The following is a 288358-nucleotide window of genomic DNA, read 5'->3' as shown; positions in this document are numbered from 1 at the left end:
CTGCAGAGGGAAGGCTCCATTCACATTTTGAAAGGGGAGGCGGAGTAGAAGATTGGTCTGATGCTAAAATTGCATTCAAAGTGGAGGAAATTATTGAGAAGGTCAGATGAACGTAGAGGGGTGAAATGAAGCTCCATGTAGGTTCTAGCTGGGAAGAGAACACATAATAGAAGAATTGTGGAGAACAGAAGGAGACACAATTGACAGCACTGTCAACTAAGGTAGAGGGAGAACAATGGTTAGGGAAAAGAGGCAATCATGTGGACTCATTAAAGAGATGTAATAGGTTTTAGGTGCTGCCATTTGCGCTGCTGAAACATTCTTGATTTATGAAATTTATGTGTAATTAACTGTGGTAACTCTTTGTGCATTAATTATATCACATTCAGTAATTGCTGCAAGGGCCATTAATTCATTCTTTTATTTTTACAATTACAAGGCTCTGAACCTATTTTGAGGAAGCTACTACTTCAACTTACACTCGTCACACACATTTCACATGATGAGTTCTTAACTATAGGAAAACAAAATCTATTAAACATTGGCTAACTAGCCGTAAGAGTTTATTGAGCATATTGGAGAGGATACGTGTGCTTGTTGAGGTTGGATTGCAACTTGAAATAGCAATTGGAAATGAAAGAACAAACCAGCAGGAATCCTAGGGAACTGATATTAGGCACAGCTTGATAAGGGGTAGTTTAATTTAGGTGATACAACGCTCTAATCTTATTTATGCAATTCGTGAATATACATATATAAATATTTTAATATGAATATAAATCTGAATGTGATTTAAATTTGTTCAAGTTGCAATTTATCTGATATGTCGCATAAAAGTCAGTATGAGTACAGTAAACCCTTGTATAAACAGACCATGGGGAGGGGGGTGGGGAGGGGAGAGGAGGAGGTAAATTATGTCTCTTATTGCCGATTGTCCTCTATTACCGAGGACGGTATTATCATGTGTAGGGAGGAACTGCAGATGCTGGTTTAAACCGAAGATAGACACAAAAATCTGGAGTAACAGCACAACAGACAGCATCTCTGGAGAGAAGGAATGGGTGAATTGTAGTTGCTGCTTAATGCATGGAAAGAGAGAAAGTGCTGGAGTAATTCAGCGGGTCAGGCAGAATCTCTGGGGAATAAAGATAGATGACGCTTCTTCAGGTTCTCAGACTGCTACTGCTATAGAAAAATTCACGGGTCAGTCAGCATCTGTGAAAGGAAACGGGCAGACGATGTTTCAGGTTAGGCTGGAATATAGTCAAAGAGCAGGGAAGCTGGACTCCCGTCGAAGCCTGACGTGAAGCTAACAGGGCGTGATGGAATACCAGACTGTCACACGGGGGGCCTGGTCCCCCAACGCAACCCATTCCCCAACGCAACATTCCACCACTCACCCATTCCCCAAACGCAACCTGTTCCCCCAACGTAATAGTCCACCACTCACTCATAGCCCCTAAATGCGCAGGCGTGGCTCATTACCCCTCACCGTCTTTGCTCAATAACCCTAACAGATGAAACCCAATGTACCAAACCCTTTCTTGACCATCTACCTGTGACACCAGGTTTTTACTTGCTGTAGCTTTATAGGCACATTAATGCAACATAACAACAAATATATTTGCAATAAACAATAATACCACAAATTATCAGTTAGCTAGGTAACCAGACCAAGCTGAAGTACATAGCACAACCTGTAAAATGTCTAAAGTAGCCCATTGGTGAGTTAGGGTTGTGCAAAGTGGGTCTTCTTCTTTCATGTCAATCATCTATGTTTCAAATGTTTGGCCAGGCTCTTGCACAGTGGACAGCCTTCTCGTTTGCCACCGCTGGATCTTTCAGGCAGCATTGTTCACCAAGAAGTGGGCATCATAGTAGGTGTGGCATGGATTGTACAGATGTTCCACATTCACATTCTGTGTCTGCCGTATCTGCATAGGCCCATTTGCTCATATTGGTCTTGCATCGGCCCATCCCTGTACAAAGGCTATTGAGGGACTTCCAGGTCTTCCAGTTACAACTGTGACCAGGTGGGAGCTGTTCCTTGGTTGGGATTGGCATCTTTACATGGTGGTGGTTTTCACTGCATTTCTTTGCCCACAAGGCTAATCTGGTTGCTTGAGGCGACGGTGACAGTGGCTGGACTGTGTGAAGGAAGCTCTTTCTCGACTTCAGCTGTTTTGGGGCTGGGTGATGGGAGTGACAGGAATAGCGGGTGTCCCCAACTGGCCTACTACGTTCAGTTCTACCGGCAACTGATCTTCAGATTCCTGGTGGAGCAATACATGCAACCTATCCACATCTGTTGGTTTAGGCAGCCAGTGATGTCTCAGCAGCTGTCATTAAGGGCGGCATCAACTTTCTTTGCATGAGATGATCTCTCCCAAACAAGACAAGCATTCTCTGCAGCAGAGTAGCACATCACCAGTGCAGTTGACTGAAGTGTGGATGCATTGGTACCCCACGTCAACTTTGCCAGCTTGCATAGGAGGTCCTCACTTTGCCCTTCACCCTTTTGATGGGTTGCTTGAAGGCGAGGGTGTGGTCCAGAGTGACCCCAAAGTAGACAGGGTAGTCACAGTGTCTCAAAGGGACACCATTCCTTGTTAAGGACAGCTTCCTCCCAGCTTTGCGATTACAAAGGTGGAACAGGCTAACTTGGGTCTTAGCAGGGTTTGCCTTCAGTTGGTTGTCCTTGTAGTAGTTTGTCAAGTTGGCTGAAGTTGATGAGAGGGCAGTTTCTACCTCATCCATGCGAGTGCTCTGGGCTGCTATTCCAATGTTGTCAGCGTAAAAGTGGTTCAAGAGCCTAATAGTCGAGTAGAAACAGTTGTTCTTGAACATGAAGTAACAGTTCTCAGCTTCATTTTTCCTCATGGTATTAGCGAGATAAGAGCATGGCCAGGGTGCTGAGAGACTTTGACGACAATAGCTCCCTTCTTGAGACAACGCTTCCAGTAGATTCCTTTGATAATGGTGCGGTCAATAGCCATTGTGGACTGGACAATGCCCATTACTTTCTGGAGGTGTTGGCTTCACTTGTAGTTCTCCACCATCCTAAACATTCATGTCCCCCCCCCCCCCCCCCCCGATCAATATGGCTGCTCAGTGTGTATGCATGTTCTGTGGGTGGAAATAATAACTTACAACAATAACAATCGTGCGTGCACCTTGTTCAAGTGCAACTATTGGAGCATTTACCTTTGCAAGAATATTGTCTCCAGTTTTTTTACTGGAGCTCCTTGATGCCGCACTTGAAATGCTGCCTTGAAGTCAAGGACAGTGATTCTCACCTTATCTCAGAAATTCAGTATATTAGTCCATGCTGGAACCAAGCCTGTGATTAAATTTGGAGTCGAGTATTCCTGGCAAAATTTACGCTGAGTAATGGTAAATAATTTATTGGTGAGAAAGTGATGGGATCATTAACAGCAAGTTCTATCGCTTTGCTAATGATTGAGAATAGGCCATGCAGCAATTAGCCAGATTGGATATGTCCTACATTTTGTGGACAAGATATACCTGGATAATTTTCCGCAGCGCTGCTCCTCAATATGCCCCTCTGCACTCTTTATTGACCATCATTCATTAATGTCAGTGTTGAAATAGTTTAGCTAGAGGATGGCTAATTACAACGTTTCTTATCTAACAAAGGGTGTAGTAGCATTGGAGGCAGTCCAAGGGAGATACATCAGGCTGGTCACAAAATGCTGGAGTAACTCTGCAGGTCAGGCAGCATCTCTGGAGAAAAGGAATAGGTGATGTTTCGGGTAGAGACAAATTCATGGTACATCAGGCTAGTTCCTGGGATGAGAGGATTCTCCTGGAAGAGAGACAAGACAGTTTGGGTCAGTGTTCCTTGAATTTTAAAAGACTAAGGGGTAAACTTCTTAAAAGTATTCAAGATCCTAATAGATGCTTGACATGATAGAGGTTGATTTGTTTTCACTAGTAGGGGAGTCATAAACGTGGAGATATTGGTGCACAGAACATTTTCCTTTCAGGGGATGGTGAATCTCTCAGGGGAATTCTCTGTCAGGAGGATAGATCGTTAAATATATTTAAGGTGGAATTAGATAAATATTTGTAAGATCTGCAAATTCAAATCACATTTAACTAGTACTCAGATCTAAACATCCACATTTCCAAGGTTGTGGATATAATCCCAAAATCAGGAATACAATTTGGGATAAAACATAAAATGCTGAAATACTCCGCAGGTATCAGGAAGCACCTGCAGAGAAAGAAGCAGCGTTTCAGGTCAGTAACCTTCCATCATTGCTGGGAGAAGTTAGTTTGGAATTTTAAAGTTCAAGAGAAAGAGCAGAAGGAACTAAAATTAAGTTCTTTAATGGGGTAGAGGCTGAGACTACATCACCTGGAATAGTATTTTAGAGGGGGTATCTTACGCAAGGTAAAGTAGAATTTCTATTTGATGTCCTGGTGGAGAGAATTCACCTGATGTTTCACCGACTTTCCATTCTCATTTAAATGTGATTTAAATTCTCTGATCTTACAAATATTTATCTAACTCCGTCTTAAATATATTTAATGATCTATGAATTTATGGGGAAGGGGGCAGTAAAACCCAAATTGCTATTTGGTGTCATTGTGGATCTTGCTTCTGCAGGCTAAATGCTATCAGTGGCTGCCCAATCAAAGTACCCAACTCTGAACTCCACTGGAAGTCCCTGAGCACGTGATCTGGTTCCTGTTTATCGCATCTTCCTCTTCATCCACTAACCACTGATACCCAGGATCAGGTTTGAACTCTTCTACAGTATTCCTCCCTCACAGTCCCACTCACACATTTGTGACATTGCATATACGTGGAATGTTAATGGATTGCTGGAAACAATGGAACATGCAGCACCTCAAGAGAGCAGGTGGGAAACAAACAGGAATAGATTCACACATTTGTTCTATCACCAGTTCCAGAACACAGGCACATTTCATTACTCACAAAATACATCATCCTTTAATCTTTGGCTCAGTATAAAATTCAGTATTTTTAAAGATTCCAAACCCGACTGTCTCACTTGGCAAAATGCTGAATTACCATCAGCCCGTCCTGGGAGCAGTATAATTACATTCTTTCATCTCAACATGAAGTTTGATTGGATGACTGATGGCTCCCTGTGTAGGCAGTAATTATTCATGGCAGGAGCAACATATTCAAAACTGGCTTTCAGCTGTTGCTCATTACAGGTCTCCCTCTGGACTCTCTCTTCACTTATTCTCCCTCTAGTGGAGTGTGCCATCTTCTCAGCTAGTCAGTTTAGTAATCCCTTAAAATCCTTAAATGCCTTTGCTTATTTCTTCCATGCACTTTGATGTTAAATCTCGATGTACTCCCACATCATTTTAATTCTGTTCTGTTCCGCTTTGGGGAACAAACAGTGCTTGAACCTTTTGTGTTGTGGCTGCCACGCACAGTACCTGGGCTCCCTATGCACCCAGATTACCAATGTACCCAACCAACTCTTTCCCAGGACTTGATGTGGCATAACTTCTTGCCTGTCTTATTTAGCTTTTAAAAATCACACATGGCATTTCTTTGCCATTGCATCCCGAATGACACATGGTGAACAATTGTCTCTTACTCTGGCAGTCTGTTTCCTTTCATACAATCCACTTTCAGTCCTCTTTGTTTAGCTGAGTTTAGAAATACAGCATTAAAACGGGCCCTTCAGCCCAACGAGTTAGCGCTGACTATCGATCACCCGTTTACACTGGTTCTATGTTATCCCACATTCTCGTCATGGCCCTACATGACTGGGACAATTTTACAGAGGCCAATCAACCTATAAAGCTGCATATCTTTGTGAAGTGGGAGGAAAGCTGAGCACGGAGGAAACCCACGGTCAAAAGTCATGTGTCCCAGATAGAACAATGAAATTCTTACTTGCAACAGCACAAGAAAAAATGTAAACGTAGTACACTGTAAACAATGTAATAAACAAGAGAGAGAAAAAAAGTTCAGTGTGTGTACATATATACACACACACACACATATATATACACACACACACACACATATATATATACACATATATATACACATATATATACACATATATATATACACACACACACACACACTCGCAAATACACACACACACATATACACACACTAGACTAAATGGAACCCGTTGGGTCTCAGCATCACACGGGAGGGCTGGTTCCCTAACACAATATTTCACCTCTCCACCAATTCCATATTGGTGGCCAGTGGGGGGAAAGGGGGGGGGGTGGCTTTTCTGGAGTGCTAGTATGGGTGTTGTGGGCTGAAGGGACTGGTTTCCAGAGGGTTAGTATAGACATTGTGGGACCAATGGATTCTTGGGCTGGCGGCTCAGTCACTCAAGCCTGGTGTGCTGGCAGTTGACTCACAGCTATTCCTTGAAATTCCATTTCAAACAGGGTGCAAGGCCACCCAATTCAAGGGCAGTTTCTTACCACTTCAAGCAGGCTGCAACGCCACCCAATTCAAGTGCAGTTTCATACCATTTCAAGCAGGGTGCAAGGCCACTAAAGACAGCGAGTCGTGACCTCTCCCTCCTCCATCTTGCAGAGACTGAGCCACACCCACACTTCTGGGTTTTATAGTCCCTCCTCCTATCCCACCAGAAGGGGATGGCCTTCATGGTTTGATTGACAGGAGAGAGAAACTCAACATTTTTTAAACACTAATAACTCTAATTTTTCATCAATGGGAAAAATCCTCGGCACCTGATGAGCAAAGTGGGACACTGAGTAAGATGGCCAAAAATCACAGCCGTACGTGGTAGCGTTTTTTTCTAAAATCAATATAAACGCAAACAGGAAGTGGTCAAGATTAGACTTTTAATTATATAGAGGGCAAGGCAACTTTAATTAGGCAAGGCAACTTTAATTAGACAAGGCAACTTTAATTAGGCAAGGCAACTTTAATTAGGCAAGGCAACTTTAGCATTTCCAAACCAAAAGCAACACAGCTTTAGCATTTGAAAACCAAAGGCAACACACCTTAAGGGCACTGACAGGTCAGTAAAACCACTCACAGTTTAGTAGACATGTGTTCAGTGTTGCCTGTGGAGGAGGGAACTGCAGATTCTGCTTTTTAGGGAGGGAGGGAGGTCGGTCGTGACTGAGGATAGGGGAAAGGAGAGGGAGGGAGAGGTGTGGGAGGGATTGGGGGAGGGGAGGAGAGTGGGGAAAGAAGAGGGAGGGTGAAGAGGAAGGGGAGGGAGTGTTGGGGGGTGAGGGGAAATGAGCCGAGCCTGCGCATTTGGGGGCTATGCGTGAGTGGTGCAATAATGCGTCGGGGGGACAAGTTGCATTGGGGGAACGGGTGAGTGGTGGAATATTGCATTGGGGAATGGGTTGCGTTGGGGGACCAGGCCCCCTGTGTGACAGGGACCCAGCGTGTCCCACAGTCTAGTTCTTTCTATTAATTCCATCGCCCTTAATCACCTTCACATACTGTGCTATCCTGTCAGAGTATATCGGTCTGAAACCTGCCTGCATGTCTGAATGCCCACTGCATTCCCTTCATGTACCATACTTGTAAACTCCAAAACCTCAATGAATTTGCCAAGTAGAATTTATTTTTGAAATCCATGCCAAGATTTTAATCTCTTAATATCTTTGACTTGTATTTACATATTTCTTCCGTTTACCAAAAGCTCCCTCCTATTTTATTTATCTTAACACCCTTTTCCAACTCCTGTTCCATTGCCTAAATGAGTATAATACTGTATTAAACACAAATTAAAATGGCAGGTTTTTCCCTGTCACAACTATTTGATCTCCTATTACCCAGAATAATCCACTCCCTCTTTAGAAAACTGAACAATATAATGATTAATCTCAAACCTCAGGACCACATTCAAATAAGCCTTCAATGGAATTTCAAGCCCCTTTGTACTTTCATCCCCCAGGGGTGTACAGAACTTCTCATCAGACCCTGCGATATACTGACCTAATTAACCCATCTAAAACGATCCTTTTATCTTTCATAATGTCTCATATCTTGATCTTCACCATTAGGGGTTCATCTAACATCCTTTTCTTCACTAAAGATTGACACAAAATAATTATTAAATGTCCCTCCCATATTTAGATTATTACCCAGAAAAATATTGTTATCCTCTTACAAATTCCACGTTGTTTTAAATCTATTATCATTACAGAGAGCTACCGTAAAATGGTGCATAGTTATTTCTAGAATGTCTCTCCGCATGGTGGATCCCAGACCTTTGTGATACAGCACGTAAATACCAATAATCTGATGATTAAATTTGAGAATACATTTCCAACCAGTATTTAGAAATGATTTTGGCTCAGCTTGTATCCGAGGGAGCACAGCCCTCGTGGAGATATGATCTTTCATATGATGAGGACCTAACTTCGATCTCAGATGGGTGACAACAATTACAGGGTTCCATCGTGGAAATGTGCCTGACCAATATTTACTCCCCACTTGACAAACATGAAAGTAGATTGTCTAGTTGTTATCACATTGTTGCAGGTGAAAACTTACTGTGCAAATGTTGGCTGCAGATTCCCACTTTATAATTGTGCCTACACTTCAAAAGTATTTCATCGACTGCAAGGCATCTCGAGATGAAAGGCTCTATATGGGTCCAAGCCTTTCTTCTTACACGTTTGATTCTCAATCAGTCCCAGTGCATGTGAAGCTCGAGAGAAAAGATGAGCCAAGATTCCAATTCCTTTGATGCCTGCCGGGAATTACACTTGCAGGAACCGCAGTGATAGAAATGACTTGCCAACTTATACATGAGGATGGATACTATACTAAGATATTGCTGAGCTCTTAATGCCCAAGGACCCAACACCTCTAAACCCTGCAAGGAAACATACAGCACTTATGGAAAAATAGACACTGCAGAGACCCACATTCACAATATACATGCATCAAACATGTACCTACTTGCATAGATATAGATGTATGCACACATGTGGTATCCAATACATACTTGCACATCCATAGCACAAGTCATCACCATATCAAATCACATGTGTGTGAACATATGAGATGTTTAGTTTAGAGATACAGCATGGAAGCAGGTCTTCGGCCCACAAGGTCCACACCAACCATGGATCAACCATTCACACTAGCTCTATGTTATCCCACTTTCTCACCCACTCCCTACACATTAGGGACAATTAACCTATAAACCTGTTGTATATGTGGTAAATATGGCAATTAGCTAAAACATCATGTCAGTCGGCAAGCAAAGTTGATTTAACCTAGTAATGACAATCTGGAGCTCAACAATGTAGTGAAATGTGGCCTCCTGTACATCAGCAAGAGCAAGCGTAGACTCAGCGACTGTTTTGCCGAACATTTGGAATCAGTTCTCCAAAGCCTACTGGATCTCCCAGTTGCTAAACATTTTAACTCCTCTTTAATTGTCCTCAAATCACTTCAGATTCCCCTTCCTCATACCAAAAGCTGCAATTTCAATCAGCATATGATGAGATCAATTCCTAGTATCATAGAACATGGAACAGTACAGCACAGGAACAGACCCTATGGCCTATAATGTCTATGATGAGCATGCAACTAATGTTTACTCTAGCAGCAGGATAAGGAGGGTGAAGGGCCTGTCCCACTTGGGTGACCTAATCCGCGAGTTCTGGCGAGTTTGCCCTTGACTCATACTCCCAGCATGGTCGACACAAGGTCGTAGGAGGTCTTCGTAACTCTCCTTCATGCTCAAGAGTGGTCTCCGCATACTCGAGGTCCCAGCTAGGTCGTGGCATTATTTTCAATGGTTTCCCTCTCCCCTGATTCTCAGTCTGAAGAAGGGTCTTGACCCAAAATGTTACCTATTCCTTGTAGTTTAGTTTAGTTTAGAGCTACAGCATGGAAACAGGCCCTTTGGCCCACCAAGTCCGCTCTGATCAGCACATTAACACTATCCTACACAATTTACACTTATACCAGGTATATAAACCAAAGCCAATTAACTTACAAACCTGTATATCCAGAGTGTGGGCGGAAACTGAAGATCCCAGAGAAAACACATGCGCTCATGAGGAGAACGTACAAATTCAGTACAGACAGTACCCGTGGTCGGGATCGATCCTGCATCTCTGCCTTGCAAACACTGTAAGGCAGCTGTGCCACCATACTGCCCCCATTTTCTCCAGAGATGCTGCCAGACCCGTTGAGTTGCTCCAGCATTTTGTGTCTTTTGCTGGTGTAGAGCAGCATCTGCAGTTCCTTTCTGTTGGCCCGTCCACTTGAATAAATGTTATTAGTCAAGTATTTTTTACATACAAGGAATTTGCCTTGGTGCTTTGCTCGCAAGTGTAACATGAAAAACAGTTAGACAATTAAAACTAAAATGTTTTAATTTAAACATGTGAAGAATAAAATAAAACACCAGAGCAAAAGGAGGCTGCATACTTTTGGCTGTTGAGTGGAGCTACTGCTCGTGGAAAAAAAAGCTGTTTTTATGTCTGGCTGTAGAGGCTTTGTAAGTCTGGAATTGCCTGTGGAGTCAGTGGTAGCCTCCCATTTAAGGTCACTGGAGATGATGGTTCCAAGGAACTTAAATGATTCCACATCCAAGTTGTTGCGTTGGCACCAGGGCGCCAGCCGTGTTATTTCCTGTCTTTAGGCAGATTACTCCCCATCCTGGATCAGTCCAATCAGTGTTGTGTCATCTGCAAACTTGAGAAGCTTGACAGTGGTGTCTGTGGAGGTGCAGTCGTTGGTGTAGAGAGAGTAAAGTAGCGGGGAGAGTACGCAGCCTTGTGGTGCATCCTATGCTGAGGGTCAGCTGGTCTGAGATGTACTTTCCCAGCCTCACATGCTGTTTCCTGTCTGTCAGGAAGTTGGTGATCCACTGACAGAGGGGTTCAGGCACAGTCAACTGGGAGAGTTTGGAGTGTAGTAGCTCTGGCACAATGGTGTTGAATGCAGAGCTAAAATCTACAAACAAAATCCTCGCATAGGTCCCCTGGTGACCTAAGTGCTGGAGGATGAAGTGCAGGCCTAGGCCTTGGCTATTGGCCCGGTAAGCAAACTGAAGGGGGTCCAGCAGGGGGTTTGTGATATTTTTCAGGAGTGTCAGCACAAGCCTTTCAATGGTTTTCATCATCACACAGGTCAGTGTGACAGGCCTGTAGTGATTAAAACCAGTAATCCTTGCCTTTTTAGGTTACTGGTCTTAATGGTCCTTATCCTTGACCATAATCCCAAAATAGAAGCCAATACAAGATGTACACCTTGACAGGTACCAACTACTATACTATACAAGCATCAGTTAATCATTCCACATGGAGGCGTGTAGTGGCTGACTTCAATGTACCTCTGCCTGCCCAGAGCCTCTCCCAGTGCACTCCCAGCACCCACAGTCTGGCTGAAGTAAAACTGGAGGATTTCAGTGGACGGGTCTGCAGCTGGCAACAATGGGCAATGGCGGACTGACTGGCAAGTGACACACAACCACAAGGGTTAGAGGTGAGATTACAAATTATGTTGCTCAGAGGGAAGACTGCACATTCGTACACCAGAGAGCCACAGCAGGAACCTCCCCTTGTATTTTGCTGCAGAACCTCGTATCTGTAGGCACATTCGAATCTTGACATGCACAGCCATGACTGAGATAGTATTAAGAACAGTTTTGTTACACAACATTGAATTAGGTTATAACATACAATGTTTGCGATCCTTCATTTCCGACAATGGGGGACAGTAATCCCACAATTTCGTCTATGCTCATTTTCTCCATCTTCTCTGAAGCCAGGCTGAAAAGCCTTTTAATGATAGCACAATTATGAAACGGTTACAGTTTATTTTGTGTGAAATGCTTGAATGAAAAGAATGCAGTTTGCATAATGAGTTTCAATCGGTTTACAATTGTCCCTCGTATGATAGGCAATAAATGAACTGTTAGCAAGCTCACTACTATTGATGGAGGATCTCGATATAATCAGTGAACTAAATGGAAGAAATCTTAATCCTATAGGGTACATACGTTTATACATTAACTCCATATCTTCCCCTGTGAGTCACATATTTCTGCTTTTCTCATTCTTACTGATGCCATCTGCTCTAAAATGATTTTCCAGAGACAAACAGCTGGGTTAGATTTCTCCTGCAACAGGCGGTGCTGTAGACTGATTAACTGTGCTGGAAATCAAAGCTATTACCCTGAATCACACTCTTCCACCTTGCTGTCGGACCCATTGATCCACGTTGTTTGTTCAGCTAAATTCTTCTGGGCTTTTAAATGAAAACAATTCTTGTATAAAAGGTGCAAACCAATTACTCTCAATGTCTCCCCATAGTCCCATATCTGACATTATATTTAAGACTATACACCCCTGGCTCCTGGATCATCAGTGTTTCAATTAACTTGGCTCAAACATCATATCTCACTACACATGAATACTAAATCACCAGGGGTTAAAACTAAACCGAAATTCAATATATGAATTTATACAAAATCACATCCAAGGTGACAAGGTAAAAATCTGAAATTTCAGTGGATTTGATCTTCTGTGTCAGATTTACCACCAGTCATTGAGGATAAAAGTCTGGAGTCTCAAGGAACTACAGATGCTGAAATCTTTAGTAAAACACATAGTTCTGGAGAACTCAACGGGTCAGGCAGCATCTGTGGAGGGAATGGACATGAAGGTTCGGGACCCCTCTTCAGATTCTCAAACAAAATCAAAAATAAAATCACAGATAGAAGATGTAGACTCTTATAAATCAGCGAGACCAAACGCAGACTGGACGATCATTTAGCGGAACACCTTCACTCAGCCCGCCTGAACCAACCTGATCTCCCAGTTGCTGGACACTTTAATTCTCCGTCCCATTGCAACACAGACATTTCTATCCTCGGTCTCCTCCATTGTCAGAGTGAGGCTAAACACAAATTGGAGGAACACCATCTCATATTTCACTTGGGAATCTTACAGCCCAGTGGTATGAATATTGATTTCTCTCACTTCAGGTAACCCTGGCATTCCCTCTCTCTCTATCCCTCCAGGTAAGGAAATCGCGATCAAAATATGGGGGGGGGGGGGGGGGGGGGGGGGGGGGGGGGGGACAGGGGACCGGGGGACACACAATTTCTTGGCGGCCGCCCGCGCATACACATATACGCGAGGCTTTGGAGGCTTCAGCCATGGGCCCTGTGAATGGTAATTACAGCTCAATCCAGCGCTAAATGCAGCTCAACTCTGCCTGTCTCGCCGGGTTAACCTGCAGCTCTGCCTGGACTGATGGGACACCAGCCTGGAGTCGTGGAGATAGCGCTGCTTCTCCTTGCTGGCTGTAAACCTGGGTCATATTTCCCATAAGTCCAGGCAGGGCTGTAGGTTAACCTGGCGGGTCATGCAGTTGAGCTGGGTTTAGCGCTGCTTCTCTGTGCTGTCTGTGTGTCTGGGAGCACAGCTCCCGTCTGACTCCCGATGGGCGGAGGGTGTGTGGGGGGGGCAGTTGGGTGGGGATGGGGATGGTCCAGTGTCGGTTCGACAGCGATTGCAGCGCCGGAGACCGAGATCAATCCTGGCTGCGGATGAGGCGCAGGTCTGTGTCCAGGGCTGCTGAGAATGTTTTGGCACGTCTCTCTCCTCCAATCGCACCCCCCTACTTCCGCCTCTGATTGACACCTCCCCCTTCCAATGATCGCGCTGAATTATCATGTCCTGCCCCCATTGTCTGCTGACTGAGGTCTCTCTCGTCCCATCGGCGCCCTCAATCAGCAGTCCCACCCCCACAGTCTTGCGGATAGTGGAGATTTCGGAGGTTTTAAAATCCGGATTACAAAAATGGGGGGGAAATCGACCCCCACCTCTCAAAACAGGGGGGTAAACATGTCCACCCTGGCCCCCCCCCCCCCCCAGGGATTTCCGCCCCTGTACCCCTCCCCCACCCAAGTCGACTAGCTTCTCATTTTCACCCTACAAACAGCTTACAATGGCCTTTCCTTTACGATCATTACTTTTTTGCATATCTTTCATTCGTCTTCTACTCGGTTCCAGGGTCGGTCTGCAGATTGATTAGCGTCTGTGACCAGTTTGAGTCAGCCACGGGAGCCAGGGTGAACCGCAGGACGAGCGAGGCCATGCTCTTTGGCAACTGGCCCGACCGGTCTTCCGTCCCCTTCACCATCAAGCCTGACGTCTTGAAGGTGCTGGGGATCTGGTTCGGGGGGACTGAGTCATGTGACAAGAATTAGCCGGAGCGGAAAGCCAAGGTGGGGAAGAAACTGGAGCTGTGGAAGCGGCACTCCCTCACTATAATGGGGAAAAACTTGGTCCTCAGATGTGAGGTGCCCTCAGGGCTTGGTGCAAGTGTGGCCCAAACCTCCCTCCTACGCCACAGGGATCACCCAGGTCGTCTTCCACTTCATCTGGGAGTCGAGGATGGACCGGATGTGCCGCGCCACAATGCATAAGTTGGCAGACAACGGGGGTAAATGTGTGCCCAACGTCGCCTTCACCCTAATGGCCACCTTCGTGTGTGGCTGCATCGGGCGGAGCGTAGAGCCAAGGCACGTGGGCACCAAATGTCTCTACCTGCTGAGGTTTTCTCCCATGTTGAGAAGGATGGGCCTGATGCAGATGCTACACAATGTGCCAGTCAGCAGGACATTGCCACACCATCTGTCATTCGTGACCTTTGGCCACGCCCATCGGGCAGTGGTCAGCACGGAACGTCCTGTAGACACTGCAGCTAAATAACTCCATGGATCCTGTGGCATGGTTCCCAGAACAGACTGCCCAGCTTGTCTGGCGAAATGCCTCATCACCAGAACTCACCAACAAGCACCAAAACCTCGCTTGGCTGGCGGTGAGGGGAGCCTTCCCAACCAGATCCTTCCTGCACTGTCGGTATTTCACTACCAGTGCACGCTGCCCTCGGGATGGCTGCTATGGAGAGGAGACTGTTGCCCACCTCTTCGCAGAGTGTGGATTTGCAAAGAGAGTCTGGAGAGATTAGCAAGGGTCCCTGTCACAGCTTTGTTGACCTCCCAGCGGAGCGAGATGTCCGCTGGGGAATGTTGCTGACTGGCCCGTTGCAGACTACAGGAGTACGTGCTGAGGGTCGCACTGAAGCTTGGTGCAGCCAATGCCAAGGGGAGGACCACAGTCTAGGATCCTTCCGCTGCTGGACATGGGGAGGGGCAGGGTGTGGTGGAGACGCCCCTCAAAATTAAGGGAAGGGTGAGTGGCAAGGGTGGGGGGTAAAATTGTGTAAACAATATTGAATGTATGTATAGCCTCCGAGAATGTCGGATGGAGTTTTGTAAGGATCATGTATTGGGTATATTTATTTCTCAAATAAAGTATATTTTGAATTTTTTTTTAAATCCTGCTCTCCAGAAATGCTTCCTGGCCCCCGAGTTACTCCAGTTTTTTGTGTCGGTTTAAACCAGCATCTGCAGTTCCTTCTTACACATAGAAGTCTGCCCTCCTTGCTTCTGAAAAGGAACACAGGAAGTAACTTCTTGAGCAATGAAAGAAAAATACTTCTAATCTTTTCTAATTTTCAATTATGTCTATCATAGCATCATATAATCCCTGCTTTGATCTTGATCTTGTGTCAGCATTAAAATCAAATGTGTTGATTAACCATGTTTGGAGAATAGATCTATGCAACCCCCCCCTGTTCTCTGACAAAACCTTGATGAAGTGAGCTGTTGCCGGGTGCAATTCAGAAAGTCCTTCATCACTGTGAGACTGATGATCATCATTATTCAATTGAACTCACTGTCATGATTTTGTTAAATTAGCCTATCATCTTTGTCTATATGGATGTCTAAGCAATTTGTTGAGTTCAATAGGAGTACTTTTGTAGATGAATTCAAGTATCTGTGAATTTCAACTTGTAGCATACACTCATCCCTCACTGAATAAAAGCAGTCCCCGCAGTAAGTTTAGGATTACCAATGTTGTAATGGGACAAAGTATGAATGGTGCTTTCAAGTTCAAAATAAGCTACTGATACCATCTTCAAACAATTAAAAAGCATAAAAGGGGTGGCATGGTGGCACAGTGGTCGAGTTGCTGCCTTACAGCACTTGCAGCGCCAGAGACCCGGGTTCGATCATGACTACGCATGCTGTCTGTACGGAGTTTGTACATTCTCCCCATGACCACGGGGGTTTTCTCTGAGATTTTTGGTTTCCTCCTATACTCCAAAGGCATACAGGTTTGTAGATTAATTAGCTTGGTGTTAATTAAAAATTGTCCCTAGTGCGTGTAGGATAGTGTTAATGTTGGGGGGGTATCGCTGGTCAGCACGGACACGGTGGGCCGAAGGGCCTATTTCCACATTGTATCTCCAAACTAAACTAAACTACTGATGCAGATGCTTGATGCTAAAATACAAACAAAACATGCTGGACAGGTAGCATTTGTAAAGAGAGACTTTGAGGTAAGGTAGGTAATCCCCTTTAGGGATAAACTCTGATGAAATTGGTAATATTTCATCAACTTGAAATATTAATTGTTTCTTTCATTGCAGATGTTTTGTGATCCGCTGAGTAATATCAGCGTTTTTGAGTTCTAATTTTCAAAAAACAATTTGCAATTTTGAACAAACAATACCTTAGTAAAAGAGATTTCTGCTATTCAGCAACTCAGGCAACCAGCTCCAGAGTCATCAACGTATACTGGGGTATGTGTATTGCTTTGCTTCCAGAAGTTGATCCCTCCGTTGTCAATAGCTGTGGTACTAATGAACCCAACTGTTGTTGGCTATGTTTAAATTGTGATTGCATGAACATACTGCCCCTGCCCTTTGGATAACAAGGTGTGAGGGATTGGAAGTTGCTATTGCTGATGCTTTCGAGAGTGGCTACAGTGCAACGAGTACACGGGTAGAAAAATAAGTTGCTGTGGTGGTGGATGAGTGATAGTCAAGTGGATTGTTTTGCCAATGTATGCTGGTTAGATTGTATATTGTTGGAGCTGGTTATTGGCGCATGCATTGTGCAAATGCTATTTCCCACATCTCATCTCGTGTCTGAATATTGAATGCAGAATCAGGGATATAATCAGAGATTCAGGAGACATTTGCCGCTTTCATTTCAGATTTACAGCATCTATCTTTTCTGCATTTAGATCGTTATTTGAGAAATCGCTAATGGAACGGAACAGTGTAATGTTCAGGCTCACTTATAACAGTGGAGAAAAGGGAAATAATTACGCTGTTGAAAATGGTTGGACTTTTGGACACCATCTACAATTGCAAGAAACTTGATAACTTATAACCATCCTAGAATAATGCATTGCAAATAAATGCATGTGATGAGATAGCACAGGTACCGAGGCACCAAATTTAATTTTGAGAGGTATTTGGTCATTATTAACCATGGCCTTGATATATTTACTCCATCTTCAAAATAATATTTGGCTCAATATTTCCCTACACAGTTCTGCACTTGGTATTCAGGAAATTATTATTGTTATCATTCCACGCTTCTTTCTCCCTATAGCTGCAGGTAATTTTGAAATTAAAAAAAGTTTTATTAAAGTTTCATCTTAAAAAAAAAATGATGATCTCAACAATAATAAAGTCAGGCATGAGACACTACAGAGGCTGGAATCTTGAGTGAAAAACAAACTGCTGGAAGGACTCAGCAAGGCTGGCAGCATCCTTGGAACGAAATGGACAAATTACGTTTCAGTCAGGATGGATGGAGATTGTAACCAAGGCTGAATATGATAAGTGGAGAAGCCAAAAGGGTGCAGATTGTGGAATCTGATAAGGAAGGAAGATGGGGAGAGAAATGTAGATTGGGGGCAGAGGAGAGAGGGAAATACAGGACCTGGAGTAGGGAAGGGTGGAATGGGAGATGAGTGAATAAAGGAGGAAAAAAAACGAGATCAGCACAGTCTGGAATAAATACAACAAATATAGAAAGTCAACGATCGCTTCTGAATAAATCAGAGCTTGATGTTGACAATGCATTGTTAGGGTAAGCTGCATTACTCCCGGCCTTGATTCCCCCCTTTTGGGTATCAAAACCCCCGACCCATTGTGTTCCTCCTCCCTAAAGTGTCACTGTTGAGTTAGCTGACTTTGTGAGTAAGGAATGTCCATGTACAATTACAATAGAACCATGAAAAATGAAATAGCTCAAGACTTGCTCCTGCTATTCATTCACTTGTCCACACACCTGGACACTGTCTCATGGAAATAATTGTTACACATTATCTATCCCAACATTTTTTAGAGTTCCTTATTGTTTCAATAGTTTTGTTGTAACCCAGTCAAGTTGTATTTGTTAACAGCACTTCACTAGGCTATTATATTTCACACTGTGATGAACAAAATCTGAACACTGCATTGCAGATTTTGAACAGTTTAGTTATTACAAATCCACTCACTTTTATTTATGAACAGACAAGAGCAGTAAAAGTCAAATAATTCAGCACACTTTGGACTTTGCTGGTGCTAGACTAAGAGATTATTGGATGTTACTCCTAATTATTGGACGTCACACATCACACTTTTATTTTACTTTCTTTTATACGTTTCACAGCAGTATTATAAATTTTCCAGTGATCTCTGAGAGTTTGAAGAGAGCAGGAAAGACAACGCACTCCGTAGCTCAGTTCCAACCACATTCACAACCCCCGGAGCTCCAGAACCCGTTCACCGTTCCAGCCTTATCCCTGGCCCACAGCATAGACCCTGGCCCAGCCACACTCCACACCATCAGCTGCTTGGACTCTGGTCCCCTGGACTGGACTAAGTAGTGAACCAGATGTTAAACCAAAAGGTTTCAGTTTAATTAAGTTAAATAATTGGAGTGGTGCAGCTGCTAAAGCCGCTGGCTCACAACACCACAGATCCGGGCTCATTCTTGACCTTGTGCGCTGTCTGTGTGGAGTTTGCCCATTATCCCGGTGACCGTGGGTGCTCCGATTTCCTCCCACATCCCAAAGACATAGGTTAATTAGAGTCATAGAGTGATAGTGTGTGGAAACAGGCCCTTCAGCCCAACTTGCCAACACCAGCCAACATGTCCCAGCTGCACTAGTCCCATCTGCCTGCGCTTGGTCTATATCCCTCCAAACCTCTCCTATCCATGTACCCGTCTAATTGTTTCTTAAACGTTGGGATAGTCCCAACCTCAACTACCTCCTCTGGCAGCTTGTTCCAAACACCCACCACCCTTTGTGTGAAAAAGTTACCCTTCAGATTCCTATTAAATCATTTCCTCGTCACCTTGAACCCATGTCCTCTGGTCCTCGATTCCCTTACTCTGAGCAAGAGATTCTGTGCATCTACCCGATCCGTCCCAGAATTGGCCTCTGTAAGTTAGTGTGTAAGGAGTGGATGAGAATATAGAACTAGTGTTTATGGGTGATAGATTGTTGGGTGGGCTTGATGGGCTGAAGGGCCTGTTTCCTTGCTGTATTTCTAAAACTTAAAAACTAAACGGATTCTGGATCATTGCAACTTTATAGTATTCTGAGAGGTCCTTTAGTCTTCCAGATCTCCAATAACATATTTGTTTCTGCTTCCTGCATTGAGCTAATGTTAAAATCAGTACTCACTGATGTAACCCAGGCTCAAAGTTCTTCCTTTTCACTTGAGCTTTTCTTCCCTTTCCAATGAATTTGTGCAATAGTTACAAGTATTTAAAACTCACCGCAAGCATTAAATCTACATCTTCTTCTGAAAAATTATTTTAAAAAAGGTTAAAAATTCTCACTTGAACCAACGTTTTGCTTCATGACGTTGATCTTGTCTGTGCCCTTTTCAAACTCAGCATATCACATGGTGTTTGGCATTTCAGTGAAGGGAAAAAAGAAAGCACCAAACTTGCTTCATTCTCACAACCAGCGCTAAACAAATCTAAGCAAACAGCTAAGGAATCAAAGTAATCTCTGGAGAAATGCAGCTAGACAATAATTTTCTCGGCTGCTCTCTGAACCGATGGCCTGTCACTCACTCCTAGGGGTTTTATCTATTTGATTTGGATAATATTCTTGGAAATGCCTTCCTCGTCTCTTCGGGACTTCCTCAGGCAGAACACAGTCCTAGTTCTCACTCTGAACTAGATGAAATGTCATCAGCTCATGCATAAGATGTCTAATATATTACAATGAACATCGTAACACTATCTTAAAACTGTTTGTATTTGGATAGCCTTCCCCACCATCGAATGCATCTCCATAAAGCGCTGCCTCAAGCAGTCGACATCTGCAAACAAGAATCCTCACCATTATCTATAATGAATCCACTCACTTTTACCTGTAAATTGTCAAGTGCGAGAAAATGTCAATAACCCAGTACTCTTGGTACATTGAGAGAGACAAAGATTTTTCAGACTATCAGATGTTACTCTGAGTTATACCACTTAACCTTTATGTTTTGTTTTCTTTTATTTGTTACGCAGCAATGTAATAAATGTATACATTTTCCAGTGATTTACATGGGTTTAAGAGGGAGCAGGAAATACACAACGTACTCTGACCTCAGTTCCAATCACAAACCCATGGAGCCCAACCACAGTCCCAGCCTCACCACTGTGCGGACACTGGTCAAACCTCTTCCCTCTTATTGCTGCTACCATCAGGCAGGAGGTACAGAAGCCTGCAGTCCTACCTTCCTACAATCTTCATCTCTTGAGCCAACCAGCGCCTCCCTATTTCCACCTTCGTAATGGACTAATGCGGACCACCTCCTGCATTACCATGGACTTGTTTTCTAATTGTGTTTTACACTAATGTTTAGTTTTGTTTGCAGTCTCTATTTTAGCTGTCTTGTGTGTAATTTACATGTCATTTATGTTTGTATGTTGCCCGAGTCGATATGCCTGTGATGCTGCCATGGGCAAGATTTTAATTTCATTGTACCTGCACCTCACCGTACTTGTGCATACGACAATAAACTCCGCATTGATTTGTACTGCAGAATAATCATGACGAAAGAAGGATATCTTGGCTAGAATATGCTTCTCAATCCATTAACCATAATGACTGCACCATAACTATCTGTTATTCCGCTTAGACCACCTGGCGCTAGACAAGACACGTATGAAAAATAGGCACGTTAACAGTATGAACAGCAATATCAATCCCCTGGCATCCCACAGCCTCAACATTCCTGTATAGTCTTTATTTCACTATTTCTGTCTTTATTGATATTTCTTGTCCATTGCTACTTTTTCTATACATCTCTGGGTCAAAAAATCAAAAACAAAACTGAACACTACAGTGAAGACCGCATCAAATCATTGCTTCCTGGGTTCACAATGAACTCAGACTTTGGATTCAACCCGAAGCCACCAACCTCAAATAGCTGAAGTTCAACAGGGAGCCTATTATAGAACTATCATCTGTTACCTGAAGGTTTACAGATAACATTGTACTTTGGGTTGGTATCACCAGGGATTGGGCAAAATGGCCGTATTCACCATTTTGCACCTGCAAATCATGAAGCTCCTATTTCAATTGAAAATGCACTTTACCCAAGTGAACCCTGATAACAAGCACCCTTGTATCACTCTGGAAATTCAACTGGACCTGTCTGGGCACGAGCTGTGCTTGCACAATCCAACAGAATTCCCACAAGAAATGGACATTGAGAGATGACATTCTATGTGCAACAGAGAATTTCCAGAGATATTTTCTTTGTAAACCAGCATCTGTAGTTCCTTGTTTCTACAATTTGATTTTATATATTCTGCTGAGGATCAACCATGTCTGTGCACTGTCTTAGTTCTCTGTCAAAGCAGAGCACAATAAAGTGAGTACCACCACCTATCTTCTGTTCTTGCCCCCAGTCATTCAATAGGTAAAGCAGAGCAGCACCACAACCCAACTGTGTGGTCAAGTGGACAACCAGTCAGACTCAACCCTTACCCCAATACACTCAACCCTTACCCCAATACTCCACTTGAACCACGGACACTGCAGAAGCATATAAACAAACCACACAATTATCTGAAGTATGAAGAAGGGTTTCGGCCCGAAACATCGCCTATTTCCTTCGCTCCATAGATGCTGCTGCACCCGCTGCAGTCTCTCCAGCATTTTTGTGTACCTTCGATCTTCCAGCATCTGCAGTTCCTTCAACACACAATTATCATGTTGTAATCCTATTGCAGCATGATACAACTTCTAAGCAATTGACGATGCATTTTCCCATTTAGAGGCAAGGCAACGGTTTTAAATGGAACACAGGAAGCAATGATTTGATGCAATCAAAGACCTTACATCGCAGAAAATGTCTGAACCACACAAGAAAGTGTTTTTAATCCCTTTTGCTTTATCCAGTATCTTTCCAATGGAAAGGTGTCAAAAAAATCATGTGTCACAACAAGCCCAAGAATGAAGACATTTAAACCAAATATTCTATCTACTGTATATCCTGCGATATGCAAGATTACAGAAATATTATGTTGCATCTTATCTACATGAAGGGCAGTAGTGGGAAGGTGGGTCTGCCATATTTCTCCTGTTCTTTGCCCTCAGATTCAAATTTTCTAACTAATCATTGCAGATTTCATATGATTTAAACTAAACTATTCCTCACCTTGCTGCGTTGGTTCGTTCCCACATCATTACTGATTAAAGAGGAAACCCCAGCAAACTCTTATCTGCCTACCTGAAATGGAGAATGCAGCTGGGGACTACGAGTACTATCTGTACGGAGTTTGTACGTTCTCCCCGTGACCTGCGTGTATTTTCTCCAAGATCTTCGGTTTCCTCCCACACTCCAAAGACGTACAGATATGTATGTAGGTTAATTGGCGTGGTAAATATAAAAATTGTCCCTAGTGGATATAGGATAGTGTGAATGTGCGGGGATCGCTGGTCAGCGCGGACCCGGTGGGCCGAAAGGGCCCGTTTCCCCGTTGATCTCCAAACCAAATTAAACTAAACTAAACTGGGACTTGTTCGTGCCTGCAAGGAGCTGTAGCAACACTGAGCTGTATCGACAGAGAGCGCGCTGCTGTGGGGATTGCTTTTAATGACCCAGTTCTCTGTGACTGCAGCAGTCAAGGGATGCCAGAGATGTCAGATGACACCAAAGGCACCGTTCTGACCTGCCATTAAGCCAACATCATATCCACAGATGTCAGCAAGTCCGGCTGCCAATTGAAGGGCATTGCCTCGAGAGGCCGAGATCAAACACTGTGCCAATTGCTGAGCTGTGTCATCTGTCACCTGAAGATTTACAGATAGCTTCGTACTTCAGGATGGTGGCAGCATGAATGGGAAGGTGACCACTTTATTCTTTTAATGCTACCAGCTCTTTGAAAGACCTACAGTGGGCCACCACGTGTCAAAGTTCCTGGGTTCCAGATGCATTACTCAGATAGGTCAAACATATCAGACCAGTAGTGACCAGGTGGGATTTTACAGAATTTTACATAATTATCGTCATTTTTTGTTTAGAGATACAGCCGGGTAACAGGCCCTTCGGTCCACTGAGTCCACGCCGACTAGCAATCCTCGCATACGTACATTATCCTACACACACTAGGGACAATTTACAATTATACCAAGCCAATTAAGCAACATGCCTGCATATCTTTGGAGTGTGGGAGGAAACCGGACCTCCTGGAGAAAACCCACTGGGTATTTGTCACTGGGTATTTGTAAAGCCGAGACTGCTGGGTTCTTGATTAGAATGGGCATCAAAGGTTACAGGGGGAGGCAGGCAAATGGGGTTGAGAACGGAAAATAGATCAGCCATGATCGAATAGCAGAGCAGACTCGATGGGCCGAATGGCCTAATTCTGCTGTTATGTCATATGACACTTATGAAATGCTGGAATCTGGAAGAACTATCTGCTGGAGGAACGCAGTGGGTCAAGTAGCGTGTACAGGAGGAAGGAATGGCCGGGTTTCAGGTCAAAACCCTGCATCATAACTGCATCCTGGTGTTGAATGAGATATGGACGACGTTAACCTCTGTTTTTCTGTTAGAGATAAAAAATTCCCAAATAACTCAGCTCAGCCACATCCTGTCTTCTGGTTTTAGATAAAGAGATAAAAATTTGATTGTGATCATGTAATGTCCTCAAATAACCAAATCTTTTTCAGCCACACAATAGATACATATTTTTGCATAGTCCTCATTGAAGCAAACCCCTGACGGCTGTGTTCCCCTTTTAATCTGAAATATACCGGTTCTACTTCATTTCCGAGATATTTATTTATTATCTTTTATATGGCTTTGTAAATATCACAGGGAGAGCGTGAAAACTCCACACAGACAGCACGAGGGGTAGTCCGAGTGGCTAGCTGGGAATGGCTCAATAAAACAGTACGACTCAGATGTGACATTCAAAAGGTTCAGTGGCTGGTGTACAGGTACGTTGAAAAGCTTTTGGTGTACTGTAGTCAGCGGAAAGACAATGCTAATTTACATTGTATAGATAGATACATATATAATAAGCAGTGCAAGCTGACAGCCAGCAAGGTCCAATCAAGGGGTGGGAATTAATAGGAGCTTTTTTCGTCCCGTTTCTTCACATGCTCCTTTTTTCAGACGCAACTACAATTTCATATTATTTATAGTTATTATTTTTCGAACAGAATGAATAAAAAGCATGTGTAAAACAGCATAATCAAAACAAGAATATTTATAAAGTGTTTTGATATAAATTTTGTATTGTCTGAAAAGGGGCAGGAAGAAGCCAAAGCTTTTAATTCCCACCCCTTGCTTTTTATACTTTAGCAGCTATATGTACTGTTCGACTATATGCACACCAAATAACATTTATACACTAAAAAGCCATATAAAAAAATAAAAATAAATGAACCGGTTAAATGATTATTATTATTAGTTCATGAAAAAAATATGAAAACCAGAATCATTGTCATGTGGGGGGGAGGGGGGGGGTACATTTACCCCAGGTTGGGAACTCCTGAGGTAGATAGTAGTTCAAGTCTGCTGTCTGGTTGTGGTAGGAGGGCAAAGGTGTTTGAGTACAAAGGAAGGTGGAAAGGAGCCTACTGGAAGCCAAGGATTGTGCAGGGCAGCTCATTTGGCTGACCTGGCCAGTCCCTTGAGATAATATCCTTAGATTGGTGTTCCTTGCTGGCTGTAGCTTGCACTAAAAATGCTTCACAACATTCCATTATCATGAGGATCAGGAGAAGACAAAAATCACATAACAGAACCCAGATGCAATATGGAATTTTAAAAATCTGCAGTATTCCTCTTAGACCCCTCAGGCATGAAAGACTAACAGAAACAGAAAAGTAATGTTGCAACAGAACCAACAGCAAAACATTAGTCGCAACAGGTACTGTGCAGGAAGACATCACAGCTCATTAATCTAGAGCAGGGGAAAACGACAAGATTAATGGTGGTGAGAAGCATGCAAAATATCTTGGAAGTTGTTTGATTTATTTTTTCATTTTGCGCCTTAAGATGTGCCCCTGTGAATTTATTTGGCAAAGAGAGATTCCCATTTGTGCTCAAGAATTGAATGAGCTGGATAAAATGTCGTGAGCAGTAAGAATTTATTTGGCATCTGTGCGTTTGGTGTTGTGCACACTTTCCCTCAGTGCCAAGCAATCATTAACGCATCAAAATGACAGAAAGCTGGGCATTCATTTTCTGACAACATTTATTCATTGGAGCATAAAACAATATGATGGCAGGAGACAGTATTTGAGGAACTAATTATAAAAGTGTAGGTCAAGGTGGTTTGACTAATTTGATTTCCCAAATATGAAACCAGCCTTCTAAGAAATAAGGCAGCTGCAAAACTCTTTTGGTATCATCTGGATGCAATATCAAAGTACTAGTTTTCATTAGTCCATTGCTGCTGCTGAGCCTTTTTCTTCAAATGCCAGTTTTACCTTCTTACCAGCCTGTTAATGTGGTTCGTTTCATCTATCAAATATGCTTTTTCACTTTTTTTTTTTTTACACTTTGTCTCTAGTTTATAATTAATCTATTATTTGCAACTTAGCACTGCAGATTGGCATAAACCTAGGATCTGAACGCGTGGGAATGCAGGAACAAGGAATTGCAGATGCCAGTTTACCATGGAAAGACTAAACACAGGAGTAACTCAGTGGGTCCGGCAGTATCCCTGGAGATCATGGATAGGTGATGTTTCAGCTCGGGACCCTTCTTCAGACTGAGAATGCAGCAGGAAGAATTTCTCTTCAATTTTCAGCAAGCCACAGCAAGCAACTTCACATCTTCCAGGTTGTATTAAGTGATCCAATGGCAATTGTATATTCACTTTTAAAACCACAGTGGTAGACTAGAGGTGTACAGTCCCCCCTGCAACTCCTGCCCAACCTCCACATTCCACCCACTCCATTCATGACCTTGCAACACAGGCTTAAAAACTTCAGCAAACTCCTGTTTGCTTTTCTATTAACGGACTGTGTTTGAATACTGTGTTTGAAGATGGGTCTCGACCTGAAATGTCACCCATTCCTCCTCTCCAGAGATGCTGCCAGTCCCGCTGAGTTAATCCAGCATTTTGTGTCTTTCTATGCTTTTGAAGATATGTACTAAACCCGCAGAAAATCTTGGGAGTATTGTGCCGTCTCAGTGTAGTTTCTTTTTCCAAAATATTCTTCCAGCTTCCATTCCACAGATCGCATTAAGGGAATAGTTTGAACTGAAGGGGAGCAGCGACAGAAGTGTTAGTGTCATGGGTCGTTAGCTACAACTTCTCCATCGAAAAGACCATTTTTAAAACACCCTGGAGATTATTTGCATTGCCTTCAATTACACATTTTTACAACTTTCAAAAGAGCACATATAAAGCTGGTCGAAATGTGGCTGAAAGATGCGATGAAAAGCAATATAAACACGTTCTTTTAAATTGGGGTTGTGGCCACTGAAGGCTACAAATTAGTCAGTATGCAGAACATATCTCTGTCCTGTAATTTAATGCAAGGTTATTTACTGTAGATTAAACATCCCTCAAGAAAGTGGTATTAAATCTCACTCAAAACACATGACTAGTTAATCTGTGTTATTTGTCTTTCCAACAAATTGTTACCGCGTCCTTCAAATTGACTTTCTATTTCTCCACATTTTGTTTCCCAGTTAGAAAATATGAATCCACATTTCCTTTTACTTGGACAACTTTAACATTCTTTCAGTGTATTTTGGTATATCAGATTAATTGTATCAGGAACAAAAAGGTAGCCAGGGTGATGTTTCAGGTGAGACCCTTCTTCTGACTTGTTGTAGGGTCTCGACCCGAAACTTCACCCAGTCCTTCTTCTCAGAGATGCAGCTTGTCCTGCTGAGTGAATACACATTTGTGTGTATTTTCAGTTTAAAACAGCATCTGCAGTTCCTTCCTACACACAATATATGTGTGGAGCCTAGCAATGTGGGACGGATCCTAAATGAACATTTATTTGCATTCTCCAAGGAGTAGGACAGGAAAGATAGGGAGTTCAGGGAGGGGTACAGGGATAATCTGGAGCAGGTCAGTTTTAAGAAGAATGAGGCATTCAATGTATTACAGGATACCATAAGGTTGATGATTCCCCCAAGGGCAGGTGACATCTAACCAAAGTTGCTCTGGGAAACAAGGGAGCTGGAATCTAACGGAGATCTTTGCATCTCCATTAGCAACAGGACAGGTGGCAGACCACTGGTGGACAGCTAAACTTGATCATTCGGGTTATACAGTCCGCCTCATAACAGCATATGCTGCAGAAAAAGAGAATCTTCATTTAACTTCAAATTCTATTGCTAATTAACTCTTGCTCTTACCAGAGTATTATTATTATTTACTCTCACGGAATCTCACATAATATCCTAAATCTATCTCTGTGTATTGAAAGAAGAAAACATGTAGACAGCACACTGGAATAGTGTGAATAGTACTCTGGATTATCTGGAATAAAAGCTTCAGTGATGCAGCGTCACGGTGAGAAACAGCCTAGAATAGGCCCCTCAGTCCACTGTGAATGCCAGTCAGCCATCAGTTTACACTAATCCTACATGAATGTTCATTCTCCCTCCATTCACATCAACCCCCCACTCCACCAGGGTTCTATCACTCATCCATATGTCATTGTACCTTCCTCAAACTGTTCTACTCTGATGCCATCACTAAGGAGGTTGAGTTCAGTTTAGAGATACAGCGAGGAAATAGGTCCTTCAGCCCAATGAGTCAACGCCGACCAGCGATCACCCCGCACATTAACGCTATCCTCCACACACTAGGGACAATTTACACATGCACCAAGCCAAGTATCCTACATACCTGTATGTCTTTGGAGTGTGGGGGGAAACCGAAGATCGCAGAGAAAACCCACACGGTCACGGGGAGAACGTTCAAACTTCGTACAGACAGCACCCGTAGTCGGGATTGATCCCGGGTCTCTGGCGCTGCAAGCATGGTAAGGCAGCAACCGTACCGTTGCGTCACCCTGCCCCCCCCCCATCAATCATAATGCTTTGGCAACCTATTTTATTTTATTTCTCATTCTACAACAGTTGCAATTATTTTATTGATTATAATGTTATGGTTATAATCAATATTTTGTTCTCGACATGCCCAGCAACCCAAGACTTGATCAGATCATCAGAGGGAAGCTTTCACTCCCACAGCTGAGTGAACGTTTACTTACGTAATGTTATTGGAGAGGTTTGATGCTGAATAATCCGAGGTAAATTAAGTACATAACTGCCCAATCAATTCTTCTTCCAATAATAACTTTTGATTTTTAGCTAATCATTATTATTAGTGGAAAATGTGGTCTTCCCATCATGCTGGATGCAAGATATCAATGTAACAGATTTGAATTAGCAATGCCATTATTGTAACATAATTAAACACGACCAACTACTGACTAATTACAACTCATGCAGACACTCGAGAATGTTACAAGAGATGCTGAAGTTTGATATATATATAAATGTGCCGTGCTCATGTCAGATGTGGTGCAATTGGCAATACTCTTGGCCCTCGTGTCAGAAACAAAACCAAGTTCTCACTCCAGTGCAGTACTGTGGGAGCATTGCATTGTTACAAATGCCATCTGAAAGATGAAACTTCAGCCAAAGTCTAGCCGGCTCTCTGAGGATATAGAAGATCCTGTGGCATAATTTCAATGAAGACCATGGGAGCGATCCGAGTGACATGGCTGATATTTGCCCCCCATCTACACCCTAACGGTCAAAAATAAAATCAGAAGATGTCAGAAATACTCAGAGGGCCAGAGAGCATCAATGGATGGAGAAGCTCAGTTAATGATACAGGACAAAGCATCATAGAGAGATACAACATGGGAACAAGCTCACTGGGTCTGCATTACCATTCGCACTCATCCTACATTAATCACATCTTTTATGGTCAATGATCTTTTTCAGAATTTGGGAAAATTAGAAATGAAACATATATGAAGTTGCTGTGAAAGAGGAGAGGATGGAGAGAATAAAGGAAATGGCTGTAATAGCTAAAGTGATTCAATGGCGTGGCAGTGGGTAGATGTTGTAGTGGTGTTGGCTGAGAGGGGCTGGTGAAGGTTTATTAGCTGTAGATCGGGGTGTGAGATTGCAACCTTCACGTGGTCCGCCCTGTTTCGACAAAGGCAATCAACCCGGCGTGTACAATCAAATAAGATCAAATAGAACAAGTTGTCTGACAACTTTGGGCTGTGCACGCCATACGCAAGACGAAGAAGAAGCTGTCGATCGTTCGCTCGTGTGTCAGATGACGTTCTGCCATCGCTTTGCCACATCTGTGTCTCTGCGGAGATTGTCCGCAGTGCATGCCTCTCCGCTGCAAGTCAGTAGGCGGGCCATTGTCTGTACCTCTCCACAGTTGCACAGCTATGGACGAATAATCTGGAAGAGTTTTATCTTTCTCCACGATTGCCGCCTTAATTGCTGAATATTCCAATCACTTTGTTTTAATTTCATATGTACAGGATAATACAGATTTTGGTTTTATGATAACAAAATCAGATTATCATGGCAGCATCACGTTGTAAATTTGCACAAAAGACTGCTCTGTTGCCAAAGTAACAGCAGTGGCAATATATATCTACAGTACATCATCAGCTGAAACTACATGGGACCATCTGAGATTGTAAATTACATTGTATGTCCTTCCTTTCAAACCTAAATTTTAGTAAAAGTCTACTGTAGTATATATTTAGGTAAATGATGAATAATTAGCTTGCTAAAATAGATGCAGCACATTTTATGCTTACTGAGCTCATCAATAATTGCCTCTGTTGTAATAAAAAGAATGGAAATTTGTCTGCAAATGTATCTTCATTCAGTAATACTAAATGCTTTATAAGAATGTTGTACTCTGCCTCTTAAATTCACTCTACTAAAATCAATAGAATGAATGTTAGAGGATGTCTATGATGTACAGATATGACTATATAATGAGTTTAACCCTAATATTCCAAGACATTTTAAGCATAATGTTTTCTTTCTCTTCCTGGCCACAACAACAAGTTAATCTAGAAGGTGCACAAAAATGCTGGAGAAACTCAGCGGGTGCAGCAACACATAGATGCTGCTGCACCCGCACGTAGCCGCTGCTGCACCCGCTGAGTTTCTCCAGCATTTGTGTGTCCCGTCAATTTTCCAGCATCTGCAGTTCCTTCTTAAACAAGTTAAGCTAGAAAATACATGCTTAAAGTCTTGTGCAAACCCAGAGTCAAGTTTATCTGTATTCTTTCACGGGATGTTGATATCATCGGCAAGACCCAGATTTGAAGCCAATCCTTCATTGTCCTGAGAAGGTACTGGTGAACTGCCCTCGTCAGCATTGTTTGTGAAGGTACTCCGATGTTATTAGATACGGAGCTCCAACATCAGTAACAGTTAAGGAGTAGTAATACTTCAAAGTCAGAAAAGGTCTCTCACTTCCAAGTCATGTGCCTTGGAGATAAAATTAAATCCCTCTTGTCATGCAGAATGCTAACAGGCCATTCAGCCCAACATATTCATGCCAACCAACTGGCACCTAACCATACAAGTCCCATACGCCAGCACTTGGCCTCTAGCCCTCCATACCTAGGCGATTTAAGTGCCAAGCGACTTTGATTCCACCATTCATGTAGGCAATATATTCCAGGCATTCACCACTCAAGAGTGAAAAAAGTCCTTCTCATGTCCTCTCCACATTTCTTGCCCATTACCCTAAATCAATGCCTTCTAGTTTTACCTACCCCAGTAAGGGGGATTGTGTCCTGTGGCTGGAGGTGTGGCCATTTATCTTTCTGAAAGAAAGTCTGAAAAAGGTTCCCGCCTGGAAACGTCACCTGTCCACATTCGCCTGAGATGTTGCTTGGGCCACTGAGCTATTCCAACACTGCCAGAAAATAAGTTCGTTTTCAGTTGCAGGGAATATGGGAGAGGGCTGGGGAGGACAAAGGGAATATCCCCAATAGGGAGATACTAAATGAGTTAATGGACTGCATCCATGCCATGTTTCTGAAAGCAGAGCTGTGGGATACGACAGCCCAGGACATACTAGCAGAAAGGAGATTAACTGTTTCTTTTTCCATAGGTGTTATTTGACCTGTTGAGCGTTTCCAGCACTTGAGGTTATATCACCTACATTTGACCCAACACCAGAAAAATGTAATTAAATGCAGATTCATTGTTTCAGTGCCATTTCTTCCCGACCTTGCTTGGTCTCTCTGCCAGATGGGACAGAAACTACGTTAACTAGATAGAATTGGAACTGGTGAAAATAAGTGAATAGGGCTGCCAAGCTGTTGTATAGAAGTGAACTTCCACCCCAGCTCTCACCGGCGACCCACGTATTGAATTAACATAGATTTGCTGCAGTTAATATTGATTTTTTGATAGAGGTTAGATTCGTTCAGGTAATATATTTTCAGGAACAGATAAAATAGAGAAAGTTCTGTCCTCGTTCATTAGAAAAAAAGATGCGAAACTGAACATGGAGTTCTAGTGTGGAAACCAGACTAAGTTGATTGAGTGAGAAATTGGGTTAAATAGTGCAATAAAGTGAATTTTCTTGTTCTGGATCTAATCAAATATTGACAAGACCTCTGGAGATGGTGAGGACAGGTGCTGAGTTGGTCATTGACATACCTTGTAGTAATTCCCATTTATGGCACCCTTGATCCTGAGGATTGACAACACTGTTTTCTAAAAGCCTAAAGCTTACAAGATAGAGTGGATCCCCTTGAGTCTATATTGCCAGCTAAAGAGCAATGGTCCATGTTCTTGTCAAACAGCAGGTGCATTAGACAATAGACAATAGTTGCAGGAGTAGGACATTTGGCCCTTCGAGCCAGCCAGTATTAAACATTAAATGTTTACAACTGAAAACTTAATGTTAAAATCAACTCACTCATAAATCTGTTGGTTTCTCACAGGGTACAAAATACATTTTCAAAAAAATCTAGCTTTATTGGTTTAAAGTTTTTTTTCTACCTTCTATTAAAAATAAATGGTCTAATGGTTTTTACTTTGCACCCTTCTGTCCAGACATACGTTGCATTCAACTTTGGAAATATTAAAAGAACGGAGTGGTTTCCGTATATTCCCCAAAGGAAAGAAGTGATTCACATTGAATTTTGTATTGTCTTCAGAAAGTTTTATTGCAAGGTCGCTACCAGGGGAGTCATTTGTCCGAGGAAAGGAATTTACACCGACCTACAGTACGAACCTTCAAGAATTTCCTTATCTATGGTATAAGATAATAGAGTAATGAATCTGTATTTAGTGCCATTATCAGGTCACATGCTTCTTGGTCACCATATTGGAATTCTTGGCCTGCTAGTGATCATGCCCATATTTCATGTTATATCATGTGAACAGCTAATGTCCTTATTTCCTTAACAACCTCAAACATCAGCGCCTCTACTTCCTGTGAAGATGACAGAGATTTGGTATGTCAGAGAGGATTCTCTTGAACTTCTACAGGTGTATTATAGAGAGCATATTGACTGGTTGCATCATGGCCTGGTTTGGCAACTTGAACGCCCAGGAGCAAAGAAAACTGCCAAAAGTTGTGAACACTGCGCAGTCCATCACCTTTTCTGACCTCCCCACCATCGAAGGGATTTACCAGAGTCATTGCCTCAAAAAGGCAGCCAGCATAATCAGAGCCGCACACCACCCTGACCACACATTTATTTCAGCCCTGCCATCGGGATGAAGGGACAGGAGCCTGAAAACTGCAACGTCCAAGTTCGGGAACTGCTCCTTCCCTACAGCCATTAGGCTATTAAACACTACAACTGAGTGCGAGTGTGAGCGTGAGCATGAGCGATGGCCGTGTCATTAGGTATTTTTATTTCTGGCCTAATAAGGGCATCAAGGGTTACATGAAGGCAGGAGAATGGGGTTGAGAGGAAAAAACAGATCAAGCACGATTGAATGGTGAAGCAGGCTCAATGGGCCATATCTGCTCCAATGTCTGATGGTCTAAAAGCTAGCTTTTAAACAGGAGCAATTTTCACATCAAGGAAATTCATGTCTTGGCCTTTCTTGCAAAGGGCAGCAACATATAATTTGATAAAGCTTCCTACATCTGCAAAGCATTGGCAAGACCACACCTGAATCACCGCATACCAGTTTGCTCTCCTTATTTATAATGTAATAAATAAGCATTGCAGACACTTCAAAGGCATTTCCATAATTTGAACACTGAGATAAAGGGAAAGAGGCAAGGTTGATCAGTCTAGCATTACAGACATTGCAGTTTGGAAGTATTGGAAGGCAATCTTATTTTGAATGGGCTTGACAACAAAGCAGCTGAGAACAAATATCCACTCATGGAGAAACAGGGAGCATAGCTATTGTATCAAATAAGACTCACCATCTAAGATAGGGTTTTATCTTTTCTCTGACAATGTTGTCAAATTTTGGAATTCGCAAATCGAGAGAAATGAAAACACGAGCCATTGAATATACTCAAGATCTGAACATCAAGGGTAATGGAGAATGTATGCAAGTGAAACTGAGGATAAGGTCAGATCAATTATATCTTTTTGAATGCCAGAGCAGGGTTCAAGAGTATATGTTCTTATGACAGAACGTGATATGTCATATTAGGATGCATTAAACAATCGTAGTAAATGTGATTAAATGCTTACTGAAAGGCTAGATTTCAATGTGCTTTACCAGAGGACAAATACAGCCAAATTGAATTAAAAACTTGGAGGTTCTTCAGCTAATGGTGTAGTGACAAATTGAAACGGAGGATCAGCTAATCTCCAGAATTGGGCGAGTTCCGAGATTTCATTGGTTTATAACACTGGGGAATATTGCAGAGATAAGAAAGCAAAGAAGACAATGAAGTTTAAACCCAAGTAGAAGATTTTTAATGTGCAGGAAGGAGCTGCAGATGCTGGCTTAAACTGAAGATGGAAACAAAAAGCTGGAGTAACTCAACGGGTCCGACAGCATCTCTGGAGAAAAGGAATAGGGACATTTCGGGTTGATGCCCTAAGAGGGAGTTAGATGTGGCCCTTGTGGCTAAAGGGATCAGGGGGTATGGAGAGAAGGCAGGTACAGGATACCGAGTTGGATGATCAGCCATGATCATATTGAATGGCGGTGCAGGCTCGAAGGGCCGAATGGCCTACTCCTGCACCTAATTTCTATGTTTCTATGTTTCTTCAGACTTGTAGTGAGGGGAAAGGGAAATGAAAGTTATAGAAGATGATGTAGAGAGATATATAGAACAAATGAATGAAAGCTATGCTTTCATAGATATTCAAAGGAAACAGGTAGCCTAGGTGAAAACGAGTATAGACAATGAGACTCAACAAGACAACTTTGAAGCCTATACGACTTGGGTGGGAGAAGGATGGGGGGGGGGGGGTAGGCGGATTGAAGGGTTACATGAAGTTAGATAAATCAATATTCATACCGTTGTGTTGTAAGCAACAGCATCTCATATTTCACATGGGCAGCTTACAACGCAGTGGTATGATAGGCAGAGGATTCGCAAAGACCAGAGATGAAAAGACCAGTGAGAAAGGAATGTAGGTGGAAGGGGGTCGGGAAGGGAGAAATATGTATGAGTTCAGGTCAGCATGGGGTAGAGAAGGGTTGAAAGAGGGGGGTTGGAAAACAAGAGGGAGAGAGGATTTATATGTCCCTACTATTGGGGACATTTAAACAAGTTTTACATAATAATAATAATAATAATAATATAACAATATATTTTATTGTCATTGCACATAAGCACAATGAGATTTGGTATGCATCTTCCAACCGATGTCATAACATAAATAACTAATACAATTTGGATTTAGATACCCCGAGAACATGGTTTGTAAAAAGAACAGTAAAACAGTTCAACAGACTAAAGTGCAGATGTGTCTGTGTGACGTGACCATCCGAGGGAGACAGTTCAGGGGGGATGGGGGGGGCACTCAGCAGGGCCGGTTCATAGCCGCTATAGCTCTGGGAATGAAGCTGTTCCCGAGTCTGGAGGTTCGGGCGTAGAACGCCTTGTAACGTCTGCCGGAGGTAAGTAGTTCGAACAGTCCATTGCAAGGGTGCTACGAGTCTTTATGGATGCTGACGGCCTACCTGAGGCACCGTGTGTGGTAGATGCCCTCCAAGGCTGGTAGCTGTGTCCCAATAATCCTCTGCGCTCTGTGGATGACACGCTGAAGAGCTCTCCTCTCCACCTCCGTGCAGCTGAGATGCCACACATATCCTTGTTATTATAACTTTACTGTCGAGGACAATGGACAGGAATGCAAGATCTCAATCCCAGGGAACAATGAAGTTAAAATTATTGCAGTGGTTTAGCCCTTTGGTCCGGGGGAACAAAATCCACCAGCCAAACGTTGAATATTACTGGATGGGGAGACCACACCTTGGAAGACCCCCCCCCCCCCCCCCCCCCAAATCCAGGTGCACGTACAACTATCCCGCAATCTCCCACCATCCCATTCATTCTGCTCCTTTCCTCTCCACTCCCAGTCCCATGTTTCTTTTTACCCCTTTTCCCCTCCTCCTGTCCCCTTTCACCCAAGTAATTCCCACCGACTTTATATTCCACTCCCTCATCTCTCTTTATCCGATATCTTTTTGCCTACTTTTCGCCTTTGTCAATTACCCCATCCATCTGCCAATCATCCCCCTCCACTCACTTGCATCTACCCATCCCCTGCCAGGCTTTGCTCCATCCCTCTTTTTTCCAGCTTTCTCCCTCGACTCCATCCACAGAAGCTTCTTTAATGCCTAAACACGCTCACACTAAACTGCTGCAAACTCGTGCAATGTTTCGACCAGTGCTTCTTCACTTTTACACGAGGTTGATCTAGAGTCAAAGAGCCCATGGATTTACTGTAATAGTCTGATCAGATGAACAGTATCTAAACGACACAGCAAGTGCATCATCCCTTGCATTTCTTTTAATCAAATAGTTATTCCATTTAAAATGTTTTCATTAATATATGACTTTTGCCTTCAGCATGAATCAGTTTTTCACACTATGTAGCTTTTGTCACACTTTCCCCTGTAATATTATGCATTAAATACAGGCAAGATAATTAGGCAGCTGTGTTGCTGAAAATCAGTGCTGTGGGATTTGGGTGATTGATTGATCTGACATGCAGTGGGAGGCAATGAAAGTCAGGCAGTATGTAATGGAATATGGATTCCTGTTTTAAATTGGACTGGGCGGCTGGAAAAAAACAGCTTTCAATATTCTAAAGTTGAAACCTTCCCCATAATATCAACAATAAAGGTTATGTCATCTGAGACTCTCCTGATATTGTACATTAAGGAAAGTAACACAGTCAAACATTTGTCAACACAGAAGTGAAGAAATTACAGATGCTGGAAATCTGAGATGAAGACAGGAAATGCTGAAGGCTTTCAGCAGTTCAGGTTACATCTGTAGAAAGACAAAGAATTAATGTTTCCAGTGGGAAATCCTTCATCAGAACCAAGGGCCGTCAACCCGAATCATTGACTCGTTTCCACAGGTGCCACTTGACCTGTGGAAATAGAGTCAATTATTCCAATGAGTCATTAACTTTTTTCCCCTCACCTTGTGTCTGGCATTTTCAATGTTTATCCATCAACACAGATTTGCCAGTAGATATTAAATTGTGCATAATTTGGATTTGGAATCAACTTACCTGAAACACGATTGTTTCATCAAAGGGATCTACAGGTGCTGCCTCAAACATGCAGCTGAAATCAAAGATCCAGGCTCTCACCTTGGCACCACAGTAGAGGTACAGCAGCTTGAAAACATGATCTCTGGGTTCAAGAACAGCTTCCTCCCAGCAACCAGCGACCATCGTGCTCTTGAACACAGCATAACACTAACCACAACGTCAGCAGCTACGATTTAGCACGGACTTTGTTTAGGTTTGCACTATGGACTTCAGTTGTGTACTATTGTGGTCAAGTTACAGAATATTACTGATTATTAGAACAACGGAGGAACAACTGGTCTTTCAGTCCACAATGTCTTTGTCAAACATGATGCTCAGCTGAACTAATCTCAACTGCCTGCACATGATCCATTCCCCTCCATTCCCTGCACATCTTTGTGCCCATCTAAAATCCTCTTAAATACCACTATCGTATCTACCTCCACTATCACCCACAGCAGTGATTTCCAAGCACCAACTATGCTGTGTAAAATATTTGTCCCGCACATGTCCTTTAAAGTTTGCCCACTCACCTTAAAGTTATCCCCTCTAGTATATGATAACGCTACAAATGCAGCATTTCAAAGTCAAATCTATATCGGCCCTCATATACCATCCTCCTCTTTGAACACTCTATATACTCCCACAAATTCAGTCTTTCACATGTTCAATTGCACACTTACTCAGATTTTCACATCGTTCACCAACACTTACATACATTCACTTCCACACACTCATTTACACAACAATGTCGTACATTATCCTTTATCATCGTTACTTTTTTGCATATCTTTTATACATTGTTCTTTATCTCTCCACATCATCGTCTATATCTCTAGTTTCCCTTATCCCCAACTAGTCTGAAGAAGGGTCTCGACCCGAAACGTCACCCATTCCTTCTCTCCAGAGATGCTGCCTGTCCCACTGAGTTTCTCCAGCTTTTTTTGCACATATGCTCATTAGTTCACAAAAATGAAAGCACACATTGTCACTTTGTGTTACACACTCACACGGCCTCTTATTTACAGGCAAAATTAAGCGCACATTTGTTTACAAATACTTGCATCTACATCTTTCACTCGGACACACTCCTGGGTATAAATGCTCAGATACTCACAAACCCAAATGAACACGTTAGCTCAAACTCTCCCAGAGACAGAATGCAACCACATGACATTTGATTATGCGACTTTGAAACTTTTTCTGGCCTCACATTTTGACCCCAGTTCCACTCTGCAAGTCGCATCTCAAAACAATATTATGCTTGAAACTTTCCCCATTTGTGGCTGAATATTCTGTTGCAGTTGACCGAGTCCTTGCCAGTGGCTTTTGAGCACAAGGATATCCCCAAGACATTTCTTAATGAACCTCTTAACTTTACCCAATGACAGACATGCATATTTAGCTTTCAGCACAACCTCTTTAAAATACAACTTCACCGTCTTCTGTTGCTGCTAATCTACCACCAGCTATTTCATGCAAAGGAAATGGCTTTTCCACAGTTGTTACTTCATCGAGAAAGGGGTCAGAGTTAATATCGCCCTATATCCATCTGTGGGATCATTATGTATCTCACAGCCGAGTGTTCAAAGAGTAGGGAGAAATGCACTGCGTACAAGAAAATAAATTCATTATCTCAAATTAAACCTGTACTCATGCATGACATTAAATGTGAAGACAAAGCGGTTTCCCATTTAATTATGGCTCATCAGATGTCTCTAGAGTCAGGCTACATTTTGGAAATATGGGAAACAAGAAACGACAGATGTTGGAAATCAGAGCAAAAGAAAAGTCAAACTGATGGAGAAACAACGTGTCAGGCAGCATTTGGGGGTTGGTGGGGGGGTGTAGTCAGGGCTTCCATCTTTTGCATAGGATTGTAAACGAGTTGCCTCATGGTTTAGTAATAGAGGTTATAAGCACATTATAAAAGGGCAACAGAATTCTCCCAAAGGCCCTTGCCAATGCATTAATGAGCATTAATGACAGGTAACCTGGCCATTAGCTCATTACCATTCAAGGGATTGTTGCCTAGAAATTGGATCACGCAGCAGAGTTCTTTTTAAGCACTGATCTAAAAATGGCTTTAACGAGCTTAAATTGCATTAGCAATCAGCTCTGGGTGAAAGCAATCCAGTCATTAAATTGGACTGGGTGTTTCTGGTCACAGTCCACACCTGGCATTTTCAGAACGTAGCCACAAACTAGACCAGATATCAGACGTAGACCTATCATCATGCAACACACATCTCTGCTCATCCTGACAGAAATTAGAGCTCAAAATTCCAAACATCATGGACCAGTCTCACAAAAACCAGGAGTGAGAACTTGCATCCCCTTGCTTTACTTGAGATTTAAAGGGCAATCAGGGACTTCATAAGGCTGCATTAGAACTGACTGCAGAATGCTCAAATACCTCCTGAGCTCAGGCGAGTTTGCTGAAACTACTAGGGAGCATTTCGTGGCGACATTGGAGGCCTCGGGATAGGTATCGCAAGTAACATAAAGAGGGGTTGCGAAGCATGGGGCAGGAGACAGCAAACTGGTAAACTTGGCTTGCGAATTTATCAAACACAAAACTCCTCACAATGTAGCTACAAACTAGACCTGAGTGACAACATAACGAGGAAGAAACATAATGCAGACATTACATCTAGTAATTAATGTACAGGCGAGATCAGCCGAATGGAGCTGTATATAATTAGCAAAACAGATATGAAGTGTGAACATTGTTACTGCAAACAGCGAGGAATTGACCTAGTCAATCAAACGTTACAACCAAGAAATGTTTCTACACAATGACAATTAACCAAGTTGGGAGTCTGCAAGAGTTGCTATAGGAATTATGCTAAAGGTGTCATGTTAACTCTGCTGGACACTTGTTTTTGAAGGGGACCCATTTTTGCAGATGTTATATGTGCCCAATAAAGGAGCAATCATGTCTCTAGGTATCTGTATGCAAATAAGAACCATGTTTTCCCAGTACAAATAAGGCCTAAGCAAGAGGACATGAAAGGGAGGTTACACAAAAAAGCTGGAGAAACTCAGCGGGTGCAGCAGCATCTATGGAGCGAAGGAAATAGGCAACGTTTCGGGCCGAAACCCTTCTTCAGACTTGGACTCAGTCTGAAGAAGGGTTTCGGCCCGAAACGTTGCCTATTTCCTTCGCTCCATAGATGCTGCTGCACCCGCTAAGTTTCTCCAGCTTTTTTGTGTAACCTTCGATTCTCCAGCATCTGCAGTTCCCTCTTAAACAAGGACATGAAAGGGACCCGAGTTCACATGGCAGGGACCTAAACTCCACTGAAAGATCAAATTTATAGATTGATTTTAGAGTTTCATTTAGATAAAATGAAGGTCTGCACAGTGGTGCAGCGGTAGAGTGTCTTACCGCGCTAGAGACACAAGTTCAATCCTGACTTATCTGAATGGAGTTTGTACCTTCTCCAGGATCTTCAATTCCCTCCCACACTCCAAAGACCTACAGGTTTGTAGGTTAGACACAAAGTGCCGGTGTAACTCAGCGGGACAGGCAGCATTTCTGGAGAGAAGGAATGGGTGATGATTCGGGTCGAGACCCTTCTTCAGATTTTAATTGGCTTGGTATAATTGTAAAATTGTCCCTAGTGTGTAGGATAGTGCTGGTGTGCGGGGATCATTGGTTGTCATGGATTCGGTGAACAGAAGGACCCGTTTCTGCATTGTATCTCAAAACTAACTTTAAAATACCTGCGGTTTACCACATTTTCGGTTTTGTTTTTATTTCAGCTGCATCTAACTGACATTTTCTTTGCCAGAACACAACGCCTTAGCTGCACATTGACGCACTCTTCCTAAGGTCAGTATCAAACCCTGCAAATCAGTAATCTCCACTGGAATAAATGGATTAACCCATCCGTAATCTTACATTTCACACATAGTGGGGAGAACAGCCTTGGTTTCATTTCCCAGAAGAAAATCACGCTAAATATTGTTGTAATAACTTTTGTCAAAGTGGCAATTTTATATTTTTATGAATACATTAGAAACAGATTGTCAACTTCCATTTCATGTTGTGCAACATTACCATACGAATGACCAACCTCAATGCAATATTCTATTGACTACATGGGCAACAATATAAACACACACATTGACAGGGATGGAGTGTGGGGGCTGTGACAGGAGAGAGCTGGTGATGTACACATATGTTTTATCCTGTATAGTCAGTGCATACAGGATAGCTGCTGCTCCTTAATCAGGCCCATGTTGTCAACAAACAGCACGAACGGTTATCACAAAATGTTGGAGTAACTCAGCGGGTGAGGCAGCATCATTCGGGCTGCAGAAGTTAAGGGTGATCACCAGTCTGAAGAAGGGTTCGACCCAAAACGTCACCTATTCCTTCTCTCCATAGATGCTGTCTCACCCGCTGAGTTTCTCCAGTATTTTTGTCTACCTTTTCTCCAGGGTGGCACAGCTGGTGGAAACGCTGCCTCAATGCTCCAGTGACTTAGATTCAACCCTGAACTCCATTGCTTTCTGCATAGAGTTTGCATGCTCTCCCCGTGTTCCCTCTATTCTCTGCTTTCATCCCACATCCAAAAGAAGGGCTTGAATGGTAGGTTAAATCACCACTGTCGATTGCATCTAGTGAGTAAGTATGCGGTAGAACCTGGGATGGGGGTTAGAATATTGAATGTAGTATAGGAAAAAAATGAGGTTATTGTAGGAGTGACATAAATAAGTGATTGAGGGTAAACATGCTGGGCTGAATGGCCCGTTTCTGTGCTGAATGAGTCTATGAATCCAGAACTCTGAGCTGTGCTTCAGAGTGAAGAGCCATGTGGTTGGTACATAATAAAACTTGCCCAGTCATTATCCCTCCCTCATTCGATTTCCATCCTATCCACAAGCCAAAATATTCAGTTCCTCCACCACGGATGCACTGCGGTTGCAACATGTACCACAAACAAAACACAATGCAGTCTCTCGTCCTCTACCGCAAAGAGGACAAGGACAGCAGATGCATGGCATCTCCTCCAAGTTGCACAGCACCTGGATTTGGAAATATATTGCCTGTTCTTCACCCTTAACTGCTGGACTTAAATCATGGAACTCCATCTCCAACCTCACGACAAAGAAACAACTGCAAAGGTACAAAAAGGCAACTCAACACAACCTTTGCAATGGCAGTTAAGGATAGACAATAAATGTTGACCTTCCCACCAGTATCCTGGTCTCAAAGGATGAATAAACATCCTTGATGCAACATTGGGCACTGGAGCATAAGCCTATGTCATGAGCTCCAATTCTAAACTGGAATATGCGGTTTTTATTACTATCAGCACCACAGGATTCATGACATTAAATAACATTGAGAGTGAAGTAAGTATGTGTAGAATGTTGGTAGGTGGAGTAAAATTAACCACAAATAGATGCCGAGAATATTGGAAATGCTCTGCAAGTCAGGTGGCGTCTGACAAGTGAAAAATAGAGCAAATCTCTCAGGTACATGGATGGCCTTTCACTGGAAACTGAGAGTTTAAGTGCATTCCATGAACCTCCTGAGTAACTGGGCTCGAAGACTAGGACATTTTTCCAAAAGCAGTTGAAGCTGGGAAAGAGTCTGAAAAATATTCCAGCTGGAAGCTTAAGGCAGCAGATGCCACTGCCTGGAAATGGTTCACCTTTATTTGCTGCATCAGGCTCTGTATTTACTGCCAACATCCTTCTTGGGACCTTCAAATGATGATCATACAGGAAACATTTATCCTTAACGACAGAATTGGTTTCACTGCGATTGCTGCTTTAAAATGATGTCTGCATGTTTGCAGGCTGCAGTTGACCATAGTAATTGCACTCCCGCAACTGTGGCTCAAAGAATCAGAGGGAGGTGGGACACTCTCTATAGCTGGCAATAACCATCCCAATAACTGTTAGTGAGGCAAGGATGGACAGTTCAATTGTCATCATGTACATAAAAAACAACAAATAACTGTAAATAAAAATGCTGGAGAAACTCAGCGGGTGCAGCAGCATCTATGGAGCGAAGGAGATAGGCAACGTTTCGGGCCAAAACCCTTCTTCAGACTGATAGGGGGCCCGAAACGTTGCCTATCTCCTTCGCTCCATAGATGCTGCTGCACCCGCTGAGTTTCTCCAGCATTTTTGTGACCTTCGATTTTCCAGCATCTGCCGTTCCTTCTTAAACAAATAACTGTAAACCATTGTTAAGATAAATAGTCTCAGGAAGTACCCCGTCCAATATCCCCCCCCCCCCCCCCCCCCCCCCCCCCCGAGTGTATCATCCACAGGATAGAATTTCCAACTGATTAAAACATGAACAAGAGTTTATAGGTGTAAATCACACATTAAGCAGGTGTACAACGCTCCAATTCCCAGGCATGGATATCCATGGGAGCAACAAGTCCATAGAAAAATCATCCCCATCTAGAAGACGTTTTTGGGATCTACCACCGTTTACAGTTGGACTCCCCGGCACAGAATCATTGGAGACCCTCGGACTATCTTTGATCGGTCTTTACTGGCTTTATCTTGCACTAAACGTTATTCACACTATTCTCTTTGTCATACATCTGCACACTGTGAATGGTCAATTGTAATCATGTATTGTCTTTCCGCTGACTGGTTAGCACGCAACAAAAGCTTTTCACTGTGCCTCGGTTACATGAGACAACAATAATAATAAACTAAACTAAAATATCAGGCTGCCTTCAGCTCGGACCACCACTGTTTCAATGTATTTGCCTCTATTTCACTTGGAGGAGTTAACAGCCGTGCCTTGCAGGCGGCATACCACTGTTTCTTCAGCCACTAGGAAGTATTCAGAAGTATTGACTTCACTTCATTGAACATTCAGGTCTGTGAGCATTAGCTGAAGATCAAGGAGGTGGATGGAGTCCAGTCTGAGCCGACAGGCAACTTTCACTCTTGTGCAGTCAGCGGTGCCTACCATGCTTAGCAACCGTGCTAGCCAGGAGGTGGCTTGGTGGAACAAAGACTAATCCCTTCAGTCAAGCGCAGCCCAACCTTCCCTGGTATGTTCAATCGAGCCAACTTCATTAAAGCCACTGGGGTACATAAGAATAAATATGTATTATTTTTGTATTCCCATCTCCTCCCCTTTCTGCTTTCCGCAGAGACCGCTCCGTCCCTTCAGGGAAAGTCATGTCAGACTGATTGTATTTTCTTTTGAAGAGGGTGTTTATGAGGTAGTGCATTTGTGTGCAACAGACACACATCTTAACGAGGCATTTGACAAAGTCTTGCTTGACAGATTGATGAGAAAAACAAAACCTCAGGGACACCAATGGAAAAACGACAAGGTAGATTGAAAATTAGCTCTGCAGAAGAAAGCAATGCGTATTGGTCAATGGGGATCTAAGCAACTGGAAGCCTGCAGGCGTTACTATTCCACACCCCTCGCATTTCAAAAAGGGTGAGAAAGTAACCCTCACCACTTACAAGATCTAAACCAGGTGAGCAATTCCACCGCACAGCTCCAGTAACCCGAGTTCAGTCCAGAACTCCGCGCTGTCTATAGAGTATTGACATGTTCTCACTGTAACGGCATGGGTTTCCTTCGGGTGCTCCAGTTCCATGCCCCTGTAAATTCCAGGTGGCTGCGTAGGTGAGCATTGAAAGTAATCTGATGGTGGATGTGGACACGATAGGTCAAAGGGCATATCTCCAAGTTTTGCATGTTTCTGACTAAGAGACTAGAAGAGCCTGCTGAACTATGGAACAGGAACATATAGTGACCATTGACACTGAGCATTTACACAATGGGACAGACAGCCTCCTTATGGCCTCCATCATGATGGTCTCCTATGTGTCATAAATTGCTGCAGTGTTACGATTCCAATTATCAAAGGTTGTGCCCTGCTTAATCTTACCATCTTTAGCTGTGTGACCAGAGTGAGAGGAAAGAGACAAGGAAGGGGTGGAGAAAGAGATATTGGGTGGAGGCAGTGGAGTTCAGTTTAGTTGAGGGATACCGTGTGGAAACAGATCCTTCAGCCCACTGAGTCCACGCCAACCAGCAATCCCCGCACACTAACACTATTCTACACAATGCACTGGAAACTATCTACAATTTTTAACCAAGCCAATTAGCCAAAAAACCTGCACGTCTTTTTAGAGCTTGGGAGGAAACCGGAGCTCCCAGAGAAAACCCACGCAGATCACGGGGAGAATGCCCAAACTCCGTGCAGACAAGCACCCATAGGCAGGATCAAACCCTGGTCTCTGGCGCTGTAAGGCAGCAACTCTACCGCTGTGCCACCGTGCTGCCCTGGAAGAGGATTCCAGGATGCAGAAGAGCACGAAGAGCTAGAGGTGCATTCAAAATTAAGACGTTTTAAAAGGAAAATGGGGATAAAAACCTCCTTCTACTAATCCACGATTTAAAAATAGTGAGTGACCAACTTTTATTTTTACAAAGTAATGGATCGGTGATTGAAGCTCGATCCAATATGCGTTTGCATTATTCTGGAAGAGTGTGTAACTTCTAATTGCACAATAAAGTGCACCTGTTCTGCAAAGGTGTTTTGATGGAAAGAAATGGGCAAACTCAATTATGCAAACAATCCTTTGATATTCACACTGCATTATCCCATTATACCAAGTAATTAATTAATAGCTGGTAATAAATTTTAATTGTTTCCGGCACTTTGGTGTACTTGGTTGATTGCTAATTGAAGTGGATCGGAGAAATCCCTGAACAATATTTGCATGACTGACTTTTTATCCAATATACAAATAAGATACACATACATTCAGATATAGTACAAACATTGCCTCTACAAACAGGGCCTGCACAATGATTAATGCATCCTGAATGAATAACTCATACTTACTGGCTTGCAGTCATGCAAACTTAAACTAATGACGGTATATTCACAGTCAAAGCCACCTACTGCCTAGGGAGTAGCAATACAAGCAACCTGCACTCTACAAATAATGATACATTCACTATAGTAAGAAATATACCAAGAAACATGCACAGAACTGGACTGTGCATTATAAAATTGCCGAGTACTACAGAGAACCAAGCTAATTGATGCCATCTCCCATGGGATTGGGAATGAAAATGAGCAGAATAATGAAAGAACGTTAGTGGCATCAGCTGGCTCTTTCAGCACAATGCAGACATTTTCCACCAAGCATGATGGTTTAATAGCACCAATTAAGAACTCGTTAATATCCCTGCGTAAGAAGGAACTGCAGATGCTGGTTTACACCGAAGATAGACATGAAATGCTGGTGACGTTTCGGATCAAGACCCTTCATCAGACTCTATTCTGTGTCTAAGGTAAACACAAAATGCTGGAGTAACTCAGCAGGACAGGCAGCATCTCTGGAGAGAAGGAATAGGTGATGTTTCGGGTCGAGACCCTTCTCCATAGATGCTGCTGCACCCGCTGAGTTTCTCCAGCTTTTCTGTGTAACCTTCGATTCTCCAGCATCTGCAGTTCCCTCTTAAACAATGTTAACACCCCTGCTGTTTTCCAATTTTGAAATAACATTTCCATCAGAGCCCATTGCTCCCAGTGCCAGCTGGAATTATGCTGTTTATATTACTATTTCCATGGCACAGAGGACACCATTCATCCCATTAAGTCTATGCCATTTCTCAGACCAAACCCAATAATCTATTTTCCACACTTCCCTTGTTCCCCACTGTCTCACACATGCCTATTAATTACTTCCTGCATCTCAGGTTAATTTACACTTATCCTGTCAACTAGTACATCTTCAAGACATGGGAAGGAACCAGAGCTCCTGGGGGAAATGTACAGTCACAGGGAGAACATGCAAACTCCACACTGGCAGTACCAGACGTCAGGATTGAACCCGTGTCACAGGAGCTGTGCAGCATCAGCTCTACCAGCTGCACCACTGTGCGGCCCGCTGTTTGAATGCTCTGTATACTGGCACTAGTTCAAGAAAACACATCAGAAATGGTGGGTTCAAGTGACACCATATGCAAGGTCCCAAAAACTCTCACCCATGGCAGAGAAAGAATGGCTCTCCCTGACCAAGAATCAGTGTTGCCCACTGAATGAGGAACATTGACTGTCCCCGAATGAAAGTCCCCCCTGACAGAGATTCAGCAACCCCTCCACTCCAACAGAAATTCAGCAGCTACTCCTCCAACTGAGAAATGTTGGCTGTGATTGAGAATCAGTGAAAGGGTATCAACCCCAAACCTCGTCTGTCAATTTGCCCGTGAAAATCGTTAGTGTCCCTGACATAGAATCAGTGGCCGTCATGTAATTAAAATCTGAGCATTCCAGGTAAGTGTCTCTAAAAGAGTTTGCTGAGCGGCCCCATCTTGTGACAAAGAGCTGTAATGACTGGTCGCATTCAAAGCTCTTCACAATTTCAACAATTCTCCCCTGAAATGCCGGTGTGTATCCCCAACAGCGCGATCTTCAGTACCAACCCAGTGCTTCATGGCCGCATAATTAAGGTTGCCATGGGCTGAACTGCAAGACACCATTGCACTGCTAGTGTATAGCTAACTCAAACAATCCTGAGTTTATATACAAAGTCACAGATTATTCATAATAGTAAACAACCTTCTCAATACATGGTGGCCTTCAATTTTACTTAATCAAAATCTACACAAAAACATTAGTTCTACAAGACAAAAGCAGCAACACGTTGTAATGTGAATCTCCTGACTGGAAAGAGTTTATTTAGCTCTCTCTATTTCATCGAAAGGAAAAGGCCAGGATACCCAATTCTCCCATTGCTTCATAATTACAATCTTTGATTCATGAGATGGTCAATCGCTTCAAATGCTAGAGTCCAATAAAAAAACAGAATTACTTTTATTGAAAAAAATCTGACAAATAAGCAAGGAAACCAGCCATACCATACGGAGACAGACTGCTCCACTGCAGAAAAACAGATTTCAAAGTATGGAAGGATTGAAGGATCGAACTCTAAACTTCTAGCAAGGTTCTGTGCAGTCTTGGAGCTCCGTGACATGACGCAAAGTAATTAGATGGCTAAACTGTTGGTGGGTGAAGGTGAACCACTCATCTACCACAGTGGTGGGTGAAAACATATTCACTCATCTACCACCCCTGTGCGTAGAGGACATCATCACACATCTGCCACCTCTTTGGACAGAGGACCTCATCACTCGACCACCACTCCTGTGGGTGGAGGAACTCTTCACTCATCTACCACCCCAGTGGTCGAGGAATTTCACACATCTAAAAGATGAGATAGCCAAATAAAGCTTCACACTTATAAAAGATGAGATAGCCACACATTTGGATAGCAGTAACAGGATCGGTCCGAGTCAGCATGGATTTACAAAGGGAAAATCATGCTTGACTAATCTTCTGGAATTTTTTGAAGATGTAACTAAGAAAATGGACAAGGGAGAGCCAGTGGATGTAATGTACCTGGACTTTCAGAAAGCATTTGATAAGGTCCCACATAAGAGATTAGTGGTCAAAATTAGGAGACATGGTATTGGGGGGGTAGAGTGCCGACATGGATAGAGAAGTGGTTGGCAGACAGGAAACAAAGAGTAGGGATTAACGGGTCCCTTTCAGAATGGCAGGCAGTGACTAGTGGGGTACCGCAAGGCTCAGTGCTGGGACCGCAGCTATTTACAATCTACATCAATAATTTGGATGAAGGGATTTAAAGTAACATTAGCAAATTTGCAGATGACACAAAGCTGGGTGGCAGTGTGAACTGTGAGGAGGATGCTATGAGAATGCAGGGAGACTTGGACAGGTTGGGGGGGTGGGCAGATACATGCCAGATGAAGTTTAATGCGGATAAATGTGAGGTTATCCACTTTGGTAGCAAAAACAGGAAGGCAGATTACTATCTAAATGGCGTCAAGTTGGGAAAAGGGGAAGTACAACGGGATCAGGGTGTCCTTGTACATCAGTCTATAAAAGTAAGCATGCAGGTACAGCAGGCAGTGAAGAAAGCGAATGGCATGTTGGCCTTTATAACAAGAGGAATCGAATATAGGAGCAAAGAGGTCCTTCTGCAGTTGTACAGTGAGACCACACCTGGAGTATTGTGTGCAGTTTTTGTCCCCTAATTTGAGGAAGGATATTCTTGCTATTGAGGGAGTGCAGTGTAGGTTTACAAGGTTAATTCCCGGGATGACGGGACTGTTATATGTTGAGAGAATGGAGCAGCTGGGCTTGTACACTCTGGAGTTTAGAAGGATGAGAGGGAATCTCATTGAAACATAAGATTGTTAAGGGCTTGGACACACTAGAGGCAAGAAACATGTTCCCGATGTTGGGCGAGTCCAGAACCAGGGGCCACAGTTTAAGAATAAGGAGTAAGGCATTAAGAACAGAGACGAGGAAACGTTTTCTCACAGAGAGTGGTGAATCTGTGGAATTCTCTGCCTCAAAGGGTGGTGGAGGCAGGTTCTCTGGATGCTTTCAAGAGAGAGCTAGATAGGGCTCTTAAAAATAGCGGAGTCAGGGGATATGGGGAGAAGGCAGGAGCGGGGTATTGATTGGGGATGATCAGCGATGATCACATTGAATGGCAGTACTGGCTCGAAGGGCCGAATGGCCTACTCCTGCACCTATTGTCTATTATCTACCAACACACTCAATGTTACTTTGTTGAAAGATACCAGGGGTTACGGCACACTGGGACCTGTGTGATGGTCTGCAGGTTACATAGTCTATTTTTGGAACTGTGACATTAGAATAGGTGAGAGGTTGAGTTTGTAAAGATTAGAATATTGGTGTCTTAGCTTATTTGCACTGTCCATTTAAAACTTAATGTGGGAACTGTTTTAAAAAGCTGCCATCTCAACACAATTATATCCACAAGAGAAAATTGTACCTTTTGAGAACAAAAATCCATTTAGCTTTGCCATTTAACTTTGTCTTTGACCCATTTTAAAGAATATAACCTTGGCAATCTCATTTGTATTATCTTGATAACTGTTAGGCTTCTTGCTAGTTTCCGTCTGGGATATTTAGAACTCAGTTATTTAAGAAGCATGAAATGGTCATTGGATTCAACTGAGGTAAAAAGGCCTGGACCAGCAACCATGAACGATGACTGATTGAGATTCTCAGAAAATGCATGTGGAATTTTAATTAGGAAGTGTCAACTCATGTCCAGAAATTGAAATCATTTTTCTACAAGATGAAAATGTGCTCTAGTATTTAAGAGAAACAGAAAACTTGAAAACACTCGAGTTGTCTCATTTGTATAAAGAGAAACAAATGAACAGATTTTTCTACCACCATTGTGGGGAGAAGAACTCTGCACTCATCTAACACGAATCCCATGATGGGAATGCAGGGCAATTGATTAATCAATGAGGTGGGTTGAAAGGAGACACAACGGAGGAGGAGGAGGTCGAGAAGCAGAGGGGTTTGAGGAAGAAAATTCAGTGCTTTGGATCTTGGGAGCAGAAAACACAGGAGCCATTGGTGCAGGGATTAAAATACAGGATTTGGAAGAGCCTAGAATTGGAGGGGTACACAAGGATTAGTTGAGGTTGAACAGATAAAATGGGATCAGAGCTGCTCAAAGAAGGCCTAGTTGGGCCGAATGGCTTAATTCTACTCCTATCACTTATGACCTCATGAAATCAAAGACGAGACTTCAAAAAAACTAGAAATTGGCCAATCAGCTGAATAAATATCAGAAATCTGGCGAAAGGTCATTAATACCAAAGTGCTAATTCTCTTTCGATCAGCTCTGCAGGGATCTAATGAAGACATTTATAATTCTTTAGAAGAAACAAAGAACTGCGGGTGCATTTTTACAAAAATAATGCTGGAGTAATTCAGTGGGTCAGGCAGCCTCTCTGGAGAACATGGATAGGTGACATTCAATTTCCACCGGCAGAATTTTGCTTTATACGGGTCTATGGTATAATTAATCTGGCCTTTTCACTTGAGTAATAGATCCAGCAGCTTATCTCAAGCATATTCCCTGTTTTTATGCAAGGCCACTGCAGCTGGGCCCAACCTTAACCCTGAAGCACCATCTCCATTTGTGCTTTGGCTGAATTGGTACAATAGTGCTGCAGGGGAACTTGGAGGTGGCAAGAAGCTGCAGGCAGGATATGTTCAAACGAAATAACCATCTCAGCCGAGTCATCCATGAATGTGAGAAGCATCCTCGGGGAGCACATGTCGTAAATCATCCAGCGGGAAATAAACCTTCACTGCCAGTTTCCGCAGTGTGAGTAAGTAATGTGAGGAATGGGACGAGTAAGTAAAGAGAAACTGTTTTACAGACAGAAGAGCCGTAACCAGAGGACACAGATATAAAGTCGTTGCCAATACAGCCATTGGCGATAGGAGTAGAGTTTTTTTCTGCAGCGATTATTGTTATGCAGACCTAAACTGTGCATTCACCATTCATTTATCTCACCAGACCTTCCATTTTGGTACACTCAGCAGAACTCTGCTAATTTTCAGGGGTACATCTATAAAGTAATTATTCAAACATATGCACAAATGAATATTCAACATTTTAAACCCGTCATTTGCTGTACTGAATCTTGAAATTTCCGGTCGCACTCTTTCAGTGACAGCCCAATCTGTTCTGTGACTAATCTCACTCCAGGATAAACAGCCAGGGAACATCTCGACCTGAGGAAGGTCTACAAGTTGCTGCCGTCAGATCCACACCCCAGTTTCAGACATTTCCATACCATGAGCTCAATAGGAGGTCATGTCCAATTAGTCCAATTCAGTCTGAAGAAAAGTCTCAACCTAAAACGTCACCCATTCCTTCTCTCCAGTGATGCTGGCTGTCCTGCTGAGTTACTACAGCATTTTGTGTCCATTTTGGTTTAAACCAGCATCTGCAGTTTCTTCCTACACAATTAGTTTCAGGCTCAGTCATGAAGCACGAGTTGTGCCACGATGTAGATGCCATTATTTCATACTGTTACAATGAGGGTAACCAGGGAGAAGGTACAAGCACTCGAGCATAAAGGAGGGGATTTATACGAAGTCAGAGGAGATCATGTGAGGGTCGGCAATGGATGATGTCTACATGGAATTTAGTAAAGCATTTAATGAAGTCCCTCATGGTAGTCTGATCCAGTAAGCCGCAAGGGATCCACGGTGACTTTGTCATTTGGATTCACAACTGGTTTATTCAAAGCAGATGGGGAGGTGATAGAAAGGTGTTATTCTGCTAGAGGCCTGTGACCACTGGAGTTCTGCAGGGAACAGGGACCTCTGTTGTCATGATTAAATATACCCGCCTATTTACATTTATAACATATGGATGGAAATGTTGAGGGGTTGGTTAGTAAATATGAATACATTAAAATTGGTGGCGTTGTATGCAGTGTGTAAGTCTGTCAAAGTATGTGGGGAATATAGATCAGCTAAAGAAATTAGCAGAGAAATAATGAATGGTGTTTAATCGTAGCAAATGTGAGTTGTTGCACATTGTGAGGTTGAAAGTTAGGGGAAAGTATACTGTTAATGGCAAGACCCTAATAACATTGATGCATATAGGGATCTTGGTGTCAAAGTCCATAGCTTTCTGAAAGTGATAACTCAAGTTGATGGAGTGGTACAGACGGCACATAGTATGCTTGCCTTCATCGGTCAGGGCATTGAGTACAAGAGTCAGAGGTCACATTGTAACTTTAATAGGACCTTGGTCAAGCCGCATTTGGAGTACTGAGTGCAGTTCTGGTCGCGCCTTTACAGAAAAAATGCGGAGGCTTTGGAGAAAGTGCAGAGGAGCTTTATCAGAACGCTACCTCAGTTAGCACGTATTAGCTGCAGGGTGAGATCGGGCAGACTTGGATTGTTTTCTCTGGAACATCAGAGGTTGAGAAGAGACCCGATAAAAGTATATATATTCATGAGAGGCATAGATAGGGTAGATAATCAGAACCTTTTCCCCAGGGTCAAAGAGGCAAAGACAAGATAGCATTGTTTTAAGGGGCGAGGGGCAACATTTAAAGGGGATATGCAGGGCAATTTGTTTACCATGTGGTGGGCACCTGGAACATGATGTAGACAGATAGGATATTGATAATTAAAATGCTGTTATTGCACATGGATGTGCAGGGAATGAAAGCATATTGAACATGTGTAATCAGAGGAGAATAGTTTAACCTTGCATCATGCGCAGTTCAGACATTGTGGGCCAAAGGGCCTGCTCCTGTGCTGTGTTCTATTAACTTGAAAAAAGTGACACTATAATTATTCCTAGAAGACAGACACAAAATGCTGGAGTAATTCAGTGGGACAGGCAGCATCTCTGGAGAGATGGAATGGGTGACGTTTCGGGTCGAGACCCTTCTCCTGAAGAGACACGTCTTCTGAAGAAGGGTCTCATCCCGAAATGTCACCCATTCCTTTTCTCCAGAGATACTGCCTGTCCCACTGAGTTACTCCAGCTTTTTATGTCTATCGTTAGTTAAAGCCAGCATCTGCAGTTCCTTCCCACACACAGTTATTCCTAGAAATTGGATCTCACAGTTTTGTGCTTCTGTTTCCCGTGCATTTTAATTTCAAAATACTCGGGGGCATAGCTTTAACGTGAGGGTGGAACGTTTAAAGGAGTTTTAAGAGGCACTCTTCTTTTACGAAGAGGGTGGTAGGTGTCTGAAATGTGCTGCCAGTGCATGTGGTGGAAGCCGATACAATATCAACATTTAAGATGCATTTGGACGGGCACGTGTACAGGCAGTGAATGGAAGGGTAGAGATCTGGTGCAGGCAGATGAGTTCATATTGAGTGGCATCATAGTTGGCTGAAAGCCTGTTCCTGTATTGTAATTATCATGCCCTCGTTACCTCCAAACATGACCAAAACAAGGCTGGCCTCCTCCCTTGTGTTCTTAGTTAACCTTACACAACTCAAAATGTTGATGTACGTGTCCCAGGTTCCTTCGTCCCATTAACCCACCACTCTATGTTTGCTGGTCAACGTTGGTTCCTTGTTAAAGAAACTTCAGTTCTGAAACTTCTGGAGAGCTCCCATTTCTTTGACACAGAGCTGGAAACTAATCTACCACAGGGATGATTTTCCCATGTGGTGCATTTTAAACAGCCGAGCTTCAACCCACCCCGTGATTCTTGTGCGAGATCCAGTTAATATTAATGATCAGTCCTCATTTCTTGAATATCTCCGAGGCATTCCCCTCATATGGTCAAGAATCTTCTCCAGGTATGACAAACTTCCCAGCCTCTAATCATCGCTGATTTCTTAACAGTGTCAAGTCTTCAGCTGTCAAGGCGCAATGTTTTGGAATTTCTCCAAGGTACCCCTTAAAATTTACTACTTTGACCAAGCCCAACCTAAATTTTGTTCAAATGTTCCTGGAAATTGTCGAGACATTCTGTTACTTTACAGGTGCTATTTAAATGGATGTTGCGGTGTATCATTGTACTTTTTTAACATAACCTTGAACACATTCCTTCACATTTCCTTATTTCAATAGAATCCTTTTATGTTGCCCCTTCATTGGTGTCTGGAACCGATTGGAATAATAGTTCAAACTGGCACATTCCTATCCAGATCTTGCAATACCAAATTAAAAACTCTTCAATCTGATTGATTAAAGGTACACAGTTGTTGGACCTGACCAGGTAGACATTCTGCCTACAACATTGTGCCACTATTTTCGACAATCAGTCAGAGAAAATATTGTAGCAATTACATAGACAATGGGGAAAGACTGGCTTTATGTGGTACAGCATTGGGCATGACCATTAATTACCAAATATTCCATGTGTTCATTCTCAGTTATTTTTATGTTTCACTTTTACTAAAATTTGCAGAGATAATATGTTCCCCACTCTTAGAATATATTGTCACTGCACACATGCTCAAATTATGCCTCCAGTTTCCACATTAGTCATGGTTTGAATCTTCAAAAAGTGTGGATATAAGGAAGGCAAAGACCACAAGATATAGGAGCAGAATTAGGCCATTCAGCCCATCGAGTCCACTCTGCCATTCAGTCATGGCTGATCTATTTTTCACACTTATCCCCATTCACTCATCCTCACAACCTTTGAAATCCTTACTTAATCAAGAATCTATTAATCCATGTTTTAAAAACACCCAATGACTTGGCCTCCACAACTGTCTGCGGCAATGAATTCCACAGGTTCACCTCCATCTTGCTAAATAAATTCCTCCTTATCTCCATTCTTTTATTGGGAAGCATCACATTTCTTTAATGTAACGAGACTCTCCCATTACTGTAAACATCCCCTCCGCATCCAGTCAATTTAGACCTTTCATTATCCATTGTTCATATGGATACTTAGACTATACATAAGGACATAGAATCAGTAACTCACAAACATGGAGCCAGACTGGTCAATATTCTCTGCAGTCTCTCATTCAGGCCCATTTACAGTATTCCAGATGTGGTCTCACCAGAGTCAGATATAACAGCAACAAATTGCCTCTACTCTTCTGTCTCAACTGACTGCTTACTGCATCTGCGCATTGACTTGCAATGATATATACATGAGGCTCCCCAGATCCTACTCAACACCTTTCATTATTTTACCAGTTTTCTTTTTAATTATTACTTTAAAGAGCTTTCCCATCAGTGGGCAATTTCCCATTTTTTCTCCTTACATCAAACCCACAAAGTTTTCAACCATTTTACCAGCCTGCCTATGTCCCCTCCTCTCACCCTGATGCAATATTGTTGTCTTTGACTTACATTCAAGCTGAAATTAGGCACCCAATCTTTCCAGTTGCAAGCAGCAGCACTTGTTGTTGTAGAATCAGATGAGGAAGTCAATGTACAATATAGAGCCCAAAGACATGCTTGTCAGAAACAGCCTCACCTGGATTTATTTCAACTGATACAAACCCACAGCCATAAAGTTTAAAACAAGATGTGTGCACATTTAGCCTTAAGGACTTTTGTTATTTAATCTCCTTGGTGCTGGTATTAAATAAACCCCACTGCTCTCATTCCAATCTCAGCAGCTGCACCCCTCTTCCTTTAGTGTAATTAGGAATGTATGAAACCCAGCAGGCGATTGGTAGAGTGATCAGCACAGGCAGCTCTATGCAAATGAGGACTGGTCGTTAATGCTGATTAAATCTCAAACCGAGAGTCTTGGTTGAAACTGGAGGCAGCTGATACACATTGCATGTGAAAATCAGCCATGTGGAGTTAATTACACTTCTCGTCCAGAGCCTCAGGAAGTGAAGCTGGCCATTCACCCTTCAAACAAACAAAAATAAAATAAAAACTGCTTGAGGAACTCAGTGTCAGGCAGCAGCTGTCGAGCTTTTTGGGTTCCAACCATTTAGTTTGGTTTAGAGATACGGCGTAGAAATAGGCCCTTTAGCCCACCACGTCTGTGTCGACCAGTGATTCCATGCACACTAACGCTATCCTGCACACATTAGGGACAACTTACAGAAGCAAATTAACCTGCACGTCATTGGAGTGTGGGTGGTAACCAGAGCACCTGGAGAAAACCCATGCAGGTCACAGGGAGAATGTACAAACTCCGTACAGACAACATAGTCTCTGGCACTGTAAAGCTGCAACTCTACTGCTGCGCCACCGTGCCGCTCTTCGTCAGACTGATCCAATTCCCTCCACAGATGCTGTCTGACCCATTGACTTCCTCCAGCAGTTTTCCTTTTGCTGAGGATTCTAGCATCTACAGTCTCTTGTGTCTCCATTCAGGCCTCAAGTTGGTTCTGCCACTCACTTATGCCCCTGTCCCATTTAGGAAACCTGAACGGAAACCTCTGGAGACTTTGCGCCCCACCCAAGGTTTCCGTGCGGTTCCCGGAGGTTTTTGTCAGTCTCCCTACCTGCTTCCACTACCTGCAACCTCCGGCAACCACCTGCAACCTCCGGGAACCACACGGAAACCTTGGGTGGGGCGCAAAGTCTCCAGAGGTTTCCGTTCAGGTTTCCTAAGTGGGACAGGGGCATTACACCATGGCTAACTTGTCTGTGCTTATCCATCTTGGTTTTGCAACCCATTACACCCTCATCCAACAAAATCCGTTTAAAAAAGAACGGTCACCCTCAGAATATCGAGTTCCACTCCCCTTGTGGTGGAGGAAGCGTGAAGAGTATTAATGAAACAAGCATACATTTGCAGGACAGCTCATTGTTATTGACTGTAAATCTTCAGTAAGGGTTTCAATAGCTGAGCCAAGAAACTGCTGGCTGGAGCGGAGGCAAGGGGAGGATGGATAAGTTATAACATCATTTACCGAGCAGGTATTTAGGGTTGTGCTAATCCTTAAATGACTAGGTCCCTTTAAGAGAGGGTGCATTATTTTTCTTTCACCCCTCCCATATATAAAGACAATATAATTTTATATATAGAAGCACATGGTGAAAAAGCTCCTCAACTGTGTCTGTTGTTTTTACTTGAGGTTTGCAGGGAGGGAATGCTGTGATACCAATGATCTATGGAACAGTTTCTCGAGCTACAACACACCACATGGAGAAGGTGCATTGATGTGTGGACTTCCAGTATTTAGACTGGATCACAATCTCCTTATTCTGTCCCTCTAAGTCATCTGCATTTATGTTTCAGTCAAGTATATTAATGAGTAAACAAGATGACTAAATATGGCCCTGTGTAATCCCTCACTTCAATTTCTTTCTATGGGACTCTCAACATTCTTCAAGCTACCCTAGCTTCACAAACAATAGTTTACCCAGAGTGTCTTGTCCTCCTTGACCTCCAGATTTGCTTGGTTTGGGGTTGATTCATGAACACTAAAAATGATGTAGAACGGATCCTAGCCATTGGACATGTGATCTGTGCCAGTGTTTGTGTTCCACTTTGATCATTTTCCACTTTACCTAATCTTCCCGTTCCTCTCTCCCAACTTTATCTGGCTTCACCTTCATTCAGGTATTCCCTTCAACTGTTCCACAGTGACGCCATGTCTCCATTAATTTTGTCCTCTCACGGCAGAAGCTTTCCCGAAACTTGGTTGAATGCAATTCTGATCCCAATTCCCAATTCTGATTCCTATTATGAACTGACCAATGTCAGTCAGATCCTCCGTTTTTTTCTATGTTGCATCAGTTATTGCAATTCAAAAGCACCTGCGAAATGCCCAGGAAAGTATTGTGAAGGAAGTTTTGTAAACGCAAGTCCTTCTATCTTGGGTAGAGTAGGGAAGGATTGGAAGTCAGCCAGCCTTTGTGATCATTATCCTAACCAACCGTAATTTCTAATAGTCTCCAACACAACCACGTCGGGTTATTACTGGGGAAACGGCATCTGTACAGATTGGGATTCAGGTTTATTGCGTTTCTGTTCCCCTTGACTCATACACTAAAGAAATAAATCCAATAACATCACACATCTACAATTCCATGCCATCATTCCACCTGTGGAGCGCTGCTGAGCATTGTCCCAGCCTCCGCTCATCCACACCTTTGCACCATCCCTGCTGACCAAGAGAGTGTAGAAATGGCCATATTCCATACACTCTCCTGATCGGCTTCCCTCGTTCTCAGACACCCAAAGTCATCCAGCACGCTGGGCTAATGCACACCATCCTGTTCACACATGCCGACTCACTCTGGACCTCCACCTTTGCCATCTCAGGTCCATGCACCAACATCAGGAAAATTTCCATGGGCAGAGATGGTGGTCCTGGTTTATTTAGTGAATGGTGATAAAAGGATCGGTAGTCAGGTTACTGAAGCCATGATGTAGATGCTCTTACCATGGTTCCATCTTTCCCTGTTAAGCAAGGTTTTTAAGATTCTCAACCTGGAGTTCACCCTCAAGCTCCTCCCAACGTGTGTGATTTCAAGCAATTCAATAATCCTCCACACCTCTAACTATGTGCGTCTCCAGTTCCTGCTCATTCCCAAGTTAAATTGCTGCAAAAATCAGTATCCATAAGCTCAGCTGCCCAGGACCAAGCTTTGGAACTAGGTCCATAATCCTGCCTCACCTTTTCTTACCCCTTTTCCTCCATCAGTACCTTTCTTAAAACCCACCCATTTGACCAAGATATTGGTCGGCTGGTCTATGTGATTATGTTCTTTCTTTTTTCGGGAACGTTTCTGAAAATCATTTTCGGATACACTTGCTTCGGTAAATATAACGTTGTTTAACAATGTGAAAGAGTAACCAAGAAACCCAATGGCAAATTCAGAACCAAATCCTTTACCTCTACAGTGGTGAGTGGTGAGTGGTGAAGTTTTTTCACTGTTTCTCGCTACACATGACAATAATAAACCAATACCATTACAAATACCAATAAAAATACTCCAACGTTGGCCTTCAGCTAGCAGCTCAGTCACTCAAGCCTGGTGGGCTGGCAGCTCAGTCACTCAGGGCTAGTGGGCTGGCAGCTCAGAAACTGCCAGAAATTCTGCCCAAAACAGGTGAGAGACTCTGTGAGAGAGAAGGGGGAGAGGGTGGAGAATCAATTTTAGAAATTTTCAGATCACAGCAATGAAGGAGGAAAGTCTATCCCGGCCTGGATCTCACAGGGACCAATGAAGGGAGGGAGGAAAATACTGGGGTGAGGTTGATTAACTAGACCATTCTCAAAATGTCACATTTCAATTGGATACATCAAATCTGTTTGTATTCACTTACCATTTATTTTATAGTTTCATCCAAGAGCACCTTGATAATTTCAATATTCCGATCATTTAACATTCCTGATAATTAGACACCTGCTGAACAGCAGCTTTGTCTTTCATGAGCATGTATCAGGTAATGATCCTCCCATGCACTTCAGCATCTAACTACATCTGAAACAGATACAGAACAAGGCAGCCTTGTACACTGAAAGGAACTGGAGTACTTGTCTACTGTAATCCGTGAATTGATTCACAGTAGAAATGACAAAAGGTTTACACGATTCGAATCAATGCTAATTAATCTCTCACATGATCAATCTCAGTGACATGGCTCTCTCTGCCAACTCTGTTAATGACAGCAGCCTAGAATATTTTAGCACTGTTGTCAGTAATGAACATTTAATGCATTTACATCATTTTAATAATTAATGTAACTTTTCAATTGAACCAAAAGTTGCCAGCATTAAAATAACGGAATATAATAACGGAACAATTGGCTCTTATTTCCTTGTTTTTTTGGGACACTCAAATTATCTCCCGACATTTCTACAATAGCAACTGCATTTCAAAAAGTATGCTATTTGGGCATAGGATGCACTAGATGCTGTGATTGGTGTTGTGTTGTTTTATCTTGCTCTTTTTTATCTATGAACCTGCATACATAATTTCATGATTACATCCATGAATGCTTACACTCTGTGCATCTTCACATAACCTAAGGTGATCTACTTGGAGTTTTATGATTCTCCATGTGGTGTGGGTTTGAGAGTCCGAAATCCCAAATACCTGTATTATTCTGTACATACAAAACAATGTTGATCAAAAGATAAAACTCCCCTTATATTACTTCTCTTCAAATCCTTATTTTCCCTCTAAACTATTATTACTATTTTTTTCTTTAATTTCATCTATTGATTTATTGCCTGGCTGTTTACTTCTGTTTCTTGATCTCAGACATTACCATAATCTCACACAAACACTCTCCAAAAGATCTGGCACCAGAAACATTTGTTGGTTCTCTTTTCACAGACGCTGCCTGACTTGCTGAGTGTTTCTTACATTTTTATTTTTTATTTTAGATTTCCAACCTTTTTATTTTCATCCCGTTATGGCACTTGGAGCTAAGGAGTAGGGTTGCAGAGTAAACATGCTAATATCAAGGGAAAAGACAAGCTATTTTAATTATTCATACTTTTGAATGGGTAATCACATCACTGACGATGCATCATTTAATGTCCATCCCTAACTTCTCTTGTAAAGGAGGCAGAGTGGTGCAGCAGTAGAGCTGCTGCTTCACAGTGCCAGAGATCTGGGTTCAATCCTGACTACAGGTGCTCTCTTTGCAGAGTTGTCTGTTCTCCCCGTGGCCGTGTGGTTTTTCTCTGGGTGCTCCAGCTCCTCCCACATTCCATAGACGTGCAGGTTTGTAGGTTAAATGGCGTCTGTAAATTGCTTCTTGTGTGTCGGATGCAAAAGTGGGACACGTAGAGCTAGTGTACAGGTGATCGATGGTCAGCGTGGACTTGGTGAGCTGAAGGGCCTGTAACTCTAAATTAAAAAGGCTTCAAGCTATCTTCTTGCAGCTCTGTAATCTTTGATGAATCGATCTGCTGTACTTTGGTTAAGACCCATCCATTTGCAATGAAGGAGATATATTTCTAACATGAAATGGCATTGGATATCAAGTTGGCGTTCCAATCAGTCTATTGCCTTTTACATGTGGATGGCAGAGGTTATGGGTTTGTGATTTGCTGTCCAATAGGTTTTACCCAGTCACTAAAATAAATGTTATGGATGGTAAACACTTCAGTCACAACATATTGGAGGAAGGCAATATTCATGATGGTTGTGGGGTGTTTTGTTCCTGATGATGCTAGTTTTTTTTTAATATAATGGAAACATCACACCACTAGGATACCACTGAAGAGTATCCATTGTGCTCCTTGCTTTGTGCCTTTTAGATAATGGAAAGGCTTGGAGAGTCAGGAGGTGAGACATTTGCCACAGGACACCCAGCCTCCGATCGTGTAGCCTCAGTACTTACATCAATGGTGACTTCTACGATGTTTATAGTGGGGAGTATTTGATAATAGCAATGTTAAGGGATAGGAGTGGGATTGTTGAGGTTGCCAAAGTAAACTTAACGGGCCAAATGGCTTCCTCTGTCATTATGAAATATATGGAGTTGAACAGGGATTGGGAATGGAAGGAATTCACTTTCGTTATTATCAACAATATTTTTGCAATGCATCAATAATTCAGCAGAAAAACCTGACGATTAATGGCACAGTAAACCTTCGTCATCCTCCAGAGAATGGTCCAGGAACGGGGTTGAAATTAGATCTGGTCTACTTATTGCCCGGGGTTGTTCTATTCCTCTTGCAAGAAGCAACCAGGAGAACAAATTGAGACTAAAAACTGCAGCTGATGAGATTATCTTTGTTTCAGTGCTGTCGGATTCTGGCAAGCCCATTCCTTAAACAAATCCAGAAATCACAGGCTGGTGCTCTGCAATTTTGCAACATATGCCAGGAACTGGGACTGCACAGTTAGAAGATTTAATCTCCCTGCATGGCACCAAGACACTTGATCCCCCTGCAATAGCATTGGTAATGTACTCCCTTACCTGACAAGAATAAAAATTCATCCTAATAAAATGAGTGACAATTAAAATGTGTTCAAAGCAAAATAAACTAGCAGAGATCCAGAGCAGTACAGGAATACTAATGTAACCTAAAATTGGAACAACCTAATAACTACAGTATGCAGTAATCGCTTGCTCAAATTGATGTGGGTTTTACAGCCTCAGGCCTTTGCTGTGTATTTTCCCTTAAAATAAAATTTCACAAAAGAAACAAAGCAAACTTTCAAACCCTGCAGTTGATCGCATTTTATTGCAGAACAATCATATCATCCAAGATAATGGAACATCGAAATAATTCATTGGAACATTGCAATGCCAAGAAAAATCTTAATTGTATTGCTCGCCCTAGAAAACACATGAGTTGTTAATGGGCCAGGAAGCTATAACAGGCAGATCAACCCCTTCAATAATGCTTCTCAAGTGTATAAATTTTGAAAGAAGAAGCTTATTGCTGCTTTTGGAGCAGTCATGCAGTGCTACAGCATGAAAACAAGGCATGAAATTGAACCACAAAACGCAGTCAGAATCTGACAACTGGGGTTATAGAGTTATGCCCCTGTCCCACTTAGGAAACCTGAACGGAAACCTCTGGTGACCTTGCGCCCCACCCAAGGTTTCCATGAGTTGCCAGAGGTTTTGGTCACTCGCGTGGAAAGCCTGCACTGAAGCGTGAACTGCATCTACTGACCAAAGATCCTACAGAATCTTTGCTACCGACTGCGCGCGCACACGCACACACGCACACACACACGCACACGCGCGCACACGCACACACACACACACACAAACACATCGAGAAGGTGGGGGCTAGGGACAGCGGAGGGCCGCTGTCTGCGCGATGAAGAGGAAGGTAAACGGCTGCCACAGAGAACAGTAAGTCCTTTAGAGAGTGAGGGAGGGAGGGAGAGAGGGACAGAGAAGGGGAGAGAGAAGGGGAAGAGAAGGGGAGAGAGAAGGAGAGGGAGAGAGAAGGGGAGAGAAGAGTAGCAATGTTACAAAATTTTGAGATTTAAAAAATCAAGTCTGCAATTTATCCCATCAGATAAAGCATAAAAAGAAGTTTAATTTGACACCTAATTCACTTTCATATCTCAAGTAATAAAAAAGTTATGGCCATTTTCATACTCGGAAATTAGCATCTTGTTCCCTATTGATTTTCTATGGACATAACAAAAAAGCTGTGATCATGGACAGTCAAAAGCCCATAACCTTCTTAAAAATTAAGAGAACTGAATGAAATTTTCAGTTATCATAGATTGAACCATTCTGAAACAAATATAAAATAATCTTACTTGGATGACCTGAAATTTTAAAGCATATAATTAGTTAGTTACCCAATTGTAGCTAATTTCAAACTTCAATTACTAGATCTAAACATCTATCCATTTCTTAATAAATGATTAACATTTTTAAATAGCCTAAGTGTCCAAATAATATTCACAAATAATTCACAATAAAACATGATTTTTAAATCTCATTTACATCAATTTATAGGCCAAATGGAAGGAATTTAGTGTTCAATTGCTGTAAATTAAAGTCCATTATAAATCAGCTTTCTAGTGGGTTCCTGTGAACGTGCTGGTTTAGAACGTTCACATTGCGCTGGATTTGTGCCCTCAAATGCCCAGAAAAATACTGCGGGATATAAAGAGCCCAAAATGAACTACTCGCTATAGTAAACTTTGTATAAAGGGGTCTTAAGAAGCCCCTTTTAATGTAAAAATAAGGTGCATACCTTTAATTGTTTGCGTTATAAAACCCTGCAGCTGCGAGAGGTCGTGGGTTGAGAGAGTGATTTTAAAACTATTATAACTATTATTCGAGGCCTATAAAACTAATAATACCTTTTGCGACAGGGTCTTTCAGCGATTGTTCGGTAGGTTTTGCAACATACCTAGAGAAGGGGGAGAGATGGTGGGTTTTGCAACATACCTAGAGAAGGGGGAGAGATGGGGGGAGAAGAAGGGGGGGGGGGGGGGGAGAAGGAGTGGAGACAGTTTTAAGAAGTTTAATAAAGTTTAGTGGGCATTTTACCTTACGGCGGATCTTCTAGGTCCTGAAAACCAAAGATCTATAGGATCTTTGCTGAAAACTCCAATGAGCCAATCAAAATGGCGGGTCAGCGAAGGAGATTGCCTTCGACTGCCTGTAAGTAAATAGCAACCCCACTCCACTGGCTTCGACCAAACGGCAACCTATTTTTAGTCGAGGCCGGTTTTGAATTTGTTGAAATAATCGCATGAACATAGAAGAAGCCTCGATTACGCGGAAACCACTTTCGACCATTAGGGAGAGTGACCAAAACCTCCAGGAACCTCACGGAAACCTTGGGCGGGGTGCAAGGTCACCAGAGGTTTCCATTCAGGTTTCCTAAGTGGGACAGGGGCTTTACTGGAATAATGGGTGGTGCTGAAAGTGGCATCAGTAAAACATGCAAGATGAGCCCATCAATGAGATAGGTTATTTTCAGTGGAGAAGCCTTGGCTATGTGTGCAGTCCACCTGAAATATTTCTACATGAACAGTAAATGTACATTATTGTTGACTGTTGAAAATACAAGAGGCTGCAGATGTTGAAGTCTTGAACAAAGACCAAATTACTGGAGAAACTCAGTGGGTCAGACATATTCTGTGGAGGGAATTGGATGGGCATGGATTTTGGATCGGGACCTTTCTTCAGACTGATGGTAAGGGTGAACGCTACAAAATGTGAGAGGGAGTTGGCCACCTGGCCACTCAAGCCTGCACCACCATTCATGGATCATGGTAAATGTATCCCAGGACTCAATTCCTACTCTATGCCAGTTCCCCATAGCACATCATTTCTCAATCTTTCAAAATAAATCCTACCTTTAAATACTTCTAATGAGCTATCTTCCATTAATTCTCTAGGGCAGTGTATTCCGGAGATTCGTGCTATAGGTTTGCTTCAGGGTTTCTGCACTTTGTGAAATAATAGGCTCACCTCCCAAATGTAATTTTTGTGTCCACTGTCACCTCTGAGCTCAAAGGTTGCGATACGTGTTCATGTATCCAGACCCAAGTTCAGATGATTGAGGCTTCCCCAGTAGACCTGTTCTGGGATGTTGTATTCTGGCAGACATCACTTACTAGAAGAAACTTGCAACCAAAATGCAGCCTATCATAATTAATCATAAAGTTGAGCAAGGGAGATCTTCCAGCATCTTGCCCTATTTTTAATCCCTTAACCAACAAGAAACCCTTGCTTTTCCTCTCTCTCCATCCCTCCCCCATACCCTAGTTGTTGTACTAGTTTCACTGTCCTCAAGATTAATTTTACTGTTTGTATGCATCGTTGTCAGCTTCCACTCTTCCAACAATGAACCATTGGACATTTCCTTGAGCATCATCTGCTTTGATCTGTTCTTTTCACACCTTACATTTTCTTTGTACCCTTCCATATCTCATTTCCCTCTCCCCTGACTCTCAATCTGAAGAAGGGTCTTAACCCAAAACATCACCTATTCCTTCTTTCCAGAAACATCGAAATATAGAAAATAGGTGCAGGATTCAATATGATCATGGCTGATCATTCAAAATCAGTTCCCCATTCCTGTTTTCACATCATATCCCCCAATTCTGTTTGCCCCAAGAGCTTTTTTTTTTAAACTCTCTCTTGAAAACATTCAATGAATTGGCCTCCACTGCCTTCTGTGGCAGAGAATTACAGATTCACAACTCTCTGAGTGAAAAAGTTTTTCCTCATCTCAGTCCTAAATGGCCTACCCCTTATTCTTAAACTGTGACCCCTGGTTCTGGACTCCCCCAACATTGGGAACATTTTTTCCTGTATCTAGTCTGTCCAATCCCTTAAGAAAGTTTTGTGTTTCCATAAGATCCTTTCTCATCCTTCTATATTCCAGTGAAAATAAGCCCAGTCGACCCATTCTTTAATCATGTCAGTCCCACCAGCCCAGGAATTAACCTGGTGAGCCTACGCTGTACTCCCTCAATAGCAAGAATGTCCTTCCTCAAATTAGGAGACCAAAACTGCACACAGTACTCCAGGTGCGATCTCACCAGGGCCCTGTACAATTGCAGTTCAAATTCTGCGTCCTAACTCTGACAAGACCACTATCTACCTTATACAAAAATGGCTACCATGACAAGAATTCTGTGCAATGGTACAGATTTAACTTGGGTAGCGCTTTAAAAACTCCCAACATTAAACTTTATAGAAATAATTACAAGAGTAAAAAGAAAAGGAAATATCATTGCTCAAATTACTAAAAGTGTTATTAAATGTTGGGATAGTGAAGAGTTGCTCTGGATCATGACTATGATTAGGAATCAGGCAACTGAACCATCCTACCTCAACCAGAGAGCTGTCCTGAACTACAATCTACTTCATCAGGGACCATCAGACTCTCTTTGATCAGGCTTTACTGACTTTACCTTGCACTAAATGTTATTCCCTTATCATGTGTCTGTACACTGTGTATGGCTCGATTATAATCATGTATTGCCCTTCCACTGGTTGGTTAGCATGCAACAAAAGCTTTTCTATATACCTCGGTACACATGCCAATAAAATAAACTGAACTGAAGGAAATGTCCTACAATAATACCAACCGTCCTTCATGATCTGTATTTTGTGTGTTGATATTAGGGAATAGAAGAGATAGAAAGGCAAATGGCTGTGCTGAATTAATCAGACTGTGAATTAATGAGTTAGATAGAGCTCTAGGGGCTGGTGGAATCAAGGGATATGGGCACGGGTTATTGATTGGGGGACGATCAGCCATGATCACAATGAATGGCGGTGCGGGCTTGAAGGGCCAAATGGCCTCCTCCTGCACCTATTTTCTATGTGTAAGACTGGACTACCTTGTAGGATGTCAACAATGGAGATTAAAACTTATTGTATAAAGTTTTCTAAAGCAAAATGTTCCACCTTCAGTGGGGATAGGTATAATGACATACGTCTAATAAATACACTAGAAAATTGCCCTGTTGGAGGAAGACATTTTAGGGACAATGATCATAAAATAAGTTGATTTCAAGTCAGAACAGATAAAAGAAAAACAAGAAAGAAAATAAAAGTACATGCGTTTGACTGGAAAAGATGTTAGACTGTACAGACACTCCAAAAGATAAGACAGCCAAATCATTTACAACAAAAAATGGCATGCTTGGAGAATACTAATGGAGAGACTCAAGACTTACTCACTGTAACTTTAGATGCATATCGAATATTGCTCTGATTTAAACATTAAACAAAATCAAACAAAGGCAGATTGCCGCTAGCGCTGGAAATTTGATGGAAAGTCATTAACCTGAAACATTCAGTCAGTTTCTTTCTCAACAGACCTGCTGACTATTTCCAGCAATTTTTTTTTTAATGTTATTTGTCTGTTGCATTATGCAACGGTCAATATACTGCAAACACAATTTAATTTAAGAATTCAGTTTAATGTATCAGTTCAATGTATTGCAACACAGTTCAGATAAACAAGCAAAAAAAGATAAGCATTAGGCGTACAGATCCAACACCCCAACCCATCGTAAAACCTAAACACGTATCTCCTAGTCTCCCCTCATCTAAACAAAGCAATATCCTCAAATAACTTAGTTAAATGTAATTTATCATTCATATCCCCATGTTGGCCTTGCTCAATCACATTGTTATTTTCAAGCGGCTTAATTCGAGGTCTAATGGTTTGATATCTTATCCACAGGTTAGCACCTCTGACATAGTTGCATTTCCTCAGTATTGTAATGTTGATGGGGGGTTAAGCCTTGAGATTCTGGTGTCAGAAATCAGATTCAGATTTTTTTCTGATTCAAACTTTATTGTCATTGTGCAGTGTACAAGTACAGAGACAACGAAATGCAGTTAGCATCTCACCCAGAAGTGCCAATACAGAATAATGGAACAGTAAAATATATATATATGTATATACAGCAGCAGTGGTGCAATATTCGGTGGGGGGGGAGGGTGGAGGACTGGAAATCACCAAGGCGTAGAGTTAAGTAGGGTAACAACCGCAGGGAAGAAACTGTTCCTGAACCTGCTGGTCTGGCAACGGAGAGATCGGTAGCGCCTCCCAGATGGGAGGAGGGTAAACAGTCTATGGTTGGGGTGAGAGCAGTCCTTGACGATGCTGCGCGCCCTCCGCAGACAACGCTTGCTCTGGACAGCCTCAATGGAGGGAAGTGAGGAACCGGTGATGCGTTGGGTAGTTTTCACCACCCTCTGCAGTGCTTTCCGGTCAGAGATAGAGCAGTTGCCATACCATACTGTGATACAGTTGGTAAGGATGCTCTCGATGGCGCAGCGGTAGAAGTTCACCAGAATCGGAGGAGACAGATGGACCTTCTTTAGTCTCCTCAGGAAGAAGAGACACTGGTGAGCCTTCTTGATCAGTGTTAAGGTATTGTGGGTCCAAGAGAGGTCATCAGAGATGTTGACCCCCCAGAAACCTGAAGCTGGAAGCAAACTCCACCTCCGTCCCGTTAATATGGATGGGGATGTGCGTGCCACCCCTAGACCTTCTGTAGTCCACAATGAGCTCTTTGGTCTTCTTGGTGTTAAGGGCCAGGTTGTTGTCAGCTCACCATGCTGCAATGAGCTGGACCTCCTCCCTATGGGCCGACTCATCGTTGTCGCTGATGAGGCCAATCACCGTTGTATCATCTGCATACTTGATGATGGTGTTAGTACCATGTACAGGTTTGCAGTCGTAGGTGAAGAGGGAGTAGAGGAGAGGGCTCAGCACACAGCCCTGTGGAACGCCGGTGTTCAGGGTGAGGGTTGAAGAGTTGTGGTTGTCTAACCTAACAGACTGGGGTCTGTTGGTTAGAAAGTCCAGTATCCAGTTGCATAGGGAAGGGTTGGCTGTATGATAAGAACGCAAGACTGCTCCGTGTGAACAGACTTGAAACAAGTAAGTAAATTAATGCTAGTTCACTGATTCTCGTGAGACACAAGGCGTCGCGATGTGCTCGCTTGGCCGCCATGTTGGAAAAATACATATATGAGCGCTTTGCAGCAAAAATAGCCAAATTAATGACGACTGCAACATTATCCAAATTAAACATTTCAACATTTTCTCCATTTCATGAATGTGCCTTCATTCACATTATAAACTGAAATAAGTAGTGTTGATTTCAGATTTTCCTTCTCAGGCAAACTCTCCTCTCCTCTGCTGTTTAACACAAGTGTGTCTCCCTCCCCACATCTCCATATTCTATTCAAAGCACAATAACATTTTCACACCATCCCCAAGCAAAAACAAATGTTTGATGATGTATTCAGTTTATGTGACAGAAATAAACCGAACACCAAACTTCTGGAGGAACTAATGCATCAGGCAGCATCTGCATGTGTGAGAAGAACTGTCGAGGTTTCAGGTTGAGACCCTGCATTAGGACTTGAGTGTTCAATTGCAAACTATTAAGGAGTTCACCCTCACATCTTCATCGTCTTTATTGCGTTCATTTCGAGCATACATTTTGTATCTGTTTTTCATTTCTTATTTCAAATTCCAATAATCACTTTTGAATGACTTTTCTTAACTCAGCTTAAGGGATCGATCTATTTCTCTTGTCTATGCCTGTGCAGAGTTATGATTTAAATGACATTTCAATCTGATCTCAAGATATTGAAGATAAACATTGTGATTCCTCAACACAAATACAGCTTCATTTTTTATTTTTTGAGAAAGCTCATTCAGGCATTGAAATCCTATTTTCCAGAGGTAATTATTGTCTTGGTTGACATTGCAGATGGTTTTTCTTCTCAACCAGTGCTTTTGTCACTGCCATTTCAAATTGAAAGAAGCAGCGATGATTTTATTTTGGTCTGTGTTTCTAAATCATGCTATTATATTTCAATCCGTTTCTTTTGTCCACACTCCAAGATATACTGTCATCATTTAAATTAGAATATTACTTCAGAATTCAATGCGATCTTTGTGTGAAGTACAACACAGTTAACTCACGAGTTTCTAACTTCATCCCATCCCTTACTGGGATGTGGATATTGGCAGTCATAAAGTCATAAGTGATAGGAGTAGAATTAGGCCATTCGGCCCATCATGGCTGCTCCACCATTCAATCATGGCTCTTTCTCCTAATCCCATCCTCCTGCCTTCTCCACATAATCTTTGACATCTGATTACTCCTGCAGCAATGCCAGAAGTTGAGGTACAGTACAACTCCAATGATCCAGCATGCCCAGGACTTTGATGCTGTTGAGCTGGTAGTTTTGTGTATTACTATTGGATGTTTCCACCACATCCCATGTGCACTTTTAATTCACCTTATTATAGATATTACAGAATATCACCATAAATATTCCAGTGAACCAGGTAAACATAAAGAGGACACAGGAACCGGGGCCCTGGTCAGTGGAAAGGGAGCTCAGCAACTATCACCTTGTGCTTACCACATGTGTTTCCAATGAGGGGTTCCACAGGACCAGTAAGATTAGATATAGATAACAAACAGTAATGTTTGCTAAACAATCTCCTATATTCCCTTTCGGGGATCAAGGTATAGCTTACTACTAAAATAAAAACAGTGGGTCCACCTAGTATCTCATCAACAATTTATTCCTCAACCAATATCACTAAGAATTGATAATGGGATCATTAACAATTGCCACAATGGGAGCTTCCTGGGCACAAAATGGCAGCATTTTTTCCCCCCAACTACTCATCAATGCCCCTTCATTTTTAAGCTCTTTGCTATGTCTTGAGCTTGTGAATTGCACTGATAAATGCAAGGATTTATTTGTGTTAAGAGTTCTACGCTGGGGATTCGCGATCTCAAAATGTTCATTCCACGTAATTGATTGAAACAACGGTGTTCAGATCCATCGAAACCTTCTTGTACAAACCCTGTCCTGAAACCTCCTGTTCAGACGGAATACACGGAGAAAAGTATTTCATCTTACTTTGCCCTGTGCATTAGTTTTCATCATCCCCATATAGTTTATCATGTTGCAAATGAGAGGGAGAATGTGGGAAAGATTTTTCACTTTAATGCGATCATGCAGCCTGATTTATTCAAAACACACAGGCTCCTGTAAAAGCTCCATCAAATGCAACAGTGGAAGAATTATTAAAGAAACACTTTTAAATCAGCATGATGTGCAGTTCTGTTTATTGTTCCCTTCAGCCTGTGGTGTTGTTAAATGACTAGCACTCTGAGCTGGTTTTCTTCACATAGCCGTGGGCTATCGTTACAGAACTGAATTCCTTAAATCGTTCTATGCTCTCCCCAATGAGATTAAACGGTTAACTTCAAACGATCACAAAAAATATATACAGCAGGTCATGGTCAGTGTGTAACATCCACAAAATACAACGCAGCTTCTTTACAGGGCTTCTTCAACAGCACCTCCAAACCCAGGCCCTCAGCACTGTCAAAGACAAAGGCACTGAAGCACCACTGACTGCAACATCGCATCTCTGTTCCACAGGCAACAAGCTTAGTTTCTCCAAGATGGAATGCACCTGATGGGTCACGATGCGCAAGTCCCCATAGAATGGGGGAGAAGCATATTCAACATCGCTCTTGTCCTGATGGCCAGCTTTGTGAGTGGCTGCATCAAGCTGTGTGCAGAACAGAAATAGATAAACACCAGCGTCTCTTTGTGCTGAGGTTGTATCTGTCCCGGTGTGTCGAAGGATGGGCCTGGCTCGTTATCCCCCAATGTTTCAAACAGTTAGACATTGCGGCACTTTATGGAAATGTTCTTTCAGTAAAAATAGTCCATCAGAGAGTGGAACTTCCTGCAGACCATGAGGGAAAAGAGAACGATGGATTCAGAGGGTGGTGGTTCGCTGAGTGGTGGTCAATATTATTTGGCAGAATGGCTGATCACCAGGATTCGCCAACAAGCACCAGGTGCTTGCCGAACAGTGGGGTAAAAGAGGACTCATTGATCTATGAGCTGTGTCCAGAACCCACTGAGACGAACATCAAATGCTGTTGGGAGATCATCAACTTATGAAAGATACAATTTTGTCTGCTCAAACCATTTTGTTATTCTGATATATTGAGATGTCCGTAAAGGAGCAGCATATTCCATGCTGCAGGAGTACAAGCAGAGGGATGCTCTGAAGCTCAGCGCTACCAACATAAAGATATTGTGGGGAAGGACTGCAATGTAAGACCCTTCTGCCACTTGATATGGAGGGCTGTGTCAAAGCCTCTCAAACACTGGACCTTCATTCTCACCCAGGTGACCACATGACCAGCAATGGGTCTCTGCAGACAGAATGTACAAACATTCCCACTGTGGAGAACCAATAACACTGTGAATGGATAATCTGAATAACACTATCTGTGTAATGAAAGCCATGCACTGCTTTTGTTATATTTCCTGTATATATTTTTATGAACAAAGTTAATGTTTAAAATAATAAAATAAATCTCCACTCACAGCTGCAACATTCCAGTCCTGGCAACATCCTCATAAATCTCTTGTACTCTCTCCATTTCAACTTTATCTTTCCTGTAATGTGGTAACATAGCACTTAAACTGTGTACCATGGAGTGTATACACAACATAACACACATTATGCTCTATACAGTTCCAGCATAACTATTATATTCCTGCATTTTACCACCTTATTGGCCTTTTACGGATCTGTTGACATCGATGACAGAGATCTTTAAAAGTAGCAAAACAGGCCAATAGCTTCCACTTATTGGACATTTCCTTGCCTTGTAGCACTTTCCCAAATGCATCCCCACGTCCTTTGGTTTGGTTTATTTTAGTTTAGAGATACAGCGTGGAAACGAGCCCATGTCAACCAGCGATCTCCGCACACTTGCACTATCCTACACACACTAGGAACGATTTCCAATTTTTACCAAGCCAATTAACCTTCAAACCTGTATATCTTTGGAGTCTGGGAGGAAAGCGGAGATCCGGAAGAAAATACACACAGGTCACGGGGAGAACATACAAACTCCGTACAGACAGCACCCATAGTCAGGATCAAACCCGGGTCTCAGGCGCTGTAAGGCAGCAACTCTACCGCTGCACCACTGTGCTGCCCCTTCTCCATAGTAAATTCCATTTGCCATAATAACAAGTCACACGGCATTTCATTTTCTATTTGCTATTTTCCCCATCAACCAGACCATCCATATCTTCCTGTGGCCTACAGCCTTTCTCCTGAATTCACTTAATTCTGCATCATAATTTCCTGCCTCCCAAACCAAACTACACTTTTAGGTTTTCAGTTAACAGGAAATTAACTTAAGTTGGCCTACTTTCAGGTTAGATTTCAGGACATGATGAATTCTCCAATTAGTCGTAAAACAGAAATCAAACCCTTTCAGCTTTTCTTATTTGCCAATTTGTTCGTGGTTTTTGTTAATTGCAGGAGGACAGGATGTCTCTTGGTGTTTAATGAATGCTGGAAAAGGGAGCAATTTGGAAAGGCAAAGCTGGTTTTAATTGGAGTGGTAGGAGAACACTTCAAACCTCAGGATCACAGAACAGAAATCGTCTCTGGTGCAACCTCAGGGAGGGAAATACTCTGAAATAATCAGACCTAAGAGCTCAATCCAACTAAAGAAGTGTAGCAGATCTAAACCAGCATATTATTGTCGTGGTCATTTACAGAATCACAGCTCGAGAGACCTCAGGGCTTTGCATGCAGAATGGCTACATTTCCAATTATATAGATCAGTTATAGAAATCACCAATTTGGTAACTTGAAATAAAAGATGTGCTTGAATAAAACATATCACAACCATAGAATGTTAGAGTCATACAGTGTGGAAACAGGCCCTTCGGCCCAACTTGCCTAATCCAAACAACATGTCCCATCTGCACTTGTCCCACTTGCCTGCATTTGGCCCAGATCCCTCGAAACCTGTCCTATCCATGTACCTGTCTAAATGTTCCTTAAATGTGTTGCAAAGCATTTTACAGCCAGTGAAGTTGTTGCTTTAATATGTCAAATACAGATTGTGGAAGCAACTCCACTGGCAGGAACATGAACCTGAGAATGAACAGAAAGTTTGACCTTCAGTGATGATGTCTGCAGAATGCTAGTGAAGGAATGAATGTTGGCTGAAAATAAAACAGTGTTTTGTCTGGGACCATCTGAGAGGGCGAACTCTTCACAGGCTTCATGCCGCATAAAACACTCTTGTCTTGAGATAGGTCTTGACCCCCAAATATCCCCTCTTCGTGTTCTCCAGAGATGCTGATGCACCTGCTGAGTTACTCCATCACTTTGTGTCCTTTTGTGTATTAATCAGCATCTGCAGTTCCATGTTTCTACACTTGTTTTCAGTTTCTCATTTAACTCTTGAATGGGTAGCTGCAATCGTTACATCATTAGTCGGGATCATTTTAGCTTACAAGATTAAAGAAGGACTTTACACAGTTAATGGTAACTGTAGATTGGTTATTGTATGTGTACCAATCATAGTAGAAATTGCATCACTAACCCCACCTTACTGTATGCTTTATATTACCATCCACTTCCTACACTAGGCAGTCTTGGAAGCGGTGATGATGAACTAGCAACTAACAACCTGCTGTACCACTATATTATGTGTATCAATTAAAGATGACCTTAAACTCCAGACTGGGTAAAATGCTTATTTACAGTAACCTCAAATAAACAATTAGTGAATTTTCAATAGTGAGACCACACATGTAAACTATAACAGAACATAATTGGATATATTATGGCTTTGCTTTGGCATGATTTAAATAGTTAAAATGGGTGCCATTCCCTTCATGTGAATATAAGATGAGGGTCAGAGATGTCCTGTAGAAACAAAGGTGAAAAAGGAATTCTACTTAAGCTGCGTGTTTAAAATGATAACAAGTGCAGTCTGTTTGTAGACCAAAAATGTAATTCTCAAGACAACCGGGTTATTATGTACAAGGATACCAACAGTTGGGAGCCATTATCATGTTGTTTACAGTTTACAGTTTGATTGCTCACCAGCCTCAAGCAACTAGTTGGAATATTAAAGGAATAAACATAATCCTGTTACATGAACCTCATCATTCTATCTACCACATCAGCTACCTTATCAAATGTAATGGGCAATAGTACTCTATTGCAATAAAATGCAATTTATCCCAACATTTTGCACCACTACCCATCATCCTTCGCTCAGTTACCATACAAAATAACAGATCAGCATGTTATTAAGTATTACTGGCTGTGAGAGTTGATGTATATACTGGTGGATGTCTTTACCAGCTGTCCACTTTTCCAAAATAATACAATAGATGTGGGAAGCATAGAAGGTGCAAGTTAGAGCAAGGTTTTGCTGTAATCCCAAGGCTGCTCGGTGGCACAGCGGTAGAGTTGCTGCCTCACAGCGACAGAGAGCCATGTTCAATCCTGACTACGAGTGCTGTCAATATGGACTGTGTACATTCTCCTCATGACTTGTGTGGGTTTTCTCTGGGATCTCCAGATTCCTCCCACACGTACAGATTTGTAGGTTAATTGGCTTGGTATAATTGATAAATGGTCCCTAGTGCGTGTGGGATAGTCTATTGCTGGTGGGCACGGACTCAGTGGGCTGAAGGGCCTGTTCCTCATCACTGTGTCCCTGAACTAAACTAAAAAATATATCACATTATAAATAAAAAGGTGGGATGCATTGACAATGATTAACGTCCAGAGTGTTAGTGGAAGAAAAGACAATTCAAGCTTTAGTCATTTAAAAACAGAGCAAAAAGCCCATGTACTTGACTCACTTCCCAGGCACGTTCTGCTTGAGCTGTGATTGGAAATGTTTGCACAAATATGCATTAGTTGTTCTGCTCTTCAATCTCAAGGACTGTGGCGCACTACCTTATTAAATTAAACTAATCAATAGTGACATTTCAAACGTTACAATAGCAGGGATTGCTCGACTGTGCAGTGATTTGGTTCTAATTATAATTCACTGTAAATGCTTCGGAAGAAAATATTCGGTCTCACTCTCCTTTACAGGGTGCATCTGACAAAATCAAATCATACAAAAAAATAGCAATTTGCCTCAGCAATCGTTCAGGGAATTCATTAGGTCCAACAGCAACAACCAGGGATGGGCTTTGAGATGGGGGGGGGGTCATTTAAAGGAAGGAAAGAATTTCATTTACGTGCCACCATTCACAATCTCAGGACCTTGCAGAGCACATGACAGCTTCTCTGAAACAGTGTCGTTGTTGGAATGAGGGGAGCCTGGGAGGCAGTACGGTTCAACAAAAAGCAAGATGAACACAAAATGTTGGGGTAACTCAGCAAGGCAGGCAGCATCTCTGGAAAGAATGGGTGATGTTTCAGGTCAAGACCCTTCTTCAGTCTGAGAGTCAGGGGAGAGAGAAACCAGAGATATGGAAGGGTAACAAAGACAATGCAAGGTGTGAAAACGACAGATTAAAGCAGACAATATTCAAGGACATGTAGAATGGTTCATTGCTGGCTGAGACAGAGGTGACAACAAGGCATACAAACAGTCAAAATGAATCAGGAGGACAGTGAAACTAGTCGGAGAACTAGGGTGGAGGAGGGACGGAGAGAGAGGGAAACCAAAGGTTACTTGAAGTTAGAGATATCAATATTGATACTGCTGGGTGTAAGCTACTCAAGTGTAAGATGAGGTGCCATTCCGCCAATTTACATTTTGGAGGCCAATCATCATAATCATACTTTATCAGCCAAGTATGTTTTGCAACATACGAGGAATTTGATTTGCCACGCAGTCATACCAATAAAAAGCAACAAAACACATAAAATACAATTGAACATAAACATCCACTACAGTGACTCCTCCTCATTCCTCTTCTGTTCTCCCACGGTCGGGGGCCTCGAGCCTTCCGTTGACGGGACGATCTTGGCTCCCGTAGCCGGCGGTCAGGCCCTCCGCATCGGGGCGATCAAGTTCTTGCATCGAGGGGGATCTCCGCGCTGGGCGATCGGACCCTGGGTGGGGGCTGGTCATACGTCTGGCGACTTTGGAGATTCCTGAGACGGCAAGCTCCTCGATGTTGATATTCGCAGGCTGCAGGTGGGGCGTCCATCCCAGGCAAGGGATCGCAGACTCCGATGGTAAGGCTCAAAGTCACTCGAGCAAGGCCACCAGCTCCATCATGTTAGGCCGCAGAGCGACCGGAGATACGATCCCGAAAATAATCACATCTCCGGCAAGGTAAAACATGGGAAAAAAGGTTTCCCCCGACTCCCCCCCCCACCCCCACCCCTCCACATAAAACAAACTAGAGATCATTAACACATACTTTTTAAAACACACTAAAAATAACAGAAAGAGATGAAAAGACAGACAGACTGTTGGCGAGGTTGCCATCGCTGACGGCGCCACCCGCAAGCTGTTAATAAACAGGTAATCTACTTGTTATCAACGGAGAAGTAAATATTGACCAGGACATTGTCGGAAGATGCACTATTCCAAATAGTGTCCTGGAATATTTGAATTTCACTTTGTACAGCATATAGGGGAGGAGACGGGAGGGGGGGGGGAGATAAGTGTAAAGTAGTCATAAAGTGCATGTGCTCGGCAGTGCAATACAAGCCCACAACTGATTGACCATGACTTGCTCTTAATTCTAGGTAATGGCTGCTAAAAATAAAAGTTAAGTAAGGGGAACATTTCATTACAACTAATTATGCAGCCTGTGCAATGATTTATGCACCATGAGCCAACTGTGATGTGTCCTAATAAGAAATAACAGAATAATATGATAAAATTTGGCCTTTTGTAATTATATTTTTTACCAAAATGGACTGAGATGAAGTGTGGAGGGAATATATCATGTTAATAGGGGGCAGTTTACAGACTACTTGGTAAGGGTATGTAAGGCCACATGTGGAGTACTGTGTTGAGTTCTGGTCACCCTGTTATGGAAGAATGTCATTAAAATGGAAAAGGGGGTAAAAAGATTTACCAGGTCTGGACAGATTAGATTGATAGGGATTTGTTTTGATAGTGTGCAAGAGGCTGAAGGGTGATCTTATAGAGGCTGGGCAAGGAGAATTGTACACAGCACTCCAAGTGTGATCTCATTGAGATTTGTACAGTAGCAACAATATGTCCCAACTCCCCTACTCAATGCGTTTACCAATGAAGGCAAGTATACCAAATTCCTTCTGCACCATCCTGCAAGAAAAGTGAAAGCTAGTGAGTCAATGGCATAGGTCTGTAATGAGAGTTTTCTATAATCTGTCAGAGGAAGGAGGGAAAAGGAGAAAACAAGGATGGAGTTATTGGAGCTTCTTTTGACTTTCAAACAATGAGGATTCAATACTGGAAATGGTAGGGAAGCATCCTGGTCGTTGCGATTGTAACAATTGTTTAAAATAATAATCACAAAAGATCAAAGCAGCAAAAAATTGGAATAAAAGATTCAAAAGACAAACTCGAAACTTGGGAAGGCAAAACTGGAAGAATCGTCGCCAGACTTTGAACGGTAATGGGAAATAAGTTAAAAGGTCAACAAAGAGATGAGAAGAAGTGTTTTCTTCTAAAATATAAATCATCCAATGAAAAATTCTGATTGGATAATCAGACAGAGTATCACACAATTTAAAGAAAAAGCACTCAAACTGAGAGATGATACAAGAGAATACGAGTCTCAGAATACAAAAAGGCATTCTGAATATTGTGTTTAGTTTTGGTCACCCTGCTATAGGAAAGATGTTATTAATCTTGAAAGAGTGCAAGAAAGATTGACGAGGATGTTGCCAGGACTTGAGGGCCTAACCTATAGAGAGAGATTGGATGGGCTAGGGGATGAGGGGTGATCTTACATGAGGGACATAGAAAGGGCTTTTACCTAGAATAGGGGAATCAAAAACTAGAGGTCATTGGTTTTAAGGTGAGAAGGGAAAGATTCAGTAGGAACCTGAGGGGCAATAGGTAGTTGAGGCAGGTACTATCATAACGTTAATTTAAAGAATGAGGACATCTCCAATGCTCAGGTCTGGAACACCTCATCCTGGGTGCAGATGCGGCGTAGACGGAGCAATTGGGAGTAGGGGATAGAGTCCTTACAGGAAGCAGGGTGGAAAGATATGTAGTCCTGGTAGCTGTGGGCGTCAGTGGGTTTGTAGTCGATGCCGGTCAATAGTCTGTTGCCTGCGATGGAGATGGTGAGATCTAGGGATGGTAAGGAGATGTTGGAAATTGTCCAGGTGAATTTGAGTGCCAGATGGAAATTAGTGGTGAAATGGATGAAGTCAGCGAGTTCTGCATGGATTCAGGAGGTGCAGTCGTCAATGTTTGGGGATGGGGCCGCGGTACGCTTGGAACAAGGATTGTTCGACGTACCCTACAAAGAGGCAGGCATAGCTGGGACCCATGCGTGTGCCCATAGCTATGCCTTGGATTTGGAGGAAATGGGAGGAGTCAAAGGAAAAGTTGTTCAGGGCAAGGACCAGCTCTGCTAGGCGGAGGAGAGTATTAGTAAAGGGAGATTGTTTGGTTCTGCGGTCGAGGAAGAAACGGGGGGCTTTAAGGCCCTCCTGGTGGTGGATGGAGGTGTAGAATGACTGGACATCTATAGTGAAGGTGACGGAGTGGAGGACTGGAAAATGGAAGTCATGAAGAAGACGAAGAGTGTGTGAGGTGTCTTGGACATAGGTGGGGAGGGATTTGACCAAAGGGAATGGGATGGAGTTGAGGTATGTGGAAATAAGTTCTGTGGGACATGAACAAGCAAGAAGAACTTTAACGTATTTCGCAGATATATGAATAATAAATCAGAGGACGAAACTAGGCACTAAAGGATGTGCAAGATAAATCTCACAGTTAACGACAGCAAAGGTGCAGAAATATTGAATAACTACCTTATTTTATTATTTACAATAGAAGCCAACAAGCTTGAAAAGAGACGAGAATGAGAAATCAGAAAATAACACATTGTCAGATAGAAATACGTGAGATAATTGACAAATTTATAGCAGCTCTGGTCTTGATCAATTGCAATTGCACATATGAAGGGTTAGGTTTGGGAGAGGAGAGACACTGAGCATATATAAATAATATGTAATAATAAATTCATTAGAAAAGGGAATAGTAGCAGCAGGCTGGCAGATAGTTAATATTATTCTTATATTTAAAATGAGAGACAAAGCACGTTTGGGGAATTTTAGGCCAAATAGATTAATGTCAGTGGTAGGAAAGATAATTAAATCTTCATTCAATATAAAATAGAGAAACAGCAAGAAGCTGAAAATATAATAAAGGACAGTCAGCATGGATTACAAAGGCAAAGTCATACTTCTCGAGTTCTTGAAAAAGGAGCTTTTAATGAAAGACAAGGGAAATCCAGAGAATATATTTGAATTTCCAATAGGTCTACAATAAAGTGCCAAATAGCAGACTTACGATCAAGGTCAGAGCATGTGAAATCACAAAAGCTGGTACAGAACAGATCACAAGTTGACTGTAGAACAAAAAAACAAGTGCTTGTTTCAGAGTGGCTGGTCAAAAGACACCAGGTTTTCCACAAGGAATTACTAGCATTCGCAATTCCCAGAAATTGTTTGACTTATGAATCATGAAGACAATTTTCATATTTGCCAAACATGCCATTTGCAGAAAAGACTGGAAACACAAGCATTAATAGATTTGCATAATAGACATGTAAACTTTAATATAAAAATGAGACATCAAATTACTTTTGCAGGAATAGAAAGGTTAGATAAATCTTGGATAATGTAGCTATGTGTTGCATGAGCAAACATATCAAGGGGCACAGATGATAATATTGAAAGATAATTAATCTATAAAGAGACAAGGATAACATGGAAATTAAAATCAAATCAATGAAACTAGCAACAGATTAATATAGCCATCAAAATAATGTTCAGAAGGCACAAAGCAGCAGATTCTGTAAATCTGTAGGCTTCACTGGAACACATTTACATATGTGTGAAGAGTTCCGATCCGCTATCACAAAAAGGTGGCACTGTGAAAATGTAAAATAAAATGGTAAGAATTATATCAGAACTCAGAGATTGAACCTTACAGGAAAGGCTAAACACAATGCAGCTCTCTTCTGTAGAAAAGGGAAAATTGAAGACTGACTTAATGGAGGCATTTAAGATAATATAAGGACTTGACATAATGGACTTATAATAATTCTATTCACAGGCAAGTCCAAAACTAGAGGTTAATTATGTACGGTAAGAACCTATAATTCCGAATCTCATTTGGGTGAAACCTGTTTATTCAGACTAGTTCAAATATGGGTCTGGTTACCATTAGGTAGAATAATGTAGAGCATTTCAGACAAAGCAAATGACTCCGAATGGAAAAGGAGATGGGGTTAAATGTGAAGGATGGAGCAAAGTTCAGTTGAATTAAACGGCCTGCTACCTGTCGAAAATCTGATGTAATAACCTTGTAGCGGGGCTCGTGTTGTCGACCTCCCCCTGTCAACTGACCTCAGTCAGGTGAACGACAACAAACAGAGACAGCAGCAGCGCCGTAGCTTGGCGCCAACCCGGAGAATGCACCCTTTATAGAGCGGGCAACTACAGATGTCGAACCGGATGGCATCACCCTGCTGCAGACTGCTGCTGCCTCAAACACAAGAAGAAGAGACTTTGTACTTTCAGTATCATCTTGCTGGTGATCCAATGGAATGAGGACCTCTGTAAAGTAGGGGGCAGAGGAATGGGAGGGTGGATTTCAGGATGGGGCATCTCAAGGGAGGATGGTTTCGGAAATCATGGCCATCATCACCAGCCTTGTGATATTACGTTAACAGACATAGGTTCAGAGGCTGGGGAACTGTGGATCTGCAACCACTGGTCCCTGCAGCCACAACACCTGATGCAGTACCCATCATCAGCCCTATTATGGGTCCTCCCTGAATTCCCAACCATGGACATCCCATCCATGCGAACAAGCTCCAAAAAATATGAAGTGCTGGAGGAACTCTAGCGGCCTCTGTGGAGGGAATGGGCAGGTGAGGTTCCGGGTCAGTACCCTTCTTCAAGATGGCTCCTAACCCAGAGTGTCATCTGTCCATTCCCATCAAAGATGCTACCTGACCTGCTGAGTTACCTCCAGCACTTTGTGTTCTTCTCAAAATTCCAGCATCTACAGTCTCTTGTGTCTCCGGTAAATGTTATTAAATTCAAACACGAACCAGTCTTGAAGAAGAATGTGTTTACAAGTAAACCTCTCTGCGGTAATCAAACACCATTGTCTCTGAAGAACAGCTTCACCACAGGAGGCTGCTTGCTTTGAAAATGGATAAGCAACGGCTTTTATTATTACTTGCAAAAGGATGCTCTATTGAACAAAGTAACACTAATTGATGCTTCAAGCGCATCAAAACCAGCATGTGGGAATGGGACATCCAGTGGGACATCCTGATTCAGTTTCATTGTAGACACAAAATCCTGGAGTAACTCGGCAGGACACGCAGCATCTCTGGAGAGAAGGAATGGGTGACCTTTCGGGTCGAGACCCTTCTTCAGACCCGACCTGAAACGTCACCCATTCCTTCTCTGAGTTACTCCAGCATTTTGTATCTATCTGCAGTTCCTTCACACATCAGTTTCATTGTAACTAGTTTAGAGAAGACGATAAATAACTATTCATGTTAATTGTTCCTCATCAACATTATTCATTGCAATACATTGGGGGTATGGTTACCATATCATCTGGTTTTATGTATTTTACGCCTTGTGGACAAACACACATGCCTACTTCGAAATATGTCACTGTTCCTTCATGTTCACTGGGTCTACATCCAAGAAGTCCCCACCCAGCACATTGTGGAAGTATCTTCACCAGAAAGACCGCCTCAGTTCCGCTCATCGCCTCAAGAGCAGTTAATGATGGGCAACAAATGCTGGCTTTCTCGGAAATACCCAGATCCCAAAGAATGAGTAAATATTAAAAAGAACCCATTAGCATCATCTTTATTGCAGAATACCAACTAATATTTAGAGGAATTGATCATTTAAAATTAATATTATTGATTTTATGCTGTAAATCACAAAAGGATAGGTATAAGATGGAAGTAAATAGATCACATACACCTAATGAGGTATCGCTGTTGCTCCGGGTGTTCTCATCCAGTTGTGCATCGATTGGCCAACTTCCACCTGCCTTGCAACAAAGGAAGGAAACATGTCAGGAAATTATTGAAGTTTGTGCAGATTGCACCTCAAGACCTGGCTCTTGGATTTGTCTACTGCTCCCACTGCCTTTTAGCATGTGTCTGACCCCTGTAACACACTGAACCTCTCCTGTGTTCATCCTCTTTCTCTACTAACATTCCACAATAGTTCTCCAACTGCAGATGCTGGTTTAAATCGAAGGTGAACACAAAATGCTGGAGTAACTCAGCGGGACAGGCAGCATCTCTAGAGAGAAGGAATGGGTGACGTTTTAGGTCAAGACCCTTCTTCAGTCTGATGCTGCCTGTATCCCTGAGTTACGCCAGCATTTCTCGATGCCAAAATTGGACACTTCCCACAGGACACTCAACACTTGCTCAAAGCCCAGTGCACATTTCCTCAAGGGTTCACCAAAGGACATGGTGCCTCAAACCATAGTGACCTCCAAACACTGGCACCTGAGCCTTCTACACACACTGACTGCTTCCCTGTGACTACCAGAACAGGAATACTCTCTCAAGCTCTCCTGATGGATTAATTTGCATTGCTAGTGTAATAGTCTTTTTGTTCCAGCCATTATATCATATTAAACTAATGAACGAAGGTCACAGAGTCATGGAATAAACAACACAGAAACGTGCCCTTCGACCCACCATGTCTGCACAGAGCATGTTGCACCTATTTCTATTAATCCTAATTCATTTTATTCTCCCCACATTTCCATCGCCTATCCCCACACCCTCAGAATGTACTATTCACTCATGGCAGGTTACCTGGCAACAATTACCTTACCAACTAACCTTATTTGGTTTAAGAAGGAACTGCAGATGCTGGAGAAGGGTTTCGGCCCGAAACGTTGCCTATTTCCTTCGCTCCATAGATGCTGCTGCACCCGCTGAGTTTCTCCAGCTTTTTTGTGAACCTTATTTGGTTTGTGGGAGGAACGCATGCAAATTCCACACATTCCGGCTCCCTGGTGATGTGCAGCAGTGGTTCTACTAGCTGTGCCATTGTGCTATCCTGAAATTATTTAAAGAAAGTAAACAAAACACAACTTTGTTTAATGTCTCCCTGATCCAGTTGATGACAGTATCGGAGTGAGTGACCACTTGACTTACAGTCTTTGGACATATTTTCGGCACAAATGTGAGACAGATCCCTCTTCAGCCTGCTGGCTGATGACCTTAGATAGAGTGGATGTGGAGAGGATGTTTCCACTTTTGGGAGAGTCTAGGACTAGACGTCCTAGCACAAGAATTAAAGGATGTTCTTTCAGGAAGAAGATGAGGAGAATTGTCTTTAGTCAGAGGGTGGTGAATCTGTGGAATTCTTTGCCACAGAAGGCTGTGGAGGCCAAGTCAGTGGATATTTTTAAGGCAGAGGTAGATAGATTCTTGATTAGTACGGGTGTTAAAGGTTATGGGGAGAAGGCAGAATGGGGTTAGCAGGGAGCGATAGATCAGCCATGATTGATTGCCGGAGTAGACTTGATGGGCCGAATGGCCTAATTCTACTCCTATTTCTTATGGCCTTATGACCTCTAATCGGGTCCCTGGGCAGCATCATTGCCCGAGTCAGGCCTTCATCCTGGCAACCTCACCATGGCAGATTTTGAAATAAATTTGCATTCTCATAATACTGTAAATCCTGGAGAAACATGCCGGTGACATTAATGGATGGGAAGGAACAGGTTATTTAAACTAATCATTGCCCATCACCCTCCCACCAACTGTTAACAACGGAGACAGGGAGACTGACACATGGACACGGTAAGCACTTGTTTAATAAATATCAGCATCAGCCACTTCAAGGTTCAAGTGTCAGAGCTGAGTCACAGGAATGGAAATCGAAAGTAGCCTGTGGCCGATTAATAAAAAGATAGTGCTTGAGCAGTTTGTCTAAACTATTTGTTGCCACTGACGAGTGTTATATGGTCTCTCAAACTGATTAAATTATGGAAATGAGACACAATGAATAATAAAAGTCTATTCTATTATCTGCGTTGTACTGTGTGGTGAATATAATTATTCGGCCCACACTATCAAGGCCTTTCACCTTCAGAAACACTTTAAGCAAAATCATTTCACATTTGAGACCTTTTTTAAAAGAGGGTGATGGTGAGAAATAAAACAAGGCACACAATGGGCATGGGCAGAGAGACTTTTCTGCGTAAACATAAGAGGGAATCTAACACTTACACTGACCTCAGATATAAAAGTGGTTTAAATGATCATACAGCCCTTTCCGATCACATCTCTGCAGCATGATTACTTATCAGCTACTCTTATTATAATGACAGCCAATTTGAAAATAAGTCTTTCAAAACGTTTCATTACATTTATGGAAATGTAGTATTTTAATAACTGCAGGACAGACTTTAACAATCTGTAATTTGTGGCACCTCATTAGACACTCTCACCATAGCAATCTGTAACATTGACATGGTGTTTTAATGATGTGGAAGATGTTTCTTCCTCCTAAAGCAAAGGTTTATTATTCTGCTGGTAGACACAAAATGCTGGAGTAACTCAGCCGGGAGAGGCAGCATCTCTGGAGAGAAGGAATGTTTCGGGTCCAGACCTTTCTTCAGACTGCTACCTTCAATTTAAACCAGCATTTGCAGTTCTTTCCTACACATTTTGTCTGCTCCACTGCAAAATCTCCTCAAGGTATATCTAATTTGAAGAAGTTCTCCTCCTCTCTCCAACGAGGGTTTATTATTCTGCTGATGGTTTGATTTTGATTTCAGCACCGCTCTCAGTAACTGGATCTTGCTTCCACAGTCCTAAATCCAGGCTGCTCCCTTATAGAAAGGAGACTTGAACGAGTTAGATACAGATTTGCCAGATATCCCCACCTCACATTAATGCCTGGAGGGAGAGGAGATTAAAAATGAGGACGATATTGAGAATTTAATTTTAACAAAGATCCATATGGGACTTCTCGACACTCAGTCTGTCATTCATAATAAAAATATTCTTTAGTCTGGAACAGAAACTATAACATTAAGAACCTCAAGGCATTCCAAAGCAATTTTCACCCTATGAAGCAGTTACTATTATAATGTGGAAAATGCAATTCCAAATACACACAAGATCCCAGAGACAGGAATGTGACGATCTGGTTTGTTTAACATTGACCAGGAAATGAGCGAACATGCTTACTGTTTCTCACATACTCACGTTTAACAAGGATTGCAGTTTAATAACTTTTTTTTCATTTCTGAAGAGCCATAGATTGGTGCTGTAAATGTAATTAGCCTTTATTCAACACAACCATATAGGAAAGAGAACTCAATGTCCATCTATATCTTTGTTCTACGCTTTAGGTACCTCAATAATAACCAATGATTGAATACTGATGCATAGTTTATTGCAATGTTTAGTGAACAAATTGTTCCAAGGAATTATTTATTTCCAAGGGAGCACATCTTAAGCATCAAGTGTTAAGAAAGGGCAGCTCGCATTAATATTCTGAAATCAGTAGAGGATGAAACCCAGGAATCATTTTCCACAGTGTTGTAAAGGATGGCTCTTTCGATACACAAACATCCAAAGTACTGATTGAGAGAACAGATATAACGAAAGCCACGTTTGTTATGCTAACTGGCAAACTGAATAACTTCCTTGATATTATTCTGAGATTTAAGACAGACCCCTCTTTGTCTAGACATTTGATTTGTAGCATCATAGTCATCCAGAGCCGAGACAGACCCTTCAGACTTTCAACTGAGTGGAACAAGTGTAGATAATCATTCAGCACGAAAACAGGCCCTTCAGCCCAACTTGCCCATGCCGTCCAGGAAGCCCCATCTACAGTAGTCCCGCCTGCCCATGTTTGGCCCATATCCCTCTAAACCTTGCCTATACATGTACCTGCCAAATGCCTTTTTAAACATTGTTACTGTACTTGCCTCAACCACCTCTTCTGGCAGCTTGTTCCATTTACCAAGTCTGTGTGAAAAAGCTGCCTCTCAGGATCCTATCTTTAAAATTGCTTTGGAATGCCTTGATCTTTCCTCTCTCACAAACCTCTGGTTCTTGATTTCTCTTACATGAACATAGATATAAAGACTTTCTACAGATGTTTAAAAAAAACATTAACCAAGTGACGATTGGTCCTTTAGAAAGCAAATCCAGGTAAATGATAATGGAAAACAAAGGGACAGTAGATGATTAAACAAGCATTTTGCATTTGTCTTCAACACAAAGGGTACAGTAACATCCCAGAAAGAGCTGTAAATCAGGAAGTGGAAACGAGGGAGCCACTGAGCTGCAGTCTGACTAGTCTCTGGGTCCTCACTCATAGCTTGGCCTCTCCAACAAATCATAAAAGTGGGTGAGAGGCCAACAACTTGGAATAGTGCAGATTTAGATCAATTTACGGTCAGATACGCCAGGGTGGAATGGAATTCATTTTTCATACGAACCTCATCGAGTAAACAGTGTAGCTAAAACAATGATAAATACGACAGCAAATACAACGGGTGTAAAACAGCAGAATGGAGCAAGGTTGCACTCCTGAATCATTGCACAATGTGTGGTTGAGAGGGGGAGCTTGGAGGAAGTGCAATTGCAGTCTCATAGGGATCCCCACTGTTAGGAAATCATCAGCTTCAGGCCCACATGCTGTCTTGTCTCCCAGTTGGCAGGATAGAGAATGCCACTGAAAAAGGACGGGGTGTTAGAAACATAGAAAATAGGTGCAGGAGTAGGCCATTCGGCCCTTCGAGCCTGCACCACCATTCAATATGATCATGGCTGATCATCCAACTCAGTATCCTGTACCTGCCTTCTCTCCATACCCTCTGATCCCTTTAGTCACAAGGGCCACATCTAACTCCCTCTTAAATATAGCCAATGAACTGGCCTCAACTACCTTCTGTGGCAGAGTTCCAGAGATTCACCACTCTCTGTGTGAAAATTTTTTTTCTCATCTCGGTCCTAAAGGATTTCCCTTTTATCCTTAAACTGTGACCCTTTGTCCTGGACTTCCCCAACATCAGGAACAATCTTCCTGCATCTAGCCTGTCCAACCCCTTAAGAATTTTGTAAGTTTCTATAAGATCCCCCCTCAATCTTCTAAATTCTAGCGAGTACAAGCCGAGTCCATCCAGTCTTTCTTCATATGAAAGTCCTGACATCCCAGGATGTTCTGTGAAGTAAAACATGTTGATGAACTACATCAGAGGGAGGGCTTAGCTGTACAAATAGGGGTCCTATAATCAGACAGTCAGCTGCTATGAATTGAAGGATATTATGGAGCTGTATGGAGCTGTAAGGCTGTATGGAGAGATTGGACAAACTTGAATTGTTTTCTCTGGAACGTTGGAGATTGAGGAAGTATGCATCGGTTGCATGTTCCAGCAAGAAAGAAAATGGACATATCGGTTTGGTTATGAATGGTTAACAGCATGGTTTATAGAGGCCTTCGGATGCTTGTAAACGAGGAAGAAGTTGAAGACGGATGGGTTGCACTTCAACGGAACTGGTTCATTAGCAGGGTTGGGAAGAGTTTAAATTTAATTGGCGATTGGATCAAACTAGTGCATAGTAATAGAAAGGAGGAAAAGGTGCACAAACAAATGGAGATGTTAGATGGGAGTAGGAAAGGCCAAAGAACACTCCTCATTCAGCAAACTAAGAAAAACTGTGGAAGGTACAAAAAAGTATTAGAGAGCCCGTATTGAAATGTGCAAAGTACAGTTGATGAGCTCCAAATACAAATAGCATGTGGGATGACAATGTTGAGAGAATTGGAACTTGGTTCAAAAGACAGGTGGGAGTTAATATTCCAGGATATATCCTGTTCAGTAAAGTGAATTGAAGGGGGGAAAAAAATGGATAACAGCGCTAATTAAGGAAGATAACATGGAAGATATCTAGCTGGCAATCAGAAGGCAATTCTCCAATGATAACCGAGTCCAGAGTTGCTCCAGAATTTGCTGTGCTGAGCAGTCAGATACATGTTGTCTCTGGCCTCTTGGCTTCATGCCAGCCGCAACTGCCACATCTAGTGCAGGCCTCTTCATAGGAAAGGATCACTGACCTGCATTATAATGGTAAGTGGCTTGTTGTTTTTACTTTAATTGAATCCTAATGCTTTCAATCCATTTCCATCAGTTATATGTATCTTTAAATGCATTTTCTTTTTTTTTTTAAGTTAGTTAATTTTTTTCTAACTGTTTCTAAATGTGTCCACTCATCAGAGGCGTAGAAGAGAGCATCTTCAACCAATGCACTCAAAATCGTTCACAATCATTAACATTTTCTGAAGAGGAATTATTGTCACAGCAGATAGTATTTTCCAATGTTGACATTCTTGTGGAATTGGACTGTGTGTAAACACTGGAGTTACATTCGCCATCAAATACCTGCATCCATTCTTCTTTTGACATTCATAACATATATTACATTCACGCCTGCCCAAAGCCTTATGTCGCTCCCACCATTACTTCTGAGTTTCATATGTTATCAAAGAGAGGTGCCTCTTCTGCCTTTGCACCGTTATTTTCCCACAGTTAAACTGATCTGGGAAAATGTTGCTTCCCATGGGCTTGACTTTGTTACGAGTGTTTCTCACTTATGCGGGGTACATGTTCCGAATTATTCTTATCTTGTGCTGCAGACCTAGATTTATTCAAAGGCTGGAGTCTGCGGACAATCTGGCTGGAACTGTGCAGTACCCAATGCTCGGCTGGCTGGTCTTTATGTAGTCGCAAGAGCACCACAAGCCATGTTTGTTACCTCCCTCTCGACACTTCACATAGCACAATCTGGAGATTTTATTGGTTTGCAGGAAAATAATTAAAGATTAGGGTGGAATCTTACTATGTTTAAAAGGCAGAAGGGGTAATCAAGGAAACTTAGCCTACCCCCTCCCCAGTTCACCCCCTCCGCAGATACCTTCCCCTGCAACCGCAGATGTAGCAATACCTGTCGCTATACCTCCTCCTGCGACTCTGTCCAAGGACTATCCTTTCAGGTTAGGCAGAGGTTCAATTGCACCTCCTCCAACCTCATCTACTGTATCCGTTGTTCAACATGTGGACTCTTATACATCGGCGAGACCAAACGCAGACTACACGATCGTTTCGCGGAAAACCTTCGCTCAGCCGGCGTGAACCAACCTGATCTCCCGGTTGCTGGACACGTGAATTGAATGGATGTTCAAGGTATGGGGAGGAGAAACATGAGAAAGTAATGGGATAATGGAGACATAGAAAACAGAAAAAGATGACAGCAAACCACAGAAATAGTAAAACAGAAGGGTCTGGGAAACTGGGCAAGACAGAAGAGCATTGGGAACTTTAAGAGTGGGGAGGTCAATGGACAGGAAATATGGCAAACAGTAATGATGTAGAATAGTGAAATGGAAACCAAAGATACTAAAGTTGATGGGAAACCTGAATCATGATTACTGGACGATGAGGACACGAATATCTCAGGATTATTCCATGGTAACTTCAAAGCTGAGATGTTACATAATACCAACTGAGATAAGTACATCAAAGCTCAGTGCTTTTTACACCAACACATTAAGTGACCATGAATCTTCTTGAAAGCCTGAGTGAAATATTTTAGGAATGAGTGGCAGTAACTTTACTGTAACGACTGAAGCTTAAACTCAATACTGAGGACCTCACCCTGAGGTCAGATTAGTCACATTGCTGGGAGCTTTCCACTGGGACAAACCTACGATGTTACCAGGTGGAACTCAGTAGCTGTTAATAGCCTAATTTATAATCTGTACAGCACTTGTCTCTGCTTTAGGCTTTGATGGATGAATTCAGACCTGGCAACAATGATGAAGCTCTCTGCTCATTGATGCTTTAAGTACTTACTATGCACAAGTTCCTCAAATTAATTTAATGGGATTTTGACAGTGAGCAAAACTGTTTGTAAATTAATTAACAGATACATTTTGGAACTGAATGCACCAGCTTTCCACTCAACTACGCAAATTGAAAATGGTGTAAAATTATTTTGAATGTTTAAAATAATTTATTACTTGACTGCAACCCTACCAAAGGTTTCAGAACAGCAGGCACAGTTGCAGCCTGGGATCTAATTTGAGAGATGGGGGTGATTGCAGATAGAATAACTTAGTCTCTGGTAATGGATTTCAGACTGGGATCAAAGCATGGGATTATATAGTTCAAATATAGAAGACACAACACTTGACAGGTTGCAGGCTGGGATCTAATTAAAGAGTTTAGATAGTTTATATTTGAGTTATGGATCCTTCAAAGTGGAATGTAGGCTGGATCTAAATTAGGGCTATGTTAAATAACTATCTGACAATAGTCAGAGATATCTGACTATCGGTCTGAAGAAGGATTTTGGCCCGAAACTTTGCCTATTTCCTTCGCTCCATAGATGCTGCTGCACCCGCTGAGTTTCTCCAGCACTTTTGTCTACCTTCGATTTTCCAGCATCTGCAGTTCCTTCTTAAACACCAACTATCTGGCCTGTTTCTGCAAACATTTAATTCAGAGTTTTGTACACAAAAATGCTGTATAAGTACAGGCCATACCTGTTATTTCATCAGCTGCATTTTGTCTCACCTGAAGTTCTCAAGCACCAGCTCAGAGAAAATTAAATTAAATAATAAATAAAAGCAATCCTTCCATGCCAAATACCCCAAAGTCTATTTATTTAGATCAGCAAAGCTAGTCTAAATTCTCATTAGATATTTTTGCTAAAATAGTGACGGGCCGGTGCAATTTACGACAGCACTGCAGGGTAGAAAGAGCAGGGCATCCACTCCCAATTATTGGCCAGCAAAATTAATGACCGTCCAAGAAATGCAAGCGTTGGCATGAGCAGTGACTGGGATCGAATACCTCCCGGCTCTTCCTCCTGTTGCAGTAAGTACTGCCGTATCCTGTAACTATGCTTATTGAGAAACAAAGATAATGTGAACCTAACCATCCCTCATTAAAACCCCTGTCTAATAAATGCTCCATTCTGCATCCTACAAACACAAACCTAGAGAAACTGGCAGAGGAACAGTGAAAGCGAATTTGTGTGGAGTTTAAAAGGGAACTTGGTTGTGGTAGGTGGTTGAAAGGAAAATATGTAGAGGGGAGTGGAGCTGGAGTGGACTACTCCTGCATGAAGCTGATATTCTGTGGGATTAATTTTATTCTATACTGTAACCTTGCTGTGATTGGATTGTATTATCACTTAGTACTGGATCTGGGAAGAATGGTATTGTCACAGTGAGATGTTTGGTGAGCAGTGTCAGAAATGTTGCAGATCAAAGACTACATGGATAACCACAACTTCAAGTGATCATAAAAGATTAATGAACTCGTTTTCATTTGGTGGATCATGCAATAAGTAATTAATAGGCTCTGGGATCCCAGATATGTGAACATCCAGTCTAATTCTGATTTTGCAACTACTGAATTTAGTAGCAGAGCTCTCCAGGCTCTGATAAGTAAAGAACCAGAAAGGGCCCAAGGTTCAATACAGATTACTGATCACTGGCCAGTCCTTCTTCATAGTATGCATGGATGGATATGGGATTAAACAATGAGACACACATACAACATTTACCATAATCCAATAATCTGTCAATACTGTCTAGCCACTTACATTAAGTATGGGAAGACAGTGACAAGCAGCAACAGCATGTAGGAGAGTGAAACGATCGGAAAAATGATAAGGAAAATAATCTGCATCACCTACAGCCCGTTTAATGATTCATTTGGTGTGGCAATGTTGCCCTCTGCTGGTCCAAAGCATTTTATCAGGAAGAACAAACTTTTCGACACATGCCATTATTTCCATGCTAAGCAATATCAATGGTTAGCTTGGATTACAGACAGCGCATGCCCTCAATATTAAAATCATTTATTTTCTGAAATCAACTTTTTTTGATGACATTTCATTTGATATTCACCCAGTGGGAGTATATCAGGCAATTCATTCTCATTCTACATGTGGCCTTGTCGTTTTTTTTAAACCTGTCATTGCATTGTAATGTAATTTTGCTCACCTACTTCCTTGGACTTGGTGATAGACTGAATATAGAGTGTATTGCCAGGGAAGAGTTACATATGGAATAAATGGGACAAGGTTCAGAGCTTTCACAATTAAGACATGTCATTGGAAAGTTTCACCAAGATGCAGGACGGAACGCTACTGGAGATCCTTCTGCCCTGTGGCTATCAAATGTACAACTCCTCCCCCTTCTGTCGTGGGGTAGACTGAGGCTGACTCAGTTCCACCCCCCCCCTCACACAATCTCTGCACATCCCAATCCTTTCCACTCGTCACTTTAATTTCATGTTTCATGTAGTTTATGTCTGTGTTTTTTTATGATTGTTGGCAGATCAATTTCCCTCCTGGGATAAATAAAGTTCCATCGTATCATATTGTTAATGCAACTGAATTAGAAGGGAACAAGTGTGTGGAGAGAACAGATCAGTTTACAAGTGATGTGAACTTCATCATTGACACAACACAAGTCCACGAGAGCTTTGCAGCTAAGAACAGAATTAACAATGGGAGAAGTATTTATTGTGTCCGTAATTATATTTCTTAATAAATTTGAGTTTGTAGCTTGAGCCATACAACCTGGTGTTTTCAAGAGAGGGATCTGGGGACTCAGTGTCAGGTTGACATCCTCCGCAGAAAATGCTTCATAACACCATCGATCATCTGATCACTGTTGCTGTTTTTGCAAGCTCGCTGTGCAGAAACCTATCTATATTACAATGGCTACAAACTAGAAGTACTTAACTGCCTGCGCCACCTACAACCTTGACATGAACACAAGCATTTAAAACATGTCATGTTTGCTGCCTACAAATACAATTGTGTATGGTTAGCACAGGTAAACTATATTAGGCAGTTGCCCAAACTGTAACATTTAAATCTCTAGCTCTGGATGCATATTCCATTTTGAAAGGACATGCAAGCACAGTGGTGAATGGAAGCATGGAAACAGTAAGACTGAACTAAGTGCCGATTCAAAGCAAACAGTTAGTCAAGAACTAGTCAAAACAACAGAAGCTGAAAATCTCTATTTTTATGATTTAAAACAAATATTAAAAAGTATAAAGTCAGGCTGGTACAAAGTTGGAATAAATTCATTACAGGAGCATGGGTGCAGAGTATTGTTTCTGTAAGTGTGCTCAGAGTTAGAGAATAATGCCACAGCAATCAAATCCCTGCAATAGATCAGTCACAGTTTGCAATGAAAGGGGAAACATTCTCAGTAGACATCATCCATGGATCATTGCTGGTGCGGTCATACAACCAATGTTCGATTGCAAAGAACAAGTCATGTCAAACTTTCCTGCTTAAAAAAATGTTTATGTTAAGCTATGAAGGGAATTAGAATGTCTAATATGTTCAGGAAAGTAATAATCAAGATATTTTGAGATACATTAGCAGACTTGTCATGGGTAAACTTAATTCATTTAAAATAAATTGTTAAAATCATACTTTCTCCCAAGTAGTTATAAATCTGAGTGTTTTATCTCTCAACCGATGAACCCCCTTCACCAGCACTGGAACGGTACATTATTGACTTGCAGCTGCTGACCAGTAAACTAATATAAAACTTTACTTTCCTCTCTCTTCCTAAAGCTGAAATTAGATTAAGTAAAAGTCAACACCACAGATCGATATTGCTCTTTCACTTCTTCCTCTGCAAATCTCAACGTAGCATAGAGCATCGACATAGCAAGGGATATGTTCTGAGATAGTCACTGTGCAGTAAGTTCTACCATGCATGAAGCAGAAGGGGAATAGGGATGGCAGTGGGATGAACTGGAGGGAAGAAAAGGTTGGATAAATACAAGGGAGAAAATAAGAAAACATAGCAATAGAAACCAAACCACTGGAAGAATTCAGCATGCCAGACAACATCAGAAGCTGCTCGAGTTCCCCAGCAGTTTATTCTTTGCTCCAGACTCCAGAATCTGCAATCTCTTGTGTCTCTGCCAGCATTTTGAAAGGGTAGGGGTAAGTAAATGGAGCATCAACAACAGCAATGGTCAGGCCCTACTGTGCCGTAGAATGCAGTGCAACAAGATGGCAAAGAACTGCATGCAGAATGTAAGGGCAAAGGCAGCAACAACAAGGGAACGCAATCACATGCACATTCCCTTCACGTTGTACATCATTCAGACCACATTTCCATTTCCTTATTGTTAGATCAAAATTTTCCACCTAATAGCTTTCAATAAATACTATCACAGTGTGAATGGGGCCATTAAGGAAAACAGCCCCACCCCACTTTCTCATGGACAATTATAGATGGACATGAAATGGTATATTTTCTTGCATTGTCCGCAAACCTTGTGGGATAATAAAAAGCTGCCACTGGGCTGCGAACAAATCACACTGGGCTCTTGCAATGATTCTAGAGACATGTCCTTTGTACAGGAAATACAACCAAATTACTTATTCTGACCACTTTTAAAGAAAGTACACTGGTGTTGTGCCACATTTCCAAATTACACTGTCCTTCCTCCGGGAATGCATATCAAAGAGTATTCGCGTCAGTCAGACTGGACAATAAGATACTAGGTGAAGGACAGCAGCATACCCTCCCTATCCATTACAAAAACGGAGTACACAACAAAAAGAATATTGGCACTCTTTCCATTTCTTCACTGACCTGTTAGACCTACAATAATTGCTAACCTGATTGCTGATTTGGGCTGAACACAGATCACGGAGAACTTGGGACTCTCTGGTCTCTGTCTTAACAATACAGCAAACCATTGCTCACCATTCAACGTAGTTTTGAATAGAGGAAAAAGTAAAGCACTTGAAATGTTACAAAACTGTCATATCTTCCTGCAGGTTACTGATATGTGCCGGCAAAGGGGGTATAAATAGTAAAACTAAAATTGTTGCAGGTACTGGAAATGCAAAGGCTAGCATAATACTTACCACTGGTGTGCAAAAACAAAAGGTAAAAATATACTTGTAATAAATAAAGGAACATAACAGCGCTGTGTCAAATAGTGACAGAATCCTGGAATACAATTGGAAAACACTGATGCAGAAGTGTAGGACCATTCTGGCCAAGGCTCGCGGTTACTGCATGTATTCTCTCGAAGCTGGAGAGAATGGAGAGGGTTTTGTGTGCTCAGAGTTTCAATGTTCATTCAGTCTTTGATTGGAGGATACATTCTCACAATCTCCGTGTCTCATTCTTCACTCAGCACCTATTTGGTATCTGTGTTTAAGAAAAATAAGATGTTTAGTTTTTGCCCAAACCTTGATCTGATGAAAGGTCATTACCATGAAACATTAACTCTGTTTCCCCGTCCACATATACCACCTGAGCCACTGAGTATTTCCAGATTATTTTTGTGTATATTTTGCATTTCCCTGATTACTAACTTGACATTATTTAAAAAAAATACTTAGGCTTACCCTGCTTTATCCCAAAACACATTGTCATAGTTTTCAGCGTGAAATTATACCCTTGTAAGCTTTTGCTCCCTATTACATTTCTTATTTTGCCATCTATCTTCTTCTCAGGACTATGATTCCCTGTTGTGTTAACCACATCATTAATATAAGTAATATAGTGTACAAAATCATGAGGGGAGATGATATTGTGAACGCACAGAGTCTCTTACCCAGCGATGGGAATCAAAAACTAAAGGTCATATGTTTTAGGTGAGAGAGGCAAAATGTTATACGAATGTGAGGGGCAGCTTTTCACTCAGAATATGTTGTGGGCATATGGAACAAGCTGACAGAGGAGGTCGTTGAGGCAGATATTATAACAGCATTTAAAAGATGCTTGGACAGATACATGTATAGGAAAGGTTTGGAGCAATATGGGCCAAATGCAAGACAAGCTTAAATGGGGCACCTTGGTGGGATTTGACAAGATGGGCTGAAGAGCTTGTTTCCATGCTGTCTTATTCAATGACTCTCTTTGATTCTAATAGCTGAAGCCTCATCATTGATCCATGTAGGACACCAGAAATTATTTTCTTCCAGTTCGACTGTACACCTATTAATGTGCTGCCTGCGTTCAATTGTCTGACCAATCTTCTAAATGGGTCAGTGACTTGACTTCAATTCGATTGGCCTTAAACTTAAATTTCCTGTACGCAGAAACTTAGAGTATGTTCTGGAAAACAATTATGTTGTGAAAGGAAAACCCATTTGAAGTACACAAAAAAACTGAAGAAGGGTTTTGGCCCAAAACGTTGCCTATTTCCTTCGCTCCATAGATGCTGTTGCACCCGCTGAGTTTCTCCAGTTTTTTTGTGTACCTTCGATTTTCCAGCTTTTGCAGTTCCTTCTTGAACCCATTTGAAGTAGGTAGTTTCTAATCAGCGCAGATTCCTCAAGTGCTCAGTCATTCTCTCCTTTATTATAGATTCCAATAAATTCCTTGCAACAGATGTTGGTCTATAGATATAGAATTTCCAGGTCTGCCCATTTTTATCTTCAGGGAATAATGAAATTATATTTGCAATTTTTCATTTCAAAGCAACAATTTTTGAGTTATTGAAGGAATCTGAAATGTTAAAAAATAGGGTAGCAGGAACCCATTTTCTAGATATGTTTTCTCATAAAATCCATCCAGTTCTTTAATATCCCCCAGTGAAGAAAATCCTTAACACTGAGTTATACCAAAATGCAGTGATACTGCAATATCCTCTGTAATTCCCTTGGCCGGTCAAAGGATTTACAGAGGATATTAAATACTAACCTTGCTAGTGGAGCTAACGTCCCAGGAAATACAACAGTGAAAACCTTCAGTTGCAGAGAATGTTTAAATCTTTAATGCCAATTTCATGGAGTCACAAACCAATACAGCATGATCTTTTGGCGACTGAGCTATAGGTCAGCCATCAAACATCTATCTATACTATTCCTTTCTGCATCTGCAGTTTCTTGTGTCTCTAATCCAAAACTAATTCCATTTTTACTCTCCCCACTTCCCATCAACTCCCCCCAGATTCTACCACTCTTCTGCAGACTACGGCCAATATGTAGTGGTGAATTAAATTCCAACTTGTATGTCTTTGGGATGTGGGAGGACACTGGACCACCTGGAGGAAACCCACACAGTCACAGGGAGAATGTGCAAACTCCACAGAGACAGCAGCTGAGGTCAAGATCAAACCTAGGTCACCGGAGCTGAGGGACAGCAGTTCTACTAACTCTGCTACACACTTTTTCTGATCATGTTTCCCTGACAGCATTAATTTTAATGAATCCCTTTCCTTAATTTTTTAGTGGGTTTCTTGGAATATAAAGCCCAGTATCCTCTTCTGGTACAAAGAAGAATGGCAGAAAACAAATTGTTCAAATGACGTGCAATTCATTTGTTTTTCTAAAAACAATGTTTTTTAGTAAAAAGCAACGATCAATATTGAATGCATCATCAAATCTATTTTTGTATTTATATTCCACTGCATAGTGCAGAGAAAAATAGGCATTTATGTTCTGGGGGACCAACATGAATATTGGCAAGGTGCTAGGAAAGCCTGTATCCTGGGAATGGTTTAAAAAGGTGATGCTCTAGTTTCAGTCATGAATTCTAACCCATAAAACATTGGTAGTGAATAGAAAATAAGTGTTGCACAAACTGTTTGCAAACAGGTGTAAGGACTTGTAATAAACTTGCCTACCCCACCCGGCCCAATTACTGCTGGTGATTACTTTGTGGCCCTGGTGAGTAGTTTATCATTACTATTCCAAATATCTCGGTTGGTATTGAAATTAAATTGCACACACCTTCATCCCAGCCTTCAGAGACTCCTGCCAGCTCATAATGCTTTTTCCGTAATCCACCCAGACGCTCCCTCTCTTTCTGTAGCTGACTTTCCAGTTCTAGAACATGAACCTTCAAGGTAGGGATAAAAACATAAAGATATTACACATTTATACTTTTATTTCACCCTGTCGTAGAGTCATACAGCGCGGAAGTAGGCTCTTCAGCCCAAGTTCCCACACTGACCAACATGTCCCATCTACATTAGCCCCACCTGCCTGCATTTGGGCCTTATCCCTGTCCTGTCCATGTACCTGTCAAAATGTTTCTAAGTTATGATAGTACCTGCCTCAACTACCTCCTCCGGCAGCTCGTTCCATGCACCCACTAATCATTCTTTGTGTTCTTGCAGAAGAACCTGTCTCAAAGTGAACTTTCAGCGACTTTACAGTTTTATAGTACAGATTAAAAACACAAATGAAGAGCATGAGAGGCTCACCAATCCCATTTTTTTCTTCAGATCGCTTGTTCAACCTCTCAAGGAAAAACTCATAGAGAACATTATTACCATTACAATGGTAATCAGGCAAAAACTCCTGAGCATGCATCAATCTTGTTCTCTCCACTGACAACAAAACAGCTTTTGACCTGACAGAGAACTAACTATTCATTCTTTGTCTGATTCTCATCATGGGGTACAGCTTCTGATAAGCTGCAAGCTGTGGCTTCCAACTATCTCATTTATTAAAGAACATGTTAACTCTGATTGGAATGCCAGCTTAACGTTTATTCCCCTAAATTGTACCCCTGCTACATGAACGATGCACTTAATTCAAGGGAACTGGAAGATATAATCAGCCAAACGCTTTATCTTTTTCATCACTTCAAGAAACAATGGAAAAAAGCAGAGAGCCATGCAATGATAGTTTTACAATACCTGCGAATCCATTTCCTGTCGCTTGATTTGTGTCAGTGTCATGCTGGAGAAATCCATTGTATCTGGAACAAATCAATGAGAGTGGCAGAGCACGCATGAGGAAAAATAAAATCACCAACAGAATATACACAAGATATGGTTCCTCGTCTGCAATTTATCTTCTGCTACTAACAGAAGTATTTTTTTGCTGGATATAGTTCTGTGGGCAGTAGGCATGGTCCAATAATTTGCCCAAAAGCTCTTCCTTCCTATCAGCCTACACATAGAAACTGCACCACGTGGCCCAAATGCTACATCCAAACAAACGTGGAAAACCCAACAGCTGATCTGAGGGAAGATAGACACAAAAAGCTGGAGTAACTCAGCGCGACAGGCAGCATTTCTGGAGAGAAGGAATGGGTGACATTTCGGATCGAGACCCTTCCCCAGACTAGCATCTTTGGTTTAACTCAGCACCTGCAACTCCTTCCTGATCCTGACACAGCTGATCTGAGGGAGTATTGCACTGGCAAGGTGCTGTCCTTCAGGGGAAACCTTTTCTGCTTTCTCACTCGGTGCAAAACCCACATTGCATAATTTTGAAGAACAGGGAAGCTCTTTCAGTGTTCTGGCTAATATGTAATCGTCAACCATGAACATTAAGAAATGTCTGGCCACTAACTCATTACCATTTGGGAGCCCTTAAATTACATTTCTCAGCTAGAATTTTTAAATTATGACAATGAATGTAGACTGTATCATGTTGTTGAATTGAATTTAAATTAATAAAAATTTATTAGCCAAGTATGTATACGTACAGGGAATTTGCCTTGGTGCTTTGCTCACAAAAGGATAAAAACACCATATACAGCAGACTATTAAAAATAAAACATTATAATTTAAACATGTGACGATAAAGTACATACAAGTAAAGGAGTAAAAAGAGGCTACAGACTTTTGGCTGGTGAGTAGAGCTACTGCTCGTGGAAAAAAGCAGTTTTTATGTCTGCCTGTTGCAGCTTTGACAGTCCGGAGTCCCCTCCCAGAGGGAAGTACTTCAAAGAGTTTGTGGCCAGGGTGAGAGGGATCAGAAATGATCTTAACCACTCGCTTCCTGGCCCTTGCAGTGTTCAGTTCGTCAATGGGGGAAAGGTTGCAGCCAACAGCATTCTTGGCTGATCGAACGGTGCGCTGAAGCCTCCGGATGCCATGCTTGGTGGCTGAGCCAAACCAGACCATGATGGAGAAGATGAGGACAAACTCTATGATGGTAGTGTAAAACTGGACCATCATTGCCTGTGGCAGGTTGTATTTCCTCAGCTGCCAGGAAGTACATCCTCTCTTGGTACTTTTTGACTGTGGAGTCGATGGTGGCTTCCCATTTAAGATCCCTGGAGATTAGGGTTCCGAGGAACTTAAATGACTCCATAATTGTGACTGTAGTGTTGTTGATGATGAATGGGGGGCAGGGAAGTCTGCCATTAATTCCACCGTCTTAAGAGCATTGAGCTCCAGGTTGGTGCGATGGCACCAGGACGCCAGATATGTCACTTTCTGTCTGTAGGCAGATATCCCCCAATCCTGGATTAATCCAATAAGGGTTGTTTCATCCGCAAAATTAAAAACCTTGACAGAGGAGTCTGTGGAGGTGCAGTCGTTGGTGTAGAGAGAGTAAAGGGGAGATTACGCAGCCTTGCGGTGCTCCTATGCCGAGGGTCAGCGGATCAGAGATGTACTTTCCCAGCCTCACATGCTGCTTCCTGTGTGTCAGGAAGTTGGTGATCCACTGACAGTGGGGTTCAGGCACGGTCAGCTGGGAGAGTTTGGAGTGTAGTAGCTCTGGCACAATGGTGTTGAATGCAGAGCTAAAATCTACAAACAGAATCTTTGCATAGGTACCCCGGCGATCTAGGTGCTGGATGATGAAGTGCCCAAAGGGTTTGGGACATCTTGGGTTCATGAAAGGAATTAGATAATAAATTCAACCCTTTATAAAAAAGAATAATGCCATCAAATGCAGGAACACTGAATGATTTTCCACACCTTGGCCCAGGGATTGGAGACCAACTGAAGTCCACTTACAGTCATTCAGTCCCAACTACAGATAGAACCTGGAGCCTTATGCCTTTTACAGCACATCACTTTAAAAATCAAACGTGTTTGAAGCTATAAACCTTAAGTATCTGGTAATTTTTATGGTTAAATACTTATCCCCGGGAGCCGCCGAACAAACGGGGTGCCGATAACTGGAGCGACGACCGACGACCAGAACGCCCCCCCGGTTGGCCCGACTCACCCCACAGGCCTCTCACGGCACTGCGGGGAAGCCGGGCGGCGAGGCCTGCCTGGGTCAAAGGAGCCTCAGCGGCGATGGCAGACTCGGCGGTGGCAGCGGAAGACTCGGCTGCAGCTTGAGCCTCAACGGCAACAGGAGCCTCGGCGGTGATGAGGCCTCAGCGACACGGGAGCCTCGGCGGCAGTGGGAGCCTCGGTAGCGGTGGAACGTGTGAGGAGGGGGCGGGGAAGACAATGGGGACCCGGCGTGGGGGGACCACCTTGAGGGACGGTGGGAGAACAAAGGGGGACCCTGGTGTGGGGGGAGGGGCGCACTCTGGTTTAGAATCCTCTGCCCAGGGGATAAGCCTGCATTCATTTGTTTGTTCATTCCGGTTCATTCCGGTGAAGGCGCTGTGCACATGGCAGCCAGCCAACAGTCGCTTGTCCTTTTCTTTTTTTTTTTCACTTTTAATTTCAAGTTTTTGTGTACCTTGTGTGTTGTGACTGTCGGCAATTACAATTTGGAAGAGCTGGTCATAACAAAACACTTCTTCTAAGATTTTCAATCATCTTATTATTCTCCTGAAATGACCCAACTCCCATGACTGTTCGGTAACGGACATTCTGTGCACCCTACTCCATAAAGAACAAAAAGCCAACGGCCAATTATTCTGTTTCTGGTGATATTAAGGAGGCTCTGTTCATCAACATAACTTTTTCCAATCATATCCATATCTTTTAACATCCCATCTAAACCACATTTCTGGGAGATAAGGCCGCTGTTTTATCTTAACGGAAATGTTTCCAACCAAATAAAATATTGTGTGAAAATTTAAATCTAAATTACAGGTCAAGAATTGGAGGAGGAATGCACAATCCTCTAACTCCAGACAAAGAGGAATGCTTTACAACGGTCACAAATGATAGCGCTTGCAAACTCGACAACAGCCTTTTCAGTATCGAAGTGAGGTAACAAGCTGATTGAAGGTCTTTCAGGAATGGTAGATTTCCTCCTGATATTACGTGGGAAAGATTGTTGCCAACTACAGAACCATCGCTCAACATGAGGAAAGTGAAGTTGCTACATTAAAGATAACCAAGTGTCACACGCTGATTGCACCAATGTGCAAAACGGAGAGATATAGGAAGTCTTGTATACCAGTTGCTATAAGGTTTTATAATGCACAAAAATAATTTTGGATTTTTTTTAGTATTCATTCATTGCATTTTAACTTATTAAGTATTGAAGCTATCTGTGGAAATGTGTGGTGTTATGTCTGTCTTGAAGCTGTTGTGGCACTGTAATTTCCTGTAAAGGATTATTAAAGGTTATTCAATTCAAGGGTGGTACTTCCACCAACTTCCACTTGGTGACCGTTTTGCTGCTACTATTTGAAATATTCAGTCATTCTGATGAATTATAAAAATTCATAAAATACTCCAAATGTTGCCAGAGATTGTTAAAATGATGTAATTTGTGACTTTTAACTATCAGTATTAAAATTTCCAGCTAAAAGTGTACAATTTGCCACAGACTCTGCTTTTCCAGGATGATTCCGTTAGCAAGCATCCCAATCTGCATCAATGAAAAAGCAACACACTCAAGAAACAGAACATTCTGGAAAAGCTCAACAAGTCAAGAAGCTGCTGCAGAGATAGAAACACACAAATAATTCAGGTCAAGGACCCTTGGTCAGAATACTGGTGAAGAACAAGTCGTTCCTCTGTTCCCCAGATCAGATAACTTTCCAATGTCCAACTTTTAATTGCCATTACTACTCGGGAATGTCAGAGTGAAAGAACTTACGTAGTCGCTGATAGTAAAAACAAATCTTCCAGTCGTTATTTCCAGTCCTTTATTGAAGTAGCAATACAGATAACAAGTGAATATATCTGATCCTCTTAATTCTTATACAAGCTGTAACTTTTCGTTCTTACTGTGTTGTGTGATAAGAACTGTTGTCTCTTCAATCCCCCAGGCTAATCTGATCTGACCACTCCCTGTGGCTTCACTAGCCTCCTCAGATGTAGACACGCCCATCTACGTATCAAAATCCCTCCCCCAAGCATACAAAAATTATGCAGCTAGAAATATCCAAACAAAATACTAACAGTATCTAACTTAAGCATGAATGGCTCCTACAATTGATTTGGAGGGCTAGTTATATTTCTATCCCCACAGATATTGCCAGATTTACTGAATATGTCCATGTTTCCAGTGTCTGCAGTATTTTGCTGTTAAGTTGTATAGAATGGATATATCCACCTCCCGCAACACATCCCACCATCCACCCCTTTATATCCTTTCAGGTTCATACATAATGTCAAAAGTGATCTACCTTTCTCCTCAATCTGGAACTTTCCCGATTTGGTGGAAGCCACTACTTTGGCTGTGGCTTCGTTAACACCCTTGGACGCTTCCCGCAGCCTTCCAAGGTTACAGTTGTCTTTATCTGCTTTTACCTACAAAAGAAGGTGGCACAAGTATAAGTTTCTCAAGAGCAAGCGGGCAATCAGGGAAAGAGTGGGTCCCTCTCAGGAACAAAGGGATAATCTATGTGTGGAGGCAGGTGCAGCGCGCAGGTCCAAAATGAATAGCTCTCATCTGTATTCAACAAGGGGAAAGATGCAAAAGTGAGAGTTCAAGGAGGGGTATTGCGATCAACTGGATCATGCCAATATAGAGGTATTGTATGTCTCGAACATGGGTGAATAAACATGATGACTTACCTTGGAGGCAGCAACCAGTTGTGCTGTACTGGCTGCAATCTCATGAGAACACACCATTAACTCTTCAAACTTCCCCTTTCCCTGGACAACCAAGTCTGCAGCATCCCTGAATAGACACATCGAAGAATGCTAGTTAGGCTCCAGACCATCCATCAAATCTCAACACTGCTAAATAAACTAGAGTAAGAATATAATTTACTAACACAAGCTCTATACTGAGATTTACGAGAATGTTGCCAGGACTTGACAGTCTGAGCTATAGGGAGAGGTTGGGCAGGCTAGGACTATATTCCTTGGAGTGCAAGAGGCTGAGAGGTGATCTTATAGAGGTGTAAAGATCATGAAAGTAGTAGGTAGAGTGAATGCATAGAATTTCTTACCCAGAGTAGGGGAATCAAGAACTAGAGGTCATTGGTTAAATGTGAGAGGGGAAAGATTTAACAGGAACCCGAGTGGCAACATTTTCCACATGGAGGGTTGTGGGTGCATGGAACAAGAGGAGGTAGTTGAGGCTAGTACTCCAACAATATTTAAAAGACATTTGGACAGGCACATGGATTGAAAAGATTTAGAGGGATAATGGCCAAACGTGGGCAGCTGGGACTAGTGTAATGTGGCATATTAGTTTGTATGGGCAAGTTGGGCCGAAGAGCTTGTTTGTGTGATATGGGACTCTATAACTCTATATTAGGTAAACATGCATCAATGAAATCACACCAAGGACTTAATCAGTAAATACACATCCCAAAGTTGAATCACATAAGCTATAAAAGACATTATTGCCCAATAAAACCTCTTCTCATGCATATAAACTCCAGACTTTGATGGCCTGTATTATAGTCAACCGATGGGTCTACAGCTGACCTCTAGCTGCCCACAAACATCAAGTGTTCACTGTGAGGTGGATTTCCCCTTTCCTGACAGTTTGTTTCAGCTAGGTCTCGGGATCTGTGGCATACAGTTACCATGATGTCAAGGTTAGCTATGTATCCAGTCACATTAAAGAGTTATGAACCTTTGCATAATGGGAAAAAAACACAATTTCTAGATAATTAGACATAACCCAAAAGTTTCAAATGGAAGCTACAAACGGCTGACTGTGAAGGAGTATTGATTCCCTGACAGTAACTTCAGGATTTCTCAATTAAACTGTACATGTGGAAATCCCCAAACTCCTGGCTGGTGCACAATACAATGATAAAGCATGATGACCGTTACACTGCCATTAAATAGCCATATTTCGGGCAATCACATACTCAATATCTTGATAATATTGATTAAACGTGTAACAGACACTACTAACAGCTTCATTTTTTGTTCTGTGATATGACCTAATGCTTTGAAATCACAAGATGTTGAGTGGCGTGGGCTGAATCACCTGTAACTCATTAGGAGGAGAGGGACACCCCTGTCCCCTGTCTCCATCAATGGTGTGGATGTGCACTTTACCAAGGAGTACAAATATCTTGGAGTGTACCTGAACAGCAACCTGGACTGGCCCAGGAACGCTGAGTTGCTGTACCAGAGGGGACAGAGCCGGCTGTACTTTTTGAGAAGGCTCCGCTCCTTCAATGTCTGCAGTAAAATGCTGCAGATGTTCTACCACTCGGAGGTAGCCAGTGCCATCTTCTTCGTTGCCGTGTTCTTGATCAGCAGGGCGAAGGATCAAGAAACTCATCAGGAAGGCTGGCTCTGTCTTGGGGGCAGAGTTGGATTCATGTAAGGTGGTCTTGGAGGGGACGATGCTCCTCAAACTGCAGAGCATCTTGGACAATACAGCTCACTCCCTCCATGACACACTGGTCAACTTGAGGAGTACCTTCAGCAACAGACTGGTTCGATCAAGATGCAGTACACAACACCATGGGAGACCCTTCTTCCCTGTGACTATCAGACTGACTCCATTTCTCCTTCCCCCCCCCAATCTTTACATTTACCCGACCCTTCGCACTCGTCACTTTAATTTCATGTATCTTGTGTTTTATGACTGTTGGCAGATCAATTTCCCTTTTGGGATAAATAAAGTTCTATCATTTCACATGTAAACTACTGATTCCATGCGCTTGCTTAGTTCACATCTCTTTATTTCCTTTTCCTTCTAACTATTCTACTATTCTATTCCACTGACAGAGCTTCTGTGCCACAGCTTTATTCTTACAACTATTTACTCTAATTTTAACTATAAAATGTTTTTCTTGCTGTGTCCTATTTTACTTGCATCTATGTTTGTTGTATATTTGTTGGCCCCTTAACTATTTGATCCTATCTCACGCTTCTATAATTTTAAACACCTCCGTTAAATGATTGTATGATGTTCTACTTTAATGAAAATGTAGTGCGCGTTTTCTTCCTTCGTGGCACATAAGCATTGGCAGCATCATAGTAAATCTGCTTTAAACTTTATTAACACAGCATTCAGTCATTCTGTCATATAATGATGAGCCCAAAATGGCTTGGTTAAGCTTTGTACTGATTAACCACTGCATCACTGCAACCACTGCACTGATTAACCAAGGGTACAGAGAAGATTTACAAGAAAGTTGCCAGCAGGGCTAGAGGGTCTGAGCTATAGGGAGAGATTGAGCACGCTGGGACTCTATTCCTTGGAGCGTAGAGGGATGAGGGGTGATCTTATTGAGGTGTATAAAATCATGAGAGGAATAGATCGGGTAGATGCACAGTCTCTTCCCCAGAGTAAGTGAATCGAGGACCAGAAGACATAGGTTTAAGGTGAAGGGGAATAGATTTAATAGGAATCTGAGAGATAACCTTTTCATACAAAGTGTGGTGTGTGTATGGAACAAGCTGTCAGAGGAGGTAGTTGAAGCAGGAACTATCCTATGGATTTAAGAAACAGTTAGACGTACATGGATAGGACAGGTTGGAGGGATATGGATCAAACGCAGGCAGGGAGGACTAGTGGAGCTGGGACATGTTGGTCAGTGTGGGTAAGTTGGGCTGAATGGGCCTGTTTCCACGATCTCATAGAATCTCTTAGATTCTATATAAACCTAATATTTCATTACATTTGTTGTGGCCTTACTTACATGAGCTGCTTTGTTTAATCTATCATTCTCCTTTTCCACATCAACAAACATATTCAGTGCTCATTTTTATCTTGAAAATAAATGAATGAATGACACAGATATCAAATCTTTGCCCATCCATCACTGCAACATCCTTGGTCCTTTGAAAAAGTTATCAACCTTCCTCTTTTCTTACAAATGTGTGGAGCACACCGATAGCCCAATGTCTCTATCTTAATGAACATCCCCAGTTCCAGAAACTGCTGTCGCTTGCAATCTTCTGAGAAACTGCCTGCAACTTTGATGCTATCTTTCCTCCTTTTAATATGGATTACATGTCAGCAGATACGATTTGGTCTTGCTATCATGTTCGGCACAGATATTGAGGGCTGAAGAGTCTTTTCTTATGCTGTACTATACTGCTCTTTGCTTAATCTGAAAACAAGAACAGTATTTGTAGCAGTGTAGCTGTTTCGGAAAGAACTGCAGGTGCTGGTTTAAATCGAAGGTCGAAAACAAAATGGTGGAGTAACTCAGCGGGACAGGCAGCATCTCTGGAGAGAAGGAATGGGTGACGTTTCGAGTAGAGACCCTTCTTCAGTCCTGCTGAGCTATTCCAGCATTTTGTGTCTACCGCAGGGTAACTGTTGTAGGATTCCTCTTTAAATTCTCAGTCTTTTCCAGTGAAAATTGTCACTTCATGGAACGTCTACACCAGAGGCAAGGACTAGGAGGAACTCAGCAAAGGTGCCAGATTTTTAAACTCATTAATCAATCAGACAAATTAAGACTAAGTTTACAATAATAGTTTGCGTATTACAGTAGATGTAGACACAGAAATCTGTTATGAGAATACTGATATTTCAAACTGTAGATTTAGAATTGTAGGGGAGCAAATAACTGTGACCTGACTTCTCCTGTCCAGCACCTAATCATGTTGTACTCCATTCTCTTGTGGATATTTGGAATTGCACAAATATCTGACCTCCTAAATATCCACATTTCTTGCCTCCATGGACATCTGGCATTAGTTTTGGACTGGAAGGCAGCAGAGGGAATGCTTACTCAATGAAAAGAAGGTAGCTAAGATAAAGGAAAGTTGTGGGGAAATAGAAAAGCTAGCTGTGTTGAAAGAAAATAAGTGATCTGATTTGGATGGGGTGAATCGTAAGGCAGAGAGCGTGTTACAAACTTCCAATCCTCCTGAAGTGCCCTTTCATAAAGAGTGATAACAAAACGCCCACCACTAATTATAGATCAGTCTGTTTAACCTCAATGATGGTGAAGTTCTTAGAGTCTGTAATCAGGGAAAGAATTAAAAGGCACTTATAGAGGTCTTCATTATAAAGAAAGCCTGCACAGATATATTAAAGAAAACTTGCATTTGACTAACCTGATTTAATTTTCTGATGAGGTAACAGAGATGGTCAATCAAGGTAATGCAGTAGATGGCATTTATTTAGATTTTCAGAAAGCACTTGACGAAGTCCCACATAAAAAGCTGGTTAGTCAAACTGTGGCACATGGAGTAAAAGGGTCAGTGCCAGAGTGGATAAAGAACTGGCTTAATGATAGAAATCAGAGGGTGGAAAACAGTTGTTTTTCAGACTGGAATATGAAAGACAGTGATGTTCCCCATTTTTTTTGGATAAATTGTCAATGATGAGGCATGGGCAGCAGGGCAAGATTTTGAAATGACACAAAAATGGGAGATGAGGTAGACAGTAAGGAGAATCGTGATATACTGCAGCAACACAGGCAGAATGTGTAGACAATTTAGCGGGTGAAATTTAATGCAGAGATGTGTGAAATGATCCATTTTGGAAAAAAAGAATGAAGAACAACATTGTGGATGAAACGGCATGTTCTAATTTATATGGATGAGAGATATTTATATTTGTGAAACTTTACAGCTAGTGGAACACATTGAGAATGTATTTGGTAAAGTCCATGGGATCTAAAGCTTCATAAACAGAGGCTTGGAGTGCAACAGCAGTGTCATTATATTAAAGCTTTGTAACATTGGTTAGCCTGCAAATAGAGTACCCCACGTGTAATTGTGGCCATCAAACATTAGGAAATAGGTGAAAGTTTGAGAAAGGTTGAGGAAAACATTCACAACAATAGTTCCAGGCATGAAGGATTTTAGCCACAATGTCTGACCAGAGAAACTGGATTGTTGAACTCAGAGCAAAGGAGGTTGAAAAATGCTTTGACAAAAATGTAGAAGATTGGATTCATTAAAGAAATGTAGAGAACGACTAATCCCATTAGAGCACAGCTCAATAAGCGAAGACAGATTTACAGAGATTAGCATAAGGCATGGAATGATATGAAGAAATTAGCTTTTAAAAATGTAGAAAATAGTTATGACCTAGAAACTGCTGCTCTGTAAGGGTGATAAAGCCCATCAGGGTTCATAAAGGGAACTGAATAGAAAGTCAAGGGAAAATTATTTTCAGGTCAACAAGGAAAGATTGGAATAATGAAACTAACTAAATTGTACTATGTGGATCCGATGTGCCAAATGGAATTCTCCTATGCTTTAACAATCCCGTTTCTCGGAAAATAATTCATGTATTTTAGTGGAATATTCAAACCTACTGAGGTAGCCAAATGCTAAATACTTAAACTCACATTGGATCTGTGTTAACCAGATATGATTGCAACTGTGATCCAGATTCAACAGCGCACCTGCACATGTGACAAAGTACATAGGTGACTGAGAAATGTAATAATACTTACACCAATACAGTGGCTCCCCAGCCTACAGCCTTTGATGCAGAGATGAGGCCTTCAGTCCATCGGGAGTTCTTGGCGTAAAACTCCTTCTGGGACGCTGCCCCCTGTTAACAAGAAGCACAAATTTCTCATGGCATTTTCTCTCAACTTTCCCATCCTGTGCTGAAGGTTCAAACATCTTGCTAGATGTTCTGGATCAATTATCTTATCCAAATGCCCATCCTCCATGCAACAGTGGCAAAAGGAAATAGAAATCCAGACTCATACAAATCACCTCAACATCAGTGCAGAGGAGGAATCTGTTTTGGGACCTTTGCCTGAATCACAAATGATCAGAAGGGTGGCTTTCTGATAATTTGCTGAGGATAATATAGTATGACCTTGCAAAGAGGGCTAAATATATTCCCTGCAGTATTTTCTTGACCTTGCGCCATCACTTCATTGGACAAAATGGTAAAAGCGACTTCATGGAATTTTAGCTGGTTTATACATAAGTAGTCTTGCAAGTCTTTGCCACTGTTGCTATTACGTTGCCCCTGAAAATGTATTGATGACAAACCTATTTTAATAGCAGGGAGCACCATTATATACCGCCATTAACAGTAAAGTTCCTTCATACTTCACATGCGAGTAATCAGACAAAAATTGAAGACTAAGCACAAGACATGATAATAGATGACTGAATGCTTGGATTAATGAAGGCTTTAAGATATTTAAATTGGGAAGAAATTGCAGAGCTCAAGGCTCAGGCATTGTAAGGAGCAGCACAGTGGGTGCAGTCAGCAGTGAGGTATGCACAAGAGGCTAGACATTACGTTCGGTTATGTTTTAATGTATATTATCAATAAGTTGTCTAGCAACCTAACAAGTGACATCTTATAATTGAAAAATTCTGTGCTTTCAACAAGAGGAGCAACGCATTAGTGCCTCACAGTTCCAATGACTCATATGTACGTGGAGTTTGTGCATTCGCTTCATAACCTTGTGGATTTTTTCCCACATAATTGATCACTGTAATTTGCGCATAGTGTGTGTGTGTGCGCGTGGTAATATCTGGGTTAATAAGAATGTGGGGAAAATAAAACGTGCTTGACATGAATGGGCGATTGATGGTTGCGTGGATTCAGGAAGCCGAAGGGTTTGCTTTGGTGTCACATGACTCTACTAGCAAGTTTTACAAGGCTCTTACCCTTCCACTCTCCACTATGTCTCTCTGTAGATCCTTCGATGACAGAACCAACACTTTGATAGCATGCATCAAGCCTGTGCAAGATTCAAGGATCCTACAAGAAAGAATGAAGTTGACACAAACAAACTTGAGGATGGAAATATGATTTAAAGTAGTCCATTATAATTCTGGTCAAAAGGAAGAAAAGAGCAGTGAACCAATCAATTTTATGTTTTGAACCAATGGCCATTACACTAAGAGGAAATGGATCCATGCACAAAACAGCTGCAAAAGACTGACGGCTGGCTGGATCATACCACGGGAAGATTCAAAGCCTATAAGCTAATTAAATTACTTCAAAAAAAGTTAAACGTAAAACAAAATAAACAAGTACTGCTATTCCCACCTCAGATCTAAAGGTGGTGTGAAAATGGTCCAATTTCACAGATTCATACTGCCATCAGAGAATACTATTGAAGATCATGGCAGAGAGGTTCATTTGAGACATCCATAATCAGGTGGGCATTTAAGTTGCTGAACAGGGATAAGTTGCGATTACACGGGAGATGGCTGACATTTCATCTCAGAGTCCCAAACAACTGCTTTTCCCATTGAAGAATGCAAGGCCCTTTGAGCCAGAAACTTGATATTGAAACTGTACACAATGGTCAACAGTCCCAATTTGATGTAGGCTGATGCAATTACCTCGCATTCACCTCCAGCTTTGCACCGGTGTCTCCTGCCCTTGACTTGTTCAGCATTTCCTGGATACAAGATTTAAATGGAAAATAAAACAGTTTTAATCATTGACAGCTTTGCAATCCAACAACTAAATGTCATCCTATTGAATTGGTCAGAATTTTAACGACAAAGAAATAGAATACTGTATCTTGTCAAACTACTCTTGCACTGCGACTTGAAAGAAAGTGCAGCTTCGCCAAATGTAACTGTTTGAAAGATACAGTGTTTCAGGTAAGATGCGTTTCAACTGTGTTGGGGGGGTCAAGAGGAAGACATGAGCAGTAGGGGATATTTTACTTAAAATTGAAAAATTCAATGTTAATACCTTGGGATTGTGCTGATCTTCCAGTTTGCGTTGGCCTCACTCTAGCAATGGAGGAGGCCTAGGTCAGAAAGGTATTATGGGAATGGGAAGGGCAGTTAACGTGGTTAGCAACTGGCAGCTCCAGGAAGCCTTAGCGGATAGAGTGCAGTGTAATGACTGTCAAGTCTGAGAAGGACAAATAAGGCACAGAAGACCGACAAATGATGGAATACCCGCATTATACAGATGGAGAGTACATGCACAAACAGGCGAAGTTGGAAGATGGATATATCAAGTGGTTAAGGCAGCATGAGAGATGTTTTATTTTAATGATCAAGGTATAGAAAAAAAGAGAAAAAAGGTCATGCTAAAACAGTGTAAGGCACCAGTTAGACTACCGTTGGAATACTATAAACATTTCCATATTATACGATGGTGCTAGAGAAAGTACAGAGGAGATTCATGAGAACATTTCCACAGCTGGATAATTCAATCAATGAGGAAAGATTCACTGGGCTGGGTTTGTTTGCTTTGGAACGGAGGAGGACATGGAAAGATTTATAGGTATTATATAAAAGCACAGGTCCACTGGTTAAGCTGAACAGCAATAATCCATTTCCCTTAGAAAGAGGTCAATAGAGGTAAAGATTAATATAAGCAATAAGATAATCAGGAAACTGAGGAATTTTATTTCACCTGAAGTGCGACAGAAGGCTGGAATTCACTGCCTGATAGGACAGTTGGGACAGAAATCCTCATCACTTTTAAAAGGTATCTGGATAAACACATTCAGGGAACTGGGTATCTGAGTGCATGATTCACAGTAGACTATATGCAGGTACATTCATTAAGAAATCTCATGGAATGTCATCATAAGAGTTAATTTGCAAGTTGAATTGGTAGTAAGGATAGCAAATGCAATGTTAGCATTTATTTTGAGAGCACTGGAAAATAAATAAACAGGGATGTAATGCCAAGAGTTTGCATTTGTAGTATTGTGAGCAGTTTTGGGACGAACCTGGAAACTCTACACAGTCAGCACCCGAGGTCAGGATCGAATCAGGGTCTCTGGCATTGTGAGGCAGCAGCTCTACCAGCCACTGTGCCCTCCTTCGGCATGACTTGATTGATACAAGGTTCTGTTGTCTTGATATGGTGGAAATGGAAGGAATGTTTCCTCGTAGGACAATCTGAACTCAAGATTACAGTTTAAAATTATGGAGTTGTTCCTTTGAGACAGAGCTGAGGCTAATTATTTCCACTGAATATTGTGAATCATTTGAACACTCTTCCGCAAAGTCCAGTGAAAGATGAATCTTTGAATATCTCTAAGGCGTTAGTAGATACATCTTGTTAAGCAGGGGATGAAAGGTTTTCAAGGGTAGATATCACAATCATATCATCCATGATCTTATTAAACGGTGGAAGGTGCTTGAGGAGTCAAGGGGGCTCCTCCTGCACACAATGTATTGGTTTGTACATGTGATTGCCATTACCTACATAGGTACTGACAGAGCTGGGAAGGAGGGCTTAATCCAAATAGCTTATTTTGACAGGTCGAAGACTCAATGGACCAAATTCTTCCCTTTGCTGCTGCAAATTACTGAGATTCTAAGGCTATGCCCGCTGAGAGGTGGCATCTCAATTTTCTAAACTCGAGGAAACATATCCTTTTTACACATTCTTTTCTCACAAACAGACGTATATCCGAAAAATTGATCTTGCCTTTGGGCAAGTACACTCTTCATGTTCAACTATATCCTCTCCTCCAGAAATCCGCTCTCGGCGTAACTGAAAACCTTTGTACAATTTTTGTGTTCTAGTTAGTGAAATGGGCACAGATACTGAACCAAATCACCTCTATCCTCGCAGTAGCTGCCTCTACAGCTGCTGATGTGGAACACATCTCCTGCTCCACAAGGTCACCCAGTTCTTTTTGTTTGATGTCTCTTCCTTTGGGCCTCAGTTCCTAAAATGAACGTATATACAACAGTCAGTCGCGTAACAAGGGAGAGAGAATTCATAGCAAACTCAGTCAATATGGAATTTCATAAGCTGCACAAATAGTGGTATTTGATAGAGATATGTTTTATCTTAAATGTTGGTGTTACACATTGACAAGACATCCCAGCCCCAAGTCTTGAACTGTGTTACTTCAGCTGATCGCAGGTGGAGAACCAGTGTGGGTAACTCAGGGTGGATTCAGCAACCTTCCCGCAAATTAGGTTGGCTCAATCTGCTCCCAGCTTCGTCCAAAGTTTTTCCAAACTTGCAGGAACAGACTCAGCTTCTTACCTCTGCGATGGCGTTTATCTGGTTCAGACTCTCTCTCACTTTTGTGCAATCTGCAATGCTCAGTGTTGTAGAGTCCTTCAAATTGGAGAAGTACGAGAGCACGTCACTGCCACACCGCTTACACGCATCCAACAGGTCTAAAAAATTGAAAAACAGAACCAATGTAACGTCTGAGCAGAATGGTATGACCAAGATCATGAATGCAAAACATCGTGGCCAACTGGTTTATTCCAAGTTTTCTCCTTATTTGCTCAGTTTAGACTAAATGCACAGTTCTTCTTTAAACTTCTAAGTTATGGAACAAAAAATGATCAGCCTGACTCATAAAGACCAGCTGATCAGACGAATGAACTCCAGTTGTAGAACAAAAAACTACAGATGTTGATTTGCAAAAACAAAGTGCTGGAGAAACTTAGCGGGTCAGCCAGCATCTCTGCATGACATGGAGCGGCGACACTTCAGGTCGGAATCCTTCTTCAGACTTTCCTAGTCTGAAGAAAGGGCCCATTCCAAAACATCACCTATCCATGTTCTCCAGAGATGCTGCCTGACCCGCTGAGTTACTCCAGGGCTGTATGTTTCTTAAAGCTCGGCTATGATTCCCTTGTGGCTAAACAGTCACCACCCTCGCCCAAGACTCAGATCTAAGATAAGGTGCTTGGGAGTGCAGCACCTATTTAACTACCCACAATATTGCACCAAAAATTCAGAACACCAGGAATAAACACAAGAAAGAAAAAAAATCAAAGAAGATCCTCATTACACCTAAATCTTTTTTTTTTTAAAGATGCCCTTTATTGACAATTTATCAGTGCTTTTTTTTGAAGAAAGAGCAGAAAATTCCAAGATCTACTTGCCCCTAAAACACCATTTAACAGTCAGACAATTCAAATCAACCTTGATTGAGGAGGAAATGATTAGAGGAAAAATAAGGTTCAATCCCAAGTTCTGGTTGAACTTGAACTGAGCTGACATTGCTGCTATTCTGGGAATGACGTGCACTCGGGTTTGAATCATTGATGACTGAAAGGGTGATTCTGCAAACATACTGCCATGTGGATAGAATATCAAAATCAATTTGGATGAAATATTTCTCCCAACCAATAACCCCATCCCAAGTAAGACTATGTTCTGAAGGATGCAAAGTGCTGGAGCAACTCGGCAGATCAGGCAGCATCTCTGAAGAACATGGATAGGTGACGTTGCGAGTCGGGATGCTTCTTTGGACTCATGTTCAATACTTCAAGACTATGTTCTGGATCCCTCAAAGATTCATTAAACTACTTTAGTGAAATTATCTATGTCCAATTATTTACTTGCTGAAATTAAGAAATTATTTCCAAATTACCCATATTTTCTGGGGAAGCTCATGACAAGAAATTGGGAAATGTAGAAAAGATCGATACAGTGGGAAAACTGATTATGTCAGACAAATTCCACGGATTTACTGTGCAATCAAAATATCTGGATATTTCTTAATCACCACCATTCGTTCCAAATCACATGCAAGAACCCACCATCTCTAGGCCAACAAATGAGACAATAGTGGCTCTTCGTTTGAAAAATTGCAAGGAAGTTGGCAAGAACAAAGTGTTCCACATTAAGCAACTCACTCGCAGACAGTAGACGGACAGCATGACTCACTGTCTGTAGCCAGGCCTTCCTTGGGTTACGAATGCCCGATTAATGGGCATTCTTATGTACAAACTATCTCCCATAATATTATTAAATTCAAAACTCTGACATACATACCCAAGTTTCTTCCTATGAAGTTCAGAACTCGTTCTTTTCTCTCCTTCCGTTTATAGTCATTGTTCTTTCTTATCATAGAATCACAGAGAGTCCGAAACATGCAACATGAAAAAGGACCTTCGGCCAAACTCGTCCCTGCTAGTCCATTTGCCCACATTTGGCCCAGATCCCCCTAAACATTTCCTATCCCTGAACCTGTCTTAATGTTTTATGTACCTGCCTCAACTACTTCCTCTGGCAGCTGGTTCCATATACATTCCATATAACATTACCAACTGTCCGCAGACAATGGGTTAAGAACATGACTGCCATCTGAAGCCAATGGGTTAAAAGCTTTGCTGACCGTCAGCAGACATTGGATTTATAACACTACCATCTGCAGACAAAAGACTTTACTTACTATCCGCCTGCTCCATTGGAACCATATGGGATGTGGCGCTACCTTGAACAATGGTGTCACTCATCAAATGGGTAAAGAGGGTCACTGACTGCAGCAGAGGGCTAGCGTCTGAAAAATAAATAAATATTTGAGAAATTAAAAACAGCGCAGTTGTGCAAAAAATTAGATACAACTTGCATGATTTACAATGAGCCACTGTTTTTATTATAAATTTACTCCCTCTTTATCATCCCCCCCCCACTGAAAGTTTTGACCTTGCCGGCATGCACTTTGGTGCAAGTCACTCTGTGTCTGGAACTTCATTAGACATGAAAATCACATCCGTAAAAGAAGCACGTTCAAAAATAGAAACTTTACTGCCAGCTCGTTTCAATTTGCAACTCCTCAGGAGACAAAGCATTCCATATTCACACCCAGTAAGTCTTAAAACACTTTTTTTGATATGGCTCGATAAGTGGCAAGGAATATTAATGACATTTAAGTGCCACCAGGCGGGACAGAGTAAAAAATGCTGGCATTCAGAAGAAAATGGGTAATCTTGCACAAAAATAACCCAGACGTTGTCATATTTATCAGGCAACTATGAAGACAAATTACGTTAGTAATTACTGGAGAGGGTTTGCAGTAAAACAATAATGAAATGTGACAGCATTTTCATGAGGCTTTGGTGCAATCAAACGTTGATTGTTGTGTGGTTTTGTTAACTCATTAAGGAAGGATATGTTTGCTGTACAATAATGCAACTAAGAGTTCATGGGATTCCCTGCAGTGATGAAACAGCAAGACTAGAAAACAAAAGTGACACTTGTCTTCTCTGGAATTTACGAGGACAAAAAATGTTATATTTGATCACGTAGTTGTTGAGAGGCTGATACCTGCCAAGGGTCTAGAACTTTAGTCAGAGCCTGAGAGTAAGGGTCACTTATTTGGAGCCAATGGAAAGAAGTCTTCACTCAAAGATTTCGATCGTCGTAATTCTCCATCATTAAGTAGATTCAAGCCTGAGATTGATAGCTTTTTGAACCTTAAGGGAATGAAGGAATATGGCGATAGTGTTGAAATGTGGATTTATGTTGGAACATCTTACAGTCTTGGTCGGTTGAGTAGCAAGTTCCCAATCCTATTTCTTATGGTAGTAAGAGGCTCTTGTGAAGTACTGAATGAATCCCAGATTAGCAGAGATACCATTTTTCTGATTAATGCTAAACCGAGGTCTTGTCTGCCCTTTAATGGATTCTGAAACAAAAGGTATTCAATCAATAAGTTTGAGTAGCTCCCCCCAATTGCACAGGGTTCATTCTTCCACCAACATCACCAAAACAGACAATCAGATCCCGATCTTTGTGTGTGTTTCTGACAGTCCAGTTTTCACACACAGTCCAGATTTTGATCGGAGTCTCTTGCCCAGAGTAGGTGAATTGAGGACCAGAGGACATATGTTTAAGGTGAAGGGGAAAAGATTTAATAAGAATCTGAGAGGTAACTTTTTCACACAAAACGTGGTGGATGTATGGAACAAGCTGCCAAATGAGGTAGCTGAGGCAGGGTCCATGTATAGTAGACACAAAATGCTGGAGTAACTGAGCGGGACAGGCAGCATCTCTGGAAAGAGGGAATGGGTGACGTTTCGGGTCAAGACCCTTCTTCAGACTCCTATGTCCATGGATAGGACATGTTTGGAGGGATATGGACCAAATGCTGGCAGGTGAGACAAGTGTGCTGGGACATGTTGGCCGGTGTGGGCAAGTGGGCCGAAGGGCCTGTTTCCACACCAGGCGCTGCGTCTGCGTCTGCGTCTGCGGCTGCAGTCTGTCTGTCTTTCTTCCTTCTTTGTCTTATAGTTAATGTTAGATGTATGTAATAGTCAAATTTTTAGTTGTGTATTATGTTGGGGATGGTGGGGGAAACTTGTCTTTAATCTCTTTCTTCAACGGAGATACAACTTTTTTCCGTGTCATATCACCGTTTGCGCTGCGGACTAACATCGAGGAGCTGGGCGGCCTCCAGCTGGGATCGACCTTGAGGGCTCCGGTCGCAGAGCTTGTGGACTCGCGGTGCAGGCTGACTTTCGGAGTCTGTGGTGGCGCTGCGATTGAGGCTGCCACTCGACTTTCCGAGGCTTCGGAGGATCCTTGGTTGGAGAGTGACTTTTCGGGAGCTCCAGTCACAGCAGCTTCATCTGCCCCAAATCGCAAGGCTTGAATCAGCCCGTTCGCAGGACCTTTCATTACCCGGCGCGGCTCGGCCACGGGATCTTCCATCTCCTGGCGGGGGCTTCAATATCGGGAGCCTCGATCGCCTCGATGCAGCAGTTTGACTGTCTGACCGCGGGAGATGAAGCAAGGAAGAAATAAGACTTTTTTACCTTCCATCACAGTGAGGAGGTGCCTGGAGGAGAGGCACTGTGATGTAATTGTGTGTTTTGTTTGCTTTTTATTGTTATGACTGTATGAGAACAACATTTTGTTCAAATTTTTTGAATGACAAATAAATTCAATTCAATTTGATTCAATATCACTCTATGACTCCAGAAACCGGGCACAGTCCTGCATGATTCATGATCAGCTACATCTTGACTGAAAAATCGTCCTTCCTCTGGGTTGGATGTTAGATCACCTATTAATTACACGCTTGCCATCAAGGACACCCATTACAGTCTGCATCTCAAGTCTAGAAGATGCAGAACTGCTTCTGTGCTGTTCTGCAATGTGCATGAGCATAAACAAACATAAGAGAAATATAATTCAGCCCATGAAATGTTATTTTCCTGATTTGTCTTTGTAGAAAAAATTCAAACCCCTTTTATGCTGAACCAATAATGTCTATTAAGAAGTCGACCTTAGAGTTCTCAGTTTAAACATTCATCGGCTACAATTACCCAATTCTAATAGCATGATTATTTGCAGCCAGGGAGGAGTAAAGAGACTGTAGTTAATAGCCACGATAACTTTCAGTAATGCAAGCCATACACAGTCACATGGAAACGTAAGCAGTGCAAGTGTTGAACTGTTGTATAGATCTGTGGAAGCCTAACCAGACAGCATCAGGTTACTAATCAATTCCTGAAGCGACGTTAGATCACAGTACATATGGAGTCACTGTGGCTTTGTATAAGCAGCAGCCCCAGCCTCCTTGTATATTCCTGCCTGTCGCTGCCCTCAAAGCTCCTCTTCCTGCAACCACACTGATGCCAAGAACGGGACCATTCTTGCACAGTGAGCTGTTGAGGATGTAATAATAGATATTCAAGAACGCAAACTAAATCTCTGGATGACTAAGAACACTGACACCAATGTAGATTTTCCACTGAAATTGTATGCAAATTTCTCTTAAATCAAATTTTTGGTCACAGTTTTAAAACAAATCCTTCCCAAAATTACTGAATGAAGTCAGGGCTGGGAACCTTAAATAATTTCTAGTGATTTTATTGAAACCTGCTCTGAAAATACGACTGATGTTCCCACCTGCATCAGCCAGGGGGAGTTGAATACAATTCTGAAATGGCTGGACAAAGTCACACACGCTACAAGCCAAATAGTTAATGCTTGTCACACTGGTAAATCCTCAGATCTCACCTTTTTTGTCAGCCAGGTACTTTGTATGCCCATTCTGTAGTCTGCTGAGGGAATCCTGTGTAGCTTGAGCTCTTGTTATGAGATAATCTGTAAAACAAAATTAGAAGCATTTAGGATTGGTGCGAATGTGTAATTTCCTCTCCCAGATTTGAGTAAAGCTTTTCAACAGGTGATCCCTGGTTCTAAATACTGCCATGAGATGAAATATCTTCACATCCACATCTTCTACATTTCATTCAAGGCTCACTTACACTTCTAAATGCTTACAATAGAAGCCTAGCCTACACAATCATTCCTCATATAAAAATGTGGCCATTCCAGGCATTGATCCAGAAAAAGTTCTCTGTGCTGCTTCAAACACAATGTACTAACGCACAGTGAAATGATCTGCCCAAAATGTTCACATCTCTTCCCAGATTCTTAATATGTAAAAGTTATTTAGTTTTCAAGCCTTACGGTAAATCATCTTCAATATTACTTAACACTCTATTATTTAGAACCAACAACAAAGTATATTTGGTTCAAATTCAGGCCAGCCTCTCTTTCAGTGTTTACCTGCAGAACTGGTGCAGCCAAAATGAAGTGGGTCCTCCAACCTATTCAGTGCATCCTGAATGATTCCCTCCGCTTCCTCGACTGCAGAGCGCAGAAGAGCAAACTGTTCATCGAGCAGCTGCTTCTCCAGAGCTTGCTCATGGCTCTCCTAAAGAAGGCAGGTACATAAACCTTGCATGATGACTAAAGCCCAGTTGCACCGCGCATCCAAACACACACACAAAGCCTAGTTACATAGTGCATCCGAAAGACAAGGTTGGCACAGTTACCCAGCACAACCCGCCAGTTACACAGCATAGCCTTAACACACAGCCAACCCAGTTACACAGCCCACCCCAAGCCCTGTTGCAGTGTAACCAATTGACACTCTGCCCAGCAGCATGAGCAGACTGTAGGGAGACACACAACGGAACAACCATGCGGAAGCTCACACCAGTACACGTACAAGCTTACACCTTACTAGCACATTATGTGCAGATAATATTATTCAATTTGACATTAAAAGGAGTCTCCTCAACCTCACAATTGTGGTGGATGTTGAAAAATCACGTCCTTTATCTGTGCAGCTTGATTGTAATCATGTAGGTTCGTCTTTGATAGGATAGCACGCAAACAAAAGCTTTTCACTGTACCTTGGTACACGTGACAATAATAAACTAAACAAAAAAGAGTGCATTCTTGCCCAAAGCCACGACATTCATCTCAGTCTATTTAATCAGCAGATGTGGTAAGATATTTAAATGCCAAATTCAACTTGACTCCTGAGTTTTGACCAGATAAACTTCCCTTGTACCTTTTCATTCAGCTGATTTTGCAGCCCCTCGACCGTTCGATTCGTGCTGTCCTTCTCCGCAGTCAGGGCCTCCTTCGCCTGCTCCAGCTCGCCCCGCAGCAGAGTTAATGTGCTCTCCTTCTCATCCACAGCCTGACTTAGAGCCGTCTTCTCTGACGCCAGCGATTCAATGGTTGATGCCATCACAGTGCTCGTCTGATGGGGGGGGAAGTCAGACACACAGGACACTAATTAATTAAGCATCTCAGATTTACTGAGGGAATTTCTTCTCTGTCTTAATATGATCAATTTCTGTCCGGTGAATGTTTTTTTAGCATTTTCATGATATGAGCAGATAATTGCCAAAAATTATCATTTATCTGTTTTATAAAGTTTACTGATACTCAGAATTTAAATCAAGTTTACATGACGCTTGCTCTGGCCTCAAGTTTTGCATTAAATCTTTAGTCCAGCATGAACCTTCGTTCTCCCTGCCTCACGCCCAGGAATCACTCTTCTTCCCAATCTGAAGGCAAGTTTTACTCCAAAACAGATTGTTGTAGCAACACGAAAGCTAGTTTCATTCTCGATTAAGCAAATATCGCCCTCATTGTGGAAACTGGTGATATCAACCTCAGCAGCAGGGTGTCCAGAATCAGTTCAGATCCACGAGGATCAGGGCAATTGTCTCGTGGTATCTGTTGTCACAATACAGAATGATTCACCACACACATCCTCCTGCAATCTGAATACAGCACAGCACCATTGGTTGAAGATACACACAGGACGCGATTGTGCTGGAGATAGTAAGGATGAGATTGTGCTGGAAAGTGTGCCGAGGACATTAACCAGGACGGTGTCTGTATTGGAGGACTTTAGTTACGAGGCGAGATTAGATAGTCTGGGATTGCAGTGAAGGAGGATGAGGAGCATAAGCATCTAAGCTAATGAAAGACAGAGATAAGGTAGATAGCCAATTTTGTTTTTACCAATAGTAGAGATACCTAAAACAAGAGGGGATAGATTTAAGGTTAGAGGTAGAAGAATTAAAGGGGAATTAATGAGTTAGAGGATCTGAGGGTTAAATTTTCTTTGTACTGAAAATATATGATCACAACATTTAAGAGATGTTTAGACTGACACTTTAATGGGCAAGACATAGAAGGATACTGTCCTGGTGCAGGCAAACCATATTTGTGTGGATAGGGAGAACAGTTGACTTAGATGTGGTGGGCTTAAGGGCCCATTTCCGTGCTTTAAAACTTTATGCAATAGAAGCAAAAGGCTGTTTCCTGTCCTGAGCATCACATTATACACATTCTTCAATTGCAAAGACTAGGGAAATGAAGAGGGTTGCAGTCTGCACGTGACTTTGTACATCTCTTAAAGCCCTGTTGTACAATGGGATCAGGTCTTTAGTCCAGTCACCCAGTTGACTCAGTACTGGGGGTTTAAAATTAAACAAATAAGAAGGACACTGGAGCAGTCAGTGCTGCTATGTTGAAGCCCAACATCTGACCACCATAGTGGGGATTGGATTAATGCATTTAATTACATCAGGACATTCAACCAAGGAGAGCAACAAATTCTCACTGAATGTCCTCCCCTCAATCCATGGACACTTTAGATGCAGGGAATTTTGTGATCAGGAGCACCAAACCTCATTGTTTTATCCTCCTTCGAGCCAGGAAATTCAGATGACGTGCAACCTCAAGTATCTGCTCCAAGTAAGCTCTGGATCCAACTTTGAATCCTCTGGTTTACAATACTCATTTTCACAGAACCAGCACATAAATGTTATTGTCCAGTAAAATCGCACATGGAGCAGGGGTTCCAGACCCCACCCTCTAACTTGGAAAGAAAGTAATTCCCAAACAATCTCACCTGTTTTGAGTCCTCGTGGGTGCTTTTCAAAGATAGAACTTCTGCATTCCTGGATTGCAGCTTTTCCTGTAGAGCGTCTAATTTGTGAGTCTGCTCCTGTTCCTGTTGTTTCAGGAAAGATACATTCATATTTTTTAAAGACAGAGACACCAAACTGCCTGTTATTTTATTTATTTTAATAGACTTCACAAAATCTTCATCACAAAGAAAATAAAATCAACAATTGAATTTCTCCCCACAATTGCCTTCGAATTAACCCTTTATCCACCAAATATGCTCAAGACTGGTGAACACTTACCAAACACTTGCTGCTCCATGTCCCCTCGAAATTTACATTTACAACAAGAACAAAGAGACCAAATACCGATTCTTGTGAGTTCTGCTGGTAACAACTTTCCAATCACTTCCGACAACCACTACCTACTGTTTCCTGTATCTGAGCCAGCTTTGCCACATTTGGGTCCCATTTTTTATTGATGCAGCGAGCTAATTGCGTCCTGTCAAATATATTGCTAAAATCCATGATGGCTTCATCAAAAAAAAACCTGCTCTTATTAACCAGGGTGCCAAACATAAGATTCATTGCAAATAGGTCATTTTGAGTGAAATCTTGTTTGGCTTTAATTTACCTGCACATGACGGTGTCATTGAAAAGGCAAAATTGATGATCCACATCAATTTCCAGCAACGTTACTGAAAGTGTCAGTGTGTCTACCTGAAACAGGGGCAGGATTAGGTTTGACTGTAAAATTCTGTAGACAGGTAGCTGCTTACACATGGACAAATTGCATTAATATACCATCTTTGATATATTATAATCCCAAGAGGTATTGCAAGAACAATTGCAAACAAAAAAGTGATACTACAGTTCAGTTCAGTTTGACAATTTAGTTTCAGTTTAGTTAGTTTATTGTCACATGTACCGAGGTACAGTGAAAAGCAATAAATGATTTAAAAAAAAATAAGGACTATCTTGAGGGATTGAGAGGAAGATAGATATTAGGAAGGCTGAGGTAGAGGGCAATAAGAGGGGGACATGAAAGAGAGGAAAGAAACATATTATTAATAAGCCCAAACAAATCATATAAGATTCGTGATTAGGCATGCACTGAAACAGACTGGAATTACTGCTCCAATTTTCAGCGTTCCAGAAAGGAATTAAAATTAGATACAAATTGCTGGAGTAACTCAGGCAACATCTCTGGTGAGAAGGAATGGGTGACGTTTCAGGTCGAGATCCTTCTTCAGACTAATGTCAGGGGAGTTGGCAGGTCAGAGAATTGTCGGAGGCAGTAAGACTGGTGGGAGAACTGGGGAGGGGGACGGGACAGAGAGAGGGAAAGCAAGGGCTATTTGAAGTTCGAGAAGTCAATGTTCATACAGCTGGGGTGTAAGCGAAATATGAGGTGCTGTTCCTCCAATTTGCGCTGGGCCTCACTCTGACAATGGAGGGGGCCCAGGACAGAAATGTCAGTGTGGGAATGGGAGGGGGAGTTAAAGTGCTAAGCAACCGGGAGATCAGGTAGAATAAGTGGACTGAGCGGAGGTGTTCAGCTAAACGATCACCGAGCCTGCGCTTGGTCTCGCCGATGTACAGAGGAGTTGACACTTGGAACAGTGGATACAGTAGATGAGGTTGGAGGAGGTGCAAGTGAAACTCTGCCTCACCTGGAAAGGCTGTCGGGGTCCTTGGATGGAGTCGAGGGGGAAAGGAATTTCTGATTTATGGTAAATGCTGAACTCACTTTCTGCTCCATGCTGTCTTCCAGCTGCTGCACTGTTTCCTCCAGCTCCTTCTTCATCTGTTCCATGTCTTCCTGCGTCTGACGAAACAAAGTCATTTGTTTCATGACCTCTGCGTTCTGTAAAAATGACAGTAGTGGTTGTCAGTCAGGAGAATAGGTGGATGAGTAGTGTCAAGTTTCCATGACACATAGAAGACATTGAAAGCACGACTCGGGCCATTGACTCTAACAAGCAGCTTCCGAAAACTTTCAGAGTTTCAGTAATTATCACATGTGAGGTGTTTAACGATCATAGTATATCTGCTACTACTTATTGAACCCCTCCCTTTCTCTCCATCTTGAGTTCTCTCTTTATAAAAACCATGAATTATGCTAGAACATTTACTGAACTATACAACAATTCAGCTTAACATCTATATTCCATTTATCTTTGCCAGTCATGGTTAAGAACAAATCTGAATGACAAAATGTTGCATTCTTTTTTTTTTTTAAGGCCACTTTAACCAATTCTGTTAAATATGTTGCCGCTGCTAAATCTAGAAATGATCGCTGCATCTCTGGAAACACCTCATTACAAAACTTATCACGTTTGCAGATATTAATCCTGCTCTTCAATAATCTAGTGAGTCAAGGTACCAAACAATGGGAACTGAGCCAGGAGTTGATGAATTACAACTGTAACCCTTGGTCTTCCTTATTGCGCAAAATGTGGGGCTGCTGTTTTACATGCAAGCATCAATGCTGAGAGAAAACAATGTCGCACTTTCTGCTCTAGTTTTAGGTTTTCTACTACACTCCAGGGGCAACAAGCAGAAAGGTTGCTAATTTTTAGTTAGTTTAGATTAGAGATACAGCGTTGAAACAGGCCCTTTCGGCCAACCGAGTCTGTACTGACCAGCAATCCCCGCACACCAACACTACCCTACGCACACTAGGCACAATTTTATATTCATGCCAAGCCAATTAACCTACAAACCTGTACGTCTTTGGAGTGTGGGAGGAAACCGAAAATCTCGGAGAAAAATCCACGGTCCATGGATAAAGAAAAGTTGAGGGATATGTGTCAAACATCGGCAAATGGGACTAGCTTATATGGGCATTTTGGTTGGCATGGACGAATTGAGCCAAAGGGCCTGGTATCATTTGGTATGGCTTTATGACTTAGCAGGTCAGGCAGCATCACCAGAAAGAGAAACTAGTCAATATTTCAGGTCAATGACAATTGTTGAATAGCAATAAAATCATGACCAATCCTGGATTTGATTTTCTGGGCTATAAAATTGACCTCCAAATGAAGGTCCCAACCAGGTGTCATACTGATGGACTCATCTGAGATTTGTGTACATTAAACTATTGGGTGAGTCTTATATCCAAATGATGAATGCATATTTCACAGTAAATGTAAACAGAAAACTGCATGCACCCTCACTCCAACTCTAATAAAACAAACTATACAAAATACCATTAGGTCAGGCAGAGCCTGTGGAGACAAAAGGACAACTGATGAAGGCAATCAACCTGAAACACTCTTTCCATTGAAAATCAGAGGCCAGAGTGCTCCTGTTTCTTCCAGAACAGCAGAACATGCTGAAGGACAGACACAGGTATATCTGACTTCCTGCCCAGCCACTTGACTCACACACTGAGTACAAGCTTATTAAAAAATTGCAGAGACGGATGCACTTCATACCTGGCTCCTCATCACTGCCTGCAGCCCAGTCACCGTTTGTGTTGTCTTGTCAAACCAACATGGCAATAACACAGGCAGTGCATTGAGAACTACATGGCCAATAAATGTTCACAGGGGTTTGGAGTGACAGTGACCATGTGGTAGGCACCAGGGACCAGTGTGAACTGGCCCATTTACTGAATTCTGATGAAAAATCATCAACCTGAAACAATAACTGCTTCTATCTCGCATCAGATGTTGCTTGATCTGATGAGTATTTTAAGCATTCACCAACATTGAAACAAGGACAACGTGAGCACTTAATTATCAGAACTAATTGAGACATTTTCTGATGACTTGACATTTTTCTGCCATTTGATTTGACCTGTCACTTGGTTGACCCGCCATCCAGTGAGGAACAGCGAGGTAACAGCGTAGTTCCCCGTTCTACGCCGTCTCAGAATCTTATTTCTACAAAGTCAGCAGCTTCCTGCAAAGCAGACAGACAAATGGCAAGCACACAGATTGAATGCCATCTCAATGCTATATTTTTCCCATCACTTATCTCTAATGTTCGATCTTGCAGTTATGTTTGATTTTGTGAAAATCCTGTGACACTTATTTTTTAATCCCAAATTTATCACTTTTGTTACACCGGGGGTTTTGCCTGTCACAACTGAGAGTGGCAATTTTTCATTGAAAAGTGATGTGTAATGCATTAGACAAGTTACTGTCCTCTCTCATCCTGTAAAATCATTAAATTCAGTTTCTCAGCTACATCAGAATATCTTCAGCCATTTAAGCTCAGTTATTAATTTCCTAATTAAATCATTTATTTAATGTTCTCATTCCAGTATCTGCTTGCCATAAGTTCCAACATTATTTAATTAACTGGCTTTGGTATTATTTAATCTATTTAATTTTATGTACTCATGCAATTACTGAATCCCTAATATCCAATTGTACTTAATCTTCCAACAATAATAATTATTTCACTCAAAGGATTTATGCCTACCTCACAGATCTATATGCGGAGTATTAGAATCTCCTGTAATTGCCATCCATCTAATTGCAATGAATTTTGACTTTACTGTACTTTTATCTCAGACAAATATTTGCAGTGCAAACTCCTTTGCAGGTTGTCACTTGCAATATTTTTGCAGGTTTTCTACAATGAGAAGGTCTGAGAACGAAAGTAATGAAATGCTCAATTATTTAGAGTCAATATTTAGAGCCCTGGTGAGACCACACCTGGAGTACGTGCAGGTTTGGTCTCATTACCTTTACTAAAAGATAAACTTGTCATAGAGGTAATGCAATAAAACTTTACCTGGGATGGCAAGTTTGCCACATAAGGAGCTATTGTATAGACAAGACTTGTATTCACCAAAGCTTAGAAGAATGAGAGATCTCATTGAAATAAAATTCTCACGGGATTTGACAGAATAAACAGAATATTCCCTTCGGCTGCGGAACCAAAAGACATTGATGCAGAATGAGGGATAAACCATTTAGTATTGAAATGAGAAATTCCTTCAGAAAAGGATAGAGAATCTTAGTAATTCGCTGGCCTGACAGGTTGTGACACTGACATTAATTTCATTCAAGACAGATGGATAAATCTCTGAATATAAGGTGAATGTAAGAATAGTACGGGACAGCGGAGCCGAGGTAGAACAGCAGTGATATTGAAGAATGACAGACGGAGCAGGCTCAAAGGGCCAGTGGTTACACTTGCTCCTAATTTTAATACTCTTTTATCATCTTGTCCTGCCACAAGGACTATAACCTTTCTTCCTTCTTCTCCTACTAAATGGGGGTTTTCCATTCAACAACATTTATAATATTAATCATTTATCTGTGTTGGGAAAAGGGCGCTATTTGTAAAATAAAAAAAGTGAAATTGTGTTTTATGTGAAACTCTTCACAACGGAAAGATATATAGGCAGTGACAAGCGAAAGCTGCAACAGTGAAAGTAGCAAGCTAGAACAAACTCAAGGGTGCCAAAGGCCTTTTTCAGAATGGCTAAAGGACATTGCTATTAATTTTCTAGCATGCTGCCCACCCCATTCACAAGTGCTTACTACTGATCAATTTCTGGCACGCTATTATACTCTGCCCCTTATATTCTACTGCTCTCTTAATTTACTTCAGTGTCTCTACCATTCTATTAGTTAATTGATCTGGTGATATAAAAATTGAAACCTCGTGGAGTTGCTGACCCATTCTGTAATTAATTTGGGAAAATAGTGTCCAATTACAAAGTTAATTCATTGTTTGTTGCAGCAATTTATTCTGTGGCTGATAAATTATTTATTGATTTGAACACAGCTACTTCACTTTTATTTATTGGCCCACTATTAGTTCCATGAATTAATCTGGTGTGTCCTTGGTTCCAAAATTCAATACAGTTGCATGATTTAATTATACCGGTGTACTGTTTGCACTATAAATTTATAAAATTACTGCTGCCTCCCTATTAGTTTTATTTTAAGTTCAGTCTCAGAAAATGAGTGGAAGGTATCAATCAGGTCCGAATTATCCATGATGATGAAACGAGTTTTATCAACATTGTTGAAGCTGTACTCATCCAAATTGATGGAGATTATACCATTACGTTCCTGGATTGTACCTCGAAGATACTGGAAAGATTCTCGGGAAGTCAGTGTACTCAATCAAGAATCCGCTATGTTTATGTGATGAGCACTATTAGGTTTCTGTTCAATAATGTTTTTGAGGATTTAAGATCATAAATGATAGGAGTAGAATTAGGCCATTTGGCCCATCAAGTCTACTCCACTATTCAATCATGGCCGATCTATCTCTACCTCCTAACCCCATTCTCCTGCCTTCTCCCCATAACCTCTGACACCCGTACTAATCAAATATGACAGTGAGTAATCTAACATTTGCAATGACGTCATCCAGCACATGTAAGCACACATTTTACACATAAATGTAGGAGCTCCAGTAACCAGTAAGTTCCTCTAATTCATAAATATGGCAAATAAATGCATGACAGAGCAGAAAGACATGCAACATGTTAGAACCAGGCAGAAAAGGAGCATCGACAAAGCACAACGGACAATTTCCACCTCCTCCACTAATGCCACATTTCAAAGTGCTGGCATTCTGCTATTCAGTCCATGCAAGAGTGGCAGCTTTTAGTTAGTCACTCAATCGAGGGTTGGTCTTGGCATCATGTTTGTCAGACATTGTGGGCCGAAGGGCCTTTCCTGTGGTGTAACGTACTATGTTCTTGTATAAGCAGGAAGTCCATATGGTCCATATTGGAGGAAGAGCATCTCATATTTCGCTTGGGCACCTTACAACCCAATGGTATGACAATTGATTTCTCTAACTTCAAGTAACCATTGCATTTCCTCTCTCCCAATCCCTCCCCCACCCAAGTCACACCAGCTTCTTGTTCTCACCTAGCAAACAACTAACAATGGCCTGTTTCCTTTATCATCGTGACTTTTTTTGCATATCTTTCATTCAATTGTTCTTTCTCTCGCTACATCGCCGTCTATATCTCTTGTTTCCTTTTCCCCTGACTCTAGTCTGAAGAACGGTCTCGACCCAAAACATCACCCATTCCCTCTCTCCAGAGATGCTGCTTGTCCTGCTGAGTTACTTCAGCATTTTGTGTCTATCTTCGGTTTAAACCAGCATCAGCAGTTCCTTTCCACACAATTCCATAAGGTTGCCTGTTTCATGAAGGAGCCAGCAGAAATTTACATTGATCACTGGATCGTTGTCTCAATGAGAGCAGGCTGTGGTGCAGAATATAATCATTTTGAAATCTGCTATGAAATTAATGTGCTGCTTGGAAGCAAAAGCGATAGAATAAGACAGGTCTGTTGACTCTGTTACAGCCCACATTAGCATGAAGGATGCACAGATCATATTGCCTTGGAGGAAGTGCTTGAAATGCTCACTGATGTTCCAGAATTTTGAGCAATCTCATTGAAATCTTTACAATTCTTTGAGGCGCAGATGCTGTCAACTTGCTTCTCTTTTCGTAGATTTTGCCTGACCTGCTGAGTGTTTCCAGCATTTTCTGCTTCTATTTCAGTGTTCCCAGGTCTGCAGTTATCTAGGATTTCTTCTTCTAATGTATTCCCCCTGTTTGGGCAGCATAGAGTTAAGGATCCTAGTCTCTGGATGAACAGGTCTGCTACTTAATATACAATGTGAAATTTCTTTTATCTTGGGCTGTGAAATTTTGGACATATGCATTAGTTGTGGATGTTACGTTGGTTCACAATTGAAATTTATGGATTTTGGACACTAAAGAAATTAAGGGATATGATGGGACCAATGTAGATGAGCCAATGCAGCCACTAGTCTGACTATGACTGACTTGAGGTATACATTTGTCCTCCACCCAGCTCCATTTTGAAAAAAATTTTCAAGTTCGGAGCCCCAGGTTCGATCCTGACTGATGGGTATTGCCTGTACGGTGTTTGTACATTCTCCCTGTGACCTGCATGGGTTTTCTCTGGGATCTCTGGTTTCTTACCTTCCAAAGACGTACAGGTTGGGAGGCTAATTGGCATGATAAAAACTGTAAATTGTCCCTAGTGTGTGTAGTATAGTGTAGGTGTGCAGGGATGGTTGGCACGGACTCGGTCGGCCAATGGGCCTGTTTCCACGCTGCATCTCTAAACTAAACATGATTTTCTAAACAGCATTATGGGTGTTCCCCAGCAGATGGCGCATGAATTGCAGAAATCAAGCAAAACTTTTTGCCTATTTAAATTTTATAGAAATGAAATCTTCAAGCAGTTATTCTGAATTATGAACCCAAAATTCAAGAGAGTCAAGAGTCAAGAATGTTTTATTGTCATAGGTCAAGGATGGGACAATGACATTTTTACTTGCTGCAGCACAACAGAATATGTGAATATGTAAACATAGTACATAACAGGGGAAGAGGAAAAAAAAGAAAAAGTTCAATAAATAACAAATATAGTGCAATAATAATAAGTCTTTTGTAGTTTAGAGCTCAGAGCTTATTCATTGTTGTGTTTAATAGCCTGATGGCTCTAGGGAAGCAGCAGTTCCTGAACCTGGACGTTACAGTTTTCAGGCCCCTGTACCTTCTTCCTGATGGCAATGGTGAGTTGAGTGTGTGGCCAGGATGGTGTGGGTCCTTGATGATTTTGGCTGCCTTTTTGAGGCAACAACTATGATAGATCCCTTCGATGGTGGGGAGGTCAAATGATGAACTGGTCACTGGTCACAACTTTTTGTAGTCTTTTCTGCTCCTGGACGTTCAAGTTGCTGAGCCAGGCCACGATGCAACCAGTCAGAATGCTCTCTACCGTCCACCTGTAGAAGTTTAGGAAAATCCTCTTCGACATGCCGAATCTCCGTAATCTTCTCAGGAAGTGCAGTCGCTGATGTGCTTTTTTTAATAATTGCATCGGTGTGCTGGGTCCAGGAAAGATCTTCGGAAATATGCATGCCCAGGAATTTGAAGTTATTGACGCTCTCCACCATCGTCCCATTGATATAAACAGGGTTGTGGGTCCTCATCATTCTCCTATCAAAGTCCTCAATCAGTTCCTTGGTCTTACTGATGTTGAGAGCCAGGTTGTTGTGCTGGCACCATTTGGTCAGTCGGTCGATCTCACTTCTATACTCTGACTTGTCCCCATCTGTCCAACCACAGTGGTGTCTTCGGTGAACTTGATGATGGAGTTTGCTTTATGCCCGGCTACCCAGTTATGGGTATAGAGTGAGTAAAGCAGGGGGCTGAGCACGCAGCCTTGAGGTTACTGAAGATGAAGTGGTTCCTCCAATTCGAACAGACTGTGGTCTGTGGATGAGGAAGTCGAGGATCCAATTGTAGAGGGATGCGCAGAGGCCCAGTTCCGTGAGCTTGGTAACCAGCTCGGAAGGGATAATGGTATTAAATGCCGAGTATTCACAAAACACTTCATCGGCCTAATATCCACTCATCCAGATTAGCAGCCATTTCACGCCCATAGATCCCCAGTTTACTGCATCTCCGCCCCAGAGCTGGACATCAATCCCCAACCCAAATTCCAGCTTGTTCAGACTGACTTACATCTAGATGTCCTAGCACAATTTTATTGTGATTTCAATAATCTAATCGTGCCTTTCATGTCATCGCAATTATATATTCATAAGGATTCTATAAAATTTCACTGATTTAAATTTGTTGCACAAATTAGATGAATAGTTATGTTTTATAATCTACGGACCAATCTCCAAAATTGTATTATTGATCATTTATTCTATTCTTTTTTATCATGTTTATTTCTCTTCTTTCTGACTATCTATATTAAAAAAAATAAACAAATAGAAGCAGAGTTAATATATAATTGATAAATGAGGATGCCTATTACTCTGATAGCTGGACTCCCATCTATTAACACTATGTAATTGATATACTAAATGTGTTTTGATTATGATATGTACATGCTTCTAATAAAAATATTATTAAAAAAAAATGTGTTGCACTTGAATGCACTCGTGCCAACTCAAATGACTGTTTTAACAAGTATTAAAAACATACTGACACTAACGCTGGAGTAACTCAACAGGTCAGCATGCCTGACCTGAGTTATTCCAGCACTTTGTGCCATTTATTTATAAACCAGCATCTGCAGTTCCTTGTGTCTACAGTGCAAACTTAAAACACAGGTTGGAGTGGTGATGGGGTCACAAGTTTCAGGTTCAGATGTGGATAATCCATCTGGGTATTACTGGCTCCAGTAACACTGCAACCCTGAGGTAAACATCTGCTTTCTGCAGGAGTCTAAGCATCTACTTCAGCCAAGATTTTCGGAATCTGCAATTTTGTAATTTATGTGACAAGATGTAGCTGCGTCAGACACAATGATATGAAATATGTGATTGATGCAATAAAGATTTAATTACATTCCTGACATGTCTTGGAGATGGCGGATAGGATTTGATGTTCAGATGAATCGGGGGGGGGGGGGGGGGGGGGGGGGGGGAGGGGGGAAGGGGGGGGGAGGGGGGGTGGAACTCATGTCTTAGTCTGATTGGACTGCTTCAGCTCTGAGGATATGTGAATGCATTTGAACATTGTTCAATCATCAGCAAACATCCCCACCTCTGAACTTGTGATGGAAGGAAGGTCAACAGTGGATGAGTTAAAGATAGTTGGATCTCGGCACGATGATGAGGAACTCCTGCAGTCATATCCTGCGCTTGGATAACTAACTGCAATCGCCTTTCCCTGTGTAAGGTCTGACTCCAACTATTGCAGAATTTCCCCTAGATGCCCATTGACATTACAACAGTTTCAGTAGGATTCTTAAGGCTATGCTCTGTCAAATGCTGCCTAAACAGCCTAAAGGGCAGTTACTCTCACCTGCCCACTGAAATTCCACTCTTTTGGGTTCATATTAAGACCAAGGATGAAATTAAATCCAGAGTCAACTGAACTTGACAAAACCAAAACTGGGCATCAGCAGGCAGGTTATTGGTGAGTAAGTGCCACCAGATGGCATTGTCGATGACGTTTCATTACTACACAAATAATTCTGAGTAGATTGATTGGGCGGTAATTAGTCTGATAGGGTTTGGCCTGCTCTTTGTGTACAGGACATACCTGTGTAATTTGCCGCAAGGTTCGTCAAGTCAAGTTTATTGTTATATGCATAAGTACAAGTTAGGTAAATACTAGTGTTGTATAATCTATGCACAATATAACAGACCACACAATATGTTAATACACCAATTAAAGATCCACAATGAAGTAGCTGGAAACATTAGCTGTGCTGAGCTAGGAGCTTAGCCTTCTCTGGCTTCCAAGAGATAAATTAAAGTGAACCTCCTAAACGTTGTTCAACTAACTTGATGATAAATGTAAGTTCCACCTAGGATTCAGTTCATTGCAGATGTTTATCGAAGCTACTGCTTAGCTGCAAGGCAAAGCTGTGACAAATCAATCACATGGAATGAGGAAGCCTTTCGCAGAGCCACAGACTTAAACATTAAGCGCCTTCTGTCCATCCTACCACTCAAGTCTCTCGTACAGCAAACCTTCCTTAATTTCTTTATTTGCAGGAAGGAACTGCAGATGCTGGTTTAAACCAGAGATAGACACAAAAGCTGGAGTACCTCACTGGCCAGGTAGCATCTTTGAAGAGAAGGAATGGGTGACTTTTTGGATCTGGACCCTTCTTCAGACTTCCTTATCATGTATTCCTTATAATTTCCTTGTCCTGAGCAGCAAATATTACAATATTATCATTCCAGGAAGGAAGATATAAACATCTTGATCAGTATGGTTGGCTCATTCATGACTTGTTGCACGATCCCGATGACCAACCTTATCAATATTAATCTACTGGAGAATTGATTGACGACATCAGCTTGCACCACCACTAACAAGAGATGAGCTTAACAAGTTTTGGCTCCACCTCAGTTCTTGCATTTGAACAGCCAAAGTGGATAGTTATAATAAGAAATCCAATGAAAGGGATCCCGATAGGAGATTTTAAAATATGACATGCAAATTAAAATGCAAAGAATTAAAACAAAACATAAAAGTCACCAAGCCCCATTCAGTTGCTTTTCCACCGAATTCAATCATTCTTTGATATTCATTTTGCTTTACCTCCCTTATCAGACTGGTAATTCATTCATCTTCCCTTTCCATGCTGATTCCAGGGAATGTCCTCCCCGGTCACTCTTTGATTAACCAGAGTATTTCTGGCACTGCAGCCCCACTCTCTGGGATTATCTTCTCATTATTTTCTCATCTACCGTAAAACCCTTTGAAGAATCTTTTCTTTCATCCAAGTCTTGTGTCGCCACGACTCTCTAGTTCCTTTTCCTTTTGTCTGCTCACCGTTCAGCCGTGTTAAGTTACTCAGGTATATTATTCAGTGCCAGGATCTCCATTAAAAGCTGCTGGTGTTCGTTCCTAACTTATCACAATAATGTTGCGGGATGTATAGCGGTTGAGCTAATCAGAAACGAAAGGAATGAGCAATAGTTTGTGAAACAGCTTCCGTTACTTCAGAGCTTCAGAAATAAGTCCATGTACTTTTTACAGTATCACTTGTTCATATATAGTATCATCTGCCATATTCTATTTCTTAAATCAGCTGTTCTTAGCATTTTGCTGTTAAAATTAAATCTTGCATTGGCCCTAAATTAATGGCCCAGATTGTGGTAAATGATTCCAAAAGGACCCGTCGGCAGGCTTCACACGCCTTGATGTAAGACGAAAGTCTGATTCAAACTGGACGTCTGGTGCAGGTGCATCTTACAGTCTCCTGTGTTGCTGTCGCTGAGCCCATGAGAGCAGGGTCTGGGCACAGTATCTGGCCTTTAGCCTCACATCAGGGTGAGGATTGCCTCCGAATGGTAACCATTCCCGTTTGAAAAAGAATTCCTGTCTTGGCTTACCTCAATTCAATATTTTTTAAATTTGTTACAGTTTCTACTACATTATAATATAGTTTTTATTGAAACATGTTTGAATGATTGTAATAATCTCTGACTATAAAAGGCATTTGAAAAATGCCTTTGATAACCTCCAAACCCAATATTTCACATCAATGGTTGGCTCTCAGATTCAAAGGCCAGCTTGTCTAGCTCTCCACATCCGCAAACTAAAGGTCGGAGGATGGGAACAGCAGGTGTTGATCATAAAGGGGCTGGATCCGGGAAAACCTGACTCCATACATCTAATTTAGAGTTATAGTCACACAGCATGGAAACAGACCCTTTGGCCCAACTTGCCCACACTGACCAACATGTCCCACCTACACTTGTCCCACCTGCCTGCCTGCATTTGGCCCATATCCCTCTAAACCGTCGTATTAATGTACCTGTCTAAATGTTTCTTAAATGGTGCGATAGTACCTAATACCTACATTAACACAGTACATTAAATTAGTACATTTCCACAATCTTCATTCAAAGTGATCTCACCACCAGCCAAAGTGATCTCACCACCAGCAAATCCGTGGTACACTCATCTTTTCCCACCCAAACCACTCCCTCCCCAGGTACCTTCGCTGCAGATGTAACACTTGCCCCTATGCTCCTTCGCATCCATCCAGGAACCCCAGTAGTCCTTCCAGGTACGACTGAGATTCACATGCACCTCCTCTAACCTCAGCTGCTGCATTCGGTGCCCACGATGTGCGACCCATCAGCAAGACCAAGCATAGACTAGGCGACCATTTTGCTGAACACGTGCTCAGTCTGCCAAGGACTGCTGGGTCACCTGATTTGTAACCAATTTAAATCCCCCTTCCATTTCCATACTGGCCTTATCATCCTTAATCTCCTCTATTGTCAGAGTGAGTCCATACACAAACTGGGCTGCTTACAACCCAATGCTATGAGCATTGAATCCTTCATTTTTAGGTAACTAATTTACAAATACTCCCCCTCTCTTTTTTCCTCACTCTTCCCTGTATCCCACCTGGATGCACACTCACTTCTTCAACTCCTGCCATAAACCCCCCCCCACCCACCCCCCCCCCCCCCCCCCCCCCCCCCGCCCCGCCCCTTCCACCGATTCCTTTCTCTGGTGCCACATTTCACACCTCTTTTATCTTTTATCTCCTGGTCTCACATTCTGTCTTTTCATCTGTGGCCTTTGTCCAATTATCTGCCAATCATAAACACCCATTACCTATGTCTATCCATCACTTGCCGGGTCTTGTCTCAACCTCACCTTCCAGCTTTCTCCCTCCTAATACAATCAGTCTGAAGAAGGGTCCCGAACCAAAACATCACCTATCCGTATTCTCCAGAGATGCTGCTTAACCTGCTGAGTCACTCCAGCACTTTGTTTTGTTTTGTAAACCAGTATCTGCATTTCCGTGTGTCCTAAAATAGTGCTCGTCTTTATGCCTTTAAAGAAATACAAATAGAACAGGCAGCCACTGTCTAATTTCTAACAAAAATTTAAAAAGAAACAAATAACTTGGGGATGCAGCCATTGAAACTGCTGGGTAAATGTAATGTCTTCAGAAACCTTGTGGTGCTCAATTCTCTCTTTTGTTAAAATCAAACATCTCTACCTAATCCAATACTTCTTCACGCACTTAAAATAGCAAAATATGTTTTACATCAAAGCAGGATTGGTTCCAATGGATGACGTCTGGCATGGTTTACTCAAAACATACAAAGGAACTCTGGAAACTAATTATCATTCAATATTGTACAGCTCCCACAGTGCAATAAAACACATTTGGTCAGTTACGGCATTGTACCACAAGAGCTGATACGCATGGTAAGGGGATACAGAATCTCTTCTAGCTGTAGTACTGGCAAGGCAACAATAAATTCTTTGTTCAAACACAGTAGCTCCTGAGATGGATGGAGGAACTCAAGATCATTTGTTCAAACAAGGACGTTGCCAGTATAAGGCACATGTATACACACTTGAAGATTTAATTGATGGAATGCATGCCAATGATTTACAGGTCAAAACAAGCAAGGAAAAGCATCAAATCCATAATCAGAAGCTCAATGAAAGGCTTTGAAACCTCATATCAAATTGAATCAATTAATTCTGGCCAAGAGTATACCTTGCAATAGATTTGGGGCAGAGAGCTAATTTCAAATACAACAATTGAGGAAGATTTGCATTTAGTACATTTCTAAGCACTTTCCAACAGCACATGCCTGTAATGTGGGAAATATTATCAAGTAACCAATTTGCACATAATAAGCTCATACTGACAGGCTCAATGATCAGACCATTTGTTTTAGAAATATAGATGTGAGGGGATAATATTAGCCAGGATTCTGGCCATAATTCCCCTGAACTTCTTGGAAAGTGTATAATGGGACCCTTTATATCCATCCATAATGGTCAAAGGGACTCAGTTTAAATTCCTCGTCTGACAGCTGTCACCTTCAACACTCCCGCAATGCACTGTGATTCAAATCTCCAGAGTGTGAGTTGAACCCACAAACCTATGACTCGTGATCATACTACTCGCAGCAGAATCACAGCTTACTTATGCAAACCTAGATTGTTTCAAGTCATCACTGAAAGCTCCAAGGATTTATTACAAAATGAAATTAAACTTGACTGCACTACAATTAAATACACCATCATTGATCCTCATATTCTGAAGAAACAACTAAAGAGAAATATTGATCAGTCATTTACATCAGTAAATTGGTGATTGTTGCCACCCCACCCCCCTTCTCCACCACCTCACTCTGGTGACTCCAATCCGTTTTGCTAACAGGGAGAATTATGTAACCTATGCACTATGCCATTTTAACTACTGAAGGTTACGGAATGCTTAAATGTCAGGTGCACCATTACTGGTAAACAGAGAGGCAGGCCATAAAAAGTTATCAACACCTATCTTACAGGAGGGCCATATCAGCAAACCAGACACTGCCTTGGTCTACTCACTCGCCTCAGAGTCACAAGCTTGCAACCTCAAGTCCCACTCCAGAGACCTGTGTGGAAAACGTAGCTGAACAAACCTTGCAGTACTCAGTGACTGCCACAAAGCCAGAGGTTTAACACTAAATTGAGGACCCAGCTAACCCTACAGATGGACATGAAGATTCAGGTTGCATTACAGCAGAAGAGCTCTCCCAATATCCACACCATTAATTACAATTTCATTTTGTATCACCTGACTGACATGGTCTCTGCACTACAAGGGGATCTTATTGAAACACATAAGATTATTAAGAGCTTGGGCACGCTCGAGGCAGAAAACATGTTCCTGATGTTGGGGGAGTCCAGAACCAGGGACCACTGTTTAAAAATAAGGGGTAAGCCATTTAGAATGAAAACGAGGAAATACTTTTTCTCACAGACAGTTGTGAGTCTGTGGAATTCTCTGCCTCAGAGGGGGTGGAGGCCGGTTCTCTGGGTACTTTCAAGAGAGAGAGATAGATAAGGCTCTTAAAGATAGCAGAGTCAGGGGATATGGGGAGAAGGCAGGAGCGAGGTACTGATTGGGGATGATCAGCCATGATCACATTGAATGGCGGTTCTGGCTCGAATGGCCTACTCCTGCACCTATTGTCTATTGCAACAACGACAGCACTAAAAAGGCATTTTGAGGAATCCAAATATTATAAATGATGCAAAATTAATTTAAGGCCAAATGTGCACTCAGAGAACCAATAGTTCTATAGAGCCCATAAACCTTAATTTCCAGGAGAAATAAAGCCAAATCAACACAGGAGTTGCAGTCATGATGCATCAAAGCAATCCAAAAACCATAGGGCAAATTACTCAAGGGAACAGGGTCAATAGGAAAACTGTAGGAAGAAGGTTCAGGAGACATTGATAGTGTGTCTTTCACAATCTCAGGAGATCCCAAGAGGTTAAACACCAAGGAAGAATTTATTTGTCTGGTTGCTGTTGTAATACAGGAAACATACCTTGGGCAGGCTAGGACTTTATTTTTTGAAGCACCGGAGGATGAGGGATGATGAGGTGTATAGATACAGTAAATACACAGTCTTTTACCCAGGGAAGGGAATCAAGAACCAGGTGACATAGGTTTAATGCACGAGTCAAAGGAAACTGAGGGGCAACCTTTTCACACAGAAGATGGTGGGTATATGCAATGAGATGCCTGAAGAGGTAGCTAAGGCAGGTACTATAATAATATTTAAAAGATATTTGGATAGGTACAAGGATAGGAAAGGGTTAGAGGGATGTGGACCAAACGCGGGCAGGTGGAACTAGTGTAGTAGGGCATCTTGGTCGACATGGGCAAGTTGGGCCGAGAGCCTCTTTACGTGCTGTATGACTGTCTATGTGAACAACCATCATTTCATGCCCAGATAGCCTGACTGTGGTTCAATAAATGAGGGATAAAGATTGCACCTATTCCCTCCTCTCCTTCAAAAAAGGGATGTGAACTGTTTATGTCCAACTAAGAGTGCACATAAGGTGTTGTTTTAATATTTTATCCAAAACACAGCTGCTTGGAGAATGCAGCACTCCCACAGTACTACACTAAAGCGTTAACGTAGACATTTGGGGGTGAGTAGAGAGAAATTTGGCTTTTTGGGGAAATCCAGGAGAAAGGGAAAAGTCTAAAGGTTATTGCCAAATCTATCAGTGGCAACATTAACATTCCACACATGGAATTCTTCTACACGTAGCAAATAATGCTCGGGCTGGGACTGGACCATGAACATAGGAGTAGAATTAGGCCATTCAGCCCATCAAGTCTACTCCGCCAGTCAATCACAGCTAATCTATTTTCCCCTCTCAACCCTATTGTCCTGCCTTCTCCCCATAACCTTTAACACTCTTCGAGATTGGGAGATTTTGTTGAGGGATGTGGGAAGAAGTTGGCTTTGTGGCTTTAGGTCACAGGTCAATCATGATCCTACTGAATGGCAAACCAGGCTCAAAGACTAAATGGCCTCATATTTTTCTGCAGTGAACTCTGAATTAATAACCTTCATATTCAGAGTGAAGAGTGCTACCAACTAAGCTTTGGATATCAACCAATGTATAATTTTACACACCTATAGCTATTTCAAAGTTGTAACAGTTTTCAACCATCATATGCGTGCTAGGCACTCAATTTTGCCATGCTGTAAAATCAGGCTGGTGTTCTGGAGGGACTCACCTTTCGGAGCAAATCTGCATGGTTTTGAACCAGTTCAGTGTACTTCTCCTTCAACTTTGTGTACCTTTGTTCATTAGCTTGAGCTTTTCCTGGGAGATGAAAAGAAACAAAAAACTGAATCATCCCATCTCAAATTTGTCACTGAGGTTAGTATTTTTGAAGCATCAAATTGTTTAAATGTAGTCAACTAAGCATAGTTCTTCACTGGCTGTAGACAAAAATCAAGTGGGCAGCAAGGTGTATGGTGCAACCCTGAACTGATCCATTGATCTCACACAGGTGGGTGCGACCAACCATAATTTGCCTTTGTAACAAAAACGAGACATCGGTCGTCACCAATCAGAATTACTATTTCATGGCCCCACTGGAAAATGTGCTTGTGTGAACGTTAGGGAAGTTGGAGCACAATATAGTAGGGAGATTCCCACAGAGAAGCAGCCACTAGTTGCATTCTGATGGAAGAGTTACTGCTTTCTGAAGCGGATGTAAACATTTCTGAAAGGGATTCCGTAATTCTTTGAATACGTGGAACGCTTTCTCCAAGTTTCGGATCCCAATAAAAAAATGAACTCTGAAGAGATGCGAAAGCGATCATCATTGAACCGCACACAGCATCTTAAAGTGTGAAGAGACACCCAGAAGGTGGGTTCAGAGATCAAATCTGATTATACATACTGGATGAAAACAGTGATCCCTGGTTGACTGGTTAAGACCATCACTAAATTCAATCAGATTGTATTTTTAACCGTTCATTACATCGACAGACGCATGGCAGTCAGACAAAATCACCACCATGCATTTGCAGGAACTAATCTCATCAGGTTGGAATGCGAATTTGGAACTTACGTTCGATTTCTGTGAGGCTCCTCTGGGCTTTCTCCGTGACATCCTGCTTCTTTTTCACCTCCTCGAGTTCAGCCTTCACAAACTCATTCTCATCCAAAGCCTGCTGTTTCAGGTGTTGCTGCTCGGCCAGCTCAGCCTCCAACTCATTGATGCGTCCCCTCAGCTGTAAGATCAGGCGTTTGCTCTGAAGTGAGAGGAGCATAGAGGAATTCAGGACCTCAGGTTTTAACATGTAGAAATCAAACATGCAAAACAAGGCAGACCCAAAGTAACAGCAGAGAAGCTGTAAGCTGTTGGTTGGCACACACCTGCAAAAAGTCCGAGGATAGGTTATTTTTAAGATTAACAGTGTGCCTTTGCTGAAATTAGTAACTATTAAATTTAGGTTGAAAAAAGCCTGTAGGTTATAGAAGAAGGGGGCAATAGAGAGACGAGGTAATACTGGAGATTGAGGAGAGCAAATTGGAATAGAAGAATTAGAATCTGGTAAATAGTAAGTTGGACTGGGAATGAGCTGTTTATGGAACACGTTCAAAAGATAAAATAAAGGGAAGAAGCTTCAGAGCGAGGGAACAAGTGAGCGAGACAGTAATGAGCAAGAGAATAGTATACAAATATATTCACACAAGTCAAAGGCAAGAATCAGAGAGTGGTAGCGGTGTGGAATGAGCTTCCAGTGGAAGTGGTGGAGGCAGGTTCGTTGGTATCATTTAAAAATAAATTGGATAGGCATAAGGATGAGAAGGGAATGGAGGGTTATGGTATGAGTACAGGCAGGTGGGACTAAGGGAAAAAAAGTTGTTCGGCACGGACTTGGAGGGCCGAGATGGCCTGTTTCCGTGCTGTAATTGTTATATGGTTATATGGTTAAGATATAAAGGAGGGTTCATTTTCATCACTTCCAGCCTTGTGCTGAAATTAGCTTTGCTTCTTATCACCATCAAACATATCTGATGAGCCTGGAACTACAAGCTAATAATCCCAAGCACAAATATTTCCATATTTGTAGCCAATATTCTCATTCACAACTGTGAAAAGTGAAATATTTGCTCCAAAGAGAGGCAAAGATCCAAGAGCTTCCCCTTCAATGTCTCAGAAAAATCCTTGGAGTTACTTGGGACCAACAGATCATCAACAAGGTGTTGGTTAAAAGAACCAACATGGAATTGCAGGCTTCAGTGGCTGGGCTATCTGGAGTGTGGGAGTCAAGTTCATAAGCCAAAGGGCATGAACTAAGGCCTGCTCAGAACAACTGGCAGCAGACAGAAAGCCTAAAACTCAGACATGAAATTCAACCTTCTCACCGACATGGTTGAACTGCGCCCACAAAACTTAGTTCGGCGAAGCTGGGTCAAGATCACGAGAGCTATTTTGGAGAGTTACTAATGTATAGCTTGCATAACCAATCTGATCTTGGTAGAACTCAACCACATATGTCAGGTTCAGGTCAAGGCCCATCAAAAACCACCAAAGTTACATGTCCTTGGGCAGGTCGAGCTCATTATAACTTAGCATGCTAAAGTACAGTACTGTGGTACATGATAGGGCTGCCTACCTACAAACAGCATGAGAGTCTTTGTGGCACAGGAGCTTCTATTCCTTGTCAAACAGATTCCCCTGTTAAGTTTGGTTACCCAACCCAAGCACCGCAACTATCCACGCAAGGTCAGGTATCATAAAGATTCTCAAGCCCTTTGGCTTCAACTAACTGTGGCGAGGTCAGTTTTTGGTCACGTTTTCTGGTCTGATGTCAAGGGTTACAGGGGGAAGGCAGGGGAATGGGGTTAAGTGGGAAAGATAAATCAGCCATGATTGAATGGTGGAGTAGACTTGATGGGCTGAATGGTCTAATTCTGCTCCTATCACATGTGCTTTATCCCCGAGTGGACAGTACACAAGGGAGATAGACACAAAATGTTGGAGTAACTCAACGGGACAGGCAGCATCACTGAAGTCAGACGAGGGGTCTCGACCCGAAACGTCACCCATTCCTTCTCTCCAGAGTTGCTGCCTGTTCCAATGAGTTACTCCAACATCTTCGGTGTAAACCAGCATCGACAGTTTCTTAGTACACAAGGGAGACCAGGCCCAGACCCACTGCTTGACCATCAAACTGACCATCACTGCCCAACCCCCCCCTACTGACAGTATGATGTGTTTCCTTGTTGAACACATTTTGTTGGACAATTGTTCGACAAAATAGTTGGACAATTTTCAAACTGGCTTGATTTCAATGCTTAATAGGTCAGTTCAAAAAAATGGCAGACAGTCTCAAACCTAATCAAATGCTATTATTTCCACAAAATTACTACCCTTTAGGCACAAATGCTCCGTCCAGATGATGAAAACACTGACAGTATTACATTTTGTTGGACATAAATTTTCAAACTGCTTGATTTCAATGCTTAATAGGTCAGTTAAAATGGCAGACAGTCTCAAAACTAATCAAATGCTATTATTTCCACAAAATTACTACCCTTTAGGCACAAATGCTCCGTCCAGATGATGACCACATACGAATAAACTAACCCTATAATTATACTGCTGGAAGCTTTCCACAGTCCAAGTCACACAGTATGAAAACAGCATTGACCCGAATGACATAATTGCAGCGACAGGCAGTCAAATTATCTGATTATAGTAGTTTCCAGGAACCACAGTCCCTTTATTCATGGGTTCATTCAGGACTTGAAGGAAAATAATAGCTCCTGACATAGACTTAAGCCAGCCCCTAGTTCACATGCAATGCTGCTTGCTTTAGATTGAGCTGGCAATGAGTGGCAGCAGATAGGATGATGGGAACAACATTCTGGCTGCATCAAGCATGGGATCTATCGGGTAGACAGGAGCAGAGTTACTGCTGCCAAGATTGCTGGTTATCTATACTCTAGCCAAACAATTTCTTTCAGCCAGGTCCAAGGCAGAGTCGTCCATGGGGAGGCCAACACCCAAGCTCATCAGCACGTGCAGTACAGGGTTTTTCGCAGTGCAAAAGGTTCACTGTGCTGATAGAGCAGGTTTGAAATCAGGTGAGGCCTGTACACAAGACTCGATCGGCAACTTAAAACTAACTTGTTTTCTCACATTCCATTTTTGAAAGGACAATAAATTTGTTTATTTTTCCACACACCTCCCGACCTGCTGAGTCTTTCTAGCATTTTGTTTTTATGGCAGGCAGGTTGAAAAAGGCCAAAGATTGCAAATGCACACTGGCCATGATCTTAGTGAATGTCATCTGTCACTATCACTGGAATCAGTTTTTATGAGAACTTGTGGCATTATTCTAAGTTGGAACTGTTGATCAACAGGTAAATCATTTCGTTTTCCCAAATGTATGGTGTAACTATTACACCAGCAGAGTAAAAAGGCAACTCACCTCTGCTTTAAAACTCGCCAACTCATCCTTCAGAGCTGCAATCTCCTTGTAGAGTTGGTCAATCAACTTATCCCTGGAAATAAACAGATTTATGAGAGCGTGTACATCAATGAGTACATTTCACTCCTAAAATCTACTATGAGTCAATTGGCAGGAGACAAGCATGGAGAGTTAGCAGCCAAGAGAACTAGAATTGCCACAGGATAAATCAAGCTTACTTTATGATTGGACCTTTCTCTTTCTGATACCACCAACTCACAATGGACACACAGCAACATTTCCCCACTGGAATCTTGCCATTCTTTACTTTTCTGCAGGAGTCACTGTCTGGCAGTGAGGTTTTGTAAGCGGTTCTGAACTTTGCCCTCTGAACAAAGATTACTTATGCTAATGGCAGCCATCTGCTCAATTTGGATCAACGGACATGTTGCGAACCTTGAACAGAATTTAGAGTTTATTCCCACCTGGATAGATTTAGAATAGCTCCTTTTTTTTGTCTAAGCCTCATTAGTATGCATCAAAAAAATTAAATATCCAAGGGCCAACTCCAGAATGATTTCTGCCATTTGCCCGTGTATTTAAAACATGAAGACTCACTCTTAGAAGCCCCACAATTACCAACTGGATATCAACTGGAGGTATTCATCACCAATTATCGAACACATTTATTCCAAAATTCAAGTTAGATCAATACCCTTACCTTTCATCCTTCGACATTCCATTCTGATTATTAAAATTGAATGGGTCAGTGGGGCCAGTACTTCCAAAGAGGTCATCAAATTTATTCTCAAATAAATTCTGCAAGGAAGAAGGTTAAAACTTGTTAAAGGCAACCACAGTTACTGATCCACTCGCACCAGTAAATCATGAAGACCAACCTAAGAGTAGAAGGCAGAAGTTACATGTCTGTTCAGAAATACACATGATGATCATTCACTGTAAGAAGAACACAAGAACGGAGGAACATCATTCTGTTGAAGCCTGCCCTCCCATTAAATATGATCATGGCTGATCTAAGCAAAAGAAGAAAAGCAATAGGGACATTGGAACAAAGTCAGCCAAAGAAATTCCTAACAACTCCTGTCCAACAATTTTGATTTTCATGCTGTTATGGTCCAATTTCCCCAAAAATTCTTCCTTTGAGGAAGTCACTTACCCCTGAATAATCCAGTTACTAAATCAACAACCATTCTCTTTTCATGCTGCACATCCATTATGAGCCAACGTGTTCTCAGTACTGCAGGAATTATAGCTGTACCTGATCATATCCATTCATTCATATACATCCATATCTTCTGAGAAAGATCATTAATGTAGCGGAAACCCTGGCTGCATTTGTTTTCTGCTCCATCCCAGTGGCACTTTGCCAACCTAACATGTTTCCTAACATCGCACAATGGCCAAATGCAGCATGGAATTAAAAAACTCAAACAAGATTTATCACCTGCCCAAGAAAGGATCAATTTCACAGTGGATCATACGCAAACAAATTGAGACTCAAACAAATGAAAAAGTTGCAGAGGTGATAGAAAACACCAACATTCTACCCACAGCAAATAAAAGATATACAACCTACTTAAGGATGGACAGAAATGTATGAAAACAGATGGTGGAATCTATTAAGAATAAACAGCAACAGTGCTCATGCAAGATGATATTCATAGCACATTTAGTGAGGTTCATCATCCCAAAGCCCTTTGTACAAATGTAACCAGGATATGGCACCCAGCCACAAAAGGACATAAGGAGAAGTGGCTAAAAGCTCGATCTAATTTAATTGTAAAGAAACATCACAAAGGAAGAGAGAAGAGAGGTTCAGGTCAGAAATTCCATAACTTAGGTCCTGGGTAGCTGAAGGAACTACATAAATAATGAAAGACGATCTGTTAGCAGAACAGCTGGTAGTGGAATGACTGTGACGGGAAGAGAAAGCCGGCAAAGTTAAAAGCCCGTACGCACAGAAAGTGATAAAATCCAATCCACTGAAGCAAAACACAGATAAATGGTCACAAAGAAGAAGCTGGGACTGCAAGGTGGAAGTGGGCAGGACACTGCTGAAGGCAGATTTATGAGCAAGTTAAACAGCAGAGCTGAGAGCCTGGATTCTCCTGTCATTATTATAATGCTGGCATTAAATCAAAACTGATACCAGAATTTAGGCCCTTTTAAGACCAATCTACCAACCACTGTGAAAGAACAGCAAATCATTCTTCAGAAAAGGCTGAATTTGCTCACCACTCTTGCTTCCTGAATAACAGAAGCAGATGGAGTTACTCTGATGAGACAATGGTGTAAATTTCTAGTCACGACTCAGCTCCTGAAACAGTTACACATGGAATACTAAAGATTCCGCGTTAGTTCTGATGAAAATGCAGCGCCTCTATTGAATGCAGTTAATAATCCTTCAAATCTCTTCAGCAAAGCTGGGTATAAAGCCATTCAGAGAGAAATCAATTATCACCATGGTAACAATTCCACTTCTGTCTCAGTGCCTCTTCTGTGCATTAATCCTTTCTACTGCACAGTGATAAAAAAAAATTCACATAGGAAAATAACTGATCATGTTCACTTGCAAATTCTAGGTTTAATCACAGAAAATAACATACTCTATTATAGATGAGGCAATATCTGTCACGGCACTCTTCCCCCCCAATTTGGACACATTTTATTCCCAACTGTTATCCAACAGTTCAGTAGTCCACATTTATTTTTAGTACAAACCGGGCAAACATTTTTACCATTACAAACTACATACAGTTCCATTAGAAATGAGACAAAACTCCAGTGTTTATTACATAAAGCTTGGCTTAGTTAGATAACTTCAGAATGATAAATAACTATTATTTATAATAATATATCTTTCATCTTTATATTAAAAAAAAAAGATGTATTATCTATTATAACCACATTCTGGGTTTTCCCTTATATATATATATTAATTCTCAGAGTGACATTGATTGTTTTACTTCGCTGATACTATGAAATGAATAACAGAGACAAAAATAATGTTGTAACCAGAGACAAAAAACTGAATTTCAAGCAATCTTTTCCAAGCTAACTGATCTGCTCATGCCATTCTACAATTCTCAGATTTAGTCTTCCATTTTTGGAATACCAGAGAATCAAAAATGGTCCCATTAGCACCCCAATTTTGATGAAGGGTCTTCAACCTGAAATACTCAGTTTATGTTTCCACGCCGCTGCCTGATCTGCTGAGTATTACCAGTATTTTTATTTTTTATTTTGTAGCAGCTAAATCATAATTCGAATGCAGAAACTGTTCTATTTTAAAGCTGTGAAAAGTAGGGAATGAGGAAAAACCATTCCAAGTTGTTATTGGTCACACTAAAGATTACCATGCTATTGTGAACTGTATTGAGCATTTGACAAAATACCAGAATAATTTTATAGGTTTAACAAAAAAGATGCTTCTTGAAAAAACATATGAATGTTTTGGAAAGAATTAGCTAGAGAGACTCCGGGCACTATTCTGCGAAAAGTAGAGTCTATTTATATGCCCTTTTAATGCAACAAAATTTCCCACAATATGGGACCAGGGCCGATGGCCAAAATTCTAATATGAGGCAGGCTTCAGAAGTATTTTATGGGAGGAAAGAGACTGAGTAGCAACCAGATATTGTTAGTTACATAAAGGAAGTGACAGATCCTGACAGTTATCAAGAGTTTAATTTATGTTCCGATTGCAAATATGCAGCATTGAGCCATGCATCTTTCCCTTATTTAAAATGCAGAAAATGAAAAGCTGATGATTTTGTGCTTGACAACGTAATTGACTTTAGATCAGGTTCAAAACCCATTTATATCCTGGAAGCTCAGAAATAGTCCAGCATTGTAGATTTTAAAATATTAATTCCTTTATTAGTTAAGCAACATAGAAAACTTTTTTGAACAGTTTACCCTCATTTTTCAAACTCTTTCCAGTTTTTGTGTTACATTCCTCCTCGTAGAATTGTACTTCAGCACATATTTATGTTTCCCTGGTAATAAATAATCAGATGACTTTATACTATTTAATGAAACAGAATGAGCTAATTGAACAGTTCAGCTAATTTACAGTGATGAATTAGAAAATAAATCTGATATTCTCCAATACCCGCAAAATCTTAAAACCACTGAAAATGTATTTGTCTATTTTCCTTCAGCAGATCCTTTGATTCAACATATTCTACATCAAATGTTCATACCCAAATATCAAATAATGCTTTCTGGAGTTAGTGGTGGGAGGGAGAGTGAGTCAGGGTGGGAGGATTGGGAGGCAAAGGGTGGAAAATCGTCTTTAAAGGGAAATAAATTGCTCCTGACTATTCCATTTGACACCCGGATTCTATCCATGGCCATTCCGAGTATTTTCCAGAAAAGATACTGAAATATTTGGAGATTCAGAATGAAGAAGGGTCTCGACCCGAAACGTCACCTATTCCTTTCTCCAGAGATGCTGCGTGTCCCGCTGAGTTACGCCAGCTTTTTGTGTCTATCGTTGGTTTAAACCAGCATTGTCTGGTACTGGTCAAATACAAATAACAAGGGTACAAGGATAATTATCCCCGTTTATGTCAGTTTACAACTTTGAAATAATTCCAGTCTCATGTACAGTTATGATCTTTACATTTATCAATCTCCTTTTAGAATATACTTAATAACAGCTACATTCCTCTTAGCAAAGTTGAATGATTCCCCACACTCTGGGTGGAGAAATTTCTCATCGTCTCAATCCTGAACGTCTGAATGGAAATTCTGAGGATGTCATCGCAGCTTCAAGATGCCCCAACCAGAAGAAACATAAATTCAAAATCTATCACCCCTTATTGAACATACTGACAATAGTCTGAGAATAAAGCTCGACTCTTCCTGCTCAAGCCATGGGTGTAGCACAGGGGTACAAAATGAAAAGTAAAAATATCTAATTGGATATATGGAAGGAAAATATCTGGGAGGAAGAAAGAAGGAAAAGAATTGTTCTCTGCTCACAAACAAGATTTTTTGCAAACAGCCACTTTGGAGGTAAACAATCTATCAAAAGATGTAGCCAAGTGGAATCCATCCCACTACCTTCCTTTGATTTAATTGCCTTTTCGATATTCACTCTTACACTGATAATGTATTGACATCCAGTGCATTTGCCAAACAGGGAATGAGACCAAGTGTATTGAAGCTGATACCGAGAAACACAGCAGCAGGTTTTATAAATCAGTTCCTGGTCTCCTCGCTAAAATAAGTGCTCATTGAATATCTTGCGATGTACCTGTTGGGATGATGGATCCATCTCAACCAATTCATCAGTTTCCACAACCGGCTCACTGTCAGGGGAGGTAGACTCGACAGGTATCACTACAACAGGGCTGACATGTTCAGATAGAGCTGAGGCTCGCAGGAAGTTTGGAGGATTCTGCAAGATAAAGGAATAACCAATAGTCAGTTAAAATATAATGCAAGTACACAGCAAATCATTCAACATATATTTGGGTTAATGCTTTAGGCGTGGACTGTTCAGCCTACAGCTGACATATCAACATTTCTTTCCTTTTTTTTTGTTAGAAGTAAGTACAATAATGTGGTACCACAGTACCTAATACATATTGACTTCTTTGCTTATAATAGTGCTTTTAGGATGGAAATGAGAGTGGAACTTCAAGCAAGCTGTGCAGGTGGCACAGTGGCGCAGCGGTAAAATTGCTGCCTAACAGCGCCAGACACCCTGGTTCGATTATGACTACAGGTGCTGTCTGTGCAGATTTTCTGTGCAGAATTCTCTGCCACAGAAGGCAGTGGAGGCCAATTCACTGGATGTTTTCAAGAGAGAGTTAGATTTAGCTCTTAGGGCTAAGGGAATCAAGGGATATGGGGGAAAAAGCCAGAACGGGGTTCTGATTTTGGATTATCAGCCATGATCATATTGAATGGCGGTGCTGGCTCGAAGGGCCGAATGGCCTACTCCTGCACCTATTTTCTATATTTCTATGTTTGCACGTTCTCCCTGTGACCGCGTGGGTTTTCTCCGGTTGCTCCTGTTTCCTCCCACAGGTGTGCAGGTCTGTAGGTTAAGTGACTTCTGTAAATTGTCTCTTGTGTGTAGGCTGGAACCTGTGTACAGGTGAACGTTGATCAGCGTGGACTCTGTGAGCTGAAGGTCCTATTTCAACGCTCTACCTCTAAATTAAACTAAAATTAAATTAAACAAAGCATTTAAACATCTGATAATATCATTACACCAATTTGTAGGGTGATATTATTTGGTACTTAAATGCATAATGTTTGAAAGAAATACAACTGCAAGGAATCTGAATGACTTCAAGGATAGTAGTACAAATTCATCATTTAAGTTAAGGCTTACGCCAAATATGCAAAATCTTCTCACTGTCTATTCAGAATTGTATCTGCAGCATTACAGTTTCAATTTTGTTTTGTTAACTACTACCAAACAACCATCTTTATGTCCCCATCATCAGACTGAAGAAGCGTCTCGACCTGAAACGTCACCCATTCCTTCGCTCGATAGATGCTGCCTCACAGGCTGAGTTTCTCTACCTGTTTGTCTACCTTTTTCCAGCATCTGCAGTTCTTTTTTAAACATCTTTATGTTCCCCATCTTTCTTAATTTTATCTGATGCACAGTCATCACTTTATATAAAAAACTAAACTTCAGCATTTTATTTTCCCTCTTACCCACCCCCCCCCCCCCCCCCCCCCACCCCCCCCATCTCTTCCTTTGGTTTAATATTTCACTCCTCTTCTCCTTATCTGACAATCTTTCATCTCCTTTCGATCCCTAGCCTTTGTGTTATTCCACCACTCTGCTAATTCATCCCCCACACCTGTAACCACATCACTTGCCAGGCTTTGTCCTACCCCCATCTCAGTTTTAAAGCTTACTACCCCCCCCCCCCCCTCGAAACTACTATCACTGAATGAAGTGTACCAAGTCAATGCATCGCTTATCCATTCCCACCACAGATGTTGTTGACATGCTGAGTTACTCCAGCACGTTGTGTTTTGCTGTTTGTTAGTCAAAGTATTTTCTGCCCAAGAACGATGGATGGCTCTTAAAATCCACAAAGATGTTTTCCAGGTTCTGGATTTTGGAAATTTCCAAATTGATTTCAATTTGATCACTGCCTGCAATTTTCCTGAAACGTTCATCTGAAATTCAGAGCTATATTGTAAATTATGAAATCCTAAACTACAAAATAAAACATCAGCTTTGCTCACCTGGGCCCTGCCCTAAGGGTATTGCTTGCAGACTATTCATAATGTTTGACTCATGTTAAATGTAATAGCCACAGGGATTGTTGTTGTGGTTGCTCTACAGAAAATAATTTGCTTACATTGCAACATGACCTCCGTAACCTGGTGCTTTGCCAATCTTATTTTCAAGGTACCTTGGGAATATAGCGTGCTTCCGCAGTCACACTAAAGGGCCTGTCCCACTGACGCGACTTTACAGCGACTGTCTTCGACCTTCAAGCTCGAGGGCACTCGCCTGGAAAACCTCGAGCTGGATCGACCGTGAGCGATGAAACCGCGAGCTGGATCGATCGATCGATCGCCCACAGGCACGTGCACGCGCAAAGGCGGGGGCCAGGGAAAGCGGGGAAGCGCTATCTGAAATTCACGCCCGCAATGCACTGTGTACGGTAATTCCTTTAGAGAGCACGGAGGGGGGGGAGGAGATAAGGGGAGAGAGGGGGAGAGAAGGGGAGAGAAGGGGGGGAGGAGTGGAAACACTTTTAAGAAGTCAGACATCGTTTAATAAAATTTAGTGGGTTTTCCTTGGTCCTGAAAACTCCAATGAGCCAATTAAAATGACCGGTCAGCGAAGGAGATTGCCTACGGCTGCCCTCGACTGCCTGTAACTACATCGCGAACCCACTCCACTGCACTACGAGTTCAAAAGAACCATGCCGACCAAGTTTTACTCGCGGAAATTTTTTGAACATGCTGAAAAAGTTTCCTCGACCAAACTCAGGTGGGAACTTCCCTCGAGCATGAAGGAGAGTTACAGTGACCTCATAGGACCTCCTAGGACTACGTGTCGACCATGCTGCGAGCTTGAGTCGAGGGCGAACTCTTCTAAACCCGCAGATCAGGTCGCCGCAGTGGGATAGCCCCCTAACTTACCACTCCTTATTTGAAGAAAACAAGTGCCTTCTAGTCGAATGGAATTTATTGGAAATCAGTCAATACACTACAACCGTGGGAGTCTACAGACTGAAGTCTCATTCAGCAGTTACGAGAACTGGATAAGAACAAGAATAACTTAAAACAGTTGGAGAGAGGTTATGTGTGATTTCATATGAAATCAGCGTTTGGCCCGAGTACAACATGAGGGTCAATAATCACGTTCCAATTGAAAATTAGCACTTCATCACTTCCTGGAAATAAGTACTGCAAATGTTTTCGAGGTACCCAACGTACCTAATTATAGGGTAGGAAGATCAGGAGAGGTAAAGGGTTGAAGGTAAAGGCACCACTCGCAGAAAACCAGCAGTAATAGCTGAATGGGGTAGTATGGAGGAAAAGATTAAGTGTTCCCATGTAACGCGAGATCAGGATCCCATGTTGAAAATCCTCAAGACTAATGAGGGAAATTAACAAAAATTAATGATTCTGCATATGCTTTTGGCAAAATTGTTTTTCACACATTTTACACTAAAGAAGCCAAATTAACATGAGAGACTAAAAACATGAATTTAATAGCAAGTGACTCAAATGATTAGTCTCACATGAGCAAGTCTGCAGTGGAAGATGATCTCTGCAGTCCAGAGGCAAGTTGGAAAGTAATCCATACTCTTCCCTTTAAGTGACAAAGCGCAACTACTCGGAACACAACATATCCACAACACATATGAAGAGACTCCAGTTGGTGTTCAGAAATTTTGGGATGCAAAGTGCAATTGGGTAAATATTCTAGTTACGAAGAACAGTTTACCATGAAACTGGTAATCACTCCTATCTTCTCCTTCTTGTGGCACATATGTTAGCAAAGTCCTAAAGTACTTAGCATTCATAATTTAAAGTGCACAGAAGGATTTAATCAATACAATTAACAACTTGAACTGGAAAATATTCCACGTGGTCTTCAAAATATGCATTGCCGAATGAAACAAGGTACAACTGGTTTACTTTTGCCATTTGGAAAATAGTGGTTATTACCTCAAATCCCACCCAATTCCAAAAACAAGGATTGCTTGCCATCCATTTTCATCCGAATAAATGTTAGCTGGGGAGATATTTTCAGAGGTAACTGAAGGATGCTGTGAAATAAATGGATAGGAGACCTCCCCTGATGAACAATGTGTGAGTGAACTGCTCCTTGGGAATATATGTGTTCATTCTTTGCACTTTACATGACGATCAATGCAAGCCATATGGTGCAGTGTCAAAAAATGCCAAAGATTATGCAGTGATGAAAATGGCACTTAAAATTAGCCAATTGTTTTCCATATAACTGCAAAGTGAGGTGGAGCTGCTTTTTAATTTAGCATTGGAAAAGACTGAAAAACCCTGTAGGGCATTGCACAAATAATATCTGTAAATAAGAGTCAGAGTGGAACATCTCAGTGGGTGCCTTTTCTCTGAATAACATGACAGAATTTTGTACTCAAATGTGATCCAAGCTGAAACAGGAGCCTGAGGAACAGGACATTAAGGTTTTACTGCAGAGAACGAGAGAGAGAATTGGGCCGCACGGTGGCACAGCGGTAGAGCTGCTGCCTTACAGTGCTTGAGAACAGGGTTCGATCCTGACTACGGGTGCTATCTGTACAGTGTTTGTACATTCTCCCCGTGACTGCATGGGTTTTCATCGAGATCTTCGGTTTCCTCCCACACTCCACAGACGTACAGGTACATAGGTTAATTGGCTTGCTATAAATGTAAATTGTCCTTAGTGTGTTGTGTGTAGCGCAATGTCAATGGGTGGGGAGCGCTGGTCAGCACGGACTCGGTGAGCAGAAGGGCCTGTTTCCCCCCTGTATCTCTAAACTAAACTAAACTAAACTGATGATAATATAACACAAAAATGCAAGAGAGAGACTGCAAATGCAGAACCTTGAGTTTTGTTAGCATTGGTCTTACAATACTGAAAGACAATCCTCCCATTTCACCTCATATTTCCTCAAGGCCACCAACTATCTGTTGGGGACACAATGCTAGTATCCTTTTTACATCTTCCCCAAGTGGTAATTTCTCATGCGTGAGCCTTCATGATACATGAGCATTCAATCACATTATATTTTAAACTGCTTTGCCCTATTTTTAACTCTCCATATCTCATTTTGCAAAGTTCGTCAACCTTTATGAATTGATTGACATCAGTAGATGTTAATGGAGTCAGTCGTAATTGTAATGATTTGTTACACTGTGAAGTTCCAGAAGCTACAAGCTGCTCTTTGCTGGAGGCTATTTGTTCGTCAGGAATGCATCAGTCCCCGATGAGCTCAATGCTTGCTTTGGTTGCTTTGAAAGAGTGAAAGATAATGTTCCCTCATGGGTCCTGTGATCTCAGTCTCTGAGGCTATCGTCAGAAGATCCTACTCCAAGGTGAATCCTTAGAAAATGTGCATCTTTGATGGCGTACCTGGCCGCGTTCTGAAAACCTGCTCGGACCAACTGGTTGGTATTTGTACAGACCTCTTCAATCTCTCCTGATTGCAGTCCAAGACCCTGCTTTAATACATCCATAATACTTCCATCAACCGTCAGGTTCTTGAGCCAGCCGGCAAAAACCCTAACAACAACCCATTCTCAACATGGAACTGTTTGGCACTTTGCGCTACTATGGTTGCTCTACATATGTTGCATGTTGCACTGTCATCGTTTGGTTTACTTAGAATAACTGATAATTTATTATGCGCTTGTTGTTGTACCTAATGTGCCTGTAAAGCTGCGGCAATGAAGAATTTCATATCTGGTACAAATAACTAATAAACACTCTCTGTCCGGATGTTGCAGGTGATGCCACATTGGCACTCTGCTCTTATTTATCTCCATCTTTGGATAATGCAAGATGAGGAGGAGCACTAAATAACCTTTTCATTTTGTTTTCCCTTTAGAGGATTATCCTCTGAGCGATGAAACAGTAAGAATATCTGGAGTAGGACAGTATGGGACTTGTAACCATGAAAAAGCAGTACATTCTGGAGTTAAACTTGACAGGTAAACTTTCTTCCTTAATTTGGTGATTCTCACAGCACGCCAACACCGTCTCAGTTACGCCTTGTCAACCTCTTCTAATGCTGTCCCTGACAGGTTCACTGGCCCCAAGGTGCACAAGACCATTATCCAATTATGTGTTGATTGTACCAAGACTCATTGAATGCTTGTAAGAGCTCTCTTCCTCTGCTCTGCAACCTCTCCTGCCTCCACAGTAGCTGTAGCTTGTCCTTCTCAGAAACTGCTGCCAGGGACATGAAATTATGGTCCCAATGGAACTATCTGCAGCCTATTTGAGCGCATGCTGATGTTTATAAATCACGTAGAAGCAGTTTCAAATGTCCTTTGGTCAACTTAATTATTTAATTTCAAGGAATCCATAAAGAATTGAGCACAAAACACATCAAATGTTTAATACATCAAAAACATTTCTGGTTGCTTTACTGTCTGCAGATTCTTTTCAATGACAGACAAGATTCTGTAACAGTTTATAGCAATGAGGAGATGATAACTTTATTAAAGTTTGGCAAATGTTCCCCGTTAACTTTATCACCTCTGCTTGAAGATTAAATACTGAAATGACATTCATTAAAACAATCTCTGAAAGGAAGGAGAGGAACCAGCAGATAATTCTTATTGAAAAAAAAGATCGCTTTGTCAGTTAGACAATAGACTTTTTGTATGTATGACTGCAGAAACAACATTTCATTTGGACCTTAACGACGCTGCAGTTGGACTGCTGGACCACGGGAGAAGAACAAAGGGAAGAGATAAGACTTTGCCTTCCATCACAGTGAGGAGATGTTGGAGATCCACTAGATGGATGTTTATGTAAACTGTGTTAAGTGTGGGTCTTGGGTTTTTTTGTAATGTAAGACTGTAGAAAATGCAATTTCATTCAAACCAAGCTGTTTGAATGACAATAAAAGGCATTCTTATCTATTCTATCATCAACGTCCAAACATCCACATTACTGGCAGGCATGAACTGACGAAAAGTCCCAGTCTAAAACGTCACCAATCTATGTTTTCCCGAGATGCTGCTGCCGGACCTGTTAAGTTACTCCAACACTTTTTATCCAAGAATTAAAGAGAACCTGTTACGACAAACAGGCAGTCGTAAGAACATTTATCTTCAATTTGCATCTGCAAGCAATAGCTTGCAAGTCACGATCGGCCCACATCAGACTTGATCTCCATATAGACTAGTGCAAATTGGATCGTCACCTCAACAGTTTTTTCGGCAGTAACATCTACCATTCTTTCGGCAGTAACAATTTCAATGCTTGTTTTCCACATAATATGCACAACTGGTGTACCCTGTGTGATTTTAATCTTGAAAATCAGCTTACCTCTGGAAGCTGTGGAATCTGGATCAGTCGCTTGAAATATTGTAAATTGCTGGATATATAAAATAATTCTTTAAGTCTGTGAAGTAAAACAATGGTAAAATGTCAAGTGCATTCTAAATGGGCAAATTAAAAGTCACCATGCAACATCTGCTGTAACATCCAGTGACTGGCAGGAAATCTAGTGATGGCGTAACTGGGCAGAAGATGGATAAATATAGATTTTTTTTCCTCCTGCTTATATATCACATTGCTGACAAACCCATCAAAATAATCAATGAATGCTGCTTACAATATTTCAAAAATCTTTTAAACATCAGCCCTGAGCACAATGAAGGGTTTGCGGTGAAGAAGGGGTTTAGAGACAGACACTCATTAAATTAAACCACATGAGAACTGACAGTCTATAATATGTTAGAGCACAGATCCTAGTTACTGGAAGATACATTTGCAGATAGCTATTTTAGGAGTCAATAATGTTCTGGTAACTGATGACCAAAGACATTGCAAGGATGAGCGGTGCTGGCTCGAAGGGCCGAATGGCCTACCTATTGTCTATTGACATAAAAATACATTATATAAAAATGGTTTAATATAAAATCCCACCAGTTGCTTCACACTCATCCACCCCTCCATCCCTTCCCCACTTCACCAAATAAACATGTTCATAAAATGTCAGAATTAAGCCATTCGGCCCATCGAGTGTACTCTGTCATTCAATCATCGGTGATCTGTCTCAATCCCATTCTTCTGCCTTTCTCCATAACCTTTGACATCCTTAGAGAGTCAAAAACTTCAAATTCCTGGGCGTGCATATTTCCGAAGATCTCTCCTGGACCCAGCACACTGGTGCAATTATAAATAAAGCACATCAACGCCTCTACTTCCTGAAAAGCTTACGGAGATTCGGTATGTCAGAGAGGATTCTCTTGAGCTTCTACAGGTGAACAGTAGAGAGCATGTTGACAGGTTGCATCATGGCCTGGTTCAGCAACTTGAACGTCCAGGAGCGGAAAAGACTGCAAAAAGTGGTGAACACTGCCCAGTCCATCACCACTCTGACCTCCCCACCATCGAAAGGATTTATCAGAGTCGCTGCCTCAAAAAGGCAGCCAGAATCATCAGAGACCCACACCATCCTGGCCACACACTCATTTCACCCCTGCCATCGGGAAGAAGGTATAGGAGCCTGAAAACTGTAACGTCCAGGTTCATTAACAGCTTCTTCCCTTCGGCCATGATGCTATTAATCACTACAACCACAAAAAGCTGAACTACAATAGGCTATAATTATTATTATTGTACCACTATTGTTTGTTTTTGAGTATGTGTATGTATGCATGTATTTATATACACACACACACATCAATGCCTTTATTCCTACTACCAAAGTGCATCTCTGCACACCTTGCTATGCTGTATTCCATCTGCCACTTCTTTGCCCTCTCTCCCAACCTGTTCACGTCTTTCTGCGGACTCCCTTCTACTTCTACAATACCTGCCCTTCCACTTATCTTTGTACCAATGCGAACTTACCCACAAAGCCATCAATTCCATCGTCCAAATCATTGATATTCAACGTGAGGAGTAGCAGCCCCAACACCGACTCCTGCGGAACACCACTAGTCACTTGCAACCAACCAGAGAAAGACCTTATTCCTACTCTTTACCTTCTGCCATTCAGCCAACCTTCTATCCATGTGAGGACCTAATACCATGGGCTTTCATCTTGTTTGGTAGCCTCATATGCGGCACCTTTTCAAAGGCCTTCTGAAAATCCAGGTAAACAGCATCTATTGACTCTCTTTTGTCTATCCTGCTATTTATTTTCTCAAAGAATTCCAACAGATACATCAGGTAAGAACTCCCCTTAACAAAACCCAGGCTGACTTCGGCCTATTATATCATGTGCTTCTAAGTACTCGGAAACCTCATGCTTAATAATGGACTCCAAAATCTTACCAAGCACTGATGTGAGGCCAACCGGCCTATAGCTTCCCCTCTTTTGCTTCAGTCCCTTCGTGAACAGTGGAGTAACATTTACAATTTTCCAGTCAGGATACTGCTTGTCAATCACCCTGGGCCTTCAATAATTTTACTGCATTAATTTTACAAGCATCCTAAACCTCATTGAATCCATTTCCCATTGATGTCGCCTGTAGCTATGTTAAAATCCATTTTTTGCAGCACATTTTTAACTCCTTATCTTAGCTTCCTTCCTGCATTTCAATAATGACTGCATTACAAAACTCTGTGTTGTGAAAGACACTACTTAATTTCACATCTTTATTTCACTCTCTCAAATCCAACAGCTCATGTAAATGTCTTCTCTTGAGATATTTTGCAATAATGAAAGCATCATATGAATAAACATAAGTACCATTTGGCATTGTTGCAAAAATACATTACAGGAAGAAACTCTTTGTCAAACTGTATAGCCAGCAAAGCAAAAAGTTAGCAGTTTCAAAGATGTGCTTAATGGAGGAAACAGCATTGGTTTCACAATGCTAATGACTGAGGTGGTGGGTCAACGGGATGCGATAAGCTTTACTACTTACTTTTTAAACTGTTCATGAAACCGATCTCTATGACCTTGCAATGTGTCAGCTGGGAGACCTGCAGGAGAATGCAATTTTAAAACTGATATGTCAATAAAGCATTCTACACGGAAGGCAAAGACACGGCTAACTGGATTAGTTATATAAAACTTAATATTTAATACTTCATACTCCTATAAATAGCTTTCCCTGTTTGGTAGCGTTTCAAACACTCAAGGGAAGGTTATTGAAGACAGTCGTTAAAAATCAGATTTCCAAAAATCGGGTGCACCATTTTCTAGCCATTTCCTAATATGACTTTATTTGCAAGCTTGAGAACCAAAATGAGTTTACTGGAGTCTCACGTTACATAATCAGGACAACTGAATATTTGCTTCCTCAAAACATGGTTGTTTAAGTCAAAGTCTGAATTTTATTCTCAATTTGTACTTGGGTCATTATGTGGGTATGAGAATAAACAGAGAGTGATTTACCAGTCATTTCTCCACCATAAAATAGCGAAATAAGGTGGTATCACCTTATGTATTTACTTTCATTATCAATAGGGGTCCTTTGGGAATTTTAAGTGGCGGTGACCAATTTTCTGCTTCAGACATTTCGGGTTGATCGATTCCTATTGGCATCCTCAGCTGGAATCTAATATTGTTCAACAACGATAAACATCCATATCCCAACAACACTCACCCCTAGATACTGTATTGTTAGCACACACAGCTCCATCTAATCAAATTACACCTCCCAAGGCATCAGATTTGATGACATGACTCAAAGTTACCTAGATTCAGCTGGGTTGCATTCCTTTCAATAAAACAATAGCATGTATGCTCAGAAGCAGTCTTTAAAAACTTCAATAACTGCATTTGCTATAGTCATAAAACCACTGATCAAATCAGCTTCCTTAATTATTTTCATTGTGACTTGTCCATTCCACCCTCAGCACCACCAGACTATCCATTTCATCAGATCTATTCCATTGCGGAGTTATCTCGAGGGGCCGAATGACCTGATTCTGCTCCTATGACTAGTGAACTCCCCACAACCCTAACTTAGGCTCTTCATGGATCCAGATGCCCGTGGCTAATTTAATTATTTAAACAAGTTTTGCTTTTTTCTGAGATATTATGATTTACACAAAAATTACTGCAAATCATTAGTTTTTCTTTAAAGGATTTGCAATGCTCACAGCTACCTACAGATAGTGACTTTAGTGTGGCTGTATAAAGCAGACACAGATTCTACCACAGGGTTTTAAAGGCAGTGTGGGCTAGCTGTGAGGGAACATTATGATTCAGACCCCTGCTTGATATCTTTGAATTGGAACAGGTGACCCAAAAATTACACAGTTGCATGTTCAATTACATTTAAAAAGAAAAGTTGTATATCCATCACAACCTTATTTATCAATTCTCTTCAAAGAGAAACATTTATGAATTCCAGAAACCCAGCCAACAAGGGGTAAAATAAAATCAAAAGGAAAGATGGGATAAAGGAAATACACTAAAGCTAAAGGACTATTTCTGAGTATTTAAAGTAGTGGATGGAGTATCGATCAAGTGGGGTGTTTTGTCCTGAATGTTATTAAGTTTGAAGAGCTGCAACAATTTAAGTAGTACAGGATAGTCCATCCATTGATGGAAAGTACTTGAAGTATTTAACATGTAAGTCAATGAATTGCAAAGTACTTTGTAAGTCAACAAATTGCAATTCTCTCAATATCATGGCTCTCGTATTTATCTGGACAGCTCAGTTGTGTTTCCGGTCAGTGGTGGTGATTGTAGGTGGCTTTATTGTTGAATAACTAGGGAGAGTGCCTGGTCTCTCCTTTGTTGACCATGGCAAATGCTGCAGGCTAATTGTACAATACTCCAGTATTGTACTTCTGGTGGCGCTGGTGCCAGCAGCCTCCACCTACAGCCCGTTATCTTTTTGTTTTTTTGTTTATTTAGTTATGTAAAAGTGTATTTTTTTGTGTTTTTTTGGTGTTTTTATGTGGGGGAAGAGGGCACGGTGCGGGGGATACCGTACTTCAGCCGCTTCCTGGTGAGGACGCGACTATTATTCGAGTCGCGTCCTCCCCCCCCCCTCCCCCCACAGCGGCCTACCTACCTGGATTGGCGCGGCCTTTCCTGCCGGGATCGACCGGAGCTCCAGCAGCGGCGGGACAGCGCTGAAACATCGCGGGGCTGGCGATGCCTTACCGGGGGTCGCCGTTTGGAGCTGCTGCACCAACATCCTGGAGCTGCGGTTTGCAGAGCTCCCAACGCGGGCGGCGCTGACTACAACGCGGGGTCCTGTGACTCTGCCCGGCTCGACCTGCGGACTCGGGAGCTGCAGACTCCGGCAGCGGGAGGCGGCTGATCAGGAGGTCCGGGCCGCTGAGGAGGAGGCTGCTCACCGTCGGGGTTCGGCGTCGGCGTTCCACCAGCCCGGCGTGAGGGCCTGAACATCGGGCCACCCGGGGCGGCGACTACGGGTGCTTGGAAGGCCCCGTCCACGGATGAACACGGAGGGGAGGCTGGCTGGACTATGGTGCCGTCCTCACCTGGGTGCCATTTATGTTATGTTGTGTCGTGGACTTCTGTATTTGTGCTTTTTAAAATTTTTTAATTCAATTTCAATTTTATTTTTAATATGTTTTATTATTTATTTATTATTTATTTTTATAATTTCTTTGTGATTTTTTTTAATGATACTGCCTGTAAGGAAAATTCATTTCGTTGTCTCAAATTGAGACAATGACAATAAATTGAATACAATACAATACAAAGTTAGCCCCAACTTTTGTGCTGTCGAGGTCTTGCTAAATGTGGTTAGACACAAAAAGCTGGAGTAACTCAGCGGGGCAGGCAACATCTCTGGAGAGAAGGAATGGGTGACGTTTCGGGTGTCGACCCGATGGGTTGAATCTCGACCTGAAACGTTACCCACTCCTTCTCTCCAGAGATGCTGCCTGTCCCGCTGAGTTACTCCAGCTTTTTGTGTCTAACTTTGGTTTAAACCAGTATCTGCAGTTCCTTCCTACACACTTGCTAAACGTGGACTTGTTTATTTGAGAAGGTGCAAATAGAAATGAATATTATGCAATCATGAGCAAAGATCCCTCGTTATGACCTGATCAGAAGTTGAAATGTTAAAGCAGATGATAATATTTAAACCTAGGTCATTTCCCCGAGGAAGATGAATGAGTTGTAACAGTAACAATCAACTTCCTTGAACCCTAGCCAGTGGACAGCTTTGCCAAATTTCCCATAGCTTCAATTTTATTGGTATTCCTCAAGGTCACAAACCTGAGTTAACGTCAGAAGTCCAGTTTCCAAAATTTTTCATCGGTAACCTGCACTCTACACCCACTACCCAGCAACTCCCTGGACAAATTACACAAAGCCACAGTCTATGTACAACAGCATTGCTTGCACAAAAGATTCATGACACATGTTGTCTTTTGAAGCATTCAAACTTACAGGAATGTAACTTGAAGAGAAGTTTAACTGTGTAATCATAGAGGTGGCTGCTGTCAAGAATAACCTGAATTAGAGGTGCCAACCGACACTGGCCAGCCGCTGTTACGGAGACTGATCTTGACATGTCCAGAGAACTAAAAACTGCAAATTGAAAAGGAAATAGTATCACCAAATGGAACCAAAGAAGTAACTCTGCATCAGACAATTAAAAAAAACATTCAGCAAGCTATCATGGCAGCTCAACACATGGAACACCTTGTTAAATTATCTACTACTACACAGACACCAGAGAGATAGTTATCCATAACATGCTTTGGATATGTCTCCAAAAAACAAATTATCTAACTTCTAATGAGAGAGAAGAAGTTGCACAGAGATCAAATGGGAAATACGCCACTCAGTTAATAAAAGTTGGGGGACAACATTGCACAATCACAAGGTATAATTAAAGCAAAGTTTGTTGCATCTTTTAAAGAAATATTGGTTAAATAATTGAAACAGCGGAAGATAGCTGTCTAAGGGTGATGGACAATACAATTATTTCTGGGATGCTCACAAACACAGTGATCTAAATTATGCGTAGGAATGAACTGCAGATGTCGATTCATATGGAGTATAGACACAAAATGCTGGTTGGTTGGGCAGCATCTCTGGGGAAAAGGTATAGGTGATGTTTGAGGTCAGAATCCTTCTTCAGACTGAAAGATAGAGGCGGGGGTGGGGGGGAAACTGGAGGTGAGAAAAGGATAGAGGAAATCAGGGCTGGCAACAGATAACCACAAAAAGGGTGGAGTCCATAATGGTCCATTATTGGCTGGGTAAGATGTGCTAACAAGAGGGGTACAAGGATGCAAACAGTGGAACTGGTTGGACGACTCGCGTGGGGGTGGGGATGCAGCCGTTACTTGACTTTTGAGAAATCAACGTTCATACCACTGGGTTGTAAGCTGCCCAAGTGAAATATGAGGTGCTGTTCCTCCAATTTGCATGTGGCTGCATTCTGACAGTGGAGGAGCCCCAGGACAAGAAGACCAGTATGGGAATGGGAATGCCTTGGGTTTGGAAATGCTAAAGCTGTGTTGCCTTTGGTTTGGAAATGCTAAAGCTGTGTTGCCTAATTAAAGTTGCCTTGCCTAATTAAAGTTGCCTTGCTTAATTAAAGTTGCCTTGCCTAATTAAAGTTGCCTTGCCTAATTAAAGTTGCCTTGCCTAATTAAAGTTGCCTTGCCTAATTAAAGTTGCCTTGCCTAATTAAAGTTGCCTTGCCTAATTAAAGTTGCCTGGCCTAATTAAAGTTGCCTGGCCTTCTATATAATTAAAAGTCTAATCTTGACCACTTCCTGTTTGCGCTTTATATTGATTTTAGAAAAATCACTACCACATACGGCTGTGATTTTTGGCCATCTTACTCAGAGTCCCCCTCCGCTCATCAGGTGCTGAGGATCTTTCCCATCAAAGAAAATTAAAAGAGTTATTAGTGTTTAAAAAATGTTGAGGTTCTCCCTCCTGTCAATCATGCCATGAAGGCCACGCCCCTTCTGGTGAGGTGGGGGGAGGGATGATAAAACCCAGAAGTGTGGGCATGGCTCAGTCTCTGCAAGATAGAGGAGGGAGAGGTCATGACTCGCTGTCTTTAGTGGCCTTGCACCCTGCTTGAAATGGTATGAAACTGCACTTGAATTTGGTGGCCTTGCATCCTGCTTGAAGTGGAATTTCAAGGAATAGCTGTGAGTCAACTGCCAGCCCACCAGCCATGAGTGAGTGAGCTGCCTGCACAACAGGCTTGAGTGGCTGAGCCGCCAGCCCAAGAATCAATTTGTCCATACTGGCCCTCTGAAAACCAGTCCCTTCAGCCCACAACACCCATACTAGCGCTCCAGAAAGCCACCCCCCCCCCCACTGGCCACCAGTATTGGAATTGGTGGAGAGGTGGAATATTGCGTTGGGGGGACCAGTCCTCCCATGTGATGCTCTGACTGGAAAAATACAAATTTTTCTTTGGAATAAAAAGGGAATTAACTCACTGAAACTACTTGGGTAGCAAGTGATACTGCCTCACAGTTGCTGAGACCCTAGATCCACCCAGTTCTCAGGTGCTGTCTGTGTGGAATTTGCACATTCTCCCTGTGACTATGCAGGGTTTCATTGGATGCTCTGGTTTCTTCCCACATCCTAAAGATAAACTAATCATAGGGCTGCTGTAAATTATACCTTAGTGTAGATAAATGCCTAAAAAAACTTAAGGGGAGTTGAGGGACATGCAAGAGAGAATAGGTTCCAGAGCTTAAGGGAAATAAGAAGGGAATTGGAACCAATGGAATGCTTTACCAATTGTCTGTACCTCCCCCCTCCTGGCACAAAATCATCTGGCTGACCTATTTAGGTTATTGAAGGAAGCTCTTGGAATGTCCAGTGGAGACCATGGCTGGTACAACCATCTTCCCCACAACACCCCATCACTCAACTTCTCCCCATCTACAAACCTCTGTGCCTTGCCTAATTCACCCCAGTGAACCCTTCCAACCCCATTGTCAGTCATCACCTGCCCCAAGCTCCTCTCACTTCACCCACCAGCAATCCTCTCCCAAAATCAGCTCCCCGGCGATCGTCACTCTGCAGTGGAAGGAGACCATAGCAAAGGTCTGCTGCTGCACTTGTGCATCACAGGATATTAGAGCCTCTTCTTGATTAAAACTCCCTATCAGTACATCAAGCTAGGGATTGCTGTTAGGTAAATCGCCCTAGGGGTTTAATTTGGATGCTTAGACATGAGATAAAGTCAATTAAAAAAAAATATTTCTCAGTAGCAGATAGAGTTTTAACCAGAGGATACAGATTTATGATGATTAACAGAAGAACCAAAGACAACATAATGATTTTTTTCTATCACGAGTGAGCAGTTAGGATTTAGAATATGCTGTCTAAAAGGATCCTGGAAGTACAATGCCCTCCATAATGTTTGAGACAAAGACCCATCATTTATTTATTTGCCTCTGTACTCCACAATTTGAGATTTGTAATAGAAAAAAAATCACATGTGGTTAAAATGCACATTGTCAGATTTTAATAAAAGCCATTTTTATACATTTTGGTTTCACCATGTAGAAATTACAGCAGTGTTTATACATAGTCATCCCATTTCAGGGCACCATAATGTTTGGGATACAGCAATGTCATGTAAATGAAAATAGTCATGTTTAGTATTAGCATATCCTTTGCATGCAATGACTGCTTGAAGTCTGCGATTCATGGACATCACCAGTTGCTGGGTGTCTTCTCTGGTGATGCTTTGCCAGGCCTATATTGCAGCCATCTTTAGCTTATGCTTGTTTTGGGGGCTATTCCCCTTCAGTTTTCTCTTCAACATATAATAGGCATTTGTTTGAACTTGAGCAGATAGAATGTGTCTATAAACTTTAGAATTCATTATGCTACTACCATCAGCAGTTGTATCATTAACGAAGATAAGTGAGCCAGTAACTTCAGCAGCCATACATGCCCAGGCCATAACATCCCCACCACTGTGTTTCACACATGAGGTAGTAAGCTTTGGATCTTGGGCACTTCCTTCTCTCCTCCATACTTTGCTCTTGCCATCGCTCTGATATAAGTTGATCTTCGTCTCATCTGTCTACAAGACCTTTTTCCAGAACTGTGGTTGCTCTTTTAAGTACATCTTGGCAAACTGTAACCTGGCCATCCTATTTTTGCGGCGAACCAGTGGTTTGCATCTTGTAGTGTTGCCTCTGTATTTCTGTTCATGAATTCTTCTGCGGACAGTGGTCATTGACAAATCCACATCTGACTCCTGAAGAGTGTTTATGATCTGTCAGACAGGAGTTTGGGGATTTTTCTTTATTATAGAGAGAATTCTTCAGTCATCAGCTGTGGAGGTCTTCCTTGGCCTGCCAATCCCTTTGCGATTAGTAAGCTCACCAGCTCTCTTTCTTCTTATGTTCCAAACAGTTGATTTTGGTAAGCCTCAGGTTTGGCTGATGTCTCTCACAGTTTTATTCTTGTTTCTCAGTCTCATAATTCCTTTTTTGACTTTCATTGACACAACTTTGTTGATAAACAGCTATAAACATTTCCAAAAGTGATGGAAAAACAGGAGGAAAGACAATGTGCTGAGAGCTCTCTTATACCTGCATTAAAGAGGCAATTAAACACACCTGAGCAATTACAAACGCCTGTGAGGCATTGTGTCCCAAACATTATGGTGCCCAGAAATAGGAGGACTATGTATAAACACTGCTGTAATTTCTACATGGTGAAACCAAAATGTATAAAAATGTTTTTTATTAAAATCTGACAATGTGCATTTTAACCACATGTGATTCTTTTTCTATTACAAATCTCGAATTGTGGAGTACAGAGGCAAATAAATAAATGATGGGCCTTTGTCCCAAACATTATGAAGGGCACTGTAGATTTCAAAAGGTTATTAATACATACTTGATACAAAAATATTTTGCAGAACTGAAGAGAAAGCTGGAAACAGAATCAACTAACTGTAATTGTAAATGCTGGCACAGGTTCAAAGGACTGTCTATCACCCTCAAATGCTTTACCAATTTATCAATCTCTGTTGTTTGTTACATGAGTTTCAACGTTTCTGATGGAGCAGTGGCCAAAGCTGGGTGACTCAATAGCGCAGGCAAAATTATATTAAAATTGCAAAGCAAATCGTATTCCATTTTTGTTTAAAAGCAAATCAGATAGTTTCTAAATCCCAACTTACCTGCCTGAAAAATGTTGAGCTCACACTCCAGATAATCGAACATTTCCACTGTCAACTGAAAACTGAAGAGAAACCAGAAAATACATCCTTTAGTTATGGCTTTGTCATCCTTTAGTTATACCTTTGTCAATGAAATGGGGGTACTCCATTCACCACATCTGTATAATGTAAGCCTTAGAATTAACTGTAGAAATAAGGAACTGCAGATGTTGGTTACACAAAAGAACACTAAGTGCTGGAGTAACACAGCGAGTCAGGCAGCATCTCTGGAGAACATGTATAGGCGACATTTCATGTCGGGACCCTTCTTAAGACTGGCAATCTGATGTTCTCCAGAGATGCTGCCTGACCCGCTGAGTTACTCCAACAATTTGTGTCCTTAGAATGAATTATAAGGCAAGAACCTGGGCTAACACCCGATCTTGAGCAATGCTGCCAGACCACCTGGAAGCAGCTGAGTGCAGAGACTGCTTTGCACCAAGAGGATAATTTGCACAACACTATCTTCCAAAATCAATCAGGAGACGTGCAGATCATAATATTCCCTCAAAGGTCACCTTTATCAAGAACTCACTTAGTGTGGAAGGGCCCACAAGAATCTTGTGGAAGATTCAATGTGTAAATCCAAAGGATTATTGTTTTAATGTACTGCAAGAAGGAGAGTAGTGATGAGCTAATTCATAGGCAATAGAATTCATAGAGAATAAAATGACTTTTTTTTTTTAAAGTATTAGTCAAAGAAAATTTGATTCTTGCAATGCAATTGGTCTTTAATAGAGATGAGAAAGCAGTGAGATGGAAACGTAAACTGGAACTGTGCATATTAGATCCTTTGATCATTAACTTGGAGAGCAATGCTGAAAGGATTATGGGGGGAGCAGTGAACCAAATCAGTTCAGAGCTGGTGTCATCAGTTTTAGTCAAGTTCGACAAGAGTACTATTTGAAAAAGACATTACAGCAACATGGCAAAACGAATATAAGAAATACTACTTTGGCTAAATTACAGGCTATCAAAACTTGTTCCTCTAATACAGGAAGAATCCTTTCATCTAAAAAGCCAACAGCCGATCCTTCAGTGCAGACCACCTTATCACCTAGTTCCCATAACCGTGGATCCCTTCAGTGACCAAATATTTATATCAGCCTTGAATATACTTATGGCCACAACACACTAAACTCGATGGTACACAAAAATGCTGGAGAAACTCAGCGGGTGCAGCAGCATCTATGGAGCAAAGGAAATAGGCAACGTTTCGGGCCAAAACCCTTCTTCACATTTCCTTCGCTCCATAGATGCTGCTGCATCCGCTGAGTTTCTCCAGCATTTTTGTGTACCTTCGATTTTCGAGCATCAGCAGTTCCTTCTTAAACACTAAACTAGAGATTGTCAATGGTTTACTACTCTTGTATTGTATCTGCCATTCGCTTTGCAAGAAAGGCCATGATATTACTTGCCTTCCTAATCAGCTCCAGTATCTTCATATTTATTTTCTATGGTCATGAACCAGAAAGTGAAGATCATTCTGTACAATCATATATGCCTGTTTCTCACGTAGGAAATACTTTGTTTTTCTATTCTGCCATTCACAGTAAAGAAGCTCACACTCTTCCCATACTAAACTTCATCTTGTTCACTCACTTAGCCTTTGGCAGGCTATTTGTATTCTCACAAATCACAAATAGTTTGGGTTAATTTAGAATCAACGTCAAGAAGTCATTTGTAATGCATGGAAAATATAGCAATGGTATTCTCCCTGGTGATGAAATGGGCAAAGTCTGCATTGTGCAGAGATATTGATAATAGATAATAGACAATAGGTGCAGGAGTAGGCCATTCGGCCCTTTGAGCCAGCACCGCCATTCAATCTGATCATCCACAATTAGTACCCCGTTCCTGCCTTCTCTCCATATCCCTTAACTCTGCTATCCATAAGAGCACTATTTAACTCTCTCTTGAAAAGCATCCAGTGAACCAGCCGCCACTGCCCTCTGAGGCAGAGAATTCCACACAATCACAACTATGTGTGAATAGGTTTTTCCTCATCTCCATTCTAAATGGCTTAACACTTATTCTTAAACTATGGACCCTGGTTCTGGGCCACCCCAACATTGGCAACATGTTTCCTGCATCTAGAGTGTCTAAACCCTTAATAATCTTACATGTTTCAATAAGATTCCCTCTCATCCTTCTAAATTCCAGAGTATACAAGCCCAGCCACTTCAATCTATCAACATATGACAGTGCAGCCATCCCGGGAATTAGCCTCGTGAACCTTCGCCGCACTCCCTCAATAGCAAGAATGTCCTTCCTCAAGTTTGGAGACCAAAACTGCACACATGACTCCAGGTGTGGTCTCACTAGGGCCCTGCACTGCAGGAGGACCTCTTTGCTCCTATACTCAACTCCTCTTGTTATGAAGGCCAACATGCCATTCACTTTCTTCACTGCCTGCTGTACCTGCATGCTTACTTTGCTACTTAAAATGTATAGGTTATGATGGAAAACTAAATAGTTAGAAAAAATAACTATCCCTCTATCTAGTGGTAAATTATAGCTGTGTGCACCATTGTCTTCACATCTAATGCCCGTGTTTAATGTTCAATTAACACAAATTACATTCAAAATGTGCTTTTACCTAAAGTGGTCTCTTACATTCCTCATTACACGCAACGTACAAATCAAGGATTCCAATCCTGCCAAATGTTTTGCAAAAAGAACTACTCTTTAAAATGTTGAACAGAAATTTATTGCCTGTCTGTACCTGCACTTCATCAAAGTTAAAATTACACAGGCACCATAGTGAGGCATTGCCAAATAAAGGTCAGGTCTTCATTTAGGAAAAATAACATCAACAAAACTTTACTTCAATAGTTGAGATACAAGGAACTATATACAGATGCTGGAATCTTGAACAAAACACAAAGTGCTAGAGGAACTGACAGAGACAGGCAGCATTTATGAAGGGTGTGGACAGATAACGTTTCAGGTCAGGATCCCTCCTCAACTGTATTTGTTTCCCAATTGCTCGGTGAAAAGTCAATGAACAGAAGTTTTCTTTTGAACTCCATGCCAGTGCTACCGCCTAGCTCCAGTGATCCAGGTTTGATTCTAACCCCTAGGGCTGTCAATGTGGCTTTTGCACATTCTCCCTGTGACTGTGTGGGTTTCCTGTTGCTCCTGTTTCCTCCCACACCCCAAAGGCTTGCTGGTTGCCAGATTAATAGGTTACTGTAAACTACCTCTAGTGCAGGTGAACAGTGGGAGAATTGTGGTGGAGTGTGGGGAGGTGGTTAATGGGCATATGTGAGAGATTACAGATCAGTAAGTGGGGTATGGGACATATGACTGTAGAGAGTTAGCATAGATTTGATGACACAAATGAAATATGGAAAAGAACTAAAGGGCACAGCCCTAAAATGAACATGTCAGGCTATGAAATAACAGCCGAAGCTGCAGAGAACACAATAAATACTTGATTACTGCAGGTTAACATAATGTTGTAATAACAGAGTTAGTGTAAATGTTAGTGCAAAAGTGCAAACAAATGTTTTGCACTGCTGAATGCCCATATTACAAATTGTCTGTGCAAGGGGCAGCCATTAATATTTGGCGTCTTGCCTTTTAGCCAAGTACATTCTCGAGAGCATTTTCCCATTTGTTTAGTCTCCTTATATTTTATATCTAGCAAAGAAAGAATGCACGATTTAATTAACAAGCAACGATAAAAACAACAATTTCTGTTTTGTTGGGAGTGGTAGAACAACCAATTTCCAGACTACACAAACACTAACACATTGAGAATGACCCCCGTTGAAACCTATGATATGAAGGAGTAGTTCAATGAGATGTTTAGGAAATGAAATCACTTCCAGCACAGCGAAGCCAATATGACATAATGCCATGCACAAAGTTTAAAGAAACACATTGAGAAAGCACTGTCTAAGCTGAATCACTCTCACTGTTAAAAGGATAGGTGCTGCTTCACAAGGCATTTCTGCAACATGAAACATTCTTCATACAAAACCACTGCACGCAAAACAATAATTAGTAACTGTCCTTCAATGGTTTTATGAATGATAACTGTTATGAAGAATATCACTCTTATTCTTGGGACCCAACACAGTTTCAGGGATATTTTTAGAGAACGAGCAAGAATTGAATCTGAGCTCTTTACCTGAATAATGTGCCGACTGTCGGTTTATTTAAACAGCTGTAGGTTCTTTTACAGCCAAAAAACATCTAAATCCCTTTGAAACTTACCATATAGGCATCATTATTTCCATTTCCAAACCATGACAGAAATCCATCCGAGAGAGATTTGTAAGCAAGTGATTCAATCTAAAGATGCTATGAGTTTCCTAGTCTTATGCGGTGAATCCAGTCTGACACCACTGTAGTGTCACTGCACAAGAGTCCCCAAAACTTGCAAAGAAAGTGGGTTACGATATCGATATGGCTTCCTATAATTCTATTTTTGGGTTGACTTATAAACATGACCAATTTTAATTCAATTTTTTACCATTGTAACTTTCTTCCAAATGCCAAAGATGAAGAAATACATCTGGTTATTTATTCACCGTTCACAGGCTTCTATACACACCAAGGCACAGCTGCTCCTCACCCAATACTCATTATTGGATGATACTGTAAATGTCAGTTACTTCACTGCATCAAGAGATGCCTACTTTAGTGAACAGTTCACTTGCCAATTAATTCTGGACGGGCATTTCATAATGAACTATACCAGCAGAACCATCCTAATGCTTTATGGAATACAAATAAAACAAGCCTAAAGATGGAACTAAAGCAAATAAACACAGAACATAGAAAATAGTCATTCAATTCTAACAGTCCAACATTTTCCCACTTCCAAATCTTTTCCTTCCATTCTATCCAAACAGATGTTGATGAGCGATTTTTTTCTACCTCAACTCACAGCCCAATGTGTTTTGTGGCCCCTCATTTATTTCACTCCTTTAATTACTGAAAAGACAAGTATTTTTTCTTTCTGTAGTCCGAATGAATTAAAATACACCCTTATCTTGTCTTTTTTTTTAATTTTATTTTCTGAGACCAGACAGCATCATCATAAAAATGCAGGAGAGCCCTATGTTTTTGGAAGACTAAGGAAATTTGGCATTCCTCGCAGTTGAGTGTGTTGCAGACATAGAGATACAGGTAGCGCAAAATTATAATCAGGAACATGTAGCTGATTGAGTTTGCGAAGATGAATCAAACAGAATTCACGGAGAATGAAAAACAAAAACATCACATTGAAAATAAATTGCAAAATGAATCAATTGTGCCTGTTAAATGTGGAGCTGTATGAATGAACATGACCAAACAGAATGCAGGTAAGGATGATTTAAGAGAGATATTATAAACGCCAGATCTGAGGGATGTCATGGGGCTTTTCTAGCTGAGTAAATATTTAATAGATGACAAGTGATCTGAAAACAACCAGCATCTGCAGTTCCCTCTTAAACAACCTGAAGTTACAGCAGATGGGCAGGGTCAGATTCTAAGTTGTAATAATTATTATTTTTTTTTAATTGCTGCTGAATTATGGAAAATATTTCTCCTTCTTGGAATTGTCTTGGCAGTTAGAACACAGAGCAAAGATTAAGGAAGATAATGTGATGGTGAAGATGAGCTAACAATCTCCACGAGGAACTAACCGAGATAAGGCACGAATAGAACTGGAGACAGGCACAGTGACATGGCATTGCACAGGAGGGGTGGTAAATTATTATGAACAGAATTAAGGCTCTATTAACAATTTATCCACATATATTTTATACATAGTGAAATATAAGAACATAGTATGTTTTCACAACAAGGGACTCTGTTAATTTTGTGCCACTGGTCTTATAGTAAATTAACAATTCTGCCATGATTAAGAGTCAAACACACTCTTAGGTTATCTATCCTTGTGTAACCTGTGCAACAGACTGTACATGTCAATTTGCTTGGTGTTTTTCTTCCTGAATGCGCTATCTGCGTTTCACTGAGGAAGACTTGAAGGAAACCTATATTGTCCACTTTTAGTGGCCAGGTTTGAGGTTGAAGAAGTCAAACGTGAAGAAGAAGCTGCCTCATTGATCTGGAAGATTTACGCAATGAATGATAACCAATTCAGCTTGAAAGCAAAAGAGTTAAAAAAAATTGCCTTCTGTCAAAGTAATACATGTCAAAGTAAATAACATATACTTTACTCCAGGAACCAACCTAATGGGAAACCCAAGTTGTTCAAACATATGTGGGAGGTAATAAGCTGATCTAGTCACATAATACGGCATTACATAAAATTAAATCCTTACCATATTACATAAATATAAGTGTGTATACAGGGATGGATTGTGTTCTCCATTTTATGAAATGTAATCTCAATTAAAGTGCCATTCTCAGTAAACTGGTTTGGAAATCCTTATGCATGGCAGCATTCAGCTGGTCAAAAAGTATACGTTAACCTGATTAATCAATTTGCTCAAAGGAATTTGGAAAACATCCCAAGGAGACACGCAAAAAAAGATTTGAGCTGCATGAATTTATTCTCGTTAGCAAATTCTTTACAATTAGAAAGTCACTAGTTTTCATTCAGTTGAAAACTTAAATAATTGAACAGAACACAAGTACAAGTTGCCCAAAAAACAAGTACTTCAAAACTGTGCTATCTAAATTCAATTTGATTTAGTCAAGACTGATCCGCAGTCTTGATTACAGGAAACCTTACTGAATACTTTCAACAAGCCTATGCTTTCACTGAATACGGAATAGAATCTGACATTGTAGCAACCAGAACACCAATTCTGTTTCACTCAAGTCTGAAGAAGAGTCCCAACCCGAAATTTCACCCATGTTCTACAAAGACGTTGCCTGACCCACCAAGTGTTGCCTGCAGCACTTCGTATTATTTTTTGTAAACCAGCATCTGCAGTTGCTCGTTCCATCATCAATTCTGATCTTCTTTATCATTAATATTTACTTTTATTTAATTGCTGTTTGGAATGTGCAAATCTACAGTTTGGTATGAGTTTATTATTGTAACATTAACCGATAAACATTTTTTATGCACTATCCAAGCACACCATACATGAGTACATCAAGGTGCTCAAAACAGATTTTTCATAAAACCGTCAGAACTTCACAATGAATGTAAACACTTTCGAAAAGAGCTCAGCTGAAACTGAGCATCTCTGAACTAATTGAATAGTTAGCCAATCTTTTAAAGATAAGGTAATAAATCATGTTCCATCTATTCTTTATCTTATCAAGTAATCATTTTCTGTTTGGCAACTCTCCCTTGAAGTAACATGGGATACCATGCTACATTGAAAACATAAAAACAATTACTTGACTTTAGATGAAGCAAAATAAATCATTATACTTACAAATTATTTACATCATTTTCCCCTGTTTCCTCGAGTTGTCTGTCTGTCATCTGAAGGTTGCCTGGGAATCTGGGATTCTACATGGAATCAAAAAAAGTTAAAAAGAGCATTAAAAACAATTTTTAAAAAATCTGAGCCAGAAATGTTTTGGCAATCGCATTACAAAGTGAACCAATTTACAGAAATTTGCACTCTAGGATTTTCAGATCTGATGAAAGGTTGTTAGCCCTCTTCTTGGACACTACAAAACCTGCTGAATATTTCTAGTAACTTTCTATTTTTATTTCCAGCATTATTGTCTATGTGGCTATTTGCAAAGCAATTATTTTTGCTTATAAGCATGACTGCATAAAAGTGCCTAGTAAACTCCATTTAGAAACATTGAGGAGAGTTTTGTTATTTTTGGGGAATAAGCTTACATATACGTTTAAAGGCACTGGTGTGGAAAAGGGTGTTGTACATCTGGTAGCAGCTGTTGCTAAAATTAACATCGGAGACCATACTTGGAATTTATTGTGCTCCTTTTAGAGAAAGCTATCTGACAGGTTGGCAACATTCCTTTAATACTTGGGAGGACTGTGTAATTTCACATATTAGTACTAATAATTCTGTGGAAGAATTTAATTTTGAAAACACATACTTCTATATTGGAATTTGAACCTGAACTTATGCTCAAAACACAATTAGAACGAGAAAATGTTTTTGAAAGGTTAGTGCTCAAACACAGAACAAAACCTTACAACTAAACAAACCAGACCAGTCCTCCATTAATACAACAACTGTGCAAATACATCTTCTCAGAACTACGTCACCTGTCATTGATAAACACAAAAAGCTGGAGTAGCTCAGCGGGACAGGCAGCATCTCTGGAGAGAAGGAATGGGTGACGTTTTGGGTCGAGACCCCTCTTCAGGCCTCTCTCCGACGATACACATTTCACCTGTCAATGTACTTTATGCATTGCTCACAAAGACATGGGTTTCTCTATTACTTTTTTAATGCACAATTCTTGATGTTGGTTTCTTCTGCTGCTGTGTCTGCCTTGCTGTGGACACAGATGCAGAGTTCCTTGGCCAACTAAAAATTGGTCATTTTTGAATCAGACTCCACTAGAGGCTGCTCAGGAACATAACCACTGGTATTTTTTAGTCCACTGAACATCCTTACAACCATCCAACTCAATCTGAAATGTGACTGGCTCTTAGCTCTGTCACAGTCAACAATTTACCTGCATTCAATTTTTTTTCTATTGCTTTTTTTTTTAAAATTGCCAACGTTCAAATAACTAATATTCTTCCTTTTTCCAAAGAAAAAAAGGCAACTTTCTTTATCTCTCACAATTTAAATTTCCATTCCAAACTAATTATATTTTCTGCGTAGATACAACATCTTGCAGAATGAGGGATTGCTTGAAATTTAGCTACAATGGAAAATATTGTCAACGGAGGGCAGTCAGAAAACATAATTTTCTTTTATAAACTGTGGCTAAAACAGGTACATTTAAAGAAGAAAATTGGACAGTTAGCTGGAAGTGAGAAATAATAGAAATGTACAGTAATTAATATAGATAATTCATACTAATTGTATTTTAAGAAGATTAATGTGAAGCTGCTGCATTCCTATTCGAACATGATCAACTGCCAAATGACTCTGGAATAAAATACCACATAATTCAGTCACTATAAATGAATCAGAACTTTCATGTAAGTGGTACCAGGAGTCCCTTGTGAGAGGATGACTTAACCACAGATTTGCATATAGGTCGTGAAATAGCTTGAGGTTGCAATTCTAGAAGTGCTAACTTGCCACAGAAGGTACAGACATTGCCATGCAGGTCAGCTGTCTACTGGAGGTGGTTCTTTTTATTTCCCTTCTTCACTCTCCCTCTTTTCAGCTTTGATGGTAAAGCTCTTTTTCTACATGCAAGTTACTACTTAATTGAGATTGTGGAGCCACTGAGACCAATTGACAGTTTACTGTTCCCAACGATATGTCTATAAAATGATTCTTGAGTTACAGTCTCTTGTAGCATTTCTGCTGTCCACCATGGGAACTCTGACCGTGCGTGTCCAGAGATAAGGGGCCTTGGAGAGATGAGAATCTGACATCCACACACAAAGCTCAGTCCAGCAGAGCTGGTGCCAGAAGATTCGTGCCTCACTGCTGGTGACATTCGCTTCAGTGTGAATTTTCGCCACATTGTGCAGCATTCTTCCCAGTTGAAGAGTCCTTGTTGATCGTAACTCTTCACCCTATTGTCATTAAATCATCGAGATCTTGCAATAGAGGATTACGTGATGACAAGTACATTACAGACTTGGATCTTGGAGTCCTTCCACAGAATATGTACAGTAAACATGTGCTGGAGCAACTTCCTAAAAGAAACATTTTTTCGCTGGATCCAGTGCTGAATCTCAATGATGACGATAGCACTGAAAATAATATCTTCTAAGGTAACAGAAGCACTTAACCATCTCTAAGGTCACAACAGTATTTGCACTGAATGATGTGCAAGTTCTGACGCAGGCTTTTATGAACATCTATAACATTGAAGTAAGAAAAGTGCACAAAAGGGTTCAATGTGGACTCAAGGTCATTCTCATTCTGCGCATGGATGACATAATCATCAGCTTATTAGAGAACGACAATGGATGTCTTCAGGATGCTCATCTTCGTACGGAGATGACGGATTACAGAACCATCCATTGTGCACTCTACATCAATAGCAATGGGAAGGCTTTTTTTAAGGAAGAAAATAATAACTGGTAGGAAGATAGAGAACAGGGACAAAGCAATAACACAACCTCACTGGACATCATTTTGAGGGACTTGTTGGTCTGTGTTAAAGACGTTACTGAGAATGGTGCCATTCATCTGATCATGAACCACCATAGGTCTTAATCAATTCAGAAAGGAATATAAAATCTGGTCAGCCTCTTCAACACCAATGTATGACTGGTGGAATCAAAGGTATTTATCAAATCAGGGAAGATTATATGTAGGTCTTAATTTTGTTCTTGACATTTTTCCTAAATTTTAAGTGCAACGAAGATATGGGATGGTTTGAAACTCCACCGAGATTGCTGCAGGACTTCCTCAGCAAGGAGAAACCTTGGTGCAAGACAATACAGGTAAATGTTTTTTCTGCTACAGAGAACAAGATAATTCCTCAGTGACCCTCATGCTGTTATAATCTTCAAGGAATCAAATGTCAAAGTTAGCATCTGTCACAGCTGAGTCAGTAGTGTTCCTTTATTTCGCTCTGATGGCTTTGTTTTCCCTGAGGAGCATCAACCCCTCGTTGGCTCGCAGTGGAGCGGTACTTGAGCCATAACTGTCCCTCACAACCTGGAAAGAGCTCGACATGTCATGTTCGTCAGCATTAAGTTTGATCTCCAGACAGTTTCTTGTCACCACTTGTTTTTAATGTACAGATCTTCCCAAGGGTTTCAGGCTTGAGCTACTAGTAAGACTCTTATACTGGCATGAGACATCATTTTGCCACATGCAATGAGCGTTTCATTTCTGATCATCCGAGCCCTGAACACCAGCATTATTCATGACAAACCAATCTTGGTGATGGCTCGTCAAAGCCAATGCATAGCATGTGTCAAGAAAATGACAGCCATTAAAATCACGCTCAAATGTTTAGGAGATTAGGCATAACTCAGCTCACAGGTCTCATGACTATTGTTTTGTTAAATAGATATTTTGCCCATTGATACTGCTTTCAACTATAAAGAAATATAACCACTTTGAAACTAGAGCTACAAGGTTCATATTATACATGAATACAATAGTTAGTGCAAAAGAGAAAGGAAACAAAGTGCACAATATAGTGATGTAGCTACAGAGAAAGTACATATAATGACAAGTGCAATGGCCAAAACGAGGTAGATTAGGAGATTGGGAATTCATCCTCAGAATGTAAAAGATACGTAGAAGAGTCTGATAACAGCAAGAAAGATGCTGTTCCTGATTCTGGTGAAATGTGCTTTCAAGCTTATTTCCTCTGCCCAACGGGAGAGGGGATAAGAAATAATGACTTGGGTGTGAATGGTCCTTGATTATGTTTTCGACTTTTCCAAGGCAGTGGTAACTGTTGATGGAGTTGATGGGCTTGGGGTGGGAGGCAGGCTGGTTTGTGCGATGGACTGGGCTACACTCACATCTCTCTGCAATTTCTTGTGGTCTTGGGCAGAACAGCTATTCCAGACTGTGGTGTATCCAGGTAGGATGTGTTCTATTGTGCATTGCGGAAATTGGTCAGAATTATTAGAAAAATGCCAAATTTCCTCAGTCTTCCAAAGACATACGTGTTGATTTGCTTTCTTGATCATAGCATCAATGTGTTGGACTCGGAACTCAAAGCTTTCACCCGTATTTACTTTGGTGCCATTGATACAGATGGGGGTTGTACTCCACCCTACGTCTTGAAGTCAATAACCAGCACTATCCTTTTACTGGCATCGAATGAGAAGTTGCCATCTTGACACCATGCTACTAAGCACTCCATCTCCTTCCTGTACTCCATCTCATAATTGTTTGTGTGGTGTCATTTGCAAACATGCAAATGGAGTTTGAGCAAAATTGTAGGGAATATGGTCATGGCTGAGGGAGCAGCCTTGCGGGGTCACCAGTATTGTGCATTATCATAAAGGATGTTTTGACCTCAATCCTTTCTATTTAAACTGCCTTGACTCACTCACATAGAAATATCACTAACACAAGGTCTCATGTGCTTCACATGCCACTGTTATAGATACCCACTTTGATGACTGGATTGGAAAAATAAACAATGCAACTTATCCAATGTTATATACAAATGCTATTTTGGTATTACATTCCTGATGATTCATTTGTTTAATTTCATGCAGACAACAACATGTTTTAGATAGAGATGTGCTCTCTGAATTAGAGTATGGCTATCCAACTTGAACCCACCAGCACACGGTTCGCTGCCCCAGCATTGTTAACTCTTTATAATGAACCATGTCCTGGAGCACCCATTTTTCACCACCATCCTACTGTGGTTTTTGCCACTCGTCACAGATCATGCCACCACCACAGGTCCACAGGTCAAGCTCACCTACTGCATCTGCTGCAAAGAAGGAGCGGAGACAACTTTTAAGAAGCCAGAGATACACGGTTGTGAAGCTCGGCGGAAATTAACATTACCATCCGGTTATCCTTGGTTCTGAAAACGACAGTTTACGTTTTGTTTCCCCCAATGAGCCATTGAAATTCACCGGTCAGCAACAGCAACAACCTATGACTTCCTGGCAACCCACTACCACTACACCTTCGTCATGAGAATTCTCGCCACTCTCCATGGTGCCAGAATTCTGGTCGCCGCTAATCTTTCAACACCAGAATGCCGTTACCACTTGTTGCGGGTCTGAGGGCACTACACACGACCATGAATGCGACTCCCCGGCAACCATCTGTGACCGCATAGTCTCCTGCAGTCGCCTAAAAAATCGCCTAAGTGGGACAGGCCCATTACTGTCATATGTTTCAAAATGGAATAATTCTTACTTGCAGCAGCACAACAGATATGTAAAGGTAGTACTCAATTTGCATATCGAGAAATATAATAGTAACTAATATTGGATTTAAAGCTTTGTGGCATGAAATGCAGTAGAAGTTGTACATAATGCAAGAGTTTATTTATCTGCAACCCCCTGGTCAAGAAAACCCCTTGTTCATTGTCAAGAGCGAAAGGCTGGTCACCTGCTGTCTCAACTGATTTAGATTCTGCTCAATCACTTTTGGGAATCAAGGTCTTCTTTGGTTTTGTTCCTGCAGGGGGTTCCTCTATCAACTAACCTTTTCTTTTTCAATAGATTGAAAGAATCCCGCCATGAATAAGGAAATAAAGCCAGGGAAGTTACTTACCTTACTGTGGAATTCCATCTTTGTTATTAGTAGCTTGAGGTAGGTGCAGCTCAGTTTCCCATAACCTTCACTTAAATGACCCTGTGGGGTTAAAAATATAAGCAACCAAGTTAGACTCAGGCTAATGTTGCAAGCACAAAAAATAGTTTTGTTACAATTTGAATGCTCATGTGCTTTAGCAGCTGCTTTTCAAATGCTTATCAGTACTTTCATTGATTCACGAGAAATCGCATGTTCTTTGAGACTGAATTAAGTGAGCCAATATCAGCCAGGTCATTTGAGGTACTTCAATTGATCTCAGTGTCATTCTGTAATGAAGATTACATCAGGAAATGTTTCTGTTTGGAGTATGGTAATGGCAGCTAGAATTTTTGCATCCTGTGTGACCAAAGAAGCTGGAGTTTGTGTATTCACCCTGTGACCACAGGTTCCCTGGGGAACTCTGGCTTCTAACCACATCCCAGTGACGTGCTAACTGGGAGGCAGCCAGATCTACAGCAGCAAGAAAGAGGATTATAAGTCATTTAAATGCTACTAGTGTTCTTATGATCACCTGATGAATCTGACATATTCGACCGCCACCACTCACCCCATGGAACATGAGCACAGTACCTGGAAGCATCCATGGAGCTAAAAAATGTGGTCACCAGGGAGGCCTTCAGGTAAAACTAAAGCATCAGGGCATGCTACCCTCATCACACCACACCTCTTCCAGCTAACCACTGGCCAATGAACAAGATAGAAGAGCAAGTCTGCCATATCAGAGAGACATGAGTGACTGCTGTGTCGTCTGTTTCACAGAGACGTTACTCACATCCAACTCTTCAGACATGGCACTCCAGCTCAAGGGTTTTTCCATCCATCTGCATGGACTGGACGGCGATATCAGGAAAAGATGGAGGTGGCATCGGCTTCATGATAAACTTGTCATCAGAATCACAATCGCACTTTATTCGCCAAGTATGTTTTGCAACATACAAGGAATTTCATTGGACAGGTCAGTCATACAATTAAAAGCAACAGATCACTCAAAAACACATTTTAACATGAACATTCACAACAGTCCTTCCCTTAGTTCTTCCTCGGTCGTGGGCCTTGAGGGATGATCTTGACTCCCGTAGCCGGCGGCATTTTGGCCCTCTTCTTCGAGGCGATCAGCTCCCGCATCGGCGGGGATGTCAGCTCCCCCGTTCTAGGCTATCGAACCTCGCGTTGGGGCTGGTCGAACCTTCCGCGACGTTGGAGCTTCCCGGCTAGCCTTTCCCGAAGACTACGAGCTTTTGACGGTAAGTCGCGGTGGGAGCGATCCCAGGCAAGGGATCAGCTCCGATGTTAAGTCCGCACCCTGTGATAGGGCTCAAAGTCAGTCCGAGGAAGCTTCCAGCTCCATCGATCGAAGGCTGCAGAGCCCACCGGAGAATGTGATCCGAAATTAATCACATCTCCGGCATGGTAAGAATTTGAAAAAAAGTTTCCCCCCTGATCCCCTCCCCCCACATAAAACAAACCGAAGAACATTAAAACAAACTTTTAACACACTAAAAAATAACAAAAATAATGAAAAAACGAACAGACTGCCGGCAGGGCAGCCATCGCGCCGGCGCCCCTGGCGGTAATTGTGTGAATCAACTTCTGCCTCAGAAATGACTGGATCTACTTCATTTTGTTCATTGCCACAATAAAGCATCAGCGGATGCAAGCTCACTGCTGCCAGCTCAGTGTTCAGCACAATCATTCCCTCCAAACTCAACATCAAGTACCAAGACCTAGGCCTTTGTATCTCCTTTTGCAACTGGATCCTTGACTTTCTCATCGACAGACCTCAATCAGTGCAGATCAGTAACCTCATTGACCGGCAACACATGTCCATCTCAAGGCAGCGTACTTAGCTCCCTGCTCTTTGCTATTCACATCCACAACCATGTGCCGAAGCACAACTCTAAAGCTATCTATAATTTTGCTGCCGACACCGCTATTGTTGGTCAAATCATGGTTGGTGATGAGTCAGCATACAGCAGAAAAACAGAACACCAACTTGAGTGGTGCCACAACACTCACCTCTTGATCAACATCAACAATACTACGGGACTAATCGTTGATTTCAGAAAGCAGAAGTTGGGAGATCATATGCCAGTGTTCATTGGTGGGTCAGCAGTGGAGTGATTTGGCAACTTAAAATTCCTAAGGGTTAACATCTTAGATGGCTTGTCCTGGGCCCAGCACATGGATCTAATCATGAAAAAGGCATGATTTGATAATCATCAAGAAGCCAGCACCTCTAATGTTTAAGGAGATTCAGCAGGTCCATATTAATAATAAATCTCTACAGATGCACAGTAGAAAATATCCTGACATGGCAGGCCTGGTATGGCAATTCCAATGCACAGGAACTCAAGATTTATTTATTTATTTATTTATTTGATTCTTTATTTCAAACAGACTAAAAGAATTAAAAGCAAGTGTGAAACAGCATACAAAAAACAAAAAAACAAAACAAGAATATTTTAAGTGTCAGAAACAATATCTATAAATAAATGAAATTGTATGTGTCCGAAAAGGAGCAGGAAGAAGTCAAAGCTTATTAATTCCCACCCCTTATTCAACTGCTTATAATTATCTTATACACATTTAGCAGCTATATGTACACCATATGTACACCAAATTATTTACATTTACATTTATACACAAATCAAATATTTACAAAGCCATACAAAAAAAGATTAAAAAAAGAAAAGAGAAAATAAAAAACCTTCATATACTATACAGTATCTCTTAGTCATATATACAACCCATCACCCTATAATCACTCTTCCCAATACAACCAGTATAACAAATATCCCACGCACAATCATCTATCCTCATCCCAATATCCTTTAAAAAACATCTTTTTAAACTGAATTATGTTGGTGCTAAGTTTTATCTCCTGTTCCAGACCATTCCACAGATTGCTATGCACATATTTTTAAAGAGTTGTTCTGACATGATTTTTCTTAAATTATGTTCCCCTCTCAAATTATACCCACCCTGTCTTTCCATAAACAGTTTTTGTATATTTCCTGGAAGTAAATTATTTCTTGCTTTGTACATGGTTTGTGCAGTCTTAAATGTAACCAGATCGGTGAACTTCAGTGAATGTGACTTTAAGAATAATAAATTGGTATGTTCAAGATATCCAACATTATTGATAATTCTTATTGCTCTTTTTTGTAATGTGCATAACGACTGAAGGTTGGTTTTGCAGGTGTTACCCCATATCTCCACACAGTAACTCAGATATGGCAATATGAGTGTATTATACAGAGTATGTAATGATATGTGGTCCAGAATGTGTCTTGATTTTCCCAATATTGCTATAGACTTTGCCGGTTTTGCTTTGACGTGGTTTATATGTGGTTTCCAGTAGATTTTGTGGTTTACGATCACATCAAGAAATTTATTTTCATATACTCTTTCTATACTTATGTTATCTATTTTCAATTGTACTTGAGGGTTTGTTTGCAGCAGCATCACAGCTGCAGATGCTGCAGAGAGTGGTGAACACAGCACGGTCCATCATGGACATCGTCCTCCCCAGTGTTGAAAGCATCTACATGAAATGCCGCCTCAAGAATGTGGCACCGATCATCAAAGATCCTCACCATCCGGGCCATGCCTTCTTCTCACTGCTAATATCGGGAAGGAGCTACAAAAACCCAAAGGTCCCATGCTATCAGGTTTGGGAACACTGTAGGAAAGTAGTGTTATTAGGTCATATTCTTTATCACCTTTTAACACTTCTTTCCTGCACCTATCATTGTCTTGAACCGGCCAACCTCATCAACTCAACCCTATTGGACCACCTCTTGCACCACCGTGGACTTCTAATTGTGATTATGTATATTTGTTTTGTTTTGTGCACTTTTGTTTTTCACTGTCATGTATAATTTATGTATGGTTTTATGTATACTTTATGTTCTTTATGCTGCATGAGCTTATGTCCCTATGATGCTGCTGCAAGCAAGCTTTTCATTGCGTTTGTGTCTCACCATCCTCGTGCATAAGACAATGAACTCGACTTGACTTGACTCTGGCACTGTCCGCTGCCTGGGCTCTGAGCCAGGAACACTCTCTCTCAATCTCCTTTGATATTACGTTTGTGAGACAGCCTGTGTTAATGGTGCTATGTGAGTACAAGCTGATTTTGTAAAACATGTAGAATTTTTTTTCTAGTTATTTCCTGAATTTCCTGTATTTATGTCAAATTTGCAAAAGTTGCAATTATTTCAAGATGTTTTATCACCAGTCTGGAGTGCTGAGATGTTACAGGAAAAGAATCAGAAACTTCCCATGGAATGAACATTCAGTAAAAGGAGCATTAATGATTATTTAGATTGACGACTTTTCACCTGATGCCATTTATGGCTCCTCTAAAGCAGTTCATAATCTCATAATATAAGACTATTTCAGTGCATCATAATTAAGATCACAAGCCTCATGGATCGGAACTCAAGATCCTTGTAATTATGCCAAACTAGGTTTAAAATGCTGTAGGATCGGCCCACATTTTGAATATCTGCGGTTCCCTGCATTACATTTGTCCAAAAGGTGTAGCCCACTGTTGGTGCCAGTTCTTTCACGTTATTCCAATGTGGGATCATCGTAGAAGCAAGAGTAGAAATGTGAAATTGCTTGGCTTCCTCCCTACTTGAAGAATCAAAATATTATTACACACTGGGAGGTTGGAGGTTGAGGGGAGACTTATACATACGAAGTATATAAAATTTTAGAAGCATATATAGGGTAAACAGTCAGTACCTTTTTACCAGAGTGGAAATGTCTAACACTAGAGTGCATAGCTATAAAATGAGAGGGAAAATCTTTAAGAGAGATGTAACAGGACATTTTTTTTAAAACACACATAGTGGGGCCTGGAGCACATTGTGGGAGGGGAAGATAGGTACAATAGTGGTGTTTAAGACACTTTTTGATAGGCATATGGAAGTTCAAGGAATGGAGGGATATGGATCATCTACAGGCAGGTGAGATCCGATAAACTTGGCATCGTATTCGCCATAAGCATTATGGGTCAAAGGGCCTGTTCTCTACTGTTTATAGACCTTTGTCCTTTATAGCTGTTCCTCTTAATAGATTCACCAAGTATAACCTGGCATCAATGAATCACCAGAATCTCCTACATACACCCATATGGTCTGACTAAGCTCAGCTCCGATGCCATCTATAAATTTGTCAGCTCAGGTTAGCCGAATTATAGGTGTTTGCAAGACAGCGTGCAGAAGTGAAGTAGAACACTGCTTGAATAGTGCCATCAAAACAACTTCTCAAAGTAAATAAAACCATATATGGGAATATTGGGAGACCAATACCCAAGTTTTCATCAGTGAGTTGATAGTGGAGAGTGTTTGCAGCTTCAAATTTCTGATCCCTTGCATACTACCGTGGATTTTTTTTTCTAATTGTTTTTGATACTAATGTCTTGATATTCTACAATCCTCTTACTTTCAGAAATGCCATGTGCAATTTATGTATATGTTTTTGAGTGTCTGAGTCTTTGCCTGCGATTCTGCTACAAGTCAGATTTTCATTGTGCCTGTACCGTACTCTCTATTTATGCACATGACAATAACTTTGACGTGACTTAAATTCCGAGGACTTGCAACAAGTTCAAATGTTGTGCCATTCTCTACCACAATCAACAAAGCCCAATGAAAATGGCCAGTAAGCTAAGGGTCCTATTAATTGACAGTGAAATGCTGAAGGTTTAGTACCCAGCTGCCAGCAAATACGTCAACACTGAGTCCTTATAACCTAGATTGAGGTGGGGCTGTGAATAGATGGAAATGTTGGTGAATAAAATTGGTTAGGGTAAGATTAGTGTCAATGGGTGTTTGACATTTGGCATAGATTCGATGGGTCAAAGGGACTGTTTCCATCCTGCATTTCTCTATGATTCACTACCTCTAACAACCCTGCCATCCACACTAAATTGGTAGCTGCAACATCATGCATTCCACTGTAAACTCCTCTGCCTTTTTATCTTTCTTTCCTATTTAAAAAACACTTATTTGACCAAGCTATTATTTGTCTTTCCTAATATCTCCGGATCAACCCTCTCACCAACAAAATATTTACTCAAGTCAAACGTGGTCTGTCTTTAATGCTGACTTTCTCTCATCAATAAAGTAAATTCTAATTCTATCCTGATAAAAATTTGTAGGGCTTTCGTACCGAGGTTAAACAGATTGGTATCCAGTTATTGATTTTACTCCTACACTCTTTTTTGAATAAAGGTGTACCTTTTGCAGTTTCACATCCTCGGACATCATGCTCCCTGCAGAGACTCAACCACATCATCTGTTGCCAGGATTCCAGTAACGTCTTGTCCATTGGTGAAAATTAACGTGAAGTATTTACTTAATAAGTCAGTGATGACCTGTGACTCCATGAGTACATTTCCTTTTTGGTCTTTGATCCCCCCCCCCATCTCTCCTTTTGCAACACTTTTCCTGTTTACATGCCAACAGAATATTTTTTGATTCTTTCATGTTTGCTGCCAGGCTTTTCTCATGCTCTTCCTGTGCCTCACGCTTCCTCTCTGAACATTCCACAACACTAGGAGTTTCAAAACCAACTCCATATATGAAGCATGAAAGGAAAAGGATGCAAGTTATTTTCAAAATGGAAATTAAAAGAGAAAATAATGTAAACTGAATATGAAGATCAGAGAAATCAAAATTACTTGCATCTCCAATGTGAGTTTAATTCTTTAAAAGTGATCTGTAAAGAACAATGCACTTTGCTCAAATCATCAGCCGTTACTTATTTTTTATGGGTTAGCATCTTGCTCGGAGTTCAAAGAGCTAATTTTCATTCTTTAGATTGGACAGCAAGTGCCTGGGCACAAGAGACTGCAGGTACTGGAATTGGAAGAAAGAAATGAGGCAGAATTGGTGGAACTTAGGCAGCATTTGTGGAGGGAAATGGACAGTCGAAGTTTTGGGTAGAGACCCTTCATCCGGACTGCAAATGTCAATGGACTTCAGGTATAGACAATATCAAGACTGAAGTCATAACTAGGATTAAATCCATGAACATAACTGGAGTTTCCAGCAGGAATCACAGAGTAAATGCCTCAACCGTAATCAAATGGAATTATTAAAAACATCAAAGCCGTTCTGCCACATTCCTTCCATGTTCCAATTTACATTTGTTTATTCAACATCAATGATAACTGAAATTGTGACTTTGCAACAACACTAAAAAGACAAATCTGCTTGAAATTAGTCTAAGTGCAGGGTTCTGCCAAGAGATTCTTCAAATACAAGTGATTTTTTTTCCCAATGAAGTTTCAAAGTAATTAGTGGAGGCAAAATAATTGCAAGGGAAATGTGTTAAATTCCACAAATTATGTATTGTCAAGATTTTTAAATAAATGAACAAAATAAGTTCTCGGCAAGTAGTTTTGAGTTTCAGTATTCAAGCATGGCATTTAACCCTGAAACAAGTCTCAGTTGAGCTCTGACAGATAGATTTACACTTTGGAATGATTGAGCAGTGTAGGATTTATGCCTCGCCAAACTGAAGGAGTAACTGCGTAAAAAAAAAAAATCAAGACAAAGCTGCAAATCCCCACAGAAATACTTAAGAATTACTTCATTATTTAGTGGGGTTATACTTTTAAGGGGATTATATTATTAATTCAACGTACTACTCAAGATAAAGAGCCACCCATTTTCCATATTAGTAAAGGGACGGTTGGGACCAGCTAGCTCATTTCCAAGTCAAGTCAAGAGAGTTTATTGTCATGTGTCCCAGATAGGACAATGAAATTCTCGCTTGCTGCAGCACAACAGAATATTGTAGACATAAATACAGAACAGATCAGTGAGTCCATATACCATAGATTATATATATACGCACACATAAATAAACAGATAAAGGCTGTTATAGTTAAGAGTTTGTTTGAAGTTGTGTTTAATAGCCTCATGGATGTGGGGAAGAGGCTGGTCCTGAACCTGGATGTTGCAGATTTCAGGCTCCTGTACCTTCTTCCCTTTGGCAGTGGAGAGATGAGTGTGTGGCCAGGATGGTGTGGGTCCTTGATGGTCCTTGATGATGTTGGCAGCCTTTTTGAGGCAGCGACTACGATAGATCCCCTCAATGGTAGGGAGGTCAGAGCCGATGATGGGCTGGGCAGTGTTTACAACTTTTTGCAGCCTCTTCCGCTCCTGGAAGCTCAAGTTGCCGAATCAAGCCACGATGCAACCGGTCAGCATGCTCTCTACTGTGCACCTGTAGAAGTTCGAGAGAGTCTTCCTTGATATACCGACTCTCCGTAATCTTCTCAGAAAGTAGAGGCACTGATGTGCTTTCTTTATAATTGCATTGTTGGCGGCGCGACTCACCCGTTGCAGCGGCCCCTACAGCCTGTCTGTCTTTTTTTTTTTTTTTTTTTGTCTAGTTAAATGTAGTGTTTGGTGTTTTTTAATAGTGTTTTTAAATGTGTACATGTGGGGGGCGGGGGGGGGGAGGGGGAAGCTGTTTAAATCTCTTCCCTGTCCGGGAGACCCGACCTTCCCTGTTGGGTCTCCGTTGTCGATGGGGCCTAGCACCGTGGAGCAGCCTCCAACCTGAATGACCTGGGGGCTCGGGAGACTGCGGAGCTGCGGACTACTCACCATCGTGGGGCTGGCCGGCCTCGGAGCGTGGGGAGCAGTGGTGACTCGCTGCTGCAACGCGACTCCTGGGGCTCGGAGGCTCCAGCAACGCAGCCGCAGGTCCGGTGGACTGGGACATCGGGAGCTCGCGGGTCCGGGGGGAGAGAGAGACCGCTTCCCGGAGCTCCCACAACGCGACTTCTCCAGCCCGTGTCGCGGGGTTGGAACAACCCGGACCGGGACCGTACATCACCTGGCGCGGCTTCATGGCCGTGGGACTCACCAATGCCCGTGGGGGTTCCAACCTTGTACTTTCAGACCGGGAGCGGGGCCGTAAATCGCCCCGCGCGGCCTAAAATGGCCGTGGGACTTATCATCACCCGCCTGGGGCTTGGACATCGGGAGAGAAATTGAGAGCAGGGGAGAGAAAAGACTTTTGCCTTCCATCACACTGGGTTCACTGTGATGGATGTTTGTGTGAATTTAATTGTGTGTATGTCTGTAGGACATTGTCTTTGTTTGTATGGCTGTGGAAACAAAATTTCGTTTGAGTCTCACTGGGGCTCAAATGACAATAAATTTGTATTGTATTGTATTGTATTAGTGTTCTGGGACCAGGAGAGATCTTTGGAAATATGCATGCCCAGGAATTTGAAGTTCTTGACCCTCTCCACCATCGATCCATTGATATAAATGGAACTGTGGGTCCCCATTCTACCCCTTCCAAAGTCCACAATCAGTTCCTTGGTTTTGCTTGTGTTGAGAGCCAGGTTATTGTGCTGGCACCATTTGGTCAATCGGTCGGTCTCACTTCTATACTCTGACTCGTCCCCTTCATTTATACGTCCCACAACAGTGGTGTCATCGGCGAACTTGATGATGGAGTTTGTACTATGTCCGGCTATGCAGTCATGAGTATAGAGTGAGTACAGCAGGGGGCTGAGCACGCAGCCTCGAGGTGCTCCCGTGCAGATTATTATCAAGGCTGACACATTTCCACCAATACGGACATACTGTGGTCCGTGAATGAGGAAGTCAAGGATCCAATTGCAGAGGGATGCGCAGAGACCCAGATCTGAGAGCTTGGTAACCAGCTTGGAGGGGATGATGGTATTAAATGCCAAACTGTAGTCAATGAATAACAGCCTGACATATGAGTTCTTGTTGTCCAAGTGGTCCAGAGCGGAGTGGAAAGCCAGTGAGATCGCATCCACCGTTGATCTGTTGTGGCGGAAAGCGAACTGCAGTGGGTCCAGATTTTTGACGAGGTATGAGTTGATTTATGCCATGATCAGCCTCTCAAAACACGTCATCACCACAGACTTTAGTGCCACTGGTCGATAGTCATTGAGGCACGTCACCTTGCACTTCTTGGGCACCGGTATTATTGATGCCCTTTTAAAGCAGGTGGGAACCTCAGACCTCAAAAGTGAGAGGTTGAAAATGTCTGTAAAAACTCCAGCCAGTTGGTCTGCACAGGTTTTTAAAAACATGCCCGGGTATACCATCAGGTCCAGGTGCTTTCCAAGGGTTCACCCCTCTGAAGGATCTTCTGCCTCTGTGACTGTGACCAAAATACCATCACGGCGAATGGGGACTCGGGAAGGCACATCAGTGCTCTCCCTATCAATGCGTGCGTAAAACGCATTGAGTTCGTCTGGGAGTGATGCTTCGCTGACATTTGAGCTGCCTCCTGATTTTGCCTTGTAGGATGTGATTGCATTCAAGCCCCACCACATTTGCCGAACATCCGTCTCATCCTCCAGCTTGGAGCAGGTCCCTTTTGGCCTTTTTGATGGCCTTACCAAGGTCGTATCTGGACTTCTTGTAGACCTCTGTATCTCCAGACCTGAATGCCCGGGATCTGGTCTTTAGAAGAATGCAGATCTCATGGTTCATCCAAGGCTTCTGGCTAGGAAACACTCGGAAGGTTTTTGGTGGGATGCAGTCCACCACACATTTCTTTATGAAGTCTGCAGCGACTGTGGCATATTCATTCAGGTCCATTGCCGAGTCGTGAAAATTGCCCAGTCTACAGACTCCAAACAGTCCTGGAGTTGTTCCTCTAAACCCCCCCCCCGAAACAGCTCTATACAGTCCTCACCTCTCGGGGTGCGCTCATCAATTGCTGCCTGTAGGCAAGAAGAAGCAGCACCGCAGCATGATCACATTTGCCGAAGTGAGGGCGAGGGATAAAGCGATAGGCATCCTTGATGGTCGTGTAGCAGTGGTCGAGGGTGTTTGGTCCTCTGGTGCTGTAGGGGACATGTTGGTGGAAGACCCAGGACTATAGATGAAATTCAGAAACCTTCTAATTCTACATGGCTCAATTACTCATCAGTAAACATTTGTATTCACAGGAAATATTCTCTAGATTTATATTTTAATTAGGTAAACACTATCAGATTTCAGATACTCCCAATTGTTTGCCCGTCCTCTTGTAATTATAGAATAATGAGAATATTGATTCTAACACAATACACATCAAACTAAAAAAATGCAACTATACAGTAAAGAAATTGGAAGCTGCACCATAACCAGATTGGGAAATGTGTTACTTTATATTTGAAAACCATTTTTGTTTTGCAAAAAGGAAATATAAAGTTTGGTGAGGAACCAGGAGTCCATCTGTGCAAATGTAATATGTCCCACTTGTGCAATAAATAATGAATTGTTGGGTTTCATCCATCCCCTGTGCTGAAAAGACAGTGATACTGTCCCGCAGCTGCCAGCTGCCAGCTAGTGGGCTGGTCATTTTAATCTGCTTAGGCAGACATCACAGCCAAAACAAAGGCTGTGCCACATTTCTTGAGATTCATGTTTTTTTTAGTGCTATTCATGCCTTCAATATTTTCCACATCATCACAGCAATTCCGAGAAACATCTGCTTACATGTCCCATGACTAACAACTACTGTGAGAGGCATTCTGAATATTGAATAGGTGCATCCTACATTTTCAGTCATTTTGGTACACAATGTCACCTCAAAAATCAAAATCTGTAACCACTGAGAAATTGTTTTATGTTTTCATTTTGAAATGCACATGAATAAAGATTGTAATTATTCAATTGCGGGACAATGCATTTATCAGTCATGTAGGGTCAAAATATCTTTCACATTTCCTGAGCACATTAACAAATCTGTATCATAAAGCTTTAGCTTAACCACTGCAAACAAAGCCTTCCTTTTTCTCTCCTTTGTTGATGATCAACTTTTTTCTGGTCAGGATTCAGATGTATTTCCTTTGTTGCATAAGTTCTTTATGCAATTTCCTATGAATTAGCTGCTTACTTGGACTGCTTTAACAATATCAGGATTCATAAATAACCACTGATGACAAAGTTGGACGATCAGGCTGAAGCTACAAGGGTACATCCACAGAACCTTTAACAAAGCTTTGCTCTGTTCTTCAAACAAAGTGGCTTCTAAATAGCAGCCATTTAAACACTATCTCCTTCAAAAATTTATATACTTTCCTGTATGCGATTTCTGAATTAATCCTTGGATAACAGCAGTTCACATATTTTCATATCTAAACAATCTATAAACAAAGCTAAATAGAGCATATTTAACTTTGAAACTCTGATCTCAACGCATGTTAAATGGACTGTCTTCAAGGACATGAGGCAAATTGATGGTGACAATTGTGACATTGATTTTATATTCAATACGAATGAAAAGAAATGGTCATAATAATATCATGATAGCAAAGTAAATATAACTACTAAATCATTTAGTCAAAATAAAATTCCTTCTTTGGAGTCTATTTCAAAATATTTGTATTTGTTAGTGTAGTGGATTTAAAGGCTCAAGCATCAACTGGAATAGAGTCTCTCAATAAATAGCAGCATCTGACAATTTTGTATCAGAGCAAGTGAGAAAGAAAAGAAGATTTCAGATTACTCTTCAACTGCAGCTGTCAAAGTACCACACCTTAACTAAACGTCCCCAGGTCTCTTCCCTTTACGGTGCTCCTTGTCCAAGCTTATTGTCACCTGCCCCAAAACTTCCAATTTGTACCTTATCAACAAATTTTGCCTCAAAATGTTCCTGTGAAACAGCCAACCTTTCCTGAAGTGCTTCACCATTGCAGTGTGTGTTCGAAAGGAAAAACAATCAAATTATTTGTTCCCCTTTCATCGTGTTCTTTATTTCCAAGGAGTAACGTTTATGATTGGCTTGCCCTTTCCTCCATGTGGGAATGTTAGCATCCGAAATTAAGAGAGAAAATGCTTGAATCACTCAGCAATCGTGCAGCATTTGTGGAAAGAGAAACATGAAATAATGCTTCAGGGCAGAGGCCATTCTGACAAAGGATCTCCAAACTGAAACATGAACTCCTTTTCTTTCCACAGATGCTGACTGACTGCTGAGTGCTTCCCACATTTTCTGTTTTGATTTCAGATTCACAGCATCTGAGACAAGAGTCAAGTGTTGAATTGTCGTATCTACTGGCAGCAGAACAATACAATTCTTACCTGCTGTACGTTTGTTTACTGGCTCATTAATGCAAAATAAGCAAATATATATCCAATAATCAATAATACAATAAATTAGTAATACTCAGTAACCAGACCATAATAGAACATGCCAAACTCCAAAGTACAACTAAAACAATATTTATAGTAGGTAATAGTTGCTGAGGTAGGGTTGTGGTTACTATTGTCTCGTGCTCAATAGCCCAATGAATGCTGGGCAGGAGCTGTTCTTGAATCTGGAGGTCATGGTTTTCAGATCCTGTACCTTATTCCCAATGGTAGCAGCAAGATGAGAATGTGGCCAGGGTGTTGGTCTTTGATGATATTAGTTGTAAACGCTATCAGGTGCCTCTGTAAATAACAATCTCATAACCACCATTGATCTCTAAATACATTTCATGTGGTTGGACATAATGATTTCCTTATCTCAAAACCCTTCAGAAACCTATTTTTGTGTACACCTTCTGCTCTAACTCCTATGATAGTTCGCTGCTGAAACCTTTTATACTGGAACTTTCTGCCAGCAGCAATCTGGACTTTTCTGAATAAATTCCTATGTTGCTTCCTCCCTTCCCCAATCTTCGAATGCTCCAAAAAACATCAATAATGCATCCATTGCAGCTGTACTTCCAATTGTATCTCATCTTTATTCTGTCTAATTGCCTGTGACTTTAAAGGTCTGATACTATTTCCTATAAATATTATGTTCATAGACTAAGTTCATGGCTCCACAAAACACAGAGACCAAAGAATATGAAAAACTGAATTAACAACAGTACTTACCCACATTCTGCTCATGTCACTAAGCTCATTTTTGTATCGTATGGAGTCCTGAAGAACCTACAGCATAATGAAAAGGAGATCATGCTCAATAGCTAACCGATATAATTTAACCTTATCAATCAGAACATAACATTTTCTTGGTACACATGCACTCACAATTAATACATAATGACAGCTTCACAACATATCAAATATAAATATGTTCAATTTGTGTTGCCATAATAACAATATTCTTTATGAAAGCCCCATTAAAGCACATAACCTATGCCACAGCCAGCAGTAATGCCTGTTGGAGCTTCCTTGGAGTCGTCACATGGTAACTGGAGTGTATGAGCCATTATTCAAGGTCGCTTCATAAAATAGAAAATTAATCAATATCAATAATTTGATACAAAATGTTTCTACTACCAGTGTTAAAGGGTGTCCTCTCTCTTTGATAAAACTGACAATGTAATGTATCTGCTTCTTTCTTGCTTTCAACAGCAGTCTCATCTCAACAAATGAAGTTCAAAGAACTGAACAAAGTATTTGATGTAAGTATGTTACAAAACCTACCTGAATCGTGGCTGAGCATCTGCCCCCACCCCGTGTATGTGTGATTTTGGTGCTGTTTAGAGGGGGCGGGTTTAAAACGCGATTTTTACTAGGCTGTTCCAATCGAAAATGTTCAGCCTAGTAAATCATTAACGGAAAATCGCTGAAAGACCCCGTCACAAAAGGTATTATTAGTTTTTATGGCCTTGTATAATATTTATAGTAGTTTAAAAATCACTCTCTCACTCTGCAACCTCTCGCAGCCTCAGGGTTTTATAAAGCAAACAATTAAAGGTATGTACCTTATTTTTACATTAAATGGGGCATGTATATAACCCTGTATATAAAATTTTCTATAGCGAGTAGTTCAATTTGGGCTCTTCATATCCCGCAGTATTTTTCTGGGCACTTGAGGGCAAAAATCCAGCGCAATGTGAACGTTCTAAACCAGCGCGTTCACAGGAACCCACTAGAAAGCTGATTTAAATTGACTTTAATTTACAGCAATTGAACACTAAATTCCTTCCATTTGGCCTATAAATTGATGTAAATGAGATTTAAAAATCATGTTTTATTGTGAATTATTTGTGAATATTATTTGGACACTTGGGCTATTTAAAAATGTTAATCATTTATTAAGAAATGGATAGATGTTTAGATCTAGTAAGTGAAGTTTGAAATTAGCTACAATTGGGTAACTAACTAATTATATGCGTTAATTTCAGGTCATCCAAGTAAGATTATTTTATATTTGTTTCAGAATGCTTCAATCTATGATAACTGAAAATTTCATTCAGTTCTCTTAATTTTTAAGAAGGTTGTGGGCTTTTGACTGTCCACAATCACAGCTTTTTTGTTATGTCCATAGAAAATCAATAGGGAACAAGATGCTAATTTCCGAGTATGAAAATGGCCATAACTTTTTTATTACTTGAGATATGAAAGTGAATTAGGTGTCAAATTAAACTTATTGTTATGCTTTATCTGATGGGATAAATTGCAGACTTGATTTTTTAAATCTCAAAATTTTGTAACATTGCTATTTGATGGTCAAGATTCCAGCACAATGCCAGCAGCCTGTTAAATTCCAAACTATATGCAATGTTTCACTGCAGTTTACTTCCTTGTTCATTGGTGATAGCTTCACAATTAGGAATCGCAATAAAATGGCCACTAACCACTGTGCAGTCTTCTGTAAATAATGTGTTCGTGCCAGCCAAGATTGAGAAAAGGCAAATAATAGTTAATTAAATGGAAGCAGAATGAAAGGTAAACAACATAAGTTTAAGACGAGAAAGCAAAAGTTTAAGGGAGATGTGTGGTGCAAGTGCAAAGGCTAGCGATAGTGCAGGTGTCTGCAATGCACTGCCAGGGGATGGTAGTGGAAGCAGGTATGATAGTGGTACCACAGATGCGTTTAGATAGGCACATGAATAGTCAGGAATGGAGAGATACAGATCAACTGCAGTTAGAAGGGTTTACTATAATTTGGCATCATGTGATCACAGATCTCGTGGACGGAAGGGACAGTTCCCATGCTGCACTGTTCTATGTTCTAACATTTATGATCTGACAAGCCACTCTGCTGTATCAAACCACTTCAACAAAACACAGCAAGAACAAAACTAGTCACATTACTCAGCATGAAAGCCGGTAACAGATTTGCACACAACACAGGCACGCACAATCCATTTACCCTGGAAAGTCCTACTGACAAACATCCAAGGACATGCCTGATTAAAGAAAACTGTCCCACAGACTGGTCAAGTTACAAGCTGACAAGCAAACTCTGAGAACCATAACCTTTCGACCATCGTCCCACCAGGATTCCAAGAGAGGTCCAATCACGCAAGCAGAACAAGCACATAATTTGCCGCTAAAATTGTCTAGTAGTCTACAAATTTGGCCTCAGATTCATTGTTCATGGTTCCAAGCCATTCACCTTATAACACTACCGACATATAATGACATAGGAGGAGGCCATTTGGTCTATCAACTATGCCACCTTCAAGGGTCGTTCCATCAGTCCCATTGCTCCACCAATGTGTTTTCTCTTGCATGTCCATTCAACCCTTTTCACTCATTTGCTGCTTACCTATACTACGGGCATAATAACTAATTAAGCAACCAGCATATCATTGGGTTGTGGGAGGGGAATAGAGTATGTGACAGGAACACATGCAGCAGACAGAAAGAGAATATGCAAACTCCACACATACATTGTCCAAGGTAAAGATTGAACCTGTCCTTGGAGTCATGAGAGAGCAGCAACATGCTGCCCAGGTGTGCTCAATAGATCAGTAGATCCATGTTAATCTCAATAGATCCATGTTGAACAACAGTGAAGAGTGAGCTGGGTTAGTACTCTACAGATACGCTCTGAAGATGTCATGGGAACTTCAATGTGCATCACTGAGATTCATTCAGTAGCAACACCACAGTCCAAGCTGGGCAACTCTGAAAGTTGCAGCTGACAAATGTGGACCACTGCAGCTGATGAGAGAAAAAATAGCCACAAAAGTCACTCGGTTATATTCTGCTCTCCCAAGAATGAAAGAGTGGACAATTCACTGTCTTGTGGAGAATATCTCATCTTCATACTGAGGGCACAATCTATCATGTGTGGAGTTATCTTGAGAACAAATTAAACACACTATAATCCTCTACAATCTATACTTTAGCTGCCCAACATACTTTACCAAAACCAACAAGCAGGGGAACCCTGGTTCACTGAGATAATGAAAAGTAGGAACTGCAATAAGCCTGCTCAGAAATACAGAACCAATATTGTCAAACACCAATAAATGAGTACATCTATACCAACAGCGGAAGTGGCATGGTGTAAAAAAAAAAGCTAAGAAGAAAACATCTCCAGAACTAGCTTTATTTCCAACCAAACTGCATTTTACACCAAAAGGCTGCAATTCACAAAATAAGAAAACTATCTAGATATCCACTGGGCATTAAATAAAGGTAAATATTAACTGAGTCAATAACCGTCCCATCTACTTCACCACGATCAGCATGGTCATAGAAAGACACTATTGACAGAGCATTCACTCATCTCCAGGCCACTTTCACACTTCTAAATATGGAGAGAAGAGCTAACTTTCAGAGAAGTGGTCATAGAGAATGCCTTTAGCATCAAGACAGCAATTGGCCAAATTTTGCTTCAAGGAGGCCTCAATGGGAATCAATCGGAAATGTTTCCAACAGTTCACATCATGCCCAGTGCATTCACAAAGTGGCTGCTCTCTTGTAAGCCAAACACTTTCATCACAGGACATCACTGCTCCGCTCCCCAGGTCATGCTTCATCTTTGCGTTCTTTATCAATGACTTTTCATTCAGAAGATAAAATGGCTGTGCTGATTCTCACTGTTCAGTTCCATATGCATCTTCTCAGATAATAAACTTGTCATTGTCCATTTTCACGGATGGACTGATAGTTGGCAAGAAACATTCACATAACACAAATATCAGGCAATGGCATCTTCAAAAAGATTCAATGGCATAATTGCCATCACCAGTTATATCATAAATAACATGGAGTCATCACTGACCAGAATGAATTGGCTGCAAGCCAGGTCTTAGGCTGATTATTGTACGATGGGAACATCCACCTACCTATTCATGTTTCCTTAGGACGTACACCATAAGCTCATTGTGCTTAGGCGGCACTCAGAGCAATCCTATGAAAGCAGGAAAATATCATACCCAAATTGAATTTTGCCAAGATCCAACATTCAACTAATGGATTATTTGGTTATGACTCTGGTGGTCTCCAGAAAACTGAGTGTGCATTGTTTTACAACAGTAAATTATCACAATGTAATTGTCATAAGGAGGTACATTATCCTGCTAATTTGAAGCTCTTTACTGCTCCATTTTGACAGTACGAGTGTGACAAGATGACAGGACCTTGATTTATCCAAGTCACGGTCTCATGCTTCATCACCTTTCCCCTCCCCATTGTACAAATGTCATGAATTATCGATTCCTTTGGCTCCTGCCGCTTGTAAATGTAACTCTCCCAATGATCGCATTCTTCAGCTAATTTTCATGACTTTGCAAGGTCACAAACTCCTCAAAATCTCTATCCTATATTCCTCCTTAAAGACCCTCCCAATTTCATCTGCATTGGTTAATCACATACCTGATAACCAACACAGAATTATTAAAGACATTTGTTCTCTTATTAATGTACTGAGAAACAAAGTTTCAGGCAATTTAAATGTAAAATAGTCAAAAAACGCATTATTTATAAAGTTTGTTTTTTCTAAACAAACTGAAAAGTACGTTTCATTCAAGAAATTATGCCTCAGAAATGGTCCTTGGGTTCAAAAATCATGAACACGTACTTGCTGAGATAGACTGAGGCTGTGAAAATTTTAGACTGCGGATTTCAATAATTCATTCAACCAAACGGAGTAAGTTGGTATGCAACAGAAATAGTAGTTAATCTTTAATTGCTCCCAGAAAGCATTCACTTATATAAAGGCAGGAACCGTATCTTGTTTCCCCTAAATTGTATTTGTTATGTATAGTAATGCAATTGGGATGTCTCATTATCTTCATGCACTGCACCTAACAATTCAGTACATGCAGTTTTATTAAGGATTCATCTACAAACAGTTCATCCATGAAGCATTTGAGCAGGTGTTATAAAGGGCACAGACAGCCTCTATATATTTCTCTGCAGAAATGTTTTTCTGCTAAAATGTTTCTACACGAACAAATGGGGCAAGGTCTAAATGAATAAAACACTGCAACAATCTGGCCCATCCTTCTTAACAATGAAGACAGGTAGAACCTCAGCATGTGATGACAAGTGATGTCTGTACTTGGGCTCTACACCCAGCTTAATGCAGCTACACACAAAAATTGCTGTTGGCATAAGGGCTACATCAGGCACATTTTCCCTTTCTCTCTGGAAATCAAATCTCTGCAGAAATCAACCATTTGGCCAGATGAAATGGAGGGTTGGTCAGGTGACTGCTGTGGCATAAGAAAATAAATGGACCACACATGCTCCTTATATAGCACGTCATAACTGATAATTAAATTATTTTCTACTTTGGAACATTACGTGCTCTATCCAAATATTTTTTGGTTGTAAACGCAAAGCATTAGCACATGTATAATGCAAAAACTTTTCTTCCAATTACTGACACATTTGACACAAACCAATAATAAGGAACTTTAATATCTTGGATTATGAGAGGTTGTGTTGATGTACGTTTTGGTTCAGGGATTATGTGAATATCATACAACTTAATGATTTGCCTTCATCATCTATTCAACATTAATCAGTGCACATTCAACCAAGTAATAATTAATATGGTAGGACTTACAGTTGGATGTCCATCTCGAAGCAGCTTGTGAAATACGTGACAAAATTTCCAACAAAGGACTGCGTTGCTGGACAGAGGCAACCGGTTCACCACTGACCAGAAGGTTTGAGCACCCTTTTCATGATGCGTACCCAGAATACATGGTGCAGAAACAGGTTAAGGAAACTGCAGATACATTTTTCATAAAACATGCATATAAACAGATGCCAAAAAAAATATTTGTGTCGGAACAAACTGCAGATGTGTATGAAGGAGCTGCAGATGCTGGTTTATCTCTGGGGAAAAGGAATAGGTGACGTTTCGGTTACATCACCTGTTCCTTTTCTCCAGAGATGCTGCCTGATTCGCTGAGTTGCTCCAGCTTTTTGTGTCTATCTTCTTTCTAACATATTTGTCTATTTTAAAATGTATATATCCTTTTAACGGTTTTCTTGAGTTCAGCTGAAAAAAATGGTTAACTGTGAAAGTTCCAGCAGAGGAGTTGTGCCGGATGCATGGTAGCATGTCCGGCTTTCCCCACATGAATGCTCGCCTTTCTTGTTGTACTTTGGGCAGCCTTGAGCTAGACAAATAGAAACGAGAAACTGAAGCATCCCATGGCAACTTGGTTTACATCTGGCTTCAAAATCTCACTGCCTGAGGGGATGGTCCAATCAGGTATTCCCACATTATTTAAGAAGTCAGTAGATATAAGTCCCAAGCTAACAGATTACTTGCATTGATTTTTTTTCAAATATATTTTTTCAAGCAGAGTTGTTAACTTCCTGAACTCTCTTCACTACCAAGACTTAACTTCAGGTTCAAAATTTATGAAGTCCTCCAGATTTCTCCTGATTTGGAAATCCATAAATACTACCAATGGCCGAATAAGATTTGGTTATTCACCTCTTTTAGTAAAAGCTACTTAGACAATTGCTATTAGTCTACAGTGCTGAGCAATAAATCGAGCATTTACAACCATTCAAGTTTCTTAATTAATGCACTATTTAGAAAGAAATAGGACATCGAACTACTGAATTCTCAAACTGAGGATTTGGGCATAACGTTTAGAGGATGTATCAGTTGCTGAATTAAGTTACTCCAATTACAATTTTTATTGGCTACAATCAATCCCAAGGTTTTGCTCTACATTGCTAAAACTTTAGAGAAATTGCAGATAAAAAACAGCTACAAAGCAATTTTCACGTGGCATTTCCCACTCTTCCTTTTTGTGTAAATGGATGCTGCACTTGGGATAACCAATGAAGATTAATTATTCTGGTTCTTTTCCCTTCCACAAGCCTCCCTGCTAGAATACACTAAATTTCATCAGAAAGTTCAGACTGTAAGTATCAAGCTACTCAATGGTTATTCTGCTCAGCCAACATGTACCAAAAGATACCAAGTACAGTGTGGATCTCTATCCCTGGTCTCTTTTTCTACACTAACCCAGAATCTCATGAGTTGTCTCTGCAATACCAACACCATCCTAGCATTTCCTCAAGTCTGGATTTTCATTGCACAAGAAAATGCAGGTTTCAGAATTTTATTTATTGTATAAAACTATTTGCTCATGTCCTGCAAAGTTTCTTAAGACCACAAGACATAAGAACATAATTAGGATATTCGTCCTATCCAGTCTACTCTGCCATTGAATCATGACGGATCCCCTCAGCCCCATTCTCCTGCCTTCACCCTGCAAAAATGATTGTCAAGATCTCGTACAATAAATTAGTAAAAAAATGTTAAAAGCATGTCTCTACTAGAATGATGCGTCCAGATCAATGTATGTCTACCATATCAAATTCAGTGCCCTCCATAATGTTTGGGCCAAAGGCCCGTCATTTATTTATTTGCCTCTGCACTCCACAATTCGAGATTTGTAATAGAAAAAAAATCGCATGTGGTTAAAGTGCACATTGTTAGATTTTAATAAAGGCCATTTTTATACATTTTGGTTTCACCATGTAGAAATTACAGCAGTGTTTATACATAGTCCCCCAATTTCAGGGCACCATAATGTTTGGGACACAGCAATGTCATGTAAATGAAAGTAGTCATGTTTAGTATTTTGTTACATATCCTTTGCAGCAATGACTGCTTGAAGTCTGCGATTCATGGACATCACCAGTTGCTGTGTCTCTTCTCTGGTGATGCTCTGCCAGGCCTGTATTGCAGCCATCTTTAGCTTATGCTTGTTTTGGGGGGCTTTGAAAAACTCCTTTGTTGCTTTAGCAGTATGTTTGGGATCACTGTGTAAGAAAGAACTACAGATGCTAGTTTAAATCGAAGGTTGATACAAAATGCTGGAGTAACTCTGCGGGACAGGCAGCATCTCTGGAGAGAAAGAATGGGTGATGTTTCAGGTCGAGACCATTCTGCAGACTGTTTGGGATCATTGTCTTGCTGTAGAATGAACCACCGGCCAATGAGGTTTGAGGCATTTGTTTGAACTTGAGTAGATAGGATGTGTCCATCCACTTCAGAATTCATTATGCAAGTAACATCAGCAGCTGTATCATTAATGAAGATAAGTGAGCCAGTACCTTCTGCAGCCATACATCCCCAGGCCATAACACTCGCGCCACCGTGTATCACAGATGAGGTGGTATGCTTTGGATCTTGGGCAGTTCCTTCTCTCCATAATTTGCTCTTGCCATCATTCTGATATAATTTAATCTGCATCTCATCTGTCCACAAGACCTTTTCCCAGAACTGTGGTTGCTCTTTTAAGTACTTCTTGGCAAACTGTAACCTGGCCATCCTATTTTTGCAGCGAACCAGTGGTTTGCATCTTGCAGTGTTGCCTCTGTATGTCTGTTCATGAATTTTCCTGCAGACAGTGGTCATTGACAAATCCACATCTGAATCCTGCAGAGTGTTTCTGATCTGTCGGACAGATGTTTGGGGATACTTCTTTATTGTAGAGAGAATTATTTTGTCATCAGCTGTGGAGCTGTCTTCTTGGCCTGGCAGTCCCTTTGCGATTAGTAAGCTCAACGGTGCTCTCTTTCTTCTTAATGATGTTCCAAACAGTTGACTTTGGTAAGCCTAAGGTTTGGCTGATGTCTCTAACAAGTTTTATTCTTGTTTCTCAGTCTCATAATGGCTTCTTTGATTTTCATTGGCACAACTTTGGTCCTCATGTTGGTAAACAGCAATAAAAGTTTCCAAAGGTGATGGGAAGACTGGAGGAAAGACCATGTGCTGAGAGCTCTCTTATACCTGTATTAAAGAGGCAATTAAACACACCTGAGCAATTAAAAACGTCTGTGAATCCATGTGTCCCAAACATTATAGTGCTCTGAAATTGGGGGGGACGGGGACGGAGGGGGGGGGACGGAGGGGGACGGGGGGGGGGGGGACGATGACTATGTATAAACCCAGCTGTAATTTCTACATGGTGAAACCAAAATGTATAAAAATGGTCTTTGATAAAAACTGACAATGTGCACTTAGAAACATAGAAACATAGAAATTAGGTGCAGGAGTAGGCCATTCGGCCCTTCGAGCCTGCACCGCCATTCAATATGATCATGGCTGATCATCCAACTCAGTATCCCGTACCTGCCTTCTCTCCATACCCCCTGATCCCCTTAGCCACAAGGGCCACATCTAACTCCCTCTTAAATATAGCCAATGAACTGGCCTCAACTACCCTCTGTGGCAGAGAGTTCCAGAGATTCACCACTCTCTGTGTGAAAAAAGTTCTTCTCATCTCGGTTTTAAAGGATTTCCCCTTTATCCTTAAGCTGTGACCCCTTGTCCTGGACTTCCCTAACATCGGGAACAATCTTCCTACATCTAGCCTGTCCAACCCCTTAAGAATTTTGTAAGTTTCTATAAGATTCCCTCTCAATCTTCTAAACCATATGTGATTTTTTTTGCTATTATATCTCAAATCGTGGAGTACAGAGGCAAATAAATAAATGTTGGGTCTTTTTCAGTTCCAGTTGCAGTTCCAGGAGGATGCTAGGAGGCTGCAAGGTGACTTGGATAGGCTGGGTGAGTGGGCAAATGTTTGGCAGATGCAGTTTAATGTGGATAAATGTGAGGTTATCCATTTTGGTGGCAAAAACGGGAAAGCAGATTATTATCTAAACGGTGGCCGATTGGGAAAGGGGGAGATGCAGCGAGACCTGGGTGTCATGGTACACCAGTCATTGAAGGTAGGCATGCAGGTGCAGCAGGCAGTAAAGAAAGCGAATGGCATGTTGGCTTTCATAGCAAGAGGATTTGAGTATAGGAGCAGGGAGGTTCTACTGCAGTTGTATAGGGTCTTAGTGAGACCACACCTGGAGTATTGCGTGCAGTTTTGGTCTCCAAATCTGAGGAAGGACATTATTGCCATAGAGGGAGTGCAGAGAAGGTTCACCAGACTGATTCCTGGGATGTCAGGACTGTCTTATGAAGAAAGACTGGATAGACTTGGTTTATACTCTCTAGAATTTAGGAGATTGAGAGGGGATCTTATAGAAACTTACAAAATTCTTAAGGGGTTGGACAGGCTAGATGCAGGAAGATTGTTCCCGATGTTGGGGAAGTCCAGGACAAGGGGTCACAGCTTAAGGATAAGGGGGAAATCCTTTAGAACCGAGATGAGGAGAACTTTTTTCACACAGAGAGTGGTGAATCTCTGGAACTCTCTGCCACAGAGGGTAGTTGAGGCCAGTTCATTGGCTATATTTAAGAGGGAGTTAGATGTGGCCCTTGTGGCCAAGGGATCAGAGGGTATGGAGAGAAGGCAGGTACGGGATACTGAGTTGGATGATCAGCCATGATCATATTAAATGGCGGTGCAGGCTCGAAGGGCCGAATGGCCTACTCCTGCACCTAATTTCTATGTTTCTATGTTTCTATGTTTTACCAAACATTATGGAGGGCACTGTAGCAGCATGTGATATTTAAATACAATCTGAGCCATGTGATCAGCCAGAATGAGTATCTACTACCTGAAAAGTAAATTGTAGTTTATTTAACAAAATTTCAAGATACCAAAACAGACTCAAAGACTTGCACTCTTCACTAACCTGCTGATGTTCCTTTTCTGGAGAAAAAAACTGCAGATGCTGCTTGAAATTGAAGGTAGACACAAAATGTACATTTTCTAATCCTAGTCAGAATTAAAATTCCTTGGCTTCTCAAAAATAAACATTTGCTTGGATGGGGGGAAATTTATATTAAGAATATATTATATATTAAGAATAAAAATAGCTAAGTTCTAACACCTGCTCACCACCTACGGATTCTTGCCAGAGAATGTAGGGGTTATATATAAATGTAGGCATGATATCATACAGAATAATTATACCTTTGGGCAAGGAACCATAGACCAAAGGCAAATTATACATACATGGGAGAAGAGAAAACAAAACACAACATTCCCGGCTTTGAACTGCATGGTGGTATGCCAAAGTCTAGTCAAAAAGCAGAGGCAAACACTGTTCCCATGTAAGGCAGTAACCACACAAATCTGTAATGCACCTGTAAATACTGCACTCAGTTTCCACGCTGGCTAATATGTCTAAGTATGTGGAGTGTAATCCAGAAAATCTCGCCTCCCAGCTTCAACACATTGAAAACATCTGAAGGAGAATCAGGAAACCACAGTCCGTACACTCACACAGCCCAGTCAATGGGAAACAAACACAGTCCGAATAAGGGTTCGTTTTGTGCTCTCTCCAACTCCACCCAAAATAAAGGATATTTCTGGCATGTTTTTCCTTCACAGCAACTTCCTGTGCGTTAATGGCCTTATTGATGCTGACGTTCTGCAAAATAAAAAGAGATCAAATCTTTCTCAAGGAATGAATACCAGTAAAATAATTTCAAAAAAATAGACCAGCAGAACAACATGGATGCTAGAAATGAGAACAAATGAGACCATTAATTCTTTGGGTTGATCTGTCATTGGGCCTGATGGAAAATCAAGGGTCTGAAACATCAACTCTATTTTCTCTTTTCATAATATTATTTAATTAGCTGAGCATTTCCAATATCATCTGAATAAAAAATGCAGGTGTTATTGCAATGTTTTATTTAAATCTGTCATACAGTCATGCAATCATTACAGCACTGGCAGTGTTTGGCCCATCGAGTTTTGACAGCTCTTTGTAGAGCAATCCATACATTCCCATTTCCCTGCAATGTCCCTAAAATACATTTTTCTGAAATAAAGTTTATTTCATTCAAAGGGCTATCGATTTAGTTTTATATCCATTATGGAAGTTGCCACTTTCACCACCTTTGCAGCAGCAAGTTCCAGGTACCATTGTCTAAATATGCACTCACACTTTCCCTTGCCCATGTTAAATTTGTATACCCTCATCTTTGCACCTCTTTTAGAAATTTCAGTAATCCTTGTGAACTGAGGTGTATAATCCAGCTATCTGATTATTACTTATCAGTTATACTCTCCGCATCCTGGTAGTAGAAAGTCTGGACGCAATGCTTCAATAGAATGAATAGAACTACTATAGAAAATGGCCAATGTCTCCTTTATGCAATTTTGCTTCCCAAAAGAGTAAGTATAGGGCTACGCCATTCTGATTACATTACAAATACCAGGCTGCTCAGCAGGTTTAACCATGTCTTTCTTGTCGCTGCAATCAAAACAATGTCTTGGGTGGAGTTTATGGAACTCCATAACTGACCAGGAATTGTGGCAAAAGCTACAAGCATTTGACCAGATGAAGGAAAGAGATGTACTCAACAGAAGCTGTTGACTGCATTAATTCCTGTTCCTGTTCATTATGGGGAAGGAAATGAGCATTTAAGGTACAAACTGCTCAAGAGTGGTTAGGATACATTAGCAAATTACCATTGTAACTTGGACTAATAACATACAGCTCAAAGTGGGTAAAACAAGATTAAAAGCTGCATCCTGTCAAAGCGCCTCAACAATAAGCAGAGTGCTGACACAAATTGTGCCAATGAAGTGGCAAGAGAAATAGATACATTAAAATCTTTTCATTAAATGGCTTCAAAATAGCCTGCAGTGTTGAAAACGTCTGCAGAAATACAAACATAAATTAAGCCGAGAGTAAACCTTTGCGGTATAAACTATTTAATTTCAAATGTCATCAGAAGTAATCCAAGCCTTTGGATAAAAACCAGGCTGCCGAAATTATTTTCTATGCAAAATAACACTTGAGAATCAGTGACATTGATCACAAAGCAATGACTGCATGTTGATATGTAAACAGCTCAATCCCCTCATCAACGCTGGCGATGAAAGGCCACAACTGAAAAAGCAACTGCATGCAGACCACTAAATACACTTAGCCAGTACTATGTGCAAAATGCGCTTGTGTTGCAATTTGTTGTATGTTGTAGTTCATTCCAAATTAAATATCCAACTTCCCAATCTTTTCACTGTTCATATCATGGTTTAGTGTGAACAGGACTGCATACAGATCAAGTGCAGAAAGGTCTAATTAGATACAAACATGACCTAAACCTATGGCAAACATTATCAATGATTCAAGTATACATGCCATCAGAAATAAAGCCATTTGACAAAATGCATTATTTGTCTGAAAAATTGGAAAGTCAATCCAACTCAGATAACAAACAAAGGCAACTCCGTCTTATCAGAATGTAGCATGGTCAAAGTACGTGTCAAAACCAACCATCACTGCCTGCAAAGGGCCGGGTATAAATAGCCCATGAAGCACCAAACTGACCACATTGCACATTACCATTGCATATGAAAGCACATTCCTCACCCTGACCCCTGTGACCCCCCAGTTGGAATTTCCCATCCAGCTCCAGTAACAATTTTGGTGCAAGTGAATGTCTCAACGGTGAGAGGCCTATGAAACAGGATGACCCCAGGAAGAGTAAACATCTCTGGCTTAACCTGGGTTACCAAGGGTGCGAGCAAATTTGGCGAATGGTGCCTATATAATTGTTTGCCCAAAAGGCCAGCTAACAAGGCTCTTTGTGGGGAAAACAATTGAATGAAGGCAGAAGCCGCCCTAATTTAAAAAAAATATTTGATTGAATTTTTCAGACTTCTGCCTCTTCCAAGATGATTGGCATTGAAACATTTTGACATTTCTCAGTGGTGCTTGAGTGTTTCTTGTGGGTGCATGGCAGATATGATGCTATTCCCCACTGCAACAAGGACACAAGCGAGCAATGTCACCAGGGTTTTATACGGAAATCCTATGAGGGCCAGGCACATCCAGGCTGCCCACACAATAGGTGTGTATCAACTGCGAGATCACTTGGAGGAGGTTATTACTGATTTCATGCTGACAGAAGGTTATCCATTCGAAATGTCAAATTGACCTCTCTCAACAAATGTTATTTGAGCTGCTGAGTATTTCCGGCATCTTCTATCCTTTTCAGATATCCAGTGTTTAATGTATTTCACTTTAGTCTTGGGTAAACAGGACAAACCAGGGGTTAGAGCAGGAATTAAAAAATAGTTCAGGCATGGTTTGGTCTTGTGAGGAAATTTAGCTTCAAGCATCACTAAAGCAATGAGCAAAGATCTGGCATAAAAGAAATGATGAAAGTGATCGCCCTTGGCATCAATAAAGCATTTGTCTGTTAGCATCCAGGAGCCTATTGGGAACTGAAGAATTGGGAATTAAATGAGAAATTCTTCAATAATGAAGTTACACCTGACAAACTAAGATGCATGGGGTCAGAGGGTAATTTCAGCAATAGAACAAAACATATTTTAAACTTATTAACAATCTTCACTCAGTCATAAAGTCACAAGTGAAAATGGTCACTTATCATTTCTCAACGGTCACTTTCATTTACAGCCACTTAGATAATGTAGTCATCCAAGGTCACATGTCCTACATCTGAACAATATTCAGAAATTGGCTGATAAATAGCCATAACATTTACACCAAGCAGTGACCATTTCTTAGTGAATCCAACTATCTGTATGAGATCTTCTTCAACAATGCATGATTTAATTTTCCAGTACTGTCCAAAACTTATCTGGATCAATGCAAATGTTGTCGCTACTACTGCAGGTTAAGATTTCATACTCAAATTCACTTTCGAAAGCCTTTCCACTATTTAAAGGCTTAATTAGGTGAATGGTGGAATACTCTATATTTCCACAGCTGAGTGCAGCTCCAATAATCGTCAACCAACACAAAAGTATTCTGGATACAACTGTCCACTTTACAGATACACCATTCACCATTTTAATCACTTCAACGCCAATACTCTCTTGTTGCAGTCCGTACCAAGTGCAAAATACACTACTTTAACTCACCACAACTTCATCAACATTACCTCCCAAATTGAATACATCAAATGGACATCAGATTGGCAAAGCCAGCTGCCATGGAACTGCAGATGCTGGTATACCAAAAAATAAAACAAATGCTGGAGTAACTGAGTGTGTCATGAAGCATCTCTAGAGAACATGGACGGGTGACAATTCAGATCCAGACAATTCTTCAGACTGATTGTGGATAGAGAAAACTGGAAGAGAGGTGGGGGCAGGACAAAGTCTGGCAACTGAAGGGTATACCACTGGCTATGAGTTCCTGTGAGTCACACATCAAGCTGTCATGGAAAGATATAGAAGGTGCTTCAATATAACTTGTGGAACACCTTCCTTCAGTACATTGCAGAAATAACTCTCATAAATAACTCCAGCAATTCAAGTAGTTCATTGCCAGCTTCTGTACAGTAATTAGTAATGGACCATAGCTTTTGGTCATGCTATCAATGCTGAATCCTACAAAAGAATAAAAAAAAGATAACCATTTCAACTATCCTGAAATAGTGAACAGTCACAATTATATTTGTTTCTCTCATCTCACCAATCCTCTAGTCATCTTGGCATGGTTTAGGCTTGTGTGAAAATATTCAAATTGGATATATTGGCTGTTCTTGCACAAGAAGAACCTACTGCCCACTGTGAAGCGGTCTTTCAGCTGAAGACAGACAAGTTTGGAGAGACGACATCCTAGAAATTTAATGGTGTTGGCTGACAAAGCTGGAAAGGGTCACTCAATGTACTGTATAAATATCAGGAGACCCAAATATTTATTGGTCACCGAATTATAAGTTTTATTAAATTTACAATATTTCATTTTATTGACGACAAGCAACATTCCACGGCCTATAAAACATCCCACTTTTTTCTCTAGTTAAGACTACATTTAGTTAAGACTACAGATGAAATTTAAGATCTCCATTCAAGGTTTCCCATGAAATGAAAAATGAAATGATTCAATTTATTGTCATTGACAGTGTACAGTACAGAGACTGCATTTTTATCAAGAAAGGGAGACACAAAATTACAGGCAAAGGTGGGTGAAGTGTCTTGCCCAAGGACACAACGACAGTATGCACTCCAAGCGGGATTTGAACCGGCTACCTTCCGGTCGCCAGCCGAACTCTTGGCCCATTGTGCTATCTGTCGCCGTAATGACCTTTCCCGTGCTAGACAATGGGGCAAAGATCCAGGAAAACACAGGGATAGTGAAAGCTGCAAATAGCATTTTGGTACACTTATCCATTTACGTTTTAAATTACAGGATAGAACTACCTACCCTTGATATTCAATGATATCACCTTCACTAAACTTCCCACTGTCAATATCTTCAGGGTCAACGAATCATCAGACAACACAAATGAACAGGTGGAAGAACACTGTGGCTGCCAGGGTACTGCAAAAGACTGCACTTCCTGAAAACACCACAGTAATGACACTATATTTTGTAGAAAGTACACGCTGCAAACACTGAGCCGGTGGTAGAGGGGAGAATGTAATGATTGGATAGAGTGCCAGTCAATTCCATAAACAGGGGAACACCACCACATTGTCCAACTGTTGGCTGCCAATTATAAAACTCTGCACCCGACAGCATTGTAGGAGTAGTTTCATCACATGGGCTATCGTGTTTGGAAAGATGTGTCGGAAAGAACTGCAGATGCTGGTTTAAACCGAAGATAGACACATAAAGCTGGAGTAACTTAGTGGGTCAGATAGCATCTCTGGAGAAAAGGAATAGGTGACATTTCGGGTCGAGTCTGAAGAAGGATCTCGCCTTTGTCGTTTACTCAGCCCATAAGCAAATCACACCCCCTCCTCACCTGTATCCGCCTGTATGTCACTTACCTGGCTATGCCCCAACCCTACCTCTCCTTTCAAGCTTTCTACCCTCTAATCCATCAGTCTGAAGAAGGGTCCAGACAGAAACTTTGTCTGTCCATTCCCATCAGGTGGTGTATGACCCACTGAGTTCCTCCAGCACTTGGGATTTTTTGCTCAAAATTCCTGCAACTGCAGTCTCATATTAGCAGACCTTAACCCAATGAAAAGACATTGGCATTTATTTATAATGCATTAATTTCTGTTCTACCTGCCAAAAAGTGAATTTCTATTGCCAGTTTCTTGTTATCTTCCCAAACTTCTGGACACACTTACAATTATTTAGATGTGAATTTCATTCTGAGTATATAAAATTGGCAATGTTATTTGAACAACAGATAGCAAGTTCACATAGAGATAGTGTCTGAAACAACTTCAGCAGTTAAATTGGCTTGTTTCCTTGTGTTTGCTTGATGCTAATGGTTTTCTGTCTACTGGCTGTTCAAATGTTGGAACTAATTGTCTACTTCCACAGTTGTGATTGCTTTGTGTCCTTTGTTGATGTGAAAAATCATTTTTTAGGAATGACAGAGGGGTGGTGCAGATTTAAATTTCTGGTCAAGAGATTGGAGAACCTGAGGCATCGAGAAATTATGATCTGTAAATCTGTTTGCAAGGTTGAGAGAACCAGAGACAATTAAGCTTTTAAAAGTGGATTGTACAGTCACTAACGATAATGATTTGCAGTGCTATGGGCTAACTAATAACAGGGTAAACAATCAATGGGATTGCTGTTTAGGTGACATAATGAGTTGAATGGCCTTCCCCGATGTCATAGCGAACTTACGACCATCTCCCTCCTCAACACCACAAGAAGCACAAAATGCATGAGTGAAGTATTTGAAACCATATTTAGCCACATGTCCAACGTAAGGATCCATTGATCCCAAAGTACCCTGTGGCACACAAGCCCACCTTCAGCAGTTACAATTTAGTCAGTATGGGATCAAAAAGATCTGAGATCTTTGGACCTATCACGGTATAAGTCCTCTCAACAACCCAAATGTCATGTCCATTTTTTTTTTCTGGATGAGCTGCAACTCTAGACAAGTTGCTGCAGCAAAATTACAATACAGGCATCTATCCAAGAAAGCAGGGTTGCTCAATAATGTTTGCTCTCGGATTCAATCTTGATCTTGGGTACTGTGTGAAGCTTGCATTTTCCCTCAATGACTGTGCATTTCTCCTGGACATATTGCTTATCCCCCACACTCCAAAGATATTCTGGTTGGTAACTAGCAACTTCAAGTTTTACCTTAGTGTTGGCTTCAGAAAAACGAATCAAAGGGAGGCTGGCATGCATATGTGAGAAATAATAATTTGCAGCAGTATATGGCAATATGGGGAAGGGTAATGGAATTAATGGGATTGCTCCCATGAGGGTCAACATAGACCAGATGGGGCCAAATGGCCTCCTTCTGGGCTGTTAGATAATCCCCAAATATTATTTTTTCCCCATATTTTATTCCAGATCTATGGCATCCAGCGTCTCGCAGTAATTTCAAATACTGATTCTGCTGCCCTTTTTCTAACCATCAGGAGCCACAAGAGACTTCTTCACGTACCATTACCATCCTATTTTCTGTTATGCTGTGACTATTTTGGTCATTCAACCTTTCCTCTCCTCATCTTATCATGTATTTTCTTGACTCCTCCCCTTCTCCTTTGCAACTGAAACACTTTCCAACAATGATACAAGAACACTGATCTGAAACGTTGACCGTTTTCTCTCTCTCCACTTATGCTGATGGGCCTGCTAAGGATTTCCAATTTGTTCTTATGCCAGTTCCTTTGCCTAAATTGTAAAGCCAGCAGGAGGTCAGAGGTAGGCCACTGTTTGAACATTGATAGAGCAACTTAACTCCCTCCAAGTCTAGCCTTTCTATGTTAATAGACTATCCAGTTTACCACCCGGGTGAAATTTACCCAACTGAATGTTTGCTGAAAAGTAAACCATGCCCAAGCTGAATATCCTCTTGAATACTTAAATGGCAAACAAGATTATGTCAAATCATTCCCTTTCCTATCTGTATGGTGAAGACGATTACACACAGCAGAGATTGAACTTGGGTCAGTCCTATGCTGTGCAATATTGGAACTGTTCTCTCTAAATCCCTTTTGCACTGAGGGCAGATGCAGCTGGAAACATGTTTGTGAACAAACAGTGAGCAAAAGGAACAAGCTGCTTGGAACATTTACCAATTAGTAAATGGTACTGTGGAGTCTAAGAACAATGTCTCTCATGGATGTGATTCTTCTTCAGGAAGGCTGGAATTGGAGGGTTAAATTCCTCTGTCACTCTTCAGCGACTGGCCTCCTCGTGACCTGCTGGTGGCTTTACGATGTGGCCAAAGGAACATTGCAATTATACGGTCCCAAAACTAGCACCACAAGGCACCCGTATGCTGACAAAACAATAAGCTTGAGCTTTCCAGCGATGACAACATCTGGCATTTGTTCGAAATCAATTTTGGATGCAAGGCATTCCTGCTGTCTATATCTCATATGTTCAACACAGCAGGAACAGCACGAGTGGAACAGGAAATTCAGTGGTAACAAAAGCAATCCAAAAATGCCTGCTTCAATATCAGTCCAATAAATCACATACCTCGGTCACCGTGAATTTCCTGGTTCTAAGGATGTTGCATCCTCATCGCAATTTCTTTGTTTGGATCAAATTAATTCACTACGCCTTTTCCCACTTCAACATAAAATCCTGCTTGGTAATTTATAATGAGTGTATAATGTTTTCTTCTTACTTTATCTCTATTACTGTCTTTACTGCCCCAGAAGCAGATAGGTCATTAAGTCAGAGTCATACAGGATGGAAGCAAGGCCCTTTGACCCACGTGTCGACTAAGATGCCTCATCTACGCTAGCCCCACATGTCTGCATTTGGCCCATATACTTTTAAACCTTTCCTACCACGAATCTAGTACCTAAAATGTTATAGTTTCAGTGAATATACAACTTTTACTGCACTGCCATACTTCACGCCTGTCTCAGGTAATATGTGATGGAAACATTCAGCTATGGCTGTTGCCTTAAGACCTGACCATTCCAACTTACTGCGAGATATCTCCCATGTTTTACCCTCTGCAAGTTCGATCACATCCAGAATCTAATTGCAGCATAAATCCAGTGCTGCTAATCTGTATGGGGTTTTTTTCAGCAAGGCGATACTAGAATGAACATTTTCATTTCAAAATTATTTCATAATCTTCACACTTCGTATCCTCATTCTTTACCTTACAATTGTCTGAAATATCTGCATTCATACCATTCTGGATTCTCTCATGACAGTGAATTCACCTTCACTGCCAAGGTATAAAGTAATGAAATTCTGTTCCATTTCAATATTTTCTTCTTCTAGATATTCCTCAAAATCACTTTTATGTCCAATATAAAATCTGATACAGTGACTGGAAGGGATAAAGTATGCCCTTACGCCTCATAGCATCACCCCGTTCTATAATTTCATCCACATATCATTCATGTGCCTAAAGAAGAATGTTCTCTGTAGACAGGAGCCACTTCGAGGTACAAAAAAAAGCATAAAGGATGCAGATCAAAAGGTCATAAGTGATAGGAGCAAAAATAGGCCATTCAGCCCATCAAGTCTGCTCCGCCATTCAATCATGGCTGATCTATCTCACCCTCCTAACCCCATTCTCCTGCCTCTCTTATCCCCTGATACCCATACTAATCAAGAATATATCTATCTCTGCCCTATGTAGCCTTTAGTTGTAACATTAGATATCCCTCCTTTGCCAAAAGGGTATGTTAGCCAATTGCCCCTTCTCATCTTCCACCGTGCATCAGACCATTCAAGTCAGCAAAGAGAAATGAGAAATCTAGACTCAACTAGCAGTGAAGATGCAGTGATTTAAATTCCTATCTCTCCATTTAACATTTAAAAAATGTCAGCATTTTAACAACCAAATAAATTGACATCCACTAATAACACTGAGATTGCATGCCCCAGATGAGAAAACAGCAAAATGAAATGAAATTAAGGCATTTAAAATTGCAGCATGCTGTCAATTCAAATTACATGTAATTTTGAAAATTATTAGACCATTCTGTCAACTGCAGACTTACTCAGCCAAACCACTACCGTCACCACTGTGTAAATTAAAATTACTCGAATACACAAGTAATTTGAACTTTTCCTCTCCTTTTCCAGAAGGCACAGCTCCTCACTTGATATTGTTTCTTAGCCACAGGCTGCCCTCCGAGCGACAGAAAGTGAATGGCGAACCTTCAGTTTCTACATGTCCAACACGCGACAGTATCCATTGGAAAACTTTGATTCATTTAAAAAGATTGGAAAATCTGATGATGCACGTGCAGATCCCAAAAATGAATTCTCAAAGGCAGCTTTTGATGCCAAGATTAAAAACCTGCCAACTTCATCACCCAAAGTCTATGACACTTTTTTTCAAGAAGTCACAGCAGTCAGACGTGACGTAACAGTAAAAGCCCTGTCCCACGGTACGAGTTCATTCCAAGAGCTCTCCCGAGTTTGCCCAGTCTTCCCGTGCTTACCTGCTGTTAGCGAGTCTTCCCGAGTACCTGCCGTTAGCGTTACAAGCCGCTAAGAGATGTCCCCGAGCTCCGACGTACCCGCTACGTTTATTCTCCGTGCTTACCACATGTTTGATGTTTTTTAAACTCGGGAAAGCACTTGGAATGAACTCGTACCGTGGGACAGGGCTATTATTGTGCTCCTACTGCACAGCTCCAGCAATACATAAATAATCCTGACATCAGGTGTTGTCAGCATGATTTCCCACTGGGAGCTCCAGTATGGTCCACGATCTTTAACAGGTAAGTTATAGCTCTGTCCCATGGTACGAGTTAGTCCCCTCTCTATCCCTACCCCCTCCTCTCCCCAGGTGAATGGCTGCGACCGTAAGTCTCCTCCACCACCGCCGCGGTAACTCTCGGAGATCTCCTCCACCAGTTCGTCGAAACTCGTGGTGCCCACCGTGACGAACACTGACTCCATCCGCTCCCACGGCCCGGCCTGGCAGCGAGCAGGCAGGCGGGCGGGGATGGGCCCGAGCGGCAGCAGCGGGCAGGTGGGCAGGGACGGGCCGAGTGGCAGCAGCGGGCGGTCGGGACAGGCTGAGTGGCGGGCCGGAGCAGGGTGGGTTCGAGCAGTTTGGCGGAGTTTGAGTAACACACACACACATGCTGCAAACTGGTCCAATCGTCGAGTCAACGGGATCTAAACCACAGCAAACAATGAATGACCTGTGGAGGAAGGAACTGCAGATGCTGCTTTTTTATGGAGGGAGGGAGAGAGTGACTGAGGGTGGGGGAAAGGAGAAGGGGGGAGAAGTGAGGGAGGGATTGGGGGAGGGAAGGAGTAGAGGGGAAAGATCCTGGGGGTGTGAGGAGGGAGAGTGGGGGGGATTGAGGGAGAGGAGGGGGTAAGGATAGAGAGGGGGAAACGTGGGGGAGGTGAGGAGGGTTAGGAAGGGGTAGGGAGGGGAGAGTAGTTATGGAGGGAGCAAGGGAGTGATTGAGGGTTGGGGAAAGGAGAAGGTGGGAGCGGTGAGGTAGGGATTGGGGTAGGGAAGGAGGAGAGGGGAAAGAAGAGGGAGGGTGAAGAGGAGGGGGAGGGAGTGATGGGAGGTGAGGTGAAATGAGCCATGCCTGCACAGTTGGGGGCTATGCGTGAGTGGTAGAATATTGCGTTGGAGGAACAGTTGCGTTGGGAGAACGGGTGTGTGGTGGGATGTTGCGTTGGGGAGGCATACCCAATGGGTCTGCATTTAGTCTAATTTTCCAAATAAATGCCATGAAATTCCTGTGCATTTGGCACAGACTATTGCGCCAATACGGATAAATATACATCAGTGGGAGGATGCGATGTGAAACATAAACACTGGCAAAGATCAGATGGCCTGAATCACTCATTTTAATTCATGTGAATTTGGAGTAATCTGAGATTAGATTAGGCTAAAAGCACTCCAATTAGTTTGCTCCTAGGCTGATAAGGCACGGACTGGGAGGAAGTATATGGAAGCAGCACTCCTGAATATCACATACTAAACTGCAGACAGGAAACCAAAAACAAAATTTAACCTGTACTCCAACTTCCTTCAATAAGAAGTGTTACCCTGGAGAGGGAATAAAGAGAGATGTGTGCATTTTACAAAAATGTCAGGCTGTGCAAATCATAAGCAGGCGTAATAAGCAAGTTCAGTATTCCGAAAAACGCAAGGAATCATATGATTTGTCAAAGGTCATTCACCACAATGAAAAAGCCAACGAAGCGCTGGCCGTATAAAATCATATCTTTATTCATTATTTATGTGCAAAAATATATTTAATCTGAGAGCGGGGTGTAATAGCAAGAGAGGGAGACAGGGTGTGTGTGTGTCCCATCCCCGCCCTGGGGGCAGTCGGAGACATCCGGGGCGACCAGCGGCCCCAGGCCCACCACCAGCGCAGAGAAGAAGTTCCTACTCCAGCCCAACTCTGCTCCAACTCCTGAGGAACCCGCCCCCAACAGGACAGGGACTGCCAGCCATTCCCCCCGCCCCACCCAGCAGCAGCCAGCCAACCCTCCCGGCGCCGCCGAAAGTCGAGCATCAGCCATCAACGGGGATACACACAAAGCAATGCCGCAACTCGGCTGGACAGGCAGCATCCCCAGAGAAAAGGAGTGGGTGACCTTTCGGATCGAGACCCTTCCCCAGAGATAATGCCTGACCCGCCGTGCAACCGCAGCACCCCGTGTCCATCCCCACCGATGACCAGCGCTCAACGCCCACTGGCACCGAGGGAGCCAACCGACAGCCACTGGACCAGGAGAGAGGTCCCGGCCCGCCCAGGAGCCGGAGCAGAGCCGAGCTGGAGCCAGAGCCCACTAGCCGGACAGGAACGGGACACCTGGGAGGGGACGGGGACGGCCCAGCAGCGACTCAAAGCATGCAGCTCTGGAGACCCGGGCCACGAACGAAACGCTGGTCTGCACACAACACAACAGCACGATCTCGCTCACTCACCCGAAACATAAAGCAATAAAAATGACAAAATCATCGTAGTTTTGCACAAAGGAACAATAAATACAACTAGTTCATAGTTTGAACGCAGTATTTTCTTACATAGAGGGCAGTCCTGCAACACCTGACATTTAAAAAACACACAGAAGACTGAACAAATGTCACCAGGCACAACCACATTACCTCGGGTTGACCACACAAATTGATCAAAGCCACTCCGAACCAGCTGGTAACAATTTTGTTTGAGCAAGTTTAAAGAATCAAATTTATTGTGGATGTGGTACAACAGAATTGCACATAATTAGCAATTATTTAGGAATACCATACAAGATCACAAGGATGCCTGGTTTGGGGAAAGTCAGTAACACAAGTCCAGCATATTTATTTTATGGAATTGGAGTTAAAATGCCTTACACGAGTTCTACTCTGCATCTAAAGATCCTGCAGTAGAAGACGTGGTAGTGCCTGCTTTAAGCTCTGGGTGGAGAAAACTGAAAATTTATTCCAGATATCACTACACAGATTTCTCTCCTTCAGTGGACACAACATAGCTCTGATCCGGAGGGTGATTTGCACCGTTGCATGGTGGATACATCTGCCCCAATGAATTTTTTGTTCCTTCAGCTGAAATCAGATATCAGACCAGATATCGTCTGAAGAAGGGTTTTGACCGGAAACGTTGCCTATTTATTTTGCTCCATAGATGCTGCCTCACCCGCTGAGTTTCTCCAGCATTTTTGTCTACCTTCGATTTTCCAGCATCTGCTGTTCCTTCTTTAACAGGTATTGTCAGCGATTCATTCACTGAACACCTTCACTCAGTCTGCCTAAACCTACCTGATCTCCAGATTGCTAAACACTTTAACTACCCTCCCATTCCCCCACTGACATTTCTGTCTTGGGCATCCTCCATTGTCTTAGAGGGAGGTCCAGCGCAAATTGGAGTAAGAGCACCACATATTTCGCTTGGGCAGCTTATACCCCAGCGGTATGAACATTGACCTCTCTAACTTCAAGTAACCCTTGCTTTCCCTCTCTCTCCATCCCTCCCCCTTCCCGGTTCTCCGAACAGTCTGACTGTCACCCTGATTACATTTTATCTCTGTTTGCTTTGTTGTCAACTTATCCTTGCTGGCAATGATCCATTCTACACTTTCCGTGAATTTCATCTCTTTTGATGTCTTGTTTTGACATTTTTCCCCTTCCTTATCTCAGTGTCTACCTCTACCCTGACTCTTAGTCTGAAGAAGGGTCTCGATCCGTAACATCACCCAATCCTTCTATCCAAAGATGCTGCCTGTCCCGCTGAGGTACTCCATTAATTTGTGTCTATCTTCGGTGCAAACTAGCATCTGCGGTTCCTTCGTACACAGATATTGTATGCTGTTATTTAAGAATACAAAAAGGTCAAAGTGACTCGAAAATTATTTACGCAGTGATTCCTCTGCAAAAAAAAACATTAAAAGGGAAGTGCAATATTTTGATGCTGCAGGCCCGATGAGAAAAACACAGGAAGCTGCTGACCTTTATAGGAATGTAATGGAATGACTCAGTGAATCTCAAAAATATGAATTAATGATACCAGATGCATGGAAAGAGGTTAATTTCTAAAAGAAAGGGATAGAACTGCCAGGAAACAAAGGAAAATAGGCCTGGAATCAGAACAGATACACCAAAGGAGGAAACAATTCTGCCCAAAATCTTTGAACCAGCACTTTTAACAGTTCTGATTCCCTTCACTTTCCGAGCAAACTTGTAATCCTTTCTTCTTTGCACTCACTCAATTCTTTTTGAAGTTCAACAGTGAAATTTTATCCTTCGTTCTTTTGGGCAGTCCATTCCAAATCCAAATAACTCACTGCAAAAAAATGATTTGCTCACATTTGCTCCAGATCGTTTACCAGTCAGCGTTCACTGGTGAATTGTTCATCAGTCCCAGGAATCGTTTCTCCTTATTTATTCCACCAGAGGTCTTCGTGATTTTCAAAACAAAACGGTCTCATCAAGAAACTTCACCCATTCCTTCTCTTCAGAGATGCTGCCTGTCCCACTGAGTTACTCCAGTATTTAGTGTCTATCTTTGGTGTAAACCAGCATCTTTGGTGTAAACCAGGCAGTTCCTTCCTACCCATTTATCACCTGTTTCTTACAACATTATTCCTGTTTGTCATTTAGCAATTGTCTTTCATCCTATCATATGCCTTGCTTTATTTTAGCTCCTCTTTTCCCAGCCTCTGCACATTTAAAACCATCTATATATCAGAATATTTCCTAGTTCTGGGACATAAACTCTATCTCCGCTTTTGAGATGCTGCCCAATAATCTATTGAACACCATCAATATTTCCTCTTTTTATTCCCACCGTCAAACTAGTTGGGCCGAATTGCCTGATTCTGTGCTGTAAATTCAATGAAACGATGGGCTGTCTGTCATTGGTAGGAAAGCGGGAGGTATTGCAAAGAATCTAATATACAATCATGAAAGTGATTTTATTTTTCCGTGCTGTGGTTGGATCCAAAATAAATTCTGTGTTGTGTGCCAGAAGTTAAAACAAATACGCAGAAGCAAAATAATAGATGCCATGAATCTAAACTAAAAACAGCTATTTCTGGAAATAGTCGGGAGGTCAGACAGCATCTGTGGAGAGGTCAACGTTTCAGATCAACGATCTCCTATAATGTAAAGAAGCAGCACAATGTAAGCTCAACAAACTGCACATAGCTCTCCACCAGAAACATTTACTGCCTTCTGGGGTCAAATGTGTTGCTCAAGTAATGTTGACAACATTGTATACTTAGAAAATCCACACGTAAATAATAATAAGCATTTCCAGAACTGTGGAAAGATAAATGGAAACGGGAAACAGAAATTGCCGTTTTATCACAATAGTGAATATCTCAAAGGAAATTAAATGGATTATAAACAAATACTGATATTAAGGGATCAGTGTAGGAGTCTAAGGCCTAAAGTCAAATGAGCAAGCAAGCTGCATTCATCCAAGATCTCAAGCAGCAAAATATAGTTAAGATATAACAGATCATAGAGCAGTGCATGGATATTTAAATGTTACAAATGGAATAACTTGGGATGCAAAACGATTGTTGGTCTCAGAATGTGCTCAAGACATTCAAGAAAGTAGAATAATTAATTTCATGTTATGTGTAGTTATAGAAGATGCAGACAATCTGATATAAGATTCAGCTCTGACATATGGTACAGGTTCTAATAATGAACAAAACAGATTTCATGCACGGAAATCTCAACTTTGAAAACTTGGTGTCTGGAGATTTAAACCATATTTATACATATGTACACACTCTAAAAAATATAGTCATCTATATACTTCTTTATTGCATATAACCTGCGCTCATCTAGTTAATAATTCCCAAGATGCTCCACAGAGTATATTCTGTCCAAAATTACACCTAATAAAGGAATGCCAAGGAGATATAAACTGTCCCTGGGTTACGCAAGAGTTTTATACCTCAAAACTGTCCATAAATCATTTTTTCTTCGTAAGTCATAAACAGTTTCAACGATGGTTAATTATCATTTAGTTAGAATCTTTCCCTATGTGGTTACAAATTGTACAGGAACAGAATGTTCCATATTCAATGGCTAGTTCAATGGCCATAAAGGAATCAAGGGATGTTACATTGTTTTATGAACAGAAGCGATTTGCCTTGTCAGTTTCCAAAGCAAATCTCTTAAGACTATAAGTGGCCTGTTATGCACTGGTTGCTATGTTCTTAACGACAATGTATCATTTTGATTATTGTAGGGAGGCTATATGTAAACACTTTTTTTTTTAATGGTTTTCTTTTGAACTAACCAGGGACTACCCTTATTCCATAACTCCCAAAGATATATGCTTTCTGAAAACTATTTTCACACAGAGAGTGGTGAACCTCTGGAATTCTCTGCCACAGAAGGTAGTTGAGGCCAGTTCACTGGCTATATTTAAGAGGGAGTTAGATGTGGCCCTTGTGGCTAAAGGGATCAGGGGGTATGGAGAGAAGGCAGGTACAGGATACTGAGTTGGATGATCAACCATGATCATATTGAATGGCGGTGCAGGCTCGAAGGGCCGAATGGCCTACTCCTGCACCTATTTTCTATGTTTCTATGTTTTCTGTCTTGAAAATCATTAAAACACTTCATGGGGGAATGTACATGAGGTTGGGTTGACATAAACCAGATCTTCATAACACAGGGATCCCCTGTATCAGGAAAATTGAGAGATTGTTCAAAATGAATGCTGCTGGAGGTGCAGAATGATATAGGATTGAGTAGAGTGTTTTACCGGAACAGTTCCACTCTCGACCCAAGGCAGATGATCGAAATATGGGCCAGAGCTGACTACCTTCTCTCGACATCAAGCAGCCAGGGAAAACTCAAATGAACAGACTGCAAATAGAAAACATTCCAGCGGTTGAAGCCGCACCTTCCACAAAGGAAATTAGTTGTGATCATTACAGCCCTCAGATGTCGCCGCTGTAGTTCCTCAGGACTATAGCCTAGGCCCTATCATCTTCCCCTTCATCAAGGTCTTCCTTCCATCATAAGGTCAGAAGGGGGGGCGTTTATCGATGATCGTATGTTGACTTGCACTTGATCAATTTTAACTCCCTGTGGCATTCAATAGCCTTACCATCGCTGAGTTCTCCACCATCAATCTTCTGCGGCAGTCACCGCTGAACACAAAGGCAGTTGGAGCAGCCGCATAAATTCTGTGGCCACAAAAGCAGATCAGAGTGGTTGGATAACCTGCAACGAGTTACACTTTCTGACACATCCAAGATCTTTCCACCACCTGTAAGGCGCAAGTCAGGAATGTAATGGAATGCAGACTGCTAGCCGAGATGAGCTCCAACACTCAAATAGCTCTGCACATCTGGGACAAAACAGCCCACTTAATTGCTAGATAACACACTTCCTAAATCACTTTTCTCTCCCCCATTGACATACCACAGCTGTAGAAAGCACCATCTAAAAATGCACAGCAGTAACTTAAACAGCCATTCTGACCCACCAAGTGAATGCCAACCGGAATTGAAAATATCACCATTCCTTCGTCACTCGGTCTAAATCCTGGAGTTTTCTCCCCAACGACTTCACCAACAGGATTGAGATGGTTCAAGGCAGCAGCTCACTGCTACCCTCTCAAAGGCATTATGGGCTGGGAATAATCATGGCCTAAGAAATGAATAAAACCAAGTCGGAATGAAACACAAAGTGTTGGAGTAACTCGGCGGGTCAGGCAACATCTCTGGAGAACATTGATCGGCAACACATTGGTTTGATAATAGGGGGATGGGAGGGGGGGGATCGGGAGCTCAATCAGTCTGAAGAAGAGTCCCGATCCGAAAAGTCATCCATCTATGTACTATAAAGATGATGCTTGACCCACTGAGTTACTCCAGCACTTTGGTTATACTCAAGGTACCAGCAACTACAGTTCTTTTTTGTCTCCATAAACAAATTGGGGGTGGGCTACAATAATTACAGGTTTTAACTAAGTCCGCAGACTGAACAAGGACAAGCATTGTTACAGGTATAGCATCGTCACAGAGTCCTGGTGATACAGGAGTTTTAGGAACATGTGTTCAGTTCAATTCTGTTTCATGTCAGACATTGAAGATACAAACAAGCTAGTTCGGCATGAAACAAGATGTAGATAAGGGGAGGGTTGGGAAGGTTAAGAACAAATGCCCAAAATAAGCAACTGTCTTAAAAGTGAGGGCAACATGTGGCATTCACATTGCTGAAGATCACAAACCTGAAGCTGCAGTGAGTGATACCCTGCTCCTCAAGATGCACTCTGGAATGTGGAAACTGCTAGCGATATAAAAACACATCACTGAGCAGCCTGCCGAAACTGTGGATGCCGCTTTCGTCAAACAGCATCTCTTTGCCACTAACTGTAAAGGCCGGGACAATGAGAGCAACATTTCCACATTTAATATTTCCATACAACATAGGAGGAGTCACTTTGGCCCACTCAATCAACGTAAGTCACAGAAAAATCTCACTCCCAGCTAATTTTCCCTAATCTACTCCTTGTGTTCCCTTCCATTCCACCCCACTCCCACAAATTCTACCTCTCACACGAGGGGCGGCTTACAGTGGTTAATTAAATTACCTACCCAGACATCTTTGTGACATGGAAGGAAACAGGAGCACACACAGGGAGAGCATGTAAGCTCCAGACAGTGCTGGAGGTCACGAGGCAAGAGGTCTACCTACCAGCTGGCCACTCTCCAGAAATAGCTAAATCCCACGGCCTGACAGGCCATTTACAACTTTATTATTTTTGCTGTGAACATGAACTCAAGTCAGCATGCAACAAAAATAAATGAGTCCTCCTCTCCATCCCTTGGATCTAAACTCATTAACTATTGGAAATCCATGCTTCCTATCTACTCATTGTATTAGCACAGTGGATATAACTCCAGACCCAAAGATGACAAGTAAAACTGTGAAAATGAACAAATATATGACAATAAAAGCTGCCACATTTTTTTATATCGAGCTGATGAACATGCGGATAAAAAGATGTGCTTTCTGTCCTTGCACCGTTAATTTTAATTGATTTTGATTGAGCATCCGAGATTCTTAATCAGGCAATATGTGTTTGAAAGATTAATTGGCCGAGGGAAGAAACAAGGGAAAACTCTAAATAATCTCCATAACGTTGTATTCGCTAAAATAAACCAGAGAGCTAGAGTAGCTCAGCGTGTCAGGAAGCAGGTCCTGTTTCAGGTCGAAATATCCCCTGTCCATGTTCTCCAGGAATGCTGCCTGACCCACTCAGTTATCCCAGCACAGCATATCTTTTTTTTGTCAACCAGCATCTGCAGTTCGGTGTTTCTTCAGATTTATGATTTCTTCAGAGCATTCTGCGGTAAGATTGGATTTTGAACGCACACTAGGTGAATCTAAAGAACACTGAATTTACACTTGTGCGGAAAACTGGTGGCAGAATTTGTGTCGAGGTGTTCGAGTCTCAAACTCCAAGCATCAGGAACAAGTGGGATTCTTACACACTAATTGAAAACCATCTCAAAAAGGCTACTCTAAAATTTAAAAGCTATGAGGCAATGCACAGGAACTGCATCATGTATCAACCTTTTAATCTTAGATAGAAATTAGAACGGGTGCAATTAGAACGTGTATCGTGAATGACTGCACACAATGACCAGTTACAGTCTGCAGGGACTGTGCAGAGCTGGTCATCAGAAGCTGAACTTTAATAGATATACTGAGAACTTTACAATGATGATATTCAACTGAATTTAAGAATATTTTTCTAAACCTTTACCCCCAAAAAATAAAATAAACACCGAGATCATGGTCTTTTTTTTAGGCCATCTCTTATGTTGCACCAAGATATGTTACACACCCTTGTGCATAATGTGAAATGACAAGACACCCCAATGCATATAAATTATGTATAAAACACTGCTGTAAAATAGGAAATTATCCAAATGTTTTACCACTGCTATTATCACATTGGATTCAGTGATGCTTTTAAAGCCACTGGCAGTGGAGATCCCAATGAGAAAGTTCCTACCATTAACAGTAAACCCACCAGATTTGTCAAAGTCAGCTGCAGGGAAGTGCTGTTTTTAATTCAAGATTAATTTTTGATCAACCTAGCAGGTTACTGTTTAACAGCCAAGTCCATTAACATTCATGAAACCTCAAAATTAGAGCAGCTGATTAAAGTAGAATCATCTGGAAGCTCCCCATGAAGAAGTGAAATGAAAAGAAAGGTCTGGCTACTAACAGCAAAGAGATTGACCGGTCCTGAAACAAGAATTTATTGATGCTCTGAAACAACTCAGAATGAGGTGTGAAGTGGTTCTACTAAGGCTCTGCTAACAGAAATTGCCATTTACAAAGATTCATTCAAGTTAGTTGCATTTGGTTAAGGCACCCTGGAAAGACAAGTTATGGACAGTGAAAAGGTTTAAAAAAACTGCAGATGCTGAAAATCTGAAATAAGAACAAACAAGTGCTGGGAACACTTAGCAGATCAGACAGGATCTGTGGAAAGAGAAACAGTTAACATTTTAGGCCGGGGACCCATCAGTGGAACTGAATTATCTTTTCACAGATACTGCGTGACCTATTGAATGTTTCTCACATTTAGTTATTATTTCAGTGAAAGACAAATTTTAAATATTTGTTACAGAAATATACCACCTACAAGAGAAGTTTGCCTTCTCATGTTTTAAAGAGGGCATCATGTCATTTGAAGTCTGAAGAAGGGTTTCCGCCCGAAACATCGCCTATTTCCTTCGCTCCATAGATGCTGCTGCACCCGCTGAGTTTCTCCAGCAATTTTGTGTACCTTCAATCTTCCAGCATCTGCAGTTCCTTCTTGAACACGCATCATGTCATTTTCCTGATGGTTTTTCACGAGTATTTACCACTCAAGCAACATCAATTAAAATCAGTTTGTTTGCACATATTTCTGTGTAAAACATTGCTACATTAGTGACATTACAATCATGACTTCATTCAAAGTGCTTTACAGCCACTTTATTGGTTATAAAGCATCTTGCAATATCCCGAGTTGGGAAAAAACGTTTTCACAGCTGAACACAAACTGAGCAACATAATAGGTTTGATTTTTGATATACCTAATAATGGGCAAGTACAGTACGGTCCTATTCAAAATAGTGAATAGTAATACAATGACAATTATTAAGTCCTCAGCAGGAAGAAGAGTGAGCAATCTCAGCAGTGACTCCGGTGAGCAATCAGTATTTTTATTAAAATTACTTAGTTGGCAGAAAACAAATGTAATAAAACAGTAGACCTAGGAGTTTGAGTTTAGTTTATGGCCACAGTTATCCTCAGTAACCTTCCTCTTGAGTCACGTTTATCCATTTAATCCTCAATAACAGCCTCCAATCAGGGTTACTTTTAGTGGCTCAATGGGAAATAGTATGAACACGAAGAGTTATTCACTTCATAGAAATATCCTGCCACTTGTCAATAGTACTGAAATGTTTACTCTCAACTCATCCAAATACCAATTCCCTTGAAACACGGATATCATTCTTCCTCCCAAAACATTAATAACAACATAGCTGAATTCTTAATTTGATCCAGTTATATGGATGCATGAGAATCAAACAGATTCCTAACTGGAAAAAGTGTCGAGTCAAGAGTGTTTTATTGTCATATGTCCCAGATAGAACAATAACATTCTTACTGCAGCACAATATAATAAACGAGAAAAAAAAAGTTCAGTGTGTGTACTCACTGTATATTATATATAATATATATATAATGTATATATTAATACATACAGTGCCCTCCATAATGTTTGGGACAAAGTCCCATCATTTATTTATTTGCCTCTGTACTCCACAATTTGAGATTTGCAATAGAAAAAAATCACATTGTCAGGTTTTAATAAAGGCAATTTTTACACATTTTGGTTTCACCATGTAGAAATTACAACTGTGTTTATACATCAGGTTCATCAGTAGTGGAGTAAAGTGTATCGCTGCTGTGTTGGCTACCTTCTGCCAAACCACCATCTTTAATCAATCCCAGAAAGCTGAGATGAGGCTGATGATATTGACTTCATCGCCAAAGTGGCGAGGAACGGGTTCCCAACTAGGTCAGAAATCATATCAAAGGCAGGTGTTTTTAAAACAAATTATTTGGTCTTTGGGTTCTCCTGTGTAGCTTTTTATGCCTGATCAAGAGAACATGTGGTGGTATACAAAAGCAGTTGAGAGATTTATTGAGAGGAGGAGGGGGGGGGGGGGGGGGGGGGGGGGGGGGAAATGCGAGGTACAATGGAAGACTTGTGGGGGTAAACTGTCTGGACAATACTTGAAGGATGTGGACAGCTCTTCTCCTCCCTTGTGATCTTACAAACCAAGGTAGGAGGAAGTATAGATGGGAATCCCTCCTTCCCAGAGTCTAGGGACCCACCACAATTTTCTCCATTGGCTTCGTGCAGCATCAGGACAGGCAGTATGTGACACGAGAGTTTTAACATGCCCATGCATATGCCAACAGAATTCATTTTGTTCGACCAAACTTTTAAAATGAAAAGAACCAGAAGCATCAAATGCACTCAGGTCGATCAGTGCCTTTCAAAGTGATGAAAATCACCTTTGGAAACGAATTCCAAAGTTATGTCCACAGCAACAAAAAAAGATGGGGCAGCAGACCAAGTGCAAATCTTTAAATTCCAGCATATTCCAGGACTGCTGTTATGATTATTCTTCTGTTGTTCACAAAGACCCAAATGTTTACCGAAAAACCCAAACCTTATTCTTCCTACCACATGACAAAATGTTGGACGGGGCAACAACATTGAAATTACACCCTTACACTCCCACAAAGCATGCAAATAGCAGACTACCACTGGCAAACCACCAAATTTGATTTCTCAACAAGCAAAGCTGTGTTATTTACACCACATGCACAATTATTTCCAACAATATTCCTGCTGCTGTAGAATTTATCAACAAATTTAGGGATAAGGACTTAGTCCTAAGGAAAATGAATCTCCAATCTATCATAAAGCCAGAAGTCCGATGCTCATTAATGATTGCACATTGTTCAATACCATTCCCAACTTCTCAGCAGAAAAATTCATATGTTCATAAATGATAGGAGCAGAATTGAGCCATTCGACCCATCAAGTATACTCCATCATTCAATCATGGCTGATCTATCTCTCCTTCGTAACCCCATTCTCCTGCCTTCTCTCCATAACTCGTGGCACCCGTACTAAACAAGAATCTATCTATCTCTGCCATAAAATATCAATTGACTTGGCCTCCACAGCCTTCTAAGGCAATGAATTCCACAGATTCGCCACCCTCTGACATAAGAAATTCCTCATCACCTTCCTAAAGAAACGTCCGTTTATTCTGAGGTAATGACTTCTGGTCCTAGATTCCCGTAAATGTCCTCTAGACCCTCTCCAGAGCCAGCACGGCCTTCCTCAGATATGGGGGCCAAAATTGTTCTCAATATTCCAGATGCGGCCAGATTAAGCAGCCCGCTCTTGCATTCAGCAGGATGTAGGCAGCATTCAAACCAGGGATGATTTGTGGTAAGTAAAATAGGCCCCTTAAAATTACCAACAATCGCCATCTCCAACAATGGACTCCATTCTCCTACTGTTAATATTCAGTGGCATTACTATCACCAAGTGCAACACCGCCAACACTTTGGGTGCCAATGCTGACTAGAAATTTAACTGTAGGAGTCACATAAATAGTCTCTTCCCAATAAATCTCTCAACTTCTTTCCAATAGCACCACATGAACCGTTAAGCAAGTCATAAAAACACAATACTATAGCGGGCTGCAGCTCACCCAAGGGCAATTTGGGAAAATTACTTTTTTTTTAAATGAACAAAAAAGAATCAATGTTTTGCAAAATTGCCACAACAGTGGCTGCTATGGGTCTTAACATCAAGCCAGATGCTGAAAACCCTGCAACTATCAAACCTTCGAAGGGGAATCACACAAGGAAACTGCAAACCACATTAACTGGCCACAAACCTTCTACCCTGCCAGCAAAAGGATCATTACAAATACTGCTTCTGATGCATAGCACCAGCTATGGTACCTCTTTACTATAGCTATCAACATGATTCTGATATGCTCCCCCTAGACTGCGCTATTCTCAAAACTCATTTCAAAATGGTTGGGTCAGAACTGGCCCAGCACCACAAATGCAAAACATAATTATTTGTTTGCAGGAAAGAATTGCAGAATCTGCTGGTTTACACCGAAGATGGACGCAAAATGCTGGAGTAACAAAGCGTCTGGGGAGAAAAGGAATAGGTGACGTTTCAGGTCGAGACCCGAAACGTGAGTCTGAAGATGCCTCTCTATCCGAAACATCACCTGGTCCCTCTTCTCTAGAGATGCTGCCCGACCCGCTGAGTTACTCCAGCATTTCATGTCTATCTTAATTATTTGTTTGTTTCCTTCAAGATGCAGTTTGGCATTGATCATATGGTATGCTATTTTAGTGATGGGAAGAGACTTATGCTGAGCCTGAATAATTGCACTGATTACAGATAGGACAAAATACATGATATGGTGTTCATATCTCCAATAACTGTACATAGGAACAAGAGCTTTAATGTAATAGTCTGTATTATTCTGTTACACTGTCCTTTAAATAACCCGACTGATATTAAGATAAGTAGGAGCGTAATCCATGTTTTGATAGGGAACTCAGCAAACTGAAATACTGCCCTGTTTCAGCTGGATAACAGAGACATGAAATAAATACCCCTTTTTGTAATTGTTTTAAGTTTGTTTTATTCTGTGACAGAGGGTAATGAACTGATGTGTGTTCAGAAAGGAAGAAAATTCATGCAGATACGAATTGCAAGCTGAAGCCATAGAACATGAAGAAGAACAATGGCAAGACAGTTCCCGATTCAAGAGGAACTTTTCCCCAAATGTTTGGGGAAATAAGCATAAACAGCTGTAGTTCTTAACTGATAAAAGGAAACCTGCGACATGCTTCATTTTTTCTTTAATTATTCATGGATCTTTGTCATGTCAGCAACTCATTCATAGTTTCAGCCATTAAACGACATGGGAGAAAAACAAGGAACAATATACAAGGTTTCAGTGAGGTGGAGCTGGAATTCAAAAGCAGCTGAAATCTAAACCAAAAAACTGCCTTGCAAGCTGAAGCCATCTGAACAGACATTTCATCAAAGACACAATTCTTCATTCATACAAATTGCATTGGTGTAGTGTAAAGCATTTCTTGGGACACACTTCTACTCGGAAACTTTGTTGATCAGATTCACAAAAGGGATATTCATTTCCATGATGCTGGGGTCAATGGAATACCATCATTTATTACTTCTCCCAAAAACTTTCAAAAGATGGTGGTGGTCTACCACATTACATGCACAGACGGTCCACCCATGGAGCTATAGGCAATGTTCCAGGACTTTAACCTCACAACCATAAACAAAAGTTGGGAAGATGGGCAGCTTGAGCCGGAAAACAGAGTCAATGTTGTTCCCATGCACCTACCGGCCTTGCTCTACCATGCTTGTGAGATTCTACTGAAGCCTTGATGAGTTTAAATAATGCTTACACTCAACAACCAATATCTTCTGGAGATGAAGGAATAAATGTTTATGGAGTACAACAAATCATTGGCTGCCTGGTTCTCGATGGTGTTGTGGGAGTTAAACTCACTTTGGCAAAAAGAGAGTAATCATCACACTTTGGACTTGTGCTTTTTTGGGTGGTGGAAAGATCCAGTCAAATGTTGAGCCTCAACCCACACCACGTTGTTGATACTATATGCCTAGCAGTTTCAGGTTAATGTCAACCCGCAGGATGTGGACGTGGGTAATGTGACATTGGTAATGCTGCTGAATGTCAAGGAGAGCTGTTTAGGTCTCTTCTTGGAGATGGCCTTTGCCCACTACACATCCGCCATGAACACAGCGTCATACCAAGGCTGGATGTTGTCCAGATTTTGCTGGACATACCACCACTGTTTCATTTTTTGATAAGTTGTAAATGAAACAGTATGAATTGTAATTAGTTAGTTTGCAATCAGTCAATATCCCAACATCTGACCTTATGATGGATGGAAGACATTGCAGAAGAAAGAAGTAGGAAAGTTATCAAAAGTTTAAAATCAGTGAAGTAGGCTTTAATTGCATTCTCAGGGCAAGAAAGATCAGGGAGATTTAGGGAGGGTGACAGCATTTTAGTCCAAGCCGCGTAAAACACAGGCCACCAGCAATGAAGCACTGAAACTCAATTATGCTCTCAGACAGAACTGGAGAAGATCACATATCCAGAATGGAGGATAGTAGTCTGAAGAATGGTCTCGACCCGAAACATCACCCATTCCTTCTCTCCAGAGATGCTGCCTGTCCCGCTGAGTTACTCCAGCATTTTGTGTCAATCTTCGATTTAAACCAGCATCTGCAGTTCTTTCCTACGTATGGAGGATATTACGTTTAGTGCAAGGCTATACAGATGAGATATATTTTTTAAATCACACGATTGAGTAGAAGTTACATAGAAAGATAGAAAATAGGTGCAGGGGTCGGCCATTCGGCCCATCGAGTCAGCACCGCCATTCAATATGATCATGGCTGATCATCTGTACAAACAGTTCCTGCTTTCTCCCCATATCCCTTGATCCTGTTAGCCCTAAGAGCTATATCCAACTCTCTCTTGAGTTAGTTATGAAATGTAGCAGAAATACAATCGGAAATCTGAAAAGAAAATGTTTATCTGAAATAGTTGAACTCAATCTTAAGGCTGTAACATGTCTAGTAAGGAAATAATATGATGTATCTTGAGTCTCAGTTCCTTTCTTCAGATTTGCTGTTGAACTGCTATTTCCAGTATTCATCGTTTTATGGGCAACTAATTTAAAAGCTTCATAAACTACGTGCTATTTTACAATGTCCAGTCCCTAGTTTAAGTATAACAAAAGTTTGTCATTTAGATTCGGGATCAAATGTTAAGAGAGCCACTGCTGGGGCAAAAGATCTAAAAGGACATTGATTCCTGCAGTTAGACACAAAATGCTGGAGTAACTCAGTGAGACAGGCAGCATCTCTGGTGAGAAGGAATGGGTGACGTTTCGGGTCAAGACCCTTCTTCAGACTGGTTCCTGCTGTGCTCTTTTTCATCAACAGGAGGCACTATTCTCAAGGGTCATTTATGACCCCTTGTGGTAGTAACCAGCCCTGCAATAATAAACACATGGATTTTCATAACTTGCTCAAAGACAATGCAGATGATGGATTTTTTTTTTAATGGAAGTGACAGCCAACAGAAGAAAAAATTAGACAATTAGCCACATGATTACATTTATGGCCGCTAAATAGTGGAGATAGTCCCTCAAAGTTTTGCATGTGCCTCCACAGATTGTGGCCTCAACAATGACAAATCAGAAATGACTCTACAAGTGTCAGCTTGGTTTTAAACTTCACACCAACAGAGGATTTAACTTACACTTAAAACATAGTTTTGAGAGCAGAATGGATTTTTGATATCAGCATCAAGGGTGAGTTGTTAAACGTCCATTACTCAGAAATGAAGATTACCTGGCAGTATTAAAATAACCCTGTACTTCAAATATCCTAATCACCATTCACCGCTCAATCAACACTACTAAAATACAAGAACTATCACTTTCTTAAGCGTAAAGCATTGCCAGATACATTTATATGTCATAATCATAAGCAGTAAATGTGGAATCTATATGAAGAGTTATGGGGGAATGATTTTGAACTGTAATGAAATACTATATAGATTCAAAATCCCTTGCTCAACAGTGTTGGTGTTCAAAGTTCAACATACCCATTGTCAAAGATGTAAGTTAAAAATTAGGAGCCCTGACCTTTATTGTAAAAATCAAAAGAAGCACATCAGAAAGCTCTGAGGAAGGACGTAGGCAGACGAGGTGTCAAGTTGACACCCTTCTTCTGCCCACATGTGGGGTCTTGACCCGAAATGCCGACTGTCCGTTTCCCTCCACAGATGCTGCATGACCCGCTGCGTTTGTCCAGCCACTCATATTTTGCTTCACATTCCAGCAATTGCAGTGTCCTACGCCTTCATTAAAAGCCTATACTTGGTTTTCAACTGTCCACACTGCAGAGTGAAGGCCCCAATGCGAAACTTTGCCTATCCATGTCCTCCAGAGATGCTGCTGCCTGACCCGCTGAGTTATTCCAGCACTGAGTTATACGCAAGATTCCAGTATCTGCAATTCCTTCTGCCTCTACCTCTTCCTTTAGTCAGGAAAATACTAACATGCAATGGAGTTTGTAATTTACTGAGTGAGCCACAAACACACTTTACAAGTTTTATGAACTGTCCTTCCTGAATAAAATCACATTAGAATTTGATAAACATCCGCTGATTCGAATCTCCCAATGTGAGGAGCTCCCAACTACAACAGCCTTTAAAAAACATGCTCTGCTGAAATAAATCCCAAGATACATTTTTGATCAAATGTTGAGGCAGCAGCAGCAGTATTTGCATTCAGGGGTGAGTGTGGCAGATGGGGGAGGGAAGGTCAGGAGGAAACACTCCACACAATGTACTCAGACTGTGGGCAAACTCATGCTAAACAGGGCTCTCCCCGACTGCCAGCAGCAGCTCGCTGATACACTAGGTTATTCAGTGATCGAAGCCAGTGAACATTATACAACCAAACACAAACACCATTGCATACCATGCTGAGAATTGACTGCTTTCACTTGTGGATTAGCCCAGTAAGCTCTCCCTGATATTGCCACATCTGTCCAGTCATCAGTTTTGCACTTAGGATGTTTCTCATAAAAAGGCAGAAGGCTTTACTCGAAACATGCCCTGTACCAGGATATACATTTACAAAATGTAAATTATACATGCTGTCTCCTCATCATCCAGCCTTATCGACCTAACCAGCAGTGCTAACAAAACCTTCAACAGTGCTTTTCGCTGCAACTGCCTTTTTCACATTTGTATGTATGTAAACTAGTCAGTCCCACATAACAAAAGCAGCAACATTTCAAATCATGAAGGCTAACATTGCATTCTCCAGGTATTTAGTGCTGTTCAAAAGATTCTCAGCTGGGGACAGGGGGGGTGGGGGAGGGGAGGAGGGAAATCTCTGGTTTCTGATCTTTTCCCCTCCTATCAGTTGCACAAACTTACCGTTTTCCCAATATCCATTGTGGAAGTCTGTATTTATGTCCTGCTTCTTCCAGGAGAGGAGAGAGAGTGAGAGAGAGAGAGAGAGAGGGGAGGGGGGGATAGGAAAGAAACACAAAGCAGAGTTGTATCCAGAGAGACTCCTGTAGCCACTACCCTGTGGTCCTTACACAATCTTTCATCGACAGCTTGAACGGCCTTCTACTTAACCTGTGCCTGGAAAGAACATGACCTGCCCTTTCCGATTAAGTCCAAGTCCAACTGAATGGGAAATTGTTTTTCTTTCCTCTTCCCCTTGCAGCAGCAGAAACTCAGCACTCACATTCCCCTTTATGCAAAGTCTGGAAGTCGTTACGATCAGGACTGAAAGGCTGGTCGCAAAGATGCCATCTCCAGCTGAGAGCTTCCGGACAAGGGGAGGAGGAAAGCGGCTGGGGAGGTTGAGTGAAGGAGGGGGGGGAATCAGGGGGGGAATCTGACAGCTGACATCCTCATTCATAGAAAACGCTGCCACTGATGGTTGTATATACACCTCCCTCTACTGATTAAAAGCTCCCAGGGTTTTTAAAGAAATGAGCCGAGCTAAATCTACACTCACACACGACAGCACCTTCTTTTTAATACAAATGCAATTGCAACAGGGAGGGAGGAGGAAGTAGGAAGCAGCATTCAACATTTGTCAGGCTTTGAGCAACAAAGATCAGGAAATTAACCCTAACAAAAGATTTCACGTTACCAAGAGCGCTAATCCTTTCTCCCCACCCCCACTCTCTAAGCAAAAAGTCTATCCAATACTGAAGATCACAGATCACAACACAATTAACCAGTTAACCACCAGCTGTAATATGTAAAATCCCTCAAATATATACCCTGGCTAAAATTAGTTCCGTTTTCAAAAATTAGTTCAGTTTTCAAAAGGAAGCTGGAGAGGAAACTGCAGTACAACAGCATCAAAGATGTGTGGAGAGGAATGAAGACCATCACTGGCTTCAAGGAGAAGAGAAGCCAGCCGTCAGGAGACGTGGACAAGGCCAATGAGTTCTATAACAGGTTTGATCTGGTATCCCCTCCCACCTCTACAGGTGCAGCCTCTCCCCCACCATCACCCCCACGAGGCAGCCCCCCCAACACCACAGCTGCAGCACCTCCAATGCTGGCATCCCCTCAACTGTTCTTCACGGGGGACGAGGTGAGAGCTGAGCTGAGGAGGCTGCCCCCTGGTAAAGCAGCTGCCCCTGATGGTGTATGTCCCAGGCTACTGAAAGACTGTGCAGCTCAGATGGCGGAGCCTCTCCAGACCATTTTCAACCTGAGTCTCCAGGCGGGGAGGGTACCAGGTCTGTGGAAAACATCATGTCTCGTGCCGGTCCCAAAGCAGGGCGGCCGACCGAGATCAGCGACTACAGACCGGTGGCCCTTACATCACATATCATGAAGACAATGGAGCGGCTACTTATTCATCTCCTGAGACCACAAGTCCAGCACGCACTTGACCCACTACAGTTTGTGTACCAGAACATTGGTGTGGGTGACGCGGTCCTCTACATGCTGCGCCAGATTTACCGCTTTTTGGACGAACCAGGTGGCTACGTGAGGATTATGTTCTTCGACTTTTCAAGTTCAACACCATCCAACCCCTGATTTTGAAAGACAAGCTTGAAAAGATGGGGGTGGATTCCACCTTTATCTCCTGGATATACAACTACCTGACGGGTCGCCCACAGTTTGTTAAGCCGGGGGACTGTGTTTCCGAGACAGTGGTGTGCAATGTTGGAGCCCCACAGGGAACGGTTTTGGCCCCGTTCCTCTTCACCCTGTATACTGCAGACTTTAAATATAAGTCTGACACATGCCACGTACAGAAATATTCAGATGACACAGCGATTGTGGCATGTGTAAGGAACGGGCATGAGGAGGAATACAGGGACCAGTGCTTTCTGTGTCTGGAGTAAAGAGAACTGTCTCATCCTGAATACAACCAAGACCAAAGAGATGGTTGTTAACTTTGGCAGGTCCAAGCTCCCCCTTCAGCCGGTTAACACTGCAGGGATGGACATTGAGGTGGTGCAGACATATAAATAACTGGGAGTGCACCTTGATAACAAACTGGACTGGTCTGTCAACACCGATGCCCTCTACAAAAAAGGACAGAGCAGACTCTTTTTCCTCAGAAGGCTCAGATCCTTCAATGTGTGCAATGAAATGCTGTACTTGTTTTATCATACTGTGGTTGCAAGTGTCATTTTCTACGCTGTTGTCTGCTGGGGTAACATCATCAGTGCTAAAAACAGCAAGAAGCTGGTCAAGCTGGTAAAACGAGCTAGCTCAGTGCTGGGGGGGAGAGTGGCCTCTGTGGTGGATGTGCTTGAGAGGCGTATGAGGAGCAAGAAGCAGGTCATCCTCGACAACTCCGGGCATCCCCTCCATGAAATTCTGGAGGGTCAAAAGAGCACACAGAACAATAACCGGCTCCTCTCCCTGCGCTGTAGAACGGAGCGGTTCAGGAGATCCTTCACTCCTGCAGCCATTAGATTTTATAATGCTGACCGCTAGGCTGTATGGGGATCCTTTGCATTTTTAATAGTTAATTATTGGGTCTTTTTAAGTATTTATTGCTTTCATGTATTGTCCATATTGTATTTGATGTATTTTTTGTCTGCTTTCGTTCTGAATGTGTGGGTTTATTGGTTGTTGGCTTCTGGGCATCTGAATTTCCCTGAGGGGATCAATAAAGTATTTATTATTATTAAGAGTTATTTTAATTTAAAAAGGCTCCACCACATACACCACAACCCCCAGTTGATATGATGATGCTCACAGATGATAGTGCATTAACAATATACCATCCAACACAATGGTTGCTTCAACACTAGAGGAGGCCATTCCACCAATATAGTCCTATTCCAATGTAACTTCATTTCTTGGTGACTCTTTTCACCACTTCATAATTCTTCATCACTTTATTCCTCAAGCAGAAACTGACCCCATCGCACAAGATGCTTGCAGTTACATTCCACGATATGTTTATTCAGACATATCCCTGCAGTAATCTGCCCTCCACACATCCACTCAATACCAAAAGGACATTCATCTTTTACACTAACCGCAAATGGGTGACAATCTTTGAATGCTTATTTTCTTTTTCTTTGTGTCAATGTCCCTGGCCGGAATTATGTTTTCTAATTCTCAATAAGCTCTTTTTGGCAATTGTTCCATTTCTCTTCCAATGGTCAAATGCCGTCTTTGCGGTAATTAAAACTGGTACTTATTTGTCCTCACGAAGAGCGTTATAAAAACCCAATAGGTCAGTTTTCACCTTTAGCAAATGTATCCCTCAGGTACTGGCCATGACTTTTTACTCAACTAACATCACTGAAACAGCGTAATTATTATTACAATGCTTATTTTTCCATAAATTGCTGCTTGCAAATTAGAACCCATGTTTTCTACCATAATGGCAACCACATCTGAAAATACTTCATTTGTTCTATACTGATTTGTAACAGTGATACAGTGTGGAAACAGGCCCACACCGGCCAACATGTCCCAGCTACACTAATTCCCTTTGCCTGCGTTTGGTCCATATCTCTCCAAACCTGTCCTATCCATGTACCCGTTTAACTGTTTTTTAAACATTGGGATAGTCCCAGCCTCGACTAACTCCTCTGGCAGCTTGTTCCATACACCCACCACCCTTTGTGCGAAATGATGAACCTTTTTAGAAAATGCCAATTCAACCCAATTCTGGGTTGCAAACTTCAAGAAAGACCTCAGTGGGAGCAGAGCAGAGATTTACTCAAATTAGAGATGAGGAACTTTACTTATATAGGTAGACAGAAGTTGGGTCAATTCTCTTTGAAAGCAATATGGTTGGAAGAGATTTAACTTGAGGTCCTTAAAATCAAGACCAAAGATAGAAGAAAGAGAAAACAAATGCTCCCACAGCTGACAGATCAAGAACCAGATGTGCACAGTAAATGTCCCTCAACGCTTCCTTTCTTTATTTTGGTCCATTCACATCTAGTGATTATAACAAATCCTTTTGCAATAAAAGTCAACATACTGTTTGTCTAATTGTTTGCTTCAACCACATGTTAGCTTTCAGCGAAGTGTGTACACGAGAGCTCATGTGCACAAAGCAAACACTCCCTTTATTAGCCAAATACTATGCAATCTGCAGAAGACAGTCCTGCTCTGGAGCCAAAAGGAGACAAGGCCATATCATCCGAGGATGCTCGAGTCATAGACACTGACAAGAGTACAGGGAATGCAATGATTCGTGAAGGCAATCCAGCATCATCTTCTCAATGGAAGTGAAGGATGGTCAATGTCCTCTATGCTTGGAAGCAACACCCACATTCAAATGAATACAAAAATTAAAACTGGCCTGAGAAGTTTCTCAACCAATATCCTGATGATTAATTTCCAACAACAATCACTATCGCTCATAATCCAGCATGTTCTGCACATCCAGCAAAAGATTGAACATTAATTAAAACAATTTACACATAAATAAAATCAGCAAATGAAGGCATTCTTCCCAGTGTCTAATAATCGAAATGGAGCTGAAAGCCCTCAAAGTGAATTCATAATCCTGCAAATATGGAAGACAAAGTAGATCGATAAAATTGAAGACAGACACAAAATGCTGGAGTAACTCAGCAAGACAGGCAGCGTCTCTGAAGAGAAGAAATGGGTGACATTTCATGTAAAGACACTTCTTCAGACTAGTCGGGGAAATGAGAGATATAGACATTGGTGAAGAGAGATATAGAACAAATGAATTAAAGATAAGCAGAAAAGTAACAATGATAAAGGAAACAGGCCATTGTTAGCTGTTTGCTAGGTGAGAACTGGAACCTGGTGCAACTTGGGTGGGGGAGGGATGGAGAGAGAGGGAGTGCAGGGTGACTTGAAATCAATATTCATACCACTGGGTTGTAAGCTACCCAATAGAAATATGAAATGCTCTTCCTCAAATTTGCGATTAGCCTCACTCTGACAATGGAGGAGGCCGAGGACAGAAAGGTTAGTGTGGGAATGTGTTTGGCAACCCGGAGATCAGGTAGGTCCAGACAGACTGAGCGAAGGTGTTCAGCGAAACAATCGCCCAGTCTACATTTGGTCTCACCGATGTATAAGGGTCCATATCTTGAACAACAGATACAGTAGATGAGGTTAAAATGAACCTCTGTTCAATAAAATCGATTTGCTTTGTACAATGATGAGTCAGTGGGGGGGTCATGTAATCTCAGCACTGAATGTTTCATGCATACTAAAGGTCAGGGCTCCTATATATAACTGTTCTCTAGTTTCCTCTCAAGAGAGAGCAGGTAACTCACAGGATGAGGACAAGTTCAGGGTCGTCTCTGATGCTCACAACCAACCAGCCTGACCAAAAATTGCAAATCCTGACCCAACACCCCACCCTTCCCCTCACATTCACAAAACCTTGCAGGAAGTTGACCGTTCGAAAGCGTGCAGGAAAGATTTCTGCAGTTAATGGGTATGCAGAAGCCAATAATGACAGATTCATATTGGTGCTTCCCACATGGACCAGCTGAAAGACTTTTGCAGTTGAAGGAAACGCCCCCATTCGCATCGGATGAATCCACCACCAGGGAGTTTCATTTGAGGATTAACTAACCATTCTGCTGACATTGAGAAGCACTGCGAGCTGCTGGTTCTCCATATTGGTCTGGCAGAAGTTTGGAGATAGTCCAGGTTAAGCTGAAGGCTTTGTGCAGCTTGACTGCTTTATGAGTGGACTGTGAGAAAAGTGTGAATAGGTGGATGGATTTGGTCAAGGGGGGCTTCCTCTGGGAGAAAGAGAGATCAAGCGGTTGGCAACTGTAGAACAGGGTGGGAGGAAAGATGGGTGAAGTAGTGCAACCAGAAATCTGGAGGTAAGAGTGAGTTGTGAGTGAAGGGGTAGGGAACCGAGCAGAAGCAAGCATGTGTGGAAGAGCAATTATGGGGGAGGTAACTGAAAAAGTTCAAGGGTCAGGGAAGGACTCTGCGAGATGAAGGGTTTAAGGAGAAGGTTGTGCGTCAGATCATGTTGCCAATGTTACTCAAAAAAATGGGGCAATGTCAAAGATACTATAACACAACAATAAAGTCGATAAAAAAGCATGAGTAACTCAAAATCAACCTGGGATTGTTCACTCATTAATGTTACACTTGCATCCTTTAAATTACCAACAACACTCTGCACTTCGGCTCCGCTTTACATTTACTCACATCCATTCGAAAGATTAAGTTAACTTTACGCCCAGTTTTAAACCATTTACATGGATTGGTGGCAAATGCTTGTTTGATAATACTATGAGATACCTTAGGATATCCTGCTGTATGTAATAAGTCAATACATACAACAATCAAATTAGGCACAGAGTAAGCCACTTGGCCCCTTGAACCTGCTCTCCTTTTTAATGATAGTGTGGCCAATCGCAGTGTAACTACAGTGTAGTCCCTTCCTTTTGCAAAGAATTGTAGACCTCCCATATGTAAAACAATGTTAGATTTTGTTCTTCAGTTCAGATTTAATGACCTCCACATGGAGTGTTCCTGCACCATTTCCTAAGGACCCTCTGGCATTCAACAATTAGCCAAGTATTCAGAATTAATCACATTTACACTCTAGTTTCGCCTTTTTGCCAAACTAATGATTTATTTCTCTCACTGATGCTTAACAAAACTGGCCTCAAATATGCTCAACAGACAAATCTATTCAGATTATTATACATTGAAAAGAAGATCATTTGGGGCATCCTAAAGGGCCTGTCCCACTGTACGAGGTAATTCAAAAGCTCTCCCGGGTTTTCCCCTGATTCGAACTCGGAGAATGTCCGTAGCGGGTCCGTAGGAGTTTGTGGATGTCTCGTAGCGGCTCATACGAGTAACGGTAGGTACTCGGGAAATCGGGTAAATTCGTGACGTTTTTTCAACACTGTGAAAAATGTCCACGAGTAAAAATATGCTCGTGATGAAAAAAAATTGTTACTTTTTACTCGTACGAGCCGCTACGAGACATCCACGAACTCCTACGGACCCGCTACAGACATTCTCCGAGTTCGAATCAGGGGAAAACTAGGGAGAACTCTTGAATTACCTCGTACAGTGGGACAGGCCCTTAAACACACATTACGCTGCTAAATGGGAGCTGCATCCCCTTCACATTCTCCCAAAGGTATAATTGATCCTTTTCTCCAAATTGTATGAGGAATTTACTTGTTGTTTTGCCTCTTGAAACAAAATACAACAATGTCCTACACAGCAGCATAGATGATCTTAAACCTGTGCCTGCCAAGCTACTCACATTGTTGATTTCCTTCGCTCCACTTTTTAATTAATAATAATAATAATAAAAATACACTTTATTGTCATTGTAAATACATACAACAAAATTCCAGGCGCACTGCCCGAGCGGCTCCAACGTCTCAGATAAATAATAACGAATAGCGAATAACAAAAACGGCAAGAAAACGTCAAGTCAAGTTATAATGTGCAATATTTCACAGTATAGTGTTGTGGCAGTACAAAATATTGGCTCTGGGGGATGCAGAGTTCAGAGTGATGATGGCCTTGGGGTAGAAACTGTTCGTTAATCTTGTGGTGTGTGATTTGAAGGACCCGTAACACTTTCCTGAGGGCAGAAGGGCAAACAAGTGATGTGTGGGATGAGATGAGTCCTTTAGTATGCGTGATGCCTTCTGCAGGCAACCAGAGCTATAGATATCTTCCAGGGCAGGCAGGTGTGTGTTGGTGATCTTCTGGGCTGTATTGATAACTCTCTACAGAGCTTTCTTGTCAGCCGCAGAACTGTTGCCGTACCATACCAGGAAGCCATGTGTCAGGATACTCTCTATGGCGCAACGGTAGATTTTAACACTGTGTTAAATAATCCAGATTAAACTGGGAAACTAATGGCTTCAAAGTGTAGTACTGCAGAAAAGATGACCAGTTCAGTTTTGTTTATTGTCACATGTACCGAGGTAGAGTGAAATGCTTTTTGTTGCATGCTATCCAGTCAGCAGAAAGACAATACCCCTATCAGTCTGAAGAAGGGTTTCGGCCCAAAACGTTGCCTATTTCCTTCGCTCCATAGATGCTGCTGCACCCGCTGAGTTTCTCCAGCATTTTGTGTACCTTCGATTTTCCAGCATCTGCAGTTCCTTCTTGAAGACAATACATGATTACAAGTCAGTGTATAGATTACATAAGGGAAGGTAAGTGCAAGGTAAAGTCAGCAAAGTCCAATCAAAGATAGCCCAAGGGTCGCCAACGAGGTAGTTCGTTCAGCACTGCTCTCTTGTTGTGGTAGGGTGATTCAGTTGGCTGCTAGGAAGAAACTGTCCCTGAATCTTGAGGTGTGCATTTTCACATTTGCATACACACTTCACACTTGACCAGTTTGTATACTTCTCCTCAAATCTGACCCCATGTATATGGCTTGAAGGCTGTCAATTATTCTCAGCAGGAAACAGAACATTCTGGGCAGTACTTGTTCATTTACTTTCCATGTAATAGCTTATACAACAATTCTGAAACGCATCGTACTGACATTTATACTTATTTTCATCTTGTATCTAAAACATGCCTCTCATTAAGCTGGCCAGAAGCCGAGGCATTGAGTTTCTAGAATCTTCCATCATAGGAAATCAAAACAAATTTCACACTGTGTTAAATATAGTGTTGCCGATTTTGGTAACAAAACATTTCTTAACCTAAGGTGCATGCCCTCAAGCTAACATTGTGCTGGAAACTCAAACTATATCCCACTCCCTTCACAGTTTTAAACATAATGTCTTAACGAGTTTGTGACAGTCATTGATCCACACAATAAAAGCCATCCACAGAATGAGAACCAATGGTAGATCAAGGCGTAAATCCCAATAATTTCAATAATTTTATTAAATAGTTCTCCATATTTTTATGGTGACATTATGGTGAGAAGCTGCATTATTAACAGGTTCTAAGAGAGAATGTTCTGGGCAAGATTTGACAACAGATTGACCTTGTCCAACCACATTGACAACATTGCCAAGAACCCACACCATTGCTTCAACTTCCTGAGCAAAAACAAGAAATTTGGCATGTCCACTATAACCTTTTCCAATTTCTGTAGAGATACCATAGAAGGCATCCTGTCCGGATGCATCGTAAGTTGGTACCTCTCATCAGGTAAATCAACCTCACCACTTCCCCCACTCTACTCCATCTGCTGTTCATGCTCCCACAACAAAGCAGCCAACACATTCACATGCCAAACATTCTCTCCTCCCCTCTCCCATCAGGCAGAGGATTCAAAAGCTCGAAAGCAAGTGCCATCAGATTCAAGAACAGCCCCTTCCCTGCTGTTAACAGATTCTTGAATAATCCTCTCATAAACAAAGGTTTAATTCCCGATTGCCGAACCTACATTGTGGCGGCCCTTACACTTTTCATTTATATGCACTCTCTCGGCAGCTGTAACACTGTGTACTGCTCTGTTTCCTTTCCCTTTTTGCATTGAGTTATCATGCATGGTATGATTGTGGTTACATATGGCATGATTTGCCTGGATAACATGTAAAACATGGCTATCAAGCATGTCCAGCTTGCCGCGACAGGAGGGTCCCGGCTAGCAGGCCTAACTCACCAACGCTGCAGACTAACGACGATGGAGGACCTGCTCGCATACCACAAACTCCAAACTTGGGCCCAAGCCACCAGCATTGACGAGAAGTACGCCGCCAAGAACAAGGAGCGACGTGTTACATTGAGGTGGGAGTCGCTGGGGGCTGAGGTAGACGGGCCACGTTGCAGATAACAAAGGGCACCTGGCATGGGGGGGGGAGGGGTGCTGAATAAAGGGTGAAATCAGCATGGGGAGCCGCTGTGTACAAGAGGGACTGAGGAGGGGTGGGGACGAAGGATCACCAATATTTAAGGGTACTTTTATAACTTTGTCAACGCCTTGAGGCGACACTTTTGTGTACTGTGTACGCAAAAACAAAGAATTTCACTGTACCTTCAGGGTGCATATGACAATAAAGTATCAATCTCTACAAAGTATTTTTGGTCTTGGTGCACGTGACATTAATACACTGAAATCAAAGTGGAAGTGATTGAATAACAACATTTTGAAGTCATCGGGACAGATGGGGATATGCGCCAAAGATGGGCAAATGGGACAATCCAAGATGTTTCTGAATTGTATGACTCAATGACTAAGTGAAATCAGTCTTCTGTGGTGCCTTAACTGATCACAATCAAGAACCATGAATAGCTGATGGTCCTGCTCAGATGACTTCAATCTTCAAAAGTATTTCTGTAAACCACAAGTTAGCTCATCTCATGACTTTCCAAGCAGAAATCTGCCACACAGCTCAAATTGCTCTTTGGCAAAAGGCTATTTGGATGCTGACCTAGAAGGGAGCCAGCACCACGCAAAAATTATTGAAAGAGTGAATATCAGATCATCAAGACTACACCGTGCTATACTTTTGACAGACCCCACATAAATAATCACTCAACAACTACCAAGCCATATCACCAACAAGGAAACATATCACTGCCACAATGGGAGATTATTGGAGATCGACACACAATGCTGGAGTAAGTCAGCAGGTCAAGTAGCATCTCTGGAGAAAATACATAGGTGACGCTTCGGGTTGGGACCCTGAGATTACTTGAAATTGGTAACTTCAAAGATTCACAAAGTAGCACGCACGAGAAACAATTGCATAATATCAGTAATACAGAACTGCCCTGTGCTCAGCCCAATTGATCTACGTTTAAGACCCTACCTAAATTGCAGGATGAACTTTAAAAAAACTGTTGCAGTGCAGACCAGAAAAAACTGCATTATGATTGTACTGTTATCAATTACCATACTTTTCAAAATTCAATGAATAGTTGTTCCTGGGAGGAAGAGACCGTAAACGCTACTCATGTATTTCTTAAAAGTTATTTTAATGATTATATTATGTCCACGGAGCGTTTTACTTTACCTCCATTACAGTTCTCTAGATGATTGATTGCACAGTTGATTGCTTCAATCCAAGAATGGCTGGTATGCTTGGAGGGGGTCAGCAAGAGGAACCAGCAATGCTGGAGTCTGTGAATGGGTGGGACTTGGAGCAGCAGAGAAGGAGCTCAGAGAACCGAAAGCAGGGAGAGTGCCGGATAATCAAAACCATTGCAGAAGGACTTGATGGTCCAGGATTTGTAATTTCACAATTTAGCTCGGGCATCCTTATTTTTTGCATCTCCAATAACACTTCTTCCTCATGTAGCTGCTACAAGTTATACAGGAGAAATTGTCCAATACAAATTTAGACGGACAAGGATATTAAAGTAAACTTCAGATGGAACATAGAAGCTGTCCCGGCTGATAATGGCAGAGACAATCTATTGCATCTAACATCACCTGCATTTAATAAATCAGCCGCTGAATGGGTGAAGCAAAACAATGTCAGATTTTTTTTTTTAAAGTGATGCTTTTCAATATAAAACCTACACAGATGGAGGTGTGTAAACAGCTGAAGATGATACAAAATAAACATAGGAACCTGAAGAAATGACCTTTACTGATTAGGCCCCGACTATGCCCAGCATTTGGAAGCATTATTAACAGTGTGATGCTATTCAAACAACCAAACCTTTTACAGTTAAAAAGAGTTCACATATTGCAATAGCACAACCCACAAAAAAAGGAGGTCAAAGGAACAATGATAAATTGACCAAATTCAAAATCATTATGCAAAGGTTTGACTTCGAATAAAATTAGCTGTCATGGAAATTGGTAGAAAAAATAAAGTTTAATAAATAAAGTTTTCAATTGGCATGTGTGCAGATGAATCGGCTTTGCATTATGGAAAATTACGACAAGCTGGTTTTCCAGGAACACAAACACCCCATAGCATAGTGCACTGTTTGATGATGATGATTGCATAAACCATTCAAGCATAAGATTCATATTCTTGTGCCACAAGAGTAACTTCAGGAAGAAATGTGATACTCTAATTCACCTCTAAACAACTGCAATCAGAAATAATGGGCCAAATGGTTTTAACCCATCCACCTATTTTGCAAATTCATAGGTTCTACACCTCCTCATGTTTCTCCGTAAGTCATGAATACTACTTAACCTTCAGCGTTGCACTTCCCCACTTTATCTCAAACATATTAAATGTTTGAAGAAGGGTCTTGACCTGAAACATCACCCATTCCTTCTCTCCAGAGATGCTGCCTGTCCTGCTGAGTTACTTCAGCTTTTTGTGTCTATCTTCAGTTTAAACCAGTATCTGCAGTTCCTTCCTACATATTACATGTTTGCTAAGTCTACTTTATGCAAAATTCTTAACTCTTTGCTTAAGCGCGACTTCCTGAAATCCGACGTGAACTCACTTTAAATGATGTGAAATCATTTCTTTCAGATATGCACACTCAAACAACACCACTTGCTGTAATCTCATTGAGCCATCAACTAATATTATAGCTTTACAATAGGTAGGAATTCTGTAAAGCACCAAAGGCTTATGCGATGAAGGAGCCAAAGTGTTTGGGAACTTTAACATGAATGTTGAATAAACATGTCCATTGTGGCCTTTTGGATACAAGTTATCTGGATGCAAATCGCAAATTCTAGCGACCCCAAACTCTCATACCATATCTTAACATCAAAATAATATTTTTAAATTTAATCCAATTATGTGTGCACACAAGTACACACCACTTTGATGCAGCAGTTAGTGCTGATACCAAAGCTCAAGTAATTTGGGTTCAATCCTAATCTCAGCAACTATGTGTGGTGTTTGCAAGTTCTCCTTTAACATTCTATGACTTTCCGAGGTGCTCCGGGTTTCCTCCCACATCCCAAAGACATCCTGGTAGGTTAAATGGATACGGTATATTACCTCTTGTACTGAAGATAGACACAAAATGCTGGAGTATCTCAGCGGAACATCTCTGGAGAGAAAGAATGGGTGATGTTTCGGGTCATGATCCTTATCCAGACTGAGAGATAGGGGAGAGGGAGAGGGAGAGGGAGAGGGAGAGGGAAACTAGAGCTATGGAAGAGGAAGGTGTGAAAATGGCAGATCAAAGCAGACATTGATCAAGGAAATAAATGGTTCATTGTTGGCTGAGGAGAAGGTGATAGAGGCATACAATCAGTAAAATGAATCAGGAGGACAGTGAAACTATTCGGAGAACTAAGGTGGGAGAGGAATGGAGAGAGAGGACAAGGGAAATCTATATTATTACCGTTGGGTTGTAAGATGCCCAAGTGAAATATGAGTTGTTCCTCCAATTTGCACTCTGACAGTGGAGGAGGCCCAGGTTAGTATGGGACTGGGAGTTCATGTGTTTAGCGACCGGGAGATCGCATAGGCCTAGGCAGACTGGTGCGGCAAGAGAATCGTGGGACATTGATGCACATGTGAAACAGAATAGGTATGTCAGGTAATGGAACTATTGAGAATGCCTTGAAAGCAGGCAAAAACTAAATGACTCAAATAACTCTTTCATTCTTGCAAGGGAAATTACAAAACATGAAATATCAACAAAAGATTAGCAAAAGATTATGGAGCTTTGAGCAACTGAAATGATGCAAACTTCCCTTATATTATAAAATGCATTAACAAGAAGACGACATAACTTATTTTGCCATTCAGTCAGGATTATCACAGTAAAAAGTATTAGACACCAACAAGATAATATGTATATGGAGACAAAAGCATAAGATTCTTGATAAATACTTTGTATTTTCTTTCACAATGAAGAAATGATGAATTCTAGTTTAGGTGGCGAAATATTGACAATATAAGGAGGAAATAATGAGTTTGATAAGAGCCATTCACCATCGTGTGTCCTTATCTATGGGGGGAAGTTGTTAGGGGAGGACTTCATAGGGCTTGAATCATCATTTTTTCACCCTTCCTAGTTAGGTTAGTAGGGCGACACAGTGGCACAGCTGCTGGAGTTGCTGCCTCAGCACCAGAGACTCAGGTTTGATCCCGACTTTGGGTGCAGTTTGTACGAAGTTTGCACATTCCTACTGTGATGCGTGGGTTTCCTCACACATCCCAAAGACATTCAGGTTTGTAGATTAAACTACATCTGTAAATTGCCCCTAGAGTGTGGAGCGTAGATGAAAAAGTGGGATGATAAATAAGTCAAGAGGCAAGAGTGTTTTATTGTCATATGTCCCGAATGGGACAATGAAATTCTTACTTGCTGCAGCACAACAGAATATGTGAATATGTAAACATAGTACATAACGGGGGAAGAGGAAAAAAAAGAAAAATTACAATAAATAACAAACATTGTGCAATAATAATATAGTTTTTTTGCAGTTCAGATCTCAGAGCTTATTCGTTGTTGTGTTTAATAGCCTGATGGCTGTAGGGAAGTAGCTGTTCCTGAACCTGGACGTTACAGTTTTCAGGCACCTGTACTTTCTTCCCAATGGCAATTCCCAATGGTGAGATGAGTATGTGGCCAGCATGGTGTGGGTCCTTGATGATTTTGGCAGCCTTTTTGAGGCAGACACTACGATAGATCCCTTCGACGGTGGGGAGGTCAAAGCCGGTGATGGACTGGGCAGTGGCGACAATTTTTAGTAGTCTTTTTCGCTCCTGGATGTTCAAGTTGCCAAACCAGGCCATGATGCAACCAGTCAGAATGCTCTCTACTGTGCATCTGTAGAAGTTTAGGAGAATCCTCTTCGACATGCCGAATCTCCGTAATCTTCTCAGGACGTGGAGTCGCTGATGTGCCTTCTTTATGATTGCATCGGTGTGCTGGGTCCAGGAAAGATCTTCGGAAATATGCAGGCCCAGGAATTTGAAGTTATTGACCCTCTCCACTATCGTCCTTCCCCTACTAAAGTCCACAATCAGATCATTGGTCTTACTAATGTTGAGAGCCAGGTTGTTGTGCTGGCACCATTTGGTCAGTTGGTCGATCTCACTTCTATACTCTGACTCGTCCCCATCTGTGATTCGTCCAACCACAGTGGTGTCGTCGGCGAACTTGATGATGGAGTTCGCATTATGCCCGGCTACCCAGTCATGGGTATAGAGTGAGTAAAGTAGGGGGCTGAGCACACAGCCTTGAGGTGCTCCCTACTAATTGTCATTGAGGATGAAGTGGTCCCTCCAATTTGAACAGACTGAGGTCTGTGGACGAGGAAGTCGAGGGTCCAATTGCAGAGGGATGCGCAGATCCCCAGTTCCGTGAGCTTGATAACCAGCTTGGAAGGGATGATGGTATTAAACGGCGAGCTGTAGTCTATAAACATCAGCCTGATGTAAGTGTTTTTATTGTCCAAGTGGTCCATTGCGGAGTGGAGAGCCAGCGACATTGCATCCTCCGTTGACCTGGTTCTATGCGAACTGTAGTTGGTCGAGGTTCTAGTCGAGGTAGGAGTTAATATGCACCATAACCAACCTCTCAAAGCACTTCATCACCCCAGACGTTAGCGCCTGGTCGATAGTCATTGAGGCATGTTACCTTACTTTTCTTGGATTGTGCGTGAACAAGTAATCGATGGTTGGCATGGACACGATGTGAATGTGTTTCCCTGATGTATCTTTCAATCAGTCAAAGTTTTCAGATGACTAAGTGCTAACCTGTTCATGCTACTTAAAAATAATAGACTAACACTTTTTATTTGCACCTTCCCATCCCTGCCTTGCACTCTCCAATTGTAAGATACTGGTTTATCATAAGATCATAAGTGATAGGAGCAGAATTAGGCCGTTTGGCCCATCAAGTTTACTCTGCCAATCAATCATGGATGATTTATCTCTCCCTCCTAACTTCATGCTCCTGCCTTCCCCCAATAACCTCTGACAACCGTACTAATCACAAATCTATGTGTTTCTGCCTTAAATGTATCCACAGCCTTCGGTGGCAAAGAATTCCTCAGATTCACCACCCTCTGACTAAAGAAATTCCTCCTCTTCTTCCTAAAAAAACACCTAAAAAAACTATGCAAGTAACACCCCCGAAGTAGCTGTGACCTTTTATAGCAGGATATCACAAACAGGCACCAGCTTTTGGTTGCAATATATTTAGGAATGAAATTTTAAACTTCATCTCTGGATCTGCAAGCTAGGAGTTAAAATTGATTTTTTTCCCCTCCTCCTCTACTACCAGTGAGTTATGATAAACAAAAACATCTTTGTTTGTTCCTGCTGCTCTTGAGTCCCTTTCGCTGTAAATGCAATCAGCTATTCAAAGAAACCTGCAATTTGAACAAATATTGACTGCAGTAAACAATGTGCTGTGACACACCCAAAGGCTCTTGGCTGAAAGCAAGTCTGTGTCCAGCATTGTTTTAACTGAATCCATCAATACTGCCCCAATACAAGGCATACTTTATTTCTAAATGTGCTCAGCAGCAAAAACAGACAGATTCACTAAATAAATGGCAATCAGGACACTGAACTGTCGCGGCTGCAGAATCTACTGCTGTTTAACATATACAACGTTAAGAATGTTTCAGGAGCAGAAAGGGATGTCTAGTTTACATTGTACACCAGGGATGTCACGGATGGCACCATGCTGTGGAGTTGAGCTCCATCAGCCATCACCCTACTTTCCCACCCCCTTCCTCACCCGTGTCCAGAGTCCCTTCTCAGAAATAGCACTTAAAGTCAAATATTTCCTTTGACCTGCACTGCCCCATTCAACATTTCCCAGAACAATCTCCCCCCCCTCAACCATTTCCTAGAAGTCTTCCAACCATCTGCTGCGAGGCCCAACAACACGAACCCTGCTCCCACCTCACAAAGTGCCTCCAGCCACCACCCCCCCCCTTTCCACTCCCATTTCTATTACTGAAAAATGAAGCAGAATCAAGTCTCCTCGAGTTACCCCTCTCCAATTTCTTTGCTCGTGTGATAATGGCACCAACTCTCACTGCAGAATAACTGTGCAGTCCTCCTGCATCCTGGAGATGTGGTGACTTTTCACACACTAAATACAGCACCACCCACAAAGCCCTATCAATTCACAGAATAAATAAATATCACTTGCTGACTGACAATTTATTGAGGTCTAAACTTTGTTCGTAATTTATTTTTGGCAGCATAACAACAGAGCTCATTGGAGTCCTGAAGGTGGGTGTCATCTGTTTTAATAGAATAGTTCTGAAAGGTAGTCCGTTCCCATGAGAAAGAAAGAGCAACATCTGATTGCTGCAATAAGACTTCCCCCAATAGAATTTTTAAAAGAATAAGCAGAGGTCAGCCAAGGACAGTGCAAAAATATTGAGCATAAATACGTGCCAAAAATTTGATTCTTGAGAATCAAAAGATTTGTTGTTTGTGAAACCGGAGGCTATTCGCCCCATTGTGTCGATGGCAGTGTCTACGTTTTTATACTAATCTTGTTCCTTACCTCTAAGTACATAGACATGGAGGACACCATGCTTCAAGATCCCATCCATTTTAAAACATGTAGGGTTTGAGCTGTAGATCAATACCATGCCATCCGTCGGGCGAAAACAAATATCCCCTAATCCTTACAATTTTTCAAATTCTATGCCCTTTAATTATTGATCTGGCTGCTCTGTCCATTAAACATCCCCCACCCCCCCCCCCCCCCCCCCCCCCCCCCCCCCCCCCCCCCCCCCCCCCCCCCCCCCCCCCCATCCATGTTCTCCCAAAAGATGCCACCTGACCCACTGAGTTCCTCCATGACTGACTTTGTGTCCTTTACCCCACAGCCTTCTTTATTTTAAAAGAAAGCAACACCAGCTAAATGATTCCTTCAGTCCTGGGCCCCCTGAATCCTCCTTTGTATTTTACATAGCTCCACTAATGAGCTGCCACACGTTCCAAGGTCCAGCCATCTCCTCCTATGCTGCAGGAGAATATGAGAAATAGAAACATAGAAAATAGGTGCAGGAGGAGGCCATTCGGCCCTTCGACCCAGCACCGCCATTCATTGTGATCATAGCTGACCGCCACCAATCAATAGCCCTTGCCTGCCTTCTCCCCATATCCCTTGATTCCACCATCCCCTAGAGCTCTAACTAACTCTCTCTTAAATCCATCCAGTGATTTGGCCGCCACTGCCCTCTGTGGCAGGGAATTCCATAAATTCACAACTCTCTGGGTGAAATTTTTTTTTTCTCACCTCAGTCTTAAATGGCCTCCCCTTTATTCTAAGACTGTGGCCTCTGGTTCTGGACTCGCGACATTGGGAACATTTTTCCTGCATCTAGCTTGTCCAGTCCTTTTATAATTTTAGATGTTTTTATAAGATCCCCTCATCCTTCTAAACTCCAGTGAATACAAGCCTAGTCTTTTCAATCTTTCCTCATATGACAGTCCCGCCATCCGAGGGATCAATCTCGTGAACCTACACTGCACTGCCTCAATCACAAGGGTGTCCTTCCTCAAATTAGGAGACCAAAACTATACACAATACACCAGATGTGGTCTTACCAGAGCCCTATACAACTGCAGAAGAACCTCTCTACTCCTATACTGAAATCCTCTTGATATGAGGGCCAACATTCCATTAGCTTTCTTCACTGCCTGCTGTACCTGCACGCCTACTTTCAGTGACCGGTGTACAAGGACACCCAGGTCTCGCTGTACCTCCTCCTTACCTAACCTAACCCCATTGAGATAATAATCTTCCCCCTTGTTTTTGCCACCAAAGTGGATAACCTCACATTTATCTATATTATACTGCATCTGCCACGCATCTGCCCACACACTCAACCTGTGTGCTCTTGTGCGCTTCTATAACCGCAACTAGAATTGAGCACTGTTTTCTAACCGGGACCAAACTACGATGTAAATAAACTTCCAGCAGGATGTTCCTGCAATTACTTTTTGTGTCTCAGTAAATTAAATATTCCATCTTAACCACGTATGTTCTACATTCAAGGATTCCTGGTTTATATACTGATTCTCAATACTTTATCTGTGGAGACCTTTATCCCATTTGAATTCCATAAATTCATAATCTACACTTCTCCAGATTAAAATCGACAGATAACTTACTTATGCCTTCAACTTTCCCCATTCACGAGTTAGAAAGTTCTTTCATTTTACTTGGAGTGGAATGTCAGCTTTCACTCACATCCTAAACACCAAGTTTTCAACGTTCTACTGGGAAAGGATTGCTATTAGTTCACAGTCACGCCAGACATAGTGTGAACATCCCTGTCATTCCCAGGACATGCATTCCACACGGTTCTCCATTGTTTTTTCCGGCCCTCACCAGAGTGCAAGCTAGCTTTCAATTGGCCAGAGCATATTCCAACTTCAAAAATGTAAGTGGATACGGTTGCTGAAGTATCACAGAAATCCCTTCAGGGCGTTGAGAAGTTAGACTGGAATTTGAATCAAAATTAATTACTAGCCGGAACCAGGTCCCACCCCAGCTGCTTGGTTCCCAGTCACCAGTAGATGCTCCAACCACTGATGACTCTGCCAGGATGTAGACCCCTTTGTATTTGGTCGTACTGGAGACTTCTTCAGTGGATGAGTCTGTGGGTGTAGATTCAAGAAATGCAACTTCAGCACCATCTGGTGGGCTTCCTGGAGAATTTCACCTTGCAGTCAGTTGATCCAATGCAATGTTGTCGAACATTAAAATCAGTTCAATCTTGGAGAAAATAAACCAATTCATCGTTGATCTACTTGCAACTGGTTTGGTTTCAGGAGCAAGGACCCTCAAATGACTGAAAACAACAATTAAAGAATGACAGTTGTAGCCAAGGGCAGTGATGTGTGCCTCACTGAAAGAAGTAACGTAAGATATGCAAGGACAACTGAGAGTGCGTCGTGGAATACAGTACAAGTATTGAATTAATTGATTCAATATTCACTAAGAATTAATCAATATCGTTTCACATGATATTTTAAATACTAACCAAGTAACTCCCAAAAAAGAGTAGCTTTCCTAAGTAAATGAAACCTGAGCAACTTAGACATGGGTAAAAATCCTGTTCTTCAATCACAAGAGCCTGTGGCAGGTGGCATACCCTGTTGGACCTGGCACTGGAAGTAAACAGCGTGCTTTAAATCATTTTGAAGCTGCTCCTATATCAAAAGTGTTGGAAGCACTGATCTTAATCCTGAGTCAGATATCAAATGACAATGAACAGGTACCACCCATCCATTTGCACCACACAGAGGAGGCTTGTTGTCTACTCTGTCGAAGGTAGATCTTGTACAATTATCCTCAAACAGTGCAAGCAGCAGCATGTTTGACCCAGTCGGCATTCTTCCTTGATGCCTTTACATCCTACAGCGAGTTGCCCAAAGTTTGGCGTGCATTTTCTTGCAAAACAAATTACAGCATTTTCCCTTTAAACATCTTGCATAATCCCAGAACTGCGCATTGCACACGATAGGTTAGGAATCTCTGGGCTGGATCAAGTTTCCCAGTGATGTTGATAAGGGATGAAATATGACCAGATCATTACGGCTACCCCTGTGCAGCTCTTGGATAGAGAAACAAGGAACTTCAAATGTTGGTTTACAAAAAAAGAAAACTAAGTGCTTGAATAACTCAGGGGGTCAGGCAGGATGGAGAGATGCTGCATGACCCACTGAGTTACTCAGGCACAAAGTATTTTTGCCCTGATATGGCTATTTTATGTCAACCTCAGGCAAAATAGAGGGTTCTATCTTAAATCTCACCATGAATTCAGATCCTTCAACTGTGCAACAATTATTTAGTTCAGACATGAACCAAAATGTGCTGTGGTTCTGCAGTCATTAGTTGGACTCACACTGGAGAGCAGTCACATCAAGTGCAAGAGAGCATTCTCAGTGAGCTTGGCAGCAAGCTTTGTAACAAAGGAATACAAGTGTAAGCCAGCTTCCAAATGAAGAGGATGAACCGGGGCCTCGACAGGACTGGTTATACAAGCCCTTTGAGCTCAACGCTGAATTGAACTTTTCCGCCCAAATCAAAACAATACCAAACCAGAAAAAAATGAACCTGTGTTACCTGAAGGATGTCGAGTTAAGCCTTCCAATTTCATGTTCAGTTTATTCAAGCTGCCACAGGATTTTGGCGTGACAGGGATTAAAGGTATGGGAGAGGATGAATGGATCATCAATTCTCAATTATCTCACCACTGGCACTTTTTTCCAATCTTGGTCTTGTTCTGCACTATGGATTTGTCCTTTCACAAACCAATTATTGAAAATGCAAGATATAAATCAGTTACAGGACCTCAATGCCCTGACTCAAACTAACAACTTTTGCAGTTGTTAGCCAGATTAAGCCAATACACCCAAATAGACGAAGGTACAACAGATGGAAGGAAGGTGCCTACTCATGCCAGTGTGAATGTTCACATAAGCGGACAGCTGTCGAGAATGGCATGTTCTTTGCCTCTATGGAAAAAATTAAACCACTACTAAATCAGGCCAGTTCCATCAACATGCTCTGATTTCAAACATTGCTTTGAAATTCCAGCAATTTATTTTCTCAATTTAAAGTGCAGCAGAAGAAATTTGATTCTAATTGGTAGATTTAAGAATGTTTCATTGTCAGGTGTCCCAAACAGAATAAGTAAACAATATAATAAACAGAAAATGGTGTGTGTGTGTGTGTCTGTCTGTCTGTCTGCGCCAAAACACTGTAGCAGCTCTGAAATTCTCACAGAATCTTACTCACATTTTCCCGGTCGCCGCGATAATCAGGTTCCCTTCAGATTTGATGCTATATTTCACAAGTTATTGATTATTACATTTTTTTTTAAATCCAAAAACGGCTTCTGAGAGAGTCTTCCAGCAGCTTCCAGTGTTGATGTCACAAAGCCATCTCACATTCCACCAATCACAGAGGGCTCTCATTTACACAAGCTGCCGAGTGTGACAATTACATCACAATGGGACATTGCCAACGGTAATGGCAGCAACAGCTTGAAGAAGAGGATGCCAATGGTAACGCAGCAGAAGCTTGGAGGAGAATGATGCGCGCCACCATCTTCAGTCTGACTGGGCCTCACAAGTGGTGGTGTATGACGGGGTGAGGGGTCAAGTTAAAAGTATTCATTGACTCAAAGATTAATTCGCGTTTTACAACTTTCCTCCAACGCTGCCCGCAACCTCTGCAAAAATGTTAGCGCTACCGTGTAAGTCTCCAAGTCAAAGGAAGTTATTGTTTTCAAAGTTGGCTTTTTAGAAACTTTAAATATCAATAACTTTTGTAAGACTTCGCAAGTTTTACCCCCAGCCCACTCGCTTAAATTTAATGTTATTAATATTTAAAGTTTTAAAAAGCCGAGTTTGAGAAGAATAACTGTCACTCTGCTTTGAGTTTTCTGGCAGCCTCCAGTGATGATTTCACAATGTCATCTCACAGTCCACCAATCACAATGGGATCATTTAAATAAGCTGCAGAGTCATTGTTGCCAACGGTAACGGCAGCCAAGAATTTTATCCCCAGTCTACTACCCACAGCCTACTCCCCACAGAATTTTGAGAGACAGAATTTTGGCCATGCCTCTCTAGGGCATTGGTGGCCCAATCGTTGATCAGCAAAAATGTAATTCTCTTGTATGTAGGATAGTGCTTGTGTATGGGAATCGCTGGTCGGCGCAGACTCGGTGGGCCGAATGGCCTGTTTTCGAGCTCCCTAAAGTATACACAGCAACAAGAGCATGGATGACGCACAGTTAAACTTCAACAATCAATGCAAACCACTATTACAGACAATCGCTGACTCAGCAACAAATCGACAACACAGTCATTCAGTCACCCCCAAGTGATCATATTGGGGATTAGCAATGCATACTTAATGCATATCTAAGTTTCAGATCTTGCACTTTTATACTGATATAATGAAGGCATTATATTTAGTTGGAAAGAGTGGAAAAATATACAAAGATCCCGAGTGAGTCACGTAAATTCACGTGGTGGATTTATTAACATCAATTTTTTTTCAAACTGACATTAGTATTTGACCCCACTGCTGCAGAACCCATGAAACCGACCCACATTGTGCACACATGCCCTTCTTGCTTTCTACATGAGGACTGTAGTTCTTTTGAAATTCAACCAACTGCTTACCTTCGGAAATGAAATAATTATTCATGAGCGATCACTACACACCCCTCAGTAGAATCATTTATCTACTTGCTATAAGACCAGTCGGCTAAGCCTTTTACCAAAGATCAATTCATGAGGCTGAGTTTGTTGTTGAATTCCTTGTATGCAGCTGCCCCAACCTCGCAGCGACAAACTACAGTAACAGATCTGGACAATGGAATGCACCACACGAAACACCTCATCAATCCATCGCCCAAGGCTGCTCATTTTAATCTGAATCCATGTGCTTTGTGCACAAGAACCAGCTTTTCTTCCTGTCTAATAAGCAATTACTGTAATACTACTATCCTTTCTAAAGCAAATAAGCTTGTATAAACCACATGGCAGCAGAATCCCAGTAACAAATAAGTCTTCACACAGACACACATACCAGCTGTATTTAGGGAAGTACTGTGATAACAAGCAGTAACAGGGAATGACGCGGGCTATTTCAACGATTCCCAAAGTGGGTGTACCACTCAACTCAAAGAACATTGGCAATGGACCAAAATGTCCATACACAGCAATTTTTTTAATTTGTTCACCACATATTCATGAGCCCTAAGGTGGTCAATGTATCTCGCAGCAACTGAAGTCATGCAGACCACCAAACTCAATCAAGTGAGCTTGATAGGAAATTCCTAGAAATCTGAAATAAAACAGAAAATGGTGGAAATACTCAGCAGGTCAGGTATTATTTGTGTAGGCAGAGAAAAACAGAATTTAAAAAATCCAATGCACCATAAACTATCAAATGAGTCGATAATGACTTCCTCTACCCCACCTTAGATGTTGCCTGACTTTTGCAGTACAGAACGCCACAGGAGATCCTTCTTCCCTGTGGCTATCAAACTGTACAACTGGATCAATACACTGTGGATGCCTTGATTGTAATCATGTATAGTCTTTTCATTGACTGGATTGTTAAAGTTCATTTTACCTTCCACAGACAACCAGACACAAATCAAGTAAAGCAAGACTTCTTTATTCGCTAGCGGGAGTGGGCGGCAGCTTTAGGGATGATAGATTACATTCCCACAGCTACTCATGGCCCCACTCACCGAAACATACGACAGACATCATAATTATACTATTATCTTATCAGTACATTCCAGTAGCCATAATCATTTGTGGTAAAACTAAAAGCTCGACAGCCTATTAGGATATTAGAAAAGCTATGCCCATATTAGGCTATCCAATGAAGTTATTATTATCTCTACAGTTTTTCGCCATTCTCTGCAAAACTCTTAAAAACCGCGCATTCGCAGATTGGTCTCTTCTCCTGTCAGTCTGAGCCACGCAGATTGGGCTCCTCTCCTGTCAATCAACGCCACTGCTGGTACGGCAATGCCCCTTCCTGCACTGCGGCCTCTCCCGCCTCACTCACAAACTCTTCTCTCTCCTCCTCACAGTAACTTATCTACCGTCTCCTCCACCACTGGCGGCAGCCATGGGGGGGCATTCAGTGGAGGCCCTGGTCCCGTCTCTCTCCCCCTCACTCACCCCTCTCCCCGCCCACCCTGCGACAGTGGCGGTCCCGTCTACCCGTGCCAATTGGGCAGAGGGAAGGAGGGAGGGAGAGTCGGGTTGCTGGGTGGCCGAGCAGTTTGAGACACACACCCACACACACACACGATGCAAACTGGTCCCCTGTCCCCCTCGCATCTGCCCCCTCTCTCTTGCCGTCACACCCCTCTCTCCTGCTACCTGACACCCCCCCCCCCCGTTCCTCAGATTAAATATATTTTTACACATACATTATGAGTAAAGATAAGAATTTATATACAGTTCCATCAGCCAGCACTTCGTTCGCTTTTTATTTATGCTGAATGACCTTTGACAAATCCCATTATTCACTGTGTTTTTCGGAATACCAAACTCGCTTATTGAAAACCTCACAAAAGTGAGATGAAACGCTGTTTCATTTCTGGAGTTACACAAAAACCTGATCTTTTTATGAAGGATACTCCAATGCAAACTGCTGGCAGCTTTAAAGATACATAATGCACTAAAAGTGGAGCTCAATATTTTAATGGATTACAACTTCACAGCTCAATATCGAACAGAGACAAACACCGTATATGGAAGAACTTGCACAGGCATTGTATAGGTTCAAACTAGACTGCCAGAACCAAACAACAGGTTCAATACCCAGTCTCTGAAGAATTGATAGATTCTCAATATGGAACAGTGCCCATACTGCAATTAGAAGAACTTGCACAGGCGTTGTTTCGGTTAAAACTAGACTGCCAAAACCGAACAACAAGTTCAATACTCAGTCTCTGAAGAATTGATAGATAGCAGAGAAAGATGGCAGTCAGAGTGATACACATGGCTTCAAACATTCTTGTGTGGGGAAGAGGAAAGGAGACGTTTAAAATGTTCAATCCTAAACACAACGCAGACTTTGACTGGGTGGGGTCCTGGTGCAAATAGAGAAGGCCAAGGACACGATCAGGCTTGCCACGATCCCTCTCTTGCCTCTGAAGCTCCTGACAGTATTTATTCGAAAGGCAATGTTAAATAAATTTTATTTTGTTTTTTAATTATGTCATATGCCTAGGGCTACACAGCAAATCATGTCTGGATCGTCAGCATAATGTTACAAATCTAATTGCTGTCACAGACAGTGGTGCTGCCCTGGGATTACAATTCACTTGCAGATTGGAACACGACTCAGACAAGATGTCATGGAAATTTAATTTGTATTCTGTACTCTCAATTACAGGTATTCCAAATATGCAGGAACACATCAAACGTTCAAACATAATGAACTCCAGGTGCCAGACACAATATTATTCACGGATACGGAAGTACTTTGAGAGGTTGGTCATGATGTATATCAACTCCTGCCTTCGTAAGGACCTAGACCTGGTAAAATTCCCCTCCTGCCAGAATAGATCAACAGGGGATACGAACTTGCAGGCTCTCCACTGGACCACCTGGACAATAAGAACATGTACATCAGCCTGTTATTCATCAATTACACCTTGGCATTCAACACCATCATCTCCTCCAAACATCATCAAACTCGGAGAAATGGGTCTCTGCTTATCGCTATGTAACTTGAACCTCAGCTTCCTCACTGGAGACCACAATTGGCAACAGCACTTCCTCCTTGATAAACATCAACACAGGAGCACTTCAAACATGTGCTCAGCCTCCTGCTCTACTCTCTCTATACCAAACAACCGTGTAGCCAGACACAGCTCCAACGACATCTTTCAATTTGCCAGCCATTTTTGGACAAATAACGTGTAACGATGAGTCAGAGTACAGGAGGTAGATTGAAAATCTGATTGAATGGTGCCAGAACAGTAATCTTGCATTCAAAGTTAGCAAGACGAAGGAGCTGATTGTTGACTTCAGGAATGGAATGCTAGGATCTACAAACCTGACTTTATCGATGTGACAGTAATGCAGGGAGTCAACAATTTCAAGTATGCGAGTGCGCATATTTTGGCACATCAATGCAATCACAAAGAAAGCGTATCACCACTTCTACTTCCTGAGAAGATTGAGGAGTCTTGGTATATTGACAAATATTCTATCAAACTTATATTGGTGTAGGTAGAGAGCATAGTGACTGGTTTGGCAATTTGAATGCCCAGAAATGAAGGAAGACATTGCCTTGTACTGACATGGTACATGAGTATCACAGGTACCTCCCTACCCACCATCAATGAGATCTATAGGAGGTGCAGCTTTTAAGAGTCAGCCAATGTTCCTTGGCCAGGCTCACATTTCGCTATGACTGGTGGGAAGGAGTTAAAGAATAGAATAGAATAGAATAGAATAGAATAGAATAGAATAGAATGTCTTTTATTGTCATTCAAACAGCTTGGTTTGAACAAAATTGCATTTTCTACAGTCTTACAATACAAAAAAACCCCAAGACCCACACGTAACAGTTTACACAAACATCCATCACAGTGAATGTCCAACACCTCCTCACTGTGATGGAAGGCAAAAATCTTATCTCTTCCCTTTGTTCTTCTCCCTGAAAACTGTGATTTCCAGGTTTCAGAACAGCTTCTTCCCCACAACTATCAGTCTCTTGATAGGCCGTGGGCCAAACATCGAAAATGGGTCTAGAATTTAACTTTTGTGACCCATGTCTGGTATCTACTTGAAATTTGGTACAGATTTAGATTAAATATCATTGAGAGGGAATTTTATAACTCGTCAGTGCAAAAAGTTGCACACTAATTAATTAAGCTAATTAGAAAAAGTAACAGCGCCCTCTTGTGCTCAATAATAGGTAGCTGTATATTACTCTATGGGGAGCTGTGGTAGCGCCGAGAATTGAACAGGAACATTGAATACCATTACATCAATTACACGGGACGGGTTACTCTTCATCGCGGGAATTTCAGTCTTTTAATCCATGATCTACGGGGACACCGGTGAATATGAGGTAACTTTTGGAACAAGTTCAGGAGGTGAAATTCAGGCAAGAGTCCGACAGGAGGTGAAATTCAGGCAAGAGTCCGACTGGAGGTGAACGGTGAGTGAGACTGTCGCAGAGGTCCCGGGTTACACCGGCTCCTGAACTCGCCTAATTAATGGGTGAGGGCAGATCCTGAGCGTTCCCCAGTTTACTAAACCCCTCTGACTGCCAGTTATATTTCTCTGGTAAACACACTTGCTGGAGTAACACAACGGTCAAGCAGCACCTCTGGAGAAAATGGATAGGCAACGTTTCTGGTCCAGATCCTTCTTCAGTTTGAGAGGGAGGGCAGAGAGAAACTAAAGATATCGGTGTCCCTCAGTCTGAAGAGGAGACTCGACCCCAAACATCACCTATTCCTTTTCTCCAGATATGCTGCCTGTCCCACTGAGTTACTCCAGCATCGTGCGCCTACCAGAGGAAAGTAATATTGTTTTAGGTACTTTGCATGAACCAGTGTCCAGGATCGCTGGACTTGATCTGGATGAGTAAGTACACTGTTCATTAAATCTTAGCGGCCTCAATCACCGCCTGACCTCGGGCTGTCTCCCAATCCATCTCGGAGAATGAAGCACGACCCGTGGTACATTTAGGGGTCACGGTGAGATGCATTCCCTCTCTGTACAGCTAGATCATTCCTCACTGCATTGCCGGGAACCTGTTGATTAAAATCGATCCAACCACCGCGCTCGCTGTAACTGAAATGAACATTCCTACAGTAATCAATGCGATGTGTTGTATTCCTCGCTCCCGGGTTTATATCAATTCAAACTTGGACTAAACTAAACAGCAAAAGTAGACTGTATATAATCATTTATTTTCCCAATCTTTATGGTTTAGATTTCATAGGTGGGTATGTCATGAATGGTTAGTTTACAAACAGACACATTGCATTTTTATTTGTTTATATCAGTACACGCAATGTACAAAAAAAACACTAGAATCTTACAATAATAATCATATCGATGACCGGTCTCCTTTTTGGAGAACATTGTTACTTTTGTACAGTTGGGTAATCAAAGTATTTTTATCCAGAGTCTTCCTCAAAGTTGAACTCTTTCAAGCGTATGCATGCACAGTAATCTGCAATCCACTCTCTTGCAAGAACTAGATGACAACTTGCTGAAAGTTCACAGTAATCATCAATCATACTGTCATGGTTTATTATTGTGTACGATAATCATGTGAGATTATGATCCCAGTGTGCTCTAGCTAGCCTGAAACAAAGCGCGTGGTTGGTCAATTGGCGTCCGACTCAATGTCAAACGTGCTTTGATTGGACAATTACTACTCGGAAAATTGTATGTTTTTTCCATATTTTAAAAATATGTGCAGCTTTTTTTTCTTGACGAGTTTCAGATAGGATTTCTATAATATTTTTACACAATATGTTATAAATACAGGTAGATATGGAATGTGGGTCACGAAATGAAAAGAAAAAGAACCTCGGCCCACGGTCTATGAACATTGCACAACACTAGCCTCCGCAACCATGATCTTCTATGGGGACCATGTAAAAGTTGCCACAGACAGCTGTGGAACAAAGTCAATGGATAGTCCAGTCAATGGAGAGTCTAGGACCAGAGGCCATAGGCTCAGAATAAAGGGAAGTATCTTTAGATGAGTTGGAATTTCTTCATTAAGAGGGTGGTGAATATGTGGAATTCATTGCCACAGACAACTGTAGTAACCAAGTCAATGGATATTTTTAAGGCAGAGATTGATTGATTCTTGATTAGTAAGCTGGTCAGGGGTTATGGGTAGAAGACAGGCAAATGGGGTTGAGAGGGAAAGATAGATCAGCCACGATTGTATGGTGGAGTTGACGATGGGCCGAATGGCCTAAATCTGGTCCTACAACTTATGAACAGTGTATGAGGTTATGAACCATATCTTTGGTTACACTTCAAATTTTAGTTTTATATACTATCATGGTTAACTAGAATTCCCATTATTTGATTTATTGTAGTATTGGTTTTTATATATAGGTTTTGTGTGTTGTTACATTTAAACTGCAGCAAGTAAGAATTTCATTGTTTTATTATGGGTACATGGGACAATTAAAGTATCTTGCCTCTGGTATAGACTAACAGTAGCTCTTCAAGATGCCCATAAATGGAAATTGTATATAGAACAATATTTAATGGATCAAACATCTCGTCATCATTCATTTTCAGGGCACACAGTGGTGGAAAAAGGCAACCAGAAGACAACATCAAAGGATGGCTGACATTTGTAGAGTAATACCCTTACAAGGAACTAAAAGAATGGAGCCAGAAATGATATTCATGTCTTCCCTGTGAAGCATTTCCAGCATTCAGCTCCAATTTAACCTTTTCTTTGATTCATAGCCCACTTGCACTTCTAAAAACATCAATCTAGCATTGTGCCTGTAATGATCGAATCGATAAAGCAGCAAGTGCTGCATGACAAGAATGTATAGAAACATCAGCAATCTAGAATTGAATAAACTCCTGAACCATAAGACATTACGTCACTGTAATTATTTTCTTATATGATACTACAACTGGTTATAACAAAATATGCTTTTTGGTCCCTTTTAAATAAATCTCTAAATGAATCTCTAAATTGGAAACTCCAAACATGTATTGCTCATTGTCAGTACCAGAGGCGTTTGTGGCTGTCTTCTTGAACAGTTGTATTCTTTCTAGTTGAGTCTTGTGGGCAAAGAGCTCTGAGCCTTGAACCCAGTGACAATGACAAAATGCCCAAGTCTTGAAGGTGTTGTGGGTACTTCGCTTGTCCTCTATGCAATGGATCTCAAGGATTGGGTAAATGCAGTCCAAAAACGCATGACTGCAAAAGCTACCTAACATTCTATAGATAATTCACCATGCAATTATGATGAATTAGGCTTAGACTACTCAAGCTTGAGATTCCAGTAAGAAGAAAAATGCAAAAAATTAAAATGGTATGAAACCCACAAATTATTGTCTTTGATGAGAACATTTAGTTTATCTGCAGCTTCAAAAGTGTGCCAGACCAATGCCAAGGATACACTTAACATTTGTCTCAGCCAAACACAAAATTAGACAGGAACATAAGGAACTGCAGAGGCTGGAATCTTGAGTAAAACACAAAGTGCTGGATTAACTCAGCGGGTTAGGCAGTATCACTGGAGAGAATGGATAGGCAACGGTTTGAGTTGGGACTCGTCTTCAAAAAATTGGACAGTATGATAAAGCTAGATTTGCAGCACTAAAGTACCGTGTTCTTTAATAGATGGAGATTAATTTATTCATGTAGCCACATCAAAAAGATGACAATGGAATTTTTAATATGTTAATTGTTGTGAATCATATCTGCCTCCGATTACACTCAGAAGTGAGCGAATTTGTTAACAGCCAAGTAAAGCGCAAGTAACAGATTTCCAATCTAACCTCCAATGCTGTCCGTGTGATGTTTGCGTATTGACCCTGTGACCATATACAAGTTGGTCACTATATGTTTCTCCTCGTGTGTAGGGAGTAGTGGAATTTGGATGGTGAAAAATCAAATACGAGAGGGCATAGCTTTAAGGTGAGAGGAGTGAAGTTTAAAGGAGATGTGCAGGGCAGGTTTGTGGGTTTGTGGGGGTTTTTTTACACAAAGTGGTGAATGCCTTTCCAGACACTGCTGGAGGTCGTGGTTGAAGCAGATACATAAGTGGCATTTAAAATACGTTGGATACATATACGGATATGCAGGGAATAGAAGGATATGGGTTATGAGCAGGTAGATAAGTGATGGTCTTGGCATGTTTAGTAGTCATTGTGGGCTATACTGTTCTGTGTTGTATGGCTGAGTTTATATGGCTATCGTAGTCTTAACCTAAATAAACATCTCTAAACTGAAGCCAAAGAAAACCTCTGTAGAAGTTGGGCTGCATTCTGTCCCGACGGTATACGAGGTGCTGCTGCTTGTTTCCCCTACTGTTTTCCTCTCTCCTCGTCCCAACATCCACCTCCACTCATTTTTCCCCACACCTGGCTCTATCTGCCCACCATCCCTCTCCTTACCGGGTTCAACCCATCACCTGCCAGCCTCTGCCCATCTCTCCCTCTCACTAGCTAACTCCCCTCTCAGTCCTTGAGTAAGGAACTCAACTTGAAAAGTCAACCAGCCCTCCGCAGATTCAGCCTTACCTGCCGAGTTCCTGGAGCAGTTTGTTTTCTGCTTCAGAATCCTGCATCTGCACTCTCCCATCTCTTTATACCATTAAACTGGAAATGTGATCAAGTATTTTTGTTTTTACACTTCCAGCAATACATCTCAAAGTCAACATGACTGTGTCATTCCTACTTCTCAGTCCTCTGTCAAGACTTTACAGAGTTTGTTTTGTCAAGATAGCCATTTATTTGTAGGAATTCTTCAACGGCTTTCTGTAAATGCGTTTTTTTTTACGATGAGCCTATCCTAAATCCCAATCAATAGCACCACCACCACCTCACTTCCCAGTGAAACAATGAGTGTAATATTTTCTGTGTGTTTTTTCCTGTTAATCTTCCATGTTTTTTCTTTTGTAGCAATATTTTATTAGCCAGTGATGAAAGGCTGTATTCTAGTGAACACTCTGGATAATTTTATCTTTGCCAATACTAGCTGGTTCTTTTTCAGTTTATGGACATCCTGGCCAAATTCAATCAAATGGGACTTGAATCTCCGAGGATGTAAACATACCAGGTCGTATTTCCTGTGTATGAAGGAACTGCAAATGCTGGTTTAAACGAAAGATAGACATAAAATGCTGGAGTAACTCAGCGGGACAGGCAGCATCTGGAGAAAAGGAACGGCTGATGTTTCAGGTCGAGACATCACCCATTCCTTCTCTACAGAGAAGCTGCCTGTCCCGCTGAGTTACTCCAGCATTTTGTGTCTATCTTTGGTCATATTTCTTGCTCTATTCAGCCTGAGCCCATCTTGGAGAGGTGAAGCTAGCCGAGAATCAAAGGAAAACAACTCAATCCTTTCCTAAAAAGTTTATTGAAATTAAGTTACACTGCAAACATTATAATGTAAATCACCACAAATAACATACAAAACATTACAAAAAATTACAAATTAATCTCAGATATAAAAGATGTTACAAGTACAATGCACTCCAGCAGATTTATTGAGTTTATAAAACAACAATAACATCCCCGTAATTAATTCTGACTTAAATTCTGGGCACTACTCTCCCTGTAACCAAACAAATTTGCCCCTCGTCACCCCCCTCATCCCTACCTGTGCACGTTGATCGGATCCATCTACAATTTCCTTACATGTTGCCCAAGTCTTAGATACAAGATACAACTCAGAACATTAATACCCCCTCTCCGTTTGTGCTTTTCCAATCCGTGCATGGTTTATTACTCCTTGTAAGGCTGCACTTCTTCACTGTTGATCATGTGTTTTGAATTTTCATTTCAAAGCTGTTGTGATGGAGAAGAGTCCCTCATTTATCAGCACCCTGTATAATTCCTAGTCCACCAAAATTCCACATACCATACAGGCTTTGCTTAATCTGGTGTGTGAAAGAATGACTTTACTTGCAGCTTTCATCAGCCTGTTTTTTTTTTGTTTTTTCAAACAGAAACTCCTGCCTAGTGTCTGGGAAGCATTTTGGTCAATTTTCAGTTAATGTTGCCAATGTTACTCAGCTTTCTAAACCAGGAATTAAGTACACATCTTACTGAATGTTTCTGCATTTACTTAATTTCAATGATTTTTGAAAATGCATAAAGAAAGTTGGGAAAATTATCAACTAGAATTCCCACGATGGGGAAAGTCTGGGGCTGTGAACAGTCAGCAAGCTCATCTCCAGTGCCCTCGAGTTTCATGATCAGTTTGGAAAGTGAGACATAGCAACCTCATTGTGCCAAAATATAGGAACTCCTGCAGGGGGCGACGGACGGCATGGTTGCAGCTCATGGTTTTGGTGGAGGCAGCTGCTGGAGGCCCTACAGCAGCCAGGTGAGAAAGTAGATGGAGCACTGCCTGCAGTGGAGAAGCATCCTATATTATCAATTCAGTGCTGCCAGGATACCATGAGGTAAAATAACAAAATGCCCACCACCTTAGGCCAAGATCAGACTTCTTCAGAGACTTGAAAATTGCAGTCGAATGTGGCACAATGTGCGTGCTGTGCCAGAAGAGGATCTACTAATCGTTTCACTCTTACTTGTGTACAATTGTAATCATATATAGCATGATATGCCTGGATAGCAGCCAGAACAAGCTTCTCACTCGATACACGTGACAAGAATAAACTAAACTAGAATATCGCAATGTGTTTACACAATGGTCAGATTTCAGATAACGCTTACAATGTTTTGGCATTGTAAAGTACTATTAACATAACAGTATATAAAATAAAGATAAGGAGACAAGTATTCAATAATTGCTCATGATGTGTTTAACGGAACAAACCAAAATAATTTTCCATGCAATAACAGAAAAAGGATGGGGTGGGCAGCAGGTAAAAGTGATTCTTGTTATTAATAATGGCCAAGATTGTAAAAGCCAGGAGAATAACTCCCATCAATCATTGATCATGAAGAGATTCACAGAGAGAGATTATGGAAGATTTGTCGTGAATGTCCATAGGGCAATTAGTTAACATTTGTAAGTGGGTCACACTGTAAATCCAACAACTTTTGTTCCCACTTGTATTTCAGCTGAACGATTACATTTGGTAAAACACAAATTTGAGACTGCCATCACAAGTTCTTCCCAACGATCCTCAGCATCCAGAGTGGCAGAGGGAAAGCAAGAGTTAATTTAAGAAATAACGTGTGGTTGAAACCCAGTGCACTCCATTCGACGGGGGCAGGTACTCACAGCGTTGGTGCCTGGTGCACCATCAGGTCTGCTAGAAGTCAACCACTGAGAGATCTGTTGCTCAAGTGGATCCAATACAGTCCGCAGCAACATTATACCTGCAAACACATCTTCAACAAGCCAATATATAAAAGTGCTTAGAGTAACAAGGGGCTTCTTCAAAGTTAACAGTCATCATGAAAATATTTAATTGACATTATTATTGTTCACAGCATTCCCGCTGTGGATGGTTAACTGGTTATTGTAAATCGACTCTGGTGTATGGGAGCCAGGGAGGACGGGGGGGGAAGAGGGGGGTTGTTGGGAATGTGGTAAGTAAATAGAATAGCTGTAAATGGTGCCTGGTCAGCATGATCCTATTGGGCAAAGGGCCTGTTTCTGTCCACCATGACTCAATTGATTTAAATATTTTATTAATTTACTTTATGGCAATATTATTAGGCAGTTATGAATTAACATCAAACCCAAGTGAGAATATGGATGCAACTACAACTTGAAACACATCCAAAGTATATTTTCAAATTAATATTAGATTATTTTTATTTATTTTATTTATTAGAAAATAGGTGCAGGAGGACGCCATTTGGCCCTTTGAGCCAGCACCGCCATTCATTGTGATCATAGCTGATCATCCACAATCAGTAAACCGTGCCTGCCTTCTCCCCATAATCCCTTGATTCTGCTAGCACCCGGAGCTCCATCTAACTCTTATAAATTAAACCAGTGAATTGGCCTCCACTGCCTTTTGTGGCATAGATGTCCGCGAATTCACAACTCTCTGAGTGAAAATGTTGTTTTGTCATCTCAGTTTTAAATGGTTTCCCCTTTATTCTTAGACTGTGGCCCCTGGACTCCCCCAACATTGGGAGCATTTTGCCTGCATCTAGCTTGTCCAATCTTTTTATAATTTTATACGTTTCTATAAGATGCCCTCTCATCCTTCTAAATTCCAGTGAATACAAGCCCAGTCTTTCCAATCTTTCCTCATATGACAGTCCCGCCATCCTGGGGATTAACCTCGTGAACATACGCTGCACTGCCTCAATAGCAAGGATGTCCTTTCTCAAATTAGGAGACCAAAACTGCACACAATACTCCAGATGTGGTCTCACCAGGGTCCTGTACAACTGCAGAAGGACCTCTTTACTCCTATACTCAAATCCTCTCGTTATGAAGGCCAACATGCCATTAGCTTTCTTCACTGCCTGCTGTACCTGCATGTTTACTTTCAGTGACTGGTGTACAAGGACACCCAAATCTCAATGCACTTCCCTTTTTCCTAATTTGACAACATTGAGATAATAATCTGCCTCCTTTTTCTTGCTGTCAAAGTGTATAAACTCACATTTATCTACATAATACTGCATCTGCCATGCATCTGCCCACCCACTCAACCTGTCCAAGTCACCATGCAACCTCCTAGCATCTTCTTCGCAGTTCATACTGCCACCCAGCTTTGTGTCATCTGCAAATTTGCAAGTGTTACTTTTAATCCCATCATCTAAGTCATTTATATATCTTGTAAATAGTTGCGGTCCCAGCACCAAGCCTTGCGGCACTCCACTCACCACTGCCTGCCATCCTGACAGAGACCAGTTTATTCCTACTATTTGTTTCCTGTCTGCCAACTAATTCTCTATCCATGTCAATACTATACCCCCAATACCATGTGCTCTAATTTTGCACACTAATCTCCTGTGTGGGACCTTATCAAAGGCTTTCTGAAAGTCCAGATAATCATACACTACATCCACTGACACTCCATCCATTTTACATCATATCCTCAAAAAATTCCAGAAGATCAGTCAAGCAGGATTTCCTCTTCATAAATGCATGCTGACTTGGACCAATCCTTTTACTGCTGTCCAAATACACCGTTATTACTTCTTTAATAATTGACTCCAGCATCTTCCCCACCACTGATGTCAGGCCAACTGGTCCATAACTCCCCGTTTGCTCTCTCGCTCCTTTCTTGAAAAGCGGGATAACATTAACTACCCTCCAATCCACAGGAACTGATCCTGAATCTATAGAACATTGGAAAATGATCACCAATGCGTCCACAATTTCTAGAGCCACCGCCTTGAGTACCATGTGATGCAGACCACCTGGCCATGGGGATTTATCAGCCTTCAGTCCCATCAGTCTACCCAATACTATTTCTCGTCTAATGCACATTTCTTTCAGTTCCTCTGTCTCCCTAGATCCTCTGTCCTCGAGTACATCTGGGAGATTGGTTCTGTCTTCACTAAGGAAGACACAAACAAAGTACCTGTTCAACTCTTCTGCCAATTCCTTGCTCCTTTTCCTCCATCTTAATATGGTGAAGAGGCTGGGTATGAAAATCTAGTGCGCACACACACACACACACACACACACACACACACACACACACACACACACACACACACACACACACACAGTTGGCAACTACAGAATCATTGCCAAATCCTTCGTTGCCTTCGAGATTGTGTTGGTGTGTGGCCTTCTTAGGAGGGCAACAGTACTGTTCAATGAGCAAAAGATTCTTGGATCCCTGACAGCAATGGCAATAAAGAAATAAGCCAGCATGGAGGGGAATTTGAAAACAGCAGTGCTTTTGAGCACATTGTGCTGTTGCCCATCCTGGAAGGGCAGCAATCAATATCACATCAGCATACTTAGCAATAGTTGGCAGACGTGCCCTCCTGTAACAAAGCTGCACAATGTGGCTTCTGGACCACATCCTAAAACACGTCCACTCAGGTTTGCACAAGCTACTTCCACAATGTGAATCTAAAAGATTTCAGATTTAGATTTTAGACATGGACTTTAGATTTTAAGTAAATGACACCCTCATCCTTCCGTTAAAGCTTCAGAACATACCTGATTTAACTTTAAATTCAAAACATTGAATTAAGTAACAAGAACAAACCTAATTGTAAACGATATCAACGTCTAGTATTTCAAACAAAATAGCTTTGAAAGCTCAGGGAGTAGAGGGTGGCTGCTGTAGGGAAAGGGACATGGTAATCACAGCCCTCTGAACACAAAATATTTAGGGCCGATCAGTACATTAATCAGAGTTAATAATCCACACAGGATGAGTCAACTGTAGTCAAAAACATTGAAGAACTGCACATCTTTCAGAATCCTGGGTATTCATATATCAAAGTGTTTTTATCCCGACAAGAACAACACTTTCACCCAGGACACCAAGGCAGTTCTGCTACTGACTTATTAACCCAAACTCATATCTTGCCAGCTTGTGAAGACTTTTTCCTGAAACATCTTATTGTTTAAAAAAAAAACTGCAGAGATAAGTGGTGGAGCCAAGTAGGTTTCTGAAAACAGATTTCAAATGTTTAAAAGCAATCCCAAGCCAACTCCGATTTAAGACTAGTATCAGTGTCAGGTTATCATGGTGTTTCAGATACTGAACAAGTCCCATGGTCAAGGGTGACCAACAACAAACACCCTAATGTAGAAAGTAATGGTGACTAGGTGGCAAGAGACCATTCAGTATAATGGAGGACACCCAGACAAAATTAGCACAGTAATAAAGCCCCAATGCCACAAAACCCCTCCCCAATTAGATGGAATTTAGTGACTGCCATTAATGCTGATCTCACGAATTTCATGGAGAATATTTACATTCATAAATCTTTGAGCAACTTGGAATAAAAGATACACATGCAACTTCTCGTGAAGAACAGCAATCAAAAATCAACTTCAAATCTTGCAATGCAATTGGGCTCCTTAAATTGTCATTACTTCCCACTGGAATTATGCAGGACAGAAATTCTCAATTCAACAGACTATGACAACTAATGACTTTTTTGTCCAAGAAATAATTGCACACAATACCCATGGCAAGGATACAGGAAAGAACACACTAGCAAATTACCCAGATCATCCTAGAAGCGATGGAGGTGGTTTTGTTTACTATTTGGTTATCTACACAGGAATACAAAAAAGTAGTTTTATTTTGTTCTAAATTCCACATGACCCAATAGAATCATCATATAGAAACATAGAAACATAGAAAATAGGTGGAGGAGGCCAATCGGCCCTTCCATTCATTGTGATCATGGCTGAATAAAGAAATAAAATCTGAGAACGTAAAAAAAAAAAAATCAGGAAGACATTATGTATTGATTGAAGAATCCATTGGTAGCAATAGTCCTTCAGCTGTGGCCATTAAAAATATAGCTGGTAAATTGTAATTTAACATCAGGATGGAGAGAGAGCCCAAAGAGAAATAAGAGTTTAGCTTTCAAATACCGAGCACAATCAAGCAGAGTGAATGTGTTGGAAGGAACTGCAGATGCTGGCCTAAACCGAATACAGACACAAAAAGCTAAAGCAACTCAGGATAGGCAGTGAGTGTATCTGGAGAGAAGGAACTATGCTGCCTGTCCCACTGAGTTGTTCCACCTTTTTGTGTCTATCAAGTGGAGTGAATAATGTATATAAAGCAGGCAAGGAATACATGCCTACATCAAACCACATCAAAACACCACTGTACACAAAAAGCAAATAATGCTTCAAACTGTACCAAAGACTAAAGCACCAGCAATGCTCTTAAATGTTTAATCCATCCTGGTAAAACACAAGGCATCATGTGGAATCACAGACTTTCATTTCAAGATACATTTAGCATCCTCCTACACCGACCCATCTGTCTATCCTCAGCCTCCTCCAGTGACAGGGTGAGGCAAAGCACAATCTACAGGATTCCATTTTGCTAATCTGCAAACCTACGGCATGAATATTGAAATCTCTAGTTTCAGGTAATCTGCTCAGATCGATCCAATAATCCTCCCATTTCTTTTTCCTCAAACACACCATCACCCAACGTCTTCCCCACCCGCACACTCCCTCTCCTTCCCCCACTGTTTCCACCAGCCCACCCCATCCCTTATTTGGTCCATCTCCTACCTTCCCTTTCCATCACACCACAGCAGGTTGTGCTTCAAAATCACAATTTAGCCTCCATTCCTCCTCCAATTTCCCCCACCCAACTCTATCAAACCCCTTTACGGGATCCAATATGTGCTCTCGCAAATCTCCCCCCCCCCCCCCCCCCCCCCCCCCCCCCCCACTTTACACTGGCTAGGTAATCTCGACTATCACTTTTTCTGCCTTTCCCTTGTTACCAAGTCCTCCAAGTTTGCCGCCCGCTCTACATTCCAGCGTCTGCAGTTTTGTGTTTCTTTTTTTTCGATTATATGTTAACAATGTGGATAGCTTTTGGAAAGATTCTTGTTTCTATTGTTTCACTCATGCTGCTGGAATGAGGTGTTCTGCAATAAGAAGTCTGGCAAGTTAGACAAAGTGCAGAACAGGAAGGGGCTATATTAGGGAAAGTATAAAAATAAGTTGTTAAATGACTTCTTCGAAACAGCAAAGTAAAAGTTCAGATGTGGAGTAACCACTTCACTTTATAGTTTGTACTGTCTATATGCAAAGGATAAAATATCTGCATTCTGAAGTCACAACATGGTAAGTATATATCTCACTGTAAATGAGGAATTACTGTTCCGAATATCAGTGTTATGAGCTTCTTAAAAACAATTATCTAAATCTGTTGTGGTCTATTCCTGCTTTAGTAACACCCCACACTTGCTATGAACTGAGCTCTATCCAGAGTAGAGCTCAGTGACTTCATTTAGGACGAAATAAAGACCAGTATCCGTGCCAAGTGTGTAACATAGATATTTAACTGCCCTTTGTAAATTACTGGATTGGTGAGGTTTCACTATCTCATTTATGACACGCAAGAGGCATGACAAACTGGTAGTTTGAACCATTAGCATCTTACAGTTTAATTATCAGCTGCTATTTATAAATCGTCAATAATCTCTCAACTCAAGAAAATTATTAATTTGCACAACTGCTGATAGGCTAAGTGATAGAAACCTGCTAACTATCAAACACCCTTAACCACTGCTACACAACCATCAAAGACGCCTATCGCTCTATCCCTTGCCCTCACTTTGGAAAATCCCACCATTCAGCGGTGCTACTTCTTCTTGCATACAGGCAGAAAATGAAGAAAGCACCCAGAGGTGAGGACTGTACAGAGCTGGTCGGGGGGAGGGAGGGGGGGGGAGGGGTCAGAGGAACAACTCCAGGACTGCTTGGAGTCTATAGACTGGGTAATGTTCAAGGACTATGCAACGGACCTGAAGGAATAAACCACAGTCGTTACAGACTTCATAAGGAAATGTGTGGAGGACTGCGTTCTAACAAAAACCTTCCGAGTGTTTCCTAACCAGAAGCCTTGGATGAACCATGAGATCCGCATTCTTCTGAAAGCAAGATCCCGGGCATTCAGGTCTGGCGATGCAGAGGTCTATATGAAGTCCAGATACGACCTTGCTAAGGCCATCAAAAAGACCAAAACTCTAAGCTGGAGGATGAGACGGATGTACAGCAACTGTGGCAGGGCTTGAATGCCATCACCTCCTACAAGGCGAAATCAGGAGGCGGCTCAAACGGCAGCGAAGCATCACTCCCTGACTAGCTCAATGCGTTCTACGCACGGTTCGGTAGAGAGAACACTGATGTGCCTTCCCGAGCCCCTATTCGCCTTGCTGGTGTTACAGTCAGAGTCACAGATGGCATACCCGGTCATGTTCTAAAAACCTATGTGGACTGACTGGCTGGAGTTTTTATGGACATTTTCAACCTCTCACTTCTGAGGTCTGATGTTCCCACCTGCTTTAAGAGGGCATCAATAATACCGGTGCCCAAGAAGAGTAAGGTGACTACCAACCAATGGCACTAACCTCTGTGGTGGTTAAGTGCTTTGAGAGGTTGGTTACGGTGCACATCAACTCCTACCTCGACAAGAATCTCGACCAACTACAGTTCGCATACCACCACAACAGGTCAATGGTAGATGCAATTTCACTGGCTCTCCACTCCGCACTGGACCACTTGGACAATAAAAACTCCTACACAAGACTGTTGTTTATAGACTACAGTTCGGCGTTTAATACCATCATCCCTTCTAACCTGATTACCAAGCTCACGGAACTGGGCCTCTGCGCGTCCCTCTGCAATTGGATCTTCAACTCCCTCATCCATAGACCACAGTCTGTTCAAATTGGAGGACCACTTCATCCTCAGTAACAATTAGTACGGGAGCACCTCAAGGCAGAGTGCTCAGCCCCCTGCTTTACTCACTCTATACCCATGACTGCGTAGCCGGTCATAGTACGAACTGCATCATCAAGTTCGCCGATGACACCACTGTGGTTGGAGTCAGAGTATAGAAGTGAGATTGACCGACTGACCAAATGGTGCCAGCACAAAAACCTGGCTCTCAGCATCAGTAAGACCAATGAACTGATTGTGGACTTTAGTAGGGGAAGGATGAAGACCCACAATCCTGTTTATATCAACGGGACAATGGTGGAGAGGGTCAATAACTTCAAAATCCTGGGCGTGCATATATCAGAAAATCTTTCCTGGACCCTGCACACTGATGCAATTGTAAAGAGGGCACATCAGCAACTCTACTTCCTGAGAAGATTATGGAGATTCGGCATATCGAAGAGGATTCTCCTAAACTTCTACAGGTGCACGGTAGAGAGCATTCTGACTGGTTGCCTTGTGGCCTGGTTTGGCAACTTGAACGTCCAGGAGCGAAAAAGACTACAAAAATTTGTTGCCAGTGACCAGCTCATCACCGGCTTTGACCTCCAACCATCGAAGGGATCTATCGTAGTCGCTGCCTCAAAAAGGCAGCCAAAATCATCAAGGATCCACACCATCCTGGTCATACACTTATCTCACTACTGCCATCAGGAAGAAGGTACAGGAGCCTGAAGACTGTAACGTCCAGATTCAGGAACAGCTACTTCCCCACAGCCATCAGGCTCTTAAACACAACAAATAAGCTATGAGCTCTGAACTGCAAAAATACTATATTATTACTTGTAATTTGCATTATATTTGTTATTTATTGAATTTTTTTTTCCCCTGTTATATACAATGTTTACATATTCTGTTGTGCTGCAGCAAGTAAGAATTTCATTGTCCCGTCCGTGACATATGACAATAAAACACTCTTGACTTTAACTGCAAAAGGAAGAAAATAGTTTTTAAAACAAACTATATTTCACCTTTTTGCCTTTTGCAGTTCAAGTCCTTGAAGGTGCCTTACAAATGACACCCACAGGCAAAACACAATTTCTGAATACCTCCACATTGAGTTCATATCCTGTAACAACGCTTAAATTACCCTAATGACGTGACGGATGGCATCCATTGTGATTAAGTGCACTCTCTTTTAGACCTCCTTTGAAGTATTCAATGACCATACTTCCCAAAGCCTCCATTGCCGTGATCAATACCCGACTCAGTGGTACAGGAAACAAGCGGTTGAATTATAAAAGTTTTAACAGCCTTCCTGGGAAATCATGCAGTCCTGATGGATTGAGCTTTACCTGCAAACATCTGGGAATCAAATGCAACTTGGACTAAAGAAAAAGTTGAAAAACATTAAAAAGATAGATGTTTTAGATGAAATTAAAATTAGAAATCTAAAAGGAGGAATGAAAAAAAGTCTTGGCAGCGATCTGGGTAATGTCAAGGCTTAACTTAGTGTTTAGAAAATGATGATAGCAAGGATAAAAGTTTGGTCGAAATGGACCTTGGGTGAAACAGTCTTTTTTTTTGTTGTTGTTGATTTGACCCAACTTAAAATTGACGTTGAATTGCCTCAAATCAAATATTTAACAAGTTGTTTACACAACACCTTCTGAAACATAAAGAAAATCTCAAGCCACTTCACAACAGTAGATTCAAAATGAACTAAATGTAACAGTTTTCAAGATAAACCACAGAGTATGCAAGCAACCTGATATCAGCTGTCTGAAGAAATGGTAACTTAGTATTTAGAAAATGATGAAAAGAACAAATACTTATTGAAGGAGAAACTAAAAATATAGATCCCCCACCCTCCCATTAAAAAAAAACAGTAAAGGGGTTTGGATAACCAAAGGACATTTGATCAAACACTGTTGCACAATAATGTATTCAAAATGCTAGGAATAAGAATGCCTTCCTAACCCAACTGACCAAGGTTGCCTCAGCACTGCAACACTCACTGACCCATCTTGGTCAACATTGGCAAGTTGGGCTGAAGGACCTTCAGCCCAACTTGCCCATGTTGACCATGATGCCCCAACTGCACTAGTCCCACCTGGCTATGTTTAACCCATATCCCTCTAAACACACGTGAAGGTTAAAAGCAACCTATTTTTGGAATCACTCTCAGGAGTGCTTCAACCCGCTATGCAACAGAGAGTGATTGAATGCTATTCCTCACATTAAAAACAACTTCAAAATAATGTATTTACATATAAACTGCCCAAAAGGAGGAGAAAATATTCAAATATTTAGCAAGACTATTTGTAGGATTGGCTGAAGAAGGGTTTCGGCCCAAAATGTTGCCCATTTCATTCGCTCCATAGATGCTGCCTCACCTGCTGAGTTTCTCCAGCATTTTTGTCTACCTTCGATTTTCCACCATCTGCACTTCCCTTAAACTACTTGTAGGATACTGGTTTCTGGACTGTAAAACAATAACCTACCACAAGCAGTCTTTCTATGCAGCTAAATAGCAAACCTAAGGCTTGATCAACATCCCATGCTGAGTAAAACATTAGTGCAGGTCGGGAACCAAATGGAACATCAAACCGTACACTGAATAACCATTAAAAATGAAAGTAAAAGCAAGAGGAACAATGCCCTTAGGCTACTTATTTTATGAGAATCCTAAACACAAATAGTCAACTCACAAACGAGCTGACCACTGCCTGAAAACATTACCACTTGATGAATTGATCAGTATTTGTGAGTGATGAATAAGTCATGGTTATAAAAAATACAGCACAAGCAGTTTATAAGCACTGTTCTTAGATCAGTGGATTTGAAATTACTGAAACACAAATAGATAATTTAAAAATCTACATACCCATGTCTCCACACTGAATACCATTCATGTAACTGCTCCACAATGCATAAAAATGCCAATTAAAGTTCAGAGCACTTATAGACTTCACCCATGAAAGAAATACATTATTAAATTACCTCATATGACTCTGGTTATTATAGAATAAAGGAAAAAGAAGTTGCAGCTGCAATTTCCATCCTGCTTTGCCCATATCTCTCATCTGTCAGTTTCAAAGTACTCAGCAATCCAAGCTGTTCCAACACACACTCTGTGACTCACCAACAATCCAAATTAATATCCCAGCTCTTCACAGTTCTCAGTTCAAATACAGTACAACAGGGTACCCAAGGAAGTCCAAAACGTTTCGTAACAAGGGACAATACTAGAAGCTGCAAATTAAGATTCTCACAGAACAAGTTGAATATTACACTCAAAACGTAACTAGATTCATATAACAGTAGAATCCGATTCACTTCCATAAACCTAATTCCAAATGTGCTGGCACTGCCTCGGAAGGTATCACTCAAAGAACAACTGCCCTTAATAAACGCAAAAAAAGCAAATTATATATAATAGACACAAAAAGCTGGAGCAACTCAGCGGGTGAGACAGCATCTCCAGAGAAAAGGAAAAGGTGACGTTTAGGGTAGAGACCCTTCTTCAGTCTGAAGAAGGGTCTCGACCCAAAACATCATCAATTCCTTTTCTCCGGAGATGCTGCCTCACCCACTGAGTTACTCCAGCTTTTTGTGTCTATCTTTGGTTTAAACGAGCATCTGCAGTTCCTTCCTGGACAAAATATATATAATGTTCTACTTTTAAAGCGCATGCACGTGTACAACATTGTAACAGAAAAGTTACTATTCCATGATGTTGATTTTAGATTATACTACGTTTCATATTTTTTATTCTTTCAGTCTAAACCTCACAGAAAAAAACTAGAAACAATACAAAATGAAACTGATTCATTCAAAACAAAACCTTTACATGTGATTTATACTACTGTGTTAATACAAGAATATTGTTCTTTTCTTCAATGACAGTATCCCGCAGGCAATGCTTTCTGAAGAGATCTTAGAAAAATCACGAGTAGCCCACTGCTCTTACACTATGGTTAAGCATTTGTAAACTAATGACGCCCTGTCTAAACCAGGTTCTGTTTCAACATTCACATATTCTCTTTCAGCAATAGGATACTATACAAAACCAGGGTGTATAAACCCAACCACCACAGCCCATTTTATTTGATATAAGGATAGACCCCCTCGCCCCCATCGACGTTTGATCTCATCAACTAAATATAGTTAGTTTTCATCCACATCTGAAAACCGAGCCACAACTGTTCCATTACTTGTACATCTCAGGGACAGTAAAATCAGGAAATATGTACACACTCCTACTGGAACTGATTAACGAATCCGCCAAATAGTCTGCTGACAAACGAGAAATAGTCTGCTGACAAACGAGAAATAGTCACCAAATAAAGGTTATGTATATTTCTTAATTTGTGGTTTCCTGGTGATTCAGCGGGAGTCGGGAGAGGTAGGAGAATTCAGACAGGGAGGAAAGAGATGCCACAACATTTCATCGGGAGTTTTGCAACATGTTAAAACATTACACTCCCCACAAAGTAATACTCCTGTTGACACTAACACCCAATCATCCACAAACACCAACTACCGATTAAACGATTCATCTCGCCAAACACCAGCAGATCTCCAAATAAAAGCCAGCAAAATAACTTGTTGGATAACATGCAATTCAAATTGCTTCAGTTATCCATGTGACTCGATGTCACACCCGTTCATCCGAGTAATTGAATTTACTTTGACAGGAGCGCTGGGCAGTTGGAAGTTCACATTGGGGCGAGGAGTGACCATTGGGACACTCAGGCAGGCGGGAGAGGTTGGGGCCCTCACCACGACACCTCTCCTGCCCTCAACTATCCATCCTTCTCACCTGGCCACGCTCGAAGTTCTCCTTCTCCGCCTCCAGGCTGTTGCCCGTGCGGGCGCGCAGCAGCTGAGCCGGCACCTGCTTAACGGAGCTGGTCATTTTCTCCATGGCTGCCGCTACCGCTGGCGATGCAGTGGAGGGGCAGCGCTTGTCTCGCCGGCTCGCAGCCCGGCCCGGCCCCTGCTCACCCCGCCCCCCCCGGCGGTCACAGCTCGTAACCCAGCCTCAGCTCACCCCGCCCCCTGGCGGCCACGGCTCGGCGGCACGGCTGCTCACCCCGCGGCCACGGCGGCTCGTAACCCAGCCTCAGCTCACCCCGCCCCCTGGCGGCCACGGCTCGCAGCCCGGCCTCGGCTCACCCCGCCCATCTTCCCGCCCTCCAGCGGTCACAGCCAGCAGTCATTGGTGGCCACGCCCCCGGTTGTTGAGTGGTGGCCCGATGGACCACTGACGTGGCGTCAGTGGTCCATCGACCCGCCACTCAACAACCGGGGGCGTGGCCCTCTTGTTTACGTCATCCGACGAACCCTTCTGCTATTGGATGGAGCGTGACGCATCCCAATCCCATTGGACCGTGCTCGCTCCTCACCTCATTGGTTAAAAGTTCGCTCCTTGAGATCGCTGACCAATAGAAACGCTGCAAGGTTGAGTGGCGATTTTTGCCAATGCACGAGGGGTTTTCTATTTTATAGCCCGGCTATTTTTAAATGCAGGAAATAACACACAAACTGCTTGAGGAGTGGTCTTGACCAGCATTGTGTTGGAAGGAACTACAGGTGCTGGTTACTACACGAAAATAGCACAAAGTGCTAGAATAACTCAACAGGTAACTCAGAGAGTGGTGGCTGTGTGGAATGAGCTTCCAGTGAATGTGGTGGAGGCAGGTTCGTTTTTATCATTTAAAAATAAATTGGATAGTTATATGGGCGGGAAAGGAATGGAGAGTTATGGTCTGAGCGCAGGTATATGGGACTAAGGGAGAATACGTGTTCGGCACGGACTAGAAGGGTCGAAATCTCTCCCTGCACGGGAGACCCGACCTTTTCTGTCGGGTCTCCGTTGTCGTTGGGGCTGCAACGAGGAGCGGCCTCCAACGGGAGAAGACCGGGGACTCTGGTGCCGACGACTCACCTCACCGTCGCGGAGCTGGCCGAGTCCAGAGCGGGTGGAGCGGTGGTGGAGCGCTGCTGCGGCCCGACCTCCGGAGATTCGGAGGCTGCAACTGCGGGTATGGCGTACGGCGGCACCGGGAGCCCGCGGGTCCCTGGAGGGAGACCGCTTTTCAGGGCTCCTGCAACGGCGACTTCTCCCACCCGAGTAGCGGGGTCGAAGAGCTCCTGGAGCGGGGCCTGACATCACCGCCCCGCGCGTATAGGAATGGCCGCGGGACTCTGCGAGCGCACGCCGGGGGCTCTAACACCAAGACCCGGTGTGCGACCTTGCATTACCCGGCGTGGCTTTAATGGCCGTGGGACAATCGCCATCGCCAGCCGGGGGCTTTGACTTTGACTCTGACATCGTGGGGGGGAGAGTGCAGTGGAAAGATAAGTGTTTTTGGCCTTCCATCACAGCGATGTGATGGATGTTTATGTAAATTATGTTGTGTCTTGGGTCTATTTGTTTGTAATGTATGGCTGCAGAAACGGCATTTCGTTTGGACCTCAAGGGGTCCAAATGACAATTAAATTGAATCTTGAATCTTGAGATGGCCTGTTTCCGTGCTGTGATTGTTATATGGTTATATGGTAAGACAGCATCTCTGGAGAGCATGGATAGGTGAGGGGAATCTGATCGGGAGCGTTCTTCAGACTCATTAATATGTGTAGGAAGGAACTGCAGATGCACCGCAGATAGACACAAATGCTGAAGTCGCTCAGCGGGACAGGCAGCATCATTGGAGAGAAGGAATGGGTGATGTTTCGGGTCGAGACCCTTCGTCAGACTGGGAGTCAGGGGAGAGGGACACGAATGATATGGAGGGGTAAGGTGTGAAAATGACAGAACAAAGCAGAGGTAGAGACTGATAGCGTAACACCATCAGAGCGTCACTCATGGAATACTAATTCAATCTTTCATAACATACAGAACATGGATCATTCATCGACTCTGCTGCTGAGCAGTGCGCACCTTGCGTCGTCAATAGGGAGGTTTCACGGCAGTCGGGTCACGACCCATGACCCGTACTGTTGCTACGCTACTCCAAATGGATTACACGCGATGTACTGCAGGTAGGCACTTACCATTGTTTCCAGCGTAGCGGGCCCATTAAAACCCGCTGAAATTGTCAATTTCTGCGCTGTAAATAATTATGGAAATCGGGATAAGCGTGAGAGACATTTAGCATACTTCAGAATTCCAAAAGTGTGGAGAAATGACGGTAGATAGAAGCGAGAGCTGAAGGGACAACAACAGCCAGAGTGCTTGGCGAACGTTTGCCGTTTGCTCACTGCATTTCATCAAGGCATTATTTGGGGGGTTTTCTTGATTCCTTTGGCATCTAAAAAGTTTCAGAAGTGATAAATCTGGCTGTAATTTATTTTAATCGCCCATGGTTCTCGTGGGTTTTTACATACACAATGAAAACGCCTCTGAAGCAAAATTTACAGCCAGATTTATCACTTCTGAGAATTTTTAGATACCAAAGGAATCAAGAAAAAACACAAATAATGCCTCACTGTTGATGAAATGCAGTGAGCAAACGCGATAATTCCCAATATTTTCAATGTTTACCAAGCACTTTAGCTGTTGTAGTCCCTTCAGTTCTCGCTTCTCTATACCTTCATTTCGCTTCACGTTTGGAATTCTGAAGTTGGGTACATGTCTCTCACACTTACCCCGACTCCCACAATTTTTTTCAGCGCAAAAATTCAACATTCTGGCGGTTTTTAACAGGTAGGAAAAGTACGCGTTTCTAGCATTAATAACATATACCGGAAGTGACGGATGTCCTCCAGTTGGATTTAGCGGCTCCGTGCGTCGAGCCTTATGACCCAGTGACCTTCCGTGCAACCCCCCTATAGCCAATAGGTCTGTTTTTAATGCACCAATTTTGTATTAAGTAAGGTAACCACATTTTTCGTTATTATAACAGGCCATACACGATTCTTTTTATCGAGAGATTAAATCTTTTCCTTTGTCTTCCTCTTCTCAAGCATTTCATTGGGATCTATGTCTTCTTCTGAGGCAATCCATTGGGATCAGTAGACTTGTTTTTGCCACAACTAGGGCAGAAGTGTTTACCAGACCGCAGGGTGGGAATGGGTGAGGCTGGTAGTGTGGAAATCGGTGAACGCTTTCATCACTTTGCTGGAAAAAGAGACTCGAGGGTCTCGTGCCATTTTGGACGCTCTTCTGTTTTGATCATGAGTCAGGGATTTCCATTGTCGGTGAGGATGTTACATTTATTCAATGTGCTTGAAAACCCTCGTGAACAGTTTGTGCGGCATATTGGTGCAGCAGTAGAGTTGCTGCCTTACAGTGCCAGAGACTCGAGTTCGATCGTGACTAGGGCACTCTCTGTACGGAATTTGCATGTTTCCCCTGTGACCACCTGGGTTTTCTCCAGGTGCTCCGGTTTCCTCCCAAATTTAATTCCAAAGACGTGCAGGTTTGTTGGTTAATATCTATCCATCTATCTATCTACCCATCTCCCCATCTTCTATACTATTACTAAAACTTTCATCTTGACCACTTCCGGTCTGCGATGTAATTAAATATTGCTCAAAAAATATTGCTATCCTATATTGCTACGATTTTTTTTGCTGAGTAAACAAGCCGTGCTGATTGAGTCTGCAAGAGCGGAGTCAGGAAAGCCGCTGTGTGGAGTCGAGAGGTGCTGTGTGGTGCCACGTCCAGTGGCCGCTGAGTGGAGTCTCTCCCCCCCCCCCCCACCCCCACACACACCCCCCTTCCGCACTCCCCCCCCCTCCGCACTCTCCCCCCCTTCCCCCCTCCACACTCTCTCCCCCCCCTTCCACACTCTCCCCCCCCCCCCCCCCTCCACACTCTCCCCCCCCTTCCACACTCTCCCCCCCTTTCCACACTCTCCCCCCCTTCCACACTCTCCCCCCCCGTCCACACTCTCCCCCCCCCTCCACACTCTCCCCCCCCCTTCCACACTCTCCCCCCCCCCCACCTTCCACACTCTCCCCCCCTTCCACACTCTCCCCCCCCTTCCACACTCTCCCCCCCCTTCCACACTCTCCCCCCCCTTCCACACTCTCCCCCCCCTTCCACACTCTCCCCCCCCCTTCCACACTCTCCCCCCCCCTTCCACACTCTCCCCCCCCCCCCCCACACACTCCCCCCCCCTTCCACACTCTCCCCCCCCCCCTTCCACACTCTCCCCCCCCCCTTCCCACACTCTCCCCCCCCCTCCACACTCTCTCCCTCCCCACTCTCCC

The 288358-nt window shown here is 41.8% G+C and overlaps 1 protein-coding gene and 1 long non-coding RNA gene across 3 annotated transcripts; both read right to left on the bottom strand.

Annotated features, from left to right (window-relative positions):
- Positions 1-80892: 80892 nt before the first annotated feature.
- LOC129710478 (uncharacterized) lies at positions 80893-83882 on the bottom strand. Its single transcript, XR_008725681.1, has 2 exons — positions 83323-83882; positions 80893-81235 (listed from the first exon to the last, which is right to left on the bottom strand). It is a non-coding gene; the product is annotated as an uncharacterized LOC129710478 (long non-coding RNA).
- Positions 83883-94430: 10548 nt separating this feature from the next.
- hip1 (huntingtin interacting protein 1) lies at positions 94431-284139 on the bottom strand. 2 transcript variants are annotated; one of them, XM_055657952.1, is made up of 31 exons: positions 283959-284139; positions 208561-208624; positions 202875-203017; positions 196988-197044; positions 183072-183152; positions 177174-177250; positions 169780-169841; positions 165039-165179; positions 161578-161635; positions 159023-159098; positions 151763-151906; positions 147200-147297; positions 146500-146572; positions 143124-143307; positions 142278-142366; positions 126002-126118; positions 124257-124358; positions 122394-122588; positions 121601-121748; positions 121046-121132; positions 117471-117578; positions 115319-115455; positions 114882-114992; positions 112684-112742; positions 112000-112093; positions 110814-110914; positions 105043-105148; positions 104652-104775; positions 100057-100118; positions 99143-99251; positions 94431-96611 (listed from the first exon to the last, which is right to left on the bottom strand). In XM_055657952.1, exons 1-31 carry the CDS (start codon positions 284061-284063, stop codon positions 96601-96603), a joined length of 3123 nt encoding a protein of 1040 aa, XP_055513927.1. In that variant the 5' UTR covers positions 284064-284139; the 3' UTR covers positions 94431-96600. The 2 variants fall into 2 exon arrangements, with proteins under 2 accessions (XP_055513927.1, XP_055513928.1); XM_055657953.1 differs by lacking the exon at positions 283959-284139 and adding an exon at positions 237716-237905.
- Positions 284140-288358: the final 4219 nt, after the last annotated feature.

The sequence above is a fragment of the Leucoraja erinacea genome, chromosome 28, assembly GCF_028641065.1.
Source record: "Leucoraja erinacea ecotype New England chromosome 28, Leri_hhj_1, whole genome shotgun sequence".
Lineage (NCBI taxonomy): Eukaryota > Metazoa > Chordata > Chondrichthyes > Rajiformes > Rajidae > Leucoraja > Leucoraja erinaceus.
This window is presented reverse-complemented; position numbering and strand designations above follow the sequence as displayed.

What these genes read in the sequence shown, in the direction of transcription:
- hip1 (XM_055657952.1), bottom strand. Translation starts at nt 284,063, where the DNA reads ATGGAGAAAATGACCAGCTCCGTTAAGCAGGTGCCGGCTCAGCTGCTG. An exon ending in AGATGGAATTCCACAGTAAG is followed by an intron (nt 177,251 to 183,071) that starts GTAAGTAACTTC and finishes GATTCCATGTAG; the next exon opens with AATCCCAGATTCCCAGGCAA. An exon ending in GTACCTGGCTGACAAAAAAG is followed by an intron (nt 117,579 to 121,045) that starts GTGAGATCTGAG and finishes TTTATTTTTCAG; the next exon opens with ACGCTAGCCCTCTGCTGCAG.